Here is a 233,044-nt window from a genome sequence, read left to right on the forward strand (position 1 = left end):
TAAATTTTTTTTTCTTTCCTTTTTTTTACTTTTCTCAAAATTATAAATGCTTTGGTCACATAAATTGCCTTTGCACTGGCCAGGCGCAGTGGCTGATGCCTGTAATCCTAGTACTCTGGGAGGCTGAGGTAGGCGGATCATTTGAGTTCAGGAGTTCGAGACCAGCCTGAGCAAGAGCAAGACCCCGTCTCTACTAAAAAAGAAAGAAAGAAAGAAAGAAAGAAAGAAATTAGCTGGACAAATAAAAATATATAGAAAAAATTAGCCGGGCATAGTGGCCCCTTCCTGTAGTCCCAGCTACTCGGGAGGCTGAGGCAGTAGGATTGCTTGAGCCCAGGAGTTTGAGGTTGCAGTGAACTAGGCTGACGCCACGGCACTCTAGCCTGGGCAACAGAGTGAGACTGTGTCTCAAAAAAAAAAAAAAAAAAAATTGCCTTTGCACCACCTGAGTCAAAGCTACAAGCATGCCCATCTCCCAGATGGCGTGCATGGAACCCATTAGGTGTGAATTTACCCATCCCCTGCTTTCTTGTGTATAACTTTCTTTTTTCTTGAGACAGTCTCACTCTGTTGCCCAGGCTAGAGTGAGTGCCGTGGCGTCAGCCTAGCTCACAGCAACCTCAAACTCCTGGGCTCAAGCAATCCTACTGCCTCAACCTCCCAAGTAGCTGGGACTCCAGGCATGCGCCACCATCCCCGGCTAATTTTTTCTATATATTTTTAGTTGTTTGGCTAATTTCTTTCTATTTTTAGTAGAGACGGGGTCTCGCTCTTGCTCAGGCTGGTCTCGAACTCCTGACCTCGAGCGATCCTCCCGCCTTGGCCTCCCAGAGTGCTAGGATTACAGGCGTGAGCCACTGCGTCTGGCCTCTCGTGTATAACTTTTGAGTCCCCCAAAACTTAACTACTAATAGCCAACTGTTGACCAGAAGCATTACCAGTAACATAGTCGATTTACACATATTTTGTATGCTATATGTGTTATATGCTGTATTTTTATATATAGTAATAGATAGCTAGAGAAAAGATAGAAAATCAGGAATAAAAATATGTTTACTGTTTGTTAAATGGAAGTGGATATCATAAAGGCCTCTATCTTTGTCATCTTCATGTTGAGTAGGCTGAGGAGGAAGGGAAGGGGCTGGTCTTGCTGTTTCAGGGGTGGCAGAGGTGGGAGAGGCAGAGGAGGCGGAAGGAAAGGCAGGCATACCTGGTGTGTCTGTTACTGAAACAAATCCATGTGTAAGTGGACCTGGGCAATTCAAACCCATGTTGTTCAAGGTCAACTGTACATCACAGTAACTCGAAGTCTGGCAGGATTTTGTGAAGTCTGTGGGAGTAATGTGGGAGAATCATGCAGAGCTACAGGCCAATGAGACAATGGCAAAGTGAGAACAGGTGACATTTGAGGAGAATATGGTAAGGACAAGTGTCTCAAAAAATATGGTTTGATTCCGAAAAGATTAAGAGAAGTCCTGCGAACATAGATGACCTTTTAAAATGTTTGCAAAATTATTTCCTTTGTAATCCTGAAAAAGTCGAGAGGATAGCACAGATAGTGTTCTTGGACAGTTTTGTCAAAAAAAGTGTACTCTGCCCCCCACGATCAGTACTCAATTCATTCTTTTTTTTTTTTGAGACAGAGTCTCACTCTGTTGCCTGGGCTAGAGTACTGTGGCATCAGCCTAGCTCACAGCAACCTCAAACTCCTGGGCTCCAGCGATCCTCCTGCCTCAGCCTCCCGAGTAGCTGGGACTACAGTCATGCACCACCATGCCCAGCTAATTTTTTCTATATATTTTGTAGTTGTCCAGCTGATTTTCTTTCTATTTTTAGTAGAGACAGGGTCTTGCTCTTGCTCAGGCTGGTCTCGAACTCCTGAGCTCAAATGATCCACCGGCCTCGGCCTCCCAGAGTGCTAGGATTACAGGCGTGAGCCACCACGCCCGGCCTCAATTCATTGTTTATTCATTGTAAGAAATAAGATGTAAACATGTAAAAATATTTAAGAATTATTACATAGCTTCAAGTATCTAAAGTCTGCTAACTCCAAGATGAAATTAATTTTAGTTTTTGTGATAGTCCTAAAGTGTTTTTTCCCTCCTCCACAGAATTCTCTGATGTTGGTCCCCATTGTAAGCATAGTCACTCTAAGTGGATTTTTCCTCCTTACCCTTGGATAACACAGACTTCTGGTATAAAACCTATTCCTCCAGGCCTCTCAGCTGATCACTGAGCATCCCAGAGATAAGCATTTTCTGAGGGAGAGCTGGGACACTCCTAGCCCTGCCAGGGCCCTTCATTTTACAGATGGAAACCTGAGCCCCCAGCAAGGAGAAGAGAATGGCGCCACTACCCTCAGCCTGCATCATTGCCTTGAACTCCAGAGGTAGGTACTCTCCAGCCCAGAGGTCCTTGAACTTCAACGTGTGTGAGATCCCCCATCCCAGGATCTGAATTCAAACACAGATCCCCAAGCGCCACTACAGATATCCTGACTCAGTTGACCCGAGATAGGCCAAGGAAGTGTATTTTTAACAAGCTCCCCAGGTGCAGATTGCCCTAGTCTCTTTATGGAAGGCATTGTACTTCCCTTTCCTTCCTTCATTTTTCTTGATCCCTCCCCAAATAGTGTAGGAGGGCCAGATTTCCCTGGGAGCAGCTTCCTCTCTTCGTCTGGCTTCTGTGCCTTGGGCGGCAACATGAGCCTCTGAGTGCTTCTTTATTCTCCTCCTCTTTTCCCTGACCTACTTACCTGGGACTTTGTCCCAGCCGGCATCCCCTTGGTCTGGCCACCTTCAGGCCTTGTGTCTCACCGCCTGTGCTGAATAAGATTGAAATAGGCCTAAAGATAGTTCCTGTAATGGCCCCTGCATTGCAGCTTCTACTTCTGTTCTTGGCTGGAAGGTGGCCAAATTGACTCAGCACACAAGCTCGTCTTCGGTAGCTGGGACAAGATTGCAAAGAGGGCTTGCAAGGGCTGGGAGGAGGCTCTGCTTCCTAGGCAGGGGATGTGAGAGCCTGTCACCCTCCAGAAGAGATTTTTCCTTTTCAGTGGAGGAGGCTGAACAAAAGAATCCCTTGGCCTTAAGGAGAAGGGTTTGTTTTGTTTTTTAGAGAGAGGGTCTCACCGGACTGGAGTGCAGTGGCATCATCATAGCTCAGTGTAACCTCCTACTCCTGGGCTCAAGTGATCTTCCCGGCTCAGCCTCCTGAGTAGCTGGGACTACAGGTGCACGCCACCACGCCTGCGTAATTTTTAAAAAAAATTTTTGGGCCGGGCGCGGTGGCTCACGCCTGTAATCCTAGCACTCTGGGAGGCCGAGGCAGGTGAATCGTTTGAGCTCAGGAGTTCAAGACCAGCCTGAGCAAGAGCGAGATCCCGTCTCTACTAAAAATAGAAAGAAATTAGCCAAACAACTAAAATATATACAAAAAAATGTTAGCTGGGCATGGTGGTGCATGTCTGTAGTCCCAGCTACTCGGGAGGCTGAGGCAGGAGGATTGCTTGAGCCCAGGAGTTTGAGGTTGCTGTGAGGTAGGCTGATGCCACAGCACTCTAGCCTGGGCAACAAAGTGAGACTGTCTCAAAAAAAAAAAAAAAAAAATTTTTTTTTTTTAAGAGATGAGGTCTCACTATAATGTCCAGGCTGGTCTCAAACTCCCGGGCTGAAGTGACCCTCCTGCCTCACCCTCCCAAACTGCTGGGATAGCAGGCATGAGCCACCATGCCCAGCCAAGGAAAAGGGTTTTAAAACGAGAGGAGGCCAGGAAAATCCAGCCCCTTTGAGCTACCTACATGAGCCATTTATACCAAGGGTGGGCAGATGAGGCAGAAGGAGCCTGGTTTGGGAGAATCTAGAAGCTTCTTGCTGAGCTGGAATTGTCCGTGGCCTTTCTGCAGGTTATACTCTGGGGGACATCCCAGTCTGCAGGCCCTTTCTGTCATCCTCTCGCACGTGGGACTCAGCTTTTTTGGAGCCGCCATCCACGTTCTTGATTTCTTGGTATCTTCTAGTCTCTCCCTTATTTTCTTCCCAGGTGCCCTTTCTCAACTGTTTTCTCTACAAGTAAATCCCAAGACCCTTTTTATTTTAAGAGTATTCTTGGCCGGGCGCGGTGGCTCACGCCTGTAATCCTAGCACTCTGGGAGGCCGAGGCGGGTGGATTGCTCAAGGTCAGGAGTTCGAGACCAGCCTGAGCGAGACCCCGTCTCTACTAAAGATAGAAAGACATTATATGGACACCTAAAAAAATCTATATAGAAAAAATTAGCCGGGCATAGTGGCGCATGCCTGTAGTCCCAGCTACTCGGGAGGCTGAGGCAGTAGGATCGCTTGAGCCCAGGAGTTTGAGGTTGCTGTGAGCTAAGCTGACGCCACGGCACTCACTCTAGCCTGGGCAACAAAGTGAGACTCTGTCTCAACAAAAAAATAAAAATAAAAAAAATAAAAAAAAAAAAGAGTATTCTTGTCGATAACTCTGGTGAAACAAAGCTAAGAAGAACCCCATCTCTGGGAAGGAGCAGAGCGGCCAGATTTCCAAAGGAACTTTGTCTCTGTCTATGTGGCCCGACGCTGTCCGTCCTGTGTGTTCAGCGAAGTCTCTGATGAGAATAGGCATTAAGCAGCTATTTTGGGTCAGGCCTGTGCTAATCACAATTTTACACTTACTGTCCTATTTAATTACAACAGGCTGCCAAGTGTATACATTCCCTTCATTTTTACAGATGAGGAAACTGAGGCTCCAAGGGTTAAACAACTTGTCTGTGCTCACACATCTCTTGAGCTGCCCACCAGGGCTGGAGCCCAGCTCTGGTCTGTCTGCCTCTGGGGCCTTCCTTTTCACAGGGCTGACACACTTGCTACTTGCTGGACCATTTATTCATTTCAGTAACACAAGAACACCAAGAGTAGCATGGTGATCAAGACTTACAGCTTGTACCTAGGCCCGGTGGTGTGCACCTGTAGTCCTAGTTAATCGGGAGGCTGCGGCAGGAGGAGCACTTGAGTCTAGGAGTTTGAGTCCACCTTGGCTATATATTATAGCCAGACCCCTATCTCTTAAAAAAAAAAAAAAGGGGGCGGGGGAAGGTTATAGTTTGGTGTCAGACTGGGCCATCCAGGTCCTTTCTCCACCCTGAGAGGCTGCGTGACCCTGGAAAGGTTGCTTGACCCCTAAGCCTCAGGGGGGGCTCCTCATTTGCAACTGGGGATAACAATAGAACCTTCTCCACAGGGTGAATGTGGGGATTAAATGTCAACTGTCTCTGTAGGCATCTAGTGATGCTCAGCCAAGGGGAGAGATTCTTGTCCCTGCCCTCCAGGTTTAGCCTGGAGAAGAGGCCTCTTGGATGAGAAAGGCCTTTCCTGCCTAATCCCCCACGGGAGGGTTGTCATGCTCTGGAAGCCCAGCTCCCCCTGGCTTGGTCCCTCCTCGCCAGCACATGGCCTGTGTCAAGTTCCTATGGGTGCTGGAACAAATTACCACAAACTTGGTGACCTAAAACAATACAAATTTGTTGTCTTAATTTTTGAGGCCAGAAGTTTGAAATCAGTTTCATTGGGCAGGTCACAATTTTGGCAGGGTGGGTTCCTTGAAGAAGCTCCAGGGGAGAATTCGTTTCCTTGTTTTTCCAGCTTCTAGAGGCCTCCTTGTGTTGTGGCCCCATCCTCCATCTTCAGAGTGCCTCACTCTAATCTCTGCTTCCACCATCACCTCACCTTCATTGACTCTGACTCACCTGCTTCCTCTTATAAGGGCCCTTGACACCGAGCACCCCAGATAAGCCAGGACAATCCCCCCATCTCATGATCCTTAACCTAATCACACCTGCAAAGTCCCTTCTATGATAACATTCGCAGGTTTCAGGGGACAGTACCTGGGTGTCTTTGGGGGACCATTAGCCAGCCTACTACATGGCCTGAGAGTTGGGAAGGTGTGGTTTCCCAAATAGAAACAAAAGGTGTTCTTTTTAGAAAAAGAGAGAAGGGAAGTTTGAGAGGCAAAAGCCAGGAGAGACCCCAGAATGAAACCTATAACAAATTTAATTATGTAACAATTTGTGGGCTGCTCTTTTTTTTTGAGACAGAGTCTTGCTCCGTTGCCCCAGGTAGAGTCCAGCTCCCGGGCTCAAGGGATCCTCCTGCCTCAGCCTCCCGAGTAGCTGGGACTACCGGTGTGGGTCACAGTGCCTGGCTAAACACTGTTTTAGCTGCATCCCCTAAGTTTTCACATGTTATGTCTTCATTTTCATTCATCTCAAAATATTTTCTAACTTTCCCTATGATTTCTTCGTTGATCCACTGGTTATTTAGGATTATGTTGTTTGATTTTCACATATTCGTGACTTCCTCAAATTTCTTTCCCTTATTAACGTCTAGTTCCACTCTATTGTGATCAGAGAACATACTTTGTATAATTTCGCTCCTTTTAAATGTATTCAGGCTTTTTAAAATGTCATAGCATGTGGTCTGTCCTGGAGAATGTTCCATGTATACTTGAGAAGAATGTGTATTCTGCTGCTGTTGCATGGAATGTTCTGTAGATGTCTGTTAGGTCTCATTGATATAAATTACTTTTAAAATTAACTAGTTTCATTTTTTGCTTCAATGTATTTGTTAATATAGATATAACTTAATTTATTTAGTGAATCTCCTATTATTTTATATTCAGAGTATTTTCTATTTTTCCAAAGTATAAGCAAAGCTGAAATGAACACATTTTGTATTTGTATATTTCTGTATATACTTGATTATTTAGGATACATTCCTGAAATGGCATACCTTAGTTAAAGACTATCTAACTAAGCTTTTAAGACTTTTGATAAATCTCATTAGATTGCTTTCCTAGATGGTTTTATCAATATTCATTCCAACTATTAGTTCTAGAAAATTCTGGTTTCTCTGCACACTCACTAACACGGGGTATTTTCATTCCTTAGGATCTTCTGCTACATGCCCTCAAGCCTCTGTGGACATGGGTCATTGCTGATGCTCAGCTTCCACTCCTTTTTCTTTTCTTCTTCTTCTTTGTTTTTTTTAGAAAGTAATGTTTATTTTCCATCAACCTTATTTCCATCTTTCTTAAAGAGCCTGTGGAAGAACAGCTTAAGGTCACTCAGTGGTTGTTCCTAACCATTCAGCGGCCTGAGCAGTGGGAGCTGCAGACCAGTTTTCCGTGGCAGGCTGAGTGTCCCGGTCTTTGTAGGGAATTGCTGGATAGGCACAGAGGGCACCTGTACAGCTTCAGACCAGTCTGCAACCTCAGGTAGAGTAGCAGTGGACTCTGGAGCTCAATGCCTTATTCTCTTGCCAACAGTACCTCTATTTTCCTTTGGCAACCACCCCTTCCAAACTCTCAATTTCAGGTCGAAGGGTCCAACGTTTCCTTGCTCCAGGCATGAGCAAAAGACCCCCGCCTAGCTCCTCAGTGTCCCATGCATGCCCAGCCAGCCACAGGCTCAAGGAGGATCATGTGACCCTCCCAGCCCAATAAGAACCAAGCCCTGGAATCCCAGAATATTGAACAAGAGTTCTTTTTCTCCCCTTGAGTTTGTTAAACCAGTGGGATGTGAACCCAAAGCTGCTGGAGACCACATGGAGATGTTCTGCTTGAAAGTAAAGCCCACATAAAAGGAGGCCGCTGAGAGATGGAGGAATGAGTGACAGCATGGTGGGGAGCATCATTTGAGAGTTCCCCTGGATCCATCCATACATGAAGCAAATCAACCTTCTTGAACTTGGTTATGTAAACTAATGTATTATATCGTCATCATCATTAGTCATATTTTGTTTAAACGAGTTCGATTCTGTTTGGATCACTTGCAACAGAAATAATGCTGATGAACGTGGAAATCTCCAAAGCATCCTCTCAGGAGTTCCTGGATCAGAATGCTCTGGAATGTTGTGGATTTATCAGTGCTGTTCCCACTGTCCTCCCTCCAGGCAGTTGGCAGTACTGCTTTGCCCATCCCCTCTGCTATTAAGTGTGACTCTGAATTGCTTTGGCCAATGAAATGTTGTTTCCCCTCCAGGTAGAAGTTTTAAGAACTGTGTCCAGTTTGCCACATTCCCTCTTCCCTGCCTCAGTGAACTTGGAACCCTGGGTCTAGATGGATCCCCTATTAGCTTGGTCCTTGAGTGATCACAGTGAACAGAGTAAGATACAGGCTGCTGAGATATAGTGGCTTATGATTGCAGGCATAACCTATTTTTTCTGCAACATTTCCTCTGGGGGAAAAAAAATGAAGGATGTTTTTCATCAGCCCAGCTATGCCAACAGCTAACCAGCAGGGAGGGCACATCCTAAAGCAGTCAGCTCCTTTCCACATATCATCTGTGTCCCTCGAGTCTCTGACTTCTGACAAGCAATTCCTTAGCAAATTGACTCTATTGGTTTTTCCTAGGGTTTGTTATCCTCCCAGAGGGAGGATGGTTTGGTTTGACAGATTGCTGAAGTCAGTCTTGGTTGGTGCTGGCCAGCTAATCCTGCCTACAGCATTGGGAACGTGCTCACGTAGGGAAGAAAAGAAGAGGCAGCTGGGTCAGACCCTTCTGCCCTGCCTGTGCCACTTGGGGCCACCATGAGAGTGATTTCATCCAAGGGCACTGGGGCTTCTGGCATTCCAAATTCCTTCAGCATCTGGTTTGGGGCTGGGCTTGCCATATCTTCCTAGAGAAGACAGGGGCAGAAAGGCAGAGTCAGGAAGGGCCTGGGCTCAGTGAACAGATAGGCCTGAATTGAAATCCAGGCTTCATTTCTTCCTGGCTGTGGGATCGTGGGCAAAGTCCACTCCTCTAGTCTCAGTCTCCTTAACTGAGGGGTGCGGCTTCCACAGTGCTCACTTCATTTGATTTTTGTTAGATTGCGGACGTAAAATGCTTGGCAAGTGCTCAGTAAGTGGTGACTGTGGTAGTGCCAAAGCTGACAACTTGGATTCTAGTCCAGACAAGTCCCTTGTCATCTCCTGTGGACTTTAGGTGAGTCAATGATGCATAAAAACCCTTGTAGCTCTGACATTTATGATGTCTTCTCTGTGATTTCAAAATTGATTAAATGTACATTTTCTTTCTATTTTTTTTAAGAGATGGGGTCTCACTCGGTCACCCAGGCTGGAGTGCAGTGCTGCAATCATAGCTCACTGCAACCTCAAGCTCCTGGGCTGAAGCCATCCTCCTGCCTCAGCCTCCTGAGTAGCTGGGACTACAGGTGCAAGCCACTGTGCCTGGCAGGTATTTTAAGTAAGGGTCACTCAGGGAAAATTTTAAAAATCAGATTCTTAAATTGATATCACTGCAATCCATATTTTCTCTATAGAGTAAATTGGAAAGTATAGCTCTGCTACCAACTGGCTGTCTGGCCTCAGTTTCCTCATCTGTATAATGAAGAGATGGGACTATATGCTGTTTTGGTCCCTGTTTGTTTTGACTGATTATAATCTGCTTATAATAATGCACAAGGGCTTTTGTTTTCTCTCCTCCACCCCCATCTACTTCTATCTTCTTCTTCTTTTTTTTTTTTTTTGAGACCAGGTCTCATTCTGTCACCCTGGCTAGAGTACAGTGGCATCATCATGGCTCACTGCAACCTCAAACTCCTGGGCTCAAGCTATCCTCCTGCCTCAGCCTCCCAAGTAGCGGGGACTACAGGCATGAGCCACCATGCCCAGCTCATTTTTCTATTTTTTGTAAAGATGGGGTCTCGCTATCTTGCCCAGGCTGGTCTTGAATTCCTGGCATCAAGAGATACTACTGCTTCGGCCTCCCAAAGCGCTCGGATCATAGGCATGAGCCACTGTGCCTAACCTACTCTTATCTTCATTTCTAGGTCTTTAAGTTCTGGTATTTTACCTCCACATTGTCAATAATATGCAACTCTTGATATAGCAATTTTTAAAACACTTTTTACACATGTCTTTGTTCCTTCTCCACTCCCACTGCTTCATTTCATTAGCCTTTAAAAAACAAATTAAAAAAAACCACTTTTTATTTTGAAATAACTTTAAATTTTACTGAAAAGTTGCAAAGATAACACAAAGAGTTCCTAAACACCCTTACCCAGCTCTGCCTAATGTTAACATCTTACACGATCATAGTACCTTTGGCAAATCTAAGAGATTAATGTTGGCACATTACTGTTAACTAAATTACAGACTTTATTTGGAATTCACTGGGTTTTCCATTCATGTTCCAGGATCCAGCCCAGGAAACCACATTGCATTTCATCTTTGTCTCTTTAGTCTCCTTCAGTCTGTGGTAGTTTCTCCATCTTTCCTTTGATTTATCAATTTTAAGCATTTTCCCCACACTTTCTTCCTTCTTTCTTTCTTTTTTTTTTAACAAGAAAACATCTGGAAGTATTTTCCCAGGCTTTCTGACAGATTAATATTTTAATCCATGATGTACACTTTTTCCCCTTTTCCCATGTTTCCCTTATATATTTATCTTAATTTTTGGTATGTTCCATATTCACTGCTTTTGTTGTTATTATGTAAATATTGTTACCTGTTGAATTGGTTAGTGTATCATAATTACATTTCCTCTTATACATAACTTTTTGTTTGTCCTGGAGTTGATAATTGCCTCCCTTTTATTATTTCTTTTGTTTTCTTTGAAATTGACTACATCTTCCTACAATCTCCAATAGTTTAATAAAAGGCTCACAATTCAATTTTACCCATGGTCAGTCATGTCAAATAATTTATCAGTTCAGTTCCTTTTTTGAAATTCCCCCTCTCCCCCTAAGCCACTCCAATCTGAATAGGGGCTGCACAGCTATTGTTCTTCAACTCCTTTGTCATCATCCTGGAAATGTCCTCCTTATCTCTTCTTTGTTGTAGTCCCTGTTTTCTGTATTCCTAGAGTTTCTATTTCTTGGTTTATGTTCTCTTTTTGTTGGAGGATGTCCTCCAGTAATTTATGGGAAGTCATTTTTTAAAGACTTTGTATGCTTGAAATTGTCCTTTCCTACCCTCATGCTTGATTTATCAGTATAGACTTCCAGGTAGTTTCCATCATTGTTGCTGAGTTTGGGGCCATTCAGGGTCTTGACCCTGCTTTTTCTGTTCTCTTTCTCTGGAATCTCTTAGGATCTTCTCTATCATTGGGTTCTGAAATGTCAGGTCCAGTTTATGTGATTCAGATGGGCTGGATTTAGAGTTGGGCATGTGACCCAGCAGGTCCAATCAATGTGTTCTATCTGCCCTGGCCACAGTGATTAATTTCAAGATAGGCACATGACCCAATCATCCAATGAGGTTCATTCCCAGACTTTGATTTGAACTGGTGGGGACAGAATCTCTCTCCCCTGATTTGTACCCAGAAGTGTATAAACCCATAGCTACTAAAAGCCTCCAGGAAGAGGCCTTCCTAAAAGTTGTATGAGTTATCTATTTATGTGTCACAAATTACCTGCAAACTTAGCTGCTTCAAACAACAAATAGCAATTACTGCCCAAGCACAGCCTATCTAGGTGGCAGTTCCTTAAAATCTCTCATAAGGCTTCAACCTGGTGTTATATGGGTCTCATCTGATGGCTCAACTGGGGAGATTTGTTCCATGCTCACTCATGTGGTTGTTAATACACTTCAATTTCTTCAACTGGGGGCCTAAGTTCTTTCCTGGCTGTTGGCCAGAGGCCTCCTTCAGGTCCTTGCCATGTGGGTCTCTCCTTAGGGCAGCTCACGACACATCCCTCAGAGTGAGCAAGTGAGAGAGCAAGCAAAACAGAAGCCAGAATCCTTCGAAACCTACTCTTGGAAATGACATCCCATCACTTTGCCATATTGTAGTCATTAGAAGTGAGTCACCAGGTCAGGCCCACATTCAAGGGGAGGGGATTACAAAAGCGGATGAACACCAGGAGGTGGGGATCATGGGGACCATTTTAGAGGAAGCTGATCACAGAAGCCAATGTCCAGGAAAACAGAGCCGAGATCCAAGACATGATTGAGCCCCACTGACTTCATTTCTGTCCTTGAATTTAGCCAATAGGTTTTGTCACCTGCAATATTCTGAAATGTGCTAAAGCAGCTGCTCAAATATTAGGGGGAGCAATTCATCCCCTTTTGTCTAGGACTTTCCAGGTTTTAGCACTAAAAGTCCTATGTCCTGGGAAAGTCCCATGTCCTGGGAAACTCCTCTATCCCAGGCAAATTGGGACAGTTGTCACCCTACACAGCAGTCATCTGATGACCAAAATTAAACCAATGAAACACCAAAGCAACCTGTTCAGGATTCTGTGGCATGGTACTACAGAAAACACATGGAATCTGGAGTTAAGTTTTGGGTTCAAATCCTGGCTCTACCACTTACTAGCTGTGTGGATCTGAGCAACTCACCTTACCTGTTTTCTCACCATTAAAACAGGCATCAGAATACCTACCTTGAAAAATACCCACGTGGATTGGAGAGAATTTATGTAAAAACATGGTTATCTCACCAAATTAGATTTATTATCATTATAAATAATTTGGGGTTCTCAGCCAACTGTAACTTTTTTCAGACAAGACACATGGGGATTTCTTGGGTCTCAGATTCCAGCTTGATATACAGATGCTGTAGCTATGTGCCAAGGCCTGTGGATTACCCCAGGACCAAGCTGCTCAGAAAATTAGTGCTTAGATTTTCTTTTCTTTTGAGACAGGGTCTCCCTCTGTTGCACAGGCTAGAGTGCAGTTGTGTCATCATAGCTAATTGCAACCTCAAACTCCTGGGTTCAAGCAATCCTCCTGTCTCCTGGCTAATTTTTCTATGTTTTGTAGAGACAGGGTCCTGTTATGGTTGCCCAGGCTGGTCTCAAACCCCTGGCCTCAAGCGATACCTCCCGCCTCAGCCTCCCAGAGTGCTAGGATTATAGGCGTGAGCCACCGCACCTGACCACTGCTTAGGTTTTCAGAGAGTTCTTGGGCATGTTTGATAACTTGGCTGAAGACTGAGTCAAAACCATTTCTAAAATGGCATTTAGAGATCCTTTTGTTTAAATGTGACCATCTTAAACTGTCTTGGCACTCTTTCTTTTAAAAATTCAGACCTTGTGACAGGGTGGAAAACGGTTCCCAAAGGTGAGATTTAGACCCTGGCCCACGGAATTGACTTTGGGCAGAACTTTGACAAGGTACTTGCTCATTCCGAGAGAGCACCATTTGATTTCCAGCCTAGCAAGCACTCCTTTCAGTTACTGTGTAATTCAGATCTCTTCTAGCTGCAAATGACAGAGCCATACCCAACTGGGCTTTGGCAAAGAGGGGTATTTTTTTTTTTTTTTGAGACAGAGTCTTGCTCTGTTGCCCGGGCCAGAGTGCCGTGACATCAGCCTAACTCACAGCAACCTCAAACTCCTGGGCTCAAGCAATCCAACTGCCTATAGCTGGGACTACAGGCATGCACCACCATGCCTGGCTAATTTTTCTATATATATTTTTAGCTGTCCATATAATTTCTTTCTGTTTTTAGTAGAGACGGGGTCTCGCTCTTGCTCAGGCTGGTCTCGAACTCCTGAGCTCAAACGATCCACCCATCTTGGCCTCTCAGAATGCTAGGATTACAGGCGTGAGCCACCGTGCCCAGCCTGCAAAGAGGGGTATTTATTGGCTCAAGGAATGGCCAAGAAGCTATGGAAAGGAATAGTAGAATCAGGGACTTGAAATCTACCATGACTCTCTTGGTTTCTTTTCTCTGTCCCTGTATCTCACTCTCTCTGTTTTTTCCACTAGGCTGGAAATATGGTGGTCCACAGCTCCTGACTCATCCTTCCACCCTCCAAATCCCAGAAAGGGCTGCTCACTGGCTCAGGTGGTGACAGGTGGCTATCCTTGGACCAGTCATCACTGACCAGGGGTATAGGGCAATTAGAAAATATGGTGGCTCCCTGAGAACCACCTGGTTGGGACAGGGGAAGAAGTAATTCCCAGGAGAAGTGCTAAAAAAACAGAATAAGGCACTGTGACAACCCTAAAGTTAGCAACTGCACAAGGATTTTACAGTAAAGACCCTACGTAAATCTACAAGAGGACCACAGCTTTCAAAATCATGGCCAGAGAAGCCCAGTGCAGGCCAATTAAGTTCCCAGTAAAGTGGGGACTTTAACCTGTACTACAGGTGAATTAGCTACATCTGGCCCCTCATTCAGAAGGCTCATCCCTCCTTACAAAAAGGACATACGCAGAGCCCTGTAAATAGACTGTTCAAAGTTCTCCTGGACCGCACCTGTTCTGAAACTCTGGTGTTCATTGGAATCAATGGGAGTTGGTGAAACATGCACCTTCTCAGTACATGCTTCAGTGGTCTAGGATGGAGTCAAGCAATCTGCATTTTTATAAGGATCCCAGGTGTTGTTGATGAAGATGATCCAGGGACCACACTGAGGAACCACACACCAGGCCATCTGTCCACAGATCATAAAAATAAAGCACCTAGCACATTGCCTGGCACATGGTTTGTGCCCAGGAAATGGCACTAGAGAGCCCAGCAACTGGGCCCAGACCTGCAAGAGAACTCTGACGCTCGCTCAGTCCCATGCAGTCCTGGGCGTGACATCTAGACGTCCCCTGCCCCTGCCCCTGCCCCTGCCCCAGCCTTCCCTGGGGAGAGAGAATAAAATGACAGCAGCAACAATTTCATTTTATAAGCACTTGGTTTTATTGCACAGAAGCAATTGAAAGTGGACTCCAGTGGAAAGTGCGCCCTGGCGTGATTCAGTGGCCAGTGCTAGGGCCCACCCACTTAGCTCTTCCAGAATCGAGAGCTCTGGGCAAGGGCTTGACCACTCCTTTGGAAAACAGAAGGCATTTGGGAATAGGTTAAGACATCTCAAGCATAATGCATTTCTAACTGCTCATTCATTATTGCGGTCATCTGTCAGTTGCACATAGAGGAGATAAATGCACTTATTGGGAGAGAAGGGGACAGTTTTTATAGTCAAGTATTTACGTGTAGCATTCGGCATGTATCACATTCGGCTACGTAAGCTATCATAACATAATTGTCCATCGCTGGGGAGGGTTGGGGTGTCGGGGGCAGGGAGCTAGGAGTGCCCTCTCTTGCTAACATATTGCTAACAGAAATTCCTGTTTGGTGAAGGAGGGCCCGTCATCCAAGCAGAGTTTCTTCTTACATAAAGAAAAGAGAAAAAAATGAAAATTCATTACACTGACCCTTGAGCTCCGGGACCCTCCTGAGTTTCTTTGGCTGTTCTGGATGTTTCTTCCTGGCTGCCTTACTTCTCCCCTTTGGCGGCCTTGTCTTCTGTCGCCTTCTCTGCAGGCCTGCTGTCTTTTTGGTCTGTGCTAGAAGATTTTTCAGCCTTTTCTGTCTTGGGTTTGCTGGGTGTGGGGGCCTCCTTGCCCGGCTCCTTGGAGGGGGTCTTGTCGTCCTCCTTGGCTTTGGCTTCCGTTTTGGGTTTCTCCTCAGGCTTCTTGGCCTCTGTGGCCTTCTCCTCCTTGGCCTCTTTTTTCTCTGGTGCTGCTGGTGTCTCTTCCTTCTTCAGCTTTTCTGGCTCCTTCTCTGCTGGTTTGCTGGGTTCTTTGGCCTTGGCATCATCTGCTTCCTTCTTGGCCACCTCGGTCTTCTCTTTGGGTTTAGCCTCTTCCTTCACTTCGACCTTGGCAGGAGCTTCCTTCTCTGGGGTCACTGCTTTTTTCTTATCTTCAGCCTCTTCCTTCTTGGCTTCAGCTTTGGATTCTTTGGGCTTTTCTACAGCAGGTTCCTTCTCCTCGGCCTTGGGCTTGGGAGCCTCCTTCTTGGGCAGCTCATCTTTCTTGCTGTCCTTCTTCTCCTCAGGTTTTGGTGTGGCTGGAGCTTTCTCTCCCTCCACCTTCTTTGGGGGCTCCTTGACTTTTGCCTCCTGGGGCTTCTCCTCCTCCTTCACGGGGGACTTCACCTCTTCCTTCTTTGGGATCTCCTTCTCAGGGGCCTTGGCATCCTTCACAGGAGATTTGGCCTTCTCTGGGGACTTGACTTCCTCTTTGACGGGGCTTTTGGTCTTCTCGGGGGATTTGATGTCTGCAGGGGATCTTGCTTCTTCCTTCACTGGAGTCTTGGCCCCTGGCGACTTCACATCAAGAGTCTTGGCCTTCTCAGGGGACTTTGCTTCTTCCTTCACCGGGGACTTGGCCTTCTCGGGGGACTTTGCTTCTTCCTTCACCGGGGACTTGGCCTTCTCGGGAGACTTTGCTTCTTCCTTCACCGGGGACTTGGCCTTCTCGGGGGACTTTGCTTCTTCCTTCACCGGGGACTTGGCCTTCTCGGGGGACTTTGCTTCTTCCTTCACCGGGGACTTGGCCTTCTCGGGGGACTTTGCTTCTTCCTTCACCGGGGACTTGGCCTTCTCGGGGGACTTTGCTTCTTCCTTCACCGGGGACTTGGCCTTCTCGGGGGACTTTGCTTCTTCCTTCACCGGGGACTTGGTCTTCTCGGGGGACTTGACCTCAGCTGGAGATTTTGCTTCTTCCTTCACTGGGGACTTGGCCTTCTCGGGGGACTTTGCTTCTTCCTTCACTGGGGACTTGGCCTTCTCGGGGGACTTGACCTCAGCTGGAGACTTGGCCTCTTCCTTCACTGGGGACTTGGCCTTCTCAGGAGACTTGGCTTCAGCTGGAGATTTTGCTTCTTCCTTTACTGGGGACTTGGCCTTCTCAGGGGACTTGACCTCAGCTGGAGACTTGGCCTCTTCCTTCACTGGGGACTTGGCCTTCTCAGGAGACTTGGCTTCAGCTGGTGACTTGGCCTCCTCCTTCACTGGGGACTTGGCCTTCTCAGGGGACTTGGCCTCAGCTGGAGACTTGGCCTCTTCCTTCACAGGGGACTTGGCTTCCTTCTCTGGGGATGGAGCCTCTTCTGCTGAGGGAGACTTTGCTTCTTCTTCTCCTCCCTCTTCTGGTTTCTCCTCTTCTCCCTCCTCCTCTTTGGCCTCTTTCTCCTCTTCTTCAGTCACTTCCTCAGTCACTTGGATCTCCTCTGTCTGTTCCTCCACAATCACCGTTTCCTTCTCTGACTTTTCTACCACCTTGATCTTCTCTTCGCTTTTGACCTTTATGTGAGTGGACGTGGAAGGAATTTTGGGGAGTCCTTCTGGAAGGGAGAAAGGACTCGGGCCAAAGCCAATCCGACACTCCTCACCTTCCAGGAGTTTTCTGCAGAATGGATAATGGATGAATTACTATTTACTCAGAGCAGATTCAATGGTTTGGGGCCTTCCTACATTATCCTGAAGGGCAATGACACCCAATAATTTGGACTGTGGTGGAGGAAGGAATGTGAATGGTGGGCATTATGAGATTGGAGAAAGTCACTCAGCGAGTCATCCCAGTGACCACCCACAACGTACACCCCAGTGGGGTTGGTCTTATTTAATGCAGGTAAGGCTAGAACTTCTGAAATCAAACAACTTTTTCCCCCTGAAAAATGGCACTCAAGAGAGAGCGCCTACATTAACAAAAGTCACATTTATCATCCCTCAACTAAAATGTTACTCAGGAGAAAGCTGGGAGCCTAAGCAAACAATTCCACATTTGTACATTGGCATTTAAGAGGTCCTACAGTGTTCCCATTTGAATTTCAATGGTCTCCTGTTACATTATCATCCTTTGAGTTTTAGGATTAGGGCAGAGGCAGCAGTTTCTCCTCTTAGCTTTGCTACCCACTAGATGGGTGACCTTGGCCAAGCCATTCCAAGTTCTTTAAGCCTCAGTTTCCTCTATGTCAAAAAGGGGGTTACAGGAGTCCCTACCTCAGAGGATTGTTTCAATGAGATGATGAATAAAAAGGACCTGGAGGAGTGCCCGTCTCAGGGCAGGGGTTACCCCTGCAGACCGGTGCTTCCCGAATGTAAGAGCACACAAATCCTCTGTAGATCTTGCTGAAAGGCAGATTCTGACCCAGCAGGTCTGGGGCGGGGCCTGAGTCTGCCTTTCTAGCAAGCTCCTGGATGATGTTGATTCTGTTGGTTCACGTGCCACACTCTGAAGAGCAAGACTACAGACCACAGGCAGGAGGTGGGAAGCCACAGGTCAGCAGTCAGCAACGGGGACAGGTCCTCGTGGGGTCAGCCCCACTCCTTACCCCTGCTCCCCTGGGAGGTCTTATCCCTGGGACTGGCTTTCTCATGGCTGCCATTTACTAAGGGCAACCTCTGTGGCAGTCCCGTGGTACCTGTGTTACCAGGATTAGCTTGTGAATAGGATTAGCTCATCCTCCCAACAACTGGGCATTCTTCTTATCAACTCCATTTTTCCCCCCAGGAAATGAATGCTCAGAGAGCTAAGAAACTCTAAAAGACAGAGTCATAAAGGTCCCTGATAACTCAAGTACTTTTTCTCCCACCAAGCAGGCCTCTGGCTGGCTGGATTTGGGGAAGGGATGGAGCTTTAACCCTCTGAGTCACCGTTACAATGAAAATAAGTCACTTTCAAGATTTTTGTCTCTCAGAAAGTAGAATGGTGGTTGCCAGAGGCTGAGGGAAGGGGACAGTGGAGAATTTTGTTTAATGGGTATGGAGTTTCACTTTGGGATGATGAAAACAGTGCTGGAGACAGATGGTGGTGATGGCTGCACGACAATGTAAATGTACACGACAATGTAAATGTACTCAATACATCTGAACTACATACTTAAAATGGTTAAATGATAAACTTGATGTTATGCATAGTTTACCAAAATTTAAGAAAAAGACTTTTGTCCTTAGGACAGGCAGGCTGCCTAAACGGGGGCTTGAACCCCAAGGCTTAGCACTCCATAAGATCAGAAGAGCTCCCCACCATGCAAAGGCCCTGGCCCACCTCACCTGTAAGCGGCTATCTCAATGTCCAGAGCCATTTTGACATTGAGCAGGTCCTGGTACTCTCGGAGCTGGGCCGCCATCTCCCACTTGGTGTTCCTCAGCTCAGCGTCCAGCTGCTGAATGGCTTCCTGGGGACAAGAGATCACACGTGTCACGTGCCAGCCAGCGCCTGGCCCTCCGCACCAGGGAAGCTGGGGCTGGCCGTGCAAACGGGAGCAGCCCTGTCCAGCCACCCTCGTTGGGACCAACCCCCACCCTGTCAGAGCTGCAGTGTCCTCATTTGTAGATGTAGAAAAATGTGGAGCAAAAAAATATATGATCTCAGGCCGGGCGTGGTGGCTCACGCCTGTAATCGTAACACTTTGGGAGGCCGGGGCAGGAGGATCCCTTGAGGTCAGGAGTTCAAGACCAACCTGAGCAAGAGTGAGACCCTGTCTCCATTAAAAATAGAAAAAATTAGCCAGGCATGGTGGTGTGAGCCTGTAGTCCCAGCTACTCGGGAAGCTGAGGCAGGAGGAGCACTTGAACCCAGGAGTTTGAGGTTGCTGTGAGCTAAGCTGACACCGCAGCACTCTAACCCAGGCAGCAGAGCAAGACTGTCTCAAAAAAAAAATAAATAAAATTAAAAAAAATATATGATTTCAGCCTGGGGAAAGGTCTGGAATGAAATACATCAGATGTCAGTGGTGGTTATTGCCGGTCTGGTCGGTGGGATGATGGGAGAACTTTTACAGATCTCTGAGCTTAGAAAGTGCTCGGCGGGCGCAGGGCCTTGTCTGCTTTTGCGCCCCAGTGTTTCCCCAGTGTCCCCAAGTTCCTGCCCCATAATCAGGGCTCGGTAAGCATCTGCTGTTGATGACTAAGACAATACACAGAAGCACGTTAAATACAGGTTGAAACTTCTCCCCTGACCCCAGGCCCACTGTGGCTACTGCTTAAACTGAACTATTGTGGCTAATTTTTATTTTCTTTTTGCTTTCTCTATTTGGTAATTTTTCTGCAATCATCATGTATTACTTGCACACTAAATTCTCTGAAAGTGATCTTTTCTCTCACTGTTGTCTTTACTAGGAGGAATCTGCCAAGGCCTCTCCCAGGCTACCCACGGACACTAAGTACTGTTTACCAAATGCCCACCGTGACCAGGACTCCACGGAGCACGTTCCCAGTCTTCTCACTCAAAGTCTGTCTATCTCTTTAACCTTGACAGCTCTGCAAAGCGGGAACTCTTTTTTGTTTGTTTTTTGTTTTTCATTACAGGGAAGGAATTCAGATTCAGAGAGGCAGATAACTTTCCTAGGGTCACACAGCTAGATGGTACTCAAGACCTTAACCACTACCATCCAGCTCAGAGAGGGGCAGTAACTTGTCCAGTAACTGCCTCCAACCAGTTGAGGCAGCCTGGCTCTCTGCCCTGTCCCCACCCACCTGGTAGGATGCAATGTCGGCCTGATGACGCTCCTCCAGCTCAGAGCGCTGCCTTTCCAGCGAGTCCTTGGTGCTCTTCAATGTTTCCAGCTCTGTGGTCCTGACCTGGAGCTGGCGCCGGTACTCAGTTATCTCCTCCTGCGCTGAGCGCATGGCGTCTGTGTTCACCTTGGCTGCCTCCGACAGTCGGTCCAGCCTCACTGGGGGAGAAGGAGACAGGATTAGACACACCTAGATTGAGGTTTCAGTGCCCAGATCCAGGTGACACACATGGGTTGAGGACCTACTGGGTGCCAGGTGTCATCCGGGATGCTTAACTTTTTTTTCTTTTTTTTTGAGACAGTCTCGCTCTGTTGCCCCGGGTAGAGTGCAGTGGCATCGTAGCTCACTGCAACCTCAAACTCCTGGGCTCAAGGGATCCTCCTGCCTCAGCCTCTCGAATAGCTGGACTACAGGTGTGCACCATCATGTTCGGTAATTTTTCTATTTTTAGTAGAGACAGGTCTTGCTCTTGCTCAGGCTGGTCTCGAACTCCTGAGCTTAAGGGATCCTCCCGCCTCGGCCTCCCGGAGTGCTAGGATTACAGGCGTGAGCCACTGAGCTCGGCCCTGGATGCTTAAGGTTTTACCTATCCTGTGAGATAGGCAAGTGACTACTACCCAAGGCCACCCAGCTAGTGAGTGGCAGAGCCTGGGGTTCAAGTCTAGTATATATCTGGCTCTCCCAACCTGGGATCCATAAACCCTGCAGGGCAGAGGAAGCCTCATTTCTGGTCTTAATGCCTGGTCTAACTCCCCAGCAAGGGCCTGGCGTGCTGGGGGGTTCAGATGTGAGACCTGGCCCATGGGGGTTAGCTCTGAGCTAGAGGCTGGAGGCTTTGTAGCTGAACAAGTTAATGAGCCTGTGACCTTTGGAGGCATGAGAATGAGCAATCGGGTCACTATGTAGCCACAGTCTTTTCTTTGCAGGTTTCTGCGCAGAGTCCAAGGTCACTGCAGAGCCTGAGGCCTGGGTGCCAGTCCTCTGTCCCTTCCTCCGCCTGACTGTGCAGTCTTTAGCATAGGCGCCCCTGAGCCAATGGCCGCCATACCCTGGCTTCTGCCAGCAACCAGCTACTGGTTCCCCAAAGACCTCCGGCGACCAGTGGAGGTCTATAGACTGGTCTACCTCTTCCGAAAGTGAACATCCTGAATCCCCAGATAGTGGTACCCAAGGCCTGGGTCTTGGTAGGGAGGAAGGAGGGAAGCCAGCTGAGTAGGCCAGTAAGGTTCTGGTGTGGTCTGCCCATGTGAAGGGCAAACCCAAGAGAGGTTTGCCCTTGTGGCAGAAATGGTGGAGGGGAGGGGACCGTTTTGCCACTGCAGAGGGGTGGAAAAGGAACAGGAAAAGCCATGCATCCAAACCCTAGCTTTCCTAGCTGGTGCTGGCAAAGACATAGAAAACATCCAGGTGGGTGAGGATTCTCACCTACTGTGGATCGCAGACCCGTTGGAAAAATCATCGAAGCCTCTGCACTCTCTCCCAAGAACAATGCGCAATTTTACAGTTTTAGGAAAGATCATAGAACTCCCCAGATTAAGAAGCCCAGTTGGTCCACCCGGCTTTTTCAACCCAAAAAGCAATGAAAACCCCATAGGGCAAGTATTAGTCAAGGTCATCCTGCAGCTGCAGTCTAGCTGACTCAGGGCTGCATAGAGTTGGGGGAGGGGATGGACTTGGGAGGCTCCCAGCTTCCCTGAAGGAGAGAGGGGACATTAAAGGGCCCATCAGCCCCGACAGCAATTGGTTGTGGTGATGGTCCCCCCCTAGGAAGAAAGGATGTGAAGATGTCCTGCCCCACCCCACAGGGAAGATGAGGGTGGGGACTCTAAGCACTGAGCAGGTAGTGGGGAGGAGCCTGGTAGGGGTCCAGGAGAATGGGGTCTCCTGCAGGGTGCAGGAAAGGGGGTGGGCAGCATTGGCAGGAAAGGGACACTACTTTGAAGGGCGAAAAGTCCCAAGGCACTAGCGGACCAGAAGCCGGCGCCGCTTTGGAGCAGGAGGGGGAACCAGTTCTGTTCTTGATAGGAGAGGGGCCTCAAGGTGGGGTCGCCTAGGCTTGGGGTGGAGAGCAGGGAGGCAGTACAGACACAAAGACTCTAGAGGAGGACAACCAAAGGACAGCCCAGAGTTGCGGGCGTCCCACAAGAGACCCAGAGTAAATGTGCTAATTAGTGGCATGTCCTTTGCAGAGGGAAGTTGAGCAGCGCCAGTCCAGCGGACTTCACGCGGAGTCCTACAGCACCACCCGGTCCCTCCCCAGTCACGCTGCCCGGTCGCTCGCCGCGAGGTCAGCAGGGGGCGCCCCACCCACCCGCCGTCCCCGCGCGCCTGCGCACCTCGGAACCACTCCTCGGACTGCAGCGTGCTCTGCACCGCATGGCCTTCAAGCTGCGCGCGGATCTCACGCAGCGCCGACGTCACGTCGCACTTGAGGGCGTCGCGCGCGTCAGCCTGCGCTTGCGCCTGGGCGGCGCCGGAGCCCTGGATCTGGCCGAGCAGCTCGCCCACCTCTTCCTGGTGGTGGCGCCTCAGGTAGCCGCACTCCTCCTGCAGCGCCTGCGCCTTCTTCTGCAGTTCCACGCGCGCCGCCTCGGCCTCCTGCGCGAAGCGCGCCAGTGCACGCGCCGCGGCCTCGGCCTCCTCCCGCTGCCGGGCCTCGTCGTCGAGGCGCTGGCGCACGTGCGCGATGTCCTCGAGGAGATGCTCCTGCTCCAGGCGCAGCTGGCCGCGCGCCGCGCCCAGGCGCAGCACGGCCCCGCGCATCTCGCGCACCTCGCGCTCGTACAGCTCGCCCATGGCGGCGCGGCCCGCCTGCTGCTGCCGCAGCGCCGCCGCCTCGCCCTCCAGGCTGCGGTTGTGCGCCTCCAGCTGCCGCACCTTGTCGATGTAGCCCGCGAAGCGGTCGTTCAACGCCTGCAGCTGCTCCTTCTCGCTGCGCGCCGCCGCCGCCGCCACCACGCAGCCCTCCGGCCCGTTGCTCAGCGTGTCTAGCGAGTCGGTGCTCGAGGTGGCCGCGCCGCGGAAGCGGCTGGGCGAGGCCGACACGGAGCTCACGGACGTTCGTGTCCACGAGTGGAAGCCGCTAGAGGAGCCTGAGCGCGTCCCGCCCGCGCCGCCCTTGCGGGCCAGCGCGTAGTGGAGACCGCCGCCTCCGTGCAGCGGCGCGAACGGGGCGCCCAGCAGCGCGTCCGCGCCGCCGAAGCTCATCATGGCCGGAGCAGGTGCGGGCCGCCGGCGGAGCCGGAGCCGGAGCACGGGGCCAGGACGGGGCGGGTGGCACTGCGGCAGCACCGGGACGCTGGCTCTTTTATAGTCGCTGCGGCCCGGTCCAGCCCCTTGGCAGTGAGGGGGTGGGGAGGAGGGCCCCGCCCTCTCCGCCTCCTCCCCTGCGGCCGGGGGCAGACTGGCTCCGCCGCAGTGAGAGGGGCGGGGCAGGGGGAGCAAGGAGTGAAGGGGAATCGATGCAGCGTCAGAGGAGACCCCCGAGGTGGGGGCAGTGGGTGGAGGACTCCCGGAGTGGACTAGTGGGGACCTCCGGGTGCGGTTCTGAAGACCCTGCCAGTCAGTGTGTTGGGAATAAGAGGGGGCCCGAAGTTGGGAGAGGACAAGGAGACCTGATAGGAATAGAGGTAGGCGCTCTAGGGGATGGAGTGATGAAAAACTCTGCAGTCATTAGGACGAGGGGAGTCCTGCATCTTAGGGGACACAAGGTTTTCCTAGTATTTAGAGAAACTCTCAGGATAGGGGGTGCAGAGACTCTGCAGCCTCCCGGAATAGGGGAGGGAGCAAGGCAATCCTGAACGGGGGCATGGATGCAACAGAGGATAGAGACGGGGACTCCTGACCGGAGGTACAGTGTTCTAGTTGCGCTAGAGGAGACTTCGGGAGAGGGCTCAAGAAACTCCGCACCAGCTCTAGAATAGAGGAGGGGGACGTGGAGTTGGGGAGGATGGCGGGGCTACCCTGAATTGGGAGACACTGCAGAGAATGGATAGAGGGAACCCCAGATGGGGGGCAAAGTGTTCTCCAAAATGTGTACAGTGGCCCCCAGGATAGGAGGCAGGTGACCCCACTGCCAGACCCAGCAAGGGGGACCCTCAGTGAAGGAGGCAAAGGGTCTCTTGAATAGGCAGGAGGAATCTGGGCTGAGTGTTAGGGGCAGAGAACCCAGGCAGGGGTGCAGTGAGGAACTGGGCATGAAGTTGGGAGAGCTGGCCCCTGTGCAGGATGGGGGTATGTGATGGGTGTGCTAGCAGTCACCCACGCCGGTTCTACACACTGGGGTCAGCTCTGCAGTTTGCTGGCTGAATGACCTTGGACAAGCTGTATCCTCCCTCCCTTGGTTTTCCCATCTGTAGGAGGAGGGGTTCCTGCCCCAGGGACAGACTGCAATTCCAAACCCCAGCCGCACTAGGAAGTTCCACTTTGGGGAGTCTCTGGCTGAATTGGGCGAGGGGAACCCCCATATTGCCTGTGGATGTGGCAGCTACTTTCCTACAACTAGGAAGTCCATCTTCCTCCCTCCTCCTCCCCATTTTCTCAGCTTCAACTTGTGATCTCTTCCCCAACCCCGACACACAGCAAGGGTACAACAAGCGGTGACTTGAGAGGAGTCCCTTCTTGCCCCCAGGGAAGTGGTGGGATGCTTTCTGGGCACCAAAGTCCCTTATCCCCATGACCCCCAGTAGGAGGTCAGGTAGAAAAGGGGGTCCCTGGGACTTGGGGGGCCTTGCACAACAGCTGCGTTATTTGGCTCTTTCTCGGTTTGGGCTCATGTTAGATGCTTTTGGGAGTGGGGGTGGCGCTGCGGCTGGCGCTTCAGCACCAGGGACAGGGCCTGCTCCTTTCTGGGGAGAAAGAGGTTAAGTTCTGCCTTTACCTTTGGGGGAGGGGAGGGAGGCATGCCTGCTCTTCCTGGCCTGGCCCCTGTGCTGTGCAGATGGGAACTGAGCAGAGGTGGGTGAATGATCCTGCAGGATCACCCGGTGAGGCAGGGACCCACCCCTGGACTTTCCATTAGGGGTCCGGTTGCCTGTTTTCTGTGAACTCCCCCCTCTCCTCCCCCCCCCCACCGCCCGCACCAACACACCTGGGCTGTGCCCTCCTCTACTGGGAACTGAAAGCACCCCCGGGGATGCCGGGAGCCCTGAGACCCCTTAGGAGTCATTGTAGACCCTTTCCCAGGTCTGATCCTGCTTTGGGCAGTTATCAACCCCACTACACTCCCAGTTTACCCTTGTTTTCCATCTGTGAGATCCCCAGGATGGGGACAGACAGATCTCCTAGGAAAGACCTCTGCCAGTTCCTCTCTCTGCCTTCAGCCTCACTGCCAGCCCCCTGGTTCTCAGCAGACCCTCAGGGCTGGGGAAGCGATGGCGCTGTCCCTTTAACCACGTTTTACTGGAAGGAGAGTGTGCTGGGGAGGAGGGAGGAGGGGAGGGAGTTTCTGGATTTGCATGAAGAAGCAGAACATGATGAAGCATTTTTCCCCCATTTAAAGATCCGGTCGTGCTCCAGTTTGCAGAGGGCAGAGGGGCTGGTTTGCAGGTGGTAATGGGAAGATGGAGGTGAATAGCTGGTCTGAGGCATCTGAGAAAGACATTTGGGGTGGGCGGGCGCGGGCAAGGACCTCTGGCTCTCACATGCCCCCCCCCCCATTTACTTGTCATTCTGCTGGGAACTTTGCCAATAGAGCCTTCTTCCTGTGGGGCTTTTCAGTCTGCAGAATGCTGATGCATTTTCTGGATGCGATAAGGCTTACAAGCAGCTGACTGCAAAAAGGAATGGTGGGGGTTGGAGCAAAAAGGGGGGCCAAGATGGATTCTGTTGAGCCCAAGAGGCCACGACCATCAGATTGCAGCTACCTATGGATTCCAAGAAGCCCCAAGCAGGACTCTTGTGGCTGGAAAAATGGCACAAGGGCTGGAGCCCTGAGGTCAGTCCCCCAAAGGGCCCTTCCGGCTCACCTCCAGGAAGCTGTCCCTGGCCCCCTGTACCCCACGTTTAGTTGATCATCCCCTCCTGGGTGTTCCCATGGTCCCTAGTGCTCACCCCTGCATTGCACCGACCACTCTGTGTTGCTGTGTGAGTGAATGAATGAATTCCATCCGTTCTCCAGCCACACTTGTGGTCTAGAGGTGACTGAGAATGATTTTCCTGAGTCCTTAGGGCTCAAATCTCTTTCGTCCTCTTCGCTGTGATTCTTACCATTTGGAAGTGAGTAGAACAACATCTTCATTCATTCATCCATCCATCAAATGTTTCTGAGCCCCTGCTATGTGACAGGTACACACTAAATGCTGAGGTTACAGAACCCCATAAGCCCCTGAAATTGTCTCCCTGGGACAAGAATTCTCAAGTCCTTCCTAAATCCCAGCCCAGCATTTCCCCAGGCACCTTCAAGATGATGATAGGTGTTCCTTCAAAAAAGAGAGGAAAAGAGGAAGTTTCATGGCCAAAGGAGTTAAACAGTGTTCTTGGAGCATATCTTGAGAGCCTGGACTTGGCAATGAACATTGGGAATCTCCCGGGGGCAAGTATAGTGTGCAGAGTTTCCCAGACTTACTTGCCTCCAGACCCTTCTTGTCCCCAAGTGTCTCTGGGATAAGGGTCCAGTGGCCCACATGGGAGGACTCACTCGGAATTGGGCTTCAGCCTCTGCTGTGCCTGGGCTGCCGTCTGGGCCCCTGTGGACCCCAAGGCTGGTGGTGCTCTTCAGGGACATACTTGCAAGGTCAAGGATGGAGCAGTAAAGCTCCCTGGGAACACCCACCAGGCATTGCCATTACTCACTCCATCCATGCAGCACGTGTCGGACTAGACCCTATGGTGAGTGCTGGGGATTCAGGAGAATGAGACCAGAGAGAGAGAGAGAAAATCCAGCCACCCCTTTCTCCTTGGTACCTCCTCAAACCTTGCTCACTAGGCAAGGATCACTGTCCTTATTTTATAGACAGGTAAACTGAGGCCAGAGTGAGGGAGTGGGATGCCTGAGTTGAGCCAGTGCCAGAACAGAGCCCAGTGTCTCAAATCATCCAGGCCTGCGTGGTGCTGGACACACAGGGTGGAAACGCATGTCTCTTGCACAGTAGAGGACCACGTGGTCTGATGGGGGGTAGTGAGAGGTCCCCACAGAGGGAACGGGGAGCTTTCTGGGGGTGGGGTTGGGGTCTGGCCTCTGACAGGTCACCCAGCTGAGAGTCCCTGTGACCCATGTCCCTAACATCAGCATATCCTTTCTGTCACGGGGCACTTCCTGTCCTGGACCCCCTGCACCACTGCACCTCTATAGGAACAGCATGTGACCACTGTTTGGGGTGCACTCACTAAACTCCTTGTTCTCTTCTCCTGCTTGATTCTTCTCCATAGGATTTGACCTTTTCTAACATGGGCCTCAGTTATCTTGTCTCCTCCCACCGAAATGGAAGCTTCATAAGGGCAGTGATTTGTGTCTGTTTTGTTCACTGATTTCCCTGGTGCTTGGAGTATTGGCTGGCATACAGTAGGTGCTTAACAAGTAATTGTAGGAGGACTGTGAGGCTCTGTCTGAGAGACCAGTGATCACGTGGACGTTTCAGCACCAGGCATATCCGGACAGCTCCTGGCCTGCTCTGCGTTAGAAGGGCCGGCCACCTGCAGCATGCCTGGGGACGGTGGGCTTGAAAGTGCAGGAGGTGGGGTGGGGGGGCCTCAGGCCTGAAGCCTCCCAGCCCGAGCCGTGTGATCTCCTTTGTTGAAGCTCAAATCTTGCCCACTCCATTGTCTACAAACTCACGCAACTCCTAGTATTACTTTTTCCTTTTTGAGTTCAGCAATTCTTTTTATGTCTGAAGAGCTAAGCATTTGTGTCTTCTTGCCTCTCCCCCTTGGGTGTTCTCCTGCCCCACATTCTCTGTCTCTCCTCCTCTTGTCCCCTCCTTTCTCCACTTTGTACCTTTCCCCTCTCCTTTCTTTCTCCTTCCACCATAGCTCCCCCTCTTTCCCCGCAGCTTCTCTGTCCTCCTAATCCCTTTCCTCTTCCACTCTCCCTCCTCCCCCTCCTTAGAGGTGTCCTCTTTTTGCCAGGCTTGAGTCTGATTTATAGTGAAGGGGAGGCAGCCTCCCCACCCCAACTTCCTTTAGGAAGCAAACAGTGAAAACTGTGTGCAGTTTTGTATAAGCCTCCCCTGCCTAGGTTCCACCCACAGTCTTAACCCCCAGGGACTGCCTGCAGTGGAGGAAGCCCTGCGGCAGGCCTGCCCACCCACCCATCTGCCACCCTGGGACCGCACCAGCTGGGAGGCTGAGTCCAGCCACAAAGGCCAGGAGCTGGTGGGTGGATTCACAGGTCTGCCCCCTCCCCCACTCCGGTTCCTGTTGTGGGCGACCACGGATGAATGATTCTTGGCCTGTGGTTCCCAAGACCGGGAATGAGATGGTTCATTGATCTTTGCTAATGGACTCTGGTGCCTGACTGGGGCTTGCTGAGATACAAGTGCTCTAGGGCTGTCACTGCTCTTGTCACCTAGAGCAAGAGGCTAAATGGTGGTAGGAATTTAGGCTGTGATGTAAGGAAGGGAGGAGATACATCTGCTTTTACCCCTGCAGTCCTGTGAAGTAGATACTGTTACTATCTCCACCTCATGGTTTGGGAAATGAAGGCCCAGAGAGGTTGGGTAACTTGCCCCAGGTCACACAGCTAGTAAATGGTGGAGCTGGGATTTGAACCCGGGTCTGATAGGCTCCGCAGCAGGTATTCAGAACTATAACACTTTGTCATGAAGTCGCACATTCACAGGATGGCCCAATTGGACCCAGCACTTTCCTGGTTCTGTCATGGCTGGCCAGGGGCTTTGCTCTAAGGGTTCTTTCTGGCACCTTGGTGGAAACAACGGGGATTGAGAATCGGCCCTGGCTTTGTTTGTTTGGTTTTTTCCTGGTTCTTATATTCTCTTTGGGTTGTCTTGGGCGGAGGAGACTTCCTAAGCCATATAGTCAAGAAGTTAAGCTAAGGCGACAGATGAGTAGAAAGCAGTCACGGAACAATGATTGATGTTCGCAGTGTAACTCCTCAGTAATCAAGAAAACCATTTCAGCATCCTCCAGGTGGTGAGCACCTGCTTGCTGCGCTCCGGCCGCTTACGTACGTGGTGTCTGCAACGACTGTGCCAGGGGTGCGGGGTCATCCTCCTCTACAGAGGTCAGAGAAAGAAAGTGACCTGCCAAGGTCACAGGGTAAAGTAGCGGAGGGGCTGTGGCTCACATCTAGGCTTGGAGGGGTCCAGGACCCTTGTGCTCCCCAGTGTCCATATTGGCTCTCAGAAAAAAAAAAAAAAAAAAGATTTCAGTGATGCTTCATTTCTTACTCTGCAGGAGAGGAGGTCCATAGTGTGTTGTAGAAAGGTTCTATGTCAGAGAGTTTAAATTGAGATGTTGGGACCTGAGGGGAGAATTAACGGTTGGATGAGAGTTCATTCCTGATGGTCAGTGCTGGCTGGTAAACAGGGCATTACTGGCCCTTAACAGAGGTCCCTGCAAGTGGGCACAGCCCCAGGCTTGGGGGACAGGAAGCTTGCCCTGCACGGGGACAGCTGCACCCTGGCCTGTCCGTCTGCAGTCAGGCTGTGTGGGGACATACGGGACATGGGGGGTGTGGGGGTAGCCTGGCATTACTGCAAGGCAGGCAGCAGATGCCAACATGGGCGAGATGTGCCAGGAAAGTTCCTGAAACCTCTGCCTCAGCCCCAGGCCAGGCACTGGTTCTGGACAGAGGACTGCAGGAGCCCGGAGTGGCCCTGGAGCAGGTCACACACACCCGTGAAGGCTCCGCTGAGCGCCTACACTGCCTTCTGGCATCTGGGGAGAGTTAGTGGTGGAGGAAGGGGGAGGCAGAGTGGATCTTGAGGTCTTTGCCGTCTTTTGGGGGAGTTAGTGGAGATAATGTACTTTTTAATTAAAAAAATTTTTTTTCTGTGGAGATGGGGTCTTCCTGTGTTGCCCAGGTTGGTCTTGAACTTCTGGCTTCAAGTGATCCTACCACCTCGGCTTCCCAAAGCTCTGGGATTACAGGTAGGAGCTACTGCAACTAGCCTGTTGTTGCTGCTTTCAATTTTTTAAAAGTCTGCTCCAGTGCGGGTCACCAATGCAGATTTCCCAGGCTTGCCCAGATCACCCAAGTCAGAATCTCGGGTAGGGCGGCCTGGGGATGTGCATTCTCAGCCAGCGTCCCTAGAGCAGACCTGCCTCAGGATCCGGCCCTAACCAGCCTTCCAGGCTCACTGACCAAGCTCCTGCTGGTAAGTCTTTTACCTGGACAATCTCATTAAGGCTCCCCTGCAACAAACTCTGAGAAGCTTCGGTGAGCAAACCGAGGCCCGAAGAGGCTAAACCACTTGCCAGGCACAGAACCGGGATTCAAAACTTTGCGGTCAGGTTCTAGAACGCCACCCCGTCCCACCTCAGGACTGGGCCTCTCCCTGGAACACCTTCCTCCCTCATCCTCCAGGTCCTTTCCTCCTTGGTGCCGAGTCCCTGCCTGTTACGGAAGTGCTGGTCCTGGGATCTGGGTGCTGATGAGTGCTGGAGTCCCTACTGCCCGTGCCTTCTGACCCCTCCTAGACCATGAGCCGTGGGGACAGGGAGTGGCTTGCACCTGGGGGCTCAGGATGTGTGCAATAGGTGAACAAATGGTGGGGACATGAACATGTGAGGACTGGACACAAGAATGTCCCCTGGTGGCAGCTTAGGAGGCGGCAGGGCTGGACAGAGAGGGCTAGTGTGCCCTTCCCTCCCTAGATCTCTTCCACCCTCTAGGCCCACCAGGAAATTCTTGACTCTGCCACATTCTTACACCCTGAGCTTCCTGTCTGAAATCCTTTCCCCACCTCAGTATTCCCCACCCCCACTCCTCAGGCAGCTCCGTGATCCTTCAGATGTTCCACGTTACCACCCCCTTCAGGGAGCTTTCGCTAGCCCCCCCGGGGTGGTGACAGCTGCTGCCTTCAGGCTCCCACAATGCCCTGCCTTTCCCTCGTTCTAATCCTTGTTCTAATCCTAAAGGGCTGCTTATTTGTCTCCTCCCTGGACCGTGAACTCCCTAAAGCCAAGGGCCATCTCTTAGTGTTGTATCCCTAGGGCCTGGTACCAGAGTATTGGTGAAGTTTGTTGAATGAATAAATACCAACATTCCCTGTTCCGTGTTCTTCATCTAATTATAAGCCATCTGGGCCTGCACTTGACAAGCCAGAGTTGAAGAAAGCCAGGCTCAGAGGGCCTCAGAGGCCATCAGTTGTACAGATGAGGAAACGGAGGCCCAGGTGGGTCAGCGGAGGGGGGGGGTGTCTGAGTCGCCCTGCCTGGCTTCTGGTTATGCACCTGGAGCTCCGCGAGGGCAGGAACCAAGACTGGGACGTTATTTTCTGGCGTGGCAGGGCGTATTGCCTGTTATCACAATCATTGCCCCTTACAAGGTGCTTACAAAGCATTCTTTATATGTATTTTTCCACGATTGCACATCCACAGGGAAGGAAAGTGCAATTGTCCCCATTTAGAGATGAACACACTGAGGCGTGGAGAGGTCAACTTGCTTATTTATCAGTATCTTCTGGTTTCTTTCACAAACTTGTCCGGATCCCACTGGAACTTCATAAGATTTGTCATCAAACAAATGATGGTTGAAACCGAGGCTCCCAGACTACAGAATCCATTTCTCTGTCTCCGAGCACTGGGCCGGCTCTGCTTGGAGAATCGCGCCAGCAGCAGCGCCCCCTGCAGGCGGCAGCCGGCACTCCCCTCCGCGCCGGAAATGGCCGAAGGCTTCCTCCAGCCTCCGAAGATTGCCGACCGTGCTCCTCCAAAGGCCCGTGCTTGGGGAAGCTGGGCGCGCCGCCTTCAGCCCTTACTCAACCTCCCAGGCGGCCTTGGTCACCGCAGTGTACGGCCAGTGGCATCTCCAGTCCTGCGGAAAGGTGGCAGTGACCTTGACTGTTGTTGCTTCCTTCGTCCTGAGTAAGCTGGGGCAGCGGGGAGTTCAGAGGGTGGGGTTCATCTCCATCGGAGGGTGTGGGCTTGGGAAGGGGCGTGCCGGGCGCTCTTCCTCCGGGTGGGCTGCTGGGGAAGGGGATCTGCCCTGGGGCACCCTGCCACAAGCCAGTAGCAAGGATACTGGTGCATCAAGCCCTGGGCCTGTGTTTTGGCGTCTGTGTCCGTGGGAAGCAGGCTGCTGCTCGCCCAGAACTCAGTTTCTGCACCTGTAAAATGGGGGCTCTTCCAAGACACTTCCACAAATGCAAAAATTGAGATTTCTTTCAGCATGTTTAGAATTCCCCACGCCAGGCAGACCCCTGAGAAATCGGAGCTAGATCCGGTGAGCTGGTGTGGACGCGCTGGGAGCCCTAGAGGTTGGGGACAGCCACTTCCCGGTGAACCAGGCACCCTGCAGCCTGGCATGGTGACAGACATGAGACATGGCTGTGGAAGTAACTGGCAACAGTAGTAACTCACGTTTATTGAGCACGTAGTTTGTGCCTGGGTTTGCACAAAGCTGGTCACATGCATTGTTTTGCCCTCACCACAGCCCTGTCGGTAGGTACGGTTATTGCTGTCCCCAATTGCTGAGTAGTAACCAGTCTAAGGTCACCCTGCTGACAAGTGGCCGAAGCAGTAGTCCCCAGTCTTACCCACAACACTGTCCTGAGGAACGTTCGGCCCAGAAGGCAGAATGGCTGTGGGGGAAATGACAAGGGCCTCACAGTATTAATCACATATACCGTGAACTGGGGACCCACTATGGCTGGGTGCTGGCCTAAGGGCATTTCACATTTGTACAGCTGAAAGTGACCCTATACTGTGGATTTTGTTATTTCCATTTCGAAGCTGAAGCTCAGAGAGGTCACTTCAAATGCCTCAGGACACGCTGTTAGTAAAAAACCGGAACTTGGGGGTTCACTGCCTGTGTGTCACTGTTAGGAGTACCCCACTCTTCTCTGAGCCTCAGTTTCTCCTGTGAAATGAGAGGCTCGAACTGGAAAGCCCTGGATATTCTTTCCCGAGGGGCCTTCTTTGATTTTTAGGAGTATTGACACAAGGTTGGGAGACCTGGGTGTGAAGACTACATTTGTGCCTAATGATCTGTGACCTGGGCACGCCTTAGCCACGTCCCCTGCATGTGTGGCTGCAGTGTTCCCGTTGGTAAAGTGTAGAGACTAGACAGGCCAGTCACCAGGCTGCTTTCTGGCTTGAATATTTTATGACTGCAGATGAAGAGAGAACCTGAGCTTCAGCAAGCTGTGCGCCCTGCGGGGATTTCTAGCGAGCATAGCGGCTCCCCTGCCCAGAACATCCTGCACGAGCCTCCCCAGGACAGACCCCTGCATGGGCGGGGGGAGCAGCCACCTCCGAACAATCGGCAGTGACTTGGGGAGCCCACCTGAGTTCAGACGACCCCAGGCTGGACGCCCGCACCCCCTTCGCAGTGAGGCCCCTCAGGCAAGTGACCTCTCTTCTCTGTGCCTCAGTTTCTGCCTGTATGAAATGAGGTGCCAATAGTACCGGGTTCCTTTGGGATTCGGTGAGAAAACATGCAAAAAAAAAAAAAAAAAACCTAACACCATTTCTGGCCTAGAAAGCCCTCAGTAAACACAACCGTTACTGCTTGTGCCTGCACCTTTCTGGTCTCGGGGGGAAGTTCCTAAGCCTTGGACTCTGCCCACCCTCTGAAGATGGTTGTAGGGGGAGCTGCGGGGAGAGGCAGGGTCCTGCTGGGTCAGCGGAGGATCCAGACTTGGGGACTCAGGTGGCCCCCGTCCCTGAGGCCACTGATGCTGGCTGCCACGCCTGAGGTGGCTTTAACGGGCCTTCCAGCACGTCCCTGGCTGGCGGCAGCATCTGGGGAGGGGCAGCGGCCATGTGAGGACAGACGGGCGGAGGAATGGCGCCAGGGCTGCTGCATGGTGCGCCGTAGCGCACAGCTCACTGCATCCTTGGGGCTCGAGCTGAGATGACAAGCGTGTGCTGTGCTTCGGGCTTTCTGAAGTGTGTCCACGTCAGTCGTGTCCCTGGGCCACAGCTGTATGGCATGGTACAGGGTTTCAACCTGCAGAGCAGGGACTCAGCTCCTGGGGGCCTGTGCAAGGGGCCAGGAACCCCCAAAACTATTGTGTGGGGGATCCTCAAGAGGTGTAAGACCCCAAAATGTCAAAGGAGTTTATTGATTGAGGAGTTGGAAGAACTGGTCCCCAGGCCCCACCTCTCCCCTCCTTCCTACCTGCTGTCATCCGTTCAGCAAACACTTCCTGAGACCTGTCGCAGGTCCTGCCCTGCGCTGGGAATACAGCGTGACGAAGGCAGGCTTCCGGCTCCATTGTCAGGAGCACCAACAAGGCGGGGCCGATTGTATAGAGGAGCAAGTCCAGGGGCTGTGGGAGCCTCATGTTGGGGTACCCGACCCCACGCGTGGCCGAAGGCAACCTGGGAGTCAGCACGTGAGCCCTGGCTCAGTGCCTGTGGCCTTGGGCAGACCGCCAGCCTCACGAGCCTCAGTTTCCTCCCTTTCTTGTGAGCCCAGTGGCACCACTTCTGAGTGGGGTGAGGATGGAGGAGGTGGTGGCCCATTGGAGCCTGGCCCCACGGAGGTGCTGGCTGTGTGTCGGCTCTCCTTGAGCAGGACTCCACCCAGGCTCACAGCACAGTGCTCCTTCCCCTGCCTTGGAGCCAGAGGGGCTCCTGTTTGAAACAGACCTGGGGGAAGAACCCTGGTGCGGAAGTCAGGGATCTGGCCCTGGTCCCCAGGGCTCTTCCTGGCCTTGCCAGGTGACCCCAGACAGGTTCTGGGAGCCACCTGGTCTGCGGGCGCCTGCGTGCGAGCAGTGGGAGGGCTGAGAAAGGTGAGCAGTCAGGGAGAGCTTCCCAAAGGAGGTGGCCTAGCTGAGGCCTGAAGGATTGAGAACAGGCGCCAGGAGAGAACAGGTGGGCTCCCTGGGCCTGGAGTGTTCTGATAGAACCTCTGGGTGTGATGGAGGAATCTTGGGGGGCACCTGAGCTCAGGTAGGAGGGAGGGAAGGAGTGGAATAGGGGAGAGCTGTGCTTCTGCTCCAAGGCTCTCTGACGGGTGGAGTTAATGACAAAGAGCAGGGCCCCTGGGGTCAGGAAGGCTTGGGTTTGAGTCCATTTGAACCACTGCTTCATCACGGACCCCTAGGTGAGGGTTCACCTGTCCAAGCCTCAGGACCTCCATGTGGGAAAAGGTGATGGTAATCGCACCTCACTCAAAAGGCTGCTGGATATCGCCTGACTCCATTTATATGAAATATCCAGAATAGGCAAATCTATAGAGACAGAAAATAGATTGGTGGTTACCTAGAGCTGAGGGGACCAGGGGATTGAGGGAGGACAGTTAAAGAGTACGACGTTTCTTTTTGGGGTGATGCAATGTTCTGAAATTGACTGTGGTGATGGTTGCACAACTCCATGAACATGGAATCGTGTACCTTAAATGGTTGCATTGTATGGTCTATGAATTATTATCTTAGTAAAGCTGTTATCAAAAAAACAAAAGGGGCTGGGTGCAGTGGCTCACGTCTGTAATCCTAACATTCTGGGAGGCCGAGGCAGGAGGATCGCTTGAGGCCAGGAGTTTGAGACCAGCTAAGCAAGAGTGAGACCCCGTCTCTACTAAAAATACAAAAATTAGCTGGGTGTTGTGATAATGTGACTGTAGTCCCAGCTACTCAGGAGGCTGAGGCAGGAAGATTGCTCGAGTCCAGGAATTTGAGGTTGCAGTGAGCTGGGATGACACCACTGTACTCTAGGCTGGGCAACAGAGCAAGATACTGTCTCAAAAACAAAACAAAACATACAGAAGGTTGTTGGGAGGATCAGGTGAGATGCTGCGTGCTCCCCAAACGTTAGCTGTCACTGGTGTTAGTTATTCCTGGCAGCCGGTCTAGCCTGCCCCTAGAGAGGGCCGATCGGCTCTGGGAGGTGGGGAAGGGGCCTGGGCCTCCACTAACTGGCTCGGGGCCCCAAGCAAAACACAAAAAAAACCTCTCTGAGCCTCAGTTTTCTCATCTGTGAAATGGGGGTGGTTTTCCGGGCCACAGCCAATTCTTGGAGCACTGTAACGCTCAGATTGGACCATGGTCTTTGCCAGATACAGATACAAGGTCAGATGTGGAGAAGGGTAGGGCTTGGGTGTTGCCTCTGTCTGCTCCCAGAGGGGCTGCCTTCACGCATCCACTCAGTGTTGCGTACTGAGTGTGGATGGCGTTCAAGACACCCTGCAGGGCATAGAACAGGAACCACAACTAACTGTGCCCTTCCTTGCCTGCCTGGAGCTCAGAGCCCCAGAGAAGGGGCACAGCACCATCTCCCGGGGCTGAGATGGAGTGCTCAGCTGTGTGGGCCATCATTGCATCATTCTGGGCCTCAGTTTCCTCGCCTGTAAAATGGGCAATAAATAGTGCCTGCCTCATAGCATATACACTTAGCACAGAGGAACCAGCATTCTCACTGTTGTTGTCATTAATATCATGATCATCAGCCTTTTGTCACCCACCTCAGCTACATTGTCACACAGTGAACTATGTCAGGGCTAGGCCACCTGATCTCCACCCTGGACCGTCAGCTTCCCCGGGGCAGGGCCTGGATGCCCCCTTTTCAGACCCAGCCCGAGGGCCCCAAGGAGCTCCTGGCTCCTCAGCAAGGCCCCAGCCAGGCCCAGCCACGGAAGGCACAGGCGGGGCCTGCTGGGTCTGCAGGCCTGACCAGGCAGGGACTGGAGCCTCTGTCCTGTCGTCTCCTTCCACCCAGCTGCAGGGAAGGTCACTGGGCCATTCCCCCAGCCGGCCTTTCTGGGCAGTCTGTTCTCACTGCGGCTGGAGCTGGCTGAGCCCGACTCAGCATCTCCTACCACATCCCTCCCTCTGCAGAACTGCAGCGGGGCTGGGGACCCGGCCAGCGACTGCAGCATCCCTGTCACCGTGGTGGGCAGAGGGCACGGGGCGGGGGAAGGGTGTGCCTCCCTGTCGGGCGCTAGGCCCTGCTCCAGACCCGCAGCCGCAGTGCCTGGTTTATGGCTCCCTCTGGGGTCTCTCCAGCAAAACTGCCTGCAAACCACTCCTTGTGGCCCGTTCTTTTCCAGGTCCCTGTTTGTAGACAGGTTGTCTCAGGCCACAGCCTGCTGTCCCACCCCCGGCCCCTGCCACCAGGCACCTGGGCAGGACAGGTTGTGCATTGAGAAGAAGGACAGGGTTCCATCCAGCCCCACTGTGGATGGGCTGGGCAGTCTAAAGTGGCTTATGGAGCTTCTCTGGGCCTCAGTTTCCCCATTTGTACAATGTGAATGATCTTGAAGGTATCATTGCCAATATCTGTGCTTCTGATGTCCCTTCACACATGCACACATGAGTCTTTTGCCTTGGAACTGAGCCTCCTATGTGTCTGATGGGGACTCAGCATCCAGGCTGGGCAGGCAAGAGAGAACTAAGACAGGGTGGGTGATGGGGTGGGGAGAGGCCCAGCTTTGGAGCCCCAAAGCCTCGGGCAGGACTCCCCCCTCTCCCCAGGCCAGTCCCTCACCTCCCTGAGCCTCAGGTTTTTTTTGTTTTTTGTTTTTTGTTTTTTGTTTTTTGTTTTTTGTTTTTGAGACAGAGTCTCGCTTTGTTGCCTGGGCTAGAGTGAGTACCGTGGCATCAGCCTAGCTCACAGCAACCTCAAACTTCTGGGCTTAAGCCATCCTCCTGCCTCAGCCTCCCGAGTAGCTGGGACTATAGGCATGCACCACCATGCCCGGCTAATTTTTTCTCTATATATTTTAGTTGGCCAGATAATTTCTTTCTATTTTTAGTAGAGACGGGGTCTTGCTCTTGCTCAGGCTGGTCTCGAACTCCTGAACTTGAGCGATCCACCCGCCTCGGCCTCCCAGAGTGCTAGGATTACAGGCGTGAGCCACCGCACCCGGCCATAGCCTCAGTTTCTTTATCCATAAAATAGGGAGAGGCAGACCTGAGTTATCGGAGGCAGATCCCTGTGCTGAGCACAGCTCCGGCAGGTGACAATAAATAGGGGTCTCCTTTTCCGTCGAGGTCCAGCTCAGCATCCTCGAGCCTGGTCCCCAGGGGCTGTCAATCCCCCTGCAGACAGTGGGAAGATGGGGGATGGGCTCTCGGTGGGCCTTTTGTGGCCATGGCATTGGGGCGGGGTGGTGGGCATCACTGTGCCTCCAGGGGGTGTGCGATTTACTCAGCGTCTTCTTGACGGCCACTGTGCACCTGGGCCTGCAGAGGACAGCTCTGGGCACCTCACATGTATCAACATGGGCTTGCTTTTATCTTCACAGCAGCACTACGGGATAAGCACTGTTTGTCTCATTTGGCGCAGAGAGGTTAAGTGACTTACTGGGGTCACACAGCTAATAAGCGATAGAATCAGGGTCTGAAACCAGGCAGTCCTCTGTGGCAAAAGCCTGTCTTCAGCTTCCCACTGCCCTCAGTGCCAGCCTCTGCCCTGCCTGTTCTGGAACAACCCACTAAATCTCACACCTCTGGCCTTTGCTCTTGCTGCCTCCCCTTCCTTTTCCTGACTCCCTTTCTCCTCTGACTGACCAACTGCTAGTCAGCCTTCAAGACTCAGCTGTGGCATCGCCTCTTCCAGGAAGCCTTCCTTGATGTCCTCCCTCTCCCAGGCTGGGTTAGGCCCCTCCTCTGGCCACTCTCGATTTTGTTTCCGCCGTCTCACATTCATCCCTCTTGTCGCAGACATCTGTTAATGTGTCTGCGTCCTCTGCTAGACTGTGAGCCCCTCATCCTCTCCTGGGCACCTACTTGCCTGGCATCATTTGTGGTACAGAGGCGATCACTGGGAGATGTTGAATGACTAAGTCTTAATGGTCAATAACCTTGTGACTAGTGGGCATGCTATTCTAGTATCCCTGTTTCACAGAGGAGGAAACCAAGGCACAGAGAGGTGACAAGATCTTCCTAAGTCACAGAGGTGGTAGTGCCAGAGCTGGTATTTGCTGGAATGGCCTTCTGGAAAGATCCTAGAAGGTGGGAGAGGACAGTGGTGATGGCCCTTACCTGGGGTCTATTGGGCAAATGGCCACTACTAATAATACTAATAATAGCAGTCTTATTTAGGACCTCTTACTGAGCAGCAGGCACCATGCCAAGCACTTTACACTATGAAGTAAGTGCTGGGATTCACTCTGGGGAAACAGAGGCTCAGAGAGGTTATGTGACTTGTTCAAGGTCACACAGCAATGATTTACCAAACCAGGGTTTAAAATTTATTTATTTTAGTTTTTAAAATTTAGAGATAGGGTCTCGCTATGTTGCCCAGGCTGGCCTTGAACTCCTGCGCTCAAGCGATTCTTCTGCCTCAGCCTCCAGAGTAGCTGGGACTACAGGCATGCACCACCACACCTGGCTAAAAATTTTTAATGATGAATGGATCAAAAGTCCAAAGCCCCAAAGGATAGATATTAAAAAGTCTCTCTTCTCTTCTGTCCCCAGCTATCCAGGTCTTCCTCCGAGAGGGACCTGGGATGGTCTGATTCTCAGGTGTCCTTCTGAGCAGGTTTGTGTGTTCCCAAACGTGGTGTGTGTTATTCACAGCCAGGTTTATGGGGTTTTTTTGTTTATTTTGTTTTGTTTTGAGACAGAGTCTTGCTGTGTTGCCCGGCTAGAGTGCCATGGCGTCAGCCTGGCTCACAGCAACCTCAAGCTCCTGGGCTCAAGCAATCCTCCTGCCTCAGTCTCCCAAGTAGCTGGGACTACAGGTGTGCACCACCACACCTGGCTAATTTTTTCTATTTTTAGTTTGCTAATTTCTTTTTAGTAGAGACGGGGTCTCACTCTTGCTCAGGCTGGTCTCAAACTCCTGACCTCGGCCTCCCAGAGTGCTAGGATTACAGGCGTGAGCCACCGCGCCCGGCCCAGAGCCAAGTTTAAACCCAGGCCTATGAGATGCCCCGTCTCACCCAGGGCTGCCCAGGGATTGGGACAGAGTGCCCAGCATACCCTGGCCGAGATGTGGGGCCAACAGAGGCCTCCATCCTCCCACCCTGGCGTCACTGGGCACTCTTATTTGGTGTCCAATCCTGTGGTGTCCTTGGGAATGTAGACAATAGAGATCCAGGACTCTCACCACCACCCCATTCCCCAGGGTGACGCTCTGTGTGGTAGCACCATGACCGAGTTTCCCCTCTGGGGGGTGGGGCAGGGCGGTGGGGAGGAGGGCTGACAGGCTGGGAGTCAGGCCTCTTGGTTCACCTGTTGCTGACTTAGGAGCCCTGGGCCTGCCCGAGCCCAGTTCCCTCTGAAATGGGGGTGATCGTCTCTCTCCCATTGACCTCGTGGGATTTGGGGTGCTGAGGGGAGGGAGTGCAGGAGAGGGTGTTTGCATCTGCAAAGCAGAGGTCGCAAGCAGGCAGTGCACAGGCTGCTGTGGCCCGCAGATCAGCTGGGTTAGCCCCCCAAGGGGCATTAGAAAGATTTGATTTGGAAATAATAGCCATGGTTGCACAACCTTTGAAATGCAATTAATGCCACTGAACTGTACACTAAAAAATGGTAAAATGGCAAATTTTCTCTTATGTATATTTTACACAATTTTTTAAAATGTGAAAATAAAAGATTTGAATTAGTCGCCCAATCAGAGAAACAGAGCCCACTTGCGGGGGCTTAATGGGGACGGTTTTGAAAAGCAAAACTGGACGGGGTTAACACCCTGGCCTCTTCCCACCCGCCGGTCTCCCTGAGGTGCCTCCCACGCCAGGACCTCGCAGGGCCCGTTGGCAGAGGAGCTGGGAGATGCAGTTTGCGGTTGTCAACCCCGGATGCCAAGCGGAGCAGAGGGAGGGCAGCAGGTGTGTCTAAAATCACACAGCAAGTGACGGATACAGTTGTCAGCATTAAACGACTGGGCAATTTAGCATAAAAATCTGGGTTCATAGCTTCTGAAACCCCAAAGGCTTTGGCTCCCTCAGGGCTACCATCTTGGCGGTGGATGGGGTGGCGGTGGGGGCGTTTGTGAAGCCCATCTCTGCCTAGCTGTGCTGTGGGCATTGGGCTTGGGGAGCCCTGCCGAGGAGTCCTGAGAAGCCCCCGGGGTTGCCAGGGTTCTGAGCAGCACTCGGCAAGGCGCGAGGGGACCCCGGTCCTCAAGGGCAGGGATCAGAGGAAGAGAAGCCATGCGGAACCTCAGCTGGGTAGACTGAGCAGTCGGGGCCAGGGGCCCCGTGGGGCAAGATCAGCCCCTAGAGAGAGCGCATTGGGTGTCTGGGACTGTGGGAACCATACTTTTGTAGCTTTTGGACGGGGGTGGTGTGTTTATTTTTGTTTTCTTTCTGAGGCAATCAGGGCCTGTGTTCAGACCAGCTCTTCCAGGAAAGCCCAGCGTGTGATCCTGTGACAGACTGTCGTGGAGGAGGAGGTGGCGGAGCCTGGAGTTTCCTTCTGAACATCCCGAGGGACACAAAAGCACCCAGGCGCCCAGGGGCACAGGCGGAGTTTGAGGAGAGCTGTATCTAGACCACAGGCCTCCTGGTCCCCAGGGAGCTGAGAGCACCTGCTCTGGAGTTAGTGAGACCGGGGCAAGTCCCGACTGTCACTCAGCGACCTTGGACAAGGCCCTCAGCTCCAGAGCCAGGTTCCTCTTGTCAGAAGGGGATGCCGACACCGCCCTTGCAGGGCTGTGGGAAGGCGTGGAGGGGCCTGCTTAGCCCACACAGCGCCTGGGAACCAGGGTTGTCATGGTGACGAAGAGGCCAGTCCTAGGGCTACTGTGATGACCCGAACTGCCCTCTGACCCCTACAGGATGGAGAGCCTCCAGATTCCCTCCTCTGCTCTTCCTGCCCCCTCTCCGGCAACACACGAGCAGGAATTTGTCCTCTGCAGAGATGTGCAGGAAGAAAGTCTCCTTTTTTGATGAGACAGCGATGAGGTGATGTCTGGGATTTTTATATCCCCATGGCTGAACTGCTGCCAGACGTAGAGTCCAGGCTGGATTCCATCAGCCACATTTGTCCTCTGGGCTCGCAGCCCCGGGGGGGACCTTCGGGGATCCACCTTGAGACCCACCAGCTGGGAAGAAGTTGACCAGTGCAGTTTCAAGAGCCGCCACCTCCCCTGGGGACCCAGCAGGGTCCTTGCAAGCTTGATGTCTTTTCTTTAAAAAAAAAAAAAAAAACAAACTTTTTTTTTTCTTGTTGCCAAAGTAAGAAACCCTTTGAGGGGTAGGAACTAACCCCGTTTTGGGGGGTGGGCGGAAGTCTGCATGGGTCAGTTACCTTGCGCAGAGGGACCCGGCGGTGAGTGTCAGGTCAGCCCTGATCCTATTAATCAAGCCTATTAATCCACAGAAGCCTGAGTCCTTAATGCCATTTGGGGTCACTGGGCGACTGCAGTTGCTCAATAAAAGGATCAATGGTTCGGAGAATTTGAGATAGTTGGTGATAATGTTATAGGATCATATTTTATTTTTTTTATTTATTTTTTGAGACAAAGTCTCACTTTGTTGCCCGGGCTAGAGTGCCATGGCGTCAGCCTAGCCCAGCAACCTCAGACTCCTGGGCTCAAGCAATCCTCCTGCCTCAGCCTCCCGAATAGCTGGGACTACAGGCATGCGCCACCATGCCCGGCTAATTTTTTCTATATATATTTTTAGCCGTCCATATAATTTCTTTCTATTTTTAGTAGAGACGGGGTCTCGCTCTTGCTCAGGCTGGTCTCGAACTCCTGAGCTCAAACGATCCGCCCACCTCGGCCTCCCAGAGTGCTAGGATTACAGGCGTGAGCCACCGCGCCCGCCCTATAGGATCATATTTTAAATGAGGGGGAAAAAATCCCTAAGAGTAACACACACATAGTAAAGGAAAAAATACTCAGTTATAAAAATGTCTGAGGTAGGCAGTGACAGCCCTTGAAACCCGACCGTCTAGAGACAAGCTCTGGAACCATTTATATAGAGTCTTCCAGATTTTTCTATGCATTTACAGGTAGATGTTAACATGATGTTGTTAAAAGGTTACACTCTACATTCTGTTTTACAACTTGCTTTTTGCAAATAACAGTAACTCCTGAAATGGGGAAATTTTTAACCTGGCAGATTCATGACGGATCTGGCGGGGAAAGTGCCTGGTCAGGTTTTGTGCGAAATTGTGTAGTGGGGGGTGTGTGTGAGCAAACTATGACTCGTCAGAATTTCAGGAAAGATTCAGATCCAAGCCCGTTGTTTTTCAGTTGGGGAAAGTGAGGCCAAGAGGGGAAGGGACTCAGGGGAGGTGGGTGGGAGGCCCAGCCCCTCAGGGTGGCCTTGAGGGATGAGGACAAGAATGCCGCAGTCGCCTGGCCCTGGGCATCCTGCCCTGGCCGTGGGGAGGAGCCGCATCCTGCAGAGCTGGAAGGAAAGCGAGGGAGTCCTGCCCAAGCCACCAGGCTGAGCCTCTGCAGTTCCTGCCAGGAGAAGACCTACAGCCGCCGCTGGGAGCTTGGGAAGGTTACGGAGACCGAGCCCAGTGCAGGGCTTGGGGAGGACTCCAGCTGCGGTGTCTGCCACGGGCCTGGTGCTCCAGGCTCAGAGAAGCCCTCCAAGAGGCAGGCCTCGAATGCGGGGTGGATGAGGAGCAGGGGCAGAGGCGCCCAGCAAGTCCTGCAGGGCCTCCTGCACACCTGGTATGCAGACCCTGGGGAGGGTACCTAGCACAAGGCCTGGCTGGCTCTTGTCACTGTAGCTGTGAGTATTATCAGTGCAGTCACGCAGGCTTTGTGGAGCTCAGCTGCCCGGAACTTTTCTAGCTGCCGTAGGGTCTAACATGGCCAGTTTGAGGGCTGCCATCTATTGAGAAGGTCTCTTATGTGAGCCCTGTGCCAAGCATTGTATTTTTTTTTTTTTTTTTTTTTAGAGATGGGGTCTGGTTCTGTCACCCAGGCTGGAGTACAGTGGTGTGATCATAGCTCAATGTAACCTCCAACTCCTGGGCTCAAGCAGTCCACCCACCTTGACCTCCAAAAGTGCCAGGATTATAGGCATGAGCCACTGCACCTGGCCTGCCCTGTTGGAACCTTAATTGCCTCACGTAGAAAATGGGGACACTCACCTCTGTCCCACTGGCCTCCTGACGGTATTCTCAAGGTCTTCTGTGACTGATTTGAAGGAATTCTATGACTGTCAAGGGCTGTTCCAATATCAGACATGGCTTTTATTCATATGGAGCTGGGCACACAGTACATGTTCTATGAACCTTGCAAGGTGGCTCACACCTGTAATCCCAGCACTTTGGGACACCGAGGTGGGAGGATCGTTTGAGCCTAGGAGTGTAAGACCAGCCTGGGCAACACAGTGAGACCCCATCTCTACAAAAAGATTTAAAAATTAGCCAGGCCTAGTGGCTTGCACTTGTTGTCCCAGCTACTCGGGAGGCTGAGGCGGGAGGATCACTTGAGCCCAGGAGTTCGATGCTGCAGTGAGCTGTGATTATGCCACTGCATTCCAGCCTGGGTGACAGAATGAGACCCTGTCTCAAAAAAACAAAAAAACCTTACAAAATGATAAAGTACATGTTCATTGTGGAAAATTTAGGAATATATATAAGCAAAAAAGAATATAAAAGTTATCCATGATCCCACTCCTGCTAACATGTGTGTCTTTTCTCTGTGTATGTCTGTGTGTTATAGAATTGGAATTACACTGTATATTCTGGGCTTTTGTTTATTAATTTTTTAAAAATTGAGGTAAAATTCACATATCAGGAAAGTATTCATTGTAAAGGGCACACTTCAGTGGCATTCAGGATACTGACAACGTTTTGGAACCGTCACCTCTTTCTAGTTCTGAAATGTACTCATCACCCCAAAGGAAACCCTGTGCCCATTAGCAGTCACTCCCTGCTCCCCTCCTACCCCAATCCCTGGTGGTCCCTTTCTGTCTTAGGGATTTATTTGCTCTGGACATGGTTTTTTTTTTTTTTTTTTTTTTTGAGACAGAGTCTCACTCTGTTGCCCGGGCTAGAGTGCCATGGCATCAACCTAGCTCACAGCAACCTCAAACTCCTGGGCTCAAGCAATCCTCCTGCCTCAGCCTCCTGAGTAGCTGGGACTACAGGCATGTGCCACCATGCCCGGCTAATTTTTTTCTATATATTTTTAGCTGTCCAGCTAATTTCTTTCTATTTTTAGTAGAGATGGGGTCTCGCTCTTGCTCAGACTGGTCTCGAACTCCTAAGCTTCAAACGATCCTCCCACCTCGGCCTTCCAGAGTGCTAGGATTACAGGCATGAGCCACAGCGCCCGGCCTGCTCTGGAAAGGAATCATAATATTTGTCCCTTTGTGTCTGACTATTTTCACTTAGCATAATGCCCTCAAGATTCATGCAGGTTGTAGCCCATTCTGTTTTGGAATTTACCTTTTTCTTAAACTAAAAAATGTAGGGAAAACATGTCTCCATGGCAGTAAATCATGTTAATGTTACCACTCCTCAGGCACGTTCCAATGTGCCGTGTGGCCAGACCGTGTGGGTCAACTGTCCAGAGGCCTGTGTGAGCTAAGGTGGGGGCCACGTCCTCCCAGGCCCAGCAAGTCCTGCCTCTCCCGTGGGCGTCTGGCCCCCGATGCCAGCTCTTCCCCTGCAGACCTACCTGTCAGCGCACATCCTGGCCAGATCACACAGCTGCTGGCGTGTCTGTGCCAGCTGGGTGGCTGCTCCGCTGGCTGCGAGGGGCAGCACCCCCCATTGCCCATCCTGTGCGTGTCCGAGGCCCGGCTAGACCCCTTCGTCCTGTGGGCACCGCATCAGGCACGTGCACAAGAACCCAGACTTCAGGTAGGAGCTACCTGCCCACCCGTCCACCCCTCGCCTGAGGCCAGCCTCTTCCCACCCTGCACGTGGGGAGACCCCGCGCTCCTGGTACCGGTTCTCCTCGTTCTCCTTCAGAACCCTGAGAGGGAGACGCCACCCCAGGGGGGATGGAGGCAGCTCGGGTGTGCTGAGCGCCTGCACCCATTGGGTCCTTTGCACGCTTCAGCTCGGGAAGCCTCACCTGCGACTTCACTGGGTAGGTTCTGTTATTACCTCTACTTTGCAGACGGGGAAACTGAGGCATGGAGAAGCAAGTGTCGTGGACCTACGTCACAGGCCTCCAAAGTGGCAGGGCCTGTCTCTACTCGGTGAGGTGCGTGGGGGAAGCTGCCAGCAGTTCAGCGCGGTGGAGCAGATCGTCTCCATTGGGGTGGCGTTGGCCCCCGGAGGGATGGCAGAGGGATGAGGCTGGATGGGGGACAGGGCTGTGTTCTGAGGGACCTCGAAGCCACAGAGGGGACTTGGCACCTTATCCAGGGGCCCTGGGAGCTGTGACACGGTCGTGAGCAGGAGGGGGATGTGGTGAGGGCTCCACTGAAGGGCTCGCTCCTTTGGCCAGGAAGGTGGCGAGGCCGGCGGCAGAGGAGCCAGGGAGGCAGGGTCCTGTGAGCCTGGCCCGGTGCGTCTGCAGTGGGCAGGCCAGTGTGGCTGGAGGGGAGCGAGTGACCGGCAGTCACCTAAGATGTGGGTGGAGGGGACTAGAGCCAGGCCCAGCACAGCGAACAGTTAGGACTCTACTTGCCACCCACAGGTGGTCACAGTCCCTGTGTCACCCCAGCAGGGCCCAGTCGATACGAGTAATGATCGTGACATGACGGCTACAATGGGGAGCTTCCATCGAACTTACCATGTGCCGGGCGCTGTTCTGAGCGCTTAGATTGTGTCAGTTAACCCTGCCATAGCCCTGCCTGGCAGGCCCCTGTATCGTCCTCTCGTGAGCACAGAGGCCCAGCGAGGTGAACTGTGACTGGTCCGAGGCCACACAGCTGGTCAGCGGTGGATCCACTCCGGGGAATCTGGGCTCAGGGCCGTGTCCTCACCGCGCCCCCGTCGTCCTTGTTCGCTAGATGGTCCCAGTTTATTCCCAAGGCTCCCTCTGAGCTGGTGCAACAGCATCCGTGGGCCAGGTTGGCAAAAGAACTAGAAATTTAAAAGCAGAAAACGAAAAACAGCGCTGAACAATTGCGTAAACCCAACACAGATCTTCAAGATGCAGAAAGCTTCCGGAATCCTCCGGCCGACCAACGTGCGGGGAAACCCAGCGACCGGCGGTGCGTCGTTCAACCCTCCTTCCTCCCGGCTGTTCTCGGGTGAGGCTCTCCCTTGCCTCTATCCCAATCCCAGGTAGATTTTTGTCCCCTACCCCCTGCTTGGTGGCTGTGGAGCCCCTCTCTCTCTCCAGGGCTCAGGATGTCGTGGTGCTGAGACTCGTGTGAGACAGTGAGCACTTTCCGGGGAGAAGGTGGTCGAGGGCATCCACTGGCTGCTGCTGCGGTGGCTTCCCCGAGGTGGCACCTCTGTGCAGCACCCCTGGACCCTTCTGCCACCACACCCCTCCCTCCCAGCCCGGGTCACACAGGTGGCTGCAGCTGGGGCAGGGGGTTGGTGCAGGCACGGGAGGTGAGTGCCACGAGTCAAACTACCCCGGGCTGCGGTGTGATTCGCCATTGCTCCTTTCAGCCCACTGGTCTTTATTTACTTAGCCCTGAGCTTCCAGCCACTAAGACGGGAGCACACGGTGACACGGGAGGGACAGGCACACACAGCTCAGGGTGCCCGTTAACAGCCAGGCTTTGAAAAGAGCCCGACAGGTGCAGGTTCAACTGCTCTATCCCTTACCAACCCCATCATCAAAGAGCGCCTGTTCCTCAGTTGCACCCCGTCCCGAGTGGTGTGATGAAACCTCAAGCCATCCGGCTCCATCCCACCGGGGACATGAATCCTCCCGTTGTCCAGAGGATCCGTGTTGTCTACACCGCCCACCCATGAGTCACCTAGTAGCCGTCTCAGCTATCAGATTGACTGTCACAGCATCGCAGCGCTCGTGTTCGAGTAACCCATACGTAGTAATGACCCCGAAGCGCAAGGGTATTGAAGCTGGCAATTCGGATATGCCAAAGGGAAGCCCTAACACGCTTCCTTTAAATGAAAAGGTGAAAGTTTTCAACTTAATAAGGAACGAAAGATCGTATGCTGAGATTGCTGCGATCTATGGTAAGAATGAATCTTCTATCTGTGAAATTGTGAACGGTATATTGTTATATTAATAATTGTATCTTATTGTTGTTTAGCTCTTACTGTACCTAATTTATAAATTAAACTTTATCATGGCATGTATGTGTCCTGGAGAAAACATAGCATATACAGAGTTCAGCACTGTCTGCGGTTTCAGGCATCCACGGGAGGTCTTGGGACATATGCCTGGTGGGTAAGGGCGGGGCTGCGACACTCTCTTGTTCTCCTGCCCCCACCCAGCCTGGCCACCACTACCACCCACCTCGTGTGTCTCACCCACTCTCCTGGATCCACCTGTCACTTTCCTCAGCCTTAGTCCTGGCCTTTGGGCAGAATTTCAGGTTTACCTGTCCATCTGGATGTCCCTCCCACAAGCCCCTCCCTGTCACTGAGCCCCCAAACCATTCTTGGATCCATTAAGTAGACATCTCCTGGGCACCCACTGTGCGGCTCTTGGGGGACATTGGCAAGCCACAGGAATGAAACAACATCGTCCATGGCCTCGTGGATTCAGTCAGCAAACACTTCTCATGCTCGGGGTGGCACCCACAGCCAGAGAAGATGTCATCTGTACCCCCGAGGAGCCCAGAATAGGCAGAGGCTGTATTGAATGACAGCTAAGGGTGCGGGCTTTGGGACCGGGCAGCCGGGTTCTGCCTCTTGCCTGCCGTGTGGCCTTGGGTGAGTCCCTCCCCTCCCTGTAATGCAGGGAAAGTAATGGTCCCTACCTTTGTAGGGTGGTCGTGGAAATGAAAGGAGGTAATGTTTGTAAAGACACAGCTCCGTGCCTGGTACACACTAACCCTCAGTGAATGGTGGTTGTGATTCAGAACCGCAAACCTGAACTCACTGCACAGGGTAGGGAAGGCCGTTCTAGGTGGGCGAATGCTCAAGGTGGTGGGGGAGCAAAAGTTTCCTGGAGGAGCCAGGCACGGTGGCACACACCTGTAGTCCCAGATACACTGGAGGCTGAGGCGGGAGGATCGCTTGAGCCCAGGAGTTCAAGGCTGCAGTGAGCTATGATTGTGCCTGTGCATAGCCACTGGACTCCAGCCTGGGCAACATAGCAAGACCCCATCTCAGAAAAGCAAATTTCCTGGAGGAGATGCAGCTGAGGCAAGTCTAGAGGAACCGGTAGACATCAGCAAGGTGCATAGGGGCAAAGGCAGAAAGGTGTGAACGACATGAGCAATTCAACAGAGAGGTCCCTCGGCTGGCGCTCAGCGGGGGATGGGGAGGAGGGAGGCTGCAGAGGTCAGCAGGGAATGGGGCGGGATTGAGAGCCGGGCAGGGCAGGGTTCTGAGCAGGGATCAGGAGGGGCTGGCCGTGGCCAGATGTTGCATTTGAGGCTGCCCCTGTCCGGACGCTGGATCAAGGGGGTCGGGAGAGCTGGGGGTGGGAGGGTGGAGAAGAGGCAGCTGCCAGCAGCTGTCCCCACCCTGGGCAGGCGCAGTCAGGGCCAGGCGCAGAGCTGGCCAGGGGCCTCAGCACCTTTCGCTCCTGCCCTGGGTCCTGACCGTGGTGGGGCCTTGTCACCGAGCTTTGAGCCGCATCCTCGAGAGCAGCTCAGCATCACACCTGCGCCCCACACCCGCCTCTAGCACCTGGGTGGGGCTGCCCAGGTGGCTCAGGAAGGTGGGTATTGGCTGTGGACGGATGATCGTGCTAGTGCCAGGCTGTGCTCACTTCTCTGCATGGTGTCCCCACGTTGGCCTTAGGAGGTAGGGACTATTATTCTGCTTGGTTTACAGAAAAGGAAACTGAGGCTTGAGAGACCTTTCCCAAGGTCCCAAAGCCACTGAGTGGTGGCAGGCAGAGCCAGGGCCCTGTTCCGAGACTCAGTTCCATTGAGTGGCACTGAACTCTTGAAGTCCAAACACCACATCTGGACAGGGCCACCCAGTCCTGTGTGGTGGTTCATTCCTCAGCCCTGTCGTGCACCCGGCCGTGCCAGGCATTGCAGGCGGCAGCCCCTCCACTCCCAGGGGCACCACCCTGACTCTGGGTGCAAAAGGACAGCAGCTTCAGTGGCAGCCTGGAGGCGGGGACCAAGGACACCACCAGCCCTGCCCCCCGGGGCATCCCGCCAGACACCGCTGCTCAGGGACCCGACACGGATGCCAGCAACGTCCTCTAAGACCAGCGTCTGCTTGGTACCCGGGCAGGTGGGGGGTCACTGGGTGAGGGATGGGGTGGGAGGCCAGGGCTCAGGGGAACCAAAGTAATGTCTTCCAAAGGGCCGCCAGTGGGAGGTTACTGAGGGTTCCATTATCTAATGGGTTTAGGAGGCTGGAAACTGAGGTTCCAGGTGAGTTGGGTCATCCTACCACTCTGTGCCCCTGCCTTGCTGTGCGGCTTCTGGAGCATCTGTGGTGGGTCCAGCCTGCTGCAGCCCTGTGACGCGCTGGAGCCCAGCGGGCTGGAGCAGCTGCACCTGGAGCTGTGCCAGCTACAGAAGGCGCAGGGAGCAGAGGGGGCGAGGGCGGGGCTCCCCAGGCGGCCAGCCGGCGCGGCCTCAAGCCTTCCTTCCCCTCTGAGTCCACGGTTGTGACCACAGCTGTGTTCAGCGTGGGCATCTCTGTGTCACTTGGCATTTGCACATTTGGGTTTTTGTCCACTTCTCCCAACTCAACATGTGGGGAGGGGACCATTTCACCCCCGCTGTGCAGATGAGGGAACAAACCTCTGTTTGCTCAGGGAAGGCAAGTGACTTGCCCCAGGTCACACAGCCAGGCCAGGTCTTCTGACTTCTGACATGCTGCTGTATCGTGGCCAGCCCAGCGACGTTCTCTTCCTGTCCCCCACCCCCAGCTGGGGCCTGGCTGGGGCCAAGGCAGACATCATCCCGACGCTTCACCACTGCTACGATAGCTACGTCCATTATTTGGGATCCGCCCTGGGCTGGGCACTGTGCCAGGCCACACAGTTTATTAACACATTAAATCCTCCCGGCAACTTCCAAAGGGAGAGATTATCCCCATTTTACAGAGGAGAGAAAGGAGGCACCAGCAGGCTAAGCAACTTGCCTGATGTCACATGCCTGGAACCAGCACTGCAGCCCAGAGCCGCTTTTTCTTTTTTAAAATTGAAATATAGGCCACATGCAGTGGCTCATGCCTGTAATCCCAACACTTTGGGAGTTTGAGACCAGCCTGGGCAACATAGCAAGACCCTATCTCTACAAAAAATGAGAACAATTAGTTGGGCACAGTGGCGCGCACCTGTAGTCCCAGCTACTTGGGAAGTTGAGGTGGGAGGATCATTTGAACCTCGAGGTTGCAGTAAGCTGTGATGATGCCACTGCACTCTAGCCTTGGTGACACAGTGGGACCCTGTCTCCAAACAAAAAAAAAAATGTTTTTTCAAACAATAAAAGATATAATTCACATTTGGTAACACATTCATCATTTGAAAGCATAAAATTCAGTCGTTTTTAGTATATTCACAAAGTTGTGCAACCATCACCTGATTCCAGAACATTGTTACCCCCAAAAGAAACCCTGTACCCATCAGCAGTCGCTCCCCGTTCCCCTCCATCCTCCCAGCCCCAGGCAACCACTGATCTTCTTTCTGTCTCTATGTATTTGCTTATTGTGGACGTTTCATATAAATGGGATCATACAATATTTGTCCTTCTGTGTCTGGCTTCTTTCACTTAATGCATGTTCTGAGGCTCGTCTGTATTGTAGCATACGTCAGCACTTACTCCTGTGTATACATAAAGTCATTCCTGCATTGGATGTAGACATTTTGCTTATCTGTTCATAACTCAGGTCCTCTTGTCCCCAAAGCCCAGTGCTTTTCCAGGTGTCCTGGGTGCCGGCCATGTGGACTTGGGGTTGTGGGAACTGGGGCCGGCGTTGCTGGGGTCTGTTTCACCGTGCACATGCCAATGTTGTCCATGACAGTAAGTGTGTGGCTGGGGACCGGATGGGCCACCACATCAGGAAGGGGCTCAAGAGGAAGGTTGGGGCCAAGCATGGTGGCTCATACCTCTAATCCCAGCACTTTGGGAGGCCAAGGCAGAGGAATCGCTTGAGGCCAGGAGTTGAGACCAGCCTGGGCAACATAGCAAGACCCTGTCTCTATGAAAAAAAAAATATTAGCCAGGTATGGTGGCACATGCCTGTAATCCCAGCTGCTCAGGAGGCTGAGGAGGGAGGATCGCTTGAGGCCAGGAGTTCAAGGTTACAGTGAGCTATGATCATACTACTGCACTGTAGCCTAGAGTAAGACTCTGTCTCAAAAAAAAAAAAAAAGAGAAGAAACAATATGGACTCTCAAGGCCCATGGAACCGCCCAGGAGCTGCCAGGGCCTCTTGTCCCACACCCCAGGGGTTGGGGCTGGGACTCAGGGTGTAAGAATATGGAGTATTCCTCAGAGATGCGCCCACTAACCATTCCCTAATGTTGGTAGCGATGATGGCCGTAACAGTAATTACAGTGATACTATCATTGTGAACACTCAAAACAGGCCAGCCTAGGGCGGGGCGTGGGGGGAGGCGCTCTGCCCACTGGGCTAGTTGGTTCCTATTTCTGAACATCTACTGTGCACCCAGCCTCCGCTGAGCCCCCTGGGGGCAGGGGGAGTTGGGCTTACATCCTCCCCCCTCACATTTATTGTCTCATAGCAACTTCATAACAGCACCTTCTGGGTAGCTCTCATTTTTATAGATGAGTAAACTGAGGCCCAGAGAGGTGAAGTGACTTGCCCAAGGTTACACAGCTACCAACTGAAACCTTGGTCTGTATGATGCTCAAACTTGGGCCTGCTGGCAAGGCCCTGCAGAGACATGCCTTCTTCCGGGAGCCCTCCGTGCCCCGCGCTTTGACCTCACAGACGGGAGGTGTCTGTTGCCAGGGCATACTCCTGGGAGGCCAGGCCTGGCACAGAGTCCACAAATATTTATCAAAAAGAACGAAGCAACGAATGAAAATTCCCCAGTTTTGTTTCAGGCAGAGAGGACCGAGACACTCCTTCCTCTCTGGGTCTTCTGAGCCTCCCAGCCCCCGGAGCAGGGACAACCAGCACATTCGTTCATTCATTGAACAACTAACAGGAGATGTGAGACGGAAGATGCTAGAGTGAATGTGGTTCTGGTTGAGGTCCGAGCAGAACCGGCTGCATCAGGCCCTTCCTTCGAGGCGGTCAGGGAATCGGAGAGGAGTTCCCTGGAGCAGAGATCGAGGAGAGTTAGAGGCTGAGTAAGAGTGTGGACTTTGGGCTAGACAGTCTTGGGTTCAAATGCCTTCTCTGTCACCTACCACTTGAGTGACTCGAGAGAGATCCTGTGGCAAGCTCCTGGCACAGGGCACGTGGCATCCACCTGTGGGCAAGGGTGATAAGGAGGAAAGCCACAGCTGGCAGCAGAAGAGCAAACATGGGTGACAACTGGTGACAACAGCTCGGTCCCCTGGGGGAGCTCAGGAGACTGGGGCTGCTGTTGACGGCTTGGTCACCGGGCTTTCCCAGGGCTGCGAGGGAGAAGTGGGATCATCGCCGGGCCTTGCAGGGGGCGCTGAGAGCATTTGGTGAGGAGCAAACAGGAAGCTCGTGGGGGCAGAGGCTGCTGGCAGGTGAGGGGAGAATGCCTGGTGGGGACCTGGCAGGGCGCTCTCTGGGTACCAGGCTGTCCTGTGGGGTGGCAGTGGCGACCTGGCTCCTCTAGGGGGCCACCTGAGCCTGGCATGAAATCAGAGTCCTGGACCCAGGCAGCGTATCCCCTCCTGCTGCGACAGGGACTTACCCAGAGGGTGCAGAACCCAGGCTGTGGAATCACATGAACTGTGGTTCAAATTCTGGCCACAGACAAAGATGCCTTCAACGTGGAACAATGACTGATGTCTGCAGTGTGTGCTCTGTGCACCGGGTGTGGTGCGTGGCCTCCTTTGGGCTGCGTGGCAGCCCTGTGGAGTGGGCATCAGAGGAGACAGGCGCAGACAGGGCAAGTGACTTGCTCTGGATCACACAGCAGAAATGGGAGAATGTGGGTCCAGCCAGGTCCATGTGATTCTGGGCTGGGCTCTTCCCGGCTGTACTATCTCCCTCCCAGCTCAGCTCCTTTTCGCCGGACGAGGCTTACATGTTCTCCGCTGTGGAAGGGGGATGGCAACCGTGGCTACGCTGCGGGGTTATTGTGCATACATACTCCGATTAAAGGATCTTTGCATGGAGTCTGGCACATGGTGAGTTCTTGGCGAACGGCACCGCCATCATCACCATTATTGCCAGCACTAGCTGGAAGCCACCTGAGTGGTCCAGTCCCCTTGTTGTATAGATGGGGAATCTGGGGTCAGTGGATCACAGTTGGTCATCAGTGTAGCAGATGACCTGAGGCCTGCCAACGCCAGCCTCCTCACCACCCCCAGTGGGGCTCCCAGGTGGCGTTAACCTAGCTCCGTGCCCCCAGCTGCCCGAGGTGGAGCACAAGGAGGTGCAGCACCGAGAGTTCCTACAGGTGCAGCCGGCTGCCCTGCGCAGGGAATTTGCCCTGCTTAGGCTGGAGACCCCTCGAGCAAGCCGGCGCCCCCCAAGTCCTGGGTACCCTGGCACCCCTAGGGACATCACTGCCTTCCTGAACGTAGTCTCAGAGCCCCAGCTGGAAGCCCAGCTCACACACGCCTCTTTACCCAACTGTAAGTAGAAACTTCAGCAGGGTCCCAGTCTGGATGCTGAAATCCAAACCCTGCTCCCAGGGACCACAGAATCCCACGCTGGTGGGGTTTGGGGGGTCCCAGAGTCCCATCACCAGTTTGTTCCCAGGGTGCCCCAGTTCCAAGATGTCCCCTTACCAAAGTACCTCCTGTTGATACAGAGGACCTGACTTTCATGTCAGATTCTGGGTTTCCTTTTGTTTGGCCCCTGGGCGGGCAGGTAACTGCAGTCTTTTGTCATTGGCACTAGCTTAGGGAACGTCTGTCCTCCTCCAGCTACTGACGGCTGCAGGGCTCTAAGGAAAGCTGGACTCTGAGCAGGTCCCCGTTGGGAAGACCTGATGCTAATGGGTTTGGAGGCCCTGAGCGCTAAAGACCTGCCTCTTCCGAACCAAGGCTTCCCCCCTTACTTAGGGTTCAAGCAGAGAAACAGAAACACCAGGACGTGCAGAGGAAGGGATTTGTCCTAGGTATTTAAATTCACGCGATTGTGGGAGCCGCTCAGGCAGTTTCAGGAAGGCTGTCACCCTTGAGTGTGATGCTGGAGCTCGAAGTCACAGGGCAGGCCACCCAGAGGGAAGAGAAATGCAGAGTGGGGACGGCAAGAACATACTGGAATCCATTAGGCAGGAGCGGGAGCCCATGTCGATGGGTTGATGCCTGTGTCAGTTCTTGTTGCTGCTGGACTTGGGGGTGTGCCTGGGTGTCTTGAAGAAGCGGGGCCCTTCATTGTAGAGCTAAACACACACACACACACACACACACACAGGTCCTAGGAGTCGGAGACACCACAGGCTGATTCCGGGGAGGGTGGAGCCATTGTAGACCTGCCCCGGATACCCACAAAGTGAACCTGTCACTCAACTTCCATGCGTGCGAGCTACACAGACGGCTGTTGTTTCACTTCTGTCCCCAAATCTTGCACAGAAATCTCTCTCTGTGGCCCAGCCAGGGACGGGCATTCTGAGAAATGTCGTTCAGCCTAGCCAAAATGACTCATTGCAAATCCACCCCAGCTCCGAAGCTTCTATCACAATCTTTCTGTTTATGTGGATTTCTCAGTTGCTTTCCGTCCTCCTGCCCTCCGTAACTCCCATGAGCAGTTAGGGAAAAGAGCCCTGGGCTCAGACTCTCTATCTGTCATTTACTAACTGAGCTTTAAGCCTCAGTTTCTCCATCTGTAACATGGGGATAGTAATGCACAGCTTGTAGAGGTAACATAAGTACGAAAGATACTTTAAAGCATATAACATACTCAGGGTGGTATGTTGCAGTAACCTAGTTAGTTTTTACCTGAAGAAAGCATAATTGATAAATTGAATTTGTACTTAATAAAATTATAATTGCACTGTAATTTCTATGCTATAGGTAAATCTATTTAGGTAGATAAATATACGTACACACACATGCACAAACTCTTACCCAGCCTGCTGGGTGCAGGCTGCTTAGTTAGACAGATGCGCTGGTTCATAAGAGTCTGCAAATGTTCTCATTGAATCTTAGAGCTCTGGAAGGATCCATAGAGATTGTTTAAGATATAAGTTCCTAACCTGGTCTTCAACAACCTGTAAATGCCCAAGTTCTGATTTTTCATGGAAAGAGAATGTCTTAGTCTGTGTTGTGCTGCTATAGCAGAATACCTGAGACTGGTCACTTATAATGAACAGAAATTTATTTTCTCACAGTTCTGGAGGCTGGAAAATCCAACATCAAGGTGCTAGCATCTGGCAAGAGAGTGAGAGGGCGAGCAAAAGGGGGCTGAACTTGCCCTTTTATACCAGCACCAATCCCACCCATGAGAATGAACCCTCGTGACCTAATCACCTCTTAAAGTTCCCACCTCTTAATAGCGTAACAATGGCAATCAAATTTCAACATGAGTTTTGTGGGGGACAAATATCCAAACCATAGCAGAGACCATAGTTTTCATTGGGTTCTTGAAGGGGCTTCTCTGTGATCCTTAAAAGGTTACAAAGTGATTTAATACAACCCCTTCGTTTTGCAGATCTTTAATCCTGACATATATGTTGATCTTTCATTTTATGGCAGGCAGAATTCTAAAATGACCCTTCTCTAATCCCCTTCCCTTTGAGTGTGGGTGGAACCTTTGAATAGGATGACATATAATTCCTGTGGTTAGGTTAAGTTATATGGCATATTAAAGCATATTAAGTCACTTTTGTGGTACTGCCAAAAATGCATGATGCTTAAAATTGAAGACTCAAAGAAACTGAGACTGAGAAACTGTCACAGACCAGAGGAAACTGCTATGGTTTGAATGTGTCCTCCCCTCAAAGATCATGTGTTGGAAACAGTCTCCAGTGCAACAATGTTAGGAGGTGGAACCTAACGAGAGGCGTTTAGGTCATGAGGGCTCCATCATCATGAATGGGTTCATGCCAATTATAAGAGCGCTTAAAGCTACAAGTTTGATCTCTTGCTTTTGCTCTCTTGTCTACATTACGCCTTCTGCCATGTTACAGTGCAGCAAGAAGGCCCTCGCCAGATGCAGCCACCCAATCTTGGACTTCCCAGCCTCCAGAACCATGAGCCAAATACATTTCTGTTCATCATAAATGACCCAGTCTGTGGTGTTCTGTTATAGCAGCAGAAAATGGACTAAGACAGAGACTACAGAGACAGGATGAGGAAATGCAATGGGGTATCAGGCATTGGATCCTAAAACAGAAAAAGGAATTGAGTGCAAAAACTGGGAAAATTGGAATAAAGTCTATAGTTCAGTTAATAATAATAGTATTTTTATCAATGGTTTTGAATCCTGGTTAGGAAAGATGTTAACATTAGGGGAATCTGGGTGAGGGATAGATGGGAACTCTTTCCACTATTTTTTGTAACTTTTCTGTAAGTCTGAAATTATTGCAAAATAAAAAGTTTAACATAATTTTACAGATTCAAAAGAAAATGTAGTGAAAACTCTCCTTCCTTCCCCTGTCCTTCAGCCACAGGAGATCGATGCTATCAGTTTCTTCTGTTTCCTTCCAGATTAGTCTATGTATATGCAGCAAACAGCATTGATTGTTACCTAAGTTGTCTTTATGTTTGTCATGTGGGCCTCTGACTTTCGCATTCCTGAAATGCCTGGTGATCCTTGTCTGCTTCCTCACTTTAAGGGTGGGGCACTAATGGTTGAGTGACAGCTCTGGACATGAGGCGGGCTTGTCCTCTGTGGTCCTCAGTGCTGGGGATCCCTGTTGCCTCCCTCTTTTGGCTGTGACACTCCCTCCTCCGCTATGCTGGTGCTCTGTGGTCCGGGGCCCTCTGTTCCACCCTCTTCTGAGAGTGAACCTCGGTCTTCTGCTGGAGCGAGGGGGTGGAGTTAGTTGCCTGGCAGTCAGGGCTGGGGAAGGATCTGGGGGTATCTAACTCCTTTTCAGACTTTAAATCGATCCTTGAAATTTTGGTCCATTCTTCACCCCCTACTTCTGGTGCCACCAGGTCCTGAATCTTTGGGATTCAGTATAAGTCGGGTTGCTTTTTGGCTTCCCTCCTCGTGGCTTAGGATTCGGCTCAGTCATCCACCTCTCATTCATCTGCTTTGCCACCTCTGGTAGTGTCACTATTGTCTTTTTTCTTGTTCTCATTGTTCTTCTAGATGTAGACCTTAAAAAATATCCCTTTAACCACAAGATACCACTTCATATCCCTTAGGATGTGTATTAAAAAAAAAACAAAAACAAAAAAAACCAACCCACGTATGGTGTACTTAATGCCACAGAACTGTACAATTAAAAATCTCAAAATGGTAAATCTTATGTATATTTTATCATTAAAATTCCTTTACTGTTGTTTTAATGAGATTTTAGAAGGGAGTGGAATAATATGAACATGTCGAATTCACCTCTTACCTAGAAGTCTCAGGCATTATTTAAAAAAGAGGATAGGCCCGGTGCGGTGGCTCACGCCTGTAATCCTAACACTCGGGGAGGCCGAGGAGGGAGGATTGCTTAAGCTCAGGAGTTTGAGGCCAGAATGAGACTCTGTCTCAAAAATAATAATAATAATAAAATAAAAATAAATAAATAAAAGGATTTTGTTTGCTGATGGGGGTCAGTTTTCTGGTTGGATTACTGATTTCTAGTTTTTTAGACTGCAATCAAAGAATCATATATAAATGACTTCTATATGGGAGTTTATTGACATTTTCTTTGTGCCCTAGTTTATGGCCTTTAATTATCACAATTACTACTGTTTATTTAGTATTTACTAGGGATTGTTCTAAGAACATTACCTACCTAGAAAACATCTGGTTTTTCTCTCTCTCTCTCTTTTTTTAGACAGAGTCATCATAGCTCACTGCAGCCTCAAACTCCTGGGCTCAAGCCATCCTCCTGCTTCAGCCTCCCAAGTAGCTGGGACCACAGGCAGGCGCCACCACACCTGGGCTAATTTTTCTATTTTTAGTAGAGACGGGGTCTCGCTCTTGCTCAGGCTGGTCTTGAACTTCTGAGCTCAAGCCATCCTCCCGCCTCAGCCTCCCAGAGTGCTAGGATTACGGGTGTGAGCCACCGCATCCAGCCTCTAGTTTCTCTTGATGTCTATAAAAAGTAGTGTATTAGTCCCATTTTCCAGAGGAAGTTGAGGCTCAAAGATGCGAAGTAATATGCTGGTGGACACATAACCAGGAAGTGGCTGAGCTGAATGAATGTTAATACAGATAGTAGCTCCCATTTAAGGAGGGCTTATCAGTGCCAGGCGCTGTACACAAGTTCTATAATTTAATCTCTTTACAATTTAGCAAGGAGGCACCATCGGCTTATTTTACTCTGTTTTGTGCTGCTATAACAGAATACCTGAGACTGGGTCATTTATAATAAACAGAAATTTATTTGGCTCACAGTTCTTGGGGCTGAAAGAAGTCCAGGGACCCGGCACCAGCATTTGGGGAGCATCTGGGGAGGCCTTCTTGCGTAATCCCATGGCAGGAGGCAGGAGGGGGAGAGAGCAAGAGATCTAACTGGAAGCCTTGAGCCCTTTTGTAATCGACATTAATCCATTCATGAGGGTGGGGCTCTCCTGACCTAAACGCCTCCCATTAGGCCCCGCCTCCCAACATTGCCCTGCGGGGATTGAGTGTCCAGCAAATGCTTTTTCGAGGACACCTTCAAACCATAGCAAGCCCCACTTTCCAGATTGGAAATTGAGGTTCCACGGCTGGGGATTCGAGCCTCAGCGGCAGTTCAGAGCCTGTGCCTTTTGATTACATCAGCGGAGGGTAGTTTAGCTCTGGGGCACCTACGACAGCAGATCTCTTCAAGTGGTAGCCTATGCCTGTAGTTCCAGCTACTCAGGAGGCTGAGGAAGGAGGATCGCTTGAGCTCAGAGGTTCGAATCCAGCCCGGGCAACATAGCGAGAGCCCCACCCCAAATTAAAAAATAATAATAATTTTAACAAACAGGCAGCCTATGGTGGTAGAGCCAGGAGGGGCTGAGCAGATTTTGCTCCAGGTGAGACTAGGGATGGTGTGCTGAGGCCCCTCTACCCCAGGGGCTGTGCCAGGCCTGGCCGGGGCGGGAAGGATATGGAGCAGGTGGGGAGTTGGCGTTGCTAGTGACGCTGTGGACAAAGTCGCCTCCTGCCTCCTTCCAGAAAGGATCTGAGGCAACGTTTAGAGATTTTAGGATAAAAACAACAAAAACCAGCAAGCAAACAGAGACTGGAGTAGAAGAATAGTAATCACATACGAAGAAGAGTCTAGAAAGTTTGGGATCTAGCAAGGCGCACTGCGGGGCTGGTGCCAAGATTGCATTTGCAGGGAATTAATGGCACCCGTGCGCCCTCTGGTGGACACAGAGGGGAAGAACACTTAATGTGTTCAGCGTATCGTTCTCATGCACCCATCGTGGGGTAGGGTAAGAATCTGCAAGTCAGACACGGGAAGGGACTTGCTGAAGGTTACACAGCACCAGCGGCAGGTCCTGGGTGTTTCCACGACACCGCAGGAGCTCCCAGCCTCCCTCTGATTGGATGAAACCTCACGAGGTAGGTAGGGATGTGGAGGGGGAAGCGCCGGCCCTGCAGTCAGCAGCGCTGGCCTTGACTCCCAGCTCAGCCCGCTGCTGCCATGTGAAGTTATAAAAGTCCCATAACTTCTCAGCGCCTCAGTGTCCTTATCTATAAAATGGGGTTATCGTAGCACCCACCTCTTGAGAACGAGGTGATGGATGTCAGGGGCAGACAATGGTGCTTGGCCTGTGGTGGGGGCAGAGTTCTCAGGGAGGAGAAACTGAGGCCCAAAGAGGGGAGCAGCCCTGTCCAGCATCATCAGTCAGCTCAGTAGGGCAGGGCAGGAAATGAGTAGGGCTTGGACGAAAGTTTGAAAGCTTCTTGCTCCAACCAGGAGATGATGTTATTGGTAGAAAGGGTGTTTCTGTTGGGGGAAGTCAGCTCTCTCTTTCTCTCCAGGTGGGCTTGGCCATCATTGGCTCTGCCTCACCCATCCTGGGCCAGGAGCTCCTCCTGGGCCTGGGGTCTCAGAGGAGACCAGGACAGGCCACACATGTCCCAGGGAAGTCCCCTTAGAGGCTCCCCCTTCCCCATTTCTGTCTCTCAACTCTCCAGGCTGTAACTATCCAGCCTTTGGCATTGAGCTGTGCCTTCTCTAATTAGTATTATATTTTCAGCTCTCCTGCCAGGCTGAGCTGTGGGAGAGGAAGTCCAGGACCTTGGGGAAATAGAAATCAGTCTGCCCACTGGCCTTTTTCTTATCTCCATTTGGAGACAGTCATGGGAGAGTTCAGTGAGTTAATATGTAGAAGAGCCCCACATAGTGCCTGGTTCATGGTGACTACTGGTAGTATCCTCATCCTTCACGGCCCAGGCTGAATATCACCTCCTCCAGGAAGCTTTCCCTGACTTTGCCAGGCTAAGTTTGGTGCCTGAGTCTCCTGTGTATCCCTGGTCCTTCCGATCACTCAGAGTTATAATTGTTCCTGTATTTGTCTTTGTCCCATACTCAACAGTGAGCCCCAAGGAGGGATTGTGCCACACCTTGTTCGCTGTTGTATCCCCAATATGGCTGGCGCAGGTAGGTTGGAGTGACAAATCCATTTTAGATGAACGGAGGGGATTGATGAGAGCTGGGGCTCTAGGACCAGGCCCTCAGCTCTGCCACTCACGTGCTGTGTGACTTAAGCTCTCAGAGTTGCAGTCCCGCTACCCCAGATGAAATGGAGCTAAAACAGCCCCTCCCTGATAGGGCTGATGTAAGGAGCAAATGAGAACTGTACAACACCTGACATAACAGAGGTACTCCATGAACATTCACTGTTGTTCTGGAAGTTCCAGATTAAATACCTCCAACTTGTTCAGGCCTCCTGTGGTCCCTCCAACCCAAGGGAACTTCAGTCCTTGCTCTGGACTCCCGCAGCCCCCAGCATGTGCCCTACCACAGCATCAGTCACACCTGTCTGCTGCTCTTTCACCCTCCCCAGAAAGACCGTAGGTTCAACGAGGGCAGGGCCTTTGCCTCGCCCATCTGACCATCCAGCCCTCAGCCCAGGGCCTGCTTCAGAGTAGGTCTTGGGAAATGCTTTCCGAAGGACTCTGACGCCTGGCTCCCTTGCATGGAGGTCCTACGCAGCCTTCCTCCCTCTGCACTGCTCTTCCCGGATTGCCCCGTCCTTCCGTCTCTGCCTGTGCAACTCTTTTCTCTTTTAGCAAGACAGGAACCAAATGCAATCTTCCCCAGGAAGTCCTTCCTGAGCAGCAGCCCGGTGCCGTGACCTTTGTCTCCTTGGAAATCCTAAAGCTCTAACCACTTCTGCCACCAACTTGCCACTTGCACATAGGCTCTCCAGCTTGGGACCTTTTAGGTGTGTTGGTTTGTTTTGTTGGATTAATTCTTCTCTGCCCATGTTATATTCCCAGTGAAATTTTGTTTTCTAGTAAGGCTGAAGGCATTTACCGACATTTATCATCAGGGAAAGGCAGTTCCTCTCCTGACAGCTGTCCAGAGCACGCACAGCATGGCACACACATAAAAAATTATTCTAGGTGCACAGAGGGAAGATCATGCTGGGACACAGCAAGAGGGCGGCCATCTGCAACCCAAGGAGAGGGGCCTCAGAGGAAACCCAACCCTACCTGCGCCTTGTTCTTAGACTTCCAGTCTCCAGAGCTGTGAAAAAATATATTTCTGTTGTTGAAGCCAAACCCAAAAATTATTCTATTTGTTCCCTGCTTACTTCAAAAAAGGATTTAAAAACAGAATAAGGTTTGTAATTTAGATAATGATATTTTACCAATGCCAATTTCCTGGTTTTGATATTATACTACAGGTATATAAAATGTCACCATGGAGGGAGGCTGGGTGAAGGGCACATGGGACTCCATTTTTGTACTACTTTTGCGGTTTCCTGGAAGTCTATAATTATTTCAAAATAAAAATGTTTAAAGGGCTTGAGGCTGACTAAATATATAAAATTTTATTAAATATTAAAACAATATCTTATTAGATAAGACATACAGGCTTGGCTGTGCAAGCGTATTTATTAGTAAATGTTTATAATATTAAAAATGATTGATAACCTAAATGTACAGCCTGAGAGGATTGTTTTTTTTTTTTTTTTTTTTTTGAGACAGAGTGTCACTTTGTTGCCCAGGCTAGAGTGAGTGCCGTGGTGTCAGCCTAGCTCACAGCAACCTCAAACTCCTGGGCTTAAGCAATCCTACTGCCTCAGCCTCCCGAGTAGCTGGGACTACAGGCATGTGCCACCATGCCCGGCTAATTTTTTCTCTATATATTTTAGTTGGCCAGATAATTTCTTTCTATTTTTAGTAGAGACGGGGTCTCACTCTTGCTCAGGCTGGTCTCCACCTCCTGACCTTGAGCGATCCACCCGCCTTGGCCTCCCAGAGTGCTAGGATTACAGGCGTGAGCCACCGCGCCCGGCCAGGATTGTTTTTGAGAATAGCAATACTGTGCATAGAGTGGATGGGAATACTATGTAGATACTAGAAAGCAACAAGAAGAAATGTATTTATTATTTTGGGAAAGTTTTACTAATATCTTGGTGAGTTAAAAATACCAAATGATATATCTAGTCTAGAAGGATATTCACCAAAATATTAAAAGTGAATGTCTCATGGCAGTGAGATTGCAGAAGTTTTTTTATCTTTCTTGTTGCTTACTAGTATATTTCCATTTCTCTACAATGCAAATATTATTTGTTCAGTGGAATATTTAAAGAGTAGAGATTATGTGATGTTTTGAAGGGGATGATCAGAAAAAGGAGGAGAAAGTTAGTGAGGTGGTTATAGCAATCGATCTCCTGACAGATCCAGCAAAAGGGGAAATAGGACGTGACGAAGTTTCCCTTGGATAAAGGTTCCTTGGAGGGTCTGATGTTTTCCTCTAGGACGCGGAATTCCCAAAGGGCTGCACCGAAGCGTTTAGCTTCAAACTAGCAGACTAGGCTTAAAGCTCTGGTTTCCATTCTTCCACTCATCAGGTGAGTGACCTTGAGCAAAAGTCTGCCCCTCTCAGGGGCTCAGTTTTCCCGTCTATAACATAAAAGGAGATGGACCTCAAAGTCTCCACGACCTTTTCAGGCTCTGTCACGCTAAACTACTTAGCAGTTGGCTGGCTGGCTTCTCTAAGCGCTCTGCGGGAGACAGCTGCGAAGCAGCACCGCGGTGGCCGAGGGGTTAATATCGGTCGGCCCCGCCCCTTTCCTTGCCCCGCCCCGTGAGCACCACCCCCGCCCGGGTTGTACCCTTGACCCCGCCCCCAGGCCGTGCGTCCACCGGAAGTGCCCGCGCGCGGGCAGCTCACTTCCGCCCGGCAGGTGACAGCCGCGGGGCTCGGAGCGGCGGGCAGCACGGACGCACCGGGAGAGCGGGAGGAGGAGGCCGCGGACATTTTGCTGCCGAACCGAACCGAGCCCTGGCGCCAGGAGCCGTTCGGACCTGCGGGTGAGGAAGCAGGGAGCCCCGCGAGGCAGGAGAAGTGGGGGCGGGGAGTCGGGGGTCTGAGGTGAGGGGTTTTCGGGGTCAGAGGTCACGAAGGACGCGGCGCTGGAGGGGCGCGAGCTGCGTTCCCGGCCCGGCCGAGGCGGCAGCGCTGCGGGTTCATTCATTCGCGCCCGCTTGGCCGCCGGCCGGCTGCGCGGGCATCTCGGGTCCGCAGCCCCCGCCGGGGCTCCCGCCCCGAGAGACTCCTAGGCTTAGGCCCCGCGGAGCCCGCCCCTGGCCGGGGGGAAAACTCTGCGGGCTCTGGTTTCCCCCTTCACACTCGCCCCTGTGGCCATCCGAGGCCTCCTGGTTGTTCGGGCCTTATCTCTCTGCCAAGGGTCAAAGAGGAAAAAAAAAAAAAAAAATCGAGAAACGGCTCCGCGCCACCTGCTCCCGGGTAGGCTTGCGCTTGGTCTGCCTGTTGGAGCCTCAGGGACAAGTTGACTGAACGGGGACACCTATCATAATGCTCAGATGTACCGAGGAAGGTGCTCGCTGCTGGTTATTGAGCCCCTGCTGTGCACCAGCCACTGTGCTAAACACTTTACTTACAATGCCACATTTAAGCCTCACAGCAACCTTGTGAGGTGGCTACTTCTGTCTTCCCCATTTTATCGACAAGGACACCGAGGCACAGAAAGGTTAAATCACACACGTAAGGTCAATCCGATAGTAGGGGCAGGGCCAGGGTTCCCACCCGGGCTTTCAGGGACCCATGAAGTGCAGGGACAAAGGAGAGGCTGGAGCAGGGTTGAGGTGTAGGGGCTGCTTGATATTTTTAGCTGCTGTTGTATTTATTTAGGTCTATGTCAAGACGTAGCCGTATTGCTGCTTGATCTCCATAAGGGGCATTCGATTCACTTTCTTGAGGATGAAACAATCTTGCAGGCTGTTGCTGTAAGTGATTTACCTTTCAGGGCTAGAGTTTAAGGTTTTCCTGACTAACAGGATATCCATGAGGCTAATTGAAGAATGTGCAGAACCCGGCTTGGGAGTGGCTGAGCTGCATTCCTTTTGGTGTAAGGGCAGAGGAGCCATATGACCCCCAGGGGATCTTTTGGCGCTTGGTTCTGGAAGAACGTACCCAAAGGAAGTGTGCAGGCCCCATCACCTCTTGCTGGGGAGAGCACATTTTGCCTGGGAGATGAGGAGACGGTTTGGTAGCTGGAGGGCTAGGCTCTGTGAGTCTGAGCCTTACTCCTTTGCAGATACTCACTTGCTCCAATTCTGCCTCAGTTTCCCTGACAGCACAAGAAAGATTAGCCACCTTCCTACCCACTCCTGGGTGCTATACATGCCTTAATGAACTTGTGAAGGTTTCCACATGCTTCTGAAGAAAGCTGTGTTATAAATATTGCTGTAGTACCTTTTTTTAATAAAAAAAACTCTATGATCTGTTCTCCCAGTTCCATTGAATTCACAGAAACTTAATAGTGTCACCTTATCCCTATTCTTCCAAGGGAGGATTTGAGATAAAGCGACTTGTCACAGATGGTAGGAACATGAGCAGAGCTCGGAGCATCTGGCTCCCTGTCCTGCGTCGAGCCCAGCAGTCTCCTCCAACCTCTCAGAAACTGTTAGGAGGAGCAGCCTCAGTAGTTCTCAGAGAATCGCATTCCTCAGAGGTTGTGCGGAGATGTCTGTTGAGCGTGAGTGGAGCGGAGGCTTCCCCCGGAGCTGCTTGAAGGGCTCAGGGGTATGATGGAAAGAGTACTGCCTGACCCCCTCTCAGTCAGCCCTGGGTTCGTCCCAGCTCAGCAGCTTCCCAGTAGCATGACCTGAATAATTTACTTAGGCTGGGCCTCCTTTGCTTCAGCTCTAAAATAATGCTGGTGGTCAGCATTACCCTTACCACTCCCTGACCCCAGTTTGTGCAAAGCCCATTATTGTGGGTGCCTTGACCCTAAGCCAGTTGATGCCTGCTGGGGGCCTGTGTCTGCCCAATGCTGTCAACCTTGGCTTGTGGGGTGTTACTTCCTTCTGCAAACAGAGAGCTTTATGTACTCAGGACTTCTCCTACCCTTCTTGTTTCACTTCCTAAAAGCTGTTCAAAACAAGTTCAGTCCGTTGGTCCTACTGGCTCTGGGCTTGGACTTTCATGTTTTTCTCGTCATCCTCTGAAACTGTTGCATGTCCTAACTGCTTACTTCCTGAAACCCCTCCCCACCATGTCTGGCACCAAAGCGTGACATGCTGACGGTAAGCAAGCATGGCTCGGGTATGGGTTTTGCACTTTGGTGCGTTTCCGAAAGTTGAAGGGGCATCTGTTCCTTGAAGATGTGTCTTTTTCTGAATGAGTGTTTTGGCCTAAGATAGATCGTTGATATCACAGCCTAGAAATGATTTTTCTTTTCTTTATCTCTTCACACAGAGAGGAACAAATACTTAGTACACAGAGAAAATATCAACTGAACAGTTGGGGAATCCTTTTTTTTTTTTTTTTTTTTATGGAACGCTTCACGAATTTGCGTGTCATCCTTGCGCAGGGGCCACGCTAATCTTCTCTGTATCGTTTGGGGAATCCTTTTTAATAATCCTGCTTGAAAATCCAGCAGTGCTTTTCTGTTGCCCTCAGGCTAAAACTTACATTCGTTAGCTTGACATTCAAGGCCTTTTGGACTCTGACCCCTGCCTGGCTCTCTTTCCTCATCTCTCCTACTCCACACTTCCATCTTCTCCCAAGCTCCAGGCAACCTCAGCTGCTTGCCAGTTCTGCAAGCCCCAACTCTTTATACCTCTCGGTCTTTGCTTTGCGCTGTTCCCTCTGCTTGAACACTATTTCATTCTCCCTCCCTTCTTTGCTGGACCACTACTTGGTGCTTCCCCTCTGGTCATCACCCCCCCATTGCAGGCCTGAGCTAGATGTCCCTCCTTGACATCCTATAGCAGTGATCACAGTGGCTTGTGATTGTGTGCTTGGCTGTCTTCTATTAATAAGTAAATAGCTCTTAATCCTTGGCGAGGACTCATCTTAACTGTGTCTCCAGCACCCAGTGAGGTGTCTGGCACATAGTTGGTGCTCAGTAAACGTTCCATGAATGAACGAATGAATATTGCATTGAGTTGTTAGGATTCCTTGACTCCTAAGGAATTCAAAGCATTTTCTAGATGATCTCCTGTTAGGACATCCTCATGTCCCTTCATGGAGACAGGGAGAAATCTGATCAGAAGTGGGATTAACTACTTTCAAACTGCAGTTGCTACCACTCGCCAGCCACCACAGTGCTTCAGGACCTCCAGAGACCTGGGAGTTTGGTAGGGAGCCGGGAGGCGGTAAACTGTCTCCCTGTGTAGCAATAACAGCGGCTAACATTTATCAAGCACTTGGTAGGCTGGGCACTGCTAAGGGTTTTGTGTATATTGACTTGTTTTAGCCTCACAAATTCCTCAGGTATGTGACGTAGTTCCCATTTACAGTCATGGTGTGGTTGTGGCTATTGTGCTGTGTGGAGCCTGGGAGAGCCCCTGTCATACCTGCTGTGGCCACCTTCCCCTTCCCAGCCCTTCGTTCTTAGGTTGTCTCCTGTTATACGATGGAGCTGAGGAAGGACTTGGCTGTGGTTCTGTGGTCCCAATCCTCGTGCTTTTTGGGTGTTTAGCCTTGGGCTTGACCTCTGACCTCCACCAGGAAGGTCTCCCCGAAGTTGGGAGGCCTCTCCTACTTAAGGTAGCTTGTGGCTGGTTGACTCCAGAAGGGCCAGAGTTCATCAGCACCAGGATGCCTTAGTCACTGACCCTCCAGGTTACCATCTATCTCCCCTGTGGACTCTGAGTTGGAAGATGGTAGATTTGGAAGTCAGATCTCAGAAGCTTTAAAACCAAACCTTCAGTGTTCATTGTCAGCACTTCGATAGCCGAGTTCTGTGGGGGAGTAGACTTGGGTGGCCAGTACTTTTTACCACACCCTCCTTGCTTTTGGGTAAGCGTATTGGGAATGGAATGACAATATTTCAGGACAGCCAGCTGCTGAGTCTGCTTCCATGGTGGTCTGATCTCTAAGCGTCGGGTGCCTGCGTGCTGAGACGCAGAGAGCAGAGACCTCATAAGTCCAGCGTGTTCCTTCATTCAGTGTTGATTGAAGCCTGCTAGTGCCTGGCTGGGCTGTGCTGTTAGGTAAACAAGCCAACATAGTTTCTGCCTTTGGGTTGCTTACTTCATTCCAATGGGGGAGAGACAAAGAAGAAAAAGAAAACAAATGCGATGAGTAGAAAAACCAAGCCATGAGGCAAACAAAACACTTAACAGCCAGAGCCTGTTAAAATGTAAGTCAGCTCTCCAGACTTCTCTGCTCCAAACCCTCCAGTGGCTCCCAGCTCACTCAGAGTAAAAGCCAGAGTCCTCGTCTTTGATGAAAAGGCCCCTCCATTCTCCTCTGACCTCATGACCCACACTGCCCCTTACTGCTCCGTCAGCCACATTTGCCTCCCTACTGTTCCTTAGACATGCCAGGCACACTCACACCTTTGCACTGGCTGTTTCTTCTGCCTGGCAGGCTGTTTACCAGATGATGTCGCCTGTCACCTTCTCAAGGAGGCCTTCTGGGGTCACCTTAGTTAAATTTTAACCTCCCTTTCTCTCCTCTCCCCTCCTTGTCCTCCTTCCCTGCTCTTTTTTCCTCCATAGCATTTATCACTTATCTAAGATGCTGCATTCTACTCAGGTATCTTACTTACGGTCTCTGTCCCTCATTAGGATGTAAGCTCCGTGAAGGGAAGTATTTTTGTCTGTCTGATTCGCTGCTGCATCCCCAGCACGTAGAACCATTTCTGGTACATGGAAGATGCTCAGTAAATGGATGAATAAGAACACTGGGGTATGGGGCCAGAGAAGTCCCTTAAGATAGTGTGTGCAGGGAAGGTGTCTTTGAAGTGATGTCACCTAAGCTGAGATTTGAAGGATAAGGTGGAGTAGCCAGGAGAAGATAATCTAGGCAGAAGGATCAGCAAGTGCAGTGGCAGTGAAGAGCTTGGCAGTCAGAGGAGCACAGAAGGCCTGGAGGCCAGGGCCTGGCTGTGCTCACATCATGGCCTGTGTCACAGCCCCCCGCCTCCCACAGCTCTGTCACTCTCTGAGCTGACGCCTGTGGAAGCACAGGTGATGGTGACCTGGCCTCATTAGACATTTCTCCCACTGGAGATGTTGCCACGTGATCTCCTACCCCTTGCCCTTTTTTCTCTCTCTCGTCACTTATTTACTTATCTTCCATGTATTGGCTGTAAATGGGCCGGGGGCCTGGCATTTTCTATTTCAGTATAGTCAAAACAGCTTGACGAGTGGAGCAGATGTATCTCTGACTCAGGCAAACCCAGCGGATGGAACACTGGGAAGCTGCTCTCTAGCAGAGGTTGGTTTACAAAACGTGAAATTTCTCCAAGGAGAGAGCTGAGCACTAGTCATTTAAATTGGTTGAATACCTGCTGTTTGCCAGGTACCAGTCTAGGAGTTAGGGATAGAGCAGTGAACAAGATGGACAAAACCTTTCCCTCATGGAATTTACATTGTGGAAGGAGAAAAAAACAGACAATATAAGTACATTTTATAGCCTGTAGGAAAGAAGTACTTCGAAGGGGGGAAAAGAGGAAGAAAGAGGATTAGGAGGTGGTAGGGATTGGTTGGGTGTATGTATACAATTTTAAATAAAGTGGTAGGCACTGGGCATGGTGGCTCATGCCTATAATCCCAGGAACTTGGGAGGCAGAGGTGGGCTCACTTGAGCCCAGGAGTTCGAGACCAGCCTGGGTGACATAGTGAGACCCCATCTCTAAAAAAAGGAAAAACAATTATGTGGGCGTGGCGGCACGCAGCTATAGTCCCTGCTACTTGGGAAGCTGAAGCAGGAGGATTACTTGAGCTCAGGAGTTTGAGGCTACAGTAAGCTATGATCATGCCACTGCACTCCAGTGGCATGACAAGGTGAGACCCTGTCTCAAAAAAAGAAAAAAAAAAGAAAAACGGGTCAGAGAAGGCCTCAATGAGAAGGTGACATTTGAGCCAAGACATGAAGAGATGAGGGACTGAGCCATGAGGGCACGTGGAGAAAGAGCCTTCCTAGCAAAGTGAATAGAACTTCCTTTGATGCTCCACCTGTCTCAAAACCCTCCTTTGCACTTTGATGGCAGTTATCTGGAGGGTGTGATCACTGCCATTCCTCTGCTTCTAGGCCTGGAGCAGACGGTGCTCCACATTGTCATACATGCTGCACACATGGCTATGAAACTTGACAGATCTTAAGAAATTGTTCCCGTTGGACAGGTGGGAAAACTGAGATCACAAGGAGCCTCGTTCTGTAGTCTGTGGCCTCTTTCTCCTCATCTTGATTAATTTAAGTATTGTTCAGAAGAAGCCCTTATGAATTTTTTTTCCAAATCCAGAGCAACTTTCCCTTTTCTTGGCAGCAAATCTTTCCACACATTACTGCCTATAGGTTAGTTGAGAACTGGCACCTAATTCTAGAATGAGTTCTAGAGACTCAGTGCTGATATAAGAACATTTGCATGTGGCATTTGTCTGCCTTGAGTTTCTTTTCATTTTGAGGCCTTTAATTGTTAGGGGGCCTCAGGAGATTGATTTTGACTAATCCAGTTTTATCCAAATCCCAAGAGACCCATAACTTTGCAGGCTCACCCAGACAGGCTTTCAGGAGGCACATGACCAAACCTGACATTCCCTGTTGTCCAAACTGGATGGACTGGCCCTAAAATAACCTGTACTTCAACATCCAAGGGACTCTGCAGAGATGTGTGGCAACGCATTTCACATACTGTTTAGCCTAGAGCATGTGTGTCTGCAAGGGCTCTATTCAGAGGGGAGTTATTTTGCGGGACAGAGTGAGATGTGTGTGACCTCATGGCAGGGAGAGTGTGGGCACTACCATTTTCTAGCTGTGTGACTCTAGACAAATGCATTGACCTCTCTGGGCTTCAGTTTCCTCATCTATAAACTTACGATATTATTAAAACCTTCTTCACAGGTTATTGTGAGAATAAATTGAAAGCTCTTTACGTAGTGTCTGGCCCAAAGAGCATATCCACTTGCTATTACTATTTCCATTGCCACTTTTGTTCTGAATTTCACGCTGAGCCTGGAGAAGAACACAGCTTATTTTCTCACAGTTGTTGACCTAACTTGAAAGAACCTGTCTGGCTGAGTTCGGTGACCACATTGTCTCAGAGAGAAAGTCTGAAATCTGGTTTCTCTACTGCTGACTCACCTTTTAATCTTCAAGCTGGCCTTACCTGTTTCCCTGTCTGTAAAGTAAACTTTAGTACTTTCCTGTAAGGACGCTTTTCCTTTTTAAGAGGAAACTGTTCAGACAGGTAAGGAGTGGTGAGTAGAACATTCATCTCTATCCAACTCTGAGCTTTACGGGGGCAGGTGCACAGTCCGGGGCACGGCACAGAATAGGGGAATATTTGTGTAATCAACCTCTGCCCTTGAGACAGAACTGAAATGGCAAAACATGGGGAATTAACAAAGTTTGGCCTTTCTGTCCCTGATGAAGAAACAGTGGCACCACCCCAGCCCCTTTTATATCCTCTTTTCCTAACTTAGTCTTGACTATCCTTGAACTAACATGTGCCTTGGGACGGGTTTCTGAACAGCTATTCATTCATCAGAGAAGGATTGAACAGTAGTAGTTTCAGCACTGAAGTTGGAAGCCACCAACATAGACCTCGGAGATCAGTTTTCTCTGCCCGAATATCCTTGAATCCAGAGATGAGACACGGCAGCTGGATCAGACCTTGTCAGATGTCTCTTTCCTCTTTTCCTTTCTAAAGCTGCTTCTCTGGCTCCTCTCACAACACGGATGATGTCCCTTACTAATTCACTGAATGCTGATGGCATGCAATGCATTGTGTTAGTGCCACCGCCTTCACACTCCCCATCTAACTGGAGAGCATGGGCTGCTTGGGCTTGAACCCCTGCCCTTAGGCTAGAAAGTCCTTCCCTTGACCAGTGGTTGGCCATTTGGGGAATTAAAACACTTTCTTTTTTGGTTTGTTACTGTTTTCCTTCCTTTTTTTTTTTTTTTTTGAGACAGAGTCTCACTCTGTTGCCCAGGCTAGAGTGAGTGCCGTGGCGTCAGCCTAGCTCACAGCAACCTCAAACTCCTGAGCTCAAGCGATCCTCCTGTCTCAGCCTCCCGAGTAGCTGGGACTACAGGCATGCACCACCATGCCCGGCTAATTTTTTTTTTTTCTATATATATTTTTAGCTGTCCATATAATTTCTTTCTATTTTTAGTAGAGACGGGGTCTCGCTCTTGCTCAGGCTGGTCTCGAACTCCTGAGCTCAAACAATCCGCCCACCTCGGCCTCCCAGAGTGCTAGGATTACAGGCGCGAGCCACCACGCCCGGCCTGTTTTCCTTCCTATTGAAGACCCAATAAGGTTTGCTGTCCCTGGCCACATTCTCTTTTTTCCCCTTGGAAACATTTTGTGTCATACTCTTAGAATGGTCATATTCTACTTCCTCTTGTTTGACACCTGGGAAGAACACTCATTAGTGGGGAAATAGGTCCCTCACCCAATAGAGAATCATAGAATGTGAGATGTGGGCGGGACTTTGTCATTTGGTAGACTAGTTTTCAGACTTTGTTCCATGGAAGCACGGGTTGCCTGAAGGGCCCCTGGCAAGGAGGGGGCTGGATAGGCACAGTCAGATGGCCCAGGCTCTAGGTCTCCTATCCTTACTTCCACCAGAGCAGTTCCACTTTTATTTGTTTTAAACAGTTTAAGAGCAGGGGACAGCTTGAAAATCCATTGATTGGTTGAATTCTCTTGTTTGACAGTTGAAGAAAGTAAGGCCCAGAGATGGGAGGATTTGCCCTGGGTCATACAGCTGTTGGTAGTGAAGCCAGATCTCCTGGCAGCCATCTTGCCATGTTTGTTGAAAGTTAACTGCAAAACCTTATGTTCTGGGTCTGCCCAGTCGTCACTGTCTGGCACCCATCGTGGAGCTCTCTCATCTTGATCTGTCATGGGCCCTTGGTTTTGTAGCTTCCCTGGGAACCTGTCTTTTCATTCATTTTGCCAGAAAAGATTTGGTGAGCTCCTAGAATATGCTGGGCATAGTGGCCGTCTCTGGGTTGACTGCATTAAACAGGACAGATCCCAAATTAGAGGCTTGAGAAGGTCTGCAGAGAAGTCTGAGATACGATTGAGTCTAATGTCGGGAGACCTCTGCCCCTTTGGGTCCAGAGGAGGCTCTTCTGGGGCAGCAGTGTTTCAGCGGAGACTGACGAAGGAGCACGGGTGGGAAGGGTGTTTTGGGTACATGTACTATTTTTTCTAAACTGTGTTATGTTTCAAAGAGATAAATGCACAGGGGACAAAATTGCCAAGTTATAAAACTTTATACCAATGATGAAAAATCAGTTTCTCACTCCATTCCTTAGTCATCTAGATTTAAATTCATTTTATTAGCTTAAAACACAGAAAGTTATTCTATATTTCTTTTTCTTTTCTTTCTTTTTTTTTTTTTTGAGAGAGGGTCTCACCATGTTGCCCAGGCTGGTCTCAAACTCCTGGGCTCAGGTGATCCTCCTGCCTCAGTCTCCCAAATAGCTAGGATTACAGGTGTGTGCCACCATGCCTAGCTAATTTTTTTTTTGTTGTAGAAATGAGGTCTTACTGGGTTGCCCAGGTTGGTCTCAAACTCCTGGCCTCAAGCAGTCCTCCTACCTTGGCCTCCCAAAGTATTGGGATTTATAGGTGTGAGCTGCTGTGCTTGGCCAAAATATTTTATAAGTTTTTGTTTTCTTCCCTTTTTTCCTAGGACCTCATTTTGCCTCTCTTGGATTACATTACATCCTATCCCCAGCCAGCGTTTCAGTGAGTCTCACCAAGGGCTTCCTTGTAATTCTAGAAAACATAAGAGAAAATGACAATATTTTAGGCTTTATTACTCAATGAAGTAAGTCTCCTTTAAGTCCAAAAATGAAGTTCACAGGAACTGGTTCTGGGACGTGACATCAAAGTCATAATCTTCTGAGTATATGTGTGAGAAGGTAGACTTAAAGGGGGACAGCAGCACTGGCTCCTCAAGGGCAAAACCAGTTGTTCCAGGTACGCCCCTCTTTTAATTTTGACCATGCCGTCCCCCTGGGGCATTCCTTGGCCTATAAATGCTGAAATTGAGCAGGGTCCCAGCCCAGAATGCTGTCTCCTTAGCAAAAGTGACTCATAATACTGGCCAGAGCAGTTTCTGGACCAAAAATTCCCTGTAATTACTGCCTTTTTTTTTTTTTTTTCCTGCCCTGCCACTTCCAAAGATGGAATCCAAACCCTAAGCTTTTTCTTGCCTAAATTGGTTGACTGCTTTCAAATGTGACCCATGTACCTGATCAGTTTAGTCAAAGAACAAGGTCTTAGTCCCTTTGGCCTCCGTGGGATAGGGATGCAGTGTACTGCAGCAGTCGGCAGCGCCGGGAAAAGCACCAGTCTTTCCCACGGCATCTGCCAGTCTGAGCCCCTTCAGGACTGAACGGTAGAGTTTTTTTTCCATTCCTGCAGAGAAAATGAAAAATCTCTATTGCACTGACAGCCCAGAGGTAGCTGTGAGACCTGGTACCAGCACTCGGACACTCGTAATGGAGAAAGCGCCCAAGGAGATAGCCACGCTCGGTAGATCAATAGCTGTAGGTGATCTTTCAGTGAAGTGAGGTGTTTTGTTTGTTTTAATCTGTGCTTTGGGGTGGCTTTGCAAAGCGTTTCACTTCTCCCCATGTCCCGTTCCTCCTCTGATTTTCTGACGATGAAACAACTTCAGAAGGATAGGGTTTCTGCATCATCATTCCCTCTGGGCCCTCTGCAGAGGGATAATGCAAAATAGATACTGCAGAAAAAAGCAGCAGCCAGCGCCAGCGCACCCGGTGGCACTTTGAGTTTATAAGTAGTTGCTTAGCACCTGTAAAGGAAGTGTCATCAAAAGCTCAATGCTGTAGGGGTATCAGCAACTGTGGCAATTTGACTAGCTAACCCTGCAGCTCTCTCTCGTCTTTTTTTTTTTTTTTTTTTTGAGACAGAGTCTCGCTCTGTCCACCTGGATAGAGTGTAGTGGTGTCATCGTAGTTCACTGCAACCTCAAACTCCTGGGCCCAAGTGATCCTCCTGCCTCAGCTTCCCAGATTGCTAGGATCATAGGTATGAGCCACCGTGTCCCACCTTCTATCACTTTTTTTAGTCCCCAAAAAAGAAGCTTTCCCATCCCTTTCTCCTGGTCAGTTGCATGCAACACAGATGTGTCACCAGCAGGTTGTGTCCTCAGGTGTTGTGTTGTGCCTGCAGGAGGGGAAAGCCCCTGAAAGCCTCCTCTGTTAGAGATAAAAGAATTTCTGAGCAGCTCTGAAGTTTGACATCTAATGTAGTTTTTGTTTGTTTATGTGTTACTTTCTGTGGTTCTTTGTGGCCTATGAGTTTTAGCCCCCTTTGCCTTCAGTTATCCCTCTCCTTAGATTCAGCTTAACCTTGAGAAAGGTATTCTCCTATTTTAGACACTTGCCAGTGATGCTCTCAAGTCTGTGGCTGCTGGAACCAGGAAAATCTTTAATGTATGGCAGAAATCCCATTATCTAATTTATCTGCTCCTTCTCAGAGCTCCAAAAAGGACCTCCAGGTTGGTGAGGTTTCTCTGAGAAAATGACTTTTATGTGTGTGTGCAAAAAAGATTCTTTTGAATGCAAGTAAATTCCCGTTGGAAACAAATGCTAACTAGTTATGTAACAGAGTTGTCAGAGAGCAGGCTGAGGCTCCCTGGGATTTTCAGTGGCCCCTTTTCATTTCTTTCAACAATTATCAATTGAACGCTCTCCATGCGGAGGCCTGGGCAAGGCATGAAGGGAAGGGCGAACGGAGCTGCGAGCCAGCCGTGTGGGTCCTCCCTCTGTGGGTCTTTCTGCAGCCCTGCCTCATGCAGCGAGGACCGGCAAGTCAGAGTGCTCCCTGCGGGACTTGCATCATCAGACTCAGCGGTCTCTTCTCTTTCCTGCAGCTCCCATAGAAAAGTACCATCCTCCTCTTTCAGCTTTGCAAAGCAAAAGGCAAGTAGAATTGTGTCTTTTTTCTTTATACTGTTTTGTCAGCAAAGCCTTTATTCCTTTATTCTAATGGGATCAACAAAGGATTTAAGGCAACCCCTAGACGGTACATATTTGCTTGCCATTGATTACTGAAACAAAATCTCTGGGTGTCTCTCAATTGGGCAACATCCCCAATGCCATCCTGCCACAAATACAGGCTGAACCTGGAACAATACAATTGGGCTGGAGAGGAGCTGTGTCGGCTTGGTTTCCAGAGACCATGAAACGATCTCTGATCCCTCACATCTGTTGCACCAATAACCTTCATCTCGCCCCTGCGTAGTAATGAATTGAAAGGAGTTTTTGATGGGTTACTTGTTTGAGTTCCGTCCTTAGAGGCAACAGAAGGGACAAAGTGAAGTAAGTTTTCAACCTTCCAATGTCTGTGTTTGGGTTGTGTGGTTATCTGTACCTCATTAAACTACAGGTAGGATCGGAAGGTTATACTTGAAAGTCTCAAAGTTTTTTTGGGCTGAGTCCTTAGCTGCTATCAGGGATCTGTCCTTCCTCTCAGGTGGGAGAAACAGAATTCCTTCACTGATAGAGCACAGGTGCTGTGCTCAGGTAGGCCTGAGATGGTCTCCTAGCCCCGCCAGTTACAAGCCACGTGACCTTGGTCAGGTTACCTAACATCCCTGAGCCTGTTTGCTCATCTGTAAAATGGAGTTAAAAGCAGTTACATTATTGGTAAGATAAAATGAAATAATGTGTGGAAAGCCCCTCCCTTTAATAGGGGTTCAGTAAATGATAGCTTCTTAATAAATCTTAGAACAAGTCAGAAGCTTTGGTTATGTACCAGGGTGACTTGGCTCCTGTGTAGCTTCTTTTTTCTTTCATCTGTTGACCAAGAGAAACTACTGAGGTACACAGTAGATGCTCAATAAATGCTTGTTGAATGAATGAGGGAGCCTTAGTACTTTCTTTGTCCTGTTGCCTTAGATTAGTACTTTGCAATGTGAGTTTTGTACTGGAAGATGTCCTGAGAGATGCTTTGAGAAAACTGGCCAGATATATTTGGGGAATGTTGTAGATAGAGTCTGCAGTGTATAGATTCTAGCCCTCTCCAGAGATGAATAGTACATATCACTGTTTTAGAAACTCAAAAGAGTTGTAAAGAGAAGAAATCTCCCTAGCCTTTTAAACTTGGCATTTTCCAAGCTCATTTGACTGTATAGGGTAATGATAGTACCTCCATGATGCTGTGATGAGGTTTTTAATGAGTTAACATGTGCAAAGCATTTAGAACAGTGCTGGGCTGCTCTAACTCTGACAATTAAGTGTTTTTTAATTTGTGGGCTTTTCCAGAGTATTTAACCATTTCCTTATTGGTGGGCATTTAAGTTATTTTCGGTAGCACATTGTCATAGATAGTGCAGATACTTCTCTGGGAGAGATTCCTAGAAGTAGAATTGCCGGGTCAAATGATCTGCACACTCAAACATTTGATAGATCCCTCAGAATTATCTTCCAAAATCTGATCAGCCAGGGCCTGACCGTTCATTTGCCCAGTAAAGAGATAAGCAGCTATCTTCCCATACCGCATGTGTGCTGGGTCCTTCCTTCTCCTGCGCACCGTAACTGAACATGGACTGGAACGCAGCTGAAAGTCACCCCTCTCTTCTGTCTTGCAGAGTGTGGCCACAAATAAGGGACCAAAATGACTGACTCAAAGTATTTCACCACGACCAAGAAAGGTATTGTTTGTTTCATTATGGGCCTTGTCCTGCTCTTTCAGCGTCTGACCCTTCTGTCTGCTTCCTGTGGGGGGTGGAGAGTGGGGGTGGGGGTGCAGGCCTGGAGGCACGAGGCGAGAATGGCCTAGTGCTTCTTTACCTTGTAGATCCATAAAATTGAACTATTGATAGTATAAGAAATTGATTCTTCCTTGTAGAACTCAGGAAGGGGAAGAGCATTAGTTCCAAGTATGGAAAAAAGTCCCCTTTTGTTCCCCATGGCTTAATTATGTTTTTGGTTGGCCAAGGTGGCTAAGGCCTGTAATTCCAGCACTTTGGGAGGGCAAGATGGGAAGACTGCTTCAGGCCAGGAATTCAAGACCAGCCTGGACAATATAGTGAAACCCCTGTCTCAACAAAAAATAAGAAAAATTAACTGAGCATGGTGGCATGCACCTGTAATCTCAGCATTTGGGGAGGCTGAGGCAGGAGGATTGCTTGAGCCCAGGAGTTCAGGGTTCCAGTGAGCTGTGATAGCACCATTGCACTCCAGCTTGGGCAATAGAGCAAGATGCTGTCTCTGAAAAAAAAAAAAAAAAAGATTGTTTTTTTCCTGGGGGAAAGAAAACACACAATCCTATCAGCAACCGCACAGCAGTGTGTGTGTGTGTGTGTGTGTGTGTGTGCACACGCCTGATCCTTATCCGTGGGCACATGTTTTTGTTTTTCAGGGTTGTAGCCAGAGTTCTCATCCTGTTTTTCATTTGACATTATCATAAACATTCCCAACAGTTCTAATGACTCAATGTTAAGTCTGTTGAGTTGCTGCACAGAAATTTGCTAAGCTAGGCTTATGTCATTGGGTATTTTAGTTGTTTCTGCTTTTAAGGAAATGGAGGATATTGTCGTGGCTGACAAATGTGCTTTCTCTCTGTTGTAAGCATCTTTCTGACCAGCCCTTCCTTCCTCCCTCCTTCCTTCCAAGTGAGATTGACACATGCCTGCTGACCAGATGAAAAGAGTCTATAGTTGGATCAGCTGAGCCAGGACTGAAGTCTGCCTCTCATCAGGCATTTCATTTATTGGCCTGGCTGGTTTTCACCGAGCCCCTACCATGTGCAGTGGAAGAGACAGACAGTCTCTGATCTGGCATTGCTCAAGGTTGAGCAGGGAAGACGGTCTGTTAAGTAGTGACCACACTAAAGGGTGGTGGCTGCAGGGGGCTGTAGCAGAGCTCCAGGTGGGGCTAGCCAGATACAGGGGGCTGTAAGGAAGGCGGGAAAGCAAGGTCTCTGTTTGTGATACATTCAGGGAAAGGAAAGTAGTTGGGCCCGAATTACTGAGGAGTGTGATGCAAGAAGAGTTTGAAGAGATAAGCAGAGATCAGTCATGTGGAGCCTGGTGAGCCAGGCCAGGGAGCGAACTTAGTGTTGGGTATATTGGAATGTCAGTGGTGGGGGTTTTTGTGGGTTTTCTTTTGGGGAGAGTGTTTGGGGAGAGGGGCCTGGGTTCAGTGCCCTAGAAAAGGGAGGGAGTACAGACAAAGAAACAGGTTCAGAGAAGCAAAGTGAGTGTCCTGGGTAGGCTCAAGCACAGGGATTTAGAACACGTGCTTTGGAGCTGGCGGACCTGGTTTTGACTCTTGGCCCTACCATCTACCAGTTGTGTAAATTACCAAGCCCCTTATAGTCTCCATTTGCTCCTCTGCAAAATAGGAGAAAATGCAGAGCTGCTGTAATGATGAAATGAGAAAAAGTGTGGGAAAAATTTACTGTGGTGCTGGGCTTAGGGAAAGGTTCAGGAAGTTACAGTCTGCCCTCCTAGCCTGTCTCAGGGTCCTTACTATCTCTCCCTGGCAGGGCCCTGAACAATGCTACTTCCTCATTTGCTTTTTCCAGATCATCAAGTTCTTGAGAACAATTCATGACATGCTAGAGCCCTCGTTGGAGTAGCTGAATCCCCATTTTCAGAGCTGAGCAACCGCTTGTGGCTCAGGAAGTGAAACCCTGAGCAAGCTCTTGTAACCAGAGGTTCTAGGAAAACAGGAAAAGCCTACGTGTAGGGATCGATCCAGTCCTGCCCTCTCCCCACAGACCTAAAGTACCCAGATTCCATCGCACTCGCCCTGGAGGACCTTGGGCTGAGTGAGGATAGCTGATGAGAGCTTTGCCTTCCTCTGGGTTTTTAGCAGTCTGGCTGAGCAGGACCTGCCATCCCACTCTTTGTGTCTCTCAGAAACTTTGCAGCTTCCACGGTTCCTGTCTCTTGAATCCAGCGTGGCCTTCAAGTTTCCATCTTGATAATTCCTCTCTTAACAGTAGTCCCTCACTATTGCCTGTCCCACCTGAGGCCAGGGGCCTGAAGTTGCCTTTAGCCAGCAGCATGGGGTATCTCACTTGCCTTCTTCCAGTTCTTTTGGAAATTGGGGACAGGGAATTATCCTCTGGCAGGGTGGGGAAGGATTGCTCATGCTTGCCTCCTTTTCTTAGGGGAGATCTTCGAGCTGAAGGCAGAGCTCAACAGTGACAAGAAGGAGAAGAAGAAGGAGGCAGTGAAAAAAGTGATTGCGTCAATGACCGTGGGCAAAGATGTCAGGTGTGCAGGAGTAGGCTGGGTGGTAGCAGAAGCTGGCTCTCGGGCGAGTTTATAGCTCGTGTCCATTTCAGATCTCTCCTTTACGGGTATCTAGGGAACCATGTGTCCTCTCACGTGGCTCCCTTCATGAATCTCCTTTCCCAGCAGGAGGTTTTGTTTACACAGGAGTCACGAGCTCAGAGGCTGATGGGTCAGGTGGTAATGGAGCGAGTGAACTGGACTAGGTGGAAAAGGCAGCAGGCAATGGAGTGGGTGTGGCGTGGGCCCTACCAGAAACTCCAGAGGATTGCTGTCGGCTGGGGAAGAGGACCCAGTGCGGACAGGTCTTCTGGTTTTTAAAAGAACGGGAAATCTGGATTTTTCATTTTAAACTTCCCTGTTTTAAATGATCAGATGATATTGAGCAAACACTGTGTGGTCCAGGTGAAACACAACTGCAGGTTGGATTTCTCTAATTTGTCGCCAGTTTGCCACCTCTGGTTTGCACCTGCTGGCTGGAGCAGATTGGGTACAGAATGGCTGGCACACCTTTGCTTGTGCTTCCCGCTGCTGGGAATGCCCGGTGACCTGGCTTGTTTTCCCATCTTTTAAAACCCATTCAAGGTCTGCCTTCTCCCCATGCCTTCTCTCATCACCCCAGCCCACCGCCCTGAACTCAAAGCATGTGCTTTCTGTTCCTGTCACCCAGCACTAAATCTAGACTGTTCTCTTACGGGTACTGTGTTTACCTGCCCACCAGATTGTAAAGACCCCAATCTAGGGGGCAAGATTTTATGACAACTTAATATTTGCACAGTGTTCAAGAATCTACAAAACACATTCAGATACGTTTTCTCAGTAGTTCCTTACAATCCCCATGTTATCGGTAATGATGTTTTTCCTGCTAGAGAAATAAGATAAAGGAGTAAAATGATTGCCTATCAGTCGCATGGTTTATGGCAGACCAAGGACTCAAGCCCAGCCCTTCTGAAATCCAAATCCAGGCTGGTTTTCCCATACCCTCTGCTCTGTGCCGTCATGGTGCCCGGCCCTGTGCCTCGTAGCCTGGGTGATGACGTGGAGCTCCTCATCCAGTCCCATGACAGGATCACACTGCCCCAGCATTCCCCATACATTGCCGTATCCCATTGCCACCCTCAGCAAGAGACCTCCTGCCGATGACTCAGGAGAAGCAGCTATGCAGAGAGACCTGCTGAATACAGAGCAGCAAAGGGAGCAGGCGTCTGCTAGGAAAGCAGGCCGCCTCCTAAGTTAGATTCCTTCCAGGACAAAGCTGCTCTACTTCAACCAGAGCTCTGCTGTCAGCTCCTCACAGAGGAAACATCTTTGTTCTTCTGTCTCAAAAGAGCTAGAAGAGTTTCCTGATGTGACGGACCCAAAAGAGCAAGTCAGGCTCATCGCAGTTCTTCCTCCTCCCCCTTACCCTGCTCCCCATTCCCCATTCTTCCTCGTGCGTCATCGTCCAAGGTGACGCATCCATTTCAGCTTCGGCTGGTCTCCTGCCTGCTGGGAGTCAGGAAGTTCACTTTGACCATGTTGCCATGGCCTTGCCTATAAAAGCATCAGAATTCAGAGGGAGGTGATGGTTCTAGAGAGAGAAAATTGATCTCTAACCATATTTCACGTCTCGAGGGCCTGTGACTCTGCGACCGTGGGTACCATGTTGGGAACTGTTCCACCCAGTATCGTGAGCATGGGCTTTGGAGTCAGACCTGGCTCCTCCGGCAGGTTATTTGACATTTATGAACCTCAGTATTGTCTTCTGTGAAATGGGGATAATCCCCAGGCTTCCCAGAGTGGTTAAATGAGATCAAGTATGTAAAGCCCTTAGCACCAAGCCTGGCACATAGCATGTGCTCCATATGTGCTGTGCTGGTTCTTAGTGAGTGCCAGAGCTGGCCCTTGTGAAAGCAGCATTGCTTCCCTGTGACCTTCCGGAACCAGCAGCCCAATGTAAGAGGACACATTAAATAATAGCGGAATCATTGTCATTTACTCAGCACCTCCCAGATATCAAGGACCAGGTATCTTAGGTGTGTTGTCTCATTTAATCACCACAAGGGCTGGGCATGGTGGCTCATGCCTGTAATGCTAGCACTTTGGAAGGGCGAGGTGGGAGGATGCCTTGAGGCCAGGAGTCTGAGACCAGCCTGGGCAACATTGCAAGACCCCATCCTGACAAAAAAATTTTTTAAAATTAGCTAGACACAATGGTGCACACCTGCAGTCCCAGCTCCTCAGGAGGCTGAGGCTGGAGGATCACTTGAGCCCAGGAGTTTAAGGTTACAGTGAGCTATGATCACACCACTGCACTCCAGCCTGGGTGACAGAACAAGACCCTGTCTTAAAAAAAAATAATAATAATAATAATTATCACCAGGGTCCTGTGAAGTGAGGTTCTGTTGCACCTTTCTAGCAAATGAGGAAACTGAGACTGGGGATGAATACCATACAGCTAGCGAGAAGTAGCTCTGGGTTTGCTGGGCTCCCAAGCTCGTATTTGAACTGTGTGAAAAAATCTAAGGACTTTGTTTACTCTTAAAATCACCCTTTGGGATTCCATTTCTACCGATCAGTGTTTGTTGGTAGCACAGCATCACTGATACCCTCCCTTTTACTAGGGTATCCTGTCTGTCTTTCTCTTTCCCTTCTACCCACAGTCCCCCACTCTCTAATTATCAGCCTGAAAATCTTCCCCTTCCTTTCTTCAGCCTTCCCCAGTTGACACCATTTTGACCTTTCAGTGCCCTCTTCCCTGATGTGGTGAACTGTATGCAGACGGACAACCTGGAGCTGAAGAAGCTGGTGTACCTGTACTTGATGAATTATGCCAAGAGCCAGCCCGACATGGCCATTATGGCTGTCAACACCTTTGTGAAGGTGAGCAGGAGCTTGGTGGGAGCGGGGCATGAGGTGCGCACTGCTCCATCTCCCCTTAATCTCTTGGGTGGGGCCCTGTGGCCCTGGATAGAAACACTGAAGCTCCTTTCCAGACTGCCTGCCTCCTCCTGCCCAGCCCGAAGGCCGCTCCCTCCAGCAGAGGGCTCCCTCTTGCAGACAGTCAGGTGCTAAAGACCCTGCCTGACTCATCCCATGTGAGGTGGTACAAGGCCTGCTGATCCCTTCGTCCCCGTGGGGGTGGCCATGGCCTGTATACTTTGCCAGGGCAGTTTTCAGCAAAGGTCTGAGAGCTTCTGTGTTCCCTTCTAGGCTGCTCCTTTCTACATTTTCTGTAGAACATGTAGCTCTGTACACCTTTAGAACCTAAGCTCCCTTAGCTCTGTCAGTGCTCAGATATGGGAAAATGAGGGTTTCTGTGGCCCAGTGGAAAGACCGAGGGTTGTGGTGCTGGATGGATGTGGGTCTGAATCACGGCTGTGCTCTGTGGCTTCGGGTGAGCTCCCAGCTTCCTGAGAGCCTCAGCCTCCTCACCTGGGAAACGGGGGCCAGCATTGTATGTCTGCTGTGAGGATCAGAGACCGTGTGCACAGCCCCTGCACAGTATCTGGCAGATGCTAGGTGCCTGTTACGTGGCATTTACTTTTGGTACTGTCGGCTGCCGTCGGTGGAGATCCCACAGCGACTGTCTGGTTGCTCAGCCCAGCGGTGCTCAGAGCTGCAGGCCAGGGAGAATTTGAAGCCACAAATGGCTCATTCTGTCCCTGCCCCCGGCCAATGGCTGATTCCCCTCAGGACTGTGAGGACCCTAACCCCCTTATTCGAGCCTTGGCTGTGCGGACCATGGGCTGCATCCGTGTTGACAAGATCACAGAGTACCTGTGCGAACCACTCCGCAAGTGCCTGAAGGATGAGGATCCATACGTGCGCAAGACAGCCGCTGTGTGCGTGGCCAAGCTCCATGACATCAACGCCCAGCTGGTAGAGGACCAGGGCTTCCTGGACACCCTTAAAGACCTCATCTCAGACTCTAACCCCATGGTAAGCCACTGCCGTCCACCGTGCCACCTCCACCACCTCCTGGGTTGCTTGGGAAGACTTTGACTTGACCCTCCATGAAGCAGTCCCTGGTTCCTAGAAGTCAGAGCCCTGCTGGGTGCACCACTTGTTCTTGTGCCTTGCTGTGGTTCAGGTACCATCTTTGGAGTGAGCTGAACCTGGATTCGCATCTCTGTGCCCTCTAACTAGCTGTGCGAACTTGGGCAAGCTGCAGATCCCTCTTCTCTTTTTTTTTTGTTTTTTTGCGTGACAGAGTCACGCTCTGTTGCCCGGGCTAGAGTGCCGTGGCGTCAGCCTAGCTTACACCAACCTCACTCCTGGGCTCAAGCAAGCCTCCTGCCTCAAGCTTCCTGAGTAGCTGGGACTACAGGTGCACACCACTATGCCTGGCTAATTTTTTCCAGTTTCAGTAGAGACAGGGTCTCCCTCTTGCTCGGCCTAGTCTCGACCTCCTCACCTCAAGCAAGCCTCTTGCCTCAGCCTCCCAGAGTGCTAGGATTACAGGCGTGAGCCACCATGCCCAGCTGATTCTTCTTTTCTTTATCAGTAAGATGGATCTAATTGTGCATGGCTGGCAGGAGTGCTGTGAAGGTAGCATGCGGGGTGTGACCTGGCACACAGCGGGTGTGCGATCAATACTAGTGCCCTCCTTCCCCTTCCAGTCACTGTCATTGTTGCTGTCGTCTCACCAAGACCATCTGTAAGTGCCAAATGTGGGGTGCTTTTCCCTTTCTCCATACCTTTGCAAGACTGTAGAGGGTCCCCCTTGAAGTAGCATAGCCTGGAAGACTGGACATCAGGATGTGGCTGGATAGGACTCTAGTCACCCGTGATGGTGGCGGCAGTTTGGAGGGCAGTTTGTCAGGGCCTATTTAAAAGGAAATACACAAACTCCTGGGCCCAGCCTTCCCCACTCTGTATCCTACAGAAACACTGAGCAACTGTGCAAACAGGCACTGTGCAGCCAGTACAGGGATGGGCATTAGAGCACTGTTTGTCACAGAGAAAAGTTGAACACAGTGCAGAAACACACTGAAAAACAGCTGCTCTATGCCAGGCGCATTGGCTTATGCCTATAATCCCAGCACTTTGTGAGTCTGAGTCAGGAGGATTTCTTGAAGCCAGGAGTTCAAGACCAGCCTGGGCAACACAGTAAGACCCCAACTCTACAAAAAATAAAAATTAGCCAGGTGTGGTGGCATGTACCTATAGTCCCAGCTACTCAGAAGGCTGAGGCAAGAGGATCGCTTGAGTCCTAGAGTTCAAGGTTGCAGTGAACTATGATCGTGCCACTGCACTCCAGCCTGGGCAACAGAGTGAGGCCCTGTTTCTAAACAAAATAATAGTATAACAGCTGCTCTAGTGGAAATGTGTTAGGGGCCCAGAGCTTCACCTGGCAAGTCCTTCTGTTCTCCAGCCCCATCTGTTCCCAGCAAGTTCAAGGAGTTCTGCGGGAATCTTCTGGCTCTGAGAAGCACAATTGACAAGCAATGAAATGAGCTGTTGTAGCTCATAGACAGAGGCTGTTGTGTTTAGGTAGCTGGGAATGCTTTCTATTGCCAGACACTTGGAGGTAGATCTTTCTTGTTTTTTAAATGGCAGGTACACTTATTCTGCTTCTGGTTTGCAGAGGAGTTAGCAGGGTGAGACTTGGAGTGGGTCTTTTTATGCCTCCAGACCCTGCCCGTGGGGTCATATTCCTTTCAGGATGTTCCACCTCTGGCCAGCCGGCATCATTACCCACTGCCCCCTGGCCTGTGAGCAGTACCTCCAGCCTCTGCCCCTTCCACCCTCTCAACCAGGTGGTAGCAAACGCAGTGGCCGCCCTGTCGGAGATCGCCGAGTCTCACCCTAGTAGCAACCTGCTCGACTTGAACCCACAGTCCATTAACAAGCTGCTGACAGCCCTAAATGAGTGCACCGAGTGGGGCCAGATCTTCATTCTCGACTGCCTGGCCAACTATACGCCGAAGGACGACCGTGAGGCCCAGAGGTGAGTAGGCTGCCCCCTGCTTGGCAGCCCAGCCTGAGGACCCCTAGACCTAGTCCTCAGGGGCCTCCAACCATGAGCTGGGTCACAGGCCTTAGTGGGCCCCTTTCCCGGTCCTTGCCCCACAAACCATCCTCAGACACACCTCAAGGGAGGCCAGCTGCTTCCCACCTGAGCCTGGCGGTCAGTAGTGTTGCCTCAGGCAGCCAGCTTACTGCTCACTGTGGGCACAGGCAGGGCCTGACCTGGGAGCTGATGGAGACCCTGGTTACTTTGGCTGAGTCAGGCAGATGGGCAGCAGCAGAGCCACCGTTCATTGACTTATCAGTGGTGCCTGAGGTTCTGCTGGGTGCTTTCCGCACATTAGAGAATCTTTAAAGCAACTCTGAAGGAGGTCCCACCACCGTCCCCCCTTTTATAGATGAGGAAACTCCAGCTTAGAGAGGTGACTCACCTGACTTTTGGTCTTAAGCAACATTATATTCTGCCCCACTGGCATGCCCTAGCGGCAGGGGAAGGCAGGGAGTTGCATTCAAGGAGTATTTACCTCGTACCAGGCACTGTGCTCGTCCTTTACGTGCATTATCTCACTTAGTCCCCTGGTAACTCTGTGAAGTAGGCATCATCTCCTTTTTATAGATGAGGAAACTGAGGGTCAGAGTGGTTTGAACCTGCTTGGGGTCAGTTAGCAGGCAGCAGAACCAGGATCTAGATCTCCTACAGAAGATGTGCTATTTTGATAACTAAAAACAGGATATTTCCCCTTGTCTGTCTCTCTATGTGCCCCATTGGAACGGACGGACCCCAGCATCTGTGAGCGGGTCACCCCCAGGCTCTCCCATGCCAACTCTGCTGTGGTGCTCTCTGCTGTGAAGGTGCTGATGAAGTTCATGGAGATGTTATCTAAGGACCTGGACTACTATGGCACACTGCTCAAGAAGCTGGCCCCACCCCTGGTCACATTGCTGTCAGCCGAGCCGGAACTGCAGTACGTGGCCCTGCGCAACATCAACCTCATAGTGCAGAAAAGGTACTGAAATCACCAAGGACTCATGCGGCGTGCATGCCTGGGGGAGGCTCTTCTGCCTGGAACAGGGCTCTCAAGGGAAACAGACCTGTCACCGTGCAGGAAGTTTTAAAGCATAGCGTAAGCCAGGGGTTCTCAATCACTGGCGACTTTGACTCCCAGGGGACATTTGACAACGTCTGGAGACATTTTTGGTTTTCACATCAGGGGGAATGCTACTGGCATGTAGTGGGTAAGGCCAAGGATGCTGGTCGGTGTGCTACAGTGCACAGCACGGCCCCTTCAACAAGGAGCTTTCAGTCCCGAAATGTCAACAGTGCCAAGGTTGAGAAGCCTTGGCTTAACCTAACCAGGAGCAGGCTGGGTTAGGCTGGCTTGGGGCTTCTTAACCCGGACACTGGATGGCTTCACAGTCCACAGATCCCTCCTGAAACGGGGTGTAAGAATGCCATGCAGCACGGTTCCCTCCTCCCGTGAGAGTGACTGCAGCAGCAAGTCTCTGTTCCCAAAACAAGGGGTCTGGTACCAGGGTAGGCTGGAGCTGAAAAACAGTCGAACAGTGCAGGGCCTGAGGGGTTCTCTGGAACAATCCCTTCCTTCCTCTGAGGCAGCTGAGTGAGGGAGCCGTGCAGCTCCAGGGAGTGGGATTGGCCTCCTGAGTTCTCCTCCCAGCCTTGTTGGTCCAGTGGCTCACTCAGCAGTCAGGACTTGGCAGCAGCAACTAACTGTTGAGTATCCGCATGTTACCTCAGGCCTGTTGCTATGAGTGGGGATATGCAGAGACTAAGGCCTCTCGTAGTCATTCTCTCCTGGAAGACAGCACGCTCTCCTTGTCCTAGCATCAGTCTGGTTCTTAGTACTCCCTGGGGGGCCCAGAGATACTGGTTGCATTGGGGCATTTGTGAAGGTTTGGGAGGTAGACGTGGGAAAGCTTTCTGAGTGTCTAAGCCAAGGGATGAAATAGGGCCTCCCAGTTGCAGTGTGGGTCTTTACACACCAGTGCCCTTAATAAGACTTAGTTAGGTGTAGTGACTTGCAGATCCAGATCAGTGTGAAGGGCTCCCTGTGCTATATTTAACATGATAAATCTCTTAAGTGGTTCTTGTCACTGAGACACAACCTGGCCTGGTTCTGATATGTAGTTGGGCAGCTTTTGCCAAGTCCTGATTATAGAAGTTATCTTCCTGCTACCCAGCTCGGGGTCTCCCTTCTCCCATGGGGCATGACAAAGGCTCCTTGCTTGGCCAGGACCTCCCCACAGCTGTGTAGTAGCACTGAGCCCCTGGTTCCTCCTCTCTCTCTGCCCTGTCTTCTCCCTTCTTCACCCTCTGTCCTCATTCCTCTTCTCTCCTCCTTTCTCTCCTGGAAAGGGCATAGGAGTAGGAGTCGGGGGGTGCTGGCTCTCATCTTGCTGCCATCTTTATTAGCATTAGCCGTGTGACCTGGTACAAGCCTCTCAATCTCTGAAGTTTCCTTGTCTAAGAAAAATGTGGTGGGTGGTGTCAGTTGAGGGCAGAAGGTTGTTGCCTTTGAGGAAGGAGCAGTGACGCGTGTGACAGTGCTCCCCTCGTGACAGTTCCTGCCTAGCAAGTGCCTTCTCTGAGGTGGGCATCAATCATGCTAGATGCTTCATGCCTAACTCTCACAAACAGGCCTGTTACCTAGGTGTCTGTGTTGGGGTCCCCAGGACCACCCGCACATTCAGAGATTCGTTACTAGGATTCATGGGACTCAGTATATAGCTGTACTCACAGCTTAGGTTCGTCAGAGCAGTGCAGACAGGATACAAGGCGGGAATCTGTAGGAGACTTCCTTATGCTCCCTTCCGCCCATGGGGCTGTTGCAGCGACGAAATGCAGCAAGGCGTGTAATGTTTCTGCCCAGGGAAGCCTATTTGAGACTGAGCACCCAAGGTGTTTATTGGCAGTACCTACCAAAATTCCGGACTCCCAGAAGGAAAGCACGTGTTTAGCATAAACCTTAGTGTTTGTACAAATAGTCTAGGCACAGTTAACCACTTTCATCGTTTAGGGAACAGAGAGCACTCCTGAAATCCGAGTTCCCACGTGCTAGGCCTTTCTGTGACTAGCAGACTGAGGCCTGCAGTGGTAATGCTTTTCTGCACAGTGTCATTCCCATTTCATGGGTGAGGAAGCAGAGGCCTGGGGTCACAAGCTAGGATTGGGACCAAGGACTGTCTGATTCTCGAGCCTGTCACATGGTGCCTGCTGCCTCTCAGATGGGAACTTCTCTTGCTGTACTTCCCCTTCCCTTCCTGTGATGTGGTCAGACAGGCAGTAGCCAGTCAGAACCTAGCTCAGGCCGGTTAGTGGCCCTCTGCCCGGGAGCTTGCAGCCAGGGCAGTGACTCTGCCTTCACGGACATCAGACTCCACCTCAGACCCTAGAAATGTCCCGGCAAACGTGGAGGGGTTTTCTCGTAGGGCTTAACCCCTGCTTTTTGCTTTCCGGGCATCCTGCCCCACCACCAGGCCTGAGATCCTGAAGCATGAGATGAAGGTCTTCTTCGTGAAGTACAACGACCCCATCTACGTGAAGCTGGAGAAACTAGACATCATGATCCGCCTGGCCTCCCAGGCCAACATCGCCCAGGTCAGCAGAGCGTGGTGGTCAGGGCACGGGCTTTGGTGTCGGACAACTCTGCCACCAACGAGCTGTGGTCTCTGGGCCAGCTGATAAGTCTCACCATTAACACTTCATTTCTTGAAGAGTGTTTAGCACAAGGCTTTGTAAGCAAGTAAAAAAACTGATGTTTTTGTTTCTAAAGAATGTTCTCTGGTGGGGGAGGTGGGGCTACAAGAAAAGAAAAAAGAATGTTCTATTATTACCTGTCATTCATCCATTAAAAAGTGGTAGTTGGATGCGTTAGCTAGATCAACCTAAAACAAGGGTTGTCCAACTTTGCTTTCCTTCTTGGGCACCTGACAGCTCTCTCCCTCCCATGGGCCTTCTACCTTGAGCAGGAGGCAGAATCCCATCCTTCTAGGGATCTGTGTAGACCCACTTCCCAGGGGTGTTCTAAGAGATTGCCCCATCAGATCCCCTTGGACCCCATCTTCTCTGTTTGGGCCACAGGTGTTGGCAGAGCTGAAAGAGTACGCGACAGAAGTGGACGTGGACTTTGTTCGGAAAGCTGTGCGTGCCATTGGCCGCTGTGCCATCAAGGTGGAGGTGAGGCTCTGGGACTGTCCTCAGCTGGGGAGGGCAAGGGAGCCAAAACCAGGAAACTAGTTTGATTCTAACAGAATCTGCCAGCTGCTTATGGTCCGGGAGGGCCTGAGTGTCACCCCTGGAGCCCCCAAGGCACCCATTGTGCAGATCTGGTTGGGCTCCTTTTCACTCTGTAGCCTCCTTTAGGTCTTTCAGGTTGCTGCAGATGAAATTAATCCGTCATAATCATGGTTTACCTGCAGCATTAGCTAAGATGCTGGGGCAGCTGTCAGCTGGTGGTGGCCCTGGTAGACTTGGCTTTCACTTCATGGAGCAGGGGGAGGGGCTCTGCCTGTTGAACTTGAGCTGCCCATGTACCTCTTTGTCCAAGCTCCCCAGGGCCACTCCAGACCCCTGTGTCCTGGCATTTCATCCCCTCCCGTTCTCTGCTTGTGGAGATGTTCCTTGACCACTGAGCCAGACTCATCTCAAATGAGTCCACTGGTGGCTAGAGGATCCTGAGACAGGATCCTGGGTCACCTGCAGCCCAGACGCTTGGCGCCTGTGATGTTCTGGCCATCCTGAGAAATTTCCTCCACCAGGCCATTAGCACAGTGTATGGGAATAAAGGTGGAAGAGCTGGTTCAAGCAGAGACTGTGTGAGTGTTTTTGGTCTCAGGAGCCCATTTTATGAAACAAACAAAAGAAAGTCGGTGAGATCAGGCTGGAGTGTGGTCACTGTGCCCCCACTTGCCCTAGAGGAGCTCCAGGGACCCTCCTTGCTCTTAGGAACTCTGCCTTTGGCTTCTCCGCAGTCTCATTCTGTCTCCCTGTCTCCCTGCCATCCCAGGGCCATCATTTGGCATTAGTTCTCCCCACTGTTCCCTGAAGAGCAGGTTCTCCTGTTCTGCTGTGACGAGGAAGGTGGGTGAAGAGCCCCTGGCCAAGGCGTGGTTGTCAGAGGCTCTGTCGGAGACAGGGTACAGGGACCTTGTCCACACTCTCCTCCTCCTCCCACACAGCAATCTGCAGAGCGTTGTGTGAGCACACTGCTCGATCTCATCCAGACCAAGGTCAACTATGTGGTCCAGGAAGCCATTGTGGTCATTAAGGACATCTTCCGCAAGTACCCCAACAAGTATGTGCCCACCCCCTCCCAGGGAGAGGGCGATTCTGCTCTGTTTGGGGACAAGGATGGTGGGGAGGAAAAGGAAGGGGCTTCTCTCTTTCTTACTTCTCTGCGACAGACAGCATTTCAAAAGAAACCCTGTGTTTTTTCTTATTTCCCCTGAGCTGCCTCTTCTCTGCTCCCTCGGCCAAAATAAGAGCTAAAGTATAGCAGATAAAACTCAAATCTCCTTTATTCACACCTCTCGGGTCTTGTGGGGCAGCTGCCCATCTCTCCTGGCCCCTGCTGGGTTGCCTGGACTCCTTTGGTGCTCACGTGCCGGCTGTGCCTGGCCTCCCAGGTATGAGAGCGTGATCGCCACGCTGTGTGAGAACCTGGACTCCCTGGATGAGCCCGAGGCGCGGGCCGCCATGATCTGGATTGTGGGCGAGTACGCTGAGCGCATCGACAATGCCGACGAGCTGCTGGAGAGCTTCCTCGAGGGCTTCCACGACGAGAGCACCCAGGTGAGCGACTCGGGCCAGGGCTTCAGTCATGACTGGCAGTGCGACCCCACTGTGGCCCATCCTGCCCTGGGACCCTCCCCTCCTAATACTGCATTTAGAACAGACAGGTGAGTCATGGCCCCTTTCCTTCCTCCACTGCCACACCTCAAGGGGACATGTGGGACAGTCTGTGATGCTGTGCATGGAAGACAGGCAGAAGTTTCTGGTTTTGTTTTAATTTCATATTTATATTCCAATAGGTAGTCCACTGACTCGGTTCAAAATTGAAAAGATACAAAAGGACGTATAGGGAAAAGGCTCCCTCCTCGGACTTTTCCAGCTACCAGTTCTCCTCCCAGAGGTCACCAATGTTCTTTTTTTCTTGGGGAGACTTCCAGAGATCAGTTAGGAATACACCAAGAGATACACACACACACACACACACTCACTCACTCATACATGCATACAAATATACGTACACATATGCAGTCAGTTCTCATTACTCGTGGTACTTTTGTCCCATAGGCACCACAAATGCTGAATTTGCAAGTATCAGTACTTCTAATACCATTGCTTCTAGGAGAAATATCAAGTTATGTTTCTGTGAGCCTCTGAGCACACATTTTTGTCAACCAATCAATATATAACCTTGTTCTATGTGTGTTTTGGCTTAAAGACACCTTACTTAATATGTATCATTGATTTGTTGCCATCAGACTAATGGCCGACAGCACTGTAACTCGTGCCTGAATGAAGTTTATCTAGCACATGTATTTTCTCTGTAAGGCACATCACACTCTCCTTATGCTTAGGAACATTAGACAGTACTTCGACACTGTACTTTGGGACCATTTTAAACAAGGAAATCACCAAGAAAAAGCTCAAAAATGTGAAAATCATGGCACTAACTAGACCACAGAAAGGACACTCGTTTGCAGTATGAGAAGTGAAACAGGAAGGCAGAGACAGCGCTGCCTTGTGTAACCTCAGCTGGGAACGTGTGTCAGGTGACTCACGGTTTTCCCTACTCTGCACATGTCTGCATATGACCACAAAAGCCCAGACTATTGTTTTGGGGGCTACAAGTAAATTTTAGCAAGTAGGATTCACAAAGATGGACTCCACAAATAATGAGGGTCAACTGTATGTATAATATGTCTTTTTCTCTTATTTATTTTAAGCACTACTGATAGTATACTATGGAAATTCACACTGTTCAGCACCTTGCCTTTTTTCCTTACAAATATATCTGAAGGTCATGCCGTTATTAATTTATGCTTTATTTAACAAGCCTCTGCTGATGGATGTTTACATGTCCAGTCTTGTGCTCTTTTAAACAGTACTGGTATGAATAACCTGTTTAACATACATCTGCAAGTATATCTGGAAGGATAAATTCTTAGCAGCAGAATGGTTAGATGAAAGCGTGTGCCTCGGCGGGTTTGGTAGCTGTTGCCGGATTTCCCTAGTGTAGAGATTGTGCTGACTTGCACTCCTAGCACTCCTAGTAGGTCGCCCTTGCCCCCTCGCCAGCCTACTGCATCCTCACACTTTGTTTTTGCCAAGCTAAGAGATAGCAAGGGGTTTTGTTTGCATTTCTGTTATGAATGAGGTTGAGCATCTTGTCACTTGTATTCCCTTTTCTCTGGGAACTGTCCGTGAGCACAGAAGTCTGAGCTGCCCAGCTGGGGCAGTGTAACTGCGGTGGATCTGAGTGTGGGCCGTGGAATGGGAGATCCCAGGATCCACACCCCTCTTCTGCCTCTTCCTGGCTTGATGACTTCATGCTTATCCCTTTACCTCTCTGAACTTTAGTTTCCTTATTTATCAAATGAGAATCATTAAGACTTTCCTTCATCCTGTTGCAGTGTAATGCTGAGATGCGTTGTGTAATGTCCTTAATACATGCCCAGCCGATAATAAACGCTCCTTCTTGGCAATATTGGTTTGAGTCAAAATTAGTTTCAAAAGCAAGCAAGCCTGTGGTGGTACACACTTGTAATCCCAGCCACTTGGGAGTCTGAGGCAGGAGGATCCCTTGAGCCCAGGAGTTGAAGTCTAGCTTGGATGACATAGTGAGATCCTGTCTCAAAAAAAGAAAGAAAAGAAAAGAAAGAAAGAAAGAAAGGAAAAAGAAAGGAAAGAAAGAAAGAAAGAGAACGAACTGAAAACCAAACTGTCCAAAAAGGGGTTCATGTAGCTGGCAAGTCCAGGCAGTGTGCCCACTTCCAGCACTCCTGGCTGAGGGTGGCATTGGGGCTGCCTCTAACCTTGTGGTGGCTCCTGCCTCGGGTAGGCTCCCAAGCAAGGGTGGGGGCCACAAGGGCTGAACAGTTCCAGGCTGCATCCGTGTAGCTTCACAACCCCCATGGAAAGAGTTTTTCCCCTCAGTAGTTCCAGCAAAAGTCCCAGGACCTGTTTGCATTATCCTGAGCCAGTCACTGTGACTCTGGCCAGGTCTCCCAGGCGCTGATCCCAGCCTGTGTGGATTGAAAGGGACAGAAGAGGGCAAGTCTCTGGGGCAAAGCCAGCGTTTCTGTTCCCAGAAGACAGAATAGATGCTGGGTGAGCAAAACAACAGATGTCCATCACAGTATCATAGTAATAATTCCCACCGTCACTCTCTCCCATTGCACCTGCCTCCAGGCTGCTTTGACTTCCAACAGCGGCCTCTTCTCTCTTTTCTCTGAGAGCAAAGCCCAGTCTGTGATGGCATCTGCCCCTGCAATCAGGTCCTGCCGGGGGTTACTGTGAGGACGTCCTGTGAGGGGTGTGTTTCTGCCCATAAATTACAGCCTGTCTTTTGCAGCCTCTTTCCGCTTAGCTAAGCCTGCTAAAGAGCTGGGATGAGAGAAGCTGGACAGGGAGAACTGAGCCAGAAGCTTGGTGTCATGGGAAAAAAATAAAAACAAAACAAAACAAAAAAAAACGGGGCTCTGAAGTTTTGAATCCAGGCTCCTCCCGTTTTTGTTAAACTTGCCAAACCTGTTTCCTTGTCTCTAGTACAGGGTTACTACAAAGCCTATTAGACCTGTATGTAAAGTGCCCACTCCAGAGCTCAGTAAACAATAGCTGGGTGGTGGTGGTGGTGTTTTAATTGGGTAGCCTATTTTAAGAGTACTTGTTTAATGTTTGACAATTTGGAACTCATTTTAGATCGTCTCTTGGAACCTCCTCATCCTTGGCTCCTAGGCCTCTCCAGCCATGGACAGGGAGCTCAGAAAGTCTTGCCAGGGTGGTGCCTCAGCCCAGTCCACGTCTTGCCCCTGTCTTGCCATCCCGTCCTGTCTGGATGGCAGGGACGGCGCCATCAGGGCATGAGAGGTGCCCTGTATATGCAGACCAGCGGGGCGTCAGCGTGCTGGGGGAGCTGGGCAGGTTACTGAGCCAGGGCCTGGGCTCCTGGCCAGAGCACCCCCTGGCAGTAGAGCACGCGTACCTCCGGGAAGCACCGCAGATCTGACGGCGATGCATGATCCAGGCAGCCCACTGACTGCGTTGGGGAGAGTCCCTGTGTGGTGGTGGTGGTGGTGGTGGTGGTGACTGCAGGGGTGACACCTGCTGTGCAGTGAGCAGAATAGCAATAGCTTTTTCACATTTGTTGTCTCCTTGACTCCTCCCATTAACCCTATGAGGTGTTATCCCCATTTTATAGATGAGGAAACTGACTCAGAGGAGTTAAATGACTTGTCCAGGGTCACCCACCTGGGAAGTGAGTGATATGACCAGAGTTCAAATAAGGTGTGATCTGACTCTAGCTCCAAGCAAGCTGCCATAAGTTGCCACACCTCTCTTTCACAGAGTAGGAGTAAATGGCTTCCCACAGCTGCCCAGCCAGGGGCTAGAACCAGATTTGGAAGCGAGATCCTGGGTTGCCTCCTGCCTTAGAAATAGCCAGCCCACTGCTCCTCTGCCACTGGTCCAATTGTAGCCAAATTGCAAGGGCTCAGGATCGATTAATAGCAGAAACTGACCACCTCCCCTCCACTCTGCCTCCCACTGTCAGCCTGCCCTGCACAAGAACCCTCATATTGGACAGGCCCAGGAGATACTGCCAGCACCGCCGTTGCTGAGCTTCCTGCGCACACCCACCCCTCCATCCTCCTGCTGCAGGCTTGTCCCTGGCACAGCCCGTGGGCTCCTGGCGCTGCCCTGGCCTCCAGTGCCTTAGGCTGTCTTCTTGTCTTAGGACTGGCAAAAATGAGATTGTGGCTAAGGAAAGACTATGTGCAGAGAATTGTTCTTATATAGATGTTTCTTTGGTGAGCATTTCTTAAGGGCCCACGACGCACCAGGCACTAGATTGAGCAGTAACTAGTGAGACAGCAGTGAGCAAGGCAGGCGTAGTCCCTGCCCACGGGGAGCCACTGCCATAGGACAGCCAGCAGCTGGGGGTGCCGACGAGGATGGTGAAGGAGGCTACAAAAGTATGGGGGGCTGAGCCAGGGGGTCAGCACGAGAGCTGAAGGGTGAGGAAGTGTTGGCCAGGCGGAGAGAGCAGGAGGCACGTCCAGATGAATAGTGGGGCCTGCCGGGAGACCAGGCAGGGGTGGTTCCCACCCTCTGGTAGAAGTGTCGCTCCTAGATGGTAAGCTGGCTCTGTAGGCCATGCTGGCATTGTTGTCACTCATTGATGGTCCCTTTAAGAAGTATGCACATGGGAGCTTCTCATGGTGCTATGGGGCTTAGAGCTCTGACAGGTTTCTAGAACTCTAGGGCTGGGCAGCAGCTCCCAGCCTGCCTGGGTTTGCTCCTTGCTGAGTGAGTAATGCCAAGGGCTGGGCCACTAAGCAGCACCAACACCCGCTGCTGGCCTTAGCATGTGTTCCATGGCCAACCACAAACCTAGTAGAGCTGTTCTTGGCTTCCAGGGACTTTGAACACCCTTTTTTGGTTTCCCACTATCCCCATGTGAAGCCAACACTCTTCTTCTTCGGTACCTGTCTATCTCCCTGCAGGTCCAGCTGCAGCTGCTGACAGCCATTGTGAAACTCTTTCTGAAGAAGCCAACAGAGACCCAGGAGCTCGTGCAGCAGGTCCTCAGTTTGGCCACTCAGGTACGCGCTCCAGCCTCCCTGCTGTGCCTGGCGCAGCCCTCACTCCAGCAGGGGGAGCTTTGGTCCAAGGATCCAGACATGGAAACCAGTCCTGGCCCTAAGACTGGCATCTTTGGGGGTTTGGCCCCAGAGTAACTGAAGTTCCCTGCCTTCAGGGATCTCGGAGTCACACAAATAAAAGTGGAGTGGGGTTCGTGGTAAAGTTGAGACAGACTAGGTGAGAGAGGAGGGGGAGGTTTGTGGGAACCAGAGGGTTTGCATGCACAGGGAGGGCAGGCCATGGAGGGCAGTCGGGCATGGAGACAGGAGCAGGTGTGGCCTGCCTGAGCAAGCCTAGGGTAGAACACCACGGGAAATGAGCCCCAGTGCTGGTACATGTCCATTTAAGTGGTCTAGGGACGACAGGCTTATGGAATGAACATTGCTGTCATCAGCCAGGCCTGTGACCACACCTACATCATGGGGGTGTGGGAGGGTCCCCTCTCTTCCCCCTCACCCGGTTGCTCTGCTCTGAGTTTCATGTGTTTGTCATCACTGCCCTGCCCCCACCTCCAGGACTCAGATAACCCAGACCTTCGGGATCGGGGCTACATCTACTGGCGCCTGCTCTCCACAGACCCAGTGGCAGCCAAGGAGGTGGTGTTGGCTGAGAAGCCACTCATCTCGGAAGAGACGGACCTCATCGAGCCCACACTGCTAGATGAGCTCATCTGCTACATCGGCACACTGGCCTCCGTCTACCATAAGCCACCTAGCGCCTTTGTGGAGGGGGGCCGAGGCGTTGTGCACAAGAGCCTGCCACCCCGCACTGCCTCGTGAGTGACATCAGCCAGTCGTGGGCCTGAGCCTCTGCACCTGCTTCCCACTCAGGCCTGGTGTGATGTCCCCTGGCAAAGCCTGAGTCTAAGGGAAACTATGATTCTAGCAACCTTTTATCAAGTGCTTACTACTACACAGGTGTTCTCTAGATGACTTCATTTGATCCCTGCAGCAACTCTGAGAGAAAATGTCCCCATTTGACAGATGGGGACACTAGGCACGGAGAATCTGAGTGACTGTTCCAGGATCCCACAGCTAGCAGAGCTGCGGCTCAAGCTCGCTTCTATCTCATTCCAGAGCCCCGTTCTTGCCTTGTCCCCTGACACTCCGCTGGTTTGGCCTGGTGGAATAGTCCCCTGGGGACTGGCATCCAGTTTTCTCTCAGCATGGGCCCTTTTCCTTCACTCATCCCCATGGACCCTAAACAATAGGTCAGACGTGGGAATTGGGAGGGAGTAGGGTCGTTTAGATGGCCCCTCTGGGACTGCGAAGAGACCCAGTCCTGGCCTGGGGAAGGATCCTGGAGCCTGAGGTCTCTCTGACTTCCTGAGACATCCTGACACCCCTGCCCTACTGACCCTCTTCCTCCCGTGTCCTGGCAGGAGCGAGAGCACAGAGAGCCCTGAGACAGCCCCTGCTGGAGCACCCCCTGGCGAGCAGCCAGATGTCATCCCTGCCCAGGGTGACCTGCTGGGTGACCTTCTCAATCTGGACCTCGGTCCCCCAGTGAGTGGCCCACCCCTGGCCACCACCTCAGTGCAGATGGGAGCTGTGGACCTTCTTGGCGGTGGCCTTGACAGCCTGGTATGTCCTGGGCCCCTCTGGGTGATGTTGATAATGATCTTCAGAGGAGCCATCATTGAATGCCCCCTCTATGCCAGACACCAGCCAAGTGCCTCGGGTACATTATGTCGAGTTTTTACCATCTGCCCTCAAAGGTGGTTTTGTAGCTCCCTGCTTATAGATGACAAACTGAGGCTTAGAGAAATCAGACAGCCTTCCCTGCAAGACAGCACAGCTACTGAGCGGCACAGACAAGATTCAACCCGCTTGTTGGACCTTTGAGTCCCAGCAGGCCTGGGGCAATGGAGGCCCAATCCCAGCCCTTTCCTCTGATTCTGGCTCCACATCATCTTTGCCTGGTGAGGCTAGATGTTCTGGCCTTCAGGAACCAGACCTGTGTCCACTTACCTGCCTGCTGCACCAGTTGGGGACAGCAGCCCAGTCAGGCCTATCTGAGAAAGGCCCATGGGAGGTCAGGGACAGAACTTCCCTCCTGCCCTACAGAGAGGGGAGTGGTGAGACCGGCCTGGGTACTGCCCTGGGGCTTTGTCGGGCAGCTGGTAGGGCCAGTTGGAGTGGCCAGCTGGTCCCCAGAGTTCCAGCATGGGGGCAGGAGACTGGCGATCAGTGACACTAGGGCAAGGGTGGGAAGAGTCTTGATATAGGACGTGAGGGTGTTTGGGTGACACTGCGGGAGGTAGAGCCTTTCATAGAGACGGGGGTCTGGGCTTATCATAGGCTGAGGCACAGCCTTATTCCAGACTCCGTGGGGGTGGAGCAGCGGTTGACTAATCGTTTCCCTCTTTCCCTTTCTCTCTCTTGTCTCTCTCTGTGTCTTGTTTCCTGGCTTTCTCTGCATGTCGCTGCCTGTTCTCTTCACCCTGCCTGCTTCTGCTTGGAGATGGGGGATGAGCCTGAAGGGGTACGGTTCAACCCCGCGTCACCAAACCTTCTTCGTGCCTGCCCCTCCCGAGAGCACTGGCCCAGCGTCCCGTGAGGCAGATGAAGTCAGAGCAGTCCCTGTCTGCTGAGCCCCGGCCCTTGGTCCAGTGTCCTGGCAGCCTCTGCTTTGACTGCCTGGCATCCAGCTGCCCCTGGGCCCCGTATCCATGAATTCCTCGCCTTGTCCTCAGCACTTCATGACACGTTGCCTTGTCATCCTGAGGATTGCTGGCCCTCTTCGGTCCCCAGAGGCCCTCTCTGACATTCTGGATGGAAGTCTCCCATCTGCTAGCACGTCCCCACCTAGCAGCATGTCTTGGGTCCCCATTTTATCCACAGGCCGAATGTTAGTTTAGGAGTGTGCCCAGCCCTTTCCCAGAGTTCGCTCCCTAAGGCTCAAGGCTTGTGGTGCACAGGAGGGCTCAGCCTCTCTTCTCCCCCCTCACTATCTCCTTTCTACAACTCAGAGTTGATGTGGAGGCTGTCCCACCCCTGTCCCCCTGTTTTCGAAAGAGCCAGGTGGCTCTGCTCATCCCGGGCCTCTGATGCCTGCCTCTGACCCTTTCCCTTCCTTTCCAGATTGGGGGCCCCAACTTTGTGGCACCCCCAGCAGCAGCAGTACCAGCCAGCCTAGGAGCACCCATCGGCAGTGGCCTGAGTGACCTCTTTGACCTGACCAGTGGTGTGGGCACCCTGTCAGGATCGTACGTGGCCCCCAAAGCAGTAAGTCGCTCGCCTTCTCTCTTGGCAGGAGCACAGGGGCTGTAGACTGATGTGTGGGCTCCCGTGCTGTGGAACTGGCTCAGGCCGGCGCTGATGAGGGAAGCTGGGGCCACAGGAGCACTGAGGAGGAGGAGGAGGAGGAGGGGCCGAGTCATGCTTGGCAGGGAGCCCAGGAAGGCTTCCCAGAGGAGGGGTCTCAGGAGCGCGGGCCTGCAGAACATGTCAGGAGAGGGAAGGCCAAAGGAACGGCCTGTGGCAAGGCCTGGAGGGGACAGAGAGCCCTGCTCTCTCAGGGAGTTGGCAGAGGGCCCGTGCAGTTGGAGCAGTGATTTTTAGTCTGTCAGATCCAGCACCCCTTAGTTAGAAAAGACATTTTACAATGTCCCTGTTCCTCTCCTTAAATGATATTGGTGATTGTGTAACCTACTTAACACATTTAATTTCAAAAATAATCAGATGCTTAGTCGGGCATGGCGGTGCGCATCTGTAGTCCCAGCTACTCGGGAGGCCGAGGCAGGAGGGTCACTGGAGCCTGGGAGTTGGAGGTTGCTGTGAGCTGTGATCATGCCACTGCACTCCAGCCTCAATGACAGAGACCCTGTCTCAGAAAATAAAAAATATTTTTGAAAATGAAATGCTTTTACTGCATAAGGGAGATATAAAAGGAAGAGAATACAAGAATACGTTTAAATGTCACAAATGCTTGGGCACACCCACCTGCCCACCCCAGAAGACATGATGAAGTTGCCAGGTGTTTGCAGCAGGGCAGAGAGTCACGGTGACTGTGACGGCTGCAGGTGATGTTAGTAGCTTGGGCACTGTGCGTGGTGTGGCCGTTGGTGCCGTGACTCTGTGAAGTGGTGGCTACTCCCAGTAAAGTTCTGGACAAGACAAATAGGGTCCCTTGATTTTCATGATAGTTGTGCTCCAGGAAATGTCAGGGCATATTGAAACCATGCAGAAAATACTCAAAGGATGCAAGACAGTTGCTCATTGTGGGGACTGTTGTCCCCATGGCACAGAGTCCAGCATCCCTGACTCCTGCCCACTAAGCATGGCACCCCCCCCCTGCATTGTACCATCTGAAGATGCCCCACAGATGCCCACGGTGCTACCTTGGGTGGTACCACCCCCGAGACGCCTGCCTAGACTAGAGATTAGTGAGGGAGGAAGCTGGCGAGGTTGGCAGGGCCCGGCTGAGCGTTTGCTCTTGATCCCGGCACAGAGGGAACCGTGGGAAGGTTTTAAGCAGAGGGACGAAACAGTCCGATTGGCACTTGAGAGAGACGGCTCTGGCTGCAGGGAGGGTGGAGGGCGGATTCTGTGGCAGGAATGGACGAGAGCTGCTGAGGCCTGGGCAGGGACCTGAGAGCCCCCTGGGAGGGAGGAACTGCAGGATGTAGAGGTGGGGATGGGGGAGCAATGGAGGCAGAGGAGGTGCTGGGATGGGGACACAGGAGGGGTGGAGCTGAGGGAAGGAGAGCTGATTTTAGGGTGGGAGAAGTACAGGCCTGGCACTAGGGAGGGCTCAGTGTGGGCTGCGTCATCAGCATCAAGGACACTGCCAGAAGGGACACACCTGGCCTGATCCCCTCACAAACCTAGAGTAGGAAGCTGTGTCTGCCAGATACCCCCTCTCTTGTCACGTTCCCTCCCCAGAGCAGGACACAGCTGGCTTCAGGGGCTTGGTAACATCTCTGTCGTGACTAGGGAGCTGTGACCCACCCCCTGCCCTTCCCTGACCTGGCCTTCCCTGCGGTGCGCTGGCTGCACCTGTGGCGGTAGTGGCTGCAACCCCCGCCCACAGCAGACAGCAGCTGTGCTACCTGCAGCTGCACACGTTCGTGCAGGGACACACAAGCGTCCCCGGCCACCGTCCCACTGGATCCACGCAGTGGCCTTAAGCTGCTCGTTCCCATCTTGCAGTTGAGAAATCTGAGTGCTTTTGCATAAGGTCACGTAGCTGGCAAGTGACAGCGGCTGGAATTGGATGCAGGGCTTTGGCACCAAAGCCTCTGCTCCCAACTCCTGTGTGATTGTGGTCCCAAAGTGTTTGAGAACCACCTGTGCACCTGCCTTCGTGTGCTGGCGTGTCAGAATGAGCAGGACCACAGAGAACACAGGACACGTGGTACGATGCACAGCATGCTCAGCTGATGAGTCACTGCACGGATTGGCTGCACCGAGGCATGAGGCTGACCCAGACCTGTCAAAAGCCCAATGTCACAGACTTCAGGCAGGACTGAGCGACAAAAGAACAGCAGAGACTCCCACGGCCCCATGACTGCAGAGCTACCAGGAATGTAAGGCCTCGAGCTGGAGTTGGCCTTTGCAAGCTGGCCCTGTGCTTGCCTGTGCGGTTTTTTGTTGTTGTTGTTTTGAGACAGAGTCTCACTCTGTTGCCCCGGCTAGAGTGCCGTGGCACCAGCCTAGCTCACAGCAACCTCAAACTCCTGGGCTCGAGCAATCCTTCTGCCTCAGCCTCCCGAGGAGCTGAGACTACAGGCATGCGCCACCATGCCCGGCTAATTTTTTTTCTATATATATTTTTTTAGCTGTCCACATAATTTCTTTCTATTTTTAGTAGAGACGGGGGTCTCACTCTTGCTCAGGCTGGTCTTGAACTCCTGAGCTCAAACAATCTGCCCGCCTCGGCCTCCCACAGTGCTAGGATTACAGGTGTGAGCCACCGCCCCGGCCTTGTGTGTGCATTTTAACTGGTGTTGTCACTGCTGTGTCATAAGAGGGCCTGGTGAGTGTCCTGGAGTGAGTGCTGGAAAGGAGAGGCTAGGAGCTCACCACGTCAGGAATAATCAGGGCAGGTTGCCTGGAGGAGGAGTCCTTGCAACGAGGGCAGGACTTTCCTCACTACCTTACTCACCAAGGGGTTGGTTCTAGGATGCGGGTGTGCTCTCCCTTCAGAAGCTATAGGTATTTCTCCAGAAATTGAGCTCTAAAAGAGAAAAGAAAAAAATAGGAAAAAAGCGGTAGGTAGGTCATCTGTATTTTCCTAACAGCACTGACTACCTAGAATTATCTGTCATTCTCCAACCCTCCTGGTCAAGGGGACAAGGCTCTCTGTGTACAAGAACTTTGAGTTCCTTGAGCATTTGGGCCAGTGGGTAGTGACAGTTCACTGGTCCACTGGTAAATATTGAAGATTAGTTCTGTTAGGACCTGTGCTACAAACCCATGGTGACCAGGAGCAATGAGGTCCCCATCCTCAGCCACAGGTGACTGAGAGAGGGCCGGGTGAAAAGAGGCCTGATGAGGGGCGGGGCTTGGGAGGTGTTTGTTAGGGAGCTGTGCCCAAGGTCAGGTTCAGCAGCCCTCTGCGTGCTTTCTACACGCCACACACAGCTGAGAACTAAAGCCAGGCGATTTCTGCCCTCTCAGATGCATCCAGCGAAGAGTGCTCAGGGCTAGTCAAGTGGGGGGCGGGGGCGGGGAAGTGCCTTCCAAGCAGAGGCAACAGTGACGTGAGGTCCCGGGACGGGGGCGGGGGCAGGCTGGGTCTGGGGAGGGGTGGGCACCAGGCTGTGGAACCAGGGCCAGCGGAGGCCGCTGCAGGATTGGAAGGGGGTTTTCGGGGTGCCATGATCAGGTTGCACAGATCATTTCACAGGATGACTTTAGCTGCTATGGGAGGAGGGAGAGGAAATGGGGCTGTCACCTCGGCAGCTGCTGTCATACCTGGGGGAGTCTGGTGGCTGCTCAGACACCGGTGGTGCCGGTGGAGATGGAGAGAAGTGGAGGTCCTGGGGGCAGGCGTAGGAGGTGGCCTGGATAGGACTTGCGCTGCCTGACTGTGGCACGGTGGCAGGGTGGGGCGAGGGCTGGTGCCTGATGGCTCTGCAGTTCCTGGCACTGACAGCTTGAGAGACGGTGGGACGTTTGTTGACAGCAGGTGCACTTAGAGAAGCTGTCAGGTGGGACCTGAGCCTTTGACCTCGAGGGGCCCATGAGCTGCCCAAGTGAGAATCACGGCGAGGACACTGGCGGATGTCCTTGGTGGGCAGGGCTGTAACCCATGCTGTTTGCTCAGCAAACACTCCCTGAACACCGGCTCCGAGCCAAGGATGTGAAGACAGAGAAGCAGAGCCCTTCCCTCAGAGAGCTTGCTGGGCACAGGGGAGACAGACACGCTGGGCACAGGGGAGACAGACACGGGTGACCTGCCTTACGTTCACACCTGGCTCACTGGGGTGCGAATTTGGGGAAGGAGCCTGGGGCAGGCTTCCCGGAGGAGATAGCTCTTGAACTGAGACTCGAAGGACAAGGGCAGCCAAGCAGCAGAGGGCCTGCCAGCCGCAGGGTCCTCTTAGGTACTGTCCTTGGTCAGACCAGTTTCTACAGTTAAAGGCCAGCCCTGCCTCCTGCAAGGGAGGAACAGGCTGTGACAGCCAGGAAGTTCTCAGGCTCTGGCCCGGGCCCAGGACGCCGTCGGGCACTCGGCTCTGTCCTTGGCCTGTCGCCTTAGCCCCACTTTCCTTCATCGACCTCTGAAGACTCACATCAGCCATTGAGAGCACCAAGCGCCTCCCTATCCCCAGCTGCTCCAAGAAGCAGCCACACTGCGGCGGTGGCCCTATGTGGGCCACGGGATCATTCTCCTGTCCTGATACATATCCCACTTATCCCCTGGTGGTGAAGGCAGGTGTGAACTATCTGGGAGGCCCCTTCGGTGGCCATTGAGTTAGGGTTGGGACAAGAGGCACACACCTGCCTTTCCCACCCTCTTCCCGCAGGTCTGGCTCCCAGCCATGAAGGCCAAGGGGCTGGAGATCTCGGGCACCTTCACCCGCCAGGTGGGCTCCATCTCCATGGACCTGCAGCTGACCAACAAGGCCCTGCAAGTCATGACCGACTTTGCCATCCAGTTCAACCGCAACAGGTGAGCTGCCTGAGCCCAGCGTGCCGAGAGTCTGTGCTGGTGACTGCAGGTGGGGGCTGAGAGCTGGGGGGTGTTCTCACCACCCCGCAGACCCAAACCCTAAAGCAGTGGTTTTTCCCTCCAGGGACCTCTTTATGGGGACTCCCAAGTGCCAGGCAGAGTGGGGAAAGCATCTCCCCTTATTTTTGCCTCCACTGTCCAAAGGAGTATTTTACGAACGGAAACCCCCCCCCACTCCAGCCTCGGAGCCTGCCTCTGGCAAGCACCCCACATATCAGAAGGGGCCCGTCGCACATGATGGGGGCGCGGGGCCTCCTCTCCCAAGCCCAGGTTGCTCCCGTCTTAGGGACCAGCTCTAATGAAGGCTGGTGGGGAGTGGGCCTGCCAGCCTCCCCCGTGTGGCAAAGGATCAGACCGACACGGGGCCTCTGGGGGTGGTGGCTGCTCCAGACCTCTTACCTCCACCAGGTCCCCTACACTGGTGTCAGTGGGGAAGGTCGCCTGTCCCGTGCCAGCAGGGCTCTCGGGGGAAGCCTAGCAGCCCTCCTGATGATTCTTCTTCCTGAGCGCTCTAGTGATGAGCAAACTGAGCCTCTAAGAAGTTGACTGAAGGGGCTGCTTCCTCAGGGGACCCTGTGGGCCTTGCGGACCAAGAGGCTGGAGTCAGTTCTGCCACCTCCCCTCAGATGACCCTAGAGGCCACAGAAGTGCTCCAGGCTCTTAGGGGGGTGGTCGCAGTTATTGCTCAGTTATGCTTAGTAGATGATGATACCTGGGCTTAGAGAGGGCAAGTGCTTTGCCTACAGTCACACAGCAGGCAGCGGTGGAGCTCCCAGGAAAGCCTGGAGCACTGAGCCACCAAGCAGGCCTGGGGTTCCCTGTGTGGCCTCCTGCTGTGTCCCAGACAGGCCTGATTGGCCTCATGGGCAGAGCACAGGCTGGGAAGGCGGCTCAAGCTGTGATTCTCAGTGCCACTCACTCCATAGGGTCTCAGACTCTGTGTCCTCACCTGGGACCTGCCCGTTTTTATGAGGATAGAAAGTTGTGTGATATCAAACGCCCAGCCTGGGCATACTGAGCCCTCAGTACGTAGCCCCAGCCCATCCTCGGTGACTTACCTTCCAAGAGCCTGCGGCTGGTGTGCCTGCCAACATGCTGCTTTACAGAGAATCGGGGCTTTCCTGAATCTCTCTGTGGCCATCGTGTGACCTGGCCAGTTTCTGGCCCCGACAGTAAAACCCAGCATGTCTCTTGGGTCAGAGCCCTCCTGGGAGATGTGGATTGGCAGCAGAGACCTGGGCAGTCCCGGAGCTTTCAAGTTAAAGCAGCTTACGGGCCAGGCCCCTGGTATTAGACAGAGCTGCTTAAGGGCAGGACGGGGCAACGCCCTGCTTACCTGGGCCTGCCCAGCGTCTGAGCAGAGATGGGCTTCAGGCCTGCAGCCAGGCTGGGCAGAGCAGCCATCCCAGGGCTCTTTGCTCCTGTCCCCACGGCCATTGAGGGGTGGAGGGTGGGGGGTGGGGGTTGGGAGCCTGTCTGTCTGTCCTAGGCCTGCAGCTTGGGTTGGCTGGCTTGGTGGAAAGGCTCCTTGCCAACAGCTGCCCCAGCTCCGGAACTTGAGGAACCCACCTGTCCCACCTCAGCACCTGCCTGCCCTGCCGTCCCCGCGGGGCTTCTCTCTCCCCAGCTTTGGGCTGGCCCCCGCCGCCCCGCTCCAGGTCCACGCGCCGCTCAGCCCCAACCAAACTGTGGAGATCTCCCTGCCTCTCAACACAGTGGGCTCGGTCATGAAGATGGAGCCTCTGAACAACCTCCAGGTGTGTTCCAGGCGGGCCGAGCGCCCGGTCCTGCCCCTGCCCCAGGGGAGGGGTGGGCTAGAGTGGCCAGGGGCTACTGGCCAGGAGTCTGTGGAGTCCTGCTCTTGGCCGCAGATGTGTCAGGGGGAGGTCCAGGTCAGAGGGGCGACACGGCCTGGTTACCAGGCAGGGTCGTGTGAGATCAGGGATGCCCTTCCTGGGGCCTCAGAGGTGTTGTGAGCACAAGACTCCCAGGGACTGACCGGGGCCCCCCGTGCCTAGGTGGCCGTGAAGAACAACATTGACGTCTTCTACTTCAGCACCTTGTACCCACTGCACATCCTCTTTGTGGAGGATGGGAAGATGGGTGAGTCACGAGGGAGCCCCTCGGGTACCTGGAATGGGGCTGTGGCTGGGGAACTTCGATGATGGCCTTGGTCCGCGTCATCTCTCACTCGCCACAGAGCCCTGTGAGGCAGGCTGTGACTAACGAGCAGGCCGTCCACGGCCAGAGGAGGAGGAAGCCGTGTGTGGGGGCGGGAAGGAGAGATCTGAGGCCCAGGGTCATTTGGGAACAGCACTGGTGGCCTCCTTTACAGAGCTGAGGGGTTGCCAGGGCAGCAGGAGGTGCTGCGGAGGAGCTAGTGCCTGTTCTCAGACCTGTTTCCTGCCGAGTGCTGTGGAGGGGCCACAGGTTCGTCAGGGTCCCATCTCTCTCCCCCGACCCCTCTCGCCCCACAGACCGGCAAATGTTCCTGGCCACGTGGAAAGATATTCCCAACGAGAATGAAGCCCAGTTCCAGATCAGAGACTGCCCCCTCAATGCAGGTGAGGACGCCTGAGCCCCTGAGGCCACCCTGAGGCCATGCCACCCCTCACCTGTACCCAGGGCCCCATCACTGATGGGCTTTCCACTGGCCATCTGGCCCCACAGAGGCCGTGAGCAGCAAGCTACAGAGCAGCAACATCTTCACCATCGCCAAGAGGAACGTGGAGGGCCAGGACATGCTCTACCAGTCCCTGAAACTGACCAACGGCATCTGGGTGCTGGCGGAGCTGCGGATCCAGCCAGGCAACCCCAGCTTCACGGTGAGAGCCCCGCGCCTGCCCTGCCAGCCCTGGTGCCTCCCCCGCCCTGTCCTGGGCAGCCTCCTGCCTCCCAGGCCAGGGGGAGGCTCTGGTGGGGAACATTGTGCCAAGGGTCCCTTCAAGCCTGGCATGAATGAGAATCAGTTCTGTCCCCCGGAGGGACCTTTCTAGAAAACTTCAAACTCAACCCCATCAAATTACCCAGATAAGATACCAAACTGGGTCTCAGAAAAGTGAGTTGGACTAGAAGATTCTGTAATATTGGGCCCTATGAAGTGGCACAGTTGGCTGGGGCCCCCGACCAGGAAATGGCACTGCTGGGCACAGGCCCTGGGCCTGCTCCAGAGCGAGTGCTTGAGTGCCTGGCCTCCTGCCAGCCCGGCCTTTGAGTCGGACCCGTCAGGAGGTGGCGTCCGTGGGCACGCGGTCGTCCTGGAGGCCCGAGCTGCCGCTCCAGGCCCTGGAGAGCCCCATGCTTTGCTTCTCCCTGCACCCCGAGTCTCTGGCAGGCATGGCCCTCCAGACATTGCCTCTCCTGGGCCCCGCCGCAGCGTGGGCACTGTGGTTGGTGGGGGGCTGCAGCGGTGGCTGCGGTGGTGGTAATTTCTGTCTCCCTGTGTTTGGGTGCTGCATGTCCACCTTCCCTGCTGGTGCCCGTGGTGCAGGACTTGGAGGTTAGCAGATTGCTTTTCTCTTCCTCTTTCCCCCTCCGCCCTCCCCAGCTGTGTCTTGCACTGCCCGTCTCACGGCCTGGCCCCCACGCACCCCGGGTCTCCTGTCTGCACCTTGTCCCTTGCCTTCGCCTCACCCACTGCTCCCAAAGCTGCCGACGCCACGGGTTCAGCCAGGTGGCCCTGATGGAGCCGCTGATGCCCTCGCTCGCACATGTCCTCAGCACACAGAGCCCTTCCAGGCAGACCCAGGGGACCCTGTGGGGCCACTGCTGCTGACTTCCAGAGCTCCATTTCCCCCTCCTAACCGCACCCTTCAGAACCAGTGATTTGGGGTGGACGGGGTGGGTGGCTTCTCTCTCCACCGCCTGGTTTCTCAAGCTCAGACCTCAGAGCGGAGGCAGAGTCTTTAATGTACCTGCTTCCTACGCAGCAAACCTGGAGTAACCCCAGCACCCCTCGCCGGCTCTCCCAGCCCTCTGTGCCCCTCAGGATTTCCTATCAGGCTTCGGTCTTAGGACCCCGGATGTCTGAGGGCTGTAGGGGGCCAGGTACTCCCGGCAGCCTCTGGCTCGTGACTCATGCTGCTTGCCAGTGGGGCTCTGGTGGCTGTGCTGACAGCAGGTGTGTGGGCTGCGAGTATATTCGGTCCACCCCCTGTGCTGTACCTCACATCTGCCCCAGCCTCAGCTGCCGCCGGCCGCGTGTGCACACCACCCTCTTCCATCTGGTTCCCGCTCTGTTTTCCCTCCCCTCCTCTCCCCTTCTCTCCAGAGAGGAGCCCCAGGGATGAGCGCTCTCTTCCCCAACCCCTCTCTCCCCCTGCAGCTGTCCCTGAAGTGTCGAGCGCCAGAGGTGTCCCAGCACGTGTACCAGGCCTACGAGACCATCCTCAAGAACTGAGGCTCCAGCCAGTGCCCGCCCCAGCCTCCTGCCAGCCCCATCACGGAGCCCCCTGGGGGGTGGCAGCACCTCCTTCTCATGGAAGGGCCAGGCGGGGCTCCTGGCCACCCAGGGGGCTCCCTGGTTCTGACTGCAGCACCCACCTGGGTCCTCAGGGCAGGGTGGCACCCCTCCCCGGGGTGAAATCTCAGTGCACTCCCGTGTTCCGGGACGCCCCTCCCATTGCTGCTGACATGTGGGGTCAGGTGAGGAGGGGACCAAAGGAAACAGAGCCAGAGCGGCGGCAGAAACCGGTCAGGGAGGCCCAGGGTTCTCCTTCCCCTTTTCCCTGTGCCTGAAGGATGAGTGTGGAGCTCGCGCCTTAGGCTCCCAGCCCCACAGCCCTGCCCCTCAGTCTCTCTTGGGTTGGTGTTAGAGGCCCCCACTGCTACCTCGAGTGGGGTAGGTCCTGCCAGCTGGGCCTGGGTATACGGGGAAGGTCCCCTTGTTACCAGCAGAGCTGCTGACAGGGGCAGGGGCTGAGCGGGGAGGAGCCCAGGGCCTGCACCACCCACCCTGCATCCACCGGGCTGGTGCCCTGCAGCTGTGCCAGTCAGGCCGCGGCCCCTGAGCCCTGCCCTGCATGGTCCAGACCAGGCAGAAGCTCCCGGAGCCTGTCTCAGGCCCCTGCTCCCCGGCAGCTGCACCACCCTCTGCTCCCCACTTCTGCCTGAGGACGGTCACTGCCTATGATACATTCCTTGGTGTCACCCCAGCGAGCCCTGGGCTCCTGGAGCAGAGACGGGGCCGGGGGCCGGCGGCGAGTGGGTGTGCTTCCTGTTTGGGGTTTCTTTAGGGTTTCTCGTCAGTATCTGCTGCCCCCTTCCTGGCCTCCCAAGTTTCAGTTGTGTCTGACAGAGCATTAGGTTTTCCTGTTACTGCTGTTTAATAATAAAGAAAGATTCTGCTTTTGGCAATCACGGACACTTTTTTCCCCTCCACCAAATGTCAGAATTGAAAACTGCCTCCAAGTGGTTGGGGACAGTTTTCTGACTCCTGCAGTAATTATATCTAATATATATACATAGAAAATATATATTGTATGTTTACTCTTATTTTCAAAAAGAGAAAGTGAATAAAAATGATGACATCAAGTGTGTCCCTGGCCAGTGTGTCAGGTCTCAAGGCTCTTCTGGGTGGGGGTCCTGGGCCGCAGGGACCCCAGGGTCAAGGGCTTGAGCTGTGTGTCCCACTGTTGCTCCTCCTCTGGCACTCGGAGGACAACGCCTTCCCTCCATCCTCTCCTTGGGAAACTGACTTCTGGGGCCTGGTGTCCCTGGCACCTCTCCCGAGCCATCAGTCCTGACTCCCCAGCTGACGCTGTCTTGGCTTCTGATGCTGGTCGGAGGGCGGTGTTACCCTTTGGGTTTGGCCCAGCTCCCAGGAGGCTCCCGGGAACGGAGGGAGATGCTCCAGTGGGAGAGGGGTGGGCGTGATGTGGGCCATCCACCACTGAGGACACCGTGTGTGGCCCCAGTCCTGCTGCTGGCCTGGCTTCCAGGGGAGGGCAGCCACATCCCAGGCAGGGCTCCATCGGCACAGCTGCCTCCTGGCTGGTGGGGCCTCAGCCCACTTCTGTGGGGGGCTGCCTCTGCCTGCCCTAAGCCCCTTGCACCCCCGCACCCTGCCCACCTCAGACACTGCTGCTTTGCCAGCTGCTGGCAGGTGAGCAGAGATGGCCGCCGCTCTTGCTGGGTGTCAGCAGGGGCACCTGGCCTTCTGCTGCCCACCTCTGAGCCCTGAGGTGTCACTGCCGCCCTGGGGATCAGAGTCTAGAACCAAGGCCTTTGACTGCACAGCCCTAGTTCCTCCCTCCCCTGAAAGTCTCTGGGCACAAACGCAGCCGGCGTCCCTGTCCTGTGGAACTAGAGGAGCAGGATGGTGAGCCCTTAAGAGAGGCTGTCACCCTGGCCTGTGGTGTCCCCTGCCTCCCCTGACCCAGACGCCCTGAGTGCACTGCCTGGAGAGAGGCTGCAGGGGTCACTAGCCCCCCGGCTTGCTGGCTCAATTATCAGGACCTCAGCACTTCGTGTCCCCACCCCTCCACCGCAAGGCCAGGAGAATGCACATGCAGGACGGCTGTCCCCACTGGAGGCCCAGGACAAACCACCTGGGGTGAGGAGAGCTGAGGAGAAAGGTGGGCTGCCTGTTTGGACAGAGGGCCTCGGACTGTCCCTGGACACCTCCTTGGGTTCGCCCTCCTGCTTCAGTCTGTTTGTGCCTCAGGTGAGTGTGGGCAGGGCCTGGCCGTGATTGTGCCCGTCTTTCACCCAGATAGTGCCCAGCATAATGGGGCACATGGGGAAACTGAGGCAGAGAGGGCCTCCTGCTTCCACTTCCCAATGTCACTGCATCAGGAAAACAAGCACGCAGGGCTGCCCTTGGGGGCCCAGGCCTTTAGGAAAAGTGCTTTAGGGGGTATCCGATCTGTGCCCAACTCTGCCCTTCAGCTTCTCTGTCCCTCGCTCTCACGTGTCGCTCTCCAGTCCTGACGTGCTCCGGCCTCCCGGCAGCCCTTGGCATCCCGCAGCCCTTGGCATCCCGCAGCCCTTGGCATCCCGCAGCCCTTGGCATCCCGCAGCCCGGGAGCTGCTGGCTCTGCTTGAGCCGCCCCCCAGCCAGTCGGGACATTCAACAAGAGCAGCCAGTTATTTCTGCAGGGTCCAGTAAGTACCCGGGGGCCGATGGGTTCCCCTGTGTGCCAGACACTGCGAAGACCTCTGGCATGACCTCGTTTGACATTTTTTAATCATTAACTAGTGGTTTGTGTTTGTTTTTAATGTAGTGAGTGATTCGGGTGTTTGTTTTTATGGAGAAGGTGATTCAAGACCATGGTGAGATCCCCCTCCTCCTCCCACGTCTTCCTTAGTCCTTAGTTTTCCTCCCTAGAAGCAGACATTGTTGCTAGATTTTGGTTTCTTACAGGGATCTTCTGTGCATGTGTATAAGCAAATCCACGTAGACAAATGCAGCCCTCCTAGACGCTGCCCACGCGCTTCTCCTCTGACCTAACAGTAATTTCGGGAGCTCTTTCCCTATCGGTACAAATAGACCCCCTCGGGAATCCTGGTGTGGCGGGGCCACCATTAGCCAGTCCCTGCCATGGACACTGAGGATGTTTCTGTCGTCTGTGGCCCGAGCAAGGCTGTAGTGAACACTCCTACACCCGTCCGTGCTCATGGGCGCAAACGTAGCTGTAGTATCTGGCCCCAGATGGGCTGGACCAGAAGCCAGAACCAGTATACATTTACATTTTATTAATAGTTGTTTTGAAAAAATAATACATTCATATGGTTCAAAATCGAAATGGGAAAAAAAGAAGTAAAAAATCTACACCTTCCCCTCCTTCCTCTCCCCAAAGGAAACCAGTGGAATTGTCCAAAGAGGCTCGACAGTGTCTAATGTGGTATTTTCCCTTTTTATATACATAAATCATAGCATGGAATACACATTTATATTTTTTTATAATATATGTCTGTGTTTATATCTCGGAGGCTTTTCCATTATTAGCCACTTATAGTGTCCTCATGCCTTTTTTTTTTTTTCTTAACAGCTGTGTGGTGTTTGTTCCTTTTAATGGAGAAACCACCATGAACCAGTCCCCAGTGATGGACATTGAGTTATTTCTAAGGTGTCGCTAGTACAAGTGATAGTGCCAAGAATATCCTTGTTTCACATGTAGATAAACTGCTGAGATGGGAATCGCTGGGTGAAAGGTAGATGCATTTACAGTTTTGGTAGCTGTCGCTAAAATGTCCTCCAATTTATATCCACACCAGCTAGGAGCGTTTCCCCACAGCCTCACAAACTCGGTATATTATTAAACTGACAGGTGAAAAACGGTATCTCATTGTGTTTTTCACGTGTTTTTGAGCCACTTGTATGTTCTTTTGTGTGAGCTGTCTTCATATTTTCTGCCTGTTTTTCTATATGGTTATTTATTGGTCCTTTTCTTATAGATTTGTCATCATTTCTTCCCATTTTGTTACTGCTTTTTACTTTTCCATGCTGAAATTGTTTTTAATATAATTTTCTCTTACTCTTTTCTTTCTAGTAGTTGTCTCAGCTTTTGCATTTCAATCCTCTTCCATCTGGGCTTTATGTAGGAGTGAGGTAGGGATCCAACTTCCCCTTCTCCCCAGATGGTTCCCCAGTTGTCTCCACACCATTTATTGAATAATTTATCTTTTCCCCACAGATTTAAAATGCCATTTTATCATATACTAAGTTTTCACATATATTCGGGTGTTTTTCAGGACTCTTGTTCTTTTTTTTTTTAGAGACAGGGTTTCACTCTGTTGCCCAGGCTGGAGTGCAATGGTACAATCGCAGCTCCCTGCAGCCTTGAACTCTTAAACTCCTGGGCTCAAGCAATCCTCCCACCTCAGCCTTCCAAGTAGCTGGGACTACAGGCACACACCACCACACCCGGCTAATTTTTTTATTTTTTGTGGAGACAGGGTCTCGCTATGTTGCCCAGGCTGGTCTCAAACTGCTGGCCTAAAGCGATCCTCCCACCTTCACCTCTCAAAGTGCTGGGATTATAGACATGAGCCACCGCACCCAGCCAAGAATTGACATTTTTATAATGATGCCAACAATAATACTGGATATTTATATGCAAATACAGGAGTAGGTGCTTTTCCATTGATTCAGGTTTTCTTTTACATCTCTGTAATATTTTAAATTTTCTTCATTTAAAGGTTCTTGCATGTACATTTGTTCTTACATATTCATGAGTATTTTCTATTTTGGGATTCCTTTTGTACATAGGCCCTCTTCCACTCTTTTCCATCTATTTATAATGTCAATATATGTTTATATAAATATATGTGAATATAGAACTAATATATATATAATTAAAATAAATAACTGATTCTGTAATATACAATTTTTAAACTAAACTCCAGTTTAGTTTCTTACTCAGATTCCACTGGTTTTTCCACTCGTGTCCTGTTCCAGAACCCCACAGTCTGTGCAGTCCTCGTGCCTTCCTATGCGTGTGGCGGTATCTCAGACGCTCTTAGTTTTTCATGACCTTGACAGTTTCAAGGAGTACTGCTTGGGTGTTCTGTGGACTGTCCCTCAGTTTGGGTTTGTCTGATTTCCTCATGATTAGCCTGGGAATATGGGTTTTTAGGGAGAATACCACACAGGTGCCGTCTCGTCACATCAAGTCAGGGCTACCTGCCACCAACGGGACTTACCACTGACAAATTCACTGTCAAGATCACCTGGCCAAGGCAGCGTTTGCAGGTTTCTCCACCGTCAAATTATTTCCCCCCCTTCTGTACTCTATTCTTTGGAAGCAAGTCACTAAAGGCAGCCTACACTCCCAAAAGGGCATAAGGGGAGGGAGTAGCTACAAAAACTTCTTGGAATTCTTCTGTAGGGAAGATTTGTTCCTTCTCTCACATGTATTTTTTAGACAGAGTCTCGCTCTGTTGCCCGGGCTAGAGTGCCGTGGCATCAGCCTAGCTCATAGCAACCTCAAACTCCTGGGCTCAAATGATCCTCCTGCCTCAGTCTCCCGAGTCACTGGGACTACAGGCATGCGCCACCATGCCTAGGTAATTTCTTCTGTATATATTTTTAGTTTTCCATATAATTTCTTTCTATTTTTAGTAGAGACGGGGTCTCGCTCTTGCTCAGCCTGGTCTCGAACTCCTGACCTTGAGCGATCTACCCGCCTCGGCCTCCCAGAGTGCTAGACATGTATTTATTTATTCAATCATTTATATCAGTTTGGACTCATAGATAATTATTTTATAATTTGTGTTTAATCCAATACATTATTTTGTTGCTTAAATTGTTCCAGGTTTGGAGGCCCGGCGTGGTGGCTCACGCCTGTAATCCTAGCACTCTGAGAGGCTGAGGCGGGAAGGATCACTTGAGCTCAGGAGTTCGAGACCAGCCTGAGCAAGACTGAGACCCTGCTGCTACAAAAAAATAGGAAGAAAAACTTAGCTGGGTGTGGTGGTGCACACCTGTAGTCCCAGCTACTCAGGAGACAGGCTGGAGGATCCCTTGAGCCCCAGAGACTGAGGCTGCAGTGAACTATGACGACGCCACTGCACTCTTGAAGCCTGGGGGACAGAGCAAGACTCTGTCTCAAAAAATAAATAAATGAATGAATGAATAAATAAACAAATAAAATTATTCCAGGTTTGGCCATTGAGGGCTTCTTCCTAGGCTCCTCTGTCCCTGTGACACCGGTGCTGTTTCCTATGCCTTACTTTCCGGCACCACGAGACGCTCCAGGCTCATCTGGTATTTGTCCTGCCCAACCTTAGAATCAGACACTTCTCTCAGGAGACTGGTTCCTTTTACTGGAAAATGGTATCAGAAACCAAGATCTAGCTGCTAGATGTGTTTGTTGCTACTGAGGTTTCACTTCTTCTAAGCCCTCTCAGTTGGAAGAGCTAGAAAATACATGTGTGCATACTTACCCAGGTATACACACATGTTCCTCCATTATATTTTATCACTGGTAGCTATTCACATTAAAAAATGGAATTGTTTGGCCTGGGGTGGTGGCTCACATCTATAATGCCAGCACTTTGAGAGGCTGAGGTGGGAGGATCACTTGAGGCCAGGAGTTTGAGACCAGCCTGGGCAACATAGCAAGACCCCATCTCTACAAAAAATAAACAAATTAGCTGGGCGTCGTGGAACACGCCTATAGTCCCAGGTACTTGGGAGGCTAAGGCAGGAGGACCACTTGAGCCCGGGAGTTTGAGGTTACAGTGAACTATGATCATGCCACTGCACTCTAGCCCAGGTAACAGAGCGAGACCCTGTCTCAAAAAAAAAAAAAAAAAAGAAGAATGGAATTGTTTTATATGTAGAAATTTTGTCTCCCCAACCTTACTAAATTGTCTTCTTGTTTTTCTCTTTGTATCATCTCAGTGCTTCCCACAACTCTATGAATTCAGGACAATTATCCCCTTTACAGAGAAGGAAACTGAAGCACAGGGAATTTAAATAACTTGCACAGGTGACATAGCCCTGGGAGAAGATTTCAAACCCAAGAGGAGAAAACTTCAGGGGACTGAAGTCCAGTCCCATCCTGTTTCCTTGTGTCCTGATGGCTGTAAGACTGGCCACAGTCAGTGGAAGTCACCCACCACGCAGCAGGCATCTGAGCAGTCGAGGTATCCCCCCCATTCATGGCTCAAGGAGGTGAGTTACTGCCAGTGTAAGTGGTGCAGAGCCATGATGAATGGCCAGGACAGACCGTGGTTAGTCGTCAGTGGTGTGGCTCAGACAGCTGGGCCAGAGGAGTCCAGAGCAAATGCTGCCTGGGAGCTGGATGCAGTCCGGCATGCCTGACCCCAGGGACGACTGGAACCAGGCCCTGTTGGGACCAAGCGGTGTGGGGGAAGGGCAGGTGGAAGGGCAGGCACCAAGCTCGCGGCCTTGGGAGGCTGTTGAACTGGGGGAAGCAGAATTCCCACCCGGTGCCTGCCCCTGCCTGGCCCGCCCCACCATCTGTGGCTTGATCCTTCAGGGCTCAGCTTAGGTGTGTCACTGGGCCCTTCTCAAGCCCCTCACCCCTCAGCCAGGCTGGTACCTCCCCAAGGCTCCTTTGTCTCCCCAGGCCTGGACCAGCCCAGGGCTCCTAGCTCCATCTGTCTGTGCCTAGCCACGTCTGTCTCCCTCACAAGCCACAGAGGGCAGGCAGTGACCAGATGTAGTTGCACTTCTCAGAAAGTCAGGCTCCGGAGCCCAAGGTCCTGGGTTCCAGTCTCTGTGCTGCCACTTTCCTGCTGAACAACTGTGGCCAAATCACTGCATCCCCCAAGCCCCGGTGAGCACGGGGCTGCAGGGAGGCTCGGCACAAGGCAGGTCTGTGACAAACAGGAACTGTCGTATCTGCTGCTGGTGCAAGTCTCCTAGGGAACGTGGCACACCTGTGGAGTTTGCAGGACTTTGTGGGAGCTTGAGGACATTCCCAGTCCACAGTGTCCCCCATCATTCCAGAAACACACACTGGGACCCAGTGATGCCTCACACAGCCTGGTTTGTGGTTCCTGAAGAGGCACCGCCCAACAAGGGGGCACTGTGTCGGACAGGGAGGCAAGGAGGGTCTTCTAGAGGAAGAACACCCAGAACTGGCCCCCAAGGGTGGCCGGGAGAGCCCCTAGCAGATGAGTGACAAGAAGGAGGGGGGGGCTTAATTTATTCACTCCTGCCTTGCTCCCCAAAGGGATTGAAGCAGCTCACAGAAGCCAGAAAAGTTAAAAACCCAGACGTCTGAAAAGTTACACCGCGAGCGGGGAAATCAAGTGAAGGGAAAAATCATGGCAGAGAGAAAGATGAAGTTAGGGGTCCACACTTACTGAGCTTGAAGACCTGGAACATTCCACAGAGGTCACTCTGAGCTCCCTAGTGGCCGAGGAGTGGAGTGCAGGTGGACGCAGACCCCTGATCCAGCATGGGAGGATGAAAACCCACCTACTGTTCTGGAGAAACACCCTCTGGTGGCTGTCACCTGCTGCCTGGAGGACGCACCTCCTCCCGGGTCAGGGTTTCGCTCTTCCTCTCCCTCTGCCACTTCCCCAGGCTGGGCTGGGTATGTTGCCTGTGCTCTTGTATGTGTTCCGAAACCTTCCCTCCTAAGGTGGAACTTTTTTCATTTTTCCTGTTTATTAAATCTATCTCAGCATCCTGGCAAGCAGTGACATTTGGAATATTTGTTGAAGAGATGAAGAAATGAAGTTGTTGGTCAGGGCGGACACACAGATGTCTGTGCATTTCACCCATACCTGGGCTTGGCCGCAGGGCAGAGATGTGGGAGCCCGGCTGCTGCAGAAGAGGTGGGGGGGGGGGGCGGGGTACAAACCCAGACTGTCCAAGCTGTGTGATGAGGAAGGACTTCTCCACTAGCTCCAGGGAGGGGGCGGGGGACAGGAGAGTGGTTTGGAGGCTGCACCCCGTTGAGGGAAGCTACAGGGAGGGAGTCAGGCAGGGAGCACGGCCTTAGCAGTGTTGCAGGTGGCGTCTGGTTCTGTCTATATTTAATCACTTCCAGCCCTGTTGAGCCAGGAGGGCTCGGTGTGTGCGGGGCTTGGCACCCTCTGTCCCCACCTCCCCTCGAGGGCGGCCATTTGAAATAGGGTCTAGCGCGGGCCGTTTACCTGTGTGGGCAGGAGGAAGGTGGGCGGGGCCTCGGCGCAGCAGCGGAGACCGCGAGGTTGCAGCCCCCACCGCACTTCTAACCTTGGAGATGCCCCTCTCTCTCGGGCCTCAGTTTCCTCCTCTCTCAAAGGGCGATACCAGGTTGAGGCTGTGGGTTCAAGGATCACGTGGGTAATAGCTTAGTAAAGGGCCCGACACACAGTAGGTTCTCAAGAAAGTGCAGAAGCCCCGCGAGGCGCCCGGCTGTGATGGATGGGGAGCGAGACCCAGCGCAGTGCGGCGACGCGCCCAAGGTCACACAGCTGCCCCCGCCCCCCGTCCGAGCCCGGCGGCCAGATTCCAGGGGGCCAGGGTGTCAAGAGCCAGCTTGGGGGGCCAGAGGGCTTTGGAGGCGCGGACGCGGACGTGGGTGGGAAGGGACTGCTATTTTGGAGCAGGTGAGAGGCGCGCGGAACGCGGAGGGGGATGGGACCCTCCTCGGGCTCCCTGCCCCCACTCACCTTCCTGCGACCCTTCCCGGGAGGGGCGTCCCGGGGAGGCAGGGGGACGTGGGAGGGGCGGGCGGGCGGTTACCTCATCGCCGCCTCCCGGAGGCCCGGCTCGCTCGCTCGCGCCGCCGGCTGGGGCGGCGACTCCAGGCGCCGAAGCGAGAGGAGGACAGAGGGACAGAGGCTCCGAGAGGCAGCGCCGGCCCCTGCGCCCCGAGCCGCGGGGAGGTCGGACCACGGGCCCCGCGCTCCCGGCGGCGCCTCGGTTCGCGCTGCGGGGCGGAGGCTGTGTCTGCGCGCGGCGCGCCGGGTCTGTCGCTCCCGAGCTTCGGCCCCCGCCGGAGCTGCTCGTGCGTCCGCCACCCGTCTGCCCGCTCGGTGCCTGTCCGCCCTCCCGCCGCCAGCTCCGTCCTCGGGCCTGCCCCCCGCGGCCTCGGGTGCTCCGGAGGGCGACGAGGAGCGCGGGGGCCGCGGCGCACCGGACAGGGCGCGCGGGGCGCACGGCGCGGCGCCGGCCCATGAGGCTTCCCGGCGCCGGGAGAGGCAGCGCCGGGCGGCCATGGGGGGCAGCCTGCGGGTGGCTGTTCTGGGCGCCCCGGGTGTGGGCAAGACAGCCATCATCCGCCAGTTCCTGTTCGGTGACTACCCCGAGCGCCACCGGCCCACGGACGAGCCGCGCCTCTACCGGCCTGCAGTGCTGCTCGACGGTGCCGTCTACGACCTGAGCATCCGCGACGGCGACGTCGCTGGCCCCAGCCCGAGCCCGGGGGGTGTCGAGGTAGCGGCTCGAGAAGCGGGCAGGGGCATGTGACAGTGTGAGGTGTGTGTGTTCGGTGCACACGTGCGTGTCCGCGTGGATGGCCCAGGGTGCCCAACTACGCTAGGGACTGAAAGATGAATGAGTGTCCTGGTATCATGTGTGTTTCAGCCCTCCCTGCAGGCCTGGAGGCGCCCAAGCCCAAGCCATAGGCGTGGAGATTTTGCCAAGTGGCTTTTTCTTCCTCCTGTGGGTGCCTCTGTCTTTGCCTGCTTCCACGGGTGGGTCCGGATCGGTGCGTGGCGAAGCATGGCCGCGCCTCCCCAAGGATGCGGTGTGTGTGTTTGGGGCCCTGAGCAGAGCCGCAGTGAAGAGACTGGGGCCACGCACAAGGGTGTACTTTCTAGGGCAGACATTCTCTGCTCCCTCATTCCTGTGCCCTGGAGCAAACACTTGTTTAGTAATTTGTGCAAAGTCCAGGACAGACCTCCAATCCTGGGAGCTGAATGCCATGGAGAGGTGAAGAGCAAAGGAGCAGGCAGGATTAAGCGGCACTTCCTGGCGGGGGTGGCATTTAAGCTGAACCTGGAACTAATTTACTGAGTGAATTTTTCGGTAAAAGAAGTGGCAAGAATCATTTCAGGTAGAAAGACCAGCAGGTGCTTAGGCCAGGGGCATAACCGTGCACAGCTGTGGACAATAGGCGGTCTCTGGGGCGTGGTGGATCGTGGGGCTCCAGCTGAGGGCTTTGGAATTAGTTTTAGAGGCAGTATAACCAGGAGGGCGTCTGGGGAGGAGAGTGGCCTGAGCCCAGTTGAGCTGGGGAAAGCTGGAAGGAAGAGGAAGATGGGGGGTGCAGAGAGGAGAGCAAGGGTGACTGAGGGTGCCCGACGGTTTCCAGGCACGATTTGGAAATTTTTGCGCTGGTGGCCATGAGGACTGTCAGGCCCGTGGAGCTTGGGGAGGGGGCCTGAGGATGAACAGTGGGTTTAGCGTCAAAGCCCCTGCAGAGGGTTAGGGGGCTGGATGGTAGGAAGCGGGATCCCGCAAACCGTGGCCTCCCGCTCCCAGGAGTGGCCGGATCCTAAGGACTGGAGCTTGCAGGACACGGACGCCTTCGTGCTCGTCTACGACATCTGCAGCCCGGACAGTTTCGATTACGTGAAGGCCCTGCGGCAGCGCATCGCGGAGACCAGGTGAGGGCGCGCCGGGAGGTGGCGGTGGGCAGCTACTGCTGGTCTGGCCGGGGTTTGCTCGAGGGGAGTGAGCAGGTTCTCCCACCGTCGTGGGCCCGGTCTTGGGCCCGTGGATGAGGCCTTTGCCAATGGGAAGGTCTCCAGCTGTATGCGGTTTTGGCCCATAAGGGCCTGGTGTTCGTTAGGGAGGTCTCTGGGCGTAGGAAGGGCATGCGCCTACGTGTATATACCCATGGGGGGATTTTCCGGCCGTGGGGTCCCTGGCACCGCGTCTCTCATCCCCATCCGGCCCCTAGGCCGGCGGGTGCGCCCGAAGCGCCCATCCTGGTGGTAGGCAACAAGCGGGACCGGCAGCGGCTACGCTTCGGACCGCGGCGCGCGTTGGCAGCCCTGGTGCGCAGGGGCTGGCGCTGCGGCTACCTCGAGTGCTCGGCCAAGTACAACTGGCACGTGCTGCGCCTCTTCCGCGAGCTGCTGCGCTGCGCTCTGGTGCGCGCGCGCCCTGCACACCCGGCCCTACGCCTGCAGGGGGCGCTGCACCCCGCGCGCTGCAGCCTCATGTGACCAAATAGGACGCCGCCGCCCACGGGTCCCCTACTTGACTGGAACAGCCAGGGACCTGGATTGGACCAGATTGCCCAGCTTCACTCGGAATGGACAGGGCACAGTCTCCTCCCTGATTGGATGAGGAAACCTCCCACTGAATCTCCTGGGCGACAGGCTTCTCTTTGAACTTCATTGGACCCGGCCAGGTCCAAGCCCCATTGGACACGACCAGTCCTTTCTGGGACCTCATTGGGTCATGGGCCCACTGGATGGCAAGGACTTGGCCATCAGTGTGACTGGAAGTGCTCAGACTGCTCCCGGAGCTTCACTGGACATATTCTTTATGCCACACCGCTCGCTCCGTAATAAAAGGGGAAACAATTTGAGTTCACCTGGGATTTCTGGGCAGGGTAGAGGCTTAAGCCTGGGTCAGAGCTGCCAGGCCTGGCCTCCTGGCAGTCACCTCCAGAATCCCAACATGTCACGAGGACCCTCAAAAGGGTGTGATGGCCCCAAGGCTGAGTCCCCAAGAAACAGACAGGTGGCTGGAGCAAAACTTTACTGTCAGAGGCTCTGCTGAGCCACAGGTCCTCAGGACACCGAGCTGGACTGGCGGCCTCTAAGGCATTCAATAATATTAGTAATTAAATAGCAACGCTCATCCCCCAACCGGAATGTACAACAGAGGTCCCATTGTGCCATGTGGTCCCGAGGGGTCTGGTCCCATGAGGTCTGGTACTCAAGAGGTGGAGGGGGCTCCCTGATGCAGAGGGGGTTAAGGCCACAAAGGAAAAGGAGAAGGAGTGGGGTCTGGGGCAGCTGGGCTTGTCCATCACATCCAGGAACCTGGCTCGGCCCTTGGGGTGACCGAGTGCAGGGCATGCCAGGCCCCAAGGTCTGCGGGTGCGGACGGGCGACGGGGGCCCCGAGGTGTGGGGATGCGTGAGGGTTTACGGTCTGGCTGCGTGTCCATCCGACCCCGTGCCCAGGTGCCCGAGTGTTCTGGGCCAGCCACGGTGTTGCCAGCTGCATCTAGTGGTCCCCCCATGCCAGGGCAGGGGCTGCCTTCATCGGAGGAACTGGACAGGGCTTGGCTGCGGGGCCCGGGCAGCCCGTTGGCCATCCGGCCAGAGTCCCCAGGTTGGCCACACTTGCCCCCCAGGACGCTGAGGGAGGAAGAGGAGGAGCTGGAAGAACAGTAGGCAGAGTCAGGAGCTGGCGGGTCTGGGGCCCGAGCTGGGTCGGGGGCTGGTCCAGTGGGGATCCCGCTAGCAACAGCCTCAAGGGCGCGAGCGTTGGCCAGGAACTCCTCCTCCAGGCGCCGGAACAGCTGCTGCTCCTGCTGCGGGTCGAGCTGCAGGGGTGTGCGGAAGACGCTGGCCGGTGTGGCGCCCAGCTCTGGACTGGGGCTGGAGAGCCGGGGAAGCCGGGGTGCTGCAGGGCTGCGGGCACGGGGAGTCTGGGGGGTGCTCCTGCCAGAGCCCCCGCTGCCCCTGCCCCGGGGCACGCACGAGTGCTGCCCGTCTCGATCCCTGCGCACGAGCAGTACCGCCTGCTCCTCGCGGCTCTGGCTCCGGGCCCGCCGGGAAGGGCTGGGGGCCGACAGCTGCGCTCCCCTGCCTCCTGCGGTCCCCCGGGGCCGACCCCGATCCAGCCCGTCTCGGGATTGGCTGCGCGGGGTGGGGGGCCTTCTTGGAGAAGCAGGGGTGCCTGTGGTCAGCCGCCGGTTGGGTCGCTCCCTCCGGGGGCCAGTGCCTGTGTCGTCACTGCGGGCACCCAGGGGGCAGCTCTGGGCTGAAGAGGCTGAGGAGTCACTGTCCCCGGAGTAGCGGCGGGAGCGGGGATAGGGGGGCAGCTGATCCCGGGGCCTGGGGCAGGAGAACAAGAGAGAGATGGGGCATCACAAAGGCCTGGCGAGCAGGAAGGGCAGGGACAGGAACAGCAGGTATGTGGCTGGTGGACTGGGAGTGCTGGTGGCCGTCCAGGGCATCTGTGTGTCCTGGGGACTTCCAGGGAGAAGTGAGACACTCAGTAGCAGCTTCCTGCTGCCGCCCAGGGCCCGAAGGCAGAGGAAGAAGGTCTCCCGGGCCCCAGACTCCCCTCCCCAGGCCTCCGGTCTCCCCCAGGGCGGGCCAGACCCAAGCAGGGGGTGGACTGGCCACCGCCCAAGCCCCAGCGCCGCCCCAGCTGTGTTGTTGGTTTGGTTGGGTTGCCATGGAGATGGGAAGCCAGGCCCACCCCCGCCCACGGGAACTTTTCCCAGGGTGTGAGTCACTGTGGAGCACAGGCAACTCGTCATCCAGGCCAGGGCTGACGCCCCCACCCTCTGGACCCCCCCATTTCCTCCCACATCTCACCTGGGTGGGGTCTCAGGCCCCTCCTTTGTGCTTCGTAGGCTGAGGGGAGTCACCTCTGGCCGGGAGCTCCTGCGCTCACTCCCTGGGACTGGGCTACCAGCGCGGGGGCTGGGGGTGGGCGACACCCTGGGTGGGGAGAAGGCGCGGGCTCTCGGCTGGGGCAGGCGATGGGCTGTGGGCAGAGGACAGGCGGCATGTGAGGGAGGGGGCCCCAGAGATGGGCCCCATGCCGGCCACCCTGCTCCCGGGCACTAACCGGTGGAGGAGCAGCGACAAGGGTCGTGCTTGTCCAGGTAGTGCTCTAGCGTGTCCCAGCCGCCGCCCACACGCACCATCACGTGGCTTCTCAGCACCTGCAGGGGCCGGGTGTGGGCAGGTCACGGCTGTGCCCCCTGGGCCTGGCAGCCCACCCCCTTGCTGCCGCCTGTGGGGAAAGCCCGGGACTGACCCGCACGAAGATGAGCAGGCTGGAATCTCCCACGCGGTACTTCCCCTCCGAGACCTTGATCATGGGGAACTGGTCTGGGCAGGTGCAGCGGCCCAGGATCTCCCTCACCTGAGGCCCCGGAGGAGGAGAGGCTGGAGGTCAGGGGTCAAGTCCCTCCTCCTGGGGCCTGGAGTCAGCAGCTCCAGGGTCAGGAGGAAGCAAGTCCTTCCGGGGAATGGGGGACGGAAACTGGCTGCCCAGATGTGGGGGCAGCTTCCACATCTGACCTTTCACCAGCTCCTGTCTCTCGGGGCCCAGGGAGCAGCGCAGGATAAGATGGTGGGGCCGTGGTCAGGCCAGGACCCAGGCCCCGGTGAGGAACATCCCACAGCCCGTCCTCATCCCCCTTCACCCACGTCACAGACAAGAAGGCTGAGGCCAGGCCCGGGGAGGAGCCAGGTCATGGGACCCAAGTGCAGGGGATCCCCTGTCCCTGGATGGGCACTGATGGAGGGGCCCCACAGACACCTGGGACACACACAGGCCACCCGCCCGGCCAGCACACTGCACACATCCCCCCTCCCTGCCTCCCCGGCCCAGAGCTGCCAGGCTGGCTATGTGGGCTGCCCTGCCCGCCTCCCGCCCACAGCGGCGGTGGCGCCAGAGGAAATGAGCAGGTGGGGCCTTGGGTGACCCTGGCCCTGGCCGGGGGTGGGGCGCCAGCCTCTGCCCACAGCCATCCAGCTACCCGCCTCCTGGGCAGGCACATCATAGTCCTGACCTGCTGATAAGAAGGAAACTCTTGGCCCGGCCGCGGGGGTGGCAGGGACACCCAGGTCCAGGGAATGGAGGAGGGAGCGGGGGGCGGGCGCCAGCTCCTCCTAAGCTCAGAGTGGGACGGATCCTGCTCCTCCAAGCAGGACTTCCTGTTCCCACCAACAGCAGCAACTCCGGGCTAGGCTCCCAGTCCTGCTTGGGGAGTGGAAGGGACCTGCAGAGCCCCTGGGGCCTTCCCCAGGCGCTCACTGAGTGCCTACTGTATGCCAGGCACCTTGCCCAAGGCTTTCCATGCCAGGTCTTTCAGCCAAGCATCACGGCACCCGCTCAACCCTGTGGCTCCCGGAGGTTGTAGATGCATCTGATACTGAGTGCAGGGGGTGCACACAGAGGGTGCCCCAATCATGCAGCCCCCAGAAGAAGGAATGCACGCTTAGCAGGTGCATGGTTGGTACATAAAAGAAGGGGAGATCACGCCAGGAGCCAGGATTCTACCCCGGGCCCAGCTGGCCCGTGTGACCTCACCCAGCACCTCCCCATCTCCTTGGGGCCAAGTAGACACTTGGTGCTCAACATATGCAACCTTTCCGTGGGGCAGGCTGTCCTGTAGATACCAGAGTGGACCCCAGGAGGTTCAGGGACGGGTTGTGGGCACTGGCGCTGCCATCTGGGCTCTCGTTCGCAGTCCTGGGGGACTCACCAGCTCGTCGAGGTTGCGCAGGTCGCTGAGGGTCATGCGAGGCCCACGGGCGGGAGCCCCTGGTGCAGCAGCGGTTTCAGTGGGGTCATCCCCAGCCGCGGGGGCATTGGCGGGTGGGGGTGCGGCACGCAGCTCCCGCTCGATCTCCTGTTCGAACTGCACGAGGCGGGGGGCGAGCAGGCCGAGGCGGGCCCCACGCCGCGCCACCTCCAGCAGGCACAGCACCACGCTCTTCTCGTTCTTGCGCAGCACCAAGTCCTCCGTCTCAAACATGAGCACTTCCGGCACGCCCAGCTCCGCGCGGCACCAGCCGATGAAGGTGGCCACGTTGTCTCGGGCCATGAAGGAGCCAGGTGCCACATTGTGCGCCTGGAAGGCCACACCTCGGGCTGGGCGGGCAGCAGCCAGTGCGCGGGCGGCCTCAGTCACAGCGTTGGCATGTTGGCACAGGGTGGTGCCTGTGGCCAGTCCCGTCAGGAAGCCATCGCCACCGCCAGGCAGACCCAGGCTGTACAGGGCGTTGAGCCACTCGGCCAGGTCCTCCTTCATGGCCTCCACGTAGGCCTCACTTGAGCGGAACGGCCGCACACTCTTGGCCGCTGAGCCCGCGATGCCCGCCACTGGGTCCGCCATGCCCGGGCCAGCCGAGTCACTGTGGGCAGGGACACAGGACAGGATTGCTGTGAGGACCCAGAAAGTGCTCAGTATAGACTAAGCCGCTGACCACCTGCACCAACCTGTCACTTAGGCCAAATGCCCAGTTTGCATACCGGCTGTGAGAAACCACTCAGTGCCTCAGTTTCCTTATCTGCAAAATGGGTACAGTAACCTTACCTGCCTCATAGCATTCAATGAGATATATATATTTTTTGAGACAGGGTCTTTCTGTCACCCAGGCTGGAGTGCAGTGGTATGGTCATAGCTCACTGCAGCCTCCAGCTCAAGCGATCCTCCTGCCTCAGCCTCCCGAGCAGCTGGGACTACAGGTTGCGCCATCACACCCGGCTTCAGTGGGATAATTTTTATAAACAACTTAGTGTCTATAGGTGTTTGCTGTTTGGCTCTTTTTGGGGGTGGGGATTGGGGGTTGGCTGAGGCCTCCCTCCTGAGCAGGGTGAAGGGCTGAGAGGAGAGAGGTAAAGCCTAAGGCCTGAACCCTGAGGACAGGAGAGGGACCCAGGTCCCCACCTCAGGGTGGGTTATCTCTGTCGCGCGGGGCTGGTGCCCATCCCACCTCTTGCATTAAGGTCCAGACTCCTCCCCTGGCTCCCTCCTTCTGCCAGCAGCGTGCCATTATAACAACGACAGTGGTATTATCGGTAACAGCAACGACCGCGGCTAGGGTTGGGCACGCAGTGGTATTATCTCCATTTTACAGATGAGGACACTGAGGAGCACACAGGGTAAGAGCTGAAGGTCGCAGAGCCATGGGTGGAGGAGCCAGGGCGCCCAGGCGACGGCGCAGGTCGCGGTTCGTGATCCCGCAGCCCAGCCGGGCAGGGCCAGGCCCCGCCTCCTCCGAGCAGCCTCCCCAGTGGCCCAAGCCGGGGCGTGCGGGGCCAGCTCTCCGAACGGTTACCGCAGGCCCCGCCGGTCCTCGGGCTCCGGCCCAGAGAGGGTGCGGGGCCGCCCAAGGTCACACAGCCCTGGGGAACAGAGGCCGCGGAGGCCGCCGCTCGGGCCCCATCAGTGCGCGCCGGGCAGGGGGTGCTGGGGGGTCCCCGCGCTCACCTGGCTCATCCCGCGGCCCCGGGGAGCATCGCCCCGGCGGGGGCCGGAGCCGGGCCGGGCCGCCGCAGGGAGGCGCCGCCCGAGCCTCCGCTGGCTCCGTCCCGCCGCAGCGGCCTCCTCGCGTCTCCGCCCCGCCTCCCTGGAATTCGGCTCGGCCCGGAGGGGGCGGGCGGGGCTGCGCTCTTAAAGGGGCCGCGCCTTTCCCTGGGGCGGCCGCGCAGACGCCCCACCCCCACCCGGACTGGTCTCCACGCCCCGTCCACTCTCTGCTGTCCCGGGCGGAGGCTGGGCCCTTTAAATTCCCCGCCCCGGACAGTGGCCTCCACGGGCGGGAGACAGCACGGCCTGTTCCCGAGATGAAGGCAGGAAGGGATAGGGGCCGGGGGCTGCAGAGTCACCTCCGCCCGGGTGGCCCTTCGCGGGCCAGATAACGCGGCCGCCCGCCACGGTGGTGAGCTCCCCCCAGCAGTGCCGGCCCAGAGAGGGCGACCATGGCCCCAGGGACTGACGCCCACTCGGTGTGGGCGCCTCGTTCTCACGGAACGCTCATTTTTAACCTTGACGTTAGGGGAACCCGTTTTACTGATGGGGACACTGAGGCTCAGAGGGGCAGGTGGGTGGCCAAGGCCCGTGTGTCCAGCGCAGCGCCCCGGCGAGGGGCTGTCCAGGCGGCCGGCCCGCCGGGCGCGGGAGGGTTAACCCGGCTGGTTCTCTCCGAACTGCAGAGGCGGGACCGGCCCGACCAGCGGGAAATCCTGCCCCCTGCTGCTGCGGGCTCCAGCTGGGCCCTGGCCAGGCTGCTCGGGCGGGCGCGGCCGCTTGGGGGAAGCACAGCCAACAATAGCCAACGCTCAGAGCTTTAATAGAACGCCTACTGTGTGCCAGGCGTGCTTTGGGCCCTTCCTTGATGTGAAGGAACTGGAGGGTCACCTCTACGGAGGACCCTGTCACTGTGCACAAACTGGGATGCAGTCAGGGAAGCAGCTGTGGAACCCGGATTTGAATGTGACTATTCTGGGAACACCCTCGTTCAAGGATCAGCAGCATTTATGGGGCACTTACTGTGAGCCAGAACTCTTGGTGCAGAGCTACGGACAGGCATCACTTCACTGAGTCCTCATGATCTTGCAAAAGATGGTTTCTCAAGGAATGCCCCGAGTGCCTGGGTGGTGTGGGCCCTGTTATAACCTTCCCTCCCCACCTGGAGAGTGAGGAATGCAGGGAACCAGGAACAGTGATGGCTGACGCCTACATGGCGCCTACTGTGTGCTGAGTCTCTTGGCTGTGGGCACCAGAGCCATTTCTCGGGCTTGCAGTCTGGTAGGGAGGCCGACCCTGGGGAGACAGGGCGGAAGGGGAGAGAGGTGGGGGCAGGTGAGGGAGGGCAGGGGTCGGGGATGGCCTGGCTGCAATTTAAAATCTGTGGTCAGGGAAGGTGAGGGGGAGGAAGCCCTGTGGGTATCTGGAAGGAGAGTTGCAGGCAGAGGGAACAGCCGGTGCAAAGGTGGGTGTCTGCCTGGTGTGTTCGAGAAGAATGAGGAGGCCGAGGCTGGAGTGGAGGGAGGTGGGGTGAGGATGGGGTTAGATCAGAGAGATGGGGCAGATCAGGTAGGGCCTTGGGGCCATGCCTCTTTTGAGGGACATGGGAGCCATGGAGGCCTTTAGAGCAGGGGAGGTTGACTGAGGTCTTAACAGGTTCCCTGTGGCTGCTGTGGTGGGCAGGGGCTGGCACCAGAGCCCCAGAGGACACTGGGTGATGAGAGGGCATTGGATTCTGGCTGTATTTTGAGGGGTGAGCTGAGGGACGTCCTGGCAAATCGGTCCCGAGGGTGGTGCTGCTAGTACCGCAGGAGGGGAGGGCTGCTGGAGATGGGCGAGGGCCCAGGTTTGGGGGGAATCAAAGTGTGGATTCTAAATAATTTAATCCTCAAAATAACCCAATGAACTATGATAACTTTTATGTGTTCTCATTTTACAATTTTGGGAAACTGAGGCCCAGAGGGGCAAGGGATGCATGCAGTCAGCAGCTGTGCATGAATTTGACTCCTGCTGCACTTAGGGGCTCTGGACACAGAAGAGGACTGAACCCCCTGGCCCTGCTGTTGGTCACTGGGTGGGATGTTGAGCTCCCTGAGCCTCAGTAGCACGGTCTGTAGAATAGAACAGTTGTATCAGTCACGTCATAGAGTTGTGCTGTGCGGCCCAGGGGCTGGGTGTACGTCCCTGACTCCTAGGGGAAGGAGGGTGACAGAGGGATTTACTCTTCCTTCTCCCCAGTTCTATGAGCTGTGGCCTGTGATCAGAGGCCCGTTCTAGACCAGTCTCCCATACCTGATTCCAGGACACGGTGGCAGCTGTGGGTGTGGTCAGACCCCCGGCCCAGGGCGAGGAGGGGCCTAGCTTTGAGCCCGGACAGACCCCAGGCCTGTGTGAGGATGCCCTGGCTCCCCGTGGGCTCCTTCTGGCCCTTGTCCAGTGGGCATGTGGTCAGGTTTCTTACACCCACTGCTGGGTGCCGACAAGCAGGCTGCTTGGCCTTCGTTGCAGATGATGGCGGTGGAGTCCCCAAGCAGAGCTGTCCTGGCAGCTCCGGGAACCCGGGGCGCTGGTTAGGTTATCTCAGAGCTCCCCAGGCACAGCCCAGGATGAGCAAGGGACCCGAGGGAGGCTCCAGACTGCCCTGTCCAGATGTGGGTCCAGCTCTTGCCCTGGCTGTGGGACAGGTGACCCCAAGCTGCCTCCAGTGCCCTGCATGACAGAGAAGCAAAGTCTGATCACGCAAGCAGGCCTGCTTCCCAAGCAGCCTGTGTCACACTACCCTGGCTGCCAGCCTGCACACGGCTCTGTCGGGCGTGGGGCAGGAGGGGCAGCACAGGGGCCAGCTGCCCTCAGTCCCACAGTCCTCGCGGGCGTAGATGGGTCTCCCGTGGATCCCACAGCCTTTGCTCAGGCCTATGCAGCGTGGCCTAGTGGGACCCGAAGCCTGTGTTGGAATTTTTATTCCAAGCGTGAGGATTATAGGCCAGACCTTTTCTCCAACTTCTCCCTCTCTCTTCTGTGCCCTGCCCACCCTCCCCTCCCCTCCTCCCCCTTCTCCTCTCTCCCCTCCCCTCCTCCCCTCTCCTTCCCTCTCCTCCTCCTCTCCTCTCCTCTCCTCCTCCTCTCCTCTCCTCTCCTCCTCCTCTCCTCTCCTCTCCTCTCCTCTCCTCTCCTCTCCTCCTCCTCTCTCTTCTCCTCCTCTCTTCTCCTCTCCTCCTCCCCCTCCTCCTCCTTCAGCTTTGTGCAGCCCTTTGAGCCGGGGCTCAGAGTCCATGGGGCCAGAGGGCAGCTGTGCCCACAGCAGTCCAGACATTTCTTTTTGCTTTTTTTTGATACAGGGTCTCGCTCTGTTGCCCAGGCTGGAGTGCAGTGGTGCAATCATAGCTCACTGTCACCTCGAACTCCGGGGCTTGAGCGATCCTCCTGTCTCAGCCTCCCGACTAGCTGGACTACAGGCATGCGCCAGCACGCCTAATTTATTTATTTTTTTTTTGTAGAAACAGGGCCTCGCTATGTTGCTCAGGCTGATCTCCAACTCTTGGCCTCAAGTGATCCTCCCACTTCAGCCTCCCAGAGTTGTGCGATTACAGGTTTGAGACACTGTCCCGGCCTCAGGCTAAGAAAACAGGCCTGTCTGACATAAACACCTCCACCTGGGCTATTTAGCACTAGTGACAAACCCTTCTCAAGGGAGGGATGGAAGGCGACTTCAGTCCGATGATTGTGTGGTGGCAGCAGCTTCCAGCGACAGCAGCTTGCCCTCCCTTAGTGCTGGTGGCAGGCCAGGGAGGTGGGCTGATCACGTGCCCTTGGCTGCTGGAGCACCCAGCCTTGCAGGAACAGGTGCTGTGCCTATCGAGGTGGCGGTCCTGGTGGTGGTGGCGTCTTGCCTTGTGGGGGGGAGGGGACGGCGGAGCGCAGGTTCTGGACGCAGAGGGACCACCCTTAACTCTCACCTTGGCCCCTCCGTGGCAAGTCCTCCCTTGACCCCCATTCCCGTCTCGTCCGAGAAGGGGTGTAGTATACCGCTCGCTTCAGAGTTCTTAGGGATTAACGGTGTTGAGGTACCAGTGCAGTGCCTGGAACCACGCAGAGTTCAGTGGCGTCGTGGTTAAGTTTGGGCCTCCTGGGCACCTTGGCTCTGAGGGAGACTCAAGTGAGAGTGTCCTTGGCCCTTTGGAGGAGCAGCGTTGGCCCGTGTAGCTCGACTGCAGTGAGCAAGCAGATTGGGATGGCAGAGGCCACAGGGGTCTTTGGGTCATAGCAAACGTGAGAGCCACCAAACGGTTCTCAGATGACTTCTGGTGTCAAAAAGTTGTTGTGGCCTCTAGGAGCCAAGGGGAGCAGTAGGGGGCCGGGGGGACTTGTGCTATCCTGGGTTTGGAAGAGCGGGGTGAGTGGGTGGGGACTGGGGTCTGGGGTCTGAGGGCGAGTGAGCCATCTTGGATGACGCCCAGGTTGGGGCAGAGCTTCAGTGTGCGCAGCTGGCACTCAGACGGGGCGCCGCGTCAGCTGTGCAAGGCAGACGGCCCAGCGTGGGAGGATGGCCAGGCCACGCGGCGGAGGAGCCCAGTGTTAGCCTTGGGGTCCTCCCATGTTTAGGGGCCAGAAGAGGGCAGTGAAGGCGCCAGGGGACTGAGAGGGAACGCTGTTGACTGGGCGAGGTGTCAGTGGCTGGCCAGTGGGAGCTACTGGTTCAGTGACGGCAAAGGGGACTGGAAGTGGTTTTAGAAAGGGAGGTGGACACGCCGCCTTCCACGCGCTTCCCTGTTGGAGCAGGAAGACGGTTTGATGACTGGAAAGGGAGGACAGGCAGGGTTTTGTGAAGGTGGGACAGCAAACACTCTGAGGACAAGACGTGACAAAATAAACAAACAGCAGGAGCACGAAGCGTGTATGTGGAGGGCTGGGAACAGGCGCAGGGGAGCCTGTGTGCCCGAGGCCACCCCATGGCCCACGGCCAGCGCCGCACGTGTGTCCTGAGTCCCCACTGCCACCAGCAAGGGGGGCGGAGCAGTCAGGCCACATTGTTCAGTGCCTCTCCCTTTTCTCCTTGAACCCTTGGACACACCCGAGAGGGTGTCAGGACCAGAGCTTGTGTTTCCATGACCAACACCGCGATGTCCCCATCATTTCAGGCTTCCCCTCACGTGGGAGTGGAACAAACTGTTACCTGGACGGACCCGCTCCCGGGCGGGCGGGGTCCGAGTACACGAGCAGGGACTGCGGAACAGAGGCCGAGAAGGATGACTGTTTATAAACATTTGGAATTTTATTTAAAAAAAAAAAAAAAAAAACAAACAAACATCACAACCATGACATTGTTACAGTTAGAGGCCCTCTTGGTTCTCCACGACACTGAGCATGCTCACAGGGGTTCCCATTGTTAAGTCTTAGTTAAACAGCCATCTTTAAAAGAAAAAAAAAACTCGGCACACTACCATTTAACTTGTTTTAATGTTTCTTCACAAATGGTGAAAAATACTAAAGTACAGACAAGGAATAATCATAATGTTGTGGCCAACATTATAAATATGGAATTATAAATTTAAAACATTTTCTGGTTTAAAAAATAAATCTGGTAGTCAATGCAGCTCTGTGGGGTCTCTGCGTCTAGTAGGGCCGGTCTCTGCGCTCCTGACGGTGCTCGCCTCTGCAAGGCAAACGGGGCCCTGTGGTTAGAGCAGGGAGGGACAGGGACAGAGCCCCGAGGAACCCCCTTCCTGCCCCCCCCAGCACTGGCACAAGTTTCCTGCTTCCTTCCGTCCCAGTCAGGACTTCCCCGTGCTGTGCCCACTCTGACCATCACATACTTATCCATTTTTCCAGGTCCTCCACGTCCGCCTCTTCTTCCTCCCATCTGTTCCATCAAAGGTCCAGGGGGCCCCCCAGGGCCACCTCGTCTTCCTCCACCAAAGCCACCTCGGTCCATGCCCCGGCCACCACGGAAGCCACCTCTGTCTCCACCACGGCCACCTCTGAACATGCCACCAGGGCCGCCACGATCCATGAGGCCACCTCTTCCACCACGCATGCCACCAGGGCCACCTCTGCCGCGATCACCACCTGAGGTGAGGAAAGGACGGGAGATGGGAGTCGGGGTGGATGCAGAGCTGCGCAGTATACGCGTCCTTCTCCCAGAGTGCAACAAAGCAGATGCTTTACTCAGTCTCAATGTCCAGATGACAATTTAGAAAGGGTGTCACACCCACAACCTACAGTTCTTAAGCAGCGGGCAGCTGTTGCTAAGCAAAGCCCACAACCAAGTGAAGAACAGAGGTGTAGCACCAGGAAGCTGAGGGGATGCTCACAAAACCTGTACCTACCCGGGGGCGGGAAGGGTGGCGGGAGGAAGCCTTCAGGCTTCGGGGCCTTACACTGGTTGCATTCTGTTCTCCAGGCGAAGTTCTGGTTTCCACAACCCCTGTGTAAAATCACATCACAGGAGAAGTCACCAGCGGAACTAAGACAGTCGGATGAGCAAAGGTAACACGTGAGCAGTTACACTCTCCACTATCACTGCAACCACGGGGTCCCAGGTCACAAACTATTAAGAGCTTGAGCACAGCCCCAGGCGGCAGTGCACCCCCAAGACTAGAGGAATTTATGGTGACCTTCAGAAGGCGCTGAAGCAGCCAGGGAATGGCTGATTAGTGCCCCCGCCTGGTCAGGGTCATGGTTACACTCCTCTAAACCAGGAACCCAGCAACCCTCCTCTCCAGGGGGGAATGCGGTAGGTAGAGGGTGACCTCAGCTAGCAGAGTATTAGTTTGCCAAGAGAGGTACGTACGGATTGGGACACTGCCAGTCTCCAGCTCGGTGTTGGACATTGCCTCCTCCGGAGGGGTTCCCTCGAGAACCTCGGGGACCCCTTGGAGGGAAACCTCCTCTATCTCCTCCACGGCCTCCCATGCGACCCATGGGTCCCCCAGGACCTCCTGGGCCTCCTGGACCTGCAAAAAGAAATAGCAAATCACTTCTTTGCAGCACCAGATTTGCTATGGGGAAATAAAAACCACTAAGTCAATCACGGATACGACCACTGTCATTTCCCATCACCAGCCCCACGGCCCCGCTTAGGTATCGGCCTCTTCCTACAACTCCCAGGCCTTGGGTGGAGCACGTTCCACATACGTGACTTCATTTAGCTCCCATAACAAATTCCACAAGCAGCAGGCATTTTCACCATGCAACCAAAGCAGAATAAATCAATGGCAGCTCCAAGTCACCCTTAACGATCAAAGACACATTTTCTTTTTGTTCCTTTTAGTCCCACAAACATTTACCGCCAGCCCCCGACAGTCTAGTGTCGACTCTACATGTCTCTTTTGTATTTCTAATGGGGTCATCTTCACTATCAAGTTTCTCAAAGACAAGAAGTATATTGGAAAACATTTAAAGCAACACAGGATTAGCTCAGAGAAAGTGCCCAGCAAATACCTCCACGGAGTGGTGGCGGCACCCCTCTGCCTTCACGGGGTGGCATACCACCCCGCATGCTGTTCATTGGAGGCTTCTTCCGAGCAAGAGAGACTTTAAGTTTGCTCCCTTGAAAGTCTTTCCCTGGAACGAGATAACAGAATACCGATTACTCCCCAACACGCCTTTTCTCCACATCATCAAACCTGATTGTCCCCAAATGCATCAAGTCTGCTCCTCCAGAATCTTAAGATCTTTACTGGGAAGTTTACAAAAAGGCTTTTTAAGATACCTAAAAAGCTCTTGCCCGGGCGCAGTGGCTTACACCAGTAATCCTAGCACTCTGGGAGGCTACAGCAGGAGGACTGCCTGAGCAAGAGCGAGACCCCGTCTTTACAAAAAGTATAAAACTTAGCTGGGTGTGGTGGCTCACACCTGTAGTCCCAGCTACTCAGGAGGCTGAGGCAGGAGGATCGCTTGAACCCAGGAGTGTTAGGTTGCAGTGAGCTATGATGATGCCACTGTACTCTACCTAGGGTGACAGAGCAAGAGACTCTGTCTCAAAAAAGAAAAAAAAAATAAAAGCAAGCTCTCTACTGTGCCCTAAGAAAGGAAGTAAAGTGGCAGGGAGACTGGGTGTGCCTGAGGATCCTTGCTCAGCACAGGGTGAGAAGTAGGGACAAGAGCCTGAAGTGGCCAAGAGCAGAGAACCAGGACTTGTAATTTGACAAATTTCAAATTTGTTTTGTCTGAAGTAAAATTCCAGGGTTAATTTTAGGGCCTCATTTAAATGGATTTCCCAAGTCAGGGCCAGTAACTGGGCCCTCACACAGCGGAAGGGAGACAGGCAATCCACCTCTCCCAGGAGCAGAGGGAAGCCTTCCCGCTCCTATGGCTCAAGTTCCTTTCTCCTGCCAAACCCTACAGTCACGCAGAGGGAGAGTACATCTGTTCCTTGTCCCTAGAACCACATCAGAGAATTGTGTTCTAGCGGCATCCAACATTTGCAAGATCCTTTCTTCATCTGCAAGCTGACACATGCAACATCTGCTTCAAGACCCTGGGTGTGCCTAGAATGAGTCAAGAATGCCAGTAGCACGTCCTACCATCAAACCACTCCACGGCGGCCTTGGCAGTTGGTGGGTCTTCATAGGACACTGTGGCATCACCTTTGGGCTTTCCCGTTTCCTTGTCCAGGTAGATGTGGATCATGGGTTGCCCAGTTCTCTTGTTCATCTACACATAAAATAGTATAGTTAGGCCGTGACTAGAATATACTAGTTTGGGAGAAAAAAATCCAGAAATTCCAAAGAGTCTCTCAGACTGTCAAAAGCAGTAATTTTTTACATGTAGAGTCACTAGAATGTCAGTCTATCTCTGAGTAAAATTATGGATAACTTATTTCCCGAATTTCTACAACAAACATACTTAGGTGATCTCTCTAGACGTGTTTTATCATAAAAATCAAAACAGACCTAAAATTAAAGTATGTAAGAAAACAGGATGGACCCTCTTCCTTCCCTAGCCATCTTCTCCTGGTGCCTGTGTACCCACCCCAGCATTTTCTATGCCCAAACAGGCAGCCACCTTGTAGGGGCAGTCAGATACAAGACATGACTAGCATAAGGAAAATTATCCATAAACCAGTAAGTACAGTATAAGGGCTGGGTGTGCTACACAGATTCTTGGTTAAGTCCAAGACAGCCAGTATATTTCCTCCAGAGCTAGAATGGGTTACTGTTTTTCCAGCTGAATGTGAGATGTAGCTGGCTTGAATTCAGAAACCACACACTGTACAAGAATTCATCTTCTGTGCACATGATCAAAGTTTTATCTCTACACACTTGTTTACATATTCAGTAACAACCAAGAGCTATCAATTTATAGGACTTAAAGACATGATACATAAAGACTGAAAGGAAATATAGCAAAATGGCGGTATGAAAAATGGGGAAATGTATTTCTTAATCTTTGTTCCCAAAATTTTGACGGTAAATGCTACTTTCTTAACCAGGATAAACCCAACATACCTGAATAAACAACATATTACATACATATTAAAAAAACCAATTAGCTTTTGGGGTGTACATATCCATGCGTAAACACATGCAAGTATAGAGAAATCTTATGTAATTTAAGATTTACCAAAATCCACTGTATTTCTATATAGCTGTAAGAATCAGAAAATGTCATTTAAAAAGGACCACTAACCATAGCAACTCAAAGAAACAAAACCAAAACCAACCAACAACCATCCCCCAAAACTAGAAATGAAACACCTTTAAGGAGATGGTCTTTACTGAAGACCTAAACAAACAGAGATACATAATATTCATGGGGGGGAGGGAAGAGATTACTCAGTTATTACAAAAACGTCAATTCTCCTCAAACTGTTTTATGGATTTACATCCATAAAACATCCAAAAACATCATTGGATCCTAAAACATCCAATTGGGGTTTTATAGTTGGTTTTTTTTTTTTTTTTCTCCTTTGTTCATCCTTAAGAAGCAAGGTATTGGCTAGGCGAGGCGGCTCATGCCTGTAATCCTAGCACTCTGGGAGGCTGAAGCAGGAGGATCGTTTCAGCTCAGGAGTTCAAGACCAGTTTGAGCAAGAGCAAGACCCTGTCTCTACTAAAAAAAAAAAAAAAAAAGAAAAGAAAAGAAAAGAAATTAGCTGGACAACTAAAAATATATATGAAAACTTAGCCGGGCATGGTGGCGCATGCCTGTAGTCCCAGCTACTCGGGAGGCTGAGGCAGTAGGATCGCTTGAGCCCGGGAGTTTGAGGTTGCTGTGAGTTAGGCTGATGCCACAGCACTCTAGCTCGGGCAAGAGTGAGATTCTGTCTCAAAAAAAAAAAAAAAAAAAGCAAGGTATTAAGGTTTTTAAGTTTATGGGATTCATAAGCTGATTCAAAAATTTATACTGAAGAGCAAAGAGTGAAGAATAGTAAAACATTTCTGAAGAAAAAGAACAAAACAACAATTTGCCCTAGCTATCAAGACTTAGAATAAAAACACAGTAATTCACTGTGGTATTAGCACAAGATCACACAAACTGACCACAAGTACACAAGAGAGCCATGAAATATGCACGAGTGAACTTTCTACGTGACAGACGAGCACTAGCCGCCACTTGGGAAAGGGCAGACTTAATAAATTCTGATGGAACAAAAAAGTCTTGTATATAGGAAAAAACAGACACAGACCAGTAAGGAAAAGAGTGATTAGTTCAACTATATTGAAATCATTATCTTCTATTATCAGAAAAAAATTAAAGCAAGCCACAAACTAGGAAAAGGTATCTGAAACGCAAAGTTTAGCTTTCATACAAATATAAAGAACTATTACCTAATAAATTAACAAAAAACAACTCAATGAAAAATGAGTGTTAAGACATAAACAGGGATTTCACGTAAGACGATATGCAATAAAACAACCTTATTAGCAATGAAGGGAAAGTAAATGAAAACTACATTCCTATTTTCTTCCACCACATCAGCAAAAGTCAGGTGATTCTAGTTGTGGTGAGGATGAGCCAATTTGGTATCAGAAATGCTGGCTGGAGCCTACAGTTGTTCAGCCACACTGTTATCCTGTGAAGCTAAACATGTACACACCCCGAGGACCAGCAATTCCACTCCTAGGGACAGTTCATCCTCATTATTCATGGATTCAATATTTGTGAATCTGCCGACTTCCTAAAGATGATCTGTAACCCCCCAAATCAATACTCGTGGTACTTTCACGATCATTTATGAACAGAAGCAGAGTGGCAAAAGATTCAAGATGCCTGAGGCACACGCTGCTAGCAGAGCTGGAGGACGGGGCAGTGCAGTGCTAGAAGCTCCAGCTCCAGGGCAAGCGTGTAGAGTTCGAAAACCAACTCCGGCAACACTTACGAATTTATTTTCTCTTTTGTAAAATGAAGGTAAGATTCTACCAGGATGCTTTAGTTTTTAGAATTTCATATATAATCTATGTGAGGTATGTATACATATGTACCTAACTCTCCTAGGAAGAATGACTCAGCATTCACTAATTCAGTATTTGCAGTAACTTTATAGAACTACCATGAATAACAAGAACCAACTGTATACACACCAGAGAAACTTACGTACTATGCACCAGGAGACATGTACAAGAACATCTACTGCAGTGACTGTACAGTAAAAACTGAGAAACTCAACTGTCTCTATTAAAAGAATGAGATAGTGATCTCCTCCCTACCCTGAAAAACTCCAGCCTCTTAGTCTCCCCAATTTTACTCACAACCACACCACCATTCCAGTTAATTCAGACCAAAACCTTCTCGTCATACCAGCTCCTTTAACTTGCCAAACTCCTGCCCCAGGAGCTCTGCCCTTATTGTTCCCCACACCTGTTCCAGTCTGGTCCCAGGTACATGTTTTCATCCTTCATTTTATCCCTTCCCTTCTTGCTTTATTTATTTTCCTGCATAATACTTAACATCTAACATACCACATTCAATTTTACTATTCATTCCCCACTATATGTAAACTCCAAGTGTTCTTATCTATTTGTTCACCAGTATATTCCCAGTCCTTAGAACAGTGCTGCCTTATAGTGCTTAATAAACATTCAAGTTTAAAAACGTCAAACAAAATATTATTGAAAATGTATCTACAAACAGATGGAAATAAAATTCAGGCTGGGGGAGGGGTGAGGGATTCAATTAGGAAGAAGTACCCAGGTGCTTCAAAGGTATTCTTATAGCTCTGCTTGTTATGCGGGGAGGTGGATACACAATGTTCCTTATTTTCTATGTTACGTAGTGTTTTGTAAGTACTTTATATTCCACAAAAAAGTAGTGTCCATACAAGCATTCGTACAATTAACTGATAATTATAAAAATGATGCTAAGTTACCAAGTATGCTTAAAGTGTGTTTAGCATTTCTTTTCCATCAAAAGACTGCTAACAGGTTTTTCTTTTTTGGTATGTTAAGGAGCAAACCACGAGACACCCAAGAAAGGCCAGGCAACTTCAGAAACAACTCTCAGTATCAGTTCAATCTCTTTAAAATGCTGTGGTCTGAAGTTCTGCCAGACGACCTGGTTACGCTTTTACTGACCTTAACAACCCCACATTGCTTAAAGAAGTCTGCCAGATCATCTAGAGTCACATTGTCATTTAATCCTTGCACATAAATTGCACTGTTGTCAGAGTCTTCATCTGGATCTACGGGTGGGCCTTCCAGAGAAAATAAGACAGAAGGGGAGTTATTGTCATTTATCTACAGGAGCTTCTTATCCAACAGATCACTACTGCCTAATGGTACTCATCGCAAATCTATCAACCACACTAACAAGAATGCTGTAAACCAAAGTGCTCTAACAGCAAGATTACTACATTGGTCTATCAGGCTGCTGAACTCTATCATGCATTTACTTCTGTGCCATTAATTTGTAAAGCATAATATAGAAGTTCAAAATTACCTAGATCAAGATCTGGTCCTTCATCCATGGGTCCTGCCAACCAGGAAAGATCATATAAAATATTATTAGTGCACGTCTTGCAAGCTACAAACCTTACAAACACACATAGCTATCTACTACACCACCATTTGATGGGGATTCATTAAATTCAAAATGACCTGCACTGCTAAAATGGAGCAGTGCCTCTTTAACATTTGTGAAAGGTTTGCTAGGGTTTCCTTTTTTCTTTGCTGGTTTGCTTCTAAACCATTAACCAAATACACTCTCAATGCTTATGTGCCAAATTAGTGTTAAATTTAAGTCAAAATTTTTCCTCCAAATAAACCAAATTTTAAAAATGTATTCTCCCCCATATTACAGAAGCAGTTGCTCAATACTTCAAGTTACCCTTTGTTTTGTAACCATAGGTTAACCTTATTACCCCTAAGACAATGCCGGCAGTACCCATTAGTCTCTTTTGTATAGATCATTTTTAAACCACTTATGAAACTAATAAAAAATTATAGTTTTCTAAAAACTGACTGTATTTTTTTTTAAACACTATCCATGGTAATACTCAAAAACTTACCACCAGGCTTATTGAAGCCACCTCGCTCTCCAGCGCTGCTGGGGGGATAAACGAAGAAATGAAGGCCTTTCCCTTTAAAAGCCAGTACCGCTCTGAGCCTTGGGGGGGCTCGTGGGGAAGAAGGGCACTGGCTAAACACATCTCCAAACAATGCATCTCTCTCATCTTGTCACTATGCCTTTCTTCAGGGCAGCTTGCTCAAATTTCCTCAATATACAACCTTGCTTGTCTGATTGTACACACCAGTGTGGTTGGTTCCTTTCATTTCGGGGGGCTGGTATTAATAGTGCAATACTTGGCAAATTAGGAAGAAAAAAACAGATCCCAAACACCCACCCCATCAGCTGAAAGACCAGGACATGTAGAGAAGAGGAGCAAGCGGGGGTAACAGCTATGATGAACCTTTCCATGCCATGTTCATAAAGGTGCACCCTCAACCTCTCCCAGGGGAGAGCCAAATGAGGCCCTGGGCTCCTAACAAGTCACAGTATAAATAACGCAGGAGACAACCACATTAAATGCCTAGAACACACGAGAGGACGCATCCAGCCAATCTTCAGCATAAAGCCATACATTTCAGGGCACTAGTGGATTTAACAATCGCTGTGAAAGGAGAATTTACAACAAATACCAAGGCTCAACGGACTGGGGGTGCAACTTTATAGACATATCAGTTAAAAATAATGATTATGGCTGTATAAAATTACATATCTTAAAAAGGGGAGGGAGGAATATGAATTGGGCTTTTTGGTTAGATTTGGTTTTCTTTACAGAAAGGCAGCTCCTCGGTGGGAGGCCGAGTTGTTTTTCTAACCAGTATTGCACCTTTAATACCTGAATATACAATTTCAAGCTGTTGCATGCAGCTTTGTTTCCTTCGTAAAAGTACACACCATAAAATGTTCTCTCTCTTTAAACACAAAAGTTTACACTTTAATGTTACACAATTCTAGAGTATTATACCTCCTCTGGTTCATTACCAAACAACAAGTATGCAGTTACCAAAGTTACAGAAGGATTCCATTTATACAATGAATACATTTTGTTAAAAATATTCTATGTATATTTTTCCTCTCCATATGGACACCGTGTCTAGTCCCACTTTTCATTATGCTGCCGGCTGAGTACTGAGTACGGGTACTTTTTAAGTATTGAAGTGTATACAAGGCTCTCACTTTGTAACCTGTAGCATATAAATGCGACAAAGCATGTTAAAAAGTTTCCACGTTTAACAGCCAATGAAAATATCAAAATACTGAGGCAATGAAAAAGGGCATGTTAACAACATTGAGTGCCTTACCTGCAGAAGACACTGAAAACCATCACCACACCACAATAAAAAAGGGGGAGCGGGGGAATGCCCCTGTCCTGTTCCCACAGGATCCAACAGACCACTTCAGTCTGTTGAAAAACCTATAGGGAAAGCCATGGTCTCTTCTATGGCTCCAGGAGACACTTCTCATCCAGAAAGAGGGGCCCCCTCTACTAGCAAAGTCTAGCAAAATTAATACAATGATTACTTCTGGAGCATTAAAATAAATAAACTTCAAATTGTTTTGGCAATTGAAAAATACTAAAAATTCTAGGTGATTTGAGACGTGATGATAGTAATTTCAAGTGTCTATGTCTATTTTAAAACATCCATAAAGAAGTGAAACCTTTATGATGGAATGACATTCTCCAAATCAGAAGATTGATTTTACTTTATACCAAATTATTCATAAACTTTTTTGTGTTGTAAATGACTTTCTTCCAATAAAGATTTCACTGAAGACTTCATTTTTTAAAGTTATGCAGAATATGCAAAACAGTATTAACTATCAGTAGAACAAGATTTGCTAATGTGAAAGTTAAAGATCAACTTTTTACCTATTTAATTTTGAAGTTCATTTCTATAAACAAAGAAATGCTACTTAATTTTTCCTTGAGCTAACAGTGGCATGCCAAATCCAATTTAGACTTGACACAACATTCTGCATAACTTTTTAAAAACTAGTTTACATTATATAGGGACAGAACACACACAGAACTAAGCCTTCTGGATTTATGTTAACCACCAACATTATAGCTCACCTTTATCAATGTACAGACACCAGAAAGGGAGGAGGGATGGGAGAAGGGAGGGGAAGGGCAGGCAGAGGTAGCAGGGTTATGTCACTGATCTAAACAAAGTTTTCTAAACCAGATTGTGCCATCAATCAAAATGGTCAAACCGATTTAGACTTTCAAAATCTCTAATGGGGAGTGATCCCATAATTATATACATTACTCTTTAAAAAGCTATTGGATTTTTCTGTGCTCCATCCAAACTCTATGTATCAGGTGCACCTCAGGCCATAGTTTAAGGGCTATGGGACCAAGATCTTCACCATTTACGTTCAACAATTCTGAGTACAAACAGAAGTTGGGGACAAACATTGTGGAAAACAGCTGCATTCCTTTTCTGCAGTATATACCAGGTATTTCAAGACAACCATTCAGAGGCAATTAGTTAAAAACCTAGGGTCGTTAGAAGGGTTGTGTGTGTTCCATCCCAAATCTATTACCCACAGAGGCTTTTCACCTCTGGAAATCACGAAGGGAACTGAAAGCTCTAGGTTCAAAACCATTCTTTTTTCTCCCCAACCCAACAAAGTATATTGGCAGGGAAAAAAGCAAACTGCCACTTAATATATGCCACAAAGACGACATTTCCATGTCTTAAGAGATGGTTTGAGCTCTACAGATTGTCCATGGAAATGTAGAAATAAATTTCTTATGTCTTTCAGTCCCTTCTTTCCATTGAAAATCCTATGGATGAAACAAATTAGGTAAAAGGAGAAAAGGTTTGCTCTTACCCCATTCCACCGCGTCCTCCTCCCCGCCCACCTCTGCTCATGCCTCCACGATCAAATCCCCCTCTTCCCCTGCCCCGGTTATCAGGGCCACTCATGCTCCGGTTCTCTCCTGGTCCGGAAAATCCTCCAGACTCCTGCCCATAAACACCCATGCTACTGGGGTGGTCCTGTCGGAATGAACCTGAGGAAAAAGTCACATCTGTAAGCCATGGACCAGCATTTATACCACTGCCTGATGTACTTTCTCCTGGAATCACAGAATTCTCAACTGCAAGGCACTAACCAAGGTACCATCTTCTTTACAGCATGATAAAGCCCCCCCATCAGTAGGCTCTTCTAAGTTCAATAAAAACTGCTGGTTTATTAAAGCTGAATTAACCTTATATAGTTAGACCAGAATAAACCACTTCCAAATGAAAAAAGCCCCCTGGCCAATATATGTTTATAGGATTCCATATCCCAAGTCTCCAAAAGCAGCTGATTTAAACTGTATTCAAGAAACAAAAATAGAGCCAATAGGGCTTTAGCATATTGCTGGGGGCTGAGCTCCATCAAACAGCACTATACTCATTTCACTCATAATGAGACATGCTCAGGGATGGAATTCAATTTAAGAGCAACAGTCCAGGTAGAAATTATGAAGACAGTTTCGTGTTTTTGGTTACTTCTCTCCACACACAAGTACTACAGGTATTCTGCAAGGATGTTTTTTTGCTTAATGCATGTAAACAAAAAACAAAACATGTACAGCATTTAGAGCCAAGCATCGTGGCGCACAGTGTAATCCCAGCTACTCGGGAGGCTAAGGCAGGAGGATCACTTGTGCTCAGGACTTGGGAGGCCACCTAGGCAATGTAACAAGATCCCGTCTCAAAAAAGAAATATATATATATGTGCATATCTTTTACTTAACTATTAAAATCATAGTAGCCTTCAACGGTTGCTTGCCACTCTCCTTTAATGGTTTGGGGTGAGCAGGCCATAAAGAATCCTGGATGCACTCACTGTACATAACTTCCCCAAAGAGTAGAGCTAGCAGCCTAAAATACTTTCTCTGGTCAGTCACAAATATCTTTTCTTTTTTTGTAAGGCATACTAACAACAATTAAATTGGAGAAAAGCACTGGTATCTTTACTGAGACATCCAAGCTGTTATTACTAGGATGTCATGCCCTAAAGATGCATCCTGGATTCCAAAAAATAAAGAATGGTAAAAAGCATTCCCTGTGTTCAAAAACTCCAAACACAATCATTCTTATTTGATTTTCTCTCTTAGCAACTCACTCTGCTGCCCGTAGCTGCTGCTCTGCTGGCTATATTGACTTGGAGCCTGGCTGTAGGATCCAGTTTGGGGGGGGTAACTAGTGGGAGGCTGCTGCCCATAGCTGCTTTGTTGACCATAGCTACTCTGCTGTCCATAGCTGCTCGGCTGCCCATAGGTGTTCTGCTGAGAGTAACTGCTCTGATCATAACTAGTCGGCTGTGTAGAGGAATAGCTGAAAGAAAAAAAAAAGAGAGCTTTTTAAGAAAGAGAGAAGGCTTATTACTTCTTCAAATACCCCGAATAAAGGAGACATTCACAGCATGTGACACAGACATCCTCAAGCAGCCATTTTCTACATATATCAACAGTTTGAATTTAAAATAAGAAAATATTTTTGTATTCAGAACAAAACTTTAAATGGGGGGGGATAATTATTATAACAACCCATCTGTACAAGCCTTAGAGAATCTCTTCTTATACCCCCACCCCCATTTAAAACAATGCTTATTTTTAACTATATTCAAGGCAAACATGGGAGTTTAGATGCTTCCAGTATTATGGTTACAGTATTCACATGCGCATGTGGAGAAGGCTGACCCAGTAAAAAGGACATTGAGAAAAATTAGGGAGATTTCAGTGAGGTGAGGTGTTCGGTTCCAAGCCTGCCTCCAATAACCCTCCTGAGTAACAATGATTTTCTGAAGAGACAAGGCTGCTTGGTGGTGGTGGGGTGTGTGTGGAGGAGTGTACCACACAAAAGTGGTAGTTTTCCCTTGAAGATTTGTCTAAGTGTTCAAAATTGCTTTGCTATATAGTTTCTTTTTCTTTCTTTTTTTTTTTTTGCTATATAGTTTCAACCTTTCAGACATGTCTTGATGTCTATGAAATCTGGGCATTTACAGAGAAAAGACAAATTAGGAAACTTCAGAACAAGGAACTGTATAAAAAATGAGTATTAAATATATACAGAGCTAGGAACAGTGACTTGTGCCTGTAGTACCAGCTACTCAGGAAGCTGAGATAGGAGGATCGCCTGAGCTCAGGAGTATAAACCCAGCTTAGGCAAAATAGTGAGACCCTGTCTCTAAAAATTAAGATTAAAATTAAATCAGTATGTTAATTACCTGGCAGGGAAACTGACCAAAGATATATTCTTGTGCAGAAATAAAGCTTGAAAAAAACTTGTATTAAACTCCTGACAAACCATGATAGTGAAAAACAAAAAGGACAACATATTTTAAAGTACTATTAAACTAAGTGCCTATTACATCACAGCTGTGTGAATTCAATAGTCTCTGAACGTGCACCTATTCAACTCGCCATATTAACACTCTCAGCACACAGGTATAGGCCAGCTGTGGAAGAACGCAGCCCACTGTAAGCCCTGCACACTTTTGCTCCAAGTTGTATGGACACACATATCCTGGCAGCTCTATTTGTCCCTAAACCTGTTCACATCTCCCGCACTTTAGTATAAACTGATGAAATGAGTGCAGAAAAGGAATTGTTACTTCTAACAACACTAAGTTTTAACAATTTAGGACACAATCCAGCTTCAAATTAAACTTGGGTGAGAAAACCTGCAGTTCTTTCTCTAAAGAAACCAAAAATGGATATAATTTAACTGCTGGTGTGGTTAACGTAAGACAGAGAATGAGGAACAAATGAGCCCGCAATCCAAAGGAAAAGGCCTTGGCTCAAACTTTAAAAGACAGGTGCAGGAATGTACCTTTACGTGTGTTAAGTAAAATATAAAATGCTTAAGGCAAAGTTGTTGTTTTTTGGTTTTTTTTTATAGTGGCCCGCACTTTGTCCATTCCAACTGCATTGAAGAAAATGGCTCCTATGGTTCTGTTTACATGCTTTCATATACTTCTGCTTTTCATCCAAGTAAAAGAGTAAAATTAAAGGGAAGAACCTAGAGTGGCAAAAATGTTTTTGTCTGTATTTACAGAAAACAGTTATTTACTGCCAGGCACTGCAATGGGATCCAGGACTAAGGCTTTAATGTAAGTAAATGTGGTCAGAGTTACCACTGGGGGGGGTCAGATAATGTACCTTATCTGAGGAGGCCAAAGCAAGCTGGTCAACAACCTAAAAAAAAAAAACCTGTTTTGTTATTTTACTAGCTCATTGTTCACAAGAAGAAGAGACTGACCTGGTAGGAGGGTAGGATGGAGGTGCGGTGACTGGCTGCATGGGGTAGCTCCCAGGTACCTGGGGATAACTGTAGTTACTTTGTCCGTATCCTAGGCTGGGTTGATTGTAACCTCCTGTGCTAGACTGAGGTTGACTAGTCTCAGCAGGTTTGTTACCATCTTGAGGTCTAAAAGGAAAAATAAAAAAGTCAGACTTTGTTTACCAGCCACAAAAATCTTGGGTAAGAACTCTACAAATTTATGAGCAATATGAAATGTTAGGATTGAGCCTGGAAATAAATACAATCGTAAACTACACCAAACGCAGTGTCAGTCCAACTATATTTGCTCGAAAAGAATACTATGGAATGGGGAGAATCAATCATATCCACAAGAGAGGCACCAACATGCTTCATACATTCCACATTAACAGCTATAAAAGGCAGTTACAATATTGTGTGTTGCCAATTTAAGTGATGGGGGGTGGTTTGTTAGGGAAAAAAATGCTTTTTCTCAAAGGGGACTGTTAAAGATAAATAAGAAACTTAACAGTAATGCAAGTGTTAGAGGTTAGAGTAACATTATGGCATTATAAATTTAGAAAATTTGTGGGTTTATATTTCTTAGACCAGAAAAAACATTTCCTAACTTGGGCTGCCATAAATTAATCTAACTTTGCCTCAGAGTCTCCATAACAGAAATACCAGAGTAAGGCAAGAAACACATACACAGAGCCTCCCCTCATGCTCAGATGAACTAGCATCCCTGGAAAAAACCCCAAGGATTTCTATTATCTCTTTGCCCTAACAGTTTATACCAAGGCTGTAGCAGAGTGAGCTGGAGCTGTTTTAAGCAAAGCCCCCAAGAACCATCAGGCAGACCAGAGATGAGGAGGAAGTACTGGTCTCTCCACTGACCTGAAATTGGTCACAAGTCTTCTCCTTTTCCAGTGGAAAAGGGAACAGCTGTCACTGAGCACAAGAGATAAACAGCTGTTTTAAGGTGCTAAGGATTGAAAATTAGGAAAAAAGGAATCCAAAAGGATGATTTATCAAAAAAACAATTCATACAGAAACCCATCCAGCTATGGCTGGGATATACTGTCGCACGACAGCATCAAAAGGACTTTACACATTTTAGTTTTCACTGACTTTGGCCAAGGTATGGACTTTATACATATGGTAACACTCTGAAATGCCTAGGTCAGCTGAAATAGGGCCCTTCTAGGAATCAGACAGTTTAACCAAACTACTGCACAGACTGTCTAGCAAATGTAAACTACCAAGTGGTTCTGATTACTCACTGTGCCTTTTAGAAGTAACTTCTTGAGTGTTTGTCAGAGCTAATTTCTTACTTCTACAGCAGACAAAATGTCTAGCTTACAAGTTGATCTCGTTTATTCCCTAAAAAATCTTCTTTCAAATCAGAATCCAATGTTCCCTCAAGACTGTAGGCAGAAGCCACCTAAGTGCACCGTCTAAAGCAAAGACCTAAAATCTTCTGCTAAGTAATAATACTGTTTACCTGCTAACCAGTCATGGGGTATGAGCTCTGCTGAAACTAATATTCATCCTATAGCAGGTACTCAGTTAAGAATTTATACCTGCGTACGATATTTAGATGATCAAGCCTCTATATCAGTGGCCCCCAACCTTTTTGGCACCAGGGACCATTTTCATGGAAGACAATTTTTCCACGGACCGTGGAGGGGGACAATGGTTTTGGGATGATTCAAGTACATTACATTTACTGTGCACTTCATTTTTATTATTATTACATTGTAATATATAATGAAATAATTATACAACTCACCACAGGCTGGGGACCCCCCTACTCTATATAATGTAGAAAAACTCATGTCAACTGCTTAAGATGTGACAGTACTGTTTGACTTTCAAGATACGGATACAACTTTTACTGACAATTGGATGGTATGACTATTTCTTGACTCGCATCATGCTTCCCCCCACCCTCCTTGTACTGTGAACTACCGTGTTTTCCCCAAAGACAAAGCTCTTACTTATTTACAGGCCCAATAAAACCAAAGATTAAAGCATCAAATGTACAATTCTATCAGTCATTTTGTTGAGGGAAAACACACACTCAATTTTCTGCTGGGTTTTGTAAAGTAAAACCAACAGCCTTTTCTGACCCCAAAAGGTTACTATTCTGAAACCAAACAACCCATTCAGTGATATTCCTCATTTCAGCCTTTGGACGGCACCATTTCGCTGCTAAATGGAGAATATTTTTGTGGTGTGTTCCAGCACATTGGTTACCAGCAATCATTAAAAAGGAACTAAGTCACAGATTCTTTAAGTGTGCATAGCCGCCCTCTTTCCCTCAAACCCAAGGCTGACGCATTACAGAATTCAGAGTAGGTGAGTGTGGCCTTACCTTGTAGGTGCGGTAGCTGCCGGCTGCTGCCCATAGGCTGGGTAAGCAGGCTGAGTGCCATAAGCAGACTGAGCTGCATAGGAGGCCTGGGTGGTGGTGACTGTAGCAGTGGTGGTATCATAAGCACCAGTGCCATACCCCTGGACAGGCTGGCTGTACGCCTGGGGGGCGGTTGGAGTAGTATAACCTAGAACATAAAGAAGAGCTGTGTCAGATTTCCTGCCCTCTCAGAGAGCTGCCTAGACAGTTTCTCAAGAACAGAACAATTCGTAAACCACCTACTTTAAACCATCACAATATTTAATCATTTAAATACTCTCCCTTTAGCAACAGTAGTAAAAAACCAATACTTAAAGCTGAAGTTCTCTCAATATACCTAGTTTTTAGTAAAGCACTATTTCATCTGCTCTAAAACCACACTGAACAGAAAGATGTTATGCTATAGAAAACAGGGTTCCCTCTGCCTCCTCCTGAAGGCATTCAATAGGAGACAAGTTGGCTTTTGCTAAGTCTATACTGATTTTGCTAGCAGGCCTCCTTGAGAACTTTCTCAACTAAAAACATAAGTATTCCAAAAAACCCTCAAGCAGGAATAAAATATCCCCACATGAGGGAGGTAAAAGGCAAATTACATAGCATTTATTATTTCTTTCTATTTTATTTTGTTTTTTTTTTTTTTTTGTTGAGACAGAGTCTCACTTTGTTGCCCAGGCTAGAGTGAGTGCCGTGGCGTCAGCTTAGCTCACAGCAACCACAAACTCCTGGGCTTAAGCGATCCTACTGCCTCAGCCTCCCGAGTAGCTGGGACTACAGGCATGCGCCACTATGCCCGGCTAATTTTTTCTATATAGATTTTTAGGTGTCCATATAATGTCTTTCTATTTTTAGTAGAGACGGGGTCTCGCTCAGGCTGGTCTCGAACTCCTGACCTTGAGCAATCCACCCGCCTCGGCCTCCCAGAGTGCTAGGATTACAGGCGTGAGCCACCGCGCCCGGCCTTATTTCTTTCTATTTTAAAAAATAAACGTAGGGGGTGAAACTTGAATTCCATCACATGTATATATTGCATAGTGGTGGGTTTGCGGCTTTGGTGTACCCAGCCGCGGAGTAGTGTACATCGTACCCTACAGGTAATTTTTCATCCCTCAGTTAAAAATAGCTATGAAATAATGATCCAGGTACTAGTTTTAGTACTACAACCTCTAATTTGGGTAGTAATTCATCTAATTACTTTAAGTCCCAAACACTGCATCACAGGGAGCTCTTGTTTAAGGAAACTAGAAATTCTACAGAACATGGGTTTTGTTTTCAGTGGAAGATGTTAACACTTGATTAAACACTCCGAGAAATGCTAGTTTTGTTTCAGGTAACAACTACAAAAAATCTTGTTATCAGCACTAGAGTTTGAAATGGCATATGAGTAATAAAGATACACTACAAATCATACTTACTCAGCCAACACAGGTTATGTTATTTAACATTTTTCAGTAAATCATCTTAAACTAAAGTTTAATACTCCCCCAAACAAACCTTCGTTCTTCTCACAAGCAAAAGGGCCCTTTCTGCCTGCTCAGCAATACTGGAGGTACACCTTAGAGTCCCCCCGCCTCCCCTTTCAGTACTTCCCTAACCAGGTGTCAGACAGACCTGCCCTCACAGGTATGCCGCAGACCAACAGTCTCTCCTTAGCTCCTGCCTCTGCCACGTCAGGCAGGATTCATACCTTTCCTTTGGGACTTGGGTTTGTTTGAGCGTAACCAAAATCCCAAGTGCGCAGCTCTTGAGTTCCTTTCCTGTCAGAGGTGTTACAACTATTCCTGGTTCTGGGCTCTTGGTCAATGGGTACAGTTAAACCATCCAATAAAAAGTTTGGTCTAGATGTCAGCACTTACATCCAAAGAAAAATCCAAATCTCAATAAGCATGTAAGAGTTTCAGGCCAGGTGCAGTGGCTCACATCTGTAACTCTAGTACTTTTGGAGGCCGAGACAGGAGGATCACTTAAGGCCAGCAGTTTGAGACCAGCCTGAGCAACACAGCAAGACCCTATCTCTATAAAAAATTAGCCAGCACACACTTGTAGTCTCAGCTACTTGGGGCAGTAGGATTGCTTGTGCCCAGGAGTTTAAGGCTGCAGTGAGCTATGATGATGCCACTGCATTCTAGCCCAGGCAAAAACGTGAAACACTGACTCAGGAAGAAAAAAAAAAAAAAAGAAGAAGAAGAAGAAAAAAATAGTTTCAGTATTTAAAACAAATCAAGATTGTTCATTTAAGATTTAGGGCTTTCGGCCAGGCGTGGCGGCTCAGGCCTGTAATCCTAGCACTCTGGGAGGCTGAGGTGGGTGGCTCGTTTCAGCTCAGGAGTTTGAGACCAGCCTGAGCAAGAGCAAGACCCCGTCTCTACTAAAAGAATAGAAATTAGCTGGATATCTAAAAATATATAGAAAAAATTAGCCGGGCATGATGGCGCATGCCTGTAGTCCCAGCTACTCGGGAGGCTGAGGCAGTAGGATCGCTTAAGCCTAGGAGTTTGAGGTTGCTGTGAGCTAGACCGATGCCACGGCACTCTAGCCCGGGCAACAGAGTGAGACTGTCTCAAAAGAAAAAAAAAAAAAAAAAAAAAGGTTTAGGGCTTTAAACTTTAGTTGGAACAAATTTTATCCTCCTCACTCAACATACAACAAGCCAAAGACAATCAGCTTCCTTTTGTACAATCCTAAAGTGTCACCTTTTGTAGCACAAAATATACTACTGTCTTCTCCATCCCAAACATTTAAAGGGAAATCTAAAATTAATTATACACCACAGTAATTTCCTTGTCAAAACTATTCTGTTAAAATGTATATGTAAGTATAATTTCACAAAATGGGGAGCCCCAAGCAATGAAAGTGTTTCTGATTTGGCATGTTCACCTGAACTGCTTATTTAAGTTTTTTTTGCAGAGTCCTAAGGTCAACCATATAAAGCACCCATTTATTTAAAATTTAACTAGAATCTAATTCCATCTACCCTATTACTCTCACAGAGATTCCCCCTCCAAATGACTGTAAGATTTACAAGAAGAGCAATTAAAAAATACCAAAAAACGTAAACTAATCAGGGCAATAGCTCCTGTCATAAAACTATGCAGCAACAGTTAAGGCCTTGTCATGCCAAAGATTATAGTAACAGACACTGGGTTAATAAATAATCTTTTAATTAATCTGTAGTACCCACCCAAGCAGCCAAGCAAAAAGAGGGAAAAACAACAACAACAACAACAACAACAACAAAAAAAAACAGAGCAAAATGATTTAATGACAACAAAAAAAGACCAATGCAAAAAAAGAAAACAAATCTACCATGTGCTGACAACTTTAAGGAAAAGGGTGGTAAAGAAAATCACACAAACTGACCAAAATTTTGTTCAACTTCAGCAGTAAAAATTAAAGTTTAAAAATTCTATTTGAATTAAGATTTATATGGCCCCTTTCTTTAGAAGGTTAATTTTTAAAAAATCCCAGAAGAGAACAGTGTATTTTTATCTATTCCCTCCAACAATCATCCAGTGACTTTTATGTGTTAAGGCAGCATGGGATAAGGAAAAAAGAAGTGTGCTCGAACCCACTAACCACATATCAGGCTCCTACCTAGTTTTGTTCAGTCATTTCTCACATCAGGTTAAATTTTGGTTTTTATACCCCAAAAGTTGTTGGGGGGATTAATGGAGATATGAAGGGTGCCCCATAAGCTATGAAGTCTACGCAAACATTCTTTATTATTACGAAGTGCAATCTCTGGCTCTTCGAAGCTACTGGTCTCTGCATTAGAGTGTCCTACGCTTTTTGGGTCCACAGTCATGATGGGATTTAATCAGTGACAACGCAAGTACATGACTCCAGAGGACCACTACTTTGCCTATAAATCACTTTATCTCATTTCTGTAAAATGATTCCAAAGACTAGGTATAAGCTGTATTATTTATTTTCAAATCATACTTTTTATAAAAATGTAAAATTCATCTCACAATTTAAAAATTCTGTGCTAAAAATCCAAACCGCACAATTTTAGTTTCAGCTCTTTCTTTCTATAGTTGCAATTACCACCACCGGAAAGTTCTGATAAACATTTCCCATCCTATTCAAGATACACCTTAGACAGGTTAGCAAGTACTCCCCACCAAATTCAGGACATCGGTACTCAATGAGCTAAATCAGACAGGTACTCCCCCGCCCCACTAGATCATAATTTGGAAAACTGCATAGTTTGAAAGTGTTTTGGCATCTTTAAGATATTCTTGTATCAAAATATTCTTTTGTAATAGTAATTACAAAATAAAAGGGGGAGGGAAAGTAAAGCTCCTGAAACATTTCATAGCACCAAACACAAAAATCACCATAGATTTTGCACATAACTCCACTCAACCTCAGTATCAAGATACAATTTATTCTAATGCTTAGAATAGTTTTTGGCTTCCCAGAAAGCTGCTTTTTAAATATATATGTATTCAAGGCATACTATGGATTAAAATTATTCATAACACTTAAAACAAAATAAAATGTGTCTGGACTAGAAACCAACAGACAAACATGATACATGCAGGGTGGCAGTTCTTTCCTCTAAATAAATCTAATCATGCAGTCTATCCTTCAGGGAACAGAGGAAAATCAGCTGGTGAGAAATCATCTGAAATACCTTTGGGAAGGTAAATAACTATTATTAAAGCTTGACACAAATAATGTTAAATAATAAAACCTTTCCCAAAATCATATAAAGAATCAGACATGGAGCTGCGAATGGCACCTGAAGCAGTTTTTCATTAGCACCTTGCTGTGTGTGATGTTAGAAAGTTTGGGGGTTAAACAAATGAAAACACCTAAAGGGTTAACATTACAGGGTTAGACAAGATGGAAAGCATTTCCCATGCAAGAATGAGCAGGATAGTCAAACCTGTACTGGTCCCTTCTACTGTGGAAAGCACAAAACAAAAAGTAGAGGGTATACTATCAGATGAAGCAAACATGTGAAAACCAGTTTGATTTTTAAGCAGCTCAGTTTAAGGAGGCTCATTCTTACTCAGTATTAGCATTAGCACAATCTTTTACAAAGTCTCCATTTTGCTGTGAGATTATTCAATACACTGTACGGAACAGTTAAAAGGAAAGTTCTTTTTCTCTCTTGGAATTTATCCCACCCACATTCTGTTAGAGAGCTCTCAATACAAAGAAAGGAAAAAACGAAAAAATACCTCCTCCTATGAATTAAAGATCCCCAGGTGCCAAGGTATGGACCCGAATGTACATCCAAGAGCACGAGTAACAAGCCTCTAAGCAAATGCTCTAGCCAACATGACCCAGAAATCTCTGCAAGGCAGGCCTTACCAGTGGGAGGCTGTCCATAAGAAGTCGCATAGGCGGTCTGCCCGTAAGTCGCAGTGGTCTGAGCTTGGGTATAGCTGACATCAGTGGGCTGTCCATAGGTTCCATAGCTTTGTTGCCCATATGCCTGCTCCAAAGAAAATGAATACAAGAACCTCATATAAGAACCGTGTATTTTAGAAATAAAATGGACTGACTGACTTCTAGTTTCTAAATTGGAGAACCGAAGTCAAAAATACTGCTTTCCAGTAAGAAGATTTTAAAAAACAAATGATCACAGTATTATGAATGCTTGCTATCCCTTATCTAATTCACTCATACTCTGGTGAAGTTAACTACAAAAAAGTTCCAGAGATAATTAGGCAAAACCTCAGTTAACTATACAGGAGATGAACAAGACACTCCCAAGGGAAGCGTAATATAGGCACAGGTGTATATAACTGCTAGCACTTAGCGTAGCACAGTTTTTAGTAATTGGAAACAAATGTTAGGAAGACAAAATGAACAAAGAGAAAGAAATGAAGGTGGGGCTAAAAAATCTGTCAGACAAATCTGAAAACCAAATTTTCAGCACGACACAAAAACTTTAAAACTATTATGCTACTTTGAAGAAAATAAACCAGAACACTGAATATCCTCTTATGGTTAGCACATCCAGAGTATTGTCTTTTGAATTTGGACGTCAATGATAATTAAAATCAGGCAAGGAATAAGCTGTTCTTTCAGATGTTAGCATGATCATATTCTAGATCTGAGTGACCAGTTATGTAAGATCTGCCTGTCCTAGAATATGCTTCCATTGCAGTTATTAGCATCCATTTTATAGCATGGATAATTTCAGAATTTGAGGTGATCCTGAGAATACCAGGAGGCTAACTTCTATAATCTGCTGGCCCAGGCTTTTAAAAACAGACTAGTGTAATGGAAAGAGTTCAGGAGCTCCTCAGCTAGGCAGCCATAGTTTTGGGGGCTAACCCCTTCACTTACTGTGCAATCAATGGCAAGCTACGTAATACCTATGCACTGTAATTTTCTCATCTGCATAATGATCTTATCATTTTCTTCTTTTGCAGAATTGCTGTGGTGATTAACTTAAATAAACAGAACATGCAGAAGGACTAAGCATGGAACAAGGCAACTAACTTTAGACATGACGGATACTAGAAAGTTATAGAGAGCTAATTGCCAGCTGGAAACAAATGTTAGGAAAACAAAATGAACAAAGAGAAAAAAATGAAGATGGGGCTAAATCTGTCAATTCTGAAAAACCAGATTTTCTGCATAACACAGACTTCAGACCACTGCAGAATGAAGTCCTTTGCAGAATGACATCCCACTGTGACAGCTCAAGATACCTGTTTTTTTTCTATGATTACAAGTACATTACTATTTCATTTTTCTATTACCTAATATTCGAAAAAGATCTGTGCTAGTTATTGTTTTAACAGCTGATAGAAGCATTTTACTTGGAGATGCAGCTACATATAATTATCTTAAAGATTACCTGGGTGGTCTGTGCATATCCTTGAGTGGGCTGGGCGGTGTAAGCGCTGTAGCTGCAAAAGAATTAAATATGAGAACTGAACACTGAATGTTCAAATACTATCAGTATGTTCTCTACAAGTACAGGAGGCTCCACACTCTACACACATTATCACAGACAGAATACTGTGTAAGAGACTCACTTACCCCTGCTGGGCTGCAGCTTGGCTGTAGGTACTGTAATCTAGAGAAAAACAAGCAGAGAAAACAGCGTGAAGTTAACAGAAGGAAATGGGAAAGAGAGGGAAGGAATTCAGGTGGCAGGAAGAACTCTGTAAACTGTTCAGAGGAGACCTAAAGGCCAACACAGGACCAAATGAGTCCCTCTCATCTCTCAACACCAAACCAAAAAATAAAATGTAAGCCAGTTAAATTCAGAAAGTTTGAATAAGGGGCTAGCTAATGAGGTCAGCTGATGTGGCAGAGATACTTTGCATGTTCCCACAACCACAACCCCCCCCCCAACCACAGGCTGTCATTTCAAATACGTGATCACCACATCATCTCAGGCTGAGAATAGGACCCATTAAAAGGATCACAAGTTTTTACCTTCACATAAAAGACATGCAGCAGTATTACAATGTTTATTCTCAGACTGATTACGTTAGCAGTCACCTCTCTTCAAAAACTAGTTTTTCTAACACTACCCTCACTTTTTACCAAGTTAGATCCACCATAATTCCCTAGTACAATGACAGTGAAATGGAATGGCAGAAAACAAGAGGACAGCCATCACAATCCAGTGTTTTAAAGTGTTTGCTGTGTCAGAGCTACACCTGCACGGTAATTCAAATGCTAAATATATTATAAATCCTGGCAAGGCAGAGTTAAGACACAATCCCAAAAATTGGCAGAGGAGAAAGCATTTACTCTTTCTGGGAATAATTTGGTTTCAGGTAATACCATCTTACTTCTTAAAACTCAAAGTGACTTTAACTTTTTTTAAAAAAACCACAAATTTTCTTCCCTCTCCAAGTAAACCTTCCTATAATTTTCCATGAAATTTACAACATGTATCAAAAGGAACTAAAAAACTCTGGTCCACTAAGATGTCTACAAGCAGTGGAAACAAACAGAAAATAAAACAGTTAAGACAGTTAAGAAGTTTTAACAGCACTACCGAATTAAAGTTACATAAGCTTCGTTTTTAAAAGCAGTTAAAGTAATTGTTTTTAAAAATTCTGCTCAATTCTTTTCTCTCCACAAGAATACATATCTTGTTCTGTGTTTGAAGACAGTATTGCCTTCAGGATGGAACAAACGGGTCCTTTCTTTTCCAATCAGAAAGTAGTCCTTCATCCAAAAGCAACAGTTGACATCTCAGCTCTTCATGGAGGGGTTCTACCCCACTCCATGCAATCCAAAGCTAGCCTCACAATCCCTTGGCCTGAGAGTACTTTGCTGAATCCACCTCTTCATGTTAGTTTATTTTTCTGTCTCTACACTTCAGTGGACTTTCCTTCCTCTGTACGTATACTCTTAACTCAGAACCCTGCATCATCAACATTACCAAACCAGCTGCCCAAATGCTATCTACAATGAACAGATTCTTCTGTTCAAGACAATCTTAAAGCATTTTCAGTAGTACAAGTGGCATACACAAATTAAATGCAAATAATTTCTTCCACGTGGCATCCACAAAATAAACACACCAATGTAGCATATGAAACCAAGTATTTCAACCTACATTTTGCTGAGGTCTTTGCATGAGAAATGATCCTGAATCACTGACATGTAAGTTAAATGTTTGCAAGAAGACTTTTACACAAGAGCAGTTATGTAAAACATAAAATTGGCAAAGCTGATATAGAACAACTGATGACCTCCCATCAGTGTGAAACCAGAGGATTTGCCCCTCCACTGGTGGGCTAACGGAGGTAGCAAACTTGTTTCATGAATCTTCTCAGAGCACACAAACATTATATGGCCTCAAACATGCTACCTTTACACACTGGTCAGACTATTTAAAACAGTGTGTTTTTAATCCCCAAATGCGCAGTCGAAAATTTCACTAAAAATATAGCACAGGTTGAGGAGAAAGAAGAGCCTGGGGGACCTCTACAGTGCTGGCAATGTTCTATTTCTCGGTCTGAATAGTTACTTGGGAGTTTGCATTGCGATTCTTTGTTAAACTGGACATAGGCTTCAGATGCATGGGGGGAACATCTACTATTATTCAAGGTAGGAGCTTAGATACTTTATCCAAGCTGCAGAGACTTAGGGCTTCAGACTACAGGAGTTAGCATGGGGCAACTTTATGGAAGGGCAAAATGTTTTGCTGTGATGTAAGGTCAGAAGGACTCAAAAAGCTTTTAAAAGGTCTAGGTTAACTCCTACATTTTGCGGGAATGGAAACTAAGGTCCTGATAAGTTATGTTAGTCCCCAAAGATGCCCCTGCCAGCCCTCATAAATACCGTGTCTACATCAACCACAATTGCAATTCTGTAGTCCATGGTGTTTACTGGTAAACAAGGTTTGAACACAGTCGACTGAAAAAAGGCATGACCAGCCACGCAAAAATTTCAACGTCCATGTTTTGCCTTCTCAGGCTTTAGCAGGGGGGAGGAGGGTGGGAAGGGTACCCTGGCCCGAACAGCCAACATTTATCTGTTTACTGACCACACAGTAGAGGGGAGCTTTTAAATTGTCCTAAGCCTCTTGATTCTGGACTCTTTCCAAATCAAAACTCTGAAGGATCCAGATCGTTTGCTGTCTTCCCTCTCATCTTCTCCCACCATCTCTAAGGCCTGGAGTCAGGAGCCTAAGAATACCCACCCCTCCAGGCAAAAATGCTCCACCCTAACAACCGCGGGTTAGTGTACTAACGGGCTGCAGGTGATGGCTACGCTACGCTCTTCGACACTCCTTGCAGCAAGGACCCCCCATCCACCACACAGGCGAATAAACGTGCGAAACCACTGCTTAAGCATAATTCAAATGCCGGCTCGGCCTTTTGTTCCTCCTAGGTCAAAGAGACTAGATATTTCTTTCTGGTAGGATTTCTGGTCTCTCGAACTAGGCTGACCTTATTATACAACGGATGTCCCTCGGCGTCTGCTGAAAAAGGGCCCTGGGAAGCCACTTAATTGCTTTTTAGGGAGGGAAGAAGGTGGGGTTAACAACGATAAAAACGGAGAAGCCCAGGGAAGCAGTAAATTAGGGGGGTCCTCAAGGGAGGAGCACGTTCGGTCTAAAAAACAGTCCAGCTTGGAGCTGGAAGCCGCCGAGGGGACATCTCGGCAGCGCCGGACGCCCCAGCCGACCAGGCCGTAAGGATGACGGGGCTCCAGCTCATAGGCCGGCGCCCCTCGGCTCACAAGTCCGCGATGTCCTTTTTGTTTATTTGCTTTTTCCTCCGGGTTTCTCCGTGAGAGAAAGTCGCCCCCGGGATAGGGCCACCTCCCTGAAAACGGGGAGGGGAGCGCCACAGTGACAGCAGGCCCGCGGCTTCTCGAGCCGCCATCTGGGCTCCCCCGCGGGTTTCGGGGTGACGGGCTCAAAGCCCGGCCGAATCCCTCCCCCCGTCCTCACGCGGGGCCTCGGAGGCCGCAGGCCCCGCCCACGTGGCGGGCAGCCCGGAGCGCGGGGCCCGACGACCGCCACACAATGGAGGCCAAAGCAGGCCCCGCGCGCCCCCGCCGCCGCGAGCCCCCCGCGCGCCGGAAGGTTCCAGAACCGGCCCGCCCGGTGGGGGGAGGGGAGGGGAACGCGGGCCCTCGAGCTCGTCGAGCCGCGGCGGGTACCTCCAACCCCTCTCGGCGACTCCACTCAGTCGCCCTGACCATCCCCAGAGACAAGCGGCCCCTAGTTTGGGCGTCCAAGCTGTCGCCAGCGCGACCGCACTTCCACCACACTCACCCGTGGACGCCATTTTCTCTCCTTCCTCCTCGTTCTCTCAACGTCCGTCTCCCTCTCGCTTTCCCTCTAGGCGCCGCACTGCGCAGGCGCGAAACCCGCAACCTCGGGCGCTACCATCGGGCCAGGCCACGGGGGTGGAATAAAGAAGGATGAACCACTGCTTTCTCGTTCTTCACGTCCGCAGCTCTTGTCCCAGTCCTCGCAAAAGATCGCCAGACGTGACGCGAGGGTCAAAACAGCGCCTAAGGGGCCAGAGCGCCGGGGCCTGGGTCTCGGTATCAAACTGCAGCCGTTCTCTGCACGAGGCCAGGTGGTTGGGAATGGTTACGTCTGCGGGCTCCAGGGACCGTCTCTGAAGAGTCTGCCCTGGAGAGAAACGGAGACCGGCGGGAGGGCTGGGGGAAGGGACCCGGGCCTAGAACAACTGCTGACTAATCGGCAGGCGGGGGAGGGGGTGGCGCGCCGGCCAGTCGGCCGGGGTCACGCGCCTAGGGGTGTGCGGAATGGGCTCGGGGTTCCCGGGTGTCTGCCGGGAGCTCGAGTCCCGACTCCCCGCCGGGAGCCCCGCCCGGCCCTCCGGGATGGGGGGCGCGCTCCGCAGTGAGTACCCGGACACGTGGCCGGCCCCGAGACCTCCCCCGCCCCGGTAACGGTCGGGGTGGAGGCGGCCCTTTAATCTTCCTGCGTCCGATACCTACCTTTGTTTCTACAGAAGGGGAAACTGAGGCCCAAGGAAATTGAGTACCTTTCCAAAGTCACAAAGCTGAGTTCCACCCAGACAGACCCTGGGACCCCTACCCTGTCCACCACCCGGAAGAATCTTCCCTGCCCTTGTCTTCCCATTCTGTTCTCCTGGCTTCCCAGTGAGGTAGGCAGGGCCTGTCGGGGCACAGCCCCCTTTTATAAGTCGAGGAAACTGAGGGTTCAAGTCCCAGTTCTGAGCGTCCATGGCCAAGTCCTTCACCCTTGCTAAAGTGCCTGGTCGGCGGAACGGTTGTGAGGATGCAGGAGGAGGCTTGCAGTGGGTGCCCTGGTCCCAGACCCTCCTTCCAGGCAGGGTGGCACCTGCCCACCTTCTTGAACCTCAGCCCAGCCCCCTAGGTGGCGCCCAGGCCCAGGAAAGGGCAGGGCTCACCCTCGAATCCCTCAGCAGGCCCAGGAGCCAAGTCAACCTCTTTCTTTCAGTGAACCCATGTGAAGCACCAGCCCTCAGGAGCTCAGACCACTTGCCTAGGGAGACAGGCCAAGCTGTGCTCATAAGATAGGATAAGAGCCATGATGTGGGGGGCCAGAGGAGGGGAAGGGGACATTTGAGCTGGGCTTTAAAGGGTGAGTAGGAGTTTGCTTGTTGGAGAGATGGAGGAAAAGACATTTTATGCAGGCGAGGTTTCCACATTTTTGCTGCAGGAAAGCAGTAGATGCAGAGGATGCCCTTGGCAAAGGAGCAGATTAGGCATCCTTCTTGTCTGGGATCCTGCTTCCTACCTTGAATCAGCCCCAGGGGAGTCCTGGGACAAAGAAGCCTGACCAGGGGTGAAGGGGTTCAGTAGGCCCTGGAGGACAGGCCCGAGGCAAAGGGGGAGCACAGGGGAGAAAAAGGCTTGCTTTGCGGGCAGGGAATGGCCATGTTTGAAGGCCAAAGCTGGGATCAGCTGGGCATTATGTTGCCCAGGATGGTCGTGAACTCCTGGCCTGAAGTGATCCTCCCACCTTGGCCTCCCACAGCGGTGGATGCCAGGCCAGGAAAGGATTTTCCTAATCCCCATTTTACAGATGAGGAAGGAGAGGCTCAGAGGTTGGGAAACTTGCCTGGGGACATATATCAGAAAGAGGTGGAATGGACACTGGAACCTTCTGGTGCAAAGGGGACTATGGCCGGAGGGGCTGTGCTCAGGGCTGGGCAGGAAGGGGATGTCTCAGTCCCAGGTCACTTAGTATGGCTCAGGGTGTGGGACTCCTGCTGCCCCTCCACCCCTTCTGCCCCAACCCCTCCCCAATCTGCTTGCCCATTGGCTGGCCCCACCCTCCTGGTCAGGGGCAGCTGAGGCCATCTGGAGCCCTGAGGCTGGGCACAGTAGAGGGGAAGAGGGAGGAAGGTGGTAGTTTGAGAGAAGGAGGCAGAAGAGGGCTAGAGATGGTACTAAGTTTCCCTGGGGGGCTGTACCCCTATTTATGGGAGTCCATGGTCCCAGTTCAACATCCCTGGCCCTGTGCCTCCCACTCGAGACTTCAGGGTCTATTAGGACTCAACTCCTGTCCTCTGCCCGCCCCCACGCATAGGCAAGATAAGATGATTAGTAAGCACATGGGTTAGGGTCTGAGTTCCATGATGGCCAGGCCGCTGGGTCTGCCTCTCCAGCCGCGGTTTCCACCTCTGTAAAATGGGGCTGTTGGTAAGGTAGTTGAGAGGCTGTCGATGAAATAATGCTACGTTAATAACTGTTGTTATGTTTTCCTTGCCCCCGGCACCCAGCCCCAGGACCACCCTCAACCGAGCTATGTGTGCCCAGGGCCCCCCTGGCCAGCTGTCCCTGGCGCTGCCTCTCGCCTCCTCAGTCCTGATGCTGTTGCTGAGCAGCCTGTGGCTGGTGGGGGCCGGCCCCAGCCTGGCCCTGGCCCCGGAGCTGCTGCTGGACCCCTGGCAGGGTGAGGGCAGCCACATGGACCTTGGAGGAGGCAGGAACTTGCTGTAGGGCCTGAAACCAGTTGGCAGGAGCAGTGTGTCCCCTGGGGAAGGTTGTCCTTAGACAGGAGCATGCCCAGCTCACCCACGGCCAAGAAGGGAGGGCAGAGGGGCCAGCAAGGTGGCACGGGAACCTGTGGGTAGGAGTTCTTTTCTGACAGCTTCCCTTTGTGACCGCTTGCCCTTGAAATAAGACCTAAGACTTTCAGCTAAACATGACGATGGGGAGGAGGCTTGGGGGGGGTTCAAGGAGTGACCCCAGTTTAGCACCCGTTTCCCAGTAATAACAACAGCTCCAGGCCGGGCGCGGTGGCTCACGCCTGTAATCCTAGCACTTGGGAGGCCGAGGCGGGCGGATCCTTTGAGCTCAGGAGTTCGAGACCAGCCTGAGCAAGAGCGAGACCCCGTCTCTACTAAAAAATAGAAAGAAATTATATGGACAACTAAAAATATATAGAAAAAATTAGCCGGGCATGGTGGCGCATGCCTGTAGTCCCAGCTACTCGGGAGGCTGAGGCAGAAGGATTGCTTGAGCCCAGGAGTTTGAGGTTGCTGTGAGCTAGGCTGGCGCCACGGCACTCACTCTAGCCCGGGCAACAGAGCGAGACTCTGTTTCAAAAAAATAAATAAATAAATAACAACAGCTCCAATGTACATTTGAAGAGCCCAAATAATGCTCAGAGAGGTTAAGTGATTTGTCCAAGGTCACACAGCTTGGGGGAATGGGGTAGCTGCAGACTGGAGCAGGCAGTCGCATCAGAACTCGTGCTGTCAACAGGGTGTGACTTGGTAAATAAGTGAAGCACCGTCACGGTGCCCGGGACGCAGTGGTGGCTCACTAGTGGGGTGCTAGCGAGGAGACGGAGTGGTGGGTCAGGCTTGTTCTGTTTAATGGAGCAGGGGAGTAGCCAGTGTGTGGCACCCTCGGTCCCCTCTACCAATGGTTAAGTGCTGGCAGTGGGCAGACTGGCTCCTGGGGAGGAGAGGCTGGCTCGGTGGGTGGCCCTGGTGGAGGGTAACCCCCAGCCTGGCACACTGGGGCCAGCCTTGGAGGTTGGGGCCATGAACCTGGGACATGAGCCCCTTCTCTCTCCCAGTGTACCGGCTGCTGACCCATGCCCTGGGCCACACGGCCCTGCCTGGCCTGCTCCTGAGCCTGCTGCTCCTGCCTGCCTTCGGATGGCAACAGGAGTGCCACCTGGGCACACTGCGGTTCCTGCACGCCTCCACCCTGCTCGCCCTGGCCACTGGCCTGCTGGCTGTACTGCTGGCAGGCCTTGGGGTGTCCAGTGCAGCCAGCGGCTGCGGGTACATGCCTGTGCACCTGGCCATGCTGGCTGGGCAGGGTCACCACCCTAGACGGCCCCATGGGGCGCTGCCACCGTGGCTGCTGCCGTGGCTGCTCCTCGCCCTGACCCCACTGCTCAGCTCCGAGCCACCCTTCCTGCAGCTCCTTTGTGGCCTCCTTGCTGGCCTGGCCTGTATCCTTTGCCTGAGCCCAGGGCCCGCGGGGACATGTGGGTCCTGTGGGTGCCTGGGAAGGAAGTGGCACAAGGGGGTCAGGCCCGAGCAATCCCAAGACGCTGTGCACAGGCATGCCAGGAGCACCTCCGAGTCTTCTTCTGGGACACGCTCTGGGCTGGGGACTGGGGCTCATGGCCAGGTGCAGGTGCCAGTTATAATTTAAAGGGCTCCATGGGGAGCCTGGGAGGGCTGAGGTGGCAGTCACCTGGCACTTCACCCTGTGAAGTGGCATGTGAGCAGAGACATGCAAGAGGAGGGGCTCAGGTGAAGAGAAGTGAAAAGAGAGAGAGGGCCGGGCAGAGGGGGCAGATGGTACAAAGGTCAGGGCCGGGGGCAGGCAGGGGCCCCCTGGGAACAGAGAGGCAGTGACCTGTGGCCACAGGTACAGTGGCTTCAACACAGGCATTTGCTCTCAAGATGCTTAATACCTGTCAGGGGACACAGCCTGCCAAAGGGAACAGGCTGACTCCTGCAGTCGCTCTGGCTTTCAGGGGCGCAGTCTGTCTTGGGTTGGCGCGGGGCTGGCATGCAGTGTGGGCCCACACCTGGCTGGTTTTGGCTTCCTTGACTGGCCGCCCTGCCCTGGGCAGACAGATGCCGCTGGGGCCTTCTGGTGGCTGGAGCTGTCGGAGCAGCGGCTGCAGGAGCTGCAGGAGGGCGTCTTGTGCAAGACCCTGGCAGGGTGCTGGCCGCTGAAGCTCTTTCCCACCCCGGGCAGCCTGGCCGAGCTGCCTTTCACCGATCCTGCCAGAGTGAGGTGAGGGCGATGCTGGGGACACTGGCCCTGGGTGGCGGATGCTGTGGCAGGGCCACGCTCAGGCCTCTTCTGCTTCTGCTCCTCCAGGCCTCCCGTCCCTGGGCCTCCTTACGTGGCCACCCCTGGCTTCCGGTCCCACAGCGAAAGCGCAGCCCCGCTCCCACTGGGCCTGAGATCTGTGCAGCCGACCTGGGAGGGCTCCTCAGAGGTGGGCCCGGACTGGGCGGGGGCCACCTTCTCCCCAGGGACTCTGCCGTGGGCGGCCTTGGACGAGCAGATGCTGCAGGAGGGGATCCAGGCCTCGCTCCTTGACGCATCGGCCCAGGGGGCCCAGGGCCCACTCTGGCTGCCCAAGTCCTCCGTCTCCTCTCTGCGGTAAGGCGGGGTGGGCAGGGGTGGGGTCCTCAGGTGTCGGGGCTGGGGGTGGGCCTGACACTCCCTCCTTGTCCCCTGCACACCCCCCAGGCTACAGCAGCTGGAGCGCATGGGCTTCCCCACGGAGCAGGCAGTGGTGGCACTGGCAGCCACGGGCCGCGTGGAGGGTGCTGTGTCACTGCTGGTTGGAGGGCAGGTGGGCACAGAGGCCCTGGTGACCGAGGGGAGAGGTGGGCTTCCCCACCCCGAGGGCCCTGGGCCCCCCTAGCCCAGGCAGAAGGTGGGAGCACCAGGCCTTTGGGTGATGAGGTCTGGCCCACAGGCGGGTAGCCTGCCCCACTCTGTCTACTGAGGGCCACCCGGGGGGCATGGGGGCACCCCTGGGGGCAGGAGAGCACCCCCCAGCATGCTGCCCTGGTACTATTTAGAATAAAAGTCAGTTTGTTTTTCAACCTGGACCTCCGTGGAGGCAGCAGTTGTGTCTGAGTCCTCCATGTTGGCATTAGTGAATGAGTGAGAATGAACGAACGACTGCGGCGGAGCTGCTCCTCGATGGCCGGAGACACGGGGTTCCTGCCCTGCCCTGTGCAGCCTCTTCCTCCACGAGGCTGCGTCTCCCATGCAGAGCGTTCTCCGTTGCTTGTTTCCGGCCAATTTCCACCCACCAGGTCTCAGCCGGGAAGGGCCATCCCGGCTGCCCCCACCTGAGCACACACTGAGACCAGGCTGGGTGGGATCAGAGGGGGGGCCTTTATTGGCCAGTACACAGCTACCTCCTGCGTCTGTCGCAAACACTGGTGGGAGCAGGCGGCCTCTTCCTCTCCGTGTCCCCACCCCCACCTGGGACACTGGGAAGGGGCTGGGGACTCGGGGCAGAACTGAGGCAGCCTGACCCAGGGTTGGGGTCCCAGCACTGGAAAACAAGGACAGGGCTGCGGGGAGGTCCCCACGGTTCGGCTGGGGAGGAAAGGGAGGGAGACCCCCATGATGGTCCCTGCGTGTGCTGGGGGCCAGGCAGAGCTCTGGCTCCTGGCTCCCGACTCCCTGGTGCCGCTGGGCCTGGGTGCTCAGACAGCTGATGAGACCGGAAGCCTCGTACCTCCGACCCCTCCTTTAAGGCCCACGTCACCCCTTTTCACACAAGGGGACTGAGACCCTGACCTCGGCTCCTGCCTCCAGCTCAGGCCCCAGTCCCCGCTCAGCCTCAGACATGTGCGAGGTGCCTGGACCAAGACCTGCCCACCCCTAAGGCCGCGATGGCAGAAGGGACCCTGAGGACATTAATAAATATGGACGGGCGGTCCCTGGAGGCAGCTGGCCAAATCCAGGCTGGAAGGGAAGCCTGGCCTGGTCCACCCCAGGGGCCGCCACCGCCCTCAGCCTCTCTCGTTCCGGCTCCTGGGGGCCACGATCCGGTAGTTGGCTGCGTGTCCTCCCCTCTTGCCCCGAAGGAGGCTGGGGGTCCCCGTGCCAGCAGGGCCTGCCCCAGACCCCAGCTCTGGTTCTGCCGGAGGGAAGGAGAAGGAGAAAGGCCATGTTAGGGGGTCCATGTGGGGTGCCCACCTCCCCTTGGCCCTCTGGGGGGTGGCAGCACAGGGCACCCTCTGCTGGGTGCAGTCCACCCTGCTGTCTGGGAGCAGAGCTGTGGGAAAGAAGGGGGTCTGCAGGCTGGTGAGCGCCTCCCCCCAGCACTTAGCCCCCCAACCCAGTGAGAGCTCTCAGGGCCTGTTTGACACCTGCTTTGTCAAGCGGGGATGACCAAGTCCACCGTGTGTGTGAAATGCTGAGCACATAGCGAATGCGTCATAGAACGTACAGTTCTTTTTACCTAGTCCTCATTTTGGGGTGGAGGTGTGCCCTGAGTCACCCCATTTCATAGCTGGATAAACTGAGCGACAGAACAGACTCACTTGGGCGAGGCTGCCAGTTGGGGAAAAGGCTCAGGAGGGCCAGGCCCTGCCACTGGCCTCTACGGACCACTGACCACTACTGTGCAGCCTCGGGCCGTTGGACCCCGAGGCTGGTGTGGCTTTGACCCAAGTCTCCTGCAGGTCTGGTCACCGTGAGCTGGTCATGAGACGTACGCTGACGTGATCAAACGCAGGGCCCTCGGTTTCCCCTGGGCCCCACGGAGCGCCTGGCTGAGTGGCGGCGGCAGCAGACCTTTGCTGTTGGAGCCAGAAGGGCCAGAGCTTCATAGAGGAGAGACCCAGGGTGGAGCCCTGGCTTTACTGCTATCCCTGTGACCCTGAGTGAGCCACACGAGCCCTCTGAGCCTCTGTTTCTTCATCTGTAAAATGGGCATGGTTTTGCCCACCTCGTGTGCTAATCGTAAGGATTGGAGATGACCAGTGTAACTCCCCCAGCTGGGCCAGACATGTGGTAGCTGTTAGTATTATCATTGTTACTCATTATAACCTAAACGTGAACCCCATCTGGGTCTTTAGTTAGCACCTGCTGTGTATGCTGGGCCAACTGGGAGTGTCCCATCCCCTTCTCTCTCCCTCCCCTCCTGCACCTCTCCCTCCAGGCCCCAACCCAAGCTCAAGGGGCCGCTCTCCCAGGTTTGTGGCCACTGACAGTAGGCATGACCCTTCCCAGCTGCGTGGCACTTCCTCCCTGGGCTGTCAGAGACAGAGCCAGCTGAAGGCAGGGAGGGACAGATCCAGGGCCATAGTGGCCCAAACATGTCCCTTCTAGCTCCTGCCCCAATCCTCCTAAGAGAGGAGGTGGGGAACACCTAAACGGAGCTGAGAGCCCAAGATTTGGTCCTTGGTCCCCCTCTGTAAGAGGAGAGGAGGTCTGGGAGATGGTCGCTGATGTTTCTAGAAGTCAGAGAAGCCATGTGGCATGGTGGGAGGGGCTTTTGGACCCCACATGCTTTCCAACCTCTAGGCCTCTGCTCACGTGAGACTCTGTCACGACTGCCCTTCCTACTCCTCCACCCGGCCCACTTGCAGAGGTCTTCCAGGACCCCACTCAAGTATCCCCTCTTCCCAGGAGTCTTCTCCAACCCCCAACAAGAAGTGACTCTCTCTCACATCCTCTGCTGCTCCCGTACCCCTTGTCCCCCTAAAGATACCGAGGACTCCCTGCCACTCGACAGGCAGCTCCCCAAGGCAGGGACCTATCTGCTCTCCAGGGCCCCAGCGCCACCCAGGCCCGGCGTTCGGAGGTGCTCCCTAGGGTTTTGCTGAATGGAGGAGGCTTGGCTCTAACCTTGACCCTCCTCACCTGGGACCTGTCTCCCAGCCTGTAAAATAGATGCGAGGTTGGACGTGCTGTTGTCGAGGCCTCTGTGTGTTGATGCGCTCGATGGGATGTAGGATGGGCGGTTAGGCGGGGGAGGAACGGAGCCAGCCCCTGGGGCAGCCAAGCCGTCCTCTCTCCAGGGCCAGCCACAGGCTCCAGTTCAATGGGGAGGGGCCTCCTCAGCCTCACCCCCAGGAGCCAGGTGCAGGCACAAGTACTGCCCACCTGGTGTCTAACCTTTTCCTGTGCCACCCAACCTGCCTTCTAGCACCTTCTCAATCTGGGCCCTGCCAGATTCTCTAGCCCCTAAGTCCTTTCTGGTCTCTTGGTCCTTGCTTGTGTTGTTCCCCTGCCTGTTATCTCTCCCCAGATCCTAGCCCTTCAGTGATGTCTCCACTTAGACACCACCTCCTCCAGGAAGGCCTCCCTGAGACCCCCTCTGACCTCCCCGAGGCCTGGGCTAGAGGCACTTCTGTATTCCCACGGCTGCCTGTAGTTGCTCCACTATGGGATATCTCCCCTTGGGTTTCACTGCCAGTGCCAGGGCTCTCCCCAGCCCCCAGCCCCCTGAGCTCCATGAGGGCAGGGCTGTCTCTGTCTCATCTGGTGGAGCCCATGCCAGCAAGGTGCCTGGCGCAGAGGTACTCATTCACTGGAGAACTAGTTACCAGAGCCTTCTCTGTGCCAGGCACCATCCGCTGGACGTATGGAAGGATGAAGAATGAATGTTCGCCGGCCTGGGCCAAGCATCGGAAGGCACCTTCTGCGTGCTGGGCCCTTCCCAGGCCCTTCCTGGAAGGGGCTGCCCCTGCCTGCCCGCCCTGCCATTACCTGGCCAGATGATGGCTTCCAGCAGGGTGACCCGTCTGGCCAGGAGCTCCAGCTGAGCCTGCTGCTGCAGGAAGCTCTGTAAGCTAGGAGCCTGATGGGAGATCGAGAAGAGCAGACGGTGCGAGTCTGGCCTCCGAGGGCTGGGCCGGGGAGCCAAGGGGGAGGATGGGAGGGCAGTGCAGCTGGCTTCAGGGCAGGAGCCTGGGCAGGAGTCTCCGTGGAGACCTCCGTCTCCTCTCCTAAGGTAGGGCAGGGCTTGCCTGGCTCCTCAGGTGACCAGATGGGTGGGGAATTGCCCAGTGAATGCCTGGGGTGCAGGTCTGGCTCTCTCAGGCCCCCAAAGGGACAGGTCAGAAGGATCAAAGGGGAAATGGCAAGAGGGACACCTGAGGCCAGGAGGGCCTGCCCTGTGGGAGCCTGTGGAGGCTTACGGGGGAGGAGGGTCAGAACTAGCACGTGGTCCCCTGGGGCCTGCACTGAGGTCTATCACCCACAGTCCCCTAGCACTTCTGGAGTCCAGCTCCATGACCTACTGTCCCGTGGGCCGAGAGACTGACTCTGTTACCCACGATTTTTCTAGAACTGAAGCTGGTCTAGAGTCTGGGTCCATTGCCCATAATCCTCCTGGGGGCCTGGGCTCTGATTTCATTACCCACAATCCCCTGCCCGGCTGGAGTCTGGCTCTGTTACCCACAATCCCCTGCTGGTCTGGAGTTTGGGTCCATTGCCTGTAGTTTTTTCCAAACTCGAAATCTGTCATCCCTGGTTCCCTGCAGGCCTGGAAACCACACTACCCACAATGCCTGGAGGCTGAGGTCTGACCCCAGCGGTGGGGCCCGGGTTTCCAGGGCACCCCTGCACCTGTGGAGGAGGGGACCAGTCGGAGGGCTGGGTGGTCATGGCCTCTCGGGCCCACACTTGCCCGGGGCACACCTTCTGCAGCCTCATGACCGGGCTCAGGCCAGTTCTACCCCAGGAGGGCTTGGGGAAGGCCGGCAGGCGGGGGCTGGGCTGTCTGTCCGTCTGTCTGTCTCTACTCACCATAGAGCCCAATCATTGTTTCCAAGATTAAAACCCTCTCAGCTAAAATCTTCAAAGCCTCGCGTAGTTGGTGCAACCCCTCCCCCTGCGGAGGAAAGAGACAGATGCAGCCGTGAAGGGGGCTGGGGAGGGGACCCTGCAAAGCCTGTCGGTGGCCCATGCCCCACCCGGGACATGCACCTGCAGCCCCGCACCACCTGCCGCAGCCCAGGGCCCATGGACAGTCAGAGCAAGACCAAGAGAGGACAGGAAGGGGGTAAGGCAGGCGAAGCAACTCCTGAAAGACCTCTCAAGAAATCCCACTGGATCCCAGCTGGCTGCTCTCCCTGCACCGGGGCAGAGTGGCTGCCCACAGCCGGCCATGGAACCGCCCCAGAGGCTGCCATGGGCCTCCCTGTCCTTTGATCTTTGTTGCCCAAGACTGGCTGCTCTCCCGTCACCTGCATGATTCCCGCCATATCCCTGGGTCACCTATGCTCTTCTTTACTTCATATTCATTTTTTTTTTTTTGAGATGAAGTTTCGCTTTGTCACCTGTACTAGAGTGCTGTGGCATCAGCCTAACTCACAGCAACCTCAAACTCCTTGGCTCAAGCAATCCTTCTGCCTCAGCCTCCCGAGTAGCTGGGACTACAGGCGCAAGCCACCATGCCAGGCTAATTTTTCTATTTTTAGTAGAGACGGGGGTCTCACTCTTGCTCAGGCTGGTCTCGAACTCCCAACCTCAAGTGATCCTCCCACCTCGGCCTACTAGAGTGCTAGGATTAGAGGCGTGAGCCACTGCGCCCAGCCTACATCATTTTCTTTCAATTTGCTTTTTGCCATAGATTACCACATTAACCTCACCCTAATTAACTTTAGCAGTGAGGTCAGACTAGTTACCAATATTTCCAACCACACCAAATTGCATATACAGCTGCTCCTTGACTTTTGATGGGGTTATGTCCTGATAAATCCGTTGTGCGTTGAAAATACCATAAATCAAAAGTACAATGGGCTTAGCTGGACATGGCCCCTTTGTAAGCTGAGGAGCAGACTGAATGCCTATCACTTTCACACCATTATACAGTCAAAAAATCCTGAGTCCAGTCATCGTAAGTCGGGGACTGTCAGTATATGAGTAAGATTAGGAAATGAGTTGCATTGCTGTCGGGGAGCCTGCACTTAAATGCAGGCAGACCTGAGGTCCAGGCCCGGTGCCCCTTCCCCTTCTCACTTTGGGCTTCTCCCAGGAAAACACACTCACCCCTCCCAGGGCTTGGCCTATGCCAGGTCTGTATTTTGGCACGTCCTGGTGCCTCACCCTCAGCCCAGCCTTCTCCTTTAAGCAGCACGGGTCTGCTGGGTGAGCATCTCATGTCTCTGGCCCCAGGCCCCAGGGATATGGCATTGGGCCCACAAAGCCCATCCTCCAGTCCCCAAGTGGTGCCAGCTCTGCCCAGGGCTCAGCCAGAGACTTCACCTTGACTTCCTCCCAATCTGTCCCTTCCTTCCCCAGCATGGGGTCCATGGTCTTGCCAACATTCCACACTCCCTCTTTCCTAGTCCAGCCCAAAGCTATTTCTGGAATGTAGATATCTCGGTTCCAGCCGAGCGCCAGGATGGCAATTAGAACTACCCCAGCGCCGCCAACAACATCTGGAGGTCTCTCTCCGCATCCTTCCCACAGCACAGATAAGTGAAGGGATGTATGATATGCATATTTGCACAATTATAATCCAATCCTTTAAGGTAGTTGTTCCCCACAAAAACATCTAAACAACTGACAGGTCTCCTAACTCATCCCTTATGAATGAGCCGGCCCACTGGGGCTGTCCCTTACGATCCAGCTGTCTTGTCCACATCACACGGATTGGGCTACCCTCAGGCCACTTAATGGAGCCTGAGGGGTCTCAGGGTGACCATAGGCTGCACACCAAAGCAAACCCCCTTCAAGTATTACAGGAGCAAGATCTAAAAATGGATGACTTCAAAAATTCCATGAAGCCGTTCCCAGCATGGACAGTGAGACAAGCTGGCATCATGAACCTTCTCACAAGACACAATAAAAGGGCACCCAGCCTGGGCAACACAGCAAGACTCTGTCTCTACAAAAAATATAAACTAAAAAATTAGCCGGGCACGGTGGCGCACACCTGTAGTCCCAGCTACTCAGGAGGCTGAGGCAGGAGGATCACTTGAGCCCAGGAGTTTGAGGTTGCAGTGAGCTATGACTCCCCCACAGATGTTCAGATATTTAACCTGCATTTCATCATGAAGAAACAATCAGACAAATTTAGACTGTGGGACATTCACAAAAAGACAACGTCAAGAGAAGAAGAAAAGGGCAGGGGTCTGTTCTAGATTAAACGAGATGAGAGATGTGATGACCAAATGTAACATGTGACCCTTGATTAGATCTTGGATTTAAAAAAAAAATAGAGCTTTAAAAGGCATTTTTGGGACAACTGGTAAAATTGACAGGTGAGTCACATATTAAATGGCATCATTATACTGAATAAATGTTAGCTTCCTTAGGTGTGATAGTGGGATTGCAGTTATATGGGAGAATGTCCATATTCCTCCAAGATGCATGCTGAAGTGTCAGGGAAGGTATAGATGAGGTTTGTAGCTTACTTTTACTTTAAAATGAATTGGGAAAAAAGACCTATAAATAAATAAAGAGAGAAAGAACAATTGTGGCAAAATACAGTCTTGCACCACATAATGACGTTTCAATGACAGACTAAATAGCTTGATGATGGTCCCATAAGATTAGGATGGAGCTGAAAAGTTCCTATTGCCTAGCATTTACTATACTGTACTTTTTCTTGTTATTCTAGAGTACATTCCTTCTACTTATATATATCAAAAAAGTTATCTGTAAAACAGCTTCGGGCAGGTCCTTCAGGCGACATTCAAGAGAAGGCATTGTTATCACAGGAGATGACAGTTCCACACGTGTTATTGCGTGTTATATATGACAAGATGCAGAGGCAGAAGACAGTGATATTGATGATGCTGAACCTGTGTAGGCCTAGGCAACCATGTGTGTTTGTGTCTTAGTTTTTAACAAAAAAGTTTAAAAAGTAAAAACAATAAATAAATACATTTTAAACAGAGGAAAAAAGCTAATAAACTAAGAATATAAAGAAAGAAAATAGGCTGGGCCGTGGTGGCTCACACCTGTAATCCTAGCACTCTGGGAGGCCAAGGTGGGAGGATCACTTGAGGTCAGGAGTTTGAGGTTGCTGTGAGCTAGGCTGAAGCCATGGCACTCTAGCCTGGACAACAGAATGAGACTCTGTCTCAAAAAAAAAAAAAAGGCAGTTAAAAAGTTTGTAAGGTAAAAACATTACAGTAAGCTAAGGTTAATTTATTACTCAAGAAAAGTTTTTTTTTTTCTTTTTTTAAGAGACAGGGGTCTCACTATGTTGTCCAATCTGTTCTTGAACTCCTGGCCTCAAGCAATCCTCCCCACTCAGCCTCCTGAGTAGCTGGGATTACAGGCGGGAGCCACTATGCCCAGCTCAAGAAAAGTATTTTTTATAAATTTAGTGTAGCCTAAGTGTACAGTGTTTATAAAGTCTGCAGTAGTGTACAGTAATGTCCTAGATCTTCAGATTAACTTCACAACACACACTCACTGACTCCCCCAGAGCAACTTCCAGTCCTGCAAGCTCCATTCATGGTAAATGCCCTAGACAGGTGGACCATTTTTATCTCCTATGCCATTTATTCTTTTTCAATTTTGAAACAGAGTGTCACTCTGTCACCCTGGCTAGAGTGCGGTGGCCTCGTCATAGCTCACTGCAACCTCAAACTCTTGGGCTCAAGTGACCCTCCTGCCTCAGCCTCTTGAGTAGCTGGGACTATAAGTGTGCACCACCACACCCAGTTAATTTTTCTATTTTTAGTAGAGATGACATCTTGCTCTTGCTCAGGCTAGTTTCGAACTCCTCACCTCAAGTGATCCTTCTGCCTCGGGCTCCCAGAGTGCTGGGATTACAGGCGTGAGCCACCGTGCCTGGCTTCTTATACCATATTTTTACTGTACCTTTTCTATGTGTAGATACACAAATACTTACCATTGTGGTACAGTTGCCTGCAGGGTTCAGGACAGTCACACGCAGTACAGGTTGCAGCCCCAGAGCAACAGGCCGCACCATATGGCCCAGGTGTGCAGTGGGCTACACATCCAGGTTTGTGTAAGTTCACTCTGCGACGTGTGCACAGCAACCAAATCTAAGGACACATTTCTTAGAACGTGTCCCTGTCACTAGGTAACACATGACTATACCAGTGATTGGTCAGTCTACTTGGCTGTAGCACAGACACCTCCCTTTGTTCCCTGGACCAAACTCAGCATGCGTGTTTCTCCCGGTTCTCTTTTCCGGTGTGAGTCTTCCTTCACTCCTGGCTCCCCTTCACAGCCAGACCAGCACACGAGTGTCTCTCAGCTCCACTGACAGCTGTCTGTCCTCACGGCCCCCAACCCTAGTTCTGGTCCCCACAGTCTGTCGCCAGGATGACCACGACAGCCTCCTGCCTCGCCTCTCTCTTTCTGCCTCTCCCATCCATTCCTCAGAGGGATATTTCACAAACAAAACTCTGGCCACATCACTCCGCTGCTTGTAAATGTTTCAATGACTCCCCACTGCCCATAGAACAAAGTTCAAATTCCTTAATGCGGCCTCCCAAGTCCTGAGAGCCTCTCTGGCCTCTGTCGCACTCCCTGCCTGTCACGCTGCCACCTCAAGTATTTGCAGCTCCTCAAACATCGCGGGCCTTTTGCACTTGTGGCCTCTCCTCTGCCTGCCTGCCCTGTGCCTCGTCAATGCGCCTTTGCAGCTTTAACCTGTCCCTCCAGGAGGACACTAGAGCGTCTCCCATCACAGCTGAACTCCCTCCATCCTGTGGCTGCTGGTTACAGGTCTTTATTCCCCCACCCCACTGTGATCACCCTGAGGTCGCATCCGAACGACATCTGTGTCCCACTCCAGGCCTGGCACCCACAGAGGAGATGCTTCGGGAATGGTAGCTGGTTCTCTGGCCCTGGGAGCTTAAAAGCTTTGGCTCCTGTTCTCGCTCTGCAAAGGATTTTCTCTGCAGAGTTGGGCCTCAGTTTCCCTGTCTGAATAAGGGGTGAGAGCTTTGATCTCATCTAGATGGGCTGGGAGAGCCCAGTCACGCCAGTTCCTGCAGTGCACGCTCATGACCACCAGGTGTCACTGCCGTACCACAGCATGGCCAGCCTCTCTGAAAGCTGCACTAAGGGGGGCTTGGTAGGTGGCTTGGGTATAGGAGCCCTTAGGGACCTTGCCAACACTGGACCCCATCCCCACCTGTCCCCAACAGAGCCAGGCCCCCAGCCCCCAAAGCCGCATGCAACCCCCAGCCCAGCAGTTCCCTCCCAGGCAGGCAGCAAGCAGGGACAGAAGTGCAGGTAGACCATGGGGAGGAAGTGGATGCACAGGGGCCCTGCTACCTCTTGGGAGACCCTTCCCACAGGTGGCCTTGGGTTTGGGGACTGGTCTAGGGTATCCCAGGCATCCTGTTCCCCTGCCAGGGGTCCCCATGAGGGGACAGGACTGCCCAGCCTAATTCTGCCTTGACCTAGCCCCCCCACCATTCCTGGGCTGGGTGGAAAATGTTTCCAGACCCAGGGCCTCTGGGAGAGGCTAGCGAGGGCCCAGGGCAGGGAGAGGGTCAGGCTCACATGGGTCTACCTGACCCCCAGCTCTGCGCATGCCCATCCCGGCTGTATTCTTAAGAGGCTCTGGAGCCACAGAGGGTGGGTGGGGACTTGGGGGGAGACACAGGGGCCACAGGGGGCTGGGGGAGGCTTGCTGGAGAGGTAGCAGGGCCCCAGTAGTCACGGGGAGACATGGGGGAGGACTCGTGCAAGGTGGGGGGCTCCCACGGCTGTATCCATCACTGACCCCACAATCTGTAACTGAGAGGGCAGGCAGGCGCTGGGTGCCTCCCACATCCTCACTGGCCAGTGCCTGCCAGGAAGTAGGGCATCCCGGCCAGACTGCACAGGGAGGGGGCGGGGAGGATGGGGTGGCAGGACACCACCCTCCAAACGAGCCATCTAATCGCCTGTCCTGCGGGGGTGTCTGCCTCCACCCTGTCCATTTTCCACCTGTCTCCTGTGTCAGCGACGGTTTCCAGGTCCCCTGATCGTGGGGCTCTTGGGCATAGTGTGTTTGTTCTAGGGTCCTGGTCCTTCCCCCATGTGTCTCTTGGGTGAGATTTCTAGGCCTTGAAATTCATTCACTACCATTACCTCCAATGATTAATTATGACAGTTTCTAGGACCCCACGTGAATCATGGGATTTTGGGGTGTGTGGTTTCTAGGTCCCCCCTTCTCATTTACTCTATGTCTCCTGTGGATGTGACAGTTTCTAGGCTCCTCTTCTCATCCATCATAGGTCCCCTCTGTATGCGATGTTGTCTAGGACCTTGTGCAAATTATAGATCTTTTGGGTATAGTGGAGTCTAGATCTCCTGGCCTCGTAAACCACGTCAAATATGTATGTAACGGTTTTGCGGCGACCCTTCCCAGGTGTTGTGCATTTCCTAGGTGTATGGTGGTGTCTAGGTTCCTTGTCCCTTTTACCATGGGGCTCCCATGACCCTCCCCATTTCCAGGCTTCCCTTTCTAGGCTTCATGGCTGTCCTAAGGCCTCCTGTCCCATTCTTCTGTGTTGATACTGTCCTCGTGCTTCCCTTTCTTCTGCAGACATGGGAGCGGAAGCCAAAGCCCTTGCTGGGAGGGGGCTATGGAGACAGGAGATGCAGTCTGGCCCGGGTCAGCCCACACTGCCCAGGAGGAACAGGCAGAGCCACCCTGGCCTGAAAAGGCCACAGAGGGAAGGCAGAGACAGGGACAAAGACAAGGTAGAGAGCACAGGGTCTGCTGACAGGGCTGGCCCCACCCAGCTGGGAGGGACAGGATGGAGGAGGGGGCTGGAGCTGAGGACTGCCAAGGCTCCTGCCTGGGCAGCTGGGGGTACGGATGGGGCGTTCCCACTGCCAGGGGCCACTGGTGAGGGGACAGTCTCCTGAGCACCCAGGGCAGGGAAGGCATGGGGAGGCCAGTGCAGGGCCAGTGCTTACCCAGTGGCTCTTCTCACCAGGGTCTCCCTTGGGGCCAGGTTCTCCCTGCAAGGAGAGACAGAGATAGAAGCAGTGAGGAAGGGAAGGACAGAGAGAGGGGGAGAGAGATTTAGAGAAACAGAGACAGAGAGTAGCTTGTGTAGGACTAATATCAGATAAAAAGGAAAAAAAAAGCTGGGTGCAGTGGCTCACACCTGCACAAGTCTGTAGCCAGGCTAATTAAGAAAAAAGAGAAAAGACACAAATTACCAATATCAGGGGGGGAAAAAAGGTCATCACTAGAGATCCCATGGACATTAAAAGGATAATAAAGAAATATTATAAAGAACTCTGGGCCGGGCACGGTGGCTCAAGCCTCCTAGCACTCTGGGAGGCTGAGGCGGGTGGATCGTCTGAGCTCAGGAGTTCGAGACCAGCCTGAGCAAGAGCGAGACCCCATCTCTACTAAAAAAATAGAAAGAAATGATCTGGACAACTAAAAATATATAGAAAAAATTAGCCGGGCATGGTGGTGCATGCCTGTAGTCCCAGCTACTCGGGAGGCTGAGGCAGGAGGATTGCTTGAGCCCAGGAGTTTGAGGTTGCTGTGAGCTAGGCTGACGCCACGGCACTCTAGCTTGGGCAACAGAGTGAGACTTTGTCTCAAAAAAAAAAAAAAAAAAAAAAAAAGACTAGTATTGGGGGGGGCGGATGCTAGATAAAAAATAATAATAAAAAAATAAAGATGAGTATTACCAGAGGTAAAGATATTAAACTATTAACTTCATTTTTTCTTTCTTTTCTTTTTCTTTTTTAGAGACAGGGTCTCACTCTGTCACCCAGGTTGGGGCACAGTGGCGTGATCATAGCTCCCTGCAACCTCGAAATCCTGGGCTCCAGCAAAAAGATATTAATTTCATAAGTAAAATGACCAGGGAGACATTAAAATCCTAAATGTGTATGCACCTAATAACAAAGATTCAAAATACATAAAGCAAAAATGGACCAAATTAAAGGGAGAAGTGGAAAAATCTGCAGTCAGAGTTGGAGAGATGGAGAGAGAGAGAAATACAGAGTCCATACAGAGACAGACACGCAGAGGGAGAGAGAAAGAGAAACAGCGATAGACACAGAGAGCCAGAACGAGGGGGACAGAAGCAGCCTGATCCTAAGAGAATGATAGGTCCCAGGGACAGGGAGCTACTGAGAGGAGATGGAGCCACCCTGGGCCAGCCAGGGAGGGTCAGGGGCTCTGGTCACAGGGGCTGGAGCCAGAGCAGGAGTCTGGGCCTGGGGGACCCTGCAGGGGTGGCTGCAGGGACAGCATCACTTACCCGCTGCCCCGCAGAGCCTTGGGGACCGGGTTCCCCACGCAGTCCCTGTGTAGGAGGGAGGAGAGGAGTGGCATCAGCTGTTGGGGGCTCTGACCTGGGGCCCCCAGGACTCCCCAGAATCCCCGACGCAGGGCTGCCTGGCTACTCACTCTCTCGCCCTTCTCTCCTGGGTGTCCAGAGAGTCCTTTGGGTCCGATGGGGCCTGGAGGTCCCTGTGCAACAAGACAGGGCTTCAGCCTCGTGTTGGGCGGGATGAACTGAGCAGGGGCTTGGGGGGCAGAGGTGCTGGGGAGGGAGCCCCGGCCTGGCCTGGGGCCTGTGGGCTCTTCATCATCTACCCAAGGCCTACCCAAGTGGGCGGCTCATGCAGCTGGGTGTTAAGAGGTCTGACCCTGGAGTCAGAAGTCCCATTCCAACACACAGACGCTGCCACGTGCTGGCCACAGCCCTGGGGCGAGAATCACCACTTTTCTGGCCTTAGGTGATAACAATACTTGCTTCTTGTTACATGGACTGAATGAGAAGATTATGGAAAGTAGTTTGCATATTAAATGATCAATGAATACTTATTGGATGAATGAATGAAAGGATGGAGAGATGAATGCAGGGACAGAGGGGTGGGAGCACTTGGAGAACAACTCACCATGTGTCCAGGACTCCCAGGGACACCTGTGGGGCCAGGAGGTCCAGGGGGACCTGGAAGAAGATAGGATGTCCTCAGGGCCGGGACAGAGTACAATGCGAGGAAGTCCCCCATCAGCTTCCTCCTGACAGCCACACCCTCCCCCTGCCATCTACTAACTCCACCCCCTACCCCGGGCCTGGACTCAACTTACCCACAGGGCCTGGGGGGCCTGGGGGCCCAGTGGGTCCCTGGGGCCAGTGGCTGCTGGTCTCAGTGAAGGTGTTGGACATTAACGGGTCCCCTGGGAGAGGAGAGACGGTGAGTGAGCAGAGCTGGGCGGAGTGGGCGGTCAGTCTTCAGCAGCCACCTCTGCCAGGACAGCTCTGACCGCCCTGCAGGGCAGCCTGCAGCACGGCTGGGGCCACTGGGCACCCGCTCCCAGGGTGGGAAGCGGGGAGAGTGTTGGCCACGCAAGTCCAGGAGGCAGGGAAACCGGAGTTCTAACCCCACTGCAGTCTAGCTGGTGACATCCAGCGAGACTCTCCACTTTGCTGAGCCTGTACTGTCCCTGTCAAATGGGAATGATAAAAGCTACTATTTACTGACCACCTACAGAGTGCCAGGCTTCTGGGCATGAGTTTCATCACAGAGCTCCTGGAGGCTGGTACTGTCACTGTCCCCACTGGGCAGATGAGGAACCGAGGCTTGGAGCGGGAGAATGAATAGCAGATGGAACGGATGGTGGGATGGGGGAGTGAGTGACATGGTGCCGGCCACGCACCAAAGACACGATGGAGAGAGGGTGAACCTGGCGCTCCACGCTCTGCCCCACATGCAGGTCAGGCCGGGCTGCCAAAGGGAGGAGGCCAAGGACGCAGGTCAAGGCCCTGCCGGGAGGAGTCAGGACCCCTCTGAGCACAGGGCCAGGCCTGCAGCCTTGGGAGCTCGGGGCTCTCTTCCTGCTGCCGGGCCTTGACCTTCCTGCGGCTCCGAAGGCTGGACTCTGGCCAGCTCCAAGGCGTGGGGAGGGCCCGATGCCAGGTAGCTCTGAGCCCAGGTTTTAGAGGCTGCCTGGGTTTGAAGCCATCCCCCCACGCCCTAGTGGTGGGACCCTGGCAGGTGACCTCCCCTCTCTGGCGCTCTGTGTTCCTTATCTGTGAACACAGGAGGACAACAGTGCCTGTTGTAGGACTGGGTGACAGGTGGCCTATCGTGGGCGAGCCCGCCACACAAGAGGCGCTGGCAGATGGCAGCGGGCACTGCGGTGATGGCTACTCCACCCTCACCCCACCCCCACCTCGACCTGCCGGGACCCCAGGAGACTCACCATGCTGGGAGATCCGGGCATGAGTTGGCCCAATGGGGGCTGGGGGCCCAGGGGGCCCAGGAGGCCCTGGTGGGCCTGGAGGTCCCCTCTCTCCTGGGGTGCCCACTGCTCCAGCCTGGCCAGGGCTCCCCGGGGGGCCCTGTGGACCTGCAATGGAATCACAGGGGCTGGGGGTGTGCAGGAGGCAGGGAGGCCCATGGTGGCCTCGAGGAGGCAGGACAAGACAGCCAGGGGCAGTGGGGCTGCCCGCCCTGGCCATCTGTGAGGGCGTGAGCACAGCACCCCTGTGCCCCGTCCCACCCAGCTGGCCTGGGCTCCCTCCGTGGGGCTGCCATACCCTCAACATCCCCCAGGAACCCTGGTCACCTGGGGTGCGCACTGCCGTTTCCCCTCCACCGAGCCCCCACTCCTGCCGGTCTGGGAGCTCCAGGAGGACAGGGACAGGTCTGACCCCACCTCAGTGCCCAGGGAACGTGGGCTGAGTGAATGCAAGAGAGGGTTTCAGGGAGGCTCGGCGGCGGGAGCGGGGCGCCCCCTGGAGGGGTGGTGCGTGGAGAAGCAGGCGGGCGCAGGGGCCCCACCCCCCTGGCCATGTTAGTCAGGAGTGGGGGAGAAAGGCCCAAGCCTGGGTCCACCCGGTGGGGGGATGGCCAGGGAAGCGGGGGCGGGGGGACAGTGGCGGGGGCACTCACCTGGCAGGCCTCGCATCCCCGCTGGGCCCCGGCTGCCGGCGTCTCCCTTGGGGCCAGCAGGCCCAGGCAGCCCCCGAGCACGGACTTGGTCTGGGGGGCAAAGCGCACCAGGTCAGCAGCTCCAGACCTGCTCCCGACCCCCCACCCTGGCCCCGCCCCCGGCAGGCACCTACCGTCTCGAGGGAGCAGCGGGGCCCTCACGCTCTCTCTGGCTCCTGGCAGCCCTGGGGTGGAGGGTAGGTAGGGGTCAGTGTCCCCACTGGGCTGGGGGCAGGGAGTCATCCAGAGTGCCCACCCCCGGCTCCACCGCCCTGCCTGGCCTGGGAGTCCCTGGAGAGACGGGAAGACGGAGACCCACTAGGGGGTTGGGCTGGGAGTCAGCGGCAGGGCGGGGACCAGACTCTCACACGGGAGCGCGCTCTGGTCCGACCCACTCACCCCGGAAGCCTCCATCTCCGGGGCTGCCCTGGGCAGCTGGGGAGCCCCAGAGCAGGGCAGGGTCCTCAGGGGCCGCTGGGGTCGGGGGCACTGCCCGCTCCATGACAGTCAGCACGGCCACCTGTGGAGGAAGAGGAAGTCAGGGACGGGATGGTACCAGGGTCTCACCAGGGACAGGCCAGCCGAGGGGGGCCTGGCACAGGAGGCAGGAGGCCCAGAGCCAGCAGAGCCCAGCATGGCCTGTGGGCCCAGAATGTCACCAGGAGTGACTGCGCTTTCCAAAGTGCGCAATTCACGACACTCATTGTAGAAGCGCCATAACACACCATCACCGCCACCCAGTTGGGCTCTGTGATCCCCGTGCTGGGCCGCGGTTTTATTCTACACTTATCTACATAAATAACAGGAAGCTTCTCTCCGTCAGTTAAAGCACCACAGGGCCATAGCTGGGAGCATTTTCGTTAAATTTGGAGAGAAGTTTGGGAGGGTCTGACGTGAAATGGAGGCCCAGAGGTGTACACAAAATCCATTTCCGGGCCCAGGGTGAAGAAGGTTCTGGAAAGTTCGTGGTGTCTTGTCAGCCGTGGTTGTGGGGGTCACGTGGGCCTGTCCAGAGAAAAGGTGACGCTCTCAGGCAGAGCTGGGACTGAGCTGCCTCTCAGGCTGGCTTCCCCTGGCGGGGAGCTCGGGGAGCTCGGGGAGCGTAGATTCTAGCACCTGCTGTTTGGAAGCTTCGTTACATCAGAGACACCTGTTCACGTTAGAGGTGTTTTCAAAGGGTGCCTAGTATTCCACAGAGCAGATGCCCATAGTTATGCAACCCCCGCTTCTGTGGCCCGGTTTGCAAATGTCTCTACTGATCGTTAACACTTCGGTAAACATTTTTGCATCTGATCATTTTCTTGAGATAAATTCCCAGAGGCGGGAACAAGGGAGCACGGGATGTGCATGCAAGTGTGTGTGTGTCTCTGTGTTTAGAAAATTTGGAAGAAAAGATGCTTCAATGTCGACAGTGGCTCTCTTTGGGGGTGTGGACAATTGCTGTGAATGGTTTTCTGGTTGTTTTCTCACATTTCTGAGTTTTTCATGCTTTTAAATCCAGAATGTCTTACTTTTTCCTTCCTTCCTTCCTTCCCGACTGGGTCTTGCTGTGTTGCCCGTAACCTTGAACTACCAGGCTCAAGCAATCCTCCTGCCTCAGCCTCCCGAGTAGCTGGGACAACAAGTAAGTGCCACCATGTCCAGCTAATCTTTAAATTTTTTGTAGAGATGAGGTCTCACTAGGTTGCCCAGGCTGGTCTTGAACCCCCAGCCTCAAGCAATCTTTCCACCTCAGCCTCCCAAAGTGTTGGGATTACAGGCGTGAGCCACCGTGTCTGGCCCACATATACAGTCTTAACTGTAATTGGGTGCTACTATCACCTCTTACTCTACAGATGGGGAAACTGAGGCACAGCCTGTGAGCAGGCTTCCCAGGGAGGGGCGTTGGAGGAGAGCCCAGGGCGTGCCTGACGGGGGAAGCTGCCTGCAGAGTCAGCTCGGGGCTGTGCTGTGGGGTCGCTGAGGGGCAGGCACCCCACATGCGTGCAGGGAAGGGGGCGGGGAAGGGGGAGCTGCTCACCCACCTTGGCCTCCAGCACCTTCAGCCGCTCGCTCAGCTCTGACACTTTGCTGCAGTTAAGACAACCTGCAGGGAGGGGAGAGGCTGGGGTTGTGGCCAGGGGTCCCAGGTTCCCCCTCAGAGCCCTTCAGCCCCCGGGGGAGGGGTGGACAGAGGGGACAGACACCTGATGGCCCCAACCCTCGGAGGAGCCCAGGGTGGGGAAGGGGCTACAGAATCGCAGCAGGTCCAGGATGGACCAGGCCCTGCGGGTTCCCTCCCACGTCAGAGCCTCCACGATGGACCCGTTTCTCCCAGGGCGGGACCAGGGACCTGACTTCTGGCAGCCTCTGTGTCCAAAATGACCCCTTTCCCAGAAGCCAGGCCAGGAAATACTGTTGCTTCCTGCCTGGGAAGAGCTGGGCCTTTGGGGACAGACAGCGCAGTCTGGACTGGGCTGGCCTCAGAGGTGCCATCCTGTGACCCTCCCCCAACCACCGTACAGCTCCTCTGGCCCCCGCCCCGTCTGTGAGACCTGAGTCATTCGTGACAGCCCCGGGTATTTACCGCCCAGCACTGAGCCAGCTGGTCTCTCCAGCCCTCACCACGACCCTGCGCCTGAGCAGGGGTGTCATCCTCCTTCACACCTGATGACGCTGAGCTCAGGGCAGGGATGAGTGGGTGCCCAACAAGTACAACACCCAGGGGCTAGTCCCAGTGCTGCCCCCTCCTGGCCATGGGGCCTTGGGCAGGGCAGGGGTCCTCTCGGACCCTCAGCTTCCTCCTCTTTAAAATTGGGACTATGAGGGGGTGTTGTGGACAGTTGTGAGATTTAAAGGAGCCAATGATGGGAAGTGCCTGGCACAGGGCCTGGCACATCCAGATACTCAGAAAAGCGTCATTTGAATAAAAAGAGGCAGCATGGGGACTTGGGCCTGCGTCTGCAGCAGTCCCGGGGTCCTGGGTCTTCTCTGGCCCTCAAAGCTCTCTGTCTAGCCTAGGGGTGGGGTCCTGTCCTTGGCTTCCACCGCTGGACCTGGCTGGCTTTTAGGACAGCTGCCACACTGCCCTGGGCCCCTGCGGGTCTCCCCCAGCCCAGGGGAGCCCCCAAAAGCCATCCCAGGACCCACCTGAGAAAGCTGTGGGCCGAAGCGCCATCCGCCGCATGGCGTTGCCCGGCCACCTGGGCTCCACGAAGGCAGCGGAGCCTGCGACTGAGGGACGGAGAGGGTGAGAGCCCGGCCGGCCGCGCCATCCGTGCCGCCTCAGCCCCCTGCTACCACTGTCGCCCCAGCAGGGACCCCTCCTCCCCTCAGAGGCTCAGAGAGGTGGGGCAATTCACCTGGGCCACACAGCATGAGCTGGGCTGAGCTGGGGCGAGGCTGGCCACTGGATGGGGCTGGTGAGTGAGAGGGGCTGGTGGCCAGGGTGAGGCTGGGGGCTTCCCCAACGACCCCAGCCACCTGCCTGGGTTCAGAGTTCGGAGCTCACAGACAAGCTTGGGTCTGAGCCCCGTCCTTTACCGACCTGTGTGACTTGTCCTCTCTGGACCTACTTTCCCATCTGTGAAATGGGATACCAAGGCCTCTACACCTCCGGGGCTGGTGTGCGGCCTGAGGATGGCCGTGTGTGCAAGAGGCCCCCTGTGTGCTCCCAGGGCCTGACACGCAGTCGGTCCACGCTCTCCCTGCCCCGCTCGGTAAGAAGAGACGAAGTGGATCCAGCCCTGGTTTTAAATGAAAACCAGAGGGAGGCCGGCTGCTGGGGCGCCCACCCCCGCCGCCACCCCTGCGTGAGCAGCTGCCCAGGCTGGTCTGGCTCTGGGGGGCCTGGTTTTCTCCACAGCTGGAGGGATGGGCTGGCCAAGCCAGGGGCGGGGGCACAGCTGGAGGGGCTGGGCAACCCGTGGCAACGTCCCCGTCCACCCCCAGGGCCTGCCTTTTAAGGCCTCGCAGTGTCGTCTGGGGGGAGACAGGACCCAAATAAGGCGTGGACCTGGCAGCTCGGAGCTGGGCTGTGGGTTGACGCAGGGAGCGAGAGGCGCCGCCGGGAACTCAAACCAGACAGGCCCCTCTGGCCAGCCCCCAGGGGGACGCTGCCAGGCCCTGCTCTGAGTCCCACCATGGGACCTTCGCTCAGGCTGAGCCTGTGTCCCCAAGGGCCTGTGACTTGCCTAGACACAGGGGGTAAACCTCACCCGGGATGGAGGAAGGTGGGTGGGCAGCCCAGGACTGGGGCAGGCCCTGGGGTCTCTGGACAGGGGCCGTCACTGTGAACCAGGCCCGTGCTACGCGCGTCACGTGGCCCAGTTCCATCCCAGCGGGCAGGTAATAACCACACTAACTCCTGCCTATGCTCTCTAAGAGGAGAATGGGCCCGGCACATTCTAAGCACTTCACGTATACACAGTCTGAACTGTGAATGGATGCCAGTTCACCTCCCCCTTACAGACAGGGAAACTGAGGCACAGCGCAGCTCACTGTCCCCCGTGCTCAGAAAAATGGATAAGTGTATAAGACTCATCCCCACTTTTCCCCTTGGAGGAAAATAAGGCAGATAAATAAAGTGACTCGCCCACGGCTGTCCCCGGGAAGGTCTCAAGCCTGGATCTGAACCAGGAAGTCCAACTGCAGGACCCACCTCTTTTTTGGGGGGCCACCAGCAGGGAGGCCGAGTGTCTGGCAGGAGCACCGGTGCCCGAGAAGCATGGCCCCACCAAGCCCTCATCATCCTCTTAGCTCCCAGGTGGAAATGTAACATGTCATTTTATTTCTCTTTTCAGGAGAAGTGCTTAGCCTAGAACAAGTGCCCGGCACCCAGTAGGACCTCAAGAGCCTCCGTAAAACTTCCGCTGATAAACACATGAATCAGTAACTGAAATAAAAGGCAGGCACAATTGTCTCAATGTTCTAATGTCACACGAGGGTGTCCCCAGATTATTCATCTGTAAACTTGTGGTTGGAAATTCTTTTGCAACCAGTTTGTTTTTAGACGTTTTGCCAGAAGCCAGAGAGAATTAGAACAATTAACAGAAACACGGCCTGACCAGCAGCACCGACTTAAGGGGCTCAAAGGAATCATGAATTTATACCATAGAGGGGAAAAAGCTTAAAGAAAGAGCAAAACCGTCAAAAAGACCAGAAAATGTTGACTTTGGATTCAAGATTCACAGAAATTATCCAAAACCTCTCCAAAATTCTGATAAATGGACAGAAATACTTTAAGGGACGTCCCAGGTTGTAAAATGGCCCCATAGCACACAAAATTCCGGTAAGGAAGAAGCCACGGGTTGGGGGAGGTCTCGTATTGGACAAAAATGTCACATCCCTCCCACTGGTGTTTGGCCAGGGGCCCTGAAACAGGCCTTGGTGGGCTGAGACCCCCCTCACCCTGGCCTAGTGGTCCCTCCTGAAGGGCTCCTCCTGGGACCACAAACCCCAGCTCCACTGTGGGAGCCCGACTGTGGGCCACTTGCCACCATCTGGGAGGTCCTCACGTGCCCTACACAAATGCGCGTGAACACACACACACACACACACACACGCACGTGCACGCCCTCCCCGAATCCCTACAGCTGCTGGGCCCATGTCACCTCCTCCAGGAAGCCTTCCTGGACAGACCAGGGCACCCACTGCTACCAAAGCACCCGCTGAAGCTCTCATCACCCCGTCCTGACCTCCAGCGCTGTCTGGAGTTTCTTCCCTCTTCCCAGTGCGAGGCCTGAGCTAAGAGGCTCTGAGCTCCTTCTCGTGGGTTCTGTGCCCCATGACACAGATAATAGCACTGAGACCCAGAGATGGGAGGCTGCCTGCTCTGCCCACTTGGCGAGAGGGTGGGAGCTGGGATTCCAACCCTGCCCTGAACTCAGAACGAGGCTGTGAAAGGTTGGGGCATGTCCCTGGGCTCCACCTCTGCGACTTTCCCTCCCAGGAGAGGAGGGGAGGGAGGGGCTTCCTCGTCCATGACTGACCCCCCCCAGATCTGCTGGGCTCCTCCCCGGCCCCGGCCCAGGTCTCCTGCAAGGAATTTACTTGGCAAATGTAAATACTCGCTGCTGGTGGCCAGGGCCGGGAGCTCCCAGAACCTACGCTCTGTCCAGCCTGGCCCCCTCTTCGGGTGGGCAAAGTTCCTGTTCGATTCCCGTGCACATACTTTACGCCAAGCCCACCCCAGGCACCAGGGATGTGGGAGTGTGACGGCAGGGTGGGGCCACCTCAGCCAGGTCGCAGCCAGTGGGACAGCCACTGCTGAGGCCGTAGATGGGAGAGGAGGCCAGCGTGGCTGAGGGGTCAACTGGAGTGAGGGTGAAGCTGGGGCGACGCTGGGCCTTGGTCCCGTGGGGAGGGGCCCCGCCTGGGTGTGCGGGACGGGCAGGTGCGGAGGTGAGGGCTCCTGGGCCTCCCAGACAGGAGTGCAGGTGGACGGGGGTGGACGCGGGTGGATTTGCGCAGTGTTTAGCCCTGGGGACGCTGCATCTGCAAAGCAAAGGCCTGGCGCCGCACCCGGCACCTGGTTAGAGCCAGGTGTGTGTGGGACGTGCCCAGCCCTGGGCGGCGGGAGGGGCCCAGGCTGCAGCCTCAAGTCTCTTCCCAGGCTACTTTGCGGTGTGACCTTGGGCAAGCTCCCCCTCTCTGCCTCCCTATCACGAGGACAAGGGCTGTGAGGGTCCACGGATGGGAAGGGACACAGGTGCTGAGGACGGCAGGACTTACACGGGGGACGCGGAGGCAGCCCGCCTCCACCAGCCCCTCTGCCCTTCTGTCTGGGAGGGGCCTCACCCGCCCCAACTCTCTGAACACGCTCCGCTGCAAGTCCTCAGCCGGCACCGCTGCGGGGGAAAGGCCCCGGCTCCAGGGTCCGATTGACTGGGTTTGAATCCGGCTCCTCAGCTCATAAGCCGCCACCCTGGGCAAGGCGTCCCCCCTACAGCCTCAATTTCTGCTTCGGGGCCTCCTGTGCCAGGGCCCGCTGGCACCATGCAGGGGACACGCACTGCTGTACCCGGCACGGAGCACGGTGGCAGCTTTCCTTCCCCTGGTCATTATTACTGTGGGAGGGTCTGGGGCCTGGGGATGCCACAGTGCGTACCCGCTGTGTGACCTGCTGTGAGACCCACACCCTCTCTGAGCCTCACTGTCATCATCTGGACAAGGGGCTGATGGGAGATCTGTCTGCAGGAAGCCCCCCTGAGTCAAGATGACCCGGAGGTGGCTGCTGCACAGGCCCGTCCCTTCACCTCTCTGAGCCTCAGTTTCCCCATGTGTAAAATGGGGCCTGTTCTAGCCCCTTCCTCACAGGTTGTCATGAACATCAAATGAGACCATCCTCATTCCTTGTGGCAGAGCGAACGTCCCCATTCTGCGGACGAGCAAACTGAGCGCAGGGCAGTGAGGTCCCTCCCTAGAGCCCGCCAGCCTCACAGACATGGAGTCCGCAGCCTCGAGGCCAGTGCGTTGGGCAGTGGCTGAGAAGCGGGGTCTCGGAGGCGGCAGCAGGCAGGGCTGCGTCTGCAGGGTCACTGCAGAATCCCCAGCACAGGGGGCGGGAGGGGAGAGGAAGACATTTACGGAGCCTCTAACTGCCAGGCGTGAGCACCTGGGTCTCCATCCCAGGTGCCTTCCAGATAAAGCCAAGGTTCAGACTTGCCCCAAGTCACACGGCAGAGCGCAGACGATCCAGGGCGGAAGTGTGGAATTCGGCTCACCCCAGGCTGCTCTGGGCCCTGCCGCCCCTGGTGACACAGCTCTCGGGCCCCAGGGTCGGGTCACAGCACTGGGCAGGCCGCGAGGGCAGTGGCCAGCAGGGGAAGCCACTGGAGGGGCCAGGCCTGAACCCAGCTGTGGAGGAAGGGCGGGGCCTGGGATGGGCCTGAAGTGTCCCCACGCCTTTGTGCCCCACTCCCATGGCCCCACACAGCAGATTTCCGGAATACTCGGGCATCCACTTGCCTGTGGCTGGGCAGAGGCCCCTCCTGTCCCACTGGTCATCCCATGGCGCCTACCAGGGGCTGCCAAGCCGCGTGCGGGGCTTTACTGCTCCATGTCATCCTGGCAACGTCCCTGGACTCTACCGCCCTGCCCGTTTCACAGCTGAGGACGCCGAGGCTGCCGCAAGCGCACGGCAGCTTGGCGCCCCGAGCGAAGGCCCCCTCCTCCAGGGTGTGCAGGAGAAGAAGCCACCTGGATGGCTGCCCGCCCCCAGCTCGGTGCCCCCTTGCACAATGACTTGCACAATGGACGGGGAGTCCCTGGCCCGAGGCCATCCAGCTGGAGTGTGGCAGAGCTGGCCTGGCTCAGGGAGCCCTGGACAGCCCCGTCCTCAGGCTGGGACCCGAAGCCCCATGGAGGGAGCTGGCAGGCATCAGGGCTGGCCTGGCCCGGTGCCCATCTCGCACCCCCGCCTCGCCACCGGCTGAGCCCTCAGCCCTCAGCCCGGCTCCTGGATGTGCGGCCTCCAGCAGCTGGGTTCAAGGGCACAGGAGCTGTCCCTACCTGTACTCAGCCCTCACCCTCTCCATGAAGGCCTAGAGACCAGGAAGGTCTGCCCTTGGGAGGGGAGATGGGGACAGAGTGGCCTTTGTCTGGGCCTGGGGGATCCACCCCTCCCCACCAGGGCTCCTCTGTGGCCTGCTTGGCAGCCGCCCCTCCTGGCTGGCGCTGCCCCGGCCCCTCAGGCCCTTCTGCCTTCCCCGCTTCCTCCCACCGGGGAGGAGAGGGCGCAGTGCCCCACGTCGCTCCCACGTGGCTGCCTCTCTGCAGGACGTTTGGCCTTGGGGGAGCTCAGCATTCCCCCCAGGTCCCCTGGGGACTCTCCCACCCCAAGTCAGAACCCGCCAGACCCCCTCCCACCCCCACTTGGTGGTGAGTTCTGCCCCCATCCCCATGCCTGTGTGACTCTGGGCACTCGAGCCGTCTCTCTGGGCCTCAGTCTCCCCATCTGTGAACCAGGCTGTTGAGGGGTCCGCAGTGGTGGCCCTGCTAGCGCCACCTGCCCTCGATCGAGAGGCTGCAGTTTACACTCGTGTTTCCGGAGTCAGGATTTGTCCTGCAACTGTGCTCACGTCCACGTGCTGCTGTGGGGACCTCTTTCCACCGAGGGAGCTCTGGGCCGGCTCTCGGGCTGCGTCTAGGCCAGCCCATCCTCTGCAGGGACACGCTTGGGAACACAGCCCCTGGTGCCCGAAGACCTGCCGCCTGCTGGGTTCAGCCAGGCGGGGGGGGGGGGGGGGGGGGGGGGGCGGGAGGACCCGGACTGCTCAGCAGAGAGGCAGGTGTCCGGGAGGAGAGAGGGCTCTCCAGGTGACAGTGTGGCCAGGCTCGGCCCCTGCCCGGGGCTCGGCCCTGAGCCACCCCGCACTGCATAGATGAAGGTGGGTGGGGTGAGAGGAGTCCCTCGCCGGGGACATGCCCCACACATGGGTGCCCAACCGCGTCCTCCCATCCGGAGGCCCAGGGGCAGGAGCAGGGAGAGGCGCCGGGCAGACAGGGCTGAATCCCGGTGTCCTCCGGCAGGGCGGGTGTAGCCACGTCTGCCTCTCTGACCCTGAACTGACTAAAACAGCCCCGTGTTCCCACGTGGTGTCTGTTACCACGTCGTACGGAAACGTCCAGATGGGTTTTTCCCGAGTTTGGAGGACAGACTTGGGATGCTGTGACTGAGAACGTGAGCTGCGCAGCAGGTATGACATTCTCCTGGGAGTGTCCCAAGAGTCACCTCGGGGGGTGGGAGGACAACAGGCACCAGCTGTGTCTGCCCTGGCACAGGGCCGCGGCTCCAGCGGGCACGGCTCTGTGCGTGTGCAGCGTCTACGGACGGAGTCACCTCCCGTGTACCTGCGGGAGGCACCTGGCCTGCTGTCACAGGGCTGCGGGAGCCAGCCGGGCATCCTACCTTCCTCGCAGCTCACCCCCGAGTGCCCGGGGCAGCACCTCCACTCACGGGCGGTCACCGTCTTGTACATCACCTTGTACATGGGTCTCACCACCGTTCTGTAGCTGAAAGAGTCCGCAGGTGGCCCGGCTTAGACAGAGTGTTCTGTGGCTTTTCCCAGCACCCCGGACACCCATGGGGACAAACGCAAAGCCTCCAGGATCCTCGGCCACCTTCGGGTCCCTTTGGAGTCTCTCTCCTCTTGCATTCTGGGATCCAGCACCCCCCGCCAAAGCCCCCAGCCTGGGGTATTGGACACCGGCTGGACAGGAAGCCCTGCGGGCTGGGCTGCAGAAGGGCGCATCCCTCCCCAGGGAGCCCTCCAGGGTGCCGCAAAGGCACGAAGGGACGGTCTGAGAACAGGCCTAGGGCCAGTGCTGCCTTTGCTCCACCCACCCTGGGGTCCAGCTGTCCCCGGCACTCCCTAGGCAGTCCCACCCCAGGCCAATGCCAGCAGCAACTCCCCTACCTGCTCCCGGGGCAGCTCATAGGCCAGGGGCAGTTCTGCAGCACTCGCTGAAGGTAGGTGCCATTCTGCACGTGGCATGAGACGGTGCGGGTCACCACGTATGAGCACCAGTTCCTGAAACAGATCCAAAGAGAGGAAGCTCAGTGCCATGCAGGGCCAGGGACTCTGGGAGGACTGTCGGTCGGGGAGGTCTGTGCTTCCCCCAGGAGCAACGAGTGCCCGGGCCGAGAGACCCCTGAGCTCGCAGAGTCCTCTGGGCCCTGGTGGGAGTCTCTGTGGCTGAGGGGTGAATTTCATGGGCCTGGGTGGGAGGGCCATGCTGGGGGCTCTTAGGAGGTCTTGGGCGGGGCTCCCCCTCCCCAACATCTCTTCTCTCCAACCTCGACTCATCAAGGCCACCGTTGCTTCCTGCCTCCCACCTGGACAACCTCAGTGACCTCTCCTCCTGCCCCTCGGTGCCCCCCTAGAGGGGTGTCACAGAATGGAAACCTGGCCACGTCCCCCCGGCCCACCCCTCGGATCTCCTGTGCCCACACGTAGATTCCTCACCTCCCGGCCTTTGCTGGTGCCGGGCACTGCCTGGGGCGCCCTTCCTCCACCTCCCAGGTGGCACCTCCTACCTTCACCGCCCCGCTGTGGTGTGACCCCTTCGCTCCGTCCTGTCCCATTTCCACCCCGACCTGAGCACACCTGATCGTTCCCCACCCTGGGTCCCGGGGCACTTTGCACACCTGTCACGCTGAATTAAGCTCATGACTCGTGCCTGCCCCTCCGCCGGCACGTGAGAGAGGCCCTGTCTCACTTCCCCTCATGTCCCCTCTGCGTGGTGGCCACGATGTGCAATCAATGTCCTGAGCCTGGAGGACTGACTTCTCCAAATGCCAACTGATAATCATACTGCACTGCAATAGTGAGCACTTACTGTATGCAGAGGGTATTTACACCCCCCTGCAATGGTGAGCCAGGAAGGCACTCCCCTGCCCCCATTTCACAGAGTAGAAACTGAGGCTCGGGGAGGTGAAGACAACTGCTCATGTCACAGAGCTGGTGCATGGAGAAGCCAGATTTGAACCCGGGAATGTGGATGGCCCAGCCCAGCTTCTGACTCCATCCCAGAGGCCTCAGCTCCTGTCCCCTCCCCATCTCCTTGAGCCACGGTCTGTGGCTCTGTGAAGGCCCCAGCCTGGGAACCTGCTGACCCTGGGCTTGAGGCCACAAAGGAAAGTGTGGGGGGCAGAGGGGGGGACCAGGCTGAGAAGGGTCACCTGAAACCATCCCTCCTTCCCCAGCCCCTGCAAAAAACACAGTGCCCATGACCCCGTGCAGGGCCGAGCGCCTGGAATGTCCCAGCCAGCACCGAGGTGTCCTCACCCCCCACGATCCAGCCTCCACCCCAGCCCAACAGAAGGAGAAAGTCCCCGGCCAGCACCGGTCAACTAACTCGATTTAGGGGCCTAGGGATTAACTCCCTTCCAGTGTGTCTGTGTTACACTGGAATCAGTGCAGGAGGAGGAAACAGCTGGGGCAAAAGCCTGGAGGTGGCAAGGCTGGAAGATGGGACAGTCCAGTCTGCCTGTGAAGTGGCAGGAGCTCAACAGAGCCCGGCCAGGCCATCCCACGCAGAAGGGACAGGTGCTTGCTGCAGCCCCAACAGGAACAGCACAAAACCGGGAAAAGCCTAAGTAGCCATGGAACCACCAGGCACAGCTGCTCTGAAGAAGCCCAAGGTGTCCGCACGCTGGGCCCGAACATCGGCTGTCACACTGGGCTCGGGGGAAAAAAGCAAGCACAGACCGATGACATAGGATGACTGCATTTCTAGTAAAATGAGAGAGAGAGAGAGAGAGAGAGAGAGAAAACTATTTACACGTGTGTACATATGCGGGTACGTGTGCATAAAGCTAGAAAAAATTACACTTTCTTCTCAAATTGCCACCTCTGGAGATAAAGAGGGCTTTCCATTTGTTTTGTCTGCTGCACAAACAGCAGCTCAATTTACCATGCTTGTTGCACGCCAGGAGTTGTGCCCAGGGCCTTGCACACATAGCTCATTTAAATTCTGCACCCTATTTTTTGTTTTCAACTCTCAGCTCTGCAGGGTGCTTTTTTTGTTTGTTTAGTTATTTTATTTTATTTTATTTTTTGAGACAAGGTCTTCCTCTGTTGCCCAGGCTAGAGTGCAGTGGTGTCATCATAGCTCACTGCAACCTCAAACTCCTGAGCTCAAGTGATCCTCATGCCTAAGCCTCCTGAGTAGCTGGGACTACAGGCAAGTGCCACCATGCCTGGCTAATTTTTTAATTTTTTGTAGAGATGGGGGTCTCGCTACGTTGCCCAGGCTGGTCTCGAACTCCTGGCCTCAAATGATCCTTTTGCTTCGGCCTCCCAAAGTGCTAGGATTACAGGCCTGCGCCCCCAAACCGTGCTGGCCTGCACCGTGCTATGACTGCCACTTTACAGCTGGAAAGCCTGCGGCTCTGGGGTCTAGGACGTGCTGTGGGCACCACAGTCAGGGCTGGAACTCAGGTCCGTCTGGTCCCAGAGCTTGCACTCTTAACTCCAGGCTGGAAATGTTTCTCCTGACAAGTAGGCAAGGATTTTATAAGTTTAAAAAGATACATTTCAAGGCTCCCCATTCTAAAGAGTCCCAGGTCTCTGGAGCTGTGGTTTTGCACATTAGGGTTTTGTATAGAGGGTGGGGACACAAGCCCCTTTGGGAAATGTGGTTCCTCTCCAGAAAAATGTGTAAAACTTGGTTTGCGAGTTAAGGGGGTTCAGAGGCTCCCTGCAGCGTATGTGACGCTCCCCAGCCTGCACGGAGTAAAGGAGGGAAGGACGGAGGGAGGAACCGGGCAGAGGAAAGTGAGAAACTCCAGATACAGGAAGGGGCTCCTGGGCACAATGTGAATACTCTACGCCAGTGTGCAAATGCACACAACACGCACATGCAATGCATGCACATGCAAACTCACGCACACACGGTGTGTACACGTGCACATGCAAATGCACATCCAGGCATACAGGGCACACATGCACAGCAGTGAGCACATGCACACGACATACTCACATATGCGTATGTGCATACAATGCACGGATACACATATGCCCACGTGTACACGCACAGTTCTACATAAGCACACAGATAACATGCACACACACTGGTACCCACAGACAGGCCAAGTCAAATCCAGCAGGACACTTAGGCACACAAATGACCACCCTCCCTGCATGAGTCCGTACCTGCAGACACAGCGCTGTGTGCCCTCACATACGTGCACACATGTGCACACATACCTCTCACATATACACAAACACGCAGAGGCAGGCCCAGGCACACACAGGGCTGTGTGCCCTAGACATAGCAGGGGGAGGTGGGCCTGCGACTGGCCACAGTTGCCCGAGCTGTCCTTTTCAACAGGGGAGCTAGAGAAAAACAATTTCTTTTTCTTCTTTCTTAATTAAAATCTCCTTCATGCGGGCCCCTGCCTGGCTCCCTGGTTTATCTCCCACAATCTGGACTTTGCTTGAATCCCGTGCTTAGGAGACATGGAGCTGGTGGCCGGCTAGCCAGACATTTTAGACAGGAAGGGACACTCAGGCCAGGTGGGTTCAAGGTCAGCCCCTCGCCCCGTTCACCTGGGGTCACCAATAACCGTGCCCACTCTCCCCTTGAGGACCCCGGCCCCCGGGGCACCCAGCACAAGCCTGAGCTCCTCTGCAGGGTCCCAGCCTGCCTGGTGGCCGTCCTGTCCTCCATCCACTGTCCAGAGGCAGCTGTAGGCTCTTCCTACCGCACAGACCCAATGCTGCCACTGCCCACCGTGGGGCCCGCGGCCACCATGGCTCCCCACCGGGTTGCATGCCCTGCTGGCCCCGTCCCTCGTGCCTCAGGCTGCTCGCCTCCCCTGCACACCCGTGCAGCCCCACTCCCGCCTCTGACCTTAGCATGCAAGGATCCCTCTACCTGGAGAGCCCCTCCCCCTTGCTCCAGCAAACTCCTTTTCATCCCCTTGGGTCTCAGCCTTGAGGCCCACGTGGGATTGGGCCTCTCCTGGGGGCACCCGTCAGCCACTCACAGTAGCCTTGAGCTACTGAGCAGGTGCAGGGGGAGGGCATGCAGCTGGGACTACGCTCAGGGATGTTTGCTGAATGACTGAATGACTGAGAACGGACTGTGGCCCTGGGCAGAGGAGCCAGCAGGTTCCAGGAGATGGGGTCCATCCCTGCTGTCCCAGGGGCTTCCCGCCCTGGGGTGTGGCCAGTGATCAGCTGCCAGGTGAGGCTGGCGGGGAGGTGAGCGCAGGGGCTCAGGGAGGCAGCACTTCCCTGCTGGGTGTGCCGATTCTGCCCACTCAGCAGAAGTGGGCCCCCGGGAGGGGAGAAAACAGGCCAGACCAGCTCAGCCTGGCATCGGCCAACCCCACTAGGGCCCCCCCACCTATACCCACACTCCACCTCCTGCCACGAGGGGCCCAGGGGACTTTGTATCCAGAGGGCCCGGGGCTGCGATTCGGAACAGTGATAGGGGCTAATTGCGGGAGGCAGCCAAGCAGGCCCGGGGCCAAGGCTGTCAGGAAAAGGAGAGGACAGAAAGGAGCCGGGTGGATGGGGGTGGGGTGACAAGAGCCAGAACCCCACACTGGGGGCGAAGTTCCAGTCCTGGCTCTGCTGCTTCCTAAATCAGTGACCTTGGACAAGGCCCTGACCCTCTCTGTCCTCACTTTGTCCATCTGCAAATGGGGAGCGCAGAATCTCCTCTGGCAGGGGAGGTGTCACGCAAAGCCCTTAGCTCAGCGATAACAGCTATTGTTAATTCTTATTCCTGGACTCTGGGGCCACAGCCCTGACACGGGCCCCACACCCGGCAGCTGCGGCCCAGGGGCTTCCCAGGGGAAGCTGTGTCCAGGGGATACCAGCACAGTACCTTCTCCACAAGGTCCTCCCCTTGACTTTGGGATAGGGATTATCAGGCTCCACATTTGACAGAGGGGGAAACTGAGGCTCCAAGGGACAGCACCTGCCCAGGGTGCACGGAGCTGGGATTTGAGCCCCGCAGAGAGCGGATGCGGGAGATACTACGCATGTCAGAGCTCTCCACCCGCCCTGATCCTGGGATTTTCCCAAAGGAAGCCAATGCTACAGGGGTTAGTGGCCTGCGCCAGGACGCTCGCGATGGCTCGAACCCTAGAGCTGCTGCGCTGAGATGAGCAGTTAAAGGAAGTGGCCTCAGGCTGGGCGGGACCTCCGTGGGGCAGGAAGCAGCCCCAGCAGGGCATGAGGGGCTGGCAGGGGCAGGGGCCAGCCAAGGCAGCTCTGCGCAGCCCCTGGGGACCCTGGTTCCGGGGGTCTCAAAGTCCTACCACATTCCTGGGGCTGGGGGAGGCCGCTTGGATGCCTTCCCAGGCCAACCCCTCCCCAGGACAAAGCCTCTTTTCTGCCTCTGGTCCCTCGGCTGCCAAGGGGTGCCTGGAGCCCCAGGCTGGGGGTGGAGGGAGGGCTGACAGAGCATGACATCCCCATGCTGTCTCCAACGACGCTGGGACAGGGCCACAAGCGGAGGTCCTGGCAGCTGAGGACCAGACTCCTCTGGCCCGAGGCTCCTACCACACTTAACGCTGGTGGAAGCAGTAACCACCGTCCATGAGGTCCCACACTGGTCCTTCCCAGGGGGGACTGTCCACCCTCCGAACAGGCCACAAGCAGAGATAAGCAAAGGAAAAAGGGAAACAGGAAACTGAGCAGTGACCTGCCTGAGATCACACACCAAGTGGGTGACGGAGCCAGGAACAAAACCTCGTTCTCTCTGAGGCCAGAGCTCCTAACTTCTAACTATGACCTACAAACGTTTCCCAGCACCCAAGCCGACAGCCCCTCTACCTCCTCCAGGAGGGCTGCTGGGGAGAGAAAGACACTAGATTTGCAAACTGGCCTGGACTGAGGGGCCACTTTTCCCCTCTAGGACTCAGTCTCCTTATCTGTAAAATGGAAGCAATAGCATTGCCCACAGGGCTTTTGTGACAATCAGGCTACTGTGACAGCCACCTGTGAACAGATGGGGTGACAGTCCCCAGTGATCAGCAGATACTTGCCCATAGCCGCCATCCTGCTCCCACTCAGGAAACCCTGGGGTGCGAGGAGCCCAGGCTGGGGAGCCCTGCCCTGGACTGGCTGGAGGGGGTTCTGGTCCTCAAGCTCTCTGACCATCATCCTGAGCCCGACTCTGGGAATTCCGAGTTCAAAGTCTCTGTCATCTGAGCATCTGGGGTCCTGGGGCTCATATGCGTGCTCCGGGCAGGTCATACCCCCTCTCTGAGCCTCAATTTCCTCCTCTATGAAACAAAGATCATAAAAAGCCTCCAGTGGCAGTTGGGAAGATTCTGGAGGCAACGGATCCAGGCCAGCCATGGTCAGCACACAGTAGGTGGTGGTTATGACATCTGCCACGTGTCTGTCCCTGTCTCAGACAACTGCTCTTCTGGATGTGATGCCTCAGCCACCTCCATGCTCCGGCTCAGCCCATGTCACCTGCTCTTGCTTGCCCAGCGGGGCATGCTGGCCCCTGACCACTGGGAAAGGGAAATTTCTGAAAAGAGTTAAAGAATTGAGGCCGTAGGGGGCAGGGGCTGGGCAGGCCTTTGAATGGGATGAAAAGGCCTGGAGAGGCCTGGCTGGTCCACATTGTCTGCCTTGGACAACGGCCTGGCTCGTGAGAGGGGACTCTGGTGGGGGCAGGGGCTGCAGCCTGAACATGGGCCAGGGCAGGTTCGAACGCTGTCATCAAGGCCAGCACGACAGATTTGAACCCAGCTCTGCAATGCATAACCCATGAGCCTAGAAGATTATGTCAATTCCTGGGGCCTCAGTCTGCTCATCTGTTGAATGGGGTCAGTTTTCCCTGCTCCATTCGGCCCTTGAAGGATTAATGGTGACACTGTATGTAAGAGCCCCACGGTGCCAGGTTCTGGGAGACACTCCATAAAGGCCAGCGAGAGAATGTTCCCAGCCACTAGGAGAGCAGCAGGAAGGCACAGTGACTCCTCTTGTCTCTGTTCCAAATGCCAGGTCCCCGGGGAGCCTCCGACACGACCCAGTGGGCTGTGAGGCTCCACCCCAGTCCTTCCTCCGAGGGAAATTAATAGCCCGGGTGCTAAAAAAAGCCAGGAGCAGGGGAAAGGGGAGAGGGGGTCCCCAAAGACTTGGCGAGGAGGGGTCGTGGGCCTTTCCCATGTGCAGGGGGAGGAGCCCTTGGGCCAGGGCGACATAAGTCCTGGGGGGCTTCGTCCTCCTGTGTGTGCCCCTTCCCCCTCCTCTCCGCTGGGCTGAAGGGGAGGGAGTGCGGAGGCTGCCGGCTCCGGACACTTGGGACGAGGGACCTCGCACTCCCGGAGCTTCACCAGATAGCGGTGGCGGGGTCCCTGCCCTCGCCCGCGCTGGCACTGGGGTGGGCACGGGTCGCCCTCCCGGTCCCGGCCTCGCACGGCGGCGGGGGTGCGCATGTGCCCGGACTCCCGGCCCCCCGGCTGCACCGGCGGGGCACGGAGGCGGGGACGGCCCTTACCTGCGCCCGGAGAACGGGGCTCCCGCGACGCTCCACGCGGCGCCGCCTCCCGGGAGCAGGAGCCCGAGGCAGAGCAGCGCCCAGGCCCGCGGGCCGCCCATGCTGCGCCCGGCGCCCTCCGCGCGCGCCCCTCGCCGTCGCCTGCCCCCGCCCGCCGTCCCCGCCCGCAGCCCGCCGCCCGCGCCGCGCGGAGCCGGTCCCCAGCGCGGCGGCGGAGGGCGGGGCGGGGGCGCGCGCTCCCGGCCTCGCCCGGCCCCTCGGCGCGGCCCCCCGCCCCTCGCGCCGCCAACCCGGAAGGAGCCCGGCCGGGCGCCCCCGCCGGGAGGCCCGCCAGGTGCCCACCTGAGCCCGCCGCCCTGCGCCCTCGCCGCGTGCCCCTTTCGGGGGCGGGGTGCCGGTTCCGAAGTGCCCTCCCACATGTTGCAGACTGGGAAACTGAGGCCCGGGCCACGGCCAGGACCCGAACCCAGCACGCCTGAGCGAATGATGTCGGGGACTCATCCCATGTCTCGACGTCTCTGCGGGATCCAGCCGCCCAACAAAGGCGTCCTGAGCTCTGCGTGCCGGGTGTACCCGGCATCTGGGAATTTCGCCGCCGCCGCTGCACGCCCTGGCTCAGTTTAATCTTCAAGCCACTCTGCCCGAGGCGGGCACATTATCCCCACTTTGCACATGAGAAAAGTGAGGGCCAGTCCCCACAGTCCCCCCAGGAGGAGACCTGGGCTGACCCCGTAAGTGCCCTGTCTACTCTTACTCCCATTTTCCAGGTGGAGAAACTGAGGCACAAAGAGATGTCATCTATCGAAAGCGTAGATGGCAGTGGTTGGCAGAGCCAGGATTTGAACCCAGATCTCCTCACTTCAGAGGCGTGTCAGCTCTTACCCACAGTTAGGGAAGAGTGTAGACAGCATGTTGGTCCGGGCCTCAGTTTCCCCATCTGTAACAAGGCAAGGATTGGCATCGAGTGGAGTTTCTTCATCTAGGCTACATGGACGGGCTTCTGGGGGGAGGGCTGTGCATCCCACCACGGTATGTGCAGGTGTGGTGTGTGTGTACGGGGGTGCGTGTCTGTGCTGCATGTGTGTGGTGTGTGTATGTGATGGATGCGTGTACAGGCATGCAAGGTATCTGTGCATGCATGTGTCTGTGATAGGAGTGTGTGTTTATGGGGAGGGACCAGAGCTTTCATCCGGGGGGACCCAAGGCCCCCAACCTCCTAGGACAGTCTCTAGCCCCGACTTCTGCCTGAGTCCATGTGCAGCAGGCAGGCCTGGCCTGGGGAGCCCCTTGCCCAGCTTGGCTGTGCGCCGTGGGCCTGTTCCTGCCATGGCTTGGCCAGATCCAAGATCCCTGCCGGAAACACTCCCCAGAGCATCTGTCACCCCCACCTCTGATCCCTGGGGACCGCCTCTCCTTAGCTCACCAGGCCCTGAGGTTGTCAGTATGGGGGAGCCATCACCGTGTGCCCACATAGAGGAAGCTGATTCTCTGTCCCCCGAGGGGGCGGGTAGAGAGAGCTGGGTTCAAACCCTGCCACTGCCACTTCTGCCCGAGTCAGCCCAGGCTGGTCCTCCCTCTCTGAGCCTCAGTTTCCCTCTTGTGAAGAGGATAGTTTACCTTCCTTACAGGGTAAGGATTGAGATATCACGATAATGCCCTGGTACCCACTGTCCCTCGCTTCACGTGGTCCCCCAAGGGCTCATCACTTCCTCCAACGACATCCCCATGGTGCCAACTTTGCCTCCTTAGGGAGCTGCCTTCCTCCCTTCCACGTGAAATTCCGGGGCATCTATTGTGCCATCTCTCTGACCCCCAAGAAATGCAGCTCTGTGCCTCTCCGCTTAGCTTGTTTTTGACACAGCTAGATCAATGGCCCAGCCTCCTGGGTGACTGGGTACTCCCGAGGGGCCACGTCCCAGGAGGATCCCAGGCCCGTCTGAGGCCCTGATCGAATGGCTGGGATCAAAACCCACCACCCCAAGGGGCGCTCTGAAGGGCAGGCAGCTGCATGGGAAGGAGAAGCGCTGGGCAGTGGCTTCTGTCCTGGGGGGGTGCCTTGGAGGGACCGAGAGGTGTCTGGGACCCCAGATGGGTGACATGGAACGAGGAGGCACCACTAGATCTGTCTGCAACATGTGCGAGATGCTTATGTGACTAATGGCATTCACATTCCTTAACTAATGCCACCAAACTTGTGGGAGATTCAGGCCACTGTAGAACTTCTCCAGCAAGGGACTCTCTTGGTAAAACCTGTTATTAACATTTTCACATCAGACCAGGGCCTGTCCTTGCTGAGGCTGGGATCCCCTGCGCCAGGTGTTTGTGTGTAACCACAGCCAGACTGCGGTGGTGCGGCCTGCTGGTTACCACTGCAGAGGCTCGGGCCCCATAGCTCGGCGGGTCAATTCCCAGCAACCCCTGGAAGCTGTGTGACCTTAGACAAGTCACTTCCCCTCTCTGAGCCTCATTTCCTTGTCTGAAAAAACAAGCCCTAGGACCTTTTTAAATTCCTCTGGCTCAAGAGTCTGAGCTTCTGGGACAATGTGAAAGCTTCTGGTCTCCCTGCGGTGGCCCTGGGGCACAACCAAAGCCCCCTTTTAAGGGCCCATTTTCCTGGTGGACATTGGCCTGCTTTCTGTCCCTGTCCTCTGTCCTCTTTCTGTCCCCTTTCCTGCGGAAAGGCAGGAAATGCCGTGGGGGCCTGGGTTTTGGTCATTTGAGGTTGCAGTGTTTGCTGAGACGGGCAGCAGAGGGGCTGGCTGGCTCGAGGTCTCAGCGCCTGGCCCTGTGGGCGGGGCCTCCCCCCTCCTGGGGTCCTGGTCCTCTCGGCTGCCAAGACCAGACCACAACCGCCAGTAACGACAGCAGCTTCCGTTCCCGAGTGCTGACCGTGTGCCAGGCGCTGTGCTAAGCATTTTGCTCACATTGTCTGCTGCCCTCCTCTCTGCCACCCAGAGGCAGCCTTATTGTCCCCAGGTGTGGGGCCCATGGCTGGTGAGTGATGGGCGTGGGCCAGTGTGCTCACCCATCAGGCCACACTGCCACCCTCTGGCTGAGCCCTGCGGGGGGCTGCTTTGGGGTGAGAGATACCGTGGCTTAGGCTTGGGCTCCCATCTGGGGGCCGAGGAGGGCAGAGAGAACACATGGACACAAACCCCCCAGACCTGGACCCACGCGCGTGGGGACCACACAGGGACAACACAGCGCCACCCTCCTGGAGCAGGCCGCGAGGTTCCGGGAAACACAGCCTGTCTGGTGCCGAGTCACCGAGGCGTCCACCCTGGCCTAGTCCAAACAGGAAATGCTTTCTCCTCAACAAACAAACCTGGGCTGCAGCCTCCTTCCCCTGTGACCTCCGTCCGGGCCCAGCTAAGGGCCTCTTTCCTCCCGCTGTGTCCCCAGCGGGGACAACCTCTCCGGCTCAGGGTGCCTCAGAATGTCAGCCCTGTTTGTACACCAGCTCGGGCCAGCCCAGCACCCACACCTGCCCGTCCTCCAGGTGACGAAGCAGCCAGAGCGGGCCAAAGGGTGCCCAGAGCCCGTGGTGGCAGCCCCCAGGGGCCTTGGCAGTGCCTGGACGCCATGAAAGGGAAGGGGCCATGTAAACGGTGGCAGCCTTCGAAGTCGTGCCCAGACAAGGGGCAGGGCCCCAGGGCCGGCCTTCCTCACGCTTCCAGGTTAGGGAACGTTGCCTGCTCTCTGTGCCTTTGATCGGGGCTTTGGCCCAGCCGCCCCTTGTGCTCAGAGCAAGGGGCGCCCCGCAGGGCTGGGCCCACTGGGGCGCTGGGAGACCCCGAGAGCCTGCAGCTGCCCGGCCGAGTTATTTATGCTCCGTGGAGCTGCCCTTCTCACCCAGCTCGTCCCTGTCTCGCAGAGCTGGGACTGGAGCTGGAAGGCAGTGACAGGAGGAAGGAAGCTGTCGGACAGTCATAAATCAGGGCTCCCAGAGGGCCGTCCACCCCTCAGGAATCCTCGGGAGGAGAGCCCCACGCCTTGTGGAGGGGTAGGAGGAGGACAACAGAATGACAGGGCCGGGCACAGCAAGCATGGCAGGTTGGGACGTCGGAGACCTGGATGTTCCATGTGATTTAGACAGAGTCCCTTCTCTCAGGGCCTCAGTTCTCCTATCTGGAAAGTGGGGGTGAAGTGAGGACTTGGAGATTTTCCTGTGACTGTGCTTTGTGGACTATGAAGGGATGGACAAATGAGAGCCCTTCTCCTTAACAATGTTTGTTTCCTCTTCCCTTCCTCTGGTAGTTTGCCTTGAATCCTCACCTTCCTGTGCCCCCACCCACCCTGGCCCCACCCGCCTTCTCTGAGGTCCCTTACTCTGCTTCTCTTTCCACACATCTCCTCCTACAAAAATGGACTGATGGGGTCTCATTATGCAGTATCTACCTAAGGAGTAGAGAGAAGAGCTGTTGGCTTGTTCATACTAGAGTGTGAATAGCTGATATGTTTAATGTTGTTTAAGGTTGAAAAGAGGGAGAGATAATAGGGATTTCTCTCCTTTAAACCCTGAATAATTGGTATCACTGGTAGGGGAACTTGTAAGCTGGTGAGCGGAATGTTTGGTGACCAGGGGCCTGGGAACATGGTCTGCAGAGTGTGAGGACCTTCTGTGGGGGAAGGTGTCCATCTCCCAGCCCCAGTGAGGTAAAGCCCACTCCCTGCTGGAAGTGTCTGGAGTGGTGGCCATAAGTCCCTGTGATGTGACAGATTTGGCAGGAATGAAGTGTAGGCGCGAGGAGCCACTCACAGCAGAGACCCAGGAGCTGCCTGCCACCAGGCCAGTTCCAGGTGGCTCCTGCCGGGTCATGAGCAAGTGGGCCTGCCCTGCATGACACCCCCAAGATGAATGGTTTTCGCCTCCACGGAGGTGGTTCTGAGGGGCAGGAGTAGAATGAGAGCAGTGGGGAGAGAGACAGAGACACAGAGATATCATGAGAGATACTCCCAGAGGGAGAGAGATTATATGCAGATTTTTGGCTGCATGGTGGGGGTCAGTACCCCTAACCCTTGCGTTGTTCAAGGGTCAACTGTAATATGATTAACTATGGAAAAAATTTGCAACATATAGATCAGATGGAAAGGCTAATTTGCTCCACATATAAAGAGCTCTTCCAAATCAATAATATTTGATCAGTGATCCAATAGATAAATGGACAGAAGTTGTGAGCAGACAGCCAGCTTAGGATGAAAAGGGATTCAACTTCACTCCAAAGAAAAGTAAAGCAAATGAAAACCACAATGAGATGGCACCTTGCAAAACTGACGACAAGGACTTAAAATTTTTGATAAAATGGGTTGGCAAAGGTGTGGGGAAAATATCACCTTCCCCCGTGCCCTCTTTGGAACACAGTTAGTAATATACAATAACACTGTAAAATGTGCACACCTTTGACCTAGTAATTCCACAGCTAGGAAGTTTCTCATAGGATATTTGCAGAGAACACAAGAATATTCACTGAAGCACTGCTCGCAATATCAAAAGACCAGAAGCAACCTAAATGCCCATCACAGGAGACTGGTAAATGAAGGTACATCCATCAGTGAAATACTACATTGCTGTTAAAAAGAACTAGAAGCCTAACTAAATGTGGTCTAGGCATGCGATAGAATATTACTCAGCCCTAAAAAGGAACAAAGTACTGATACATGCTACAACATGGATGAAAACTGGAAATGTTATGCTAAGTAAAAGAAACCGGACACAAACGCCCATATAGTATCTATATGAGATGCCCAGAATAGGCAAATCCGTAGAGACAGAAAATAGATTACTGGTCGCGCCAGGGGCTGGGGGCAGGAGATGAGAGGTGACTGCTCGTGGATACGGGATTTCTTTTCAGGGTGATGAAAATGTTCTGCAATCAGATAATGGTGATGGTTGCACAGCTCTGAATATACTAAAAACCACAGAACTGTACACACTAAAAGGGTCAATTTTGTGGGACGTGAATTATATATAAGGACGAGATCTAAGTGGTTTGATACGGAACTATTTTCCAAGATCATTTGTTAAGGGAAAAAAATTAGTATGGCTGTATGTAAAAGAGCTGCCATTTGTGGGGGAAATTACAGGAATATGTACCCCTAAATACTTGACTCATGCATGTGCGTGTGTGTGTGTGTGTGTGTGTGTGAGTGTGTAAGATGGCAGCTGTCACCGATCCAGGCTCTGGTGGCTGCTGGGTGCCGGGCAAGGCTGCTATGTAGATTTCCCCCTCCAGGGAGAAGGATAGGGCAGGCAGGTCCACAGGAGTCTGGGAGCAACCTAATGATTCAGGAGCTGTCCTATGAATGGGGCCCTAGCCCCAAGCCCCTGGGAGGCCACAGGGGTGGCTCCTCAGGGAGATGGCCCCCTCCCTGCTCACCTAGGAAGGGTCCTGTGGCCCTGTCCTCAGCAGGCCCGGGGCTCCCAGATGCTCAGGACACACCCGCGTGGAGGCCATTCAGGGAGGTGAGCAGGGGAGAAGGGGGCCTGGCCAGAGGGCGGGGCCTGCCCCAGGAGGTGGGCCATAGGCAACTGGGGCCCGCACCCCGCCTGCCCCTGGCAGCAGGCTGCAGCCCCATGAAGCTGAAGTTGGCTGTGTCCCCCTGACCCCAGGGAGGGAGGAAAAGGAAGAGATGGGGGAGGGAAAGACACAGACAGAAACACAGAATGTCAGAGACAGAGATAAAGACAGAAGCAGAGACAGAGGGAGACAGAGACAGAGATGCCGAGAGAACAGAGACTGAACAAAGGAGGATAAGAGGTGGCATGAGGACGTGGGGGTGGGGAGGGGCCGACGCTGAGCTGCTTCCCACTGTGTGGCCCAATCTGTGTGACTTCATGCTTTATCTGGGCCGCCCACGAGGAGGGATTCTGGCCTGGGAAAGGGAGGCCAGCGAGGGTGGTAACCTTGCACGGCTAGCAGCAGCAGGGCGGGATTCAACCCGGCTGCGGAACCTTGGAGCAGGTGGCCGGGAGGGCCCAGGAGCCCAGAATCAGCCCTGGGACCCTGCACCGTGCCTGCTTCCCTCCGAACAGGGGCGCGTCGGCCCATCTGGGCTGCTTGTGCCCAGCCCCGGCGGGATGTTCCCAGGGGCACAGCTGACTGGCCTTGGACTCTGGCAAGAAGGGTGGCCTGCTGCCAGGGAGGGGCCCGACTTGGGGTGACGTTGTGGGGCCCCCCCAGCCCTGGCTGGTAGGAGGGTCCAGTCTCACCTGTGTCTTCCTCACTGAGTGACCTTGACCAAGTTGCTTCTCCTCTCTGAGCCTCAGTGTTTTCACCTAGAAAATGGGGACAGTGGCATTTGTCTCAAGGTAGGTTGCTATGAGGAACATGTAAATGAGGCGTAGAGCTCAGGAAATAGCACCCGTGTTGAATCGGAAGCATGTTACATGTATGTAGTCTGCAGAGCAAGAAATCTCGGTGGCCTGGGGACACGAGGTCTGGAGCAGACAGAAGGGTCAGTCTTTGGCAAAGGGAGTATTGGGGAAGCATCTGGAGTTTTCTAAAGGCCCCTGGCTACCAACTGTGGCCTGAAATGCTTCTATTATATTAGCCAGTCTCTTGGGCTAAAGTAAGAAAAGCCCATGTTGAAATTCCAACTCTCCTCTAGGAGGGATACCGTATTTCACAGGACCAGACCGAACCTTTCGTTCATTTCCTGTCCTTTTCTTTGGCTTTGCAAAGCCAGCTCTGGGAACAGGCCCTCTTCTAGGTACTCTGCCTGCAATTAAGAAGACCTGCCACTGGGTGGAGCTGTGGTTTCGCACCTGCTCAGAGATGAGCTCGCTTTCTTTTCCTCCCCTCTGTGTGGGCCAGCTCGGATCCACTTCTAGAAGGTGTATTTTTAGAAGAACAGAAAAGGAGGGATGCGGAGCCCGTCTCTAGATTGGTGGAGAAGAGGCCGTGATCACTTAGCAATGTCTGCACTGGGCAAATGGGGGGGAAGCAGCAGATTCCGTGCCAGGCACTGCACCACCTCTAGGCTGTGTCTCTCAGTAGACAAGTGTGTTTTTCTATTGAATAGGACTTTTTAGACTGAGTAGAACTCTTCTAAAAAACACGTGTGCATAAATATTAGAAGTATTAATCACTGTGTAAGAACGGATGCTTATAAGAATTATTTTTGGGCCAGGTACGGTGGCTCACGCCTGTAATCCCAGCACTTTGGGAAGCCGAGGTGGGAGGATTTCTTGAGCCCAGGAGTTCGAGACCAGCCTGAGCAAGAGTGAGACCCCGTCTCTACTAAAAATAAGAAAAATTAGCCAGACACGATGGTGTGCACCTGTAGTCCCAGATCCTTGGGAGGCTGACACGGGAGGATTGCTTGAGCCTAGGAGTTCAAGGCTGCAGTGAGCTACAATCACACCAGTGCATTCCAATTGGGGTGACAGAGGGAGACCCTGTCTCTAAAAATAAAATAAAAAAAGAATTATTTTTGTAATAAAGAACATATAGTTTGGGAATGGATACTTATATAGGAAGATATTTAAAAAAGCAAACACTTAGGTACACCCTTTCTTACTAATCATGAATGGTTATGAATTTCAGGTTTTTTTCACAATGGTTTGAAAGAGAGAATCCTTTTGTGCCTTTTCTTACCTGCTTTCTCCTACGTCTCCTTCCTGGAGAGGACACGGTCCAAGCCTCCCTCAGGTCTGCGGCTGCCTGCTCGCTCAGCCTCGGCCTCAGCGAACCAGTTCTTGGAAGAAACTATAAAGGAGCCAGAAAGCCTTTTTGGCTGTACCCTTCTTAAGAATTGCTGAGTTTTATAAAATCATTCTTTTTCATCAGTAATCTCTCTGTGGCTTCTTAGAATCTTCTTAGTGGTAAAACATTATAACAGCAATATAATATCTTTAAAACAGGTTTGAAAAAGAAAATAAATCACCCGTAATCCATCCACCTTAATATGATTTCCAAGGTTTTTGTTGGCTTTTTTTTTTTTTTTTGCCTCTTTTCTTTTTTTTTCTTTTTGCCAAACAAAAAGAGGTTCCAGCCCTTGAATATCTTTCCCTGACCCCCAGGCCTCCAAAAATCCTCCTCCTTTTTCTTACTCTAAGCTGTTTGTCCTTTGAAGTCAAAGCTGGTTTTCTTTCTAATCTGCGCTGAATGGGTCGTTATTGGGAGTCACACGTGGGATTGTGGGCTCGGAGGGGCTGGACGCAGGCTGCCTTCTGCACAGGGGGAGTTGTCACAGCTTCTGTGTACACGGCTGCCTGTCACACTCCATGTAAGTGTGAGCCAAGGAACGTCTGCAGAGCCTAACACACCAGGTATCCGAGAGCACGTCACGGGTGTGTCAGCATCTTCTTGTTTCCAATTTGTCACTTTGGTGATATCTAATGTGTTGTTTTTGCAAGTAAGCATATAAGCTATTTTTAATTTAAAAAACACACTCATCACGCCCAAGTGCAATACACCTGAATGTTCATAGCAGCATCCTTCGTAACAGCCAAAAAGAGAAAACAACCCAAACGTCCAACAGATGAGTCGGTAGACGGCTTAGGGTCTATCCCTACAATGGATTATTCTTTAGCCGTAAAAAGGAACGAAGCGCTGATACATGCTACAACATGGTGAACTGGAAAACAACACGCTAAGGGAAAGAAACTGGACACAAAAGGCCACATATTACACGATTCGATTGATATGAAATGTTCGTGATGGGGACATCCATAGAGACCGGGAGCAGATTGGTGGTTGCCAGGGCCGGGGGATAGGGAGGCACTGCTAGTGGGCACAGGGTTTCTTTTGGGGTGATGGAAATGTGCTAAGGTTGATTGTGGTGATGACTGCGCAACTCTGTGCGTGTGCTGAGTGCCGTGGAGCTAAGCACTGTCAATGAGTGAATGGTGTGGTGTGTTAATTACATCTCAATAACGCTGTTATTTATAGACATAAAACATACACACGTTCAAACAGAACTTTAGATTTTAAAAGTGACCCTCTAGAAACAGCACAGGACACCCACCGGGCAGCGGCCATTCTACAGTGAGCAACATAGATGTGGGTGATGTGGCCCTGCGCAGGCTGAGCTCCCAGTCTGGAGAACAGAGACAGATGACCCCACCATCATAACCCACTGCAATAGCTCGTGATGGGGACAGCCCAAGGGGGCCCCTAATGCCCAGGTTGTCAAGGGAGGTTTGGGGTGGCGGGTGGGGCACCTAAACTAAGACTTGGTGGATGAGAAAAAGGCATCCAGTGAAGCCCGGGGGGAAGAGTGCAGGTAGAGGGAACAGCGGGAACAGCATGGGTGTGGCCTGGAGGCAGGAGAAAGCTTGGAGCCCTCCAGGAACCAAGAAAAGGTCAGTGCGGTGGGAACAGGGTCGGGGGAGGGGAGCAGAGACCCAGCGCCTGAGAGGTCAGCAGGGCCGGGCCTGGGAGCTTTGGGGGCCAAGTCTGAGCTGCTTCCTGAGGCCCTGGGAGCCACCGTGAGACTTTAAGCAGGTGGGGATGTGGGTCTGGCCTCGCCACAGGAGCTGGAGACCAGGTGACCACGGAAAGGTGGCCCCTTGGCCCAGCTTGGATGATGATGGTTGTGGTAGGGAGGGCTAGTGGGTTGAATGGTGCCCATCAAAAGATATGTCCATGTCCCCACACCTGGGAATGGGACCTTATTTGGAAAAAAGTCTTTGCAGATGTAATTAAGGGTCTTGAGATGCCATCATCCTGGCTTGCCCAGGTGGGCCTCAACCGAGTGATAAGTGTCCTTAAAGAAGACACAGGGGACAGATATTGAAGAGAAGGAAGTCATGCAAAGATGAAGGCAGAGACTGAAGATGCTGCCACAGGCAAGGGACGCCCCGGGGCCACCAGAAGAGGTGAGGAAGACTCCTCCCTCCTCCCCTAGAGGTGTCATAGGGAGCGTGGCCCTGCGACACCTTGGTTTCAGACCTCTGCTCTCCAGAACTGTGAGGGACAGATTTCTGCTGCTTTAAGCCACCATGTTTGTGGTTATTTGTTAGGGCAACGCCAGGGAACTAATACAGGAGGTCACCACAGGATGGAGAGAGGTCACCAGATTCTAGAGGCTTCTAGGAGGTAGAAATAACCTCCCCCCAACCCCACACATGTCCCTCCTGACTGAGGTCCCAGGCATGGCCTTTTACACCAGCTGCAAAAATTGGAGCCTTGTTCCTCCAACTTCCAGCTGTCCGAGGCCGAGGAAAGGAGCGTAGGGTTGGGAATGTCTTCAGGTTTGCGAGGGGTTGCGAGAACCGCAGGGGGTCTGCTCAGAGAGGCGGTGGAAGCAATCGGGAGAGTTTGGACCCCACAGACTGGAGTGATCATCCGGGAGACGGAGCAAGTGGCTCCGCCCAGGTGAGCCTCGATGGTGCACCTGTAAAATGGGACGATAGCCAAGGACCGGAGGGCATGTATGTCCAGTGCCTGGCACGCAGCGAGCCAGCATCCAGGACCCGGTGGCAACAGTTATTCATTCATACAACCTTACAGAGCATGTGCAATGCCATGGCAGTCTGCAAGTGTCCCTGACCCTCAGAACCTTCTCCACTGGCCTCCCGGGCGGCTGAGAGGAGTCACAGCACCGTGGGGCGGGGTTAGGCTTTGAATTGTGTCCACCCAGAAGATGCTGAAGTCCTGGCCCTCAAGGCTTGTGAACTTTCCGTTCCACCTTATTTGGAAATCGGGTCTTTGCAGATGATCAAGTGAAGATGAGGTCGTTAGGGTGGGCGCTCATCCAGTATGACTGTGTCCTTAGACGCAGAGTCAGACATGCACAGAGGGAAGGTGACGTGAAGACATGGGAGAATGCCATCTTCCAGCCAGAATGTCTCAGGCCCCCAGATGCCAGGAGGGGGCCGTGGGACAGACGCTCCCTCGTGGCCTCGGAAGGAACAGCGCTGGCCTCACCTTGATTTCAGACTTCCAGCGCCAAAACTTGGAGACAATCAATTTCTGTTGTTTAAAGCACACAGTATGTGGCACTTTGTGACAACCCCAGGAAATGAGCGCAGGTAAGAATACGATGAATCTCACTGTCTGAGAGCACTGGGCCTTCCGGGGTCTGCAGGGCTCCTGGGGTCTCCGAGGAGATGGATCAGAGGCTGGCGCCAGCCCCCTCCACCCCCCAGTCCCTGCCCAGGCCTGTGGCCAGGCGTGCCTGCTCCTCTGCCCCGACGGCCCCAGCAGGCGGCACCAGTGGCTTCCAGGACAGAAGTCTGGGATGCATTTGGAAATCCTGGCAGAGGGGTTTCAAGTTAGGCCCCGTCCTGGTCAGCGCGGGAACCGCCATCTGGATCCTGTTTGCTGTCCCCTGGCGGGTTCTGAGCAGAACTGTGGAAAGTGGTCAGGGAAGGGGGCCACACCCTCTGTGGCTCAGCCCCGGCGGGGCGGGGGTGTGGGGAGACAGCAGGCCCTGGCGTCGGTGGTCCTGGGTTGAGTCCTGGCCCTGCCACTTGCTGGGTGACCACAGGTTGCTCGAGCCACCTCCCTGTCTTGGCTTCCTCACCTGTAAAAGGAGGCCAATACAGCACGTACCTTGAAATGCTGCTCCCGGACTCAATAACCAATAGGATGCTTGATGAAGGGGAACTTTAGGGTTTTTTTAAATACATTGTGATAAAATATACATAAAATTGACTATTTTAATGATTTTAACCATTTTTAAGCATGCAGTTCAGTGACATTAAGTACCTACACATTGTTGTGCAGCCGTCACCACCATCCATCTCCAGAACTTTCTCATCTGCTGCAACCAAAACTCTGTGCTCGTTAAACTCCAACCCCTCATTTCCCCTCCCCTCGGCCCTTGGCAGCCGCCATCCCACTGTCTGTCTCTGTGATCTGGACTATTCTAAGCACCTCATCTAAGTGGAATTTTACCATTCCCCTTATTACAAAATATTACAACATTTACCATTTTTAAGCATACAGTTCCATGGTATTAAATACATTCAAAATGTTGTGCAACCATCACCACCATCTGCCTCCAGAACTCTTTTTGTCTTGTGAAATTGAAACTCTGCACTCATGAAATAATAACTCCCCATTCCTCCCTCCAGGCCTTGGCAACCCCCATGCTGCTCTCCCTCGCTGTGGATGTGACTCTTTTGGGGACCTCGTATAAGTGGAATCATACAGTGTTTATCGTTTTGTGATTGGCTTATTTCACTTAGCATAAAGCCCACGTGCCACACCCACGTTGTACCATGTGTCAGAATTTCCTTCCCTTTCAAGGCTGGATAATGTTCCGTTGGGTGTATCTGTTAATACCACCTTGTGCTGACCACTCATCGCTGATGGACACTTGGGTTGCCTTCTCGTTTTAGCTGTTGTGAACAACGCTGGTATGAAATGGGTGTATGAATATCTCTTCGAGACCCTGTTTTCAATTCTTTTGGGTAATACCCAGGAGCGGAATTGCTGGATCATATGGTAATTCTATGTTTAGTTTTTTGGGGAACCGCCATATTGTTTTCCACAGCGGCTGCACCATCGCACACAGAGTTTCTGGTTTCTCCACATGCTCGTCAACAGTGAGCTGCAGACCGTTCTCGGGGGCTCCTCTGGGGATCTGGAAGGAGGTACTTTTCAAAGGGATGACAGAGCTCCTGGAATCCTGACCTCATTCCCTCTTGAGTTTCTGAAGTTTCTAGAAGATTCCAGGGCTAGCCCGCTGTGGGAGTGGTGGGCTGGTGAGGACACGGCTATGTTCATAAACACTACATGTGTGAACACGTGTGCACCAAAATGGAGGAGTTGCTGAAATGCAGGGAGGACTCAGGCAGATTTGGGGGTGGTTCAGCCACTGTCCAGCAGGAAGCCTGGACGTCTGTCCCTCGAGGGGTGGCGTCTGAGTTCAGGTTCTGCCATCAACGCAGCCAGGCTGGACTCCACCTGAGAGAGCCCCGAGGTTCCCTGACACATAGCAGGAGGGGGACCGACGCTGGGGAGGGGACGGTGGAGTCTGGTCTCCCTGCTCCTGCAACCCAGTGGGTGCTCCCAGAGGGTGGAGTCCTTGGCCCCGGGGTTGGCCTCACACACCACTGGGCCTGCTCTCTCGGGCCTCCCTACTCCCGAGGGCCCAGCAGAGCCTCACTCCCAGCACAGAAGCAGCTGTGGACACTGTCCCGAGATGGCATAGCTCTTGGCTGGATGGTGGCTCAAAAGGCCTTGCGGTCATCCTTCAGCAATCTTCACCGTCCAGGGAGAAGGGGACACAGTGGAAGGTGGGGGCCAAGCATGGGGCCTGGAGGTCACATAGACTTGGGCTACCCACTGGCCTGAGCAGGGGACTTCACCTCCCTCAGCCCCGGCGTCCCCAGCTGCAAGCTGGAGATAGTGCCTGTGGCCACCTGAGAGGGCAGGTGGGGCGATGTGTGACGTCCGGCCGGGGCCCGGCGTGCTGTCAGTAAATGGCCCTGTTTCCATTCGGAGGAGAACAGCTGCCTCGGCTGAATGTGCCCAGGACCCCCCCGCCCCCCAGCGGAGTGTGTTTTGTGGCTGTGGCAGATCACTTTCCAGCCGCTGGCCTCTTCCAGAAGTTGCACACAGATAAAAAGGTCCCAGTTAATGAGGATTCTGGTTAAAGTTTTAAAATTCACGGCAAGCCCACTCCGCATAATAATGTATCAGAAACACAACAATCCTTTAATCTGGAAGGAATTAATTGCTGGGCCCAGAAATTCAGGGCACGCTGACAGAATCCTTAATTTCTCAAGCTGATGGTTTCAAAAAGCGACTGATTTTAGACTGGCTTCTCTCTACGCGTCGGAGACTCCCACAGTCCCGACAAAGGGCGAGATTGTCTCGAGGTCTTACTCGGTAGGAATCACGTATGTGGGGTCAGATTTAATGTCGGCTCGGAATTTCTCCTGCCGGGTGGAACGTGGTGGACTTTCGTCCCCCAGGAGATTCAATGGCAGCTCTGTGGCCTGAGCAGACCGAGCATTGTCCAGGGAATGTCCTTGCTCCTCCCACAGACGATGACAGAGTGCCCACTCCGAGCACAAGCTCGGGATCGGTGCTGGGATCGTGGGAGCAGGCATGGTCCGCCTCGAAGACAGACCTCGGATAAACCCGCAGTCCGATCTCCGTGTCATTGTGCATCTCCATAAGGAAACGGTGTGAGGGAACGGGGCCATGAAGGATAGCAGGGCCCTCATTTCGATGGCAGGGCTTGGCCGAGGCGGGTTACAGTAGGTCAAAGAAAATCTTTGCAAACTGAAAGCTGGAGGATGAGGGGAATGAATGGGTGGAGGATGAGGAGACAGGTGCTCCTGGGTGAAGAACGTCCTGTGCAAAGGCCCTGAGGTAGGAATGTACCATTATAGGAGCTAGGAACTGAGAGTGACTAAGGCTCCTGGGAGGAGAAAAGAACAATCATCACCATCATCATCATCATCATCATCACCATCATCGTTAGAGGAAGGTGAAACCTCAGAAATGCTTCATATGGGTTCAAGCGCACACATATGAAGGGACCATCCTTTTTGCAGATTGGGAGGTTGGAGAACATCAGGTGAGGGCACAATGACGTGACTTTGCACCCTGACTCCCCCGTCTTAAGATGGCAGAAAAGGCCCCCACCCCCCAGCACAGTATCTTCTTCCAAATTTATATTATAGCATATATTATTTATTTTAAACAGGTTTGATGAGGTATAATTGACATACAATAAACTCTACATACTTAGAGTGTACAATCTGATCAGTTTAACATATGCCTACACCTGGGAAACCGTCTCCACAAGCAACATAGTGAATCTATTCACCACCCACAGAGGTTTCCTCGCGCCCCTTGGCAATCCCTCCCTCCTCCTCCTCCTTCTATCCCCAGGAAAACTCTGATCGACTTTCTGTTACTCTAGATTATTTAGCATTTCCTAGAATTTTATATAAATGGAATCATACCGTATGTACTCTTTGTGGGTCTAGCTTCTCTGATGCACCATAATTCATTTTAAGATCCATCCGGCTTGTTGTGAATATCAATAGTTCATTCCTTTTAGTTGCCAGGTATATGTCACAACATGGCAGCCATTCACCATGGATGGACATTTGGGTGGTTTCCACTCTGGGGCTATTATGAGTAAAGCTCCCATGAACATTTGCAAACGAGTTTTTGTGTTGACATACGTTTTTCTTTCTCTTGGGTAGAGACCTAGGAGTGGAATTGCTGAGTCATGGGTAGGTCCATGTAAACTATTAAAGAAACTGCCAAACTTTTTCAAAAGGGTTATAAAACAGCCTGTGGAAGTTCTAGTTGTTCTACCATATCCTTGCCAACACTTGGTATTGGCAGCCATTTAAATTTTAGCCATTCTAGTAGGTGTGTAGTGGTCTCACTGTGGCTTTAATTTGCATTTCCCTAATGACTAGACAATATTGAGCATCTTTTCATGTGTTTATTTGGCATCCATATGTGTTTTCTGGTAAGGTGTCTGTTCAAATTGTCCCCCACCACTACCCTTTTAAAAATTATTTGTTTTCATATTGTTGAGTTTTAAGAGTTCTTTATATATTCTACAAACAAGTCTTTTATCAGATATGTGATTTACAAATTGATATCATTTGGATATTTGTCCCCACCAAATCTTACGTTGAAATTTGATCCCCAGCGTTGGGTGAGGGGCCTGGTGGGAGGTGTTTGGGCCACGGGGACGGGGATGGGGACGGATCCCTCATGAATGGCTCGGTGCCCTCCTGGAGGCAATGAGTGAGTTCTCACTTCATTAGTTCATGTGAGAGCTGGTTGATTGAAAGAGCGTGGCACCTCCTCCCTCTCCCTCCTGTTCCCTCTTTCACGATGTGACAACCTGTTCCCCTTCACCTTCTGTCATGAGTGGACATTTCCTGAAGCCCCGACCAGAAGTAGATGTTGGCACCAGGCTTCTTGTACAGTCTGTAGAACCATGAGCCAAATAAACCTCTTGTCTTTATAAATTACCCAGCCTCATGTATTCCTTTACGAAAATACAAAACAGGCTAAGACACAAGTATTTTCTTTCCATCTGTGACTTGTCTTTTCATCCTCTTAACGGTGTCTTTCAAAGAGGTTTAATAGTAGAGGTTTAAGTGTCTTTCAAAGAAGTTTAATAGTAGAGGTTTAATTTTGGTGACGTTTACTTTACTGACATTTGATTTATAGATGGTGTTTTTGGTGTCACATCTAAGAAGTCTTCGCCTAACTCAAAGTTGTAAAGTTTTTTCCTCTATGTTTTCTTCTAGAAGTTTTTATAGTTTTAGGTTTTACATTTGGATTTATGATCCATTTTTGAGTTAATTTTTGCATATAGTGCAAGTTTTATACTTCTGAAGGCCGGCAGTGTTTAACCAAGGTGTTGGCAGGGGTGTGCTGTCCCTGGAGGCTTTACAGGAAAATCATCTCTCAAAAAATGAGATTTTTCTGGCTCGTGGTGGCTGTCCTGCATTCCTTGGTGCTATGGTCTGAATGTTTGTGTCCCTCCCGCCCCCAAATTCATATGTTGAGACTTAATCCCCAATGCAATACTATCAAGAAGTGGGGCCCTTAGGAGGTGATTAGGTCTTCAGGACTCTGTCCTTGTGAGTGGAATTAGTGGCCTCATGAAAGAGGCCCGAGGGAGCTTGTTTGCCCCTCCTGCCACATGAGGACACAGCAAGAAGATGCCATCTATGAGGCAGAGAGCAAGCTCTCACCAGACACAGAATCTGCCGGAGCCTTGATCTTGGACTGCTCAGCCTCCGTACCTGTGAGCAACACATTCCTGTTGTTTGTCAATTACCCAGTCTAAGGCATTTTGCTGCAAGCAGGAGGAACAGGCATTCCTTGGCTTGGGGGTCTCATCCCTCCCATCTCTGCCTCTGTCTTCACACCACCTTTTTCTTAGGTGTCTCTCCTCTGTGTGTCTCTTCTAAGAACATTTGTCGCTGGATTTAGGGCCTACCCAGACATAATCCAGGATGATCTTTCCATTTTTCAAGATCTTTAACTTAATTACATCTGCAAAGGCCATTTTTCTAGATAAGGTAACATCCACAGGCTCCAGGAATTAGGATGTGGACATATCTGCTGGGAGCCTCCATTCGGCCCACTACAATATCCGCTTGTTTCGGCACCATTTGTTGTAAATACTGTCCTTTCTCTGTGGAATTACGTTTGCACCTTTGTTGCAAATTAATTGACCACATATGTGTGAGTCTGTTTCTGGACTCTTTGTTCTATTTTATTAAACTACTTATTTTTTATTTTGAATATTTATTTATTTATTCATTCATTAATTCATTTATTTATTTAGAGGGCCTCGCTCTGCTGCCCAGGCTGGAATGCAGGGTTGTGATCATAGCTCACTGCAACCTCAAATTCCTGGGCTCAGGCAATTCTCCTGCCTCAGCCTCCCAAGTACTAATAGCTAGGATTACAGGCATGTGCCACACCACACTCAGCTAATTTCTTAAAAAAAATTTTTGTAGAGAGAGTGTCTCATTCTGTTGCCCAGGCTGGTCTCAAACTCCTGGCCTCAAGTGATCCATCCTCCTGCCTCAGCCTTCCAAAGAGCTGAGATTACAGGCATGAGCCAGCATGCCCAGCCCTACTTGTCTATTTTTACACCAATGCCACACTGTCTTTTTATTTATTTATTTATTTATTTTTTTGAGACAGAGTCTCACTTTGTTGCCTAGGCTAGAGTGAGTGCCATGGCGTCAGCTTAGCTCACAGCAACCTCAGACTCCTCGGCTTAAGCGATCCTACTGCCTCAGCCTCCTGAGTAGCTGGGACTACAGGCATGCACCACTATGCCCGGCTAATTTTTCTATATATATTTTTAGTTGTCCATATAATTTCTTTCTATTTTTAGTAGAGACAGGGTCTCGCTCTTGCTCGGGCTGGTCTCGAACTCCTGACCTTGAGCGATCCACCCGCCTCGGCCTCCCAGAGTGCTAGGATTACAGGCGTGAGCCACCGTGCCCGGCCCACACTGTCTTAATTGCTGTAGCTTTAAAGGTTTTAAAATCAGGTTAAGTCCCCCAACTTTGTTCCTCTTTTTCAAAGTTATTTTGACTATTCTAAGCCTTTTCATTTCCATATTCAGTTTAGAATCAGCTTGTGAATTTCTATAAAAAAAGCCTGCTGGGATTTTGATTGGAATTATGCTGAATCTATAGATTAATTTGAGAAGAATTGACATCTCGACAATATTGAGTCTTTCAATCCATGAAAATGGTATACCTCTCCACTTATTTAGACCTTTTAAAATTTCTCTCAACAACGTTTTGTGACCCTGTCACTAAAAAAAAAAAAGAATTTTTGTTTCTATGTTCATGATTGATATGGATTGTAGTTTTTCTGTTCTTATAATACAGTTGTCTGGTTTTGGGAGTTTTTTTGTTCTTATGATACTGTTGCTGGCCTCATAGAATGAATTGGGAAATATTTCTTCCATTCAATTTGCTGGAAGTTTATGTAAAAGTGGTCTCATTTCTTCCTTAAATGTTTGGTAGACTGGTAGCTCCTGTCCTCTTAGCAGTGAGGGCTGAGGAAGCACAGGACCACATGTGGGTAAAAGATCCATTCAAAGTGGAAGGCAAGTGGGTTTCACTGTGATAGAGTATAAGAAAATTCATTGACATGGTTTCAGATTGAGAAACTACCATTGTTTGCATTTTAGTTTATGTCAAAGAAAAATATCCATGATTATCTAAAAAAGACCCTCCTTTTTCCACCTCCGTTTCTGTGCGGGGCCAAATTTCCCTCCTATACTGCAACCAAAACAACAACATGTCACAGCAGACTGAATGCAGTGGCAGAAAAATATAGTTGTCTTCTATACAGCCAGACATTGAACAGATTTGCAAGAACCAACAAAACCAGACAGAAAAGCAGCCATTCTTCTCACTACTTTTAAAATGATGCTTATTTTCAATAAAAATGTAATTTTTATGTTAACAAGAAGGGCACTGATTGTTATTTTTAAACAAATTAATAGATTAATTTGCTTTCAGTTCTCAATTAAAATTTCTGATACGATGTATCAATTTCCTATTGCTGCTGTAGCAAATTACCAAAAATGTAGTGGCTCAACACAACACATTTATTCTCTTACCGTTCTGAAGGTCAGAAGTCTGAAATGGGTCTCACTGGGCCAAAGTCAAGGTGTCAGCAGGGCTGTTTCTTTCTGGAGGCTCTAGGGTGGGGGAGGGGGGACTCCGTTCCATGCTTTCTCCAGCTTCCCAAGGCTGCCCCATTTCTCGGCTGGTGGCCTCACACCACATTGCATTTTCTCCTCCTGCTTCCATTATTCCATTCACATTTTCTGACTTTGACCTTCCTGCTTCCTTTGTAAAAAGGACCCTTGTGATAACACTGGGCCCAGCCCACAAATCCAGGATAATCTCCCGGGACTCAAGACCCTTAACTTAATCACACCTGCAAATCCCTTTGCCATATAAGGTAACAGATCCACAGGTTCCAGGGATTAGGACGTGGATCTCTTTGGAGAGGCATTATTTAGCCTTCTGCATACAGTAAGAATCAATAGATATGACCCCATACACAGAGTGGAACCCCATACACAGCTGTGGAACCAGAGTGGGCCTGGGGGATTTTCCTGAGCAGTCTCCCTTGTTTGACACCCAGGTCCCCAGCTGGAGGGGAGCACAGGGCATGGCCAGGTTGGTGCACCTGCTCTTCCACGGCAGCGTGGACAGCAGCCCAAAGAGCTGGGCTCTGCAGCAGGTCTGAGTGCGAATCCTGCCCACAAACTCATGATGTTCACAACTAACCTGGTGACCTTCCACCCCTAACCTGCACCCCACTGCCCATCACCTCTTCGCCACCCCTACCCAGTGCCCAAGCCCTTTTCTCCTTCACATGCCACCCGCCTCCCCACCTGCTGCATGGAACTCCTGCCTCGTTCCTTCCAAAACACCTCTTGGACTAAAACCCTTCTCCCCCCAAGCCAGCCAGCCACAGCTCCCATCTCTGTGGCTGAAAAGCTTCCTGGCTGGTCTCTAGCCCTAAGTCTGTTGCTCCCAATCCGCCTTCTGACAACAACCTCCGGGAATGCACCTGACTCTGACCACAGCCTCTGTGAATGCACCTGGTGAAAGCACCTGACGGAACCTCCTCCCATCGCCCTCGGGGGAAACTCCAGCACCTGCCCCTGTGGAGCCCTCTCCACTCTCATCTCTGCTGGGTCCCCAGCTGCTCCCTAGGCCTGCCCAGGTCGGGGCAGGGGACAGGGAACATGTGGGAATGAGTAGATGAGAGCTCCAGGGACCTGGAGGGGAGGACCCCCCAGCCAGCTGGGAGGACCTCAGCTGGGAGGGGAAGCCCAAAGGGGAAAGGAGCCCCATCTGCTCCTGCTCCAGAGGCACGGCCTCTGCGAGGCGACACTGTGGAGGGGCCAGAATCAGGGACTGTTCTACAGCCACCAACGTGGCAGAGACAGGCCGCTGAGCCCCTTGGGGGGGTGGGGGTGGGAATACAGCCAAGGTGGTTGACCAGGAGTCTCTCCTTTACCAAACTCTACTTGGGCTCCCTAAACTCTTTTTCAACCAGCCTTTTGGACTCTGCATTGCCCAATTTTAACAAGAACCCTGCTGAGTCAGTTTAGCAAGAACCCTCACCCTCGATATCTGAGAGTTTCCTCATCCTCCACACCCCCTCCCCAGGGGACGTCTGGTCACCCTGGCCTGTCTTCAGCAAGAATCCTGTTAGGTCGGTTTACCCAGAGTCCCCTGGTGCTTCCTCTTAGTCATTTTCCACCCACTGACCCCCATCCTGCTCCTTGGCCATAAACTCCCACTTGCCCGCGCTGTGCTCGGAGTTGAGTCCAATCTCTCTCCCCACCCACAGCACAGTCTCATCACAGTGGTCCCTGCGCCCATCTCAGCCCGGCCATCTTTAGCAAGTGTCATAGGCTGGGCACGGTAGCTCACACCTATAATCCCAGCACTCTGGGAGGCTGAGGGAGGAGGATCACTTGAGGCCAGGAGTTCAAGACCAGCCTGGGCAACACAGTGAGACCCCGTCTCCACAAATAACAACAAGTTTCATGAATAATAGCGGGGCTTTGCAGCTGGCCTCATTCTCTCCCTTCCAGATTCAGCAAAACACTCCCCCAGGTCCTGGGGTGACTGAAGGCCTTTCTGCTCACATGGGTTGGGTCACACGCATGCCATGTCTAAATCTCCCGCCCGGACCTCTGAGGTTTCTGCAGACCCCACGGCCACTGTCTCTCCTTCCGCCCTCACCACCTCCCCTCTGCGAGGGGCCTGCCTTCCTGGCCCGATCCCCTCCACGCCCCCGGCAGCCCCTCCCTCGGCTCTGCCACTCCCCTCAAGTCTCCCTTGTGGCCGGGGGAGTCCAGGCTGGTGGTGTTGGGGGGTCTCAGGAGGGCCTGCCCCACCATGTCACACACTGAACAAGCCCCCACAGCAAGCCTGCCTGTGGTCCCTACGAGGTCTCTGTGTGGGACTCATTCACCCCAACCAATGCCATGGGGCCCCTGCGTGGTCCCAGCACCGGGCCAGGCATGGAAATGCAGACATTACTGTTCAGACCCAGCCCTGCCCTCCCAGGGCCCGGGGGACAGCCAAGCCACCTGGCGGCTCGGCCAGGACACTATAGTAGCATAGATAGGACACACGTATCCCTCAGGAACAGACCCACAGATGGGTTTCACTGCACAGAATTTAATGGTGGGCTGTTACCCCAGGGAGGGCAGGCCGGAGGGACCCACAGGGCTGGTGTGATGGGTGTGTGACCTGTGCAGTCACCCAGGGCCTCGGGCTCAGAGGGGCCCTGCACTTGGTTTAATGCTCTGCTCTGTGGCCATCTTGAAATTCTTCATAGTTTTTGAAAGAGGGGTTGCTCGTTCTCCTTTCACACTGGACCCCGCAGATTACGTAGCCAGTCCAGAGGGCCCTGAGGGTCCTGAGGCTCCGTGCCTAGGCTCGCCCACCGGGGGTGTACCCACGTGGCGTCACCCGCCATCCTTGTCTTCTGCTGGGCGCACTGCCACCCACGGTGCCCAAGGCCTGTGGCTGAAGTAACCACAGGACGTGGTACTCAGGGGTGGTGTCCAGCTGGGAGCTCCAGGAACGCCCAAGGCAGGCACCAGGGATGTAGGCACGAGGACACAGACAGGAAATCGACATGCCGCCTGGTTCTGGGACTCTCAGAAAAGCCCGCGCTGGGCCTGGGGCCCTTTGGCGTCACTGGGTGACAAGTCCTCCTTGCATTAGACCATCCTGGCCACTGGCTCCAAGCAAGCCACACGAGGCTTCACGTGCCTTGTGCCCAGACGATAAAATATCGCCACCTGGGCTGGACGCCCGTGGGAAGTCCCTCCTTTGCTCTGGCATTTGTAGTTGCCCGCTGTGTGCTATTTCCGTCAGAAGACAAAGGGGGACTCACCTCTGAGGGTCCCAGAGGAGGTAAGAAAGGTGTGACGAGGTGTCACTCCTGCTCCTGCCTCTCGTGAGTCACATCGCTGTGACCTGCTGTCCTGAGCCCACCGTCTCTGTCTGAGGAGAGGCAGTGAAGACGTCCCTGCTGCCCTTTGAAGCTGCCACCCGCAGAGCCTGGCCGCATTTTGCAGGCAGATCCCGCCAGGCTGCCCTGAGCACACTGCTCAGTCCCGCGTTGCCTGGGCAGGTAAAGGAATGGGAAGTTAGGAAGCAGAACCCGAGATACCGAAAAGCTGCTTGGCACAGTCTTTGGCAGGGAAGGAGAGAACAGTGAGGCCCCGTTGGCTGGTCTTTGTGTCTTGGCTTCCTGCAAGTTCCATCTCATTGTGACTAAGAGAGTCAAGAGAGGCTCCGCAGGTTCTAGGATACACCGAAGGTTCTAGGCTACCATTACCTAGGCTGATGATCGATTCCTTAACGCAGGCTTCTGGGACCCCGGGCCAGGGTCCAAGGCTCAGGCTTGAGGTCTCCCTGTGCCTGTGCCCAGACACCACAGAGGAGTGAATGAGCCACAGCAGAAGAGAGAGGGAGAGAGTGACCCCAGAAGACCACCCGCCTGGCAGGATGCAGGCGCTCAGGGGGTATGTGTAGGTGTTTGCGTGTGTGTGTGTGTGTGTGTGTAAGATGTTCTAACAGTGACCCTGACCTCTAGGAAACTTGACCCAGGCCCTGTCCTGGAATCTGACCTATTCTGAGTGGCAGCCCCTTGACTTGGGGTGAAGTGAGCAGGGACGGGAGAGAGGCAGCTCCTTCCTTCTGCCCCTGCTCCCCCCAGCATTGCAGCGAAGACGCCTCCTCCCTGTGAGACCCTCCAAAGGCCAGAAACACGACCTCTTGCTGCCTGGAGCCCAGTGTCTAAAGCGGTTTTGTGAGCATTTCTCCGTGCTCTATATCACCCCTGCTTGCCACAGAGTGCAGACATATCCGAGGACGGCTGAGTTCAAGTCCCAGGGCGGCCAGTTATTGGTTGTTTGATCTTGCACAAAGTTTCCTCTTTTGAGTAGGGGAAAAATATTATTATCGACCCTGTCGTGACGATTTAATGAGACCATGCAATTAACACATGGTGGTAGCCAGTCTCCAAGAGGAGAGAGTCACCAGTGAGGACCCCCTCGTCCCCAGCATTCATGCCCTGCTATACGGTTGCCTCTCACACTGCACATGGCTGACCTCTGTACCAAGACGATATTGCAAAAACGATGGCGCGTAATTTCTGAAGCAGTGTCAGAATAGACATGGCAGCTTCTACCTACCTCCCTCATGGATCGCTTGCTCGGGGGGTAGCCAGCCACCGTGTCTTAGAGGAGGACTTCTGTCAACAGTCAGCACCAGCTTGCCAGCTACACGGGTGCCCCATCTTGGAAGTGGATCCTCCAGCCCAGTCAAGCCTTCAGGTGACTGCAGCCCCGATTAACATCTCTCCTGAAAACTTCTGGGAGACCCTAGACCAAAACCCCTCAACCAAACTGCTCCTGAATCCCTGACCCAGAGAAACTGAGCGCTAACAGTCCATTGTTTTAAGCTGTTACATTTTGGGATAATTTGTTACGCAGCAAAGGATAACTAATACATGTATGTAGCACAATGCCTGGCACACAGTAAGTGCTCAATACATGACAACAAGGTGCTATTACTAATCTCTCCTCTTCTCTGGAATCATGCTTTGTAACTCGATTGCGTTCATTGTACCAGGTTCCTTCTTTCCTTAGACTCTGTTCCCACCAATGCAGCAAGGGGCCAGTCCCATTGGTTTGCCAGATGTGTCTGAATCTCTCCTTGACTTGAAGAGGGTCCCCAGACCACAGTCAGTGCCATTTTCATTTTCGACTAATAAATCTATTTCCTGCTTTTGTAATGTCTCCATTAACGTCTCCAACATCAGGACTGTTTTTTTTAAAAAATAATGTACATGCTTCTTTGTATATAGAAGTCGAGATCCCTACGGTTGGCCTCCCTCTTGCTTTAATCCGATGCCCCCATTTTTCTGTATGGGCTCCTGGATTTCATCCACTCCTCTGCACCCACCAACACCATGCTGCTTTCAGAGTTCATTGTTCTCTGTCTGTGAAAAATCCCTCAGCAGTAAGCATCTGTTTCCGACCAGTCTTACTCTCTGAGCAAGTGGGGTCCGAAACCTGTGTCTCCTAGATGTCTATACCTGAGAGCATTAAGGAGCAAGACACTCCTGAGCTGACCGCCCCCACCCACCTTCCTCCAGACCCATTTCCTGTGGCCTTGCTGTCCCACCAGGCTGGAAAGCAGCCAGCAGCAGCACCCACACCCCGGAGGCAGGGTCGCCTGGAACCAAGGCTGATACTTCTGGACTCTGCACTGGCTATGCAATTTGTGGGCCCCAGTGCAAAATGAAAATGTGGGGCCCCCTTCTTGGAAAATTATTAAGAGTTTCAAGGGCCAGGCATGGGGCCCTTCCGAGCATGGCCCTGTGTGACTGCAGAGGTTGTCAATGAAGCCGGCTTTGCTGGTGCCAAAGACCCTTCCAGCCTCCAGTCCCCGTTTCCTTAGACTCCCTGAGTTCCCTGTGTTGGCTTCTCTCCTGCGCTCTCCGTTTTCTTTCCCCAGGGCCCTCTTGCATCCTCTCTGCAGAGCGGGCCAGGACTCCTGGCTGGCATGGCCTCCTCTTGACGTCTTCAGGGCTATTGGGTTTCCCTCAGCATTCGTCTGGGGACTCTGCCTCTTGCTCTGGCATCATCTCGTCCGTCTCCTGCCATGGCTGGACTGACGCTCGGGGCTGGATTGCAGATCAGTACCTGCCCCTTCCACCTTTGCACCTGTGTCCTCACTTCTCCAGCCTCAGGGTCTATTGCTCCTCCCAGGAGCTGAGCAACAACCTCGAGGCATTCCACCCTGACAGGACTATGAACTTTTGAATAATGTGGCAGAAACGGGCCGTATATTCACCAATTTCATGGTCCACACGTCCCCACCCCCAGGAAGACTACATTTCCCAGTGGCCCTTGCATCCAGGTGAGCCCATGTGACCTGTTACGGCCAATGGAATGTGGGAGGTAAGGACTCCCAGGTAAAGGACCCCAAAGCCTTCCCCTAGCATCTCCCTGAGACCCTCTGCCCAAGCTCCCTCGTCCCACCTGCCTGTGTGTGACACGAGGGCTCCTTGAAGCCACAGACGGTGGACCTGCAAGTTGGAAGCAGTTCCCAGCTGACTTTGCATCAGCAGGGAACACTCTTAAAAGCCTCATGATGTCCTCCTCCCAGCCCGAGGTCCCAGGGAACATACCAGGAGCTTTTTTCCCATTCTCCCGGTCTGGTTCTTGTCACCAGCCTCCATGTTTTCAGGAAGCTCCATGCAGCCATGGAAATGACATTGATCATGTAGGCAAAGTCATGGTGGGACCTCGGGCACGAATTCTGCTCTCTGGGCCTCATTTCCCCCATTGGAAAGACGGAGGAGGCTGATCTGTTCGGCTCCCCCAGCCTCTCCTGATGGGATTCTGGTCCCTGCTTGTCCTCTCTGGCTACACCCAAGCAAAGACCTGACTGTGATCTTTGCACTGACCCCCACAGGTCAGCGTCTCTGAGCTCAGCATGATTTCTAGAAGCCTGAAAGGTGATAACTGTGGAAAGAGTTTGTGAACACAAATGAACAGGGACAGCCAGGTGTGGCTTTGAAGTCATAGAAGGGTTTTGGTGCCAGCTGTGCCACCACTTACCAGCTGGATGACTTTGGGCAGGGTATACTTGCTGTATGAAGATGAGACTCTACCCACGCAGGATTAAGGGATGTCAGCAGAGACTCAATTTTCTCATCTGTAAAATGTGACTATAACTATGCTTACCCCATGGGGTTGCTGGAGGACCAAATGAAACCATGCACAGTGTGTAGAGTTTAGCACGGAGCCTGGTCCTTAGGTGTTTCGTGAATGTCAACGTTAAGATGACCAAATACCAGCACGTGAGCCCCAGCCAGCCTTGCTCCTCCCAGCTGTGTGTGCACACGCTGGGTCTCACCCCCAGTGGTTTGATGAGTGCTGCGTCTGCTCCCAACCGTTCGTGTGGAGCGGGGCACAGCAGTCTTGGGGGCTTCCTGGGGGTGAGTCCCCAGTGCCTAATTCAGAGTTTTAAAGAGGCAGCCAGTGTACTTTCCAGAGAGCATTTCAAGACCTTGAAGGCCCATCAAGCGCCAAGTTACAGCACAAGCCCACATGGGCCATCCCTCTGACTTGTTGCAGACCCGTTGGCGGGAGATCAGACACCCTGATTGCTGAGGGTTAATTACTGACTTGGCATCATCTGCTCTGGGAGAACTTGCAAGAGTCTTTCTTTCTTTTCTTTTCTTTTTTTTTTTTTTCTCTTTCCAAAGACATAAACATTTGTACTCCAAGTGGCCCAGGGGGCCTAGAGATGTTTACTTTGTAGTTAACAAAGAGAAGGACCTTTTGGCTTGGGAGCCGAATGTTTTGCTGGCCCAGGAGGATGTCTTTGGAAGACCCCCTGCACCAGCAGGTGTCTCTGGGGGTGACGCAGGGTGGGGAGGGGCAGTGGTGTGGGCAGTGCTGGGCAGCAAAGTGGATGGCCAGTCCAGTGACTTCGGCTGGGCCCTCTCCCACCCCTGGGACCCCAGTGACTTGCCCAAGAAGGGGAAGTGATGCTCTCAGTCCCGGTGGGGAAAGCCCCACACCAGCATTTTGGCAGTGCTTCCTTCTGAATAGTGTGACAGTGAGAACTTTATGTTGCTCTTGGTTTTTTGCGCTTTCCAATTTTTTTTAAACATCAATGGGCATTTTATTCTCAAAATTGCACATATAATTCATGAATGAAAAAGATTCAAGCCACATGTATATATATCACATAAAATATGAGCATCCTCCTCCTCTTCTTTTTCTTTCTGTTCCAAAGGTGCCCACGATGAGGGTTTGACACGGACTTCGCTTGTGCATTTGTACACACGTACGTGTACATACCTCCCTCTTAAAAAAATCCGACAAAAGTGATATGCTTTGTTCTGCGACTTGATTTTTTTCACTGAAGATATCTAAGACAGCCTTTATAGATGCGCCACATTAATTTGAGTGGTGACCTAGAATTTCATAGTATGGAGGTAGAATAATTTAATTTATATGATCACTTCTGTGCCAGTGGAATTAGTTCCTTTTATAAACAAAAACAGTTGCTCTTAATACTTTTCTGTTGTTGGGTCCCGTGGGGTCAGGGCCCTGGGGACTCACCCTCAGCGTAGACAGCAAATCGGAGATCTTCTAGGTGTCACCGTGAGAGGCCTGGGTTAATGTCCAGGTTTGGGGCCAAGAAACCCGCGACTTTAACGGAGGGGCTGCGTGGACGCGGCGGGGCAGGGCCGGCCTTCCCCCGCACATCTCCGATCTTACCACGGGGCGGCGCTGGCGAGCGCGGGCCCGGGCGCAGGAGGCGGGGCGGGCTCTACCGGGGGAGCCGGGCGGGCAGCTCCGCGGAGCCGCGGTCTGCAGGGGCCTCGGCCTGCTGTTCGCCCACCTGTCCTATATTTGTTCCCTCACCCGAAGCAACAGATAGAAAAATCCGCTGCAGGCAGGGAGCTGGCAGAGAAGGCCATTTTCACGCTATAATAGGTATGTCCCTGGGAAGGTGAAGGTCAGCACATAGTTGCATAAAATGGGACCACAGCGTATTGGGGAAAGTAGCTGCGTGCAGGAACCGGGTCAGGAATTACTCTCTAGGGAGAGAACTGCCCTCGCTTCGTGCAGTCCGGTGAAGACGGGTCTCAATCCCGAGGGCAGGGCGCATCCCGCGTCCCCGGAGCTCCCGGTGGTCCCCGGAGGGACGGCTTGAAACCCGTCATTCAGCTCCCATTTGCAGAGGGGACTAAGGTCCAGGTCCAGCACACACCGAGTCCTCCCCAGACCTGTCATCCTTAGTTTGCTGATAAAAACCATTAAAATGTATTAAGAACTCACAAGCCAGTGACTGAGCTAAATATTTTACCCTTATTTAATTTCATCTTCACAACAGCCCCGTGAGAAGCCGCTGTTATACCTATTTTATAGAAGAGTAAATGGACGTTACAAAGGTAGAGTAACCCGACGGGTCCAGGAACTAGAGACGGCAGAGCCCACATTGAGCCTAGGTGCCCAGGTCCCCTGCCTTAATGTTCCTCTGATATCACTCGGCCAAGGTTACGTGCACACGGTGGTGTGACATCAAACCCACGCCCTGCTCCCTGCCCTGCGTGCTGCCGCCTTCCTCAACCCCAGCCTCCAGGCCCGGTCACCCCAGATAACACACGGGGAAAGCAGGGAGTGCGTTTCCAGGGCGGGGAGTTCCAAAGCCTTGGGCCCCAGTTGCAAATAAGTCAGGAAGGGACGGGGGAGTGGGAAGAGCACCAAAGAGGAAAGGCCGTCCCCCCTCGCATCGCAGGCAACCTGCCAGAGCCCCCCGAGTCAGCGGGAAGGCAAGGAGTTGGAGAAGGTTGAGCAGATTCCGTCCCCCTCTTCCCTGAGAGATGGCAAATCCCAGCCAAGCAAGGCGCGCGCAGGAGGCAGGCAGCAGTTTCTAAGAGACTGGAGGACTCCCTGCATGGGAAAGGGAAGGGATCCTAGCCGAGCGTTTGGCTGGGAGTCCGGCTGATGGTTCCAACTCATGGGTATTAGCGAAGGGGAACAAGGAATTGCTGAGGGTGGCAAATTGGTTATAATTAAGAGAACCTGGGAGACGCAAAACAATGTGAAGGCCACCAGCTGTCCTGGATCTGGAGCGTCAGTCCTTGGAGCTGCTGGCTGGGGCCGAGGGACAGCTCAGGAAACGCGCCGCCCTCCCCTGCGGTGCAGCCATTTAAGCCAAGGCTGGGGAGGAAGGGGCCTCTCTCTCATGTATTCCCAGGGCCCAGCGTGCCACCATGGCGTTAGGGTCCTCCTTCCTGCTCCGCCACCTTTCCCTTCCTTTCCCCACAATTTAAACTCACCCATCTCGTGTCTTAGGAAAGCAAACAGGCTCGGGGGTGTGAGTTATTTAACCTCTGCCAGTCTTTCCTCATCTGACAAATGGGGACAGAAGCAATGCCTAACCAGTATAGACGTGAGGATTAAATAAGATAGTGTGTGAAGAGCAGTTAGCATAGTGCAGGGGTCGGTAAACCATGGTGGGGGGCTTGACACCAGGTTTTTTGTTTGGTGTTGTTTTGTTTGGTTTTCTTTGAGACAGTCTCGCTCTGTCGTCTGGGGTTAGAGCTAGCCTAGCTCACTGCAACCTCAACTCCTGGGCTCAAGCGATCCTCCTGCCTGAGCCTCCTGAGTAGCTGGGCCACAGGCATGCGCCACCATGCCTGGCTAATTTTTTCTATTTTTACCAGAGATGGGGTCTCGCTCTTGCTCAGGCTGGTCTCAACCTCCTGAGCTCAAGCAATCCTCCCATCTCGGCCTCCCGCCTGACCTTGCCACTTGTTTTTGTGTGGTCATGAGCTAAGAACGGTTTCTACATTCTTTAATTGCTGGAGGAAAAAAAATCAAAAGAATAGTATTTTGTGACAGGTGAAAATTATATAAAATTCAAGTTTTGGTGTCCACAAAGTTTTATCGGAACACAACCACGCCCATTTGTTTACATATTGGCTGTGGCTAATATCAAAGGGACCCTGGGGGCCCCTCATCACCCTCCACTCGCCCACCCCTCACAGAGCTGCCCAGATGGCTCCAGGGCTTGTGATGGGGTCACTGAGGGTCCCAGTGGCTGGACTGTGGTTCTGGTAAACAGATCAGAGACCGTATGGCCTGCAAAGTCTAAAATATTTAGAATTCAGCCTTTTACAGAAAGTTTGCCAACCCCTGGCAAAAGCGCCTGACAGTAAGTGGTCAATAAAATGTGTCCATGGTTACTACTATTATTATGACTGTTATTGTTATCCTTTCTGGCCTCGTTTTTAACTTTCAAATAACCAGCTTATGGCTTAATGGAGAGATTCCAAACCTGAAGTCTCTGGAAGGGTTTGGGGGAGGGGTCTCTGGACCTCTAGAATTGCCATGCACAGTTGGGTGGGAGGGGCCTGGCTCTGGAGCCAGTGGACCTGGGCTGAGTCCTGCCCTGCCTGCCCCTGGCTGGACCGCTTCTCTGAGCCTTGGTTTCCTTGTTGGGTTGTTGCAAAGATGAATTCAGGAATGTCTGCTAGGTGCTTGGCAGAGTCGGACACACAATGGATATGGCAAAAATGGTAGCTGTTATTACTATTCTTTTCTTTGCATATTCAAAAAGCTCTTTCCTCAGCTCACTCAGACCCATAAAAAGTTCCCCCTGTGTTAGGCTAGGTAGGAGGTTCAAGTGCGCTTTGAGCGCTCCTGATCTTTATCTTTGGTACTAGCAACCAAGGCAACTTAACTGTACGCA

General features: G+C 52.7%; 7 protein-coding genes, 1 non-coding gene and 1 pseudogene across 22 annotated transcripts; 4 read left to right on the top strand and 5 right to left on the bottom strand.

Moving 5' to 3' along the window:
• Positions 1–15,216: 15,216 nt before the first annotated feature.
• Positions 15,217–23,457, bottom strand: NEFH (neurofilament heavy chain). Its single transcript, XM_069497502.1, has 4 exons — positions 22,584–23,457; positions 20,206–20,405; positions 18,781–18,905; positions 15,217–17,131 (listed from the first exon to the last, which is right to left on the bottom strand). The coding sequence occupies exons 1-4, from the start codon at positions 23,455–23,457 to the stop codon at positions 15,217–15,219; spliced, it is 3,114 nt and encodes a 1,037-aa protein (XP_069353603.1).
• Positions 23,458–64,786: 41,329 nt separating this feature from the next.
• AP1B1 (adaptor related protein complex 1 subunit beta 1) lies at positions 64,787–111,680 on the top strand. Of its 2 annotated transcripts, XM_069497368.1 has the most exons (24): positions 64,787–64,903; positions 76,934–76,982; positions 78,653–78,715; positions 81,184–81,289; positions 84,034–84,169; positions 84,983–85,228; positions 87,049–87,239; positions 88,045–88,266; positions 90,755–90,875; positions 91,359–91,454; positions 92,456–92,571; positions 92,903–93,068; positions 98,006–98,104; positions 98,660–98,919; positions 99,526–99,727; positions 100,608–100,628; positions 101,228–101,371; positions 106,120–106,265; positions 107,953–108,082; positions 108,344–108,428; positions 108,803–108,889; positions 108,996–109,150; positions 109,816–109,824; positions 110,650–111,680. In XM_069497368.1, exons 3-24 carry the CDS (start codon positions 78,679–78,681, stop codon positions 110,722–110,724), a joined length of 2,850 nt encoding a protein of 949 aa, XP_069353469.1. In that variant the 5' UTR covers positions 64,787–64,903; positions 76,934–76,982; positions 78,653–78,678; the 3' UTR covers positions 110,725–111,680. The 2 variants fall into 2 exon arrangements, with proteins under 2 accessions (XP_069353469.1, XP_069353468.1); XM_069497367.1 differs by lacking the exons at positions 100,608–100,628; positions 109,816–109,824.
• Positions 67,384–67,497, bottom strand: LOC138402001 (U6 spliceosomal RNA; annotated as a pseudogene).
• LOC138401959 (small nucleolar RNA SNORD125) lies at positions 106,796–106,890 on the top strand. The gene has a single exon (XR_011236565.1). It is a non-coding gene; the product is annotated as a small nucleolar RNA SNORD125 (small nucleolar RNA).
• An 8,854-nt stretch (positions 111,681–120,534) lies between the features above and the next one.
• RASL10A (RAS like family 10 member A) lies at positions 120,535–123,277 on the top strand. Its single transcript, XM_069497133.1, has 3 exons — positions 120,535–121,170; positions 122,221–122,345; positions 122,642–123,277. Exons 1-3 carry the CDS (start codon positions 120,952–120,954, stop codon positions 122,907–122,909), a joined length of 612 nt encoding a protein of 203 aa, XP_069353234.1. The 5' UTR covers positions 120,535–120,951; the 3' UTR covers positions 122,910–123,277.
• Positions 123,278–123,433: 156 nt separating this feature from the next.
• GAS2L1 (growth arrest specific 2 like 1) lies at positions 123,434–129,014 on the bottom strand. 5 transcript variants are annotated; one of them, XM_069497519.1, is made up of 6 exons: positions 128,884–129,014; positions 127,153–127,804; positions 125,697–125,804; positions 125,505–125,601; positions 125,249–125,420; positions 123,434–124,078 (listed from the first exon to the last, which is right to left on the bottom strand). In XM_069497519.1, exons 2-6 carry the CDS (start codon positions 127,783–127,785, stop codon positions 123,724–123,726), a joined length of 1,365 nt encoding a protein of 454 aa, XP_069353620.1. In that variant the 5' UTR covers positions 127,786–127,804; positions 128,884–129,014; the 3' UTR covers positions 123,434–123,723. The 5 variants fall into 5 exon arrangements, with proteins under 5 accessions (XP_069353620.1, XP_069353618.1, XP_069353617.1 ...); XM_069497517.1 differs by having other exon boundaries at positions 123,434–124,759; positions 127,153–127,832; XM_069497516.1 differs by having other exon boundaries at positions 123,434–124,759; positions 128,850–129,014.
• Positions 129,015–134,175: 5,161 nt separating this feature from the next.
• On the bottom strand, positions 134,176–162,512 carry EWSR1 (EWS RNA binding protein 1). 4 transcript variants are annotated; one of them, XM_069497300.1, is made up of 19 exons: positions 162,463–162,512; positions 161,765–162,130; positions 158,053–158,089; positions 157,868–157,919; positions 156,367–156,490; positions 155,936–155,953; positions 151,006–151,192; positions 148,629–148,796; positions 146,491–146,702; positions 145,207–145,387; positions 142,370–142,407; positions 141,802–141,834; positions 141,438–141,556; positions 137,448–137,577; positions 136,363–136,485; positions 135,713–135,875; positions 135,249–135,346; positions 134,736–134,988; positions 134,246–134,575 (listed from the first exon to the last, which is right to left on the bottom strand). In XM_069497300.1, the coding sequence occupies exons 2-19, from the start codon at positions 161,775–161,777 to the stop codon at positions 134,536–134,538; spliced, it is 1,989 nt and encodes a 662-aa protein (XP_069353401.1). In that variant the 5' UTR covers positions 161,778–162,130; positions 162,463–162,512; the 3' UTR covers positions 134,246–134,535. The 4 variants fall into 4 exon arrangements, with proteins under 4 accessions (XP_069353404.1, XP_069353403.1, XP_069353401.1 ...); XM_069497303.1 differs by lacking the exon at positions 155,936–155,953 and having other exon boundaries at positions 134,176–134,575; positions 142,370–142,404; XM_069497302.1 differs by lacking the exon at positions 155,936–155,953 and having other exon boundaries at positions 134,176–134,575.
• Positions 162,172–167,619, top strand: RHBDD3 (rhomboid domain containing 3). Of its 4 annotated transcripts, none has more exons than XM_069497305.1 (6): positions 162,172–162,364; positions 164,238–164,410; positions 165,545–165,928; positions 166,566–166,728; positions 166,816–167,103; positions 167,194–167,619. In XM_069497305.1, exons 2-6 carry the CDS (start codon positions 164,263–164,265, stop codon positions 167,369–167,371), a joined length of 1,161 nt encoding a protein of 386 aa, XP_069353406.1. In that variant the 5' UTR covers positions 162,172–162,364; positions 164,238–164,262; the 3' UTR covers positions 167,372–167,619. The 4 variants fall into 4 exon arrangements, with proteins under 4 accessions (XP_069353406.1, XP_069353408.1, XP_069353405.1 ...); XM_069497307.1 differs by lacking the exon at positions 162,172–162,364 and adding an exon at positions 162,584–162,632; XM_069497304.1 differs by lacking the exon at positions 162,172–162,364 and having other exon boundaries at positions 164,196–164,410.
• Positions 167,620–168,435: 816 nt separating this feature from the next.
• Positions 168,436–201,416, bottom strand: EMID1 (EMI domain containing 1). 4 transcript variants are annotated; one of them, XM_069497091.1, is made up of 16 exons: positions 201,283–201,416; positions 193,725–193,838; positions 193,217–193,320; positions 186,457–186,540; positions 185,352–185,413; positions 183,727–183,847; positions 183,462–183,512; positions 183,289–183,378; positions 182,597–182,743; positions 181,481–181,570; positions 181,288–181,340; positions 180,794–180,856; positions 180,645–180,689; positions 179,332–179,376; positions 172,228–172,312; positions 168,436–168,607 (listed from the first exon to the last, which is right to left on the bottom strand). In XM_069497091.1, exons 1-16 carry the CDS (start codon positions 201,381–201,383, stop codon positions 168,480–168,482), a joined length of 1,383 nt encoding a protein of 460 aa, XP_069353192.1. In that variant the 5' UTR covers positions 201,384–201,416; the 3' UTR covers positions 168,436–168,479. The 4 variants fall into 4 exon arrangements, with proteins under 4 accessions (XP_069353192.1, XP_069353196.1, XP_069353195.1 ...); XM_069497095.1 differs by lacking the exon at positions 183,462–183,512 and having other exon boundaries at positions 186,457–186,534; XM_069497094.1 differs by lacking the exons at positions 172,228–172,312; positions 183,462–183,512 and adding an exon at positions 171,187–171,277.
• Between the last annotated feature and the right edge of the window lie 31,628 nt (positions 201,417–233,044).

The sequence above is a fragment of the Eulemur rufifrons genome, chromosome 21, assembly GCF_041146395.1.
Source record: "Eulemur rufifrons isolate Redbay chromosome 21, OSU_ERuf_1, whole genome shotgun sequence".
In the NCBI taxonomy this organism is placed as follows: Eukaryota; Metazoa; Chordata; class Mammalia; order Primates; family Lemuridae; genus Eulemur; species Eulemur rufifrons.

Bases quoted from the DNA above. Each gene is read 5' to 3' on its own strand.
- AP1B1 (XM_069497368.1), top strand. From the start codon at position 78,679: ATGACTGACTCAAAGTATTTCACCACGACCAAGAAAG. The intron at 92,572-92,902 runs GTATGTGCCCAC...CTGGCCTCCCAG, and splicing joins TTCCGCAAGTACCCCAACAA to GTATGAGAGCGTGATCGCCA. The intron at 108,890-108,995 runs GTGAGGACGCCT...CTGGCCCCACAG, and splicing joins AGACTGCCCCCTCAATGCAG to AGGCCGTGAGCAGCAAGCTA.
- EMID1 (XM_069497091.1), bottom strand. From the start codon at position 201,383: ATGGGCGGCCCGCGGGCCTGGGCGCTGCTCTGCCTCGGGCTCCTGCTC. The intron at 185,414-186,456 runs GTGGGTCCTGGG...CCCTCCCTGCAG, and splicing joins TCGGCCCACAGCTTTCTCAG to GTTGTCTTAACTGCAGCAAA. The intron at 181,341-181,480 runs GTAAGTTGAGTC...ATCTTCTTCCAG, and splicing joins AGGCCCCCCAGGCCCTGTGG to GTCCCCCTGGACCTCCTGGC.
- NEFH (XM_069497502.1), bottom strand. From the start codon at position 23,457: ATGATGAGCTTCGGCGGCGCGGACGCGCTGCTGGGCGCCCCGTTCGCG. The intron at 18,906-20,205 runs GTGGGTGGGGAC...TCTTGTCCCCAG, and splicing joins CCGACATTGCATCCTACCAG to GAAGCCATTCAGCAGCTGGA. The intron at 17,132-18,780 runs GTGAGGTGGGCC...TCCATTCTGCAG, and splicing joins ATTGAGATAGCCGCTTACAG to AAAACTCCTGGAAGGTGAGG.
- EWSR1 (XM_069497300.1), bottom strand. The intron at 145,388-146,490 runs GTGAGTTGCTAA...CTTTTTCCTCAG, and splicing joins CAGCAGCTACGGGCAGCAGA to GTTCATTCCGACAGGACCAC. The intron at 134,576-134,735 runs GTATGTGATGGT...TTTGCCTTGCAG, and splicing joins GGACCTGGAAAAATGGATAA to AGGCGAGCACCGTCAGGAGC.
- RHBDD3 (XM_069497304.1), top strand. From the start codon at position 164,212: ATGTTTTCCTTGCCCCCGGCACCCAGCCCCAGGACCACCCTCAACCGA. The intron at 165,929-166,565 runs GTATCCTTTGCC...CTGGGCAGACAG, and splicing joins CCTCCTTGCTGGCCTGGCCT to ATGCCGCTGGGGCCTTCTGG. The intron at 166,729-166,815 runs GTGAGGGCGATG...CTGCTCCTCCAG, and splicing joins ACCGATCCTGCCAGAGTGAG to GCCTCCCGTCCCTGGGCCTC.
- GAS2L1 (XM_069497517.1), bottom strand. From the start codon at position 127,785: ATGGCGGACCCAGTGGCGGGCATCGCGGGCTCAGCGGCCAAGAGTGTG. The intron at 125,602-125,696 runs GTCAGTCCCGGG...CGGCCCCTGCAG, and splicing joins GCCTGCTCATCTTCGTGCGG to GTGCTGAGAAGCCACGTGAT. The intron at 125,421-125,504 runs GTTAGTGCCCGG...CTCTGCCCACAG, and splicing joins TTGTCGCTGCTCCTCCACCG to CCCATCGCCTGCCCCAGCCG.
- RASL10A (XM_069497133.1), top strand. From the start codon at position 120,952: ATGGGGGGCAGCCTGCGGGTGGCTGTTCTGGGCGCCCCGGGTGTGGGC. The intron at 121,171-122,220 runs GTAGCGGCTCGA...TCCCGCTCCCAG, and splicing joins CGAGCCCGGGGGGTGTCGAG to GAGTGGCCGGATCCTAAGGA. The intron at 122,346-122,641 runs GTGAGGGCGCGC...TCCGGCCCCTAG, and splicing joins CAGCGCATCGCGGAGACCAG to GCCGGCGGGTGCGCCCGAAG.